General features: G+C 50.0%; 1 protein-coding gene, 1 long non-coding RNA gene and 1 pseudogene across 22 annotated transcripts; 2 read left to right on the forward strand and 1 right to left on the reverse strand.

Moving 5' to 3' along the window:
- Positions 1-28,870: 28,870 nt before the first annotated feature.
- On the reverse strand, positions 28,871-40,538 carry LOC118525273 (uncharacterized). The gene is made up of 3 exons (XR_004912073.2): positions 40,000-40,538; positions 34,549-34,636; positions 28,871-30,226 (listed from the first exon to the last, which is right to left on the reverse strand). It is a non-coding gene; the product is annotated as an uncharacterized LOC118525273 (long non-coding RNA).
- A 79-nt stretch (positions 40,539-40,617) lies between these two features.
- NFASC (neurofascin) lies at positions 40,618-221,895 on the forward strand. 21 transcript variants are annotated; one of them, XM_078078295.1, is made up of 34 exons: positions 40,660-40,772; positions 96,553-96,640; positions 125,769-125,883; positions 148,751-148,931; positions 155,306-155,323; positions 156,100-156,205; positions 157,817-158,013; positions 158,480-158,602; positions 161,000-161,170; positions 165,180-165,230; positions 171,220-171,331; positions 171,757-171,941; positions 173,258-173,389; positions 175,729-175,872; positions 176,475-176,586; positions 176,860-177,026; positions 177,468-177,615; positions 178,868-178,992; positions 179,868-179,912; positions 181,159-181,260; positions 181,564-181,761; positions 182,594-182,664; positions 183,950-184,172; positions 186,141-186,256; positions 187,901-188,105; positions 189,346-189,468; positions 190,499-190,672; positions 193,134-193,148; positions 198,539-198,739; positions 202,283-202,399; positions 203,670-203,822; positions 210,499-210,630; positions 212,683-212,752; positions 215,705-221,895. In XM_078078295.1, the coding sequence occupies exons 4-34, from the start codon at positions 148,841-148,843 to the stop codon at positions 215,934-215,936; spliced, it is 4,059 nt and encodes a 1,352-aa protein (XP_077934421.1). In that variant the 5' UTR covers positions 40,660-40,772; positions 96,553-96,640; positions 125,769-125,883; positions 148,751-148,840; the 3' UTR covers positions 215,937-221,895. The 21 variants fall into 21 exon arrangements, with proteins under 21 accessions (XP_035931798.1, XP_035931799.1, XP_035931804.1 ...); XM_036075913.2 differs by having other exon boundaries at positions 125,769-125,874; XM_036075905.2 differs by lacking the exon at positions 96,553-96,640 and having other exon boundaries at positions 40,618-40,772.
- LOC118525275 (U4 spliceosomal RNA) lies at positions 150,699-150,765 on the forward strand (annotated as a pseudogene).
- Positions 221,896-234,916: the final 13,021 nt, after the last annotated feature.

Genomic DNA, 234,916 nt, shown 5'->3' on the forward strand with positions numbered 1-234,916 from the left:
TTCCCTGACCAAATAGGTATTAAACAAGGATATGATGGAAACCATCATCTCTCCATCTTTCACAGCTTGGATGGTGACTCTGATCACTGCAGTACCCCCAGGAATGTGGTATTGCTTTTGGTTTAGTCTTCTGGTAGGCAGGAGAATGGGTGCTGTTGGCTTTCCAGAGGCTTCCTCCTGGCTTTGCTCGCCTACTAGTTCTCAGTCCATGGATCAGGAAGCCTATGTGGGGATTCTTCCAGTTACCATCTGTGTCTATTACATGGGTCTCCTGGAGTCATTGTAAGACAGCTCAAGCCAAGATTTCATTCATCATCAGATCTTCATAAGTCCCCGCTCTGGCTGGTGGACCATGGTGGTTTTAGGGTCTTCAGAAATTAGCATCAGTTCAGAGCTAGTATCCAAGGTCTGTGTGTTTCCTTTCTCTTGTGCTCAGTGACCCCAGCAAATGGCCCCTCAGGTACCTCTCAGGAAGCCTTGAAGAAATGCACAGAATATACTCATCTATTTCAGGCTTCTTCCTTAAGGGGACCCGGCCTCTTCCTCGGTCAAAGGGTTCTGAGTTTGAGCACTACCTTATCTCAGCAAACTGGGTGGGAAAGTAAAAACTATCACTATGGCTGCTTGAATCAGGTGTCTACCTGCCACAACAGTAATTTTCTTAATTATATAGATCTATGCTTTCTAATGTGGTAGCTACTAGTCACATGTGGTTATTGAGCACTTGATATGTGGCCAGTCCTGATTGAGCTATGCTTACATGAGAAATACACCTAGGTTTCAAAGACAGTACCAAAAAATGTAAAATAGCACATCAGTAATGCTTATATTGATTATGTGTTAAAGTGCTAACACTTTAGATAGGAGTTAAATCAAATATTTAAAATTATTATCATGGTTTCTTTTTACTTTTTAAATATGTGGCTACTAGAAAATTTAAAATTACAAATGTGGCTCACATTCTATTTATATCGGATCATGGCTGATATGGATTAAGCAATATCATAGTAAGTTACTCTATTTTTTTCCTTTCAACCCTATGATCAATTAGCCACCACCATAAACCCATGTGGAGCAATCTGATTATCGTTCTATCCTGTGGCTTATTAGAGTAAGTGAGCCCACCTTGTCTCTGACAGTCTGTCACTGGGGATTCCAATTTTTACAGTTAATATTAGAGATCTCAATTTAATGACAGCGTCATCCACCGACATCTCTGACCTATAAAGAGCCACACAGAGCTTCTCAAAGAGGCAGGTGTTCTTACTAATGAACTTTTAAATGCTTTTGTGAGGGGCGTATCCTCCGGGCCTTTAGAAGAGGGATTAAGGGGCGCCTGGGTGGCTCAGATGGTTAAGCGTCTGCCTTCGGCTCGGGTCATGATCCCGGGATCCTGGGATCGAGTCCCGCATCGGGCTCCCTGCTAGGCGGGGAGCCTGCTTCTCCCTCTGCCTCTCTCTCTCTCTGACTCTCATGAATAAATAAATAAAACATTTTTTTAAAAAAAGAAGAGGGATTAAGTAGGTTACACATGGTAGATATATTTCAATTTCCGGTCACCCTAAGCTTTGGATTCCTTCAACAATGCTAGGAAGTTCTGGTATTCTCAGCCTCATTAGATATAAGACACTATTTTTTTTAATTGAAATATAATGTATTATTTATTTCAGGGGTACAGGTCTGTGATTCACCAGTCTTACACAATTCACAGCGCTCACCATAGCACATACCCTCCCCAATGTCCATCACCCAGCCACCCCATCCCTCCCACCCCCCTCCACTCCAGCAACCCTCAGTTTGTTTCCTGAGATTAAGAGTCTCTTACGGTTTGTCTCCCTCTCTGGTTTCGTCTTGTTTCATTCTTCCCTCCCTTCCCCTATGATCCTCTGCCAATATAAGACACTATTAAACCCAGGATTTAATTACTCATCCAAGCAAACGATACCATGTTACATCTTGAGTCCCAGGTAAATTCACCCATATTGACTAATTTGATCCAATCCAACTATATTTCATCTTCCTTGGCCTAATACTCTTGGAGTCTATTTGCATATACATGTTCCTGAGATTCCTGACACTACAAATGAAAAGATGTTGCAATTCCTTTGCAGTATAAATGTCTCCTCCTGGAGAAGATCTTTCAAATTTTTCTTTGGGCTATGGTGAGATGTAACTCCCATATGAGCCTTCAGGCAATGAGATAAGGTGGGGCTAAGTCTAGAGGACAGTAGGTACCTCTCTTGCAAGACAACCTCTCTGTGTGACACTGTAGGGAAGTCGTTATGCAAGGGACTGCTTTTTCTAGCAAGGGAGATTCAGGGGACCTAGGGGTCTACCGATCTCAGTTTCATTTGCATCACTCCAAATGTCCTCACCCCAACCTTAGCATCCAACTCCTTCGCAACCAGTACCCCAACATTAGCATAGAAACTTGATAAGGTCGTACATGTAATATGCCTTGCAAACCTTCAACCCGCACAATTAGACTTTAGGCCTAATGCACAGCTATGTTGTCTCCGAGGCTACATGCAATAAGGGATTCTTTTAAGGCCTCCATAGAAAATTTCTGGTTCTAAACTCATGTCTTGAGTTGTATGTTCAAAGCTCAAAGCTCCTCTCTATTTCTCTCTCTCTCTCACACACACACTCACACACTCTCCAGCGCAGTCAGATGTTGTCGGCAGTTCTTGTAATTACCACTGTTGCCATAGCAATCAAGTGCAGTGGTCACTTGATCACTTAAAACCTTGTCTTCCACTGGGTCTTCATCCTACATCACTATCAGGAATGATTTGAATCATCTCAATGGTTCTTCATGCCACAGATGATCAGTGCCCCATTTCCCCCAGCAATAACGTCATTCACGCCTTCATTAAATAAGGGAGAAACCTGGTCCCAGAATCTCATTTTGAAGGTTGTTTCCTGGAGCCATTCCGATTACCAACCATTGTATTCGTCAGGGTCTGAGCAGGAGCAGCATCTACACCAGGTGGTGTAAATGAAGATACCTTAATGAAGACGTATGAAGGACATATGAGCAGGGTTAAGGGACCAGATGAGGGGTGCTAAGGAACTCAGGACTTAGCAATGGTGGAAAGCCATCCCTATCCGGGGCTGAAAAGGCAATGGAAACACATAATGTCACCAAAAGAAAAAGGGGGAGGTGGAGTCATGGGGGAAGGGACACGTGGAGGGAATTCCAGTCCAGGGAGGGTCACAGCCCCTGCCAGAGATGTGAGAGATGCGCAGGGAAGGGGCAGGAGAGAAACACTCCAACCCCACTGTCACATGCAATTGGAAGCCGGAGGACAAAGGAGCCCAGATGATGCAGTCTAAAAAAGGTATGAGTATCCTGTGTCTCAAGCAGGGTAAAGAAGGGCTGACAATGGATTTGAGAGGGGAGGGCCAGCCCTCCAGGTGTTGCCTTTACCGAACAATCTCCTTTCATCCTTTTAACCTAGTGTCAGTAAGATGTATACTATTGTCTCCATTTTATAGGTGAGGAAGCAGGCTTGCTCAAGATTGTATAGATAGTAAGCGGTGGGGGCTGCAGCTTTAACCCGGACAAGTTGAACTGGAGTTTCTAGATTGTGCTACATGAGTCAGGCTGGAGGAGAGGGTTCAATTAGAGAAGTGGCGAGAAAGGCTGGGACCAAAGCACGGAAAGCTTTGAAGGCTGGTCTCAGGAATGCGAAGGATCGTGATCTCTGTAAGTGCCGACAGGAAGGCAAACAGAGACGACCCAAATCATGCCCCTGTGACAGGTGGAGCCCTGAATCCAACCACAGCCACAGCTGGCCCATCCCCAGACTTTTTGTTACACAAGCCATAAATCCAAGAGGTTTCTGCTTTTGGTTATCATGTGACAAATGTGGCAAGGCGGGGAGCTGGCCCTACCTTCTCCAGAAAGTGCTCCAACCTTTGCCCCTTACCCTGCAGGTTTTAGGAGCCTGGGGAGTGGGGCCCCAGATGCAAGAGGCTTGTGTGAAGGCAGAGGGCGAGGAGGCCTGGGATGGTGGGATGTATCCTCTGGGATCAAAGACAAGATAAATGCTTGAGTCAACACACACCCCCACAGAGGTATATTTAGTAAACTTTTTTCCTCACAGGGCTTGAAAGATCAAAATTGCTTTTTAAAAAATAATAAAAAGGAAACAGCCACTGTGGTTTCTTTCGACACCAGCCCAATTTCTTGGCTGTCACAATACTTCCAAATAACATGTGTAAGACTTCGCAGGGCTGTCTCTCTTTCCCTAAAACCCAAGGCGAAAAACAACAAGAGGAGTCTGCCGTTCCGGCTACATGGTAATGTTTGGTCAGAGGCTTCCTGAGATCTCGAACACTCCTGGATGGTTTATAGGACCTGCTGTTGCCCCTGCAACTGTGAAATGCCCTTATGCAAATGTAACATGGGCCTAGGTGTAAACCCAGGCTCACAGCCTGACCTCCTGGGTTCACTAGGCAGTGAAACCCACCTGGCCAAACTTTACAACTATAAAAAATACCTAGGGCACCTGGGTGGCTCAGTCGGTTAGGTGTCCAACTCTTGATTTCAGCTCAGGTCAAGATCTCAGGGTTGTGGAATCGAGCTCTGCACTCAGCAGGAAGTCTGCTTGAGACTCTCTCTGCCCTCCCCCCTGCTCACTCTCTCAAGTAAATAATACCGGCCATCATAGTCTTCCTCGTGGGAGATAGAGCTTTAGGGCTCCTGAAGTTACAAGGTTATGTTCTGCAGTGGCGCTAAGAGACTTCTCACTCCCCGCAACCACAGACAGACTCCCTCCAGTCCCTCTGTTCTCCTGCATGTCACTTTCTTCCGGGTATAGCTCAGAGGAGAAAGTCTATCTTGTTTTGTTCAAGATCAGCCCTTCCCTCTATTGTATTGATCCCATTTTACACTTAGGACTTGGTCTCCAGTGAGTCCCTCTCATCCATATTTTTAAAAAAATTGTTTAATCAGCTTTACTCACATGTAATTTACATACAGTAAAACACAACCATTTTAACAAATGGATGAGTTTTGACAAATGAATACACTGTGTAAGCATTCGTACTACAATCAAGGTATAGAACAGTTCTGTTGCCCCCAAAAGCTGCCTCCTGCAGTCAATTCCCTCTCAAATCTGCCTCCCTCCCCATCAACCACTGCTGAGTCATGGCAGATCTGCTTTCTGTCACTGTGGATTAATTTGGGCTGTGATAGAACTTCATAGAAATGGAATCATACAGTATACACTCTTAGTCTGACTTTTTTTGCTCAGGATAATGCTTCAGGGATTCATCACGGTTTTGTGCAAATCAGTAGCTCACCCGTCGTATTGCTGAGCAGTATTTCCACGGTGTAGATAGATACGCTGCAATTATTTGTCCATGTGCCCGTTCATGAACATTTGGGGTATTTTCAGTTTAGGGCTATTATAAATAAAATTGCTATAAGCATATGTATACAAGCTTTGTGCGGACATGTTTTCACATCTCTTGGGTAAACACCTGGAAGCGGAATTTTGAATTGTATGATAAGTGTGTGTTTACTTTATAAGAAACCGCCAAATTGTTTCCCAAAGTGGCTGTACAATTTTACCTCCTGCCAGGATTATGTGAGAGGTCTACCAGCTTCGTATCCTTACAAACACTTGGTATTGTCAGTCTTTTTAATTTTTGCCATTTTAGTGGGTGTGTAGTGGTGCCTTGTTGTGTTTTTGATTTTCACTCCTCTGATGACTAAAGATGTTGAGCATCTTTTCATGTGCTCGTTGGCTACCTGTCTCTTCTTTTGTGAAGGGTCCATTCAAATCTTTTGCCCGTTTTTTGGTTCTCTTACTATTGAGTATAATACTCTTCTAACTCCTAAATATATATGTATATCTTTATATAAAAATATTATACATATATATCCATATATATTTGTCTTTTCATTTTCTTAACAGTGTCTTTCAAAGAGCACAAACTTTACATTTTGATGGAGTCCAATTTATCTCTCCTATAATTTTAACCTCTGCTGGCTCCTTCCCTTCAACATATAAACATGCTTAAAGGGCTGCCTGGGTGGCTCAGTCGGTTAAGCATCTGCCTTCAGCTCCGGTCATGATCCCAGGGTCCTGGGATGCAGCCCCATGTGGGGCTTCTTGCTCAGCCGGGAGTCTGCTTCTCTCTCTCCCTCTGCCCCTCCCCCCACTCTTTCTCTCTCTCTCAAGTAAATAAATAAAATCTTTAAAAAAGTAAACATGCTTAAGTCTAATAACTACAAAACGAACTAAACAAAAACAAGGCAACCACCACCTCCCCCTACCACCTCCATAAGCTCTTTATTAAACTCATATCCTTTTCAAGCTACTATGTATCCTTCTCCCTCTTTTCACAGCCAAGTACTTCAAAACAACAGTCTTCATTTACTCTATCTACATCTTCCAACCCCCTGGCCTCTTTGGCACACTCCCACCACTGCACTGGGAAATCCCTGGCAAAGTCATGGACCCACAGGCACAGTCAGGTGCTAACATCTAGGGAAGCAAGAGCATACACATTTTACCACCCCTGGTTTGCAAGGGCAGGGCTGGAGAGCCAGGCCTGGATGGAGGTGGGGACTGGGAAGCCCTTTGACTACTTTCTCTTGGGGTTTCAGGGTCTTGCTTCTTGGTTTCCTCTATTGTCTTTGTGTTACTGTCTAAATAATCATCACATCAGCACATTACCTTAAAAATGATTGATGAGGAAGGGGGTGCCTGGGTGGCTCAGTTGGTTAAGCGACTGCCTTCGGCTCAGGTCATGATCCTGGAGTCCCGGGATCGAGTCCCACATTGGGCTCCCTGCTCAGCAGGGGGTCCGCTTCTCTCTCTGACCCTCTTCCCTCTCGTGCTCTCTGTCTCTCATTCTCTCTCTCTCAAATATATAAATAAAATCTTTAAAAAAAAAAAAAATGATTGATGAGGAGTTACCTGTGGAGAGTGCTTGGTGAGACTGCCCTTTGCCTGGTCTCCACTCTGAGTGATGCTACTTCCCGAGCCCAGCCCTGTACTAGAAGCACCCACCACTCTCTCCCCACGGGTTCCATCAAGTGGGCTCCTGAGGCTTGTCTTTCTTGATCAGCACCAACACTTTTTCTCCTAGCAAATACATACTGAGTACTATTGTGTGATAGAACTCAACAACAAGAATTACTGATTTCCAGGGCTGGGGGTGGGTAGGAGGGGGTCGGGGGGCGTGTCAGAGGATGCACTCAAGAAGCTCATGGTCTAGCTGGGGAGACCACTGAATCATCTATCACTGCAGTGTGATGTGTGAGTACAGAGGAATAACACCCAAAGCAGTTTAGGGGGATTAGGGCAGGTAAAGGAGCTCCAGGCTCTGGGACGGCACCTGCAAAGGGGCATGAATGCATGTGTAATCTACATGAGGTGTGGGAGAGCAAGGCATTTACAGCAAACAGGTCAGATTGTGGGGGTGGGGGAAGGTGTGTTAGGGAAATATCACAGGATGTAAGTATCACAGGATACATTGCCTAAGTCCCTAACTGTCCACCAAAATCCATTGTCTCTAACAGAAATGGGGGTGGTAGACATGGGTATGGCTGGACTACATTTCCCAGCCTCCCTTGGTGTCAGGTGGGGACACATGACTAAGTTATCACCAATGAGCAGAAGCGTGCATCCCCTTTGAGCCAAGGCTTTTGAAGAGTGGGTGTGCCTCCTTCATGTGTTCTTTCCCTCTTTGAGAACTGGATAGAGACCTAACGAGGCCCTACAGAGATAGTGGACCCACAAAATGGAAGGAAGGAGCTCAGGTCTTTGAATGACTTTGTGGAGCAGAGCTGCCCTGCCATCCTGAATAATCAGCCAAGATTGTTTCATGAGCAACAAATAAACTTGTAACGTGTTACGCCATGGCAAGTTTTGAATAATCTTTACTGTTGCAGTATGACCTATCCTACATAATACATTCTGATTATGGTGCATTTATGAAAACTTTCTAAAATATACCTACATGTAGGGGGAAAATGGAATGAAGTATACCAAGTTGTTAATAACGGCGGTTGTCTTTGGGTGGTGGAATTATGGGTGGATTTCATTTCCTTTGTAATTTTCTGCCTTTTCCAAATTGGCTACAATGAGTATATTATTTTATAGTCATGACAAATATAAATTCTCTAAATTCAAGTAGTTACAGAGATAATAGCAAGTTGAGGAAGAACCTCATTAGCAGGAGGCATGTAGAAAGTCTATTCAGGTAGTAGAAGTTAAGGGTGGATAAAAGCAGAGGAAAAGTAAAAAAAAAAAAAAAAATTTGGTGCCACACTTATTGAGGATCTGGTCATGTAAAGGGGAAGAGTAGGGCACAACAGAGGAGAGCCCAGTCCATGCCTCCCTCCCCTGCATTCTTACCCCCTGCCCAGAGCCTTGGCCCAGCCCCTGCTCAGCTGGTGCTGGGGGGGAGGGGACCGTGTAGCTTCGTTTTGTATCTTCCTTCATGTAGTTTAGGGAGGCTGAGGCTCTACATGAAGCTGACAGAGAGACATTCTAGCACCAGAAGATGGGGAAAGGAGAGTCAGATGTTCACAAAGGGGGCACCAATGGTGTGTAGATGACACACACATTTTCTGTTCCTCCAAATCCGTTCCTGAAACTCATCCCTCCTTTGGCTTCCATGAGAACATAAATTCCTTTGGCTCTTTTTATGTCTCTGGCCCCTCTGGCCCCAGGTACTTTTCTCTGCCCATCTTTTTGGTTCCTTAAGGGTCCACCCTTGGGCCTGTGCTCATGCCACACTCCCTTCTGGAGTGGGCTCATCCTTTCCAATGTCACCCCAAGGCTACCCTCCGGCGTAGCTCCAAACCCAGATGGACAACGGCCTCAACTCTCTCTGTCAAGCACCACCACTTCCTACTTCCTTCCAGGGACCCAACTCACTACTATCCAGCCAAAGAAACCTGCGTGTTAGCCTCATTGCTCATGCCCAGGCTACTTCTTTAATATCTTTTCAATGTGTCTCATTCCGTTCGTCACTGCTGTTATGGCCTCTGTTCAAGCTACCTGATTTCTCCCATATTTCTCTATCATTCCTTAATTCACATCCAGAAACTCAGGACCTTTCATTTTCCACACAGCCCCAAGAATGTATTTTTTCTAATTTAAAAAAATTATGAGGGGCTCCTGGCTGGCTCAGTCAGAAGAGTAGGCGACTCTTGATCTCAGGGTCGTGGGTTTGAGCCCTACGTTGGGCACAGAGATTACTTAAATAAATAAAACTTTAAAAATAAATAAATAAATTTATGAAATACTTCTTTTTTAAAAAAAGGATTTTATTTATTTGAGAGAGAGAGAATGAGAGAGAGCACAGAGGGAGAGGGAGAAGCAGACTCTCCGCTGAGCAGGGAGCCCAAAGTGGGGCTCGATCCCAGGACCCTGGGATCATGACCTGAGCTGAAGGCAGATGCTTAATCCATTGAGCCACCCAGGAGCCCCATGAAATACTTCTTATATACAGAAAAGGACATTGAGAATACATAATAACCATAAACATCTCTATTATCTGCCCCCTTATCCAGGATTAACTGATGAGAGCATTTTCTGCCTATTTTCTCACAGATAAGTATTTCTAAAACAGAGATTTAGGGGCGCCTGGGTGGCGCAGTCGGTTGAACGTCTGATTCTTTCGGCTCAGGTCATGATCTTAGGGCCATGAGATCGAGTCCCAGCTCAGAATGGAGTCTGCTTGAGATTCTCCCTCTCCCTCTGTCCCTCCTGCTCGTGCTCACGCATTCACTCTCTCTCTAAAATAAATAAATAAATCTTACCGAAAATCCCACAGAGATTTAAAATTTTTACAATGTCACTTTCTTGATTAAAAAGTCTCGGTGGACCTAAATGGCACTCAACATAACTTTCAAACTCCTTGACCAGTCTTCTGAGACTGTCTGCAGTACCCTAGTGGTTAAGAGAGTGGGCTGTGGAGTCTACCACTCAACAGCTTATGCGAGTAGCTTCTCAGTTATTTAACTTCTCTGAGCCTCAGTTTCCACATCTGTAAAATGGGGATAGCATGGTGGGGCTGTTTGGGGATTAACTGAGATGTGCAAATTCCCTAGCACAGTAGTTGGCACATAATATACATGCCAGATTTCTAACTCTTCTGCCCTGAATTCCAAAGCAAGAGAGGAAAGTGGAAGGAAGAGGAGGGAGGGAACTCTCAAAGGAAGGGAGAGGGAAGGAAAGAGAAAAGGATCAATCGAGTTTAAGCAAAGAGTTGGAGAAGAGAGAAGAGAGAGTTGTGCCTCGGTGACTCAGTCAATTAAGCACAGGATTCTTGCTTTTGGCTCAGGTCATGATCTCAGGGTGGAGGGATCAAGTCCCCAGTAGATCTCTGTGGGGCTCCAGCTCAATGGGAGTCTGCCTGAGATTCTCTCTCTCTCTCCCTCTCCCCCTCCCTGCCTCCCCCATACCCACACTCCCTGCAAATTCTCTCTCTCTAAAATAAATAAATAAAATCTTTTAAAAAGTGAGAGGGAGAAGTGAGGGACTGAGATGATGAGAGGAGAGACATCTAAATGGAGGAAATGAAAATAATGAAGGAAAAATGGCAAAGGAGGAGGTACCTTCCCAGGATGAAAGGGGACTGTGGTGTCTGGGAGAATTGAGAATGAAATCAGAGCTGCAGAGCCCAGACTCACTGTCAGGAGGGCTCTGCGGGCATGGACCCTGCAGCAGCTCCACCAGGGGGCAGTGTGGAGCCCTTGCTCCCTTTGCCTGTAATTCACCTCCTCCCCAGAGATGCTGGGGAAACACGGGTTCCGTTGATGCCAAGTCGCTCGGATAGATTCTGCTACTTATTATTTGAGGGATAGGACAGGTATCGAGCTTTCTGGAGATTAATTTTTGATTTATTGGTGGTAACAATGATTTATTCTGATACACCCCCAGGGCAAAGAAAGGGCTGTAAATATTTTAAATGCTGTTAGCCAGTACAAGAAACATCGCTGGTTAGGGAGCAGGGCGGATGGGAATTTCAAATGCCTTCTCTAAATTACTTAAAGGCAAACTGTGAACACTTGCTAGCTTGTTTAAGACGGAGGCTGGGGGTAGGGGAAGAGAAGCATATTAAATTGTTATCTTATTAACTCAGACAACATCTTATGTTTTCTCCATAGAGTCCATTTGGTTTTCCTACAGATTGGATTGGGTTGGCTTTCACAGCCTGCTGAGGCAACACAGAGAGGCATCTTTCAGACTCCTGGAGAGAGGGATCATCAGGGGCAGGAGTCTCCTGGCCCATGCTCCCCAGCAGGACCTGAGGAGACCAGGACTGGGAGGCAGAGTGGGGTGGTGGGGAAAGACTTGGACCAAGAACCTTCCCCGGGCTGTGTGGCCCCAGGTGAGACACTCTGACTTTAAATCTCAGTCCCCCACCCCCACCCCGCCCTGTAAAACAGGATGATCATCCAGGCTGGTGTGGCAGGGTGGGGACTGAGAAGTCTGGGAGCATTTGGTATAATCATTGGCAAAAACAGCTCCGTGGGATTTACTTTCCCAGCCTCCTCATCCCTTGGTTCTTACATCAGCCCTGATTGTCAGGCAGGGGAGAGGCTAGTCCCTCTCACGTGACAAGGAAACTGGGGCTGAGCAGTGGGCCAGGTGAAAAGCCCACAATGGAGAGTCAGGGTCAGGCCCTCTGGAAGCTGGGATTAGGGGGAGGTGAGCAAGGCACTCACCTCTGGCCTGCAGAATTTCAGGGGGCGCCAACAACTCAGTAATCAAGATGAATAGTATTTTTTTTTTTTTAAGATTTTATTTATTTGACAGAGAGAGACACAACGAGAGAGGGAACACAAGCAGGGGGAGTGGGAGAGGGAGAAGCAGGCTTCCGGAGGAGCGGGGAGCCCGATGTAGGGCTCAATCCCAGGACCCTGGGATCATGACCTAAGCTGAAGGCAAACGCTTAACGACTGAGCCACCCAGGTGCCCCAAGATGAATAGTATTTTAATGCAATATTTTAAAAAATCAAAATTAAGGCAAAACTCCATCAGGAACAAAGTATCTCATTTTTAAATAAAGACAAGGTCAGACCTCATCTTATAAAACAAGCTCTTCCTTCCCCCTGAGCACAGAGGCCGGGATTCCCTGAAGTGCCTGGGACTCTGTATTAGGATTTTCCTCTTGACCTCCCAGCTCAGGGTATGACTCCTTTTCTTCTCTGACGTCCGCCTTTCCCCCTAAAGGCAGGCAAGACTGATTTCAGTCCCTGCTCCATTCTTTACGAGCTATGGGATATTGGGCTAGTTGCTTCACATTTGATAAGCCTCAGTTTCCTATCTATAAATCTGTTTTCTCATCTGCGCCTGCCTTGTTGGGTTATTTTGGAGATCAAGTGAGATAATGTGCATAAAGCACTTAATGGTGGGGGGTCCTTATTAAATGCTTGATAAACATTAGTTATTATTTTTATCTGTGAAATGGGTATCATGTCCTCAGTCCCAAAGTGAGACAATTGTATGCTAAAGAGACATCATAAAATCTAGGAGGAAAGAGAAAAAGCCCAAGCACAGTGCTCTACTCCATTCCTGGAAACCACCAGAAAGATAGCACTCTCTACTCATCCCTCCAGCTCCTGAAACAATTCTGGGCATGGCTGGAGCATCTCGGCCAGCCCCCCAAGGGAGGTTCACGGCAGAACCCCAACCTGCTGGATCACCTGCCACAATGAGGCTGCTAATCCCAACCACATGCTGCCTGGGGCAGGTGCTGGGGCCCAGAGACAGGTCACTGTGAGAAACCAGACATCAGGGTGACTGAGCTCTGAGGGTCTGGGTGATGAAAAGCTCCCCGCCGATCCTATAACCAGTCCTGCTTCCCTTTTTGAGTTGGATACCAAAAGCATGGAGCTAAATTTATGGCCCATCTTTAGCAAGCACATAATCCTTCATTTTCTACATGTGGTTATGAACCTCCAACTAAAATGCACACTCTTAGGTTCCCTTTGTCTCATTTCCCTTCACTTGTTTTAATTTACTTCAAGCTGCCTTAAATCCATTTTGAAACAAGGTGGGGATAAATAAATACATCCTATCTGTATTTAAACAGCTTCCCATTGTATATGTATATATTCTTGTGTATCTCTTTTCCAAAAATTACTGCCGGCTGCTTCTTGCAAGCGGCTGTGTTTGTGCTTTGCTAATTGTGTAACTGGCTGGATTTAACACTGGGTGCTCTGATAAGTACCCACGGAGGCAGGAAACAGTGTTTTAGTTTTCAGTATAAAAGACAGGGTTGGGCCCAGGTGTCTGCCCTAGGAAGAGGCCATTTGAGGCACTAGTTCTCGACCGGGGCTTATTTTACCTCCCCAGGGGCATCTGGCAATATCTGGTGGCATTTTTGGTGGTCACAACTGGAGGCTGGGGGCTGGTGGGCCTCTGGCCCTGCTGCTGGCATTGGATGGGTCGAGGCCATAGAAGCTGCTGAGCATCCTACAAAGCAGCCCCACAAGAATGATCCAGTCCCAAATGTCAACAGAGCTTAACTTGTGAAAGCCTGACTTAAGGGTAGGCTAGTTCTAGGTACCAAGAGTAAAAACAGGAGGCCAGCGTTCCTGAACCCGACTGGGAAGACGGACCAGCTGAGAGGGCTCATCTCCTCAGTCACCAGAAGACGGTGGGTCTCCCACTGGGGTCACAGAAGAAGGAAGAGCACCTTGGGAAAGAAAAAGACTTGGCCAGTGTCCCCAGGAGGGGTCAGGTTTGGGTTGGCCCTTCATTCTGCACTGGAGTCCTTCCGGTTGCCCCTCTGCCCTTCTTTACTGAGATCTCTGCCGCACGAAGCTTCCAGCGGTGCTTGGCCAAGAGGAGCCCCAGCAGAGGGTCCAAGGGCAGGAGAAACACAAGCAAGGGGCATTGGTCCCAGCCCCTCTCTGTGGGCTTGCCTCAGGCAGGCTGCCTTCCTCAACCAAAGTCACAGCTCCTCCCCAGACAGCATCCCCACACCAGTCTCTCCTTACAGGTTCTGCTAACAACCTGTAGGTTGTCCCCCTTTGCCCCTTCTAGGCTAGGGGGGTCAGAGCCCCGCTGTGCTCGTGCTGGGGTATGCCCGCCACGTCTTGTGGTCTCCCCATAGCCTGCCATACCTTTGCGAATAGCCCCTTTACTCAGCCTTCCTCAAATTCTCCTAGTTTGAGTGTCTCCTGTGTCCTTCGGGGAGCTTAGCCATCACAGCCCTCCCCCATTTGTTTATTGAATGTTCATTGAACACCTACTATGGGCTACACAGGTAGACACCCCGCCACCCACCGTCCCGCCCCTTCCGGTGGCACTGAGGAGCACCTGCAGGAGGCCCGCTCCTGGTGGGTCAGCGTGTCTGGCTCCCCCTCGCGCCTGCAGCCAGTGCGGCCTGAGTGAGGGCTGCTCTGGGGGACGGGCAGCTTCCTGACCCCGCGCGCCCAGGGCCAGAGGCCGTGGGCCATCTCCCTGACCGCAGCAGCTCTGTCACCAGCCAGCTTACACACTTGGGCAGCTCACCCCTCTGGCGTTCACTTCCCTCACTGGTCAGGGGAGGGGTTGGACCCGATAACCAACCTGTAGGTTTCCCATATTTGGAATTAAAATTTCCTGGCCTGGCTGCTGCCCAGATCCTGGGTTGGGGGCAGCAGAAGCAGACCTCCTGTGACCGCTGTATCCATGCCAGGCCTTCCAGAGGGAGCCCTGGTGAGGGCCGGAGAGGCCTGGGACTCCAGGCCCTGCTCTTGGCTGTCCCGCTTACCTTCTGGGGTGTGGAGGTGAGGTGAGCTCCTCCGGGTCCTCCAAGGCCCCCGGCCTCCCTCACACCTCCCCTGCCAACCACCCTTTCTCTCGGGGCTGTGTCCATGCCAGGGCCAGCAGACCCAGTGTGGCCCTGTTGGCTCCAGCAGCAGGCCGGGCAGCTTCCTAGGCAAACATGCACAGAGCTTTCTGGATGCTACCCGCCGGCAGGCCCACCGGAGGCAAAAGAGTGTGCCCTGCTTCAAGGCAGTGTTGCACCTGCCAGCCCGGAGTTAGGGCGTCTCTCCTGCTCTGACAGACCTTCGGGGCTACACCGCAGCGACCTGGCTTTCCGACGCCGGCAGAGGTTGAAGGATGGGCGGGGGGGCACAGGCAGCGGGCAGTGCCCGTGCCCGGCGTGAACAAACAAACACGTGCTGAGTCCCGATGGAGCGCGGGGCTTTGCGTCAGGCGCCTTCACGGAGAGCCTCTCAGCCGACCTCAGCTCCTGGGGGAGGGGTAACCGTACAGCCCTTTTTTGACGAAGAGCCCGAGTTTAGAGAGGAGAAGTGACCATCCCCGGGTCACACGGCTGGCAAATGGAAGAACAAGGATTTGAACCCGGGACTCTGGGCTCTAAACCCGGAGAACTTCCCATTACAGCACATGCTTCCTGCCATCAGGGACCACCCGCTCCCTCCCCCCCCCCCCCCCGCCCAGACCCCTCCCCCCACCCCCTGCAGGATTTGGTCTCCAGTGTGCCTTCTTGGCTTCAAGGGAAAAGGCTGGGCTATGTGGGAGCTGCCACTTGGCAGCATCTAGTCTGTTGGGGCCCTCCAGCCAGTTACTGCAAGAGGGCTGGGAGGGCCCCAGGGCAGGGAGGGCACCCCCCCCCCCCGCACCCGGCCCCAGGAGAGCAAGACCTCTGAGCTGCCATCCCTGGGCCCACAGCTTCCTGGCTAGGGCGTACCCCATCTGATGCTGGGCAGATCAGGTCCTACGGGGCATGTTTCCATGACATTTTCCAGCGGGGACAGGGAAAGACTCCAGGGACCAGGGTCTAAGGAATCTCCCACCAGCCTTGTCCCAGCCTGGGCTGCAGCTATTTAGGAGGTGAATTTTGTTAACCCATCAAATCGGGGACAAAGCATCTCTTTCCTCTTTGAGTCTGCAAGAGGGCAAAGGTGAGAAAATGCCTCTTTCTCTCCATCAAACTTCCTTTCTTGACTGGGATGAAGAATTCCTTCCTCCCTCCCTTCTTCCTTCCCTTTTCTGTCCCATCCACTTCCTACACTCTTCCCCCAACATAGACTGAATTATCGACCCCTTTGTGGCAGTGGCAGGGCAGGAGTCGGGCGCTCATTCATTCATTCAACAAGTATTTCTTGAACACCCAGAGTGGGGTCCTGGGGTTATGGCAGGGAGCAGAGCAGACACACTGTCTGCCTTCATGGAGCCTGCAGACTCGTGAGGAGGTGAATTTTCAATTAAAAAAAAATCATGGAAATATTTATAGGTATGTAATTAAAATATGTATTTTACTTTAAGTACAAACTTCATTTTAATGCATATATATGAATTTTGGACAAAAAGTGCAGGGCGCTGTGAGAATTAGTAACTGTGTGCCAGTAGGTCCAAATTTCTTCAAAGAAGGTCCTTAAGGTTGATCATTGGGAATTTCTCTGAAAGCTTTGTTGGACTCTGTTTTTGTATGCAGTGGCGTGCTGGCCGGTGGTTAACGACCAGCTGGGGGTGGGCTGTCCTGATTCACTGCGACACGAAGTCCTCAGAGTGCATGTGCCCACCACGGCCAGTCTCATGCTACCAGCGGGCGGGCGGTGAAGGCAGAGCTAAGAAGAGGTGCAGACTGCGGGCTCTCAGGAGCTCGTGCCAGCAGGTCTGGCGCCCCGCTGAATTCTTGGGGGTGGGGCCTCTAAAGTATCCCCAAGTCAGTCACCCCTTCGTGCTCCCCTGGGCTATCCCACTCTGGGGAGACAGCAGAGGATTGCTCCTGGCCTCCAGGCCCTGTTTGGGCACTGCCCGCAGGGCACCTACTGACTGCTACGGGTGAACACAGAGTCCAGCCGCGCTACCCTCCCACCCCTAGTGCTCCCAATCACGGTGTCAGATCAGGTGAGCCTCCTGCCAGGTGTCTGTGCTGTGCATGCGGCCCCCAGTGCCCCCAGCCCATCTTCAAAGCACCCCCTGCCCCCAGTGGCCAGGATGAGTGGCATGCCCCCTGCAGACAGGATGGTGACATGGCCCAAGTCTGTGCTGAAAGGGCAGGTGGTTGCATCATAGAGAGAAGAGCCATGGTCTTGGAGCCAAGAACTTGAATTAGAGTTGCTTACAGATAGATGGGTCACGTCACCATTCTGGGCCTCATTCTCCTCCTCCATGAGGTGGGAAATGGTTGGGACGGCCCTCTGGGCATTGTGGAGGGCCGAACCAGATGGCCTCTGTGAAAGCTGGGCCCCCGGGGCTCAAATCCTGGGCCTCCCTGTGTAATTCACTAAACTACAGCGACCATCTATATTCTACAGGACCACAGAAGCTGGGCCTGGAGTGGGCTGAGGGGGTTGTAGATTTCCCTTCCTGCCCTAGTAAGAACTCCCCTTGCAGTATCCCTAATGGTGGTCGCCCTGTCTCTGCGTTGTCCAGTCCAGACGCCCAAGTTCAACACATGTTGGAGCCCCAGACAGGACTCAGGGTTAGAACATTCTTCCTTTCACTGACCTGAAATCTGCCTTCTCTGTGTGTCAGCAGGCCCTACCCTGCGTACACACATACACTCTGACACACGTCAGCAGGAGCATAAATATTTATGACATGTAGCTAATGCAGTCGGCTTATAGGATTTCCAACACTTCAGACGGGAGGTTTTTGCACGAGAAGACTTTTATCTGGGGAGGGGTCCTGGACAGGGAGTGGAGGATTCAGGCAGCAGAGAAGAGCCTCTTGGCTTCTCTGAGTGTTCTGGAAGCTTGCCCTTCACTGCAGCAGCCCCAGGATCTAAATTTGAAAGGAAGGTCAGCGGCCACCTTGGGCTCTGGGCATTGAGAATCAGTCAGCCTTTGAAGGCATTTACGTAAGAAGCCCCTCCCTGCCTCTTCTAGGCCAGGCCTCAAGATGAATGGGTCCCTAATCAGAGGGGTCTAAAGCACTCCTCACCTCGCTGCCCTGAGGTTGAGCCTTTGAGAGGGCAGAACAGAGGGTTCTTACTCCCCACCCCCACTGGCTTCCAGATTTCCTCTAGAGCTGAGTCCAGGGAAGAAGGCCTAGATGACTGCCTCTAATCTCCAAAAAATCCCTGCTAAAGTCACTCCCCAGCATCCCCAGCACATAGCTCACATGTCAGGAAATGCAAATACTTCAAAGACTTTCAATGGGGTAGCCAAGAGCTCACATACGTGTGGGTTCCTCCTAGGGGGGACCAGCTAATGCCCTCAGTGTGACGGTACTTCTGAGCATCCTGGGACTGAAGGTACATCATGCTCTGGACTCTGAAGGGCGTTGTGAGGTGTGGTGGGCAAAGGATTGTGAGAGGGGCAAAGAATGCACCGGCCCCCTGGGCCCTTGCCTGGGAGCATCCACAGGGGCAGAGCCTACACTGGAGAGGAGAGTGTTTCCTGAAAGGGAGTAGGGTAAATCCCAGTAGCACCCTTGATAAGGCAAGATTTCATCACCCCAGAGCCCCACTTCCATCCCCTTCCAAACGTGCATTCTAAGGCACTGCTTCTCCCAGCAGTGTCTTAGACTCTACACAGTATCTCACTTCCCTCCATGTGACCCTTTGACAAAACTGGTTTCCTTTCCCCCACTTTGGACAGTTCCTGGCTGAGCAAGAAAGGGAGAAAGGGTGATGAAGAGTATCAAGGATAAAAACTCAACTAGCTATAGAAGCTGGGCTGGGCACTCCAGACTCTCATGTATCAGTAAGGCTGGGCCCTAGAACCTTCTCCACCAGGAAAATGTCCCTCATTTCACCCACCCCCATGACCAGAGTAACCCCCCTTCCTCTGCGTCCTCATAACACCCGGGGCATCTCCCTATCACTGTGCTAACAACATTATGTTCGTTTTGCTCATGTGACTATTTAGATCTCATCCTTACCAGCATACGAAAGTCATCTCATTCTTTCTACTGTGTGAATAGTTATTCTATCATATGGATTTATTAGTTTAACTAGTTTCCCGAATTATAGATTATGAGATTATTTCTATATAATGTGCCATTTAAACAATAATTGTTCAGGCTGAGCGGGCTCCTCTTCCTCACCTGCTCCCCACAGAGCAGGGGCGGGGGCTGGGAGGGCACCGGGAAGTCTGCTGCTCTGCCCCAGCTTCCTCCTTTTAAACTCCAGTCTCTGTTGTACGTTCTCCCACGTCTGCTTGTTCCGGTGAGGTCATTAAGTCTTCCCAGTGTGAAAGGTCAAAGCCATGTCTTGCATCTCCCTACCTCTGAAGAGGACTCGCCCTCCGACAGCCGGTGGTGGGAGGGGCTGGATGGGGTGGGGGAGGGACCCAAGAACTGAAGATAAGGGGGACAGTGGGCCCCGGTGGTGTGCTGGTAAATGCTTACGAACTGGCTCTCGGAGAGGAGACACCTCCCGGATCGGGAAGGTTCGCTGTCAAGCTCCCACCGCGGCGTTTCAGGCTAGCAGTGTGAGGTCACCGAGCACAGTAGCGCAACTTTGTTAGGCGTTAGCACGCGGGATAAACGCAAGTAACCTGAAAAGTATACATAACAGACTGCAGTGTAACAGAAAGTGATGCGTTTTTTAGTGTTTATTACTTTTATTTGGAATACGACTTATTTCACTCTTAAGTTTTTAAAGATGGCTATGTTTAACAACTGGCTTGTAAACGTTTTGAAAACGTAAGCATCCGCTCTCGTGAGCTTGTAGGTGCCAGCACCAACACACCCCTGGTGGGCGTTTATCTTGCAAATCGGAGTCTCCCCCTTTCCTGAGGCCTCTGGGAGAGAGCAAGCAAGGTGATTCTCCTCTGCAAGTCCTTTGCTTCCGGCCCCCTTTGAGTCTCGCTACCTCTTGTCCCCAACCTTGAAGCCAGACCCCACGTTTCCAACATCAATGTTCTTCTGCCCCCTAGTGGCAGCTTCTGCCCTCTGCACCTGCCTGGGAGCTTCCTCACCGCAGGACCCACCAGCAACGTGGCAGGATCAGAGGCTCCCCCGCAAGTTAAACAATCTCCCCTCTCCCACTCCAGCCTTCTGGAACCCAAGTGGGGCCGGTTCAGAGCACCCCAGGCTCTCCAGCCCTGCTGCTCCCTCTCCATCCTGGATTCCTAGGTTCTCACTGCCCTCTGCAGTTCCCTCGAGGTATTGATAAGCCGAGCAAACGGGTCTTTACCTGGAGCGGTAGCTCCACCCGGTGCCTCTGCCCGGTCAGTGGCCTAGGCACCTACATTGTCGGCCCCCTACTGGGCATCCTTGAGAAGAGCTGCTCTAAGAGAATTCGGACTTAAGTGGTGTGGTTTGTTGCTGGTTTTGCTTTGGGGCCCCATGAGAAACTCTCACCAGTCATCTGCATGAGAGCTGGGCTTCCTGTGACCTCAGAGCAGATGAGAAGAGGAGGGAAAGAGAAGAGACCATGTCAGCACAGCACCAACGCTTCCTCCAATGGTGGGGCCAATAGTCTCACCAGCCAGTAGTCCCAAGTAGAACTGAAAGCTCCCGCTTGGGAGAACCCTAGGATGCCCCAAGGCAGTGGTATTCACATCATATTGATCAAGACCCTCAGCAAGACGAGTTTTACAACAAAACAACTGCTGACATGTCCATGATTTCCTATCCTGCCTTTTCCATTAAAAACAAAAACAAAGAAAGCTTGCCGCAACTTAATAAGCAGAATTCACAGCTCATTAATGGGTTATCACCTGCGGTTTGCAAAACACTGGCTGAGGCCAACCCCTCATTTCAGAGAAGAAACAGAGGGCAAAGAAAGAACAAGTGTGCTTAATAGCAAATCAGGGGCAGATCCAGATCTCGAATTCAGCTCTCTGAGCTCTTTGGCCATCTCACTAGGGAAGGCCTCCTCTGGGCTCTGTCCCAGGGCTTCCTTTGCACTGAAGCCCAGAGACCTCACTCTCTGTGGCCCTGATCCAGTTAAGATGGACTACCATCAGAATCTGACCGCAGGCTCCTTCTGGCGCCTGAAGTCAGGGGTTATCAGCTGCTGTCTCTCCCGTCCTCCCGGATGAACTTCCCCTGTTCCAGCACAAGGTGGCAGCAGAGGGAAGCAAACAGCCTCGCTGGTGGAAAGGAAAAAGGCTCCTGACAGGTGCTTTAACCTAGAAGGTAAATGAATTCTATCAGCATCGTCACTTGAGGTCAGAGGCTTAAAGGCAGTATTCTACCAAAGATCTTTGGAATTTACTTACTTTTAGAGGTTCAAGGGTGTAGGGGATACACTTATGACCATATAATGGCCGATGCAATATCTGTTGAAAGAGCTCTGATAGAAATATAAATCTGTGCAATCTTCCTGAAAAGTATTTTGTCATTCTGTTTCAATTTTTTTTAGTGTTCAAGCCAGAAATTCTACCAGTAGGAGTTTAATGCAAGGCACTAATTATATATACAAAGATGTTTGCTACCAAATTATATATCTTTAATGGAAAATATTAAATAATGTCAACATGGAATTCCTTTTTAAATTCTGCTACAACAAAAAAATGTATACTGTGCAACCATTAGTCATAGCGATGTAGAATGTAAAAGGGAGTGTGCAAAGTAGTATGTGTGCAATGAGCCATTCGCATTAAGCATCCAGGGAGTCTCTTTGTAGTGGGGTGAAGGTGGGGTGCCTCCCTAAAGAGGGTAGTCATTCAGCATCACCTGGGGAGTTTTTCAAACCACACAGCCTTCCCCAACCCTGGCCCCAGTAAACTGATGTGTGCCCCTGGGAACAACAGCTTCCTTTTGAGAATCATTGCTGGGGGTGGGGGACACAGCAATGCTGGAGGTGTTCACATACCTATTTGCTCTCGGGATGTGCGTCCATGTGGGATGTTGGTGGGATGTCCCTAGCATGGCAGCAGGAGTTGTTTCTGGGTGGTGAGATTTCCAAATGATTTTTCAAGAATAAAAACAATACTTTTAATAACTATGACAAAAATACAGTTTGTTTAATCATTCACCTGTTGAAAGGACATCTGGGCTGTTTTGGAGTTTTTGTTATTACAAATGAAGTTGCCGTACACGTTCACATACAGGTTGTTGTGTGAGCATGCTACCATTTCTCTGACATAAATGCCCGAGAGTGCAACTGAGACTTGTTTTATGGCCTAGCATATGGTCTATCCTGGAGAATGCTCTGTGTGCACTCAAGAACAAAGTATATTCCGTTGTTGGCTAGAGTATTCCATAGATGTATGTTGGGTCTGGCTGGTTCATAGTGTTGTTAACATTTTCTGTATCCTAGTTGATGTTCTGTCTAGTTGCTCTATCTATTTTTGAAAGCGGGGTGTGGAGGTCTCCGACTGTTATTGTTGAATTGTCTGTTTCTTTGTTTCCATCAGATTTTGCTTCATGTATTTGGTGCTCTGTCATTAGGTGCACCTATGTTTATAATTGTGATATCTTCCTGATGGATGGACCCTTTTGTCATTAGGAAGTGTCCTACTTTATATCTGGAACATTATTTATTTTATTTTTATTTATTTTTTAAAAAGATTTTATTTATTTATTTGAGAGACAGAGAGGAAAAAAAAAAAAACATGAGCAGGGGGAGTGGGAGAGGGAGAAGCAGACTCCCCGCTGAGCAGGGAGTCTGATGAGGGGGGATCGAGCTCCCTGGGGCTCTGGGATCATGACCTGAGCTGAAGGCAGACGCTTAACTGACTGAGCCACCCAGGTGCCCCACCATTTTTTATTTTAAGATCTATTTTGTCTGCTATCACTCTGGCCGTTCTAGCTTCCTCATAGTTGCTGTTTGCGTGATGTGTCTGTTTCCATCCTTCCACCTTCAGGATGGAAAGATACGGTTTGTATCTTTCAATATGAACTGGGTCTCCTATAGTTGGATTGGGTGTGTTTTCAATCCATCTGACAATCTCTTATCTTTATTTGGATTGTCTGATTACTCATGTTTAATGTTTCATTGATCTTGTTGGATTTACATTTGCAGTTTTACCTTTCATTTTCTGTACGTCTCATGTCTTTTTTGTTCCTCTGTTCCTCCTTTACTGCTTTCTTTTGCATTAAGTGAATCTTTCCAGTGTAATGTTTTAATCTTTTAATGATTTTTTCACTGTTTTTTTAAGCTCCTATTTTAATGGTTGTGCTAGGCCTTACCAGATACATCTTAACTCATCAGAATCAGCTTCATATTTAAACTAGGTTAATTCCAGTGATATATAGAAATGTTAACCCTGTATAGTTATATTTCATCCCTCCTCTCTTCTTATTAGGGTATTATTGTTGTATAAGGAGCTTTTTTATTTTTTATTTATTTTTTATTTTTTTTTTAAAGATTTTATTTATTTATTTGAGAGAGAGAGAATGAGAGAGAGCACATGAGAGGGGGGAGGGTCAGAGGGAGAAGCAGACTCCCTGCCGAGCAGGGAGCCTGATGCGGGACTCGATCCAGGGACTCCAGGATCATGACCTGAGCCGAAGGCAGTCACTTAACCAACTGAGCCACCCAGGCGCCCAGGAGCTTTTTTAAAGTACGGATTTCTACATCAAACTAAAAAGCTTCTGTACATCAACAAAATGAAAAGATTACTTACAAAAAATATTTGCAAAGCACGTATCTGGTAAGGGATTAATATCCAAAATATATAAAGAACTCATACAACTCAATAGCAAAAAAACAAACAATTTGATTTAAAGATGGGCAGAGGATCTTCAGACAGTTTTCCAAAAGACACACAGATGGCCAACAGGTACATGAAATGGTGCTCAACATCACTCATCGTCAGGGAAATGCAAATCAAAACCACCATGACATATTACCTTACACGTGTTAACATAGTTTTTACCAACAAGACAAAAAATAACAAGTGTTGGCGAGAATGTGGAGAAAAAGGAACCCTCATACACTGTTGGTGGGAATGCAAACTGGTTCAGCCACTGGGGAAAACAGTATGGAGGTTCCTCAAAAAAATTAAAAATAGAATTACCATATGATTCAGTAATTCCACTTTTGGGTATTTACCTGAAGGAAATGAAAAATTAACTTGAAAAAGTATCTGCAGTTAGCCTGGTGATGGGTATTAAAGAGGGCACGTATTGAATGGAGCACTGGGTGTTATACGCAAACAATGAATCATGGAACACTACATCAAAAACTAATGGTGTACTGTATGGTGATTAACATAACATAATAAAATAAAATTTAAAAAAAGGTATCTGCCCCCCCCCCATGTTCACTGCAGCATTACATACAATAGCCAAGACATGGAAACAACCTAAGTGTCCATCAGTGGATGAATGGATAAGGAACATGCAGTGTATGTATATAATAGAATATTATTCAGCCATAAAAAGGAAGGAAATCCCACCATTTGCAACAACATGGATAGACCTTGAAGGTGTTATGCTAAGTGAACTAAGAAAGATAAATACTGTATGATCTCACGTGTAGAATCTAAAAACACACACAAAAAGGAAACAAAAAACACCCAACCTGCAGATAGAGAAAACAAATTTGTGGTTACCAGAGGCTGGGCATGGGAGGGTGGGAGAGAGGGGGAAGGGGGTCAAAAGGTACAAGCTTTCAGTTATAAAATAAATAAGTCCCAGCAATGTAATGTACAGCATGGAGAGTATAGTTAATGATACTTTCTTAAATATTTGAAAGTTGTTAAAAGAGTAGAGCATAAAAGCTCTCATTACAAGAAAAATATTTTGTAATTATGTTTTGGTGATGAATGTTAACAAGGATTATTCTGGTGATCATTTTGCAATATATATATAATGATTATATTATATATAATATGTGTGATTATGTATAATAATTATGTTATACACCTGAAACTAATATAATATTATATGTCAATTATATCTCAATTTTAAAACTTAAAAAACAATAGGGGGGCCTGACTGGCTCAGTCAGTGGAGCATGTGACTCTTGATCTCAGGGTCGTGAGTTCAAGCCCCACATTGGGTATAGAGATTACTTAAAAATGAAATCTTAAAAAAAGATTTAAAAACCATTAATAAATAAATGAGTAGTTGCACATGCAAGAACCCTATGAATTGTTAAAAATCAATGGTATTATTATTAATACTAGTATTAAAATCCAATTCATTCTGACCTTCTCCCTTGTTGCCAATGGAGTAAAATCCAACATTAAAATGTATGAAGCAGGGGCACCTGGGCGGCTCAGCCAGTTAAGCATCTGACTTTGGCTCAGGTCATGGTCTCAGGGTCCTGGGATGGAGTCCCATGTCAGGCAGCACGCACACTGGCGAGTCTGCTTGTCCCTCTCCCTCTTCCCCTCCCACCAGTCGTTCTCTCTCTCTCATATAAATAAATAAAATCTTTTTAAAAAATGTGTGAAGCAGGGCGCCTGGGTGGGTCAGTCATTAGGCATCTGCCTTCGGCTCGGGTCATGATCCCAGGGTCCTGGGATTGAGTCCCGCGGCGGGCTCCCTGATCGGTGGGGAGTCTGCTTCTACCTCTGCCCCTTTCCCCTGCTCCAGCTCTCTCTCTCTCTTTCTCATACATAAATAAATAAAATTTTTAAAAAAATGTGTGAAGCCTAACACCTATATTTCTAGGTATTTGTTCTATCACAAATATAGCTATATTCCTCCATTACTTATCACTACCTTTAAAATTCTGAAAATATTTTTTAAAAGTAAGATTTCCGCCCTCCACCCCCAGACCTACAGAATCAAAACCTGTATTTTTTAAAGCTCCCTGGGTGATTATGATGACTGGCAAGTTTGGGGACTACTTTTCTAGCAGGTGGGGAAAGAGGTCCAGATGTAGCAATAGTCAGACCCCGGGAGTGAGAAGCCTGTGCCCAGAGCCCAGGTCTTACCGCTCCCACCCAGTGTTCTTTCCTACACGCTCTGCCGCTTTCCCAAGTGACCCTCCGTAGAAGTTTCTCTCAGTTTCCTGCTCTTGGCTCTTGCTTACTTTTCACACAGGGAGAGGAATAAACGTTTTGTGAATCATTGAGACTTCATGGAAGTTTGAGGGGAAAGTTGAGAATCCTGCACAGATTTGTCCGGAATGACCAACCATTTGTCATGACTCATTCCAGGAAGGGCTTTGCTTGCCCTTGTGTTACCCATTACCCATGAGGAAATAATCTGGGAAATGAAAGGACATCTCATCTATTCATTTAGCATTTATTGTCAAGTGTGTGCCAGGAATTGGGGTAGGCATTAGGGATCAAAAGATAAGACACCACTCCTGTTCTCAAGGTGCTTATGAACTATATAAAGAATACATGGAAAATATTTAACCTACTCAAAAAGTTTTATGAAATGAATTTTTTTCATAATTTATATGGTAGCAACACCTAATTTAACCTGAAGTCATTTGGTAGGAAAACCTGACCTGAACTGTCATAAGGCAATGAATTACAGCCTTATTCACCTTGCTTAGTGTGACTATTCATACACTTCACTGCAGAAATTTTTTTTTTAAAGATTTTATTTATTTATTTAATTGACAGAGAGAGAGGGACAGCTAGAGAGGGAACACAAGCAGGGGGAGTGGGAGAGGGAGAAGCAGGCTCTCCACCGAGCAGGGAGCCCGATGCGGGGCTCGATCCCAGGACCCTGGGATCATGACCTGAGCTGAAGGCAGTCGCTTAACCAACTGAGCCACCCAGGTGCCCCTTCACTGCAGAAATATTAATGTGTTTGATTTACAGTGTGCTGCCCCAGACGTCACTGGGGTTGTTACATAATATAGAGTATCTGCACCAAATTATCTTTCTAAAATCGAAACAATTCTGAATTCTAAAATACATCTGGCCTAAGGGTTTTTACTCTCCCTGGGGCTTCTGATAAGAGATTGCCCACCTATGTTTCTTTAAGTCCTTTTGGTCCAGGAGGAATTCCGGAGGTTTGAAGTTCATGGCCATGATGAAGCCAAAACTCCCCATAAAGAGCCTCTGAATGACTGCTAAGATACAAATACACCGCTAAGAGACAAACGTAAGAGCACCAGTATTTTTATGTGGGTCAGTTAGGCTCTTTGAACTTCTCCTGTTGTGGAGCACTGGACCCAGCTTGCCTGGGGAACCTTCCAGAGCATCACAACATAACCTGGGATATGGTATGACCAGTTTTGAAAATGGTGGCCGAAGGGGACAACCAGACTGCTTTGATCCACGGAGCCAGGACAGTCCCTGCCACAGTTGCTGGGCAGTGACCCTGAGCCTCTGTCCAGGAGTCAGCGCCTGAGTCACTCAGGGCCTGGCAGGAGCGAGCAATTCCCCAAGCAGGTGGGGGCAACCCAGCAATGGCAAATCCAGGGTGAGGACATGTAGGGTCCAGGCCAAGAGGTGGGCAGCAAGGTCCAAACCATAGACAGGGGGTTCAGAGTAGGGCCCCAGTCCCAGAGAAAGGCACAGGAAGGAGCACACAGTCAGTCTGAGAAGCTGTCAGGACAAGAGCTCAGTGGATGGAGATAGCACAGATGACCAGGTACCCGGCTGGGCTGAAGGTAGGGACTGGGTCTCAGCAGCAAGGCTGCCTGGTTGCTGAGCTGCAGATAAGGATCTATGGCAACCTAAGTCTCTCCCTGCTAAGGTCTGGTTTGGCCTCTGAAATTGGGTATGGACCAGAATCTAAAAATGTTCCTTCTGCAGGGAGAGCATAGCACCGGGGTCTGAAAGTCCACAGGGAAGAGGGATGAGGAATCCCCCCAGGCCTAGAAACCACAGTGACTTGGGTTGGTCCCTGTGCAGTAAAGTATTAACCTTGCCCAAGGAAAGACTTGGTCCTTGCCCAGCTCCTGGGAGGTAACCTCTCAGGCCTTGGAATATTCTACCTGACAAGAGTGTCTTTGTTTACCGGGGTGCTGTGGGTCATACCAGATAGTCTATGCTAATAATGTGATATATGCTGGAGGCCTTGGGCCAAACAGCATCAACTTGACCTCTGGAAGGGCTGAACACCAAGGTCAGACCTACCTACATGACACCCAGGCCTTGGGTGAGCTTCCCTGGCTGGCAGTACTCTCTACGTGTTGCCACATAATGTTGCTGGGAGAAGTAAGTGCTGTCCCCATGTCTCTAGGGGGAGAGGACGGCTGGAAGTTTGCTCCTAGTCTCTCCTGCGTCCTGCCCTATGCAGCTATCTCCTCTGCAGATTTTAATCTGTTTCCTTCCACTGTGATAAACTGTAACCATGAGTACAACAGTTTTTCTGAGTTCTGTGAGTCCTTCTAGTAAATCGCTGAACTTGCAGGTGGTCTTGAGGATCTCCAAAACTGCAGTCCTGGCTTCCTCCCTAAATCAGACTCTAAATCAAACTTGAAAGCCAAGGCCTTCTGTACCATTCTCACTCTTCCACGTGTCTCGCATCCCGAGTCTTCAGTGACCAGCTGGGTGTCCTCTGCAGATCAGTGTGCTGTCGCTGCCAGTCTCATTTCATCCCCAAGGTCGGGGCCCATGGAAGCCAGGACAGCTCCCTGAGCTTTCCATCGGCACCAGTCAGAGGACTCTTCTTCCATTCGTCACCCTCCCTTTCTGGCTTCTGGGCCACTTCCCTACCACAAGTCCAATCTGGGGACAAGAAATGTGTTTTGGATGTAACAGTTTATTAGCAATGACTTCATAAGATCCTATATACGCAACTTGCCTTGATCCCCACCCCGTGGGGAAGCTGTGTGGTCACAGTGAGATCTCCAACAACTCACTTCCCTTCTCCAGGCTTCACTTCCCTAGCTTTTGGGGGGGCAACTACTCATAACTTATAGTGTCTGTGAGTGCTTTACACACTGCAGGGTGATCTGCAAACACACAATGAAATGCTATTCAGCACTAAAAAGAAATGAGCTATCAAGTCATGAAAAGACACGAAGGAAACTTAAATGCATGTTACTAAGTGAAAGAGGTCAATCTGAAAAGGCTACATACTGTATGTTTCCAACTTTGGGACATTCTGGAAAAGGCAACTATGGAGATGGTAAAAAGATCCATGGTTGCCAGGGGGTGGGGTGGGGAGGGGTGGGATAAATTGGTGGACCACAGAGGATTTTTAGGACAGTGAAAACACTTTGTATGATACCATAATGATTGATACATGTCATTATACATTTGTTCAAATCCATACAGTGTACAACACCAGGAGTGGAACTGAAACATAAACTATAGACTTTGGGTGATAATGCTGTGTAGTTCATCAGCTATAACAAATGCACCCCTCTGGTGGGGATGGGGATGGTGGGGGAGGCTGTGCATGTGTGAGGCTGAGGGGATATGCGAAATCTCTGTACCTTCCCCTCAGTTTTGGATTTAAAACTTCTCTAAAAAAATAGTCTTAAGAAAAAAATAGAATGTAGAACAAAGGAACATATTCGTTCATGCTTTTATGAATTCCTGCCCCTAATTCTTTATAAGCATATTTTTAATTGGCTGTAACATAGAGAATTGTTCTTTCCCCTCCACATTAAACATAACACTCTTCTCTCCTGTTCACCAGGGCAAGTCAGCCTTGACCATAAGGTTCCACTTTCACTGTGATCCCTGCCCTTCCCCCATCGTTCTAGGGGCTTTCCTGCCCCCTTGTCCCCTTCTGTGGTTGCCCCAGCTGACCCCTGCATGAAACAGACACAGCATTCTCATTGGTGGAGGGTTTTCCCAGAAAGACCACAGCCCAGGTGGTGAGATAGCCCATGCAGTGACTCTAGCAGGTGCCCAAGCCTGATCCCCTCTGCCCCCAACATCTCTAATGAGCTGGAAAACAGAGGGAAATTAACTTCATCAGTATGCAAATGGCACTCCCAGGATCAGGGTCTGTCCTTATTCCTTCACAAGACATCCTCAATCCCTCCTCCATTTGTTCCCTCATCTTGTTCCCCACCCAGCAGAAGAGAGACCAGAAGGATGAAAAAGATTTTGTACCTACTACCCTAAGGTCATAGTAGAGTGACAATATCCCCACACCAGCCCACCTTTAAGAAAAGAAGCAGTTCACAAAAAGCTGAAAACCTAAAATTTTAGCTGAAATAGTCATCAACTTTTGCTTTCTACTTTAAAACAAATCTGCATTTGCTTGAAGGCATCTAGTTTTGTTTAAAGGCACAGGTTCTGGAACCATAGCACATGGGTTTGGATCTGGCTTTCCAATTTGCCAGCTGGGAGACCTTGGACAAGGCACTTTATCTCCATTTTCAACCTTCGTTCCCTCATAGCCTTGATGTAGTGATTCAATGTGTTTAATACGTATCAGATTTCTGGGGTGCCTGGTAGCTCAGTCCATTAAGCATCCAATTCTTGATCTCAGCTCAGGTCTTGGTCTCAGGGTGGTGAGTTCAAGCCCTATGTTGGGCTCCACACTGGGAGTGGAGCTTCCTTAAAAAAAATAGATAACAAGTTCTTAGACTGGGGACAGGTACCCAGTAAGCATGACCTGTGTTAGCTATTATTACTTTAACATGAAAATGTATAGAATCACTTAATAGCTAGATTACTAAACTTCCCCCATCCTATCTCTGTCCCCATCAGATCTGAGCGAAAGAACTATGATCCCTGGAGATATACCATGTCTAGAACCCTTCATACAATACTGATGACCCCATGTTATAAAGCATGGAGCTAGAGAAAAGTTGACCCCAGAGCAAAAATCCCAGTATCTATGTATTTCTTGCCAACTGGCCCCATTTCCTCCCATACCAAGGCTAAAAGCCTTTTGCCTGGCACCAAAGCCCAGACCGACCTTGCCTAACTACGGGTTTCTATCATGGTTTCTTACTGCTCCTGAACATCCTAAGGGTAATCATGCCTTGACTAATCATGAAAGGAGCCTTCCCCAAAACTGATATTTTTGAAACATTATTCCTATACCCTAGGGCAATGCACCATAGTAAAATGGAGATTTTCTTTTCTTTTGTAAGGTGAGAAGAGGACTATTTTGAATGTAGGCCCCTTCTCAGACAATTTTAAGAAAGTGCAAATGTGGAATTTGAGGACCTAGAGACCAGTTCCCTTAAAAGTACTCTTGTGCACAGACTTCTTGAAAAGTCTTCTGCTACCTACAAGGATAGATATGCCCCATTTTGAAGACTGCTGTTCCAGAGTACAGGGCCTGAATGCACTAGGCACTCAGTACATTTAAATATACTTGTCGTGAAGAAGAAACAACAGAATCAAAAGCACAGAGACAAGAAACCCAGGGCAGGTTTGAGGAACAGAAGGCAGTCTGCTCTGGCTGAAGTCATGGGTGTAAGTAGAGAGAATCTTAGGAAGCAAGGCTGGGAGGGAAGGTTGGGGGCAAAGCGCTAGGGCCTTGAATGCCACACTCGAGTGTTTGGGCTTTAGCTTTGTTCTATAGTCACTGAAGAGGCTTAAAGTAGAAGCAGCAGCTGTGGGATGACAACAAGAATACTTTCTTGGGAATTAGAAGTCTTGGGTTCATTTTGCCTTGGTCACTGTGGGACATCAGGGCTGTCCCTCTGAGGCTTCATGTCTTTGGTCAAGTTCCCTAGAAGCAGAGCCTGAGACAGGAATGCAGATGCATATGGCGGAGGGAGGGAGGGAGGGCCTTCAGAGAAAGGGAATGTGGGAAGCATGCTGAAGAGGAGGCTGCCAAACCAGGCTGTGTCTCAGGTGAAGACTTGGCCTCATCCACAGATGCTCTGGATGTGACTCACCTGACAGTAGTCACATGACAGGCCCCGAGCAAGGGGCCAGGCCTTGGACGCTGCATGCACTATTGGCCACTGTAACCTGCAGACATCTCAGGGAGAGGTGCTCCCTTCAGCCAGAGCTGGCCTCCAGAGGACATGGGCATCAGCCTTCGTCATTCCTGCCCCACTCACGGCGGCGGGGGTGGGAGCGCCAGCCACTGAGGTGGGTATGCGCAGTTAGTGCCAACGTCTACCACGTCTGGCTTCCTCTTCTATAACACAGGCATAATACACTGACCTCATTGAGGGTGCTGTGGGAGCCAGGAAATAGAAATTCTAAGCTGGGGGTCTATGATCTTGAGGTTATTTACATCTATGGTATTGATATCGTGGAGATATTCTATCATGGGGAGCTTCGGCACAGCTTTTCCCAACTCCATGCTCAATGACCTCCTCATGCTGCTACCTTGAAATTGACCGTGGTGGGAGAATTTACACCACAGAAACTGGAAAACACTACAAATCAGGGCTTCTCTTTTTTTCTCAGTGAACCAATATTAAACATTTACCGATACATCACTGCTGCAGACCAATTCATTCCCCCCCAACACACAAAAATATGCACACAATGGTCAAATGCCTATTTAAGAGAAGGTTCTCTCTGGCTAAGGAGAGGGGTGGTGTTTGTTCTTGGATTTTTTTTTTTTAAGATTTTATTTATTTATTTATTTAGAGAGAGATAGAGCACGCGCACAAGCAGGGGGACGGGCAGAGGGAGAGGGAGACAGAGAATCTCCAGCAGACTCCCCGCCCAGCGTGGAGCCTGACCAGGGCTCCATCCCAAGAGCCTGAGATTGTGACCTGAGCCAAAATCAACAGTCAGACACTTAGGTGCCCTATGGATTTTTTTTTTTTTTAGATTTTATTTTTAAGTAATTTCTACACCCAACATGGGGCTCAAACCTACAACCCTGAGATCAAGAGTCACATACTCTACTAACTGAGCAGCCAGGCACCCTGTTTGTTCTTGGAATTTTTAAAGCTTGGTGTTAGTGAGGGAGGAAACAGTGTGGGGCAGGGTGTGGGGGGGGTGTCTTCTCTACCAAACACACGCCTTTGCAGGTAGGATCTACCTGGTCATGGTACTTGGTCCCTATGAAGCAAAAAGAGCTCATGGCCCATGAAAACTTCTCAGGTGCTTGGAATAATGTTAAATTATGGCCATTTACCAATTCATTTAAAATGCACTCTTGTGTTTAAAAGCGTGTGGCCCCCCCTTATTTAAGCCCCAGCCTCAAAGACGGAGTGAATGATAGGACTCTTTCCGAGCCAGGAACTCTCTAGTGGGAAGATAGCATTTTCCCCGGATCCTAACACGTAAGAACTTGAAGAAGTTAATCCATTTGGAGCCCTGAGAGGGAGTAAGATTTAATTATTAAGGCTATTGTATTTACAAAGCCATTGTTATTTGATAGACAAATTCTTTGTTGTAAATGAACCCTTAGAAGACCCTTAACGGGAAGCCTGCACAAACGTTTATGAAATTGTGACAAATCTTGTGTTGAGAAGCACACGTTGTCCCATCTGCCCAGTCAGATCCACCCCCCTGGGGCCACCCACCCGGAGGAGGTGGGAGGCAGGAGGCCACCCATCTTGGGCCTGGCTGAGCACTGAGCTCAGGTGTAAAGCTTACAGACAGGAAACGCGGATGCTTATTTAAAACATCCTCCTGCTCACCTCCCAGGGGTTCTGTGCTAATAAATTGGCATTAATAAGATAAACTAATTGGGGGTGGCCTGGCTCACAGGCCAGGCTCTCAGCTGCTACCTCCTGGCTCCCAGTGCTGGCAGCCAGCAGGAATCGTGCCGGGGGTGAGGGGCGGGGTAGGGGATGGGGAAGAAACAGAGGAGCCCGGGATCTGGAACACAAGACCCCTGGTTTGCTACAAACCACAGGTGATGTGTTCTCTGCTTTTCCCCAGCCCGCTGATTTGGGTCCGGTGCAGAAGGAGGCACTCTTGACCATTTGGATGTATAGTCCCCTTGGCAGAGTAACATCATAGCCCATAGGAGATGGACAGGATGGAGAGACACAGAAAGCACATTTTCCTGATAGAAAACTGAGACACACGGTCACCGGATATTTATACATTTGCTGTGTACAGAGGCAGCATCCGAAAGATAGTTTGGAGGTTGAAATGTTGCAATGGATGGGACATTGCAATGGTTTATGGAAAACAGTAGGGAAGATCATTGTAAATCTTACCTTACCCAGAAAATCAGTGGCTCCATGTTAGAGATCTGTCGTTGCTACATGAGGACAAATATTTTCTTTGGCTATGTTTTGATACCCGGCATGATTATTTCTGGCTGCTATGTTTATTTCTCTAAGAAATAATTCCAGCAAAGTAATGTCCATTTCAAATATAAGTAGGGAAACACATTAGTTTTCAGGCTGTAAGGACAACCAGACTTCTTTATATTTTTTTCCTTTGGTCTGTTCAATTTTTATATATTTGACAATACCTAATGGCAATCCGCTTACTTCATTTAGCCCATATTTATTCAAGGGGGCATTCTTTATAGTGTGCTTCTAGATGGTCTCATGCCTGTCTTAGATTACAAATGTCTGTGTAATTCTTTGACCAGCAAGGAGCACAGCACTGCATGTAGGGAGGTTCTTCGAATGACCCACTCTGAACAATTTTTTTATCTTAATTTAAATTTAAATAGTCACATGTAGCTAGTGGCTGCCATCATTCCACACTACGATCTATGTTCACCACAGCTCTGCTTTACAGGATTCCCTGCTCTCAGGAAACTTCCAGTCTAACAGGGAAGATACACGTATAAGGAAACACGGTGTGATGAGTGCAGGGAAGGAGCATTTATCGTGTGCACTGCTGCCCAGATGAAAGGCTGGGTCTGGCAGAAGGAGAGAGTTTTTCCCACAGGAATTGTGTTTAAGCTGGGTCTTAAAATAGTAGTACACCACAAAGTTAAAATGAGTGAGAGAGTTTAGGAAAAGAAGTTGTTTAATGTATCTTACCCATTTGATCGTGATGACACGGATGCCTTTGTGGTTAGCAGTGATGATCACTCTGAAGGCTACTCATACAAGTAGGTTTGCAAGACAACTGCAAAAGAGAAAGCTCTCTTAATTTTTTTAAAGTTTTATTTAATTAAGGAATCTCTACACCCCATGTGAGGTTCGAACTCACGACCCCGAGATCAAGAGTTGCATGCTCTTCCAACTGAGCCAGCCAGGTGCCCCATTTTTAAATATTATTATTATTTTTTTAGTTTTAAGAAAAAGCTCCTTTGACAAGGGTTTTCTAAATGCCAGGATTTCCTAGCTGGGGAGGGACTGTGTTCATTCTCCTGTTTGGGGACAGGAGCAGAAAGCAACCTGCCTGGAAGATCAGTCCTTAAAGGCCCCTGGAAAACCAAGGTTTCATACATTTAGAGAGAGAAAGAGTCTGAAGCTGAGCTTGTCTTCTTGCCAGCTGGCTGGTGGGAAGTCGGAGAGAGAGAAATGTCCGCTTTCCCTACTATTGCTGGTAAACAGGTGGAGGCCTTCCACTGCAGTAGAGAACAGCTCCAAAAAATCCTTCTCTAATACACTGATGCAGATGCAATTTGCCCCAAATGATCATTGCAGATAGTCTTAAAGGGGCAATGTGCCCTGTGTGACTCCACTCTGCCTCACTCGGAGCAGGGACTGGGCTAGGACATGCGCCTAGACTCGGGGCTGGCTACCTGCTCTTCCGGGACCTCTCCTCCTCTCCACCTGCCTCCTTGTTTACTGCCCAGTCTACTGGGAATGGAATGTCACCTGCCTAGGGTAGAAGACTAATTCCATGTACTGGGGGAGGGCCCTGCATCTGGGAGCCAACAGCTTGGTGATCAGAAGCTCAGTTCTGCCCTCAGCAGTACTGGGCAGGAGGCTAATCCAAAGGAGATTTTATTTTTTATTTTTACATTCCAAAGCAGGAAGTGGGGAAGCAGGTGGAAAGATGCTCTCTAGCCTAGAACGGGGTGGGGGGCAGAAAAGGCTAAGTACCTAAGCATATGCCGGATGTGGGGGCAATAAGAGGGTTGGGGGAAGCATGAGGTCTCCATCCGTATGGCTGTTGAGGACCACCAGCACTGTGGGGTGGCCAAATGGGAGAAGGATCAAGGGCAGTCTCCTGATTCCTTCCCTCCTTCCCTCAATTCTATATATAAATTGAACTGTGCTCTTCCCTCTTGGCCTATAGGGAGCAGGGAGGAGATGCTGAGGGAGAGACAAGAGGAGAGGCTTGTCTATCATGGCTTGTATCTTCTTGGAGGATCTATAAGAAACCGGGGCTCCCTGGATGCTTCTCCCATCAGCTTTCTCTGCACCTGCCTTCCTGCCCTCCTGCACTGTGAGGGACATAGATTACGGGAACTTTCTATTCCGGGAACTCCTTCTATTGTCCCTTTGAGCATGCTCCTCACCTTGCTTTCCTATGTTTTCATCCGCCCACCTTGCTGTCGCTGAGTGTGGCCATCACTCTGCTCTTGTTCTTCTTCACGGTGCCAGAACTTCTTCCCTACAGCACTTGTCCCCAGTGGGTCAGTGTAAGAGAGTGTGGTGAACTGGGAAGGGGGCACACTCTGGAGTCTCCGAGATCTTTGTGCAAATCCCAATTCCACCCTTTACCATCTTTAAAGTTAGCAGCAGTCCCCAAGACCACCCTCACTTCTGACATCACTCGCAAGCTTGGGCATTCCCAAGACCACCGTCAGGTTCTATAAGGTCCTAGTAGAACATCCAGAACTCACCGGAAGCTAGAATACCCAGTTATGTTTTATTACAGTGAAAGGATACAGATTAAAGTCAGCCCAGAGAAGAGGCACATGAGGCAGAGTTCAGGAGAGCTCCACATGCAGAGCTTCTAGCTGTCCTCTCCCCATGGAGACCTGGAGATAGCACTACGTTCCAGGTACGTGTTGCCAACCAGGGAAGCTCACCCAAGCCTTAGTGTCCAGAGTCTTTACTGAGGTTCAGTCATGTAGACATGGCTAACCACCCGTGTAGCTAACCTTTGTTTCCAGCCTCTCTGGAGGTTGAGCTGATACGTGCCCGAAGCACCCACCATAAATCACGGTGTTTGCATAGACTACCTAGCGTGGCCTCAGGCCCCCAGGCAAAGACACTTTTATCAGGCAGGACATCCCATGGGTTCAGAGATGACCTCCCAGAAGCCAAGGGCAAGGCTAGGCCTCTCTTCGGGCCAGGTTAATCCTTGACCACATCTCATCTGTGTGATGTTGAGATCTTCCTAGCCTCACTGGGTCTCTCTTTCCTCATCAGCACACTGGAGGCAATGACCACCAAACTTCCTGGGTTTTTGTGACGACTAAGTGATATGACAGATGTAAAGGACCTGGTATGTGAGAGGCTTTAATGAAAATTAGGTCCCTCCTGATATCCTCCAAGTGCTCAGTTCTCATCTAAACTGGCCCAGGGCATCACTCCCTCTCTCCTCTTCTTCCCACCCCTTATACCAACTTACTTTCCCCCAGAAAAGGGTAATACCCTACATGTTGTTATTAAGCTGTTCTTCTTTTAAAAAAGATGTGTGTGCATTTTTTTTTAAGTGGCTCCATACCTCTTCATTGCACAAATTAACACAACATGTCGGATCATTGCCCTCTGGATGGGCTACAGAGAACACCCCTATGCATACGCATCTTTGTGACTTGTGCTAGTGTTTCTACAGCCTGGATTCTTCGAGGTGGCACTGATGGGGTTAAGGGTCTATTCAAAGTCTTGATGGTACCGCCAAACTGTTCTCCCTAAAGCCTGTATGAAGTTAAGCCTCTACCCCAAATGCACGGAACAGCCAGTTTCCCCATACCTTCTGAGGGCCACGTGCAGGAGAGTGGCTTGGAGGGCATAACAGACACTGCCGAGGCCTAGCCCTGTCCCTCTGCTTCCACCATCCCTACGCATGCCCAGTGTCCTACTGCATCTGAGACTCAGTGCATGGGGCTTTCTCTTCACTTGAGCCTGGGGTTAGGCAGGGCTTTTGCCATTGATTGGGAGCAATGACATGCTAGAGAATGTGAAAGTCATTGGTGACTTGCCATTTACCAGGAGACAGGACACAGTGAGTAGGGTTTCAGGTCTAGGGTCAACAGAGTCCATGCCCACTGGGGTTTCAGCTAGAACTCAAAATACAAACTCAGGGAAGAAAAGGAAGCAGGAAGGCCAGATGAATGTCTGGAAAGAAAAAAGCAACCACTGTCTGCCCTTGGCACCGAGAAGTTCTGTTCCTGACACACTAGCAGAACAGCCTGCACCAGATCCAGGCCTGCCTTCATCCCCAGTGTCCATCACCAGCAGGTGGTGTCCCCTGATCAGGACGGGCCAGTGGCTGGGGACACTGAGGCCAAGGAAACCCCTGCCTCCTCCCCATCTGGGCATCTGGGGGTCTTACACTCCCATTAGGCCTGTACTTTACTTCTTTATGCTAAGGGCATGAGATAGGAGCTCCAGTTCAGTTTGAACCAGCAAATCACTGCATGATTCCTCTCTGCGTCATCTTCTCTTTAGGACTCGGTTATCTCAGCTATTAAAAAAAAATTAAGGAAAGGAAGAGAATGAGTAGCTAACATTTGTGCAGAGCACTTGGTTTACAAAGTGTCTTATCTCCTTGGTCCTCACTTTATCCTCACTTTACAGATGAGAAAAGTAAGTCATAGAGGGATTAGGTGATCTGCCCATGTTCACCCTGCTGGTCAGCCAGGACTTTCCTGGAAAATCCTGTGTTTCTTCAACTTGCCCATACTGGAAGATTCTAACATTGTATATCTAAGATTTTTAGGGCCTGCCCTAAAATAGTGAAGTAGTTTTAAGTAGGAGCCTTCAGACACGTCTGGGTTTTGAGCCATTAGTTGGGCAGGTTACTTGAGCTTTGGGTTTCTCCTCTTGAATAATTAACAAGGCAATATTTGTTAAGTGTTTATTATATGACAAACATTGTGCTACATGAATTATTTTGCTTATCCTCACAACAACTCTATGAGGTAATATAATTACCCCATTTTCCAGATGAAGAAACTGAGCCTGACGAGGTCAATAGCAGTGTCCTGCACATAGAGAAACCAATAGAGATTGGAACCTGTCAAAATGCTCCAGAGAGAATCTTCAAGGATATAAATCTGATAGAATCTCTGACAGTTTTGAACATATGGATAGAGACAATTGATGGAAAATTTAGAGTTGAATTATAATTACTGTACATAAAACAAGGAAACAAAACATGAAAATTATTAAGTCCAGAAAAAAACACAGTTTGCAGGAAATGAAAAAGTCAGTTGTGAATAGGATTTAAGTTGTCATAATAAATATTTCTTTTGATATAACCAATATCAAGATGTGACTAAATTGGGAGGTCGGGAGGGGGACAGGAAGGCTATGTGAGAGATGAAGGCAGGGCTGAAAGAGTGTCTTTTATAGGGTTTTCACTATTCATCAAGAGATAATGCCTAAACCAGAAGCAAGAAGTAGCAATTTAGCATGTTGTTTAGAGATAGGGAGGAAAAGAGCCAAAGAAACAGCTCAGAAGAGTTGAAAGTGATGGCTTCTGGAGAGGGCAGAGCAAGAGGGAAACGTATTTTATAAGAAATCTCATAGAATGATTTGACTCTGATTCAGCTATATGCTTGTATAGCTTGAATTATATTTCTTTAAAAGAAATAAAAGGAAAATAAGTAAATTGCCCAAGTTGACCCAGATCTGACGTGGTGGAGGTGGGATTTGAACCCCAGCAGGCTGCCTCGGAGCTGATGCCACAGTCATTGTGCAATACAGCCTATAAAATACCTACGTCCTAGTGCTGTAAAAGGCAAGTGACTGATATATATAAGAAACCCAGCGGCTAAGGGACAGTGACTGCTTAGAAAAGAAAAATTATTTTCTTTCTCCTGTTGAGCTAGCCACATGGACACTTCTGGTAAGGAAGGGAGGGGTGTCCTGCCCTGGGTTCAGGCCTGAGGGGCCCTGGTGCTCTGAAGCACCTTTCTCTAAGTTCTCTAAGTGTCCCTCCAGTGCCTGGGGACAGTGTCATCTGGATGGGGCTCCCCAGTTTCCAGATTCTCCCCTTCAGAGAATTTTCCAACGCTGTACATTCCCTCCTGCCTCTCCCCAACGGCATTGACCAGACACCCCCAGAAGCCCCAAGACTGGCTGCTACAGGGCCATCCCAGGGCCTGTGGTCAGAGGACTGTGTGAGGTCAGGCTGCCAGAATGATGCTGAGAAAAGATTTTGAGTGAGATCAGATTGTTCATATAGACGGGGGTCCTGCAGAAACTTTTGCCCAGGGTCCCTGACGCCCACCGGCAGCTATGCTTTCAGGCCCTGCCGTATGGACCTTCCTCTGTTTCCCATGACACAGTCCTTATCCGATAGCTCTGACTGCAGGTCTCAAAGCAGCCAACGGAAGAGCGGAACATTTTGTCAGTTACCTGGAGGATTCTGTCCTCAACTTTTCACTGTTCAGTGGAGGAGGACACTGAGGAAGTGTCATGTCCTTGTGAGAGACAGTCACAGCGCCAGGAATAACACTGAGATCTCTGGCCTCCCAGTCACTGGATTTCTTCCACCCTATCTCAAGTTTGGGATGGGGCCTGGGCCCCCATAGGGCAGAACAAAATCTCCCGTTTTTAAAAGACCACGCTAGCCCCAGCAGGAATCACAACTTTCTTACATCCCCAATTCGGGATCCAACAATTCTTCAGTCAACTAACGTCCCTGGAGAGCCTACCCCAAGCAAGCAAGCCTCCCTGGGAACACAAGCTCTCCGACACATTTCTGCCTCCAAGAAGTCACAGTCTGATGGTGGAGGGGCATTTACAGGACAAAACCGGATACCGCGGGGGCTTCACGGACGCTCCTTTTCAATGCCGGTGGCTGGGTGAGGAGAGAAAGCCGGAGCTTGTGCCCCCCGCGGCGCAGGCCTCGCGAGCCGCTCCCCGACGCGCGGGGCGGAACGGCGCCCGGAGTATCTTCCCCCGCCCTCCTCCGTCCGGGTCCCCGCTAGGCGCGCGAAGGGAGGGGCGCGGGGGCGCGCACGCAGGGTGGCGGGGGCGCGCCGGCCGCCCGGGGACGCGCACGGGCTCGTCTCTGCCCTAATGCGGCGGCTGGCGGCGAGAGGCGCTGCAGGGGACGTGGGAGAAGTGGCGGCGCCGGCGGCGGACAGCACCGACTGCGCCCAGGGCCGGAGCCGGCGCCCTCCGAGGTAGGCGAGCGCGGATACCGGAAAGGTGGGGGTGCGGTAGAACGGGGGTCGTGGAGACCCATCTAGCGACACCCCCTTGTTCCCGCCCTCCTCTGCCCGTCTCCATCCCCCGACCTGTCCCCATCCCCCTCGGACCATATCCCCGTCCCTTCTCGTCTCCACACCATCACCTGCCCAGAATCCATCCTGCCCAGAATCCATCCCCGTCCCTTCTCGTCTCCACACCATCACCTGCCCAGAATCCATCCCCAGTGGGATATCTGCACCCACCCCCATTCAGCTCCCACCCCCCTACCTACCCCAACACCCTTAATGTCTCACTGGCGGCCTCCCCTCCCCCTTCCTGCATCCTCGACCTCTTCCCCTTGCCTTCTGTCCCTGCCTCATCCACAGCCCTGCCCTTATACCTGTTTACCTCCACACCCCACTTTGTATGACCCCATCTTTCCTACCCCTCCCGTCAGCCCCTCTCCTTGGCCTCCCCTGTCCTCATCCCCATCTCATATCCCCATCACTCCGTGTGCCTGTCTCTCCATCTGCTCCCTCAGTTTCTGTCCTCCCCAGGTCCCCCTGCACACCCTGTCCCAGCCCCTTCCCAGCTGCCTCTTGGTTTCCTTCTGCACCGTAGTCCCTCTCAAGAACCCTGTCTTCCCCTCCTGGGCTGTTAGCTGGCCTGCCACCCATCACCTTTCCCACTTGCCCTTCCTGGTGCTCTGTGTAGCCACACGGCTTGTACTGAGCCCCCATCACCTGACGCGGGGCCTTCCTTCCCTGCTTGGGGAGGCCTGGGGCTCTGAAGGCCCGATGTACTCGCAGTTGCGGGATCCACTTATAACCCCTTTCTGCATGTTTGATCCAATTCACGGTTTGGGGGTGAAGGATGCTGGGGGCTAGTAGGCCTCTTATGTTCCTCCTCGGCCACCCTCTTCCCCTAGCTGTTCAGGTTTGTTTCCTAGATGGACTGGGGGAGGGAGTGCTAAGCATAGTGAAACTAGGTTGGGCAAGAGGCAGGGTCCAAGGGAATGGCTGAGGGCCTCTTCCTGGTCTTGTTCTGAGCCCTGGGATGCAAAGGCCTGGATGCGGAGCCCCACTGGAGGGTTGGAGAATCTTGGATTTTAGAGAGAATTCTTCCTCAGCCTCCAAGTCAGCACTTTGGCATCAGGCGCTGTCATGAGTGTGGCCCATGGGCTGGGCTGAGAGAGGGCAGAGTGCTGAATCACCTAGACTCTGGTCCCCATGGCAGCCCCTCCTCTGCCCTGAGTCAGGTTCTGCTCCTGAGTCCTTCCTTGGCATTTGGCAGTGAGCTGTGTGTGTGTGTGTGTGTGTGTTGGACAGAGATGCCTCCTCCCTCAGTCTGGAGGAGTGGATGACAGTGCCCCTTTCCAGCCTGTCTGTCTGCCTGGGATGAGGGCCTGATGTATCTTACCTACCCTTGGAACTGTGCTGAGCCCTGCTGGGGCCCAATCAAAGCTCCAGCAAGGGGGCAGACTGCAGACCTTTGAGACATGGCTGGGCAGGAGTTGAATTGTTTGTATGGGGCCAGAGACTGGCAGGTTCAGAACCCACTGAACTTGAGAGATGAGTAGGAGAAGCCCAGGGAAAATGTGTGTGGTGAGTGGAAGCTCCCGAGGATAGGGGCCATACCAGCTGTCGGAGTGGGGAGCCGGGAGAAGAGGGAAGGCAGAGACCCGTCCTCCCCTCTGGTTTGGGGATGGTTAGATCTGGTGGAATTGCACTGCAGGAGGAATTGAAGGAAATGCGGGGGGTGGGGGGATGGGGGGGTGGTGTCATTCTAACCTTTTGTCTTGACCAAGTTGGCACTTCTTTGTGTGTGTGTGTGTGTTGAGAAAACTGATGGGTTTTCTTTTTTTCCTTTTTTTCTTTTCCTTGAGTCGCACTTCTGAGGGGTTAATATCTTCCCCTTTGGATTCAGCTGAAAGTGTGTGTGTGTGTGTGTGTGTAGATAAAGAATGAGAATAGCACAAATGAGGAAAAAGACTCATTCACATTTAACCCCATAATTGAGTTTGCTCCCTCGGACAGGGAATGACAGCCCAATTCCTGTCTTGGGGATTTCAGCTAAATCCCCAGGGCTTAAATTAGGGGTTAAGAGCATATTGCTGATGGGTTCTGTCCCATCTCTCTAAGAGTCCCTCACTTTAGAAATCCAAGCGTTTGGACTCCAGCTCACGTGCGACAACCCTGGAGGGGACTTAGGCACTGCCTGGTGGGGGGGGGGAGGGACGTGCGTCTAGGGGGATGGCTGTCCTACCCTTTGTCACCTTTCTGCGCCCCGTCCCCTCATAGGGGGCGGGGAGGGAAGCTGCCCCAGGCGTTTCCTGGCCCGGGGAGGAGGCAACACCTGGAGCTGTCTGGAGAGCTGATTGGATTAAGGTTCTGACGTTGAAATGCTTGATTGGGGCTGAGGTTATGTGGGGGATTCTGATAACAATGTACATATTTTGCTGGTTCTGCGCAATGAATCTCACCCCACATCCCTTGTTTGGCATCACAGAGGCTTCGCAGAGATAAACCAAGGCACACAGAAAGACGAGCCGGCTCCCCGGAGAGCTGGAGCAAGGTGAAGAGAGCTCCCCGTGGGCTGAAGCAGATTGGCCTCTGGGGCTGCTGTGTTCAGGGGCACAGGGAGGAGGTGGCTGCTCTCTGGGGTGGGGGGAGTTCTGGTTGGATGTCTGAGGAGGAGGTGCAGAGGGAGGTCCCTTTCCTGCAGTGACGGAGGGACAGAATTCCAAGGCTCCCATCACTCTGTTGTTGCATCTTGTTCCCTTCCCTTGGCACCACTGTCCTCCAAGACCATCCGAGAGCTGGGATGTGAGGATCATCACTTAGTCTTTAGAAAAAAGAAATCCTTAGGACACCAGAAGGCCAGAAGGGGGGGAAGCAGAGAAGTTCAGTCCTCAGTCTGTTTGGCCTGGAGGACTGGGGTGGGGGGTGGGGGTGAAGAGAAGTGAGAAGAACTTAAGGCCGGCTACATACTTATTTATTTAGCAAATACAAATGAGCCCCACAGTGTGCTGTTCTGCTCCGTGTGGGGATTGTAGGGATGAAAAGTGAGGCAGCGTCTGGTCTCTTAGAGCTCCCAGTGTCATGGAAAAGAGAGACAAGTAAACAAACAAATGCCACAGATAAGCTTGAGTGAGAACATCTGGACAAGGATGTTGAGAGGCGGATCCTTCATTCCCGTGGTATCCGCCTCCTCTCCTCCAGAACCGTGAAGACGACTGGGTGATTCTTTCCAGAAGAGTAGGTCAGGTCTGGCCCTGAAGTTGACTAAGGAAAAGGATGGAAGAGGAGGTGACATATATAAGATATTACCAGTTCCCTGGTTTTAGGGGGAAGAGAAATGTCCCTTGGACAGTTGAACCTCACTGGGTGCTGCCCTAGCCTGATGGGAGGAGGGACCCAGAGGGAACTCTGGGACAAGATCAAGGCTACTCAACTCTCCCATTTCCATCTCCTAAGCCCTTGTATTTTAGGGGCAAATTGTGGTCTGGGTATGCTTAGAATGTTAGAGGGAGTCAGAGGAAAAGAATCCCAGTCTGCCCTCCCGGAGCTCACTATCTGATGGGGAAGCAGCAAGTAACATGTACAGGTGCATGCTCAGAAACAAGATAAGTAGGAAAATCAGGAGCTCTGGTATGTGGAGAAGGGTCTTGGAGTCCTGGGGAGGTCAGAGTCAGGTGGGAGTCATCAGAGAAGTCCCGATTGGGGAGGGGGGTGGTTTTGAAGTTATACTCTTGAGCACAGGTCACCACGAACATCCATATTTGAACTGGGAAAGAATGTAAGGATGGAGACACTCAGTCGTATCTGTCTGAGGAGCACCCTTCTTCCCCACACACTAAATTTAGTTCATTTCATTAGTGTGTCCTGAGTCTTTGAATATATCCCGGGAATTGTGCTAGGGGTTGAGTGTATGAGTGAGTCGGAGAGACAGAAACGAAAACAAATTAAAATTCAGTACCAGAAATGCTATAACAGAGGTTAGGTGAGTTCCTGGCATTGTAGGAGCATGGCTGAGGGGTCATGGTAGACAGTAGGACCTGGAGTGATTGTATTCCACTGTTTAGATAGACCCTGTTTTGGCCAGAGCAGCTTGATGTCAAACTTTTGAGCATTTACTCAAAATGCCCAGCTAGAGCCCATGCCTAGCTGCAAGGACAGAGATTGGATGCATATGGCTTGGTCCTTGGGACTGTAGGGGAGAGCTCTGGGAGCTAATGGCTATGCTGGGTGCTTGAGTAGGCACTTCCAAAGCTTTGCTGACCTGGAGCACCGGTCAGATTGTGCCAGCCAACTTGAGAACTCTTGAGCCACTCTCCTTTCCTTAGATCTTGAGGCAGGCCAAGAAAAATAAAAGTGTCATACTATAATAGTCATCATTATAGATTGTTTGCTATGTGCTAGGCACTCTACTATGTGCTTTATATGCATCATTTCATTTAATCTTCATAAGGGTTAACCCTATAAGAAGAAGTATTGTTAGGATTCTGGTTTTATATATATATATATATTTTTTTATTTTATTTATTTGACAGAGAGAGACACAGCAAGAGAAGGAACACAAGCAGGGGGAGCGGGAGAGGGAGAAGCAGGCTTCCCACTGAGCAGGGAGCCCGATGCGGGGCTCGATCCCAGGACCCTGGGATCATGACCTGAGCCCAAGGCAGACGATTAACGACTGAGCCACCCAGGATTCTGGTTTTATAGATAAGGAAGCAGACCCAGAAAGGTGGTTATTTAAGATTGAAGAACAGGTAAGTTGTAGAGCTAGAATTTAAACCTGTTTTTGTTTGCCATCGAAGCCCATGCACCTCTCCTATAATATATAGGAGAGGAAGAATAAAAACCTGGGATGTTTTATCCAGTGGCCCAAGGCTCTCTAGGAAAATCTGTTGGAAAGGCTCAGTTAGCATGCATATTTGAGTACCTACTATGTCCTTCTGAAGGATACAGAAACATGGTTCCTGCTTTCAAATGGGGGAAATAAATGGAAACATATGACAACTCTTAGGAATCATGTAAGACAGTGTGTAATTAAGTCTTCAGACCCTGGAGAGTAGAACTTCAAAGGAAGGAGTGATCCCTGAGTATGGCTAGTGGAGTCAGGGAGGTGATCCACATAGTAGAGACTACTCAGCCTTTGAGGTCAGACTTACATTCAAACCTTGGTTCTTCCATTTACTAGCTGAGGAGTTGCAGCTTCCCCACCTGTAACGTGGGGATATTAACATGAACCTTGCAGAGCTGTTATAAGGATTAAATGTGATAAGGCAGCGAAGGCCCCAGCAGAGTACCTGGCTTGTAATAAATACTCATCAAGGGGCACATGGGTGGCTCAGTCATTAAGCGTCTGCCTTGGGCTCGGGTCATGATCCCAGGGTCCTGGGATCGAGCCCCGCATCGGGCTCCCTGCTCAGTGGGAAAGCCTGCTTCTCCCTCTCCCGCTCCCCCTGCTTGTGTTTCCTCTCTCGCTGTGTCTCTCTCTGTCAAATAAATAAATAAATCTTAAAAAAAAATAAATACTCATCAAATGCTAGCTGCTCTTCACAGAGGAGGTGAGAATGGAGCTGAGCCCTGAAGTATTGGTAGAACTGGTAGAAGAGGAGAGTATCCTAGATGAGGGAACCCACCAGGTATATAAATAAAAACCTGATGGGTTCAGGTTCTCTTGGAAAGAAGTGACCTGCCTCATCTAGCCTGCTCTCTCCTGGTCCTTGCAGTAAAGTCTTACAGGAAAAGGACATCACCATGAAAAGCATGAGGGGCTTCAGTTTTATGTCTGGCCCCATCATTAACAGACCTTAAATGTGTTTCTCTCTCTGTAAAACTAGAAGATTGCTCGAAGTCTCTTGTCCCAGAAGCTCACGTCTCTGGAATTTATGTCATTGACTGATTTCTTGTCCTGCCCTTCTTCTCCCAAATGTCATGCCTTGATAAAGTTAGAGTGCCTGGGGTGCGGTGGGCTCATTCCCTTGGGCTGTTATCATCCCCTCCTCGGTCCTACAGCTCCCTTCTCTGGGAAGCAGCTGCCTGAGCATCTGCCTTCTCCTCCTTCACCTGCTCCTCCTCACTCATCCCCTCCCAGGCTGGGCCAGCCCCTCCTCAAAGGCCTCCCTGGCAGCCCCTCTCCCCGTCATTATGATGCTAATCGTGTTGTTAATTTTTCTGAGATGCAGAAAGAAAGCCCCAATCTGTTCTAATGAATTTAATTAGAGAGGGGCTTGGAGGGCTTCAGAACCTCTTACCAGGATCACAATAAACAGAGTTAACGAGATAAACAGCCTGGGATCAGCGGCTCAGGGGTAGGGAGAGAGGATTTCTCACTCAGTCTTAGAATGAGGAAAGTCCCGTCACCCAGAGTTGGAGGAAGGCTGTGTGAGCTGCTGTCCGCCATGTGGGCTCCCATTTGGGCTGTTTCGGCCGGCCCCACCCAGCCCCATGTTCAGAGCTTCATACCTAGTTCTGCCCTTCAGTGGCAGATGAATCTCTGGAGAAGGTCCTATCATTGTCATCATCATCACCGAGTATTTGTTGAGCACCTGCTGTGTGCATGAGTGGTACTGCATCATCTTCTGGAGGGTCGTGAGACCCCGCCTCCTCCCTAAAAAGAAGATATGTGTTCAGATATAAGAAACATTTGCTAATTTCAGGCAGTAAATGCTAGAAGATTGGCAGGACATTATGTTGGGCATAGGTGATCTGGAAAAGCCTCTTGTGAGAGGAAGTACTTGAGGTCTTGAGATACCAAAACTTGAAGACTTAATAATCAGAACTCCTGGAGTAAGAGCAGGAATGTGCAGGGGACCTTTGAGTCAGGATGAATAAATGGTATGGCTTGGGTATTAGGTGCGTGTAATTCAGCAGTGAGGTATGTGTCTGGGGCGATTTATGGAGATGTAATTGTAGAGGACCCTGAGTGCAGGAGTCTTTACTCTCCTAACCTGGTTGTGCTGGAGTCTCCCTGCCTTCCTTTTCTGGAAACTTAGCATGGCCAGCTTGGGGAAGGGCCTAAAGCAGGATGGTTTTTGTGCTGAGCTCACTGTCCTGGATCTAGTTTAGGCCAAGGAGGGGGGTGGATTGACCAGATGCTAAGTTTTGTTCTCTGATCTTGTGATTTTCTGGGATGCGAGTGAATGGCTGGCAGAGCAATTCCAAGGACTCTTCCCGGTAAGAGTTCCTCCTTCTTTACTGATGCTGGCCAATTTGCCTTGGCAGTAGCATCTTTTGCAAGTATTCAGTGGAATCTTCCAGTTCCAGGGTCAGTGAGTTTCATAACTCGTCTCTTTATATTACTAAGAGTCCTCAGAGTGTGCGTATGTGTTGCGTGTCCGTGTTTGTGCATGCATGTTGCCTATGATTAGTGAAATTATTCTGACTAGATTCTGATTCTAGTTTGATCTTTATTTGCAACACAACAAAACATTTGTGAGCCTTACTTTCTCCAGGTGCAAGGGAGGAAGAGTCATCCCTGTATCTTATCGTGTGTAGGTCCATAAGCTGAATGCTTTGAGAATAGGATTTTAAACATGAGGAGGTTTTATAACTAGGATTTTGACAGGAAGTATAGTATTGAGCTGAAATTTTAAGTCAGTTCTCTGTCCACCTTGGAACTTCTACCTGTGAGACTAGACAACGTTTTATTTTGGGGCATCACCAAAGATGATGATGCCTTTTGTTATTTGCCAGAGTCTGTCTGGGCTTATGCATAATTAGTGGTGAAGTTAACACTGCTGTCAGCTGTTGGTCGGCCTGTTGGTCAGTTGTTGTGTTTATATGAGAGACACTGTTATAATACCCATTGTGTGGTATTTTTCCACACATTGGTGGTGACATGTTCTTTATGAAAGAAAATGCCTTTGATGCCACAGGCAATTTTCCGATGCTGACGTAGGCAAGGACAGGACAGAAACTAGATCTCTTTCTGATCATCATCACACACTGAGTGGAACTGAAGGCTTTGGGACTCATGTTGGGAACTAAACCAGTTCTCTGAATGACCCAAGCCCTGGGTTATGCCTTGTGGGTTTTTTTAAAAATATATTATAAAATATATATATTTGTTGCACCTGCCGTCTGTCTTCAAAGACTCTACTATTTGCATGGCACACTTCTAGGTGGCTTCTTGTTTTGAGAGCATCTTTAATCTCGTAGAATGTTAGAGATGGTCTAATCCAAGATCATTATTTTACAGATCAAGAAACGACTCAAAAGGGCTACGTATTTTGCTTGTGGCTGCATGGCTAGTTGCTAGAAAAGGTAGCTCTTCCACATACTGGACCACTGGGAACTTTAAAAACTACAGATAAACCTAGTAATTGTGCAAGAGGATAAGTAATTAAGTTCCCTAAAGCATTATCTACACCAATAATGCTTTGAGATATCAGAGAAGAGAGGAAATTAATGTAGACTAAAGTCCTTTGGGAAGGTTTTGAAGTGAAGCAGGGGCTGGTTTGGGGCTCTAGGGATGGGTAGGTTTTGAATCGGTGGAAGAAATGGGCCTTTCTGGTGGGGTAAGGGAGCAAAATCAAAGGTTTACAGGAGGGAAGCTGTGGTCAGGCATTGCACTGGCCAGGCTAGAGCAGTGGACTGGAGGGACTGGCTGGGGCCAGAGTGCAGAGAATCTTGACCCTGACTGAGTGGTTGGTGAGGAGCATTTGAAGCTTCTTGACTGAGCTTGCTCAGTGTTTGAGAGATAGTTCCTTCTGAAGAGGTGTTTGGGCGAAGGGGAATGCTGGAACTTTCTCTTGGGTGCTGGCAGGGAGCTTGTTGCTGTCCGGGGTGCTGACCTGCCTCTGAAAGATTTTTCTCTCCAATGATGCCAGGTTAGAATGTAAAGCCAGAGAATGTTTAGAGCAACCCAAAGGGATCTAGAAAACAATTCTGGCCAGGACTAAGTAGTACGTGGGCTTTCTGGCATCAGCCTAGTTTACAGCATCTGACTTTGCGGTCCTTGTAACAAAAGCAAAATTATGGATTGGGGGAACTAGTAAATGGCCCTTTTAAGGAGAGACCACGTGTGTGCACATATGCATGCTAAAATGACCCAATTTGTAGCCTAGTAAATTTCACCTTAGAGTCTTTGTATTTACACGAGAATCTCAGCCCATTTCTTCTTTCATTGTGAAAATGCACTCCCTCTACTCAACATTTCAGAGTATCTAAAACCTCTCCAGGGGGCACCTGGGTGGCTCAGTCCTTTAAGCATCTGACTCTTGGTTTCTGCTCAGGTCCTGATCTCAGGGTCGTGAGATCCAGCTCTACATTGGGTTTGCACTCACCCTCCTCCTCTGCTCCTCTCCCTGCTCACGCTCTTTCTCTCTCTAAAATAAATAAATAAATAAGTGAAATCTTAAAAAAAAACAAAAACAAAACAAAAAAAAACTTCTCTAGCAAATATGGAGAGAACAACAGAAGTTCCCAGAATACTCAACTCATTAGTTCAAATGGAACATTTAAATGCTCAATATTAGTGCTTTCCAATAGAGCTTTCTGTGATGATAGAAATGTTCTGTATCTGCACCGTCCAACATGGTAGCACTAGGCACGTGTGGCTCTTGAGCACTTGAAATGTGGCTAATGTGAGAATTGAATTTTTAATTTAATTGAATTGAATTTAAATAGCCATGGCTAGTGACCACTATATTGGACTGCACAGCTCTATAGTCAGAACCCTCCACGTTTGCCACTTACCCTTGTTTATTGGTCTGTCATACCTAGACCTCTTTGACATAGAGCAAAGTGGACTTTTGAATGGGGGTGAGTTTGACACATTGCTGGGAAAGCCCCATGCTAAATCTGACTGGAAGTCTGCTTTTGGCTATGAGTTTTGCCGTGACTTTCTTATTGTCACGGTGAAAACAACCATACATGATGTATTGTGGTTTCCCTTTTCCTTTTTTTTTTTTAAAGATTTTATTTATTTATTTACTTATTTATTTATTGAGAGAGAGAGAGAGAGAGCAAGCGCACAAGTAGGCAGAGCAGCAGGGAGAGGGAGAGGGAGAAGCAGCCCCCTCCCCGAGCAGGGAGCCCGATGTGGGGCTTGGTCCTAGGACCCTGGGATCATGAACCGAGCCAAAGGCAGACGCTTAACCAACTGAGCCATCCAGGTGCCCCTGTGGCTTTCCTTTTAAGGACAGAGAGCATGCTCCTTGGATTCTGGCTGGGGTCCCAGGGACTTGATCCGAGACTTTTTGGAGCCTTGAATGGGCAAGCAACGTAGTGTGTATGGCCCAGGAAACTTGGCTGTGGGGTGAGGTGGCAGACAGATGATGTGCTATTGTGTTGGATGTTTGTGGGAATCTGGCAGAGAGAAGTTTCTGGTCTTGATCCATCTCTCCTTCTAACTCTAGGCATCTTTACATCCTGTTTATCTGATATAGTGGACATGGCCCAGGATGAGGGGTATAAGTAAGTAGTAGAGGTACCAGAGGAAAAAAATGCTCAAAAATGCCGATCAGGGGGCACCTGGGTGGCTCAGTCGGTTAAGCATCTGCCTTCAGCTCAGGTCATGATCCCAGGGTCCTGGGATCGAGCCCCACGTCTGGTTCCCTGCTCAGTGGGGAGTCTGCTTCTCCCTCTCCCTCTGCAGCTCCCCTTCCTTGTGCTCTCTCTCTCTCTCTGTCAAATAAATAAATAAATAAAATCTTTAAAAAAATGCCGATCAGTAAGTAAGTAATAATAACCTGTCAAAAGACCAGAGTAGAACATTTCCATTGTGTCGGCATATGCAGTGTACATAAGTGTGCCTAATCTTATCATAAACATGCTCGACTTCCATGGGGCTCTGCTCTTAGGCTTGGCACATATAAACCTGATTTCCTAAACCAGAGTGCATGCTTTTTGAAGATGTGCCTTATAGTTTTCTTGTTTTCTCCCATAGACTCTCAATGTGCTGATAGTAATCCTTAATAAACCCCTGCTAGTGAGTAGCTCTTTGTTAGCCTGGAGCTATGGGTTTGACTCCTAGAAAATGTGTGCACATGAATACAAATAATATTTATTGAGCCCCTGCTGGGCATAAGTCTCTGTACTTGGTACTGTGGGCAGTGACAAAGGAGGAACAAGGATGGCTGCTCTCAGTCTAATGAGAGAGCAAAGGCAAGTACATATGAAAACAACACACACACACACACACACACACACACACACACACACACACGACTGATAGAAACAAAGACAGAAGTGGTAGCAGGGATACAGAGCTGGGAGTGGGTTGCAGGATGCTGGCAGGGGCCAGATTTTGTGTGTGTCTCTGTCTGGCCTTCTCTCGAGGATTCCCTTCTTCATGAGGCATAGCTGGTACCAGCCACTTCCATGCCTGCAAGGACAGTGCTGCCTTTATGGTTGGTCGGCCAGCTCGATGTCTCACTGGGGCTGGGCTGAGGCGGTGCTGTCCTGAGCTTGCCTCTTCCTTAAAGAGCACTCGGGAAGGGGGAGAGGACTGTGCGGAAGGGGAAGAAACTCCCTTTTCTTCTGGTCACTGAAATGGTGACAGGGTCTAGCTCTCGAACTTCCTTCTAGGCACAGAAGGGGTTTGTGGGGACCCCAGCAGCTCTTGTACATGGAGCCCCATGATGCAGGCCCAGGTGCAGCTCTGGAGGAGACAGGAAAAGCAGAGCTTGGTGGCATGGCTCCCTGCAGTCACCTGAGCCCCCCTGCTTTACCCTCATGGAGTATGCACTGCCTGGTGGGGAGTAGGTGGGCCGTATCTCCCAGCTGGGGCCGGGGTGGGGGACTTCTCTGGTTGACTCACAGGGAGGAGCCTATCCTTCCCCATCTTCTGTGGGCACACAAGTCACCTGGGATCTTGCTAAAGTGCACAGACAGAATGATTAGGTCTGCATTGGGCCTGGGTTTCTGCATTCCTTACCAGCCCCCAGGGGATGCCGGCACTGCTGGCCAGCAAACCACATGTTGACTGGCAAGGCCCTGTGTATGGGTTGTCAACCTGGAAACATGCCAGTCTCACCTGGGGAGATTTTAAAATATGCGGATGCTGGGACCCACTCTACAACCCAATAACATAATCTCTGAGAGTTGGGTCAAGGCACCAGAATGTTTTAAAAGCCTCCTCAATGATTCCGATATATAGCCCTGGATGGTTTTTCTCTTCCCCCGGATAGGCTTTTCACCTGCCTATGCCCTCCTTACCCCAAGAGACTGTAAGTGCCTCCGGGGCACAGAACGTCTTATATCAGATTACCAGTCATGCCCTATAGTCATCCTCAGTCAGCTCAGCTGGTAACAGTGTGATGTATCACCATCTAGCACTCTGGCCACTGCTCCCATGCATGTACCATCAGCCACGAGGGATCAAAGAACATGGCTGGCTTAGAGCAGGCCAGTTCTACTCTCGGGACAACAAGTCAGAGTGGGCATCCAGTGCCTAGAACCATGCCTGGCACCTAGTAAACTTTCAGCAAGTCTATACTGAATGGATGCTGACTCCAGTGTGGGGTGGCAGAACGGGCACTGGATCAAGGAGCTGAAGGCCAGAAGGGTTAGAGGGTCTAAAGGGAGTAGGGCAAGTTATTTAACATTCCTTAGCTTTAATTGTCTTAGTTGTAAATATGAGAATAATAACGCCTACCTAACAGGGCTATTTAAATAGAAAATAACGTCGGAAAAGGGGCTCTGTAAATGCTAGTGTTACGCAGACAAGAGACTGTGTCAGAATTTATTTTTTTAAGTGGTGGGATGAAGCCGTAGGTATCATTGCAAGCTCTTGTTCTAGCAGACCCTCCCAGGTCCCGCCACGTGTGCCTCTGTCTATAGGAACAGCGAGGGGGCTCAGGGAGGTACCACACTGACCGGTCGTCTACTCTGTGTAGACGTCCACACTGTGCTAGTGGCTTGGCTTCTGTCATCTCACTGATTCATCACAACCCTTGGACCGGGTGTTATGATCCTGATTACACCGAGAAAATGGGGGCTCCGAATGGGAACCAACTTGCCCAAAGTAGGACAGCTCTGTAAGTGGCAGAGCTGGCATCGGATCTGATTCCAGAGTCTCCTCATCCTGGCTCCTTACCCAGCAGGCAGCGCTGGGTTCCAGCACGGGCTGATTGATGGTCCTTTGGTTTGAGAAGCTTCCTTGTCTGGGGGGTCACTTGTTTTGGAGAGTGACATAAGATCCTGGCTATCACAGAAACGCCAGTCTTCCATTAGGGAGCGTTAGAGTCCATGGCACCGCAGCCCTCTGAGTCTTGGCCGACGCTGCACCGTAAGGCCACTGCTCAGAGTCTTCCTCAGGCCCCGAGGCAAAGGCTGTGACCTTCCCCTACAGAAGAGTCACCATCTGCCCCCACGGTCCCCTCCCTGCTTGACAGAGCCCCTGACCCAGCTCTCATCTGTTTCTTGCCTATCTAGGTTTCCCTTTCATTCTGGTCCTAAAAGAAAACAGAAACACAAAAGGGAGCAATCCCATGAGCCTCTCCTCATCCACAGGTGTAACGTCAATGGGTTATTTTCATCGCCTGGCGCTAGTGCTCCCCTCCTCAGGCGAGGTGGGGGAGGGGCCCATCTCCTCCAACAGCTTCAGCACAGAGAGGAGGTCCCAGTGTCTGCTGTCCTCCTGTCCACCTCTCTGGCTTCAGCAATGCTGCTGTGATGACAAGGACACATCCTGGCCGAAGTCAGTCTGGCTAAGTTGTTCGGAAGAGAGGGGAGAGGGCTGATTTGCACGGTTTAACCAGTTAGAGGGATCCACCTGGTCCAGGTACTTATCTGTGTATACCTGGAGTAGCTTTATTTTTTATTTTTTTTAAGATTTTATTTATTTGAGAGGGAGAGACAGAGAGAATGACAGAGATAGTGAGAGAGAGCAACAGTGGAGAGGAGAGGGAGAAGCAGACTCTCTGCTGAGCAGGGAGCCCAATGTGGGGCTCGATCCCAGGACCCTGGGATCATGTCCTGAGCCGAATGCAGATGCTTAACCCACTGAGCCACCCAGGCACCCCTGGAGGCCTTGTTGGGTATCGGCCGAGACTAACTGAATCCACACTGAGAGAACTAGAGAGGAAACTCAAGTGACTTCACAGGCACTACAAACATATCCCATGGTGGGCTTTGGATATAACTATCTAACGCTCCTCACTGAGATGTGACTAAGTCTCTCTTCATACCTGGTCCACATCCATCCTCTTGCTGTGTTCTAATTTGGCTGATCTTTCTCTTATGTATTCTGTGAAATTCTGTGCTGGGATATTACTTTCCTATATCAGGGCCAGGATTACAACATCCAGAACTTTCTTCAGCTTTAGGAATTGTTCAGAGTTTACTTTCAAGTACAGAGGGTTTATCCATTGTGTTGCTTCGATATTTTCTCTGCTAAATCCCCGTGTATATTTTTAAGCCATTTTGGCTTTTTTTCTCTCTCTTTTCTCTTTGAGTGTCCCTAGGGTTTTCTGTGTCTGAGAACTCTGCTTCCTGTGTGTGGTTCTGCATGGTCAGCATGCTGCCTCTCTAGTAGGAATAAAGACTCCCAGTTAGGCCCAGGCTAAAAATGAATCCCCTGTCGCCTGGAAGACTGGTCACCGTGACGCCTTGCTGCAGCACCATGAAATACCCCATCCAGCTGCAGAGGTCTGGGGCCTTAGTGCTTCATCTTTTCACTCCCATGGATGTGTGGCTATTCCAGCACCACCTGTTCTGAGTATCTTAGCAATCAGTATGAAGCCTACTGGGCTTCTGGGGCTAGAATGGATTTGGCTGGTGGGCCCCCAGGCCTCTGACCCTTTTCCTTCTCCATCTGGCTGCCCTCAGCAGCGGGGCGGCTGATGCGGCGCTGGCAGCTGGGGGCCTCGGTGAGATGGGCAGGTTAAGGGGGCGAGCCGAGGTTAAAGGAAATGTTGCAAAAGACTATGAATGGTGTGGGGCTGGGCCCCGCTCGAAGGTTCTGGAAGGCTGGTGTGAGAGTGGGGTTCAGGTCTGGGTCAGGCGCTGGCCCCATTCTGAGTCTGATTGGGAAAACCCTCTCTGAGCATATCCCCCAGATTGTTTGTGTTCTTACACCTTGAGAAATAAAGAGAGAGATTTTAGATGGCACCCCAAAAAGTTGCAGCTGGGGCTTCTGAGAGCAAGAATGCTTCGTTTCTTAATGGGCTGGTGACATCATCCGAGGCCTACCCAGATGCTGGCGTGTCAGGGACAGACCAAAACAGGCCAACGGCTACTCAAAGGTGGCTAAAGCTATTCTGCTGGCTCGGAGTGTGTTTGCTCCACATCACTTGTCAGCCTTCCCCCCCTTCCTCCTTCCCCAGGTTTGTTTTTCCCAGTTCCCATTGTGGAAAGCCCAAGGGCATGCATCTGGTCTTGGAAGGGGAAAATAGCCCAAGAGCAAGGGCTTGGGTTCACATCTGGCTCTCCATTCACTAATTGTGTGACCTTTTGCAAATGACTTAAATCTCCTCTACTTTTCATCTGTAAACTGGGGAATTAAGTGGTGCTTGCCCTGCATGGAGTTATTAGAATGAAATTAGAAAATGCAAATGAACCCCTTTGCCAAGTAAGAAGTGGCCCATGAAAGTGAGCTCTTGATACTTCGCACGTCCCTTCCTTATAGTAGCTTCATGCTCTGCCTTATCACCTCACGACTTTGGTGAGCGATAGAAAATATTTTCGAACCTCAGCAAGGTGCCCAGCTGTGCACTAGGAACAGTGAGAATTGCAGTGGGAAGAAGCGGCAATCTCTTCTGGGACCCTACTTGTACCTAGTACTCTGGTTGACAAAGCGCACCAGGCACCTGTGTGTGTGATGAAGATAACTAACTACACAAGTCATAAAGGATAGATGCAAAGGGCTCGTTCCGACCACAGAGCTCTTGCAGTTTAGCAGAGAGAGTACATACAATCTATGGAGACCTGGAAGACTTCAAGGAGGAGATTTACGGTGGACCCTTGGAAGATGGAGCTCTTGGCTCTTTCTGTGCTCCAGCAAGCTCATTAGGGAGTGTCTCCAAACGGGAGGGGGCAGAGATTAGGAAGAAAGGGACAGTCTGGTTATCCTCAAGACCGAATTTCCTCATTTCATGCTGGCCACACCCACAGGGAAGAAGGGTGGTTTTTCTGAGGCTCAGAGATAGTGAAGAAGCCAACAGAGGGTCAATCAGCACATCTCAGGACAGGGAATGAGAGTCCATTTCTCATAATAGACCATTTTGGTCCCCATGTCTTGCTTCCTCTTTTTTTTTTTTTTTTTTTTTTACTGAACTGTATCCTTATCATAGCCCTGGCCACACCAACTTAATATATCACTTTTAGGCAATATATCATTTCCAGGTGAGGAAATCAAAGCACAGAGAGGTGGGTGACCAGTTGAGGAAGTGGCACGAATCAGGGCAGAGCCAAGGCTGGATATTCACCTCCTGACTCGTGGCCGAAGGATTCCTAGTCTAGCTCTCTCCTGGGCTTCTCCTGTGATTCAGGTCTCAGCTGGTGTCTAGCATAAGGCAGCCCTGGATCTCTAGGCGGGGGATGGAGAGCAATCCCACCCAACACAAGACCTCTTCCAGTTCAAGCAGCTCTGGTCCAGAATACCATGTGACCATCACTGCACATTCCCCCCCCCTCCCCAGCTCTGGCTGGGTTTCAAGTCCTAGTCTCAACAGCCACGGGACTTGGTGGCCAGGCCTGGGAAGAGCCCATTGTCTTCTTGCATCATCCCTGGTTGTGTGGCTGCTGGCTAGCTTGCTTGTTCATTTTCTGTTTGTTTTGTGTAGGCTGCTCTGAGCCCTATATTCAGGCACAGCTGGGTAGCTGGCACCTGCTCAACCTTTGCCCCAGTCTATCCTAGAATTCTCCATGGTACTGATGGAAGACTGCTGGCCGTGTGTGTGTGTGTGTGTGTGTGTGTGTGTGTGTGTGTGTGTGTGTAAGAGAAGAGAGGGGAGAGGAAGGTATAAAGCTTCCTGAATAGTAAGAGACCTCTTTCTCCAGTGGGGCTTGGTTCTGGGTTGAGACAAGTAGGAGCCCTATTGTTTTCTTCTTGCAGATTATGTGTAAATTGACCATGGTTATCAGCCTCATCAGCAGTGGGAGGACAGGAGGTGTACTGTGTTCTAGGCATGAGTGGCCCGTAACCTCTCCCATTCCTGGTTATTGTGATAGCAGCAATAGTCGTAATAAGGAGAGCGAGGTTAGAATAATGGCAGCCACCAGATATTCAGATCTTACTATGTGCTAGGCAATGCTATAAGGGCTTTTAATAGATATCGTCTCACTCCACACTTCATTTATGATGTGTTTTCAGTAGCCTTATTTTACAGGAGAGTGAAGCCCAGGTACTTGAGTGGCTTTTTCCCAAGGTCTCTCAGCTACTAAACTGTGCAGTTGGGGCTTCAGATCAGATCCATCTGACTCCAATCAGATTTCATCTGATGGAGCTCTTAACCTCCGTGCTACCGTGAGTGCTGAAAGGACCCTTCCCAGCCATAAAGTCCACTGTAACTCTAGGTAGAGACCCTATTCCCTCCTGCTGGAGTAAGAGACGCACAGGTCTGAGCAGCTGATAGATTCCTTGGTTATGAGGAAGCCCTTAGTATCTCATGTCTGAGCTTAGGGAGACTTTGGGACTATAATGTCAGGTCCCCCAGTTTTGCACAGGAGGAAGTGAAGCCTGAGGAAGGACCTCAGTCAAAGCTGGGCAGCAACCCAGTGGCAAAGCCGTGCAGCAACCCAGTGGCAAAGCCAGGAGTAGAACCCAGCCTCCTAATTGGTAGCCAGAATTTTCTCACCACCTGTCTATTTGTAGAATACCTTTGCTGCCCCACACCCCTCCATCCTCTTACCCAAGATGCCAGTGTGAGACAGGAGGGAGGAAAGAGGGACAGGCGGAATTCTCTTATTATCATGGGGCTGCTGACTTGCTTTGGGCTGCGTAGGCTTGTGAGTTGGGGGTGTCCCAACTGACCCTTTCCCTGAAAATCCACCAGCCTCTGTTCTTTTATGTCTCTTCACCCACTGGTGCTCTTGGGAAGTCTGGGGGTTGTAGAGGACTTGACTCCCTCTGCCACTGCCCACCCACTGTGACCCATTCTTTCTAGAAAATTCTGCAAACCCATTAGGTTCGGAGTGACTCTTCCCGGCCCCATGTTGGATGCACCTCCATCTCCACTTGAAGGTGGGCTGCCTTATATTTTGCTTCTTTCCCTATGAACAGTAGGCATGGGGAGCAAGGAGCGGGGGCAGTTGTCAGGTTTGTCTGTCTGTCCCTTTCTGAGGCAAAAGCTCACAGGATCTCCAGGGGCAGAGGAATTCAATTACATGAGTCACAATTAGGATGCTGATAAAAACATGAATTCAAAGATAGGGTGAAGGGCAGTTTGGGGACTCACCTCTGCTCTTTGTTTGTCCATGAACCCTCTGGAAACTGATAATTTCCCCATTTCCCAGAGGGACACACTGAGAGACTCAGAGGGAAAAATTCATCCTGGAGAATTCACCCTCTCCCTGTCACCCACTCTGTCCAGGAACTAACCCTATCTTAGGTCGGCAGGGACTCAGTGAGTTGGAGGCAATCCCCTTTGTCATTACTTTTTCAATAATTTTTATTAAAGTAAAACATATAGTAAAGTACACGAATCCATACTTTTTATTTCTTAAACATTAGTTTTCTGGTTATAAAGGTAAAAGTTGTAAAATTTGGGGAGAAAAAAAAAAACCAACCCACAAACCAGAAAGCCTAATCACTTGGAAATGACAACCATTAAGATTTTATGTCTGTGTTTTCAGTTGGTCTTGTTCTGATTTGAGTGTCATTGTTAACGCTGGCTGTAGGGGACAGAGGGGATAAGGACGGGGGGTCACGGAGGATCCTTCGCCCTTTCCCAGGACGTTTCACTGCTGCCAGGCTATAGCCCAGCTTCTGATCCTTTACCTACAACTCAGAAACATGATCACCCCTGCCCTCACTGCTAATAAGCCAAATAATCAGTGATAACATCACGCAGGCCATGATTTATTGAACAGCCCGCATTGTTCAAAATACAAAAGTTGGGTTTGACATGTTGGGATGAGAGTCCTGGAGTGCCTGGGGGCAGGTATGTCCTCAGGGAGACCAGTTGGCCTGGGAACAGGCTGTGTGTTTGCACACATCTGAACTGGTGTCTGCTTCCAGCCTATTTCTTAGACTCCCATTCTGGGCCTCTGAACAAGGCTCAGAGGGCGGCAGCCACTGGGTGAGAAGATGTGGCCTTATCCCTGGGCTCGTCAGCTTCAACCATATTTGTCTGAGCCTCCCTACTGAGATCTGCTGGGCATGGAATGATTTGATGTGAAGTGCTCAGAGGAGTGTTTGGTGCTGCCAAGGGTCAGCAGGTGTTGGCTGTGGCCATCATCATGAAGATCACCGTCATCTCCTTCTTGTGCAGGCTGGGCCAGAAACTGTCAGAGCTGCAGGGGACCTGAAAGGCAGGCTAGTCTGTGATGCTCAGACGTTAACCTGCACCAGAGTTCCCTGGAGGGCTGGGAATGCAGGCTGAGAACAAAGGGCGGGCCTCACTCCCATGGTTTCTGAGTCAGGAGGTCTAGGGTGGCCCCAAGAAGATGCATTTCTGACAAGTTTCCAGGTGATGCTGTTCTTGCTGCTTTAGGGACCACACTTGCAGAGCCACTGAATCAACTCTTTCATTTTTGCAGGCAGGGGATTGCTATGGTCTGAATGTTTATATCCCCCCAAAATGTATATGCCCAAGGTGATGGTATTCGAAGGTGGGGCCTTTGGGAGGTGAGTAGGTCATGAGGGCAGAGCCCTTGTACATGAGATAATTGCAATTATAAAGGAGCCCCTAGAAAGCCAGGTCACCCCTTCCACCAAGTCAGGACACAGTGAGGAGTCAGCAGTCTATAGCCCAGAAGAGGGTCGTTACAGAACCTGATCATGCTGGCACCCTGAGCTTGGACTTCCAGCCTCCAGAACCATGAGAAGTAAAGTTCTCTAGTTGACAAGCCACGTGGTCTGGCATTTTGTTACAGCAGCCCGAACAGACTAAGACAGGGCCTGAGGGAAAACAGTAATGGTCTTAGTACTCTTTGGTTGCAGAGCTGGGATCAAACCCAGGTCTCAGGATTCCCAGCCCAGTGTTTCAAATATATTGCCGATGTCCTAGTCACCTATCAGGTCATGATCCCAGGGCCCTGGGATCGATTGTTCAGCGGGGATACATGATAAAGGTTTATCATGTATCTCCCGTGGGGAAAGAGCTGGGCCTGGCACTGGGTTGGGTAACCAGGCAAACAGGACAGAGTCCGAGTGCTGGGGCCCCACTTCCCACTTCATCTTTTCTGATCCCTTGACACTGGCTTACCCTCGAACGGGCTCTGGGTGCACAGTAAGAGGAGAGTACTCAGGCCCCTGGATACCAACCCTTGCTCCGCTCTGATGTACCAGGTGACCTCAGCTCAGTCTTCTCTCTAGGCCTCGATTTCTTCGTAAGAAAATTCAGTGCAGGGGGCACCTGGGTGGTTCAGTTGGTTAAGCGTCTGCCTTCAGCTCAGGTCATGATCCCCCTGCCCTGGGATCGAGTGCCACATCGGGCTCTTTGCTGGGCGGGGAGCCTGCTTCTCCCTCTGCCTGCTGCTCCCCCTGCTTGTGTTCCCTCTCTCTCCCCACCTCTCTCTCTGACAAATAAATAAATAAAATCTAAAACAGAAAAGAAAATTCAGTGCAGCCCCAAGTGAGGTGATGGTTAAACAAGACTCCTTTCCCAGCCTGTGATTCTAAAGCTCTGGGGATTCTCCAAGGACTAAATGGCATCTGACTTCAGCTCAATTGATTAATACCTTTATTCCATTTTCTCCTCCTTAATATGAAACAGACTGGAGCTGTCCTAGTATGTGAGGTATGAGGAGTTCCAGGAGATCGGGTGGTATGTTATGTGCCAAGCACTGCCCAGTGACCCCAGGGCTGATTTTGGCCTCTTGGTTTTAGTTGCTTTTCTTCTTAGCCATCTATTGTTTAGTTTATTCATAATGAGCCATGAACGGAGATGGGAGACATATGGAACTTCATAGAGTTAACGAGGAGCACAATGATAGTAATAATAATTCTGCCAATTTGCCTGAACATGATGGTTACCAGATTGTATTCATTGGACCAGAATTTTTATATAGGACATCAAGATGTTTCTAGTATTCAAAAAAGTGATCGTTATACTTAAAGTGAATTTTCATTCACTGGGAATAAACACCATCCACACCTGTAACAGAGAAGTGCACATAAATCCCTCTGAAAGCTTCTTTCTTTTAGAAAGAAAATTTAAAACTTCCAAAGCGCCAAGGATAAGAATTTCCAACTTCAGGGTGTGAGAGCAGCTTTTGACTATTTTTATACATTAACATTTGATTAAATTATTTTAATGGAATTGGATCCCCAGGGCTGACGTGATATAATATGACATCTACAAATGTGTTAACAAATCACGTTGCTTCTTCTCTAGTTAATCTGAACTAAATTGGACAATATGTGCCACTTGCCAAATGAGAGGGAAAGTTGAATTTATGCATGTGATAACCATTGTTAAAGATTGTATTTAAACTACACTTGATAAAAATTATAACAAGCTGACCTAAAATGGCATATTTTTAAACTTAAAAACATGCAAAAGTAACCAAATTATGTTAACATTTCCTTAGGGTGATCACAAGATAAAGGATGGAAAGCATAACAAGAACGATCTCTGAGAGTCCTTCTGGCTGTGACACACTGGGATTCTAGAATGGTGTGGGGTCTGGAAACCATGATGAAGAGCAGGAGAGTATAATAGTCTGGCTGAGGGTAGGGGACGCAGGGTGCCCCGTTCCCCACAGAATGTTGTTGGAAATGGGATGAGACATGTTCTTCGAAAGTTCAGATATCAGAACTACAATCAGAGAGCAGCACTCTGTCCAGTTTACCCAAGAACTGTCTGTTAGAATCACCAGATCGTAGAGTAGGAAGGGACATTAGACATCACCTGAGCTATTAGAGCTGCCCCCAAATAGAAAGGGGAGTAAGAAGCCCCCAAGGTTGGAGCCCTGTGTCTTAGGGCGTGTTTAAGCAGAAGCCGTTGCCCCAGTGGCTGGGGTGATGGCCTGCTCTGCTGGCCTCCTGGCTGGGACCTGCCAGTGGGACTCAGAAACCAGTGCAGCCACATGGTCAGGACCCCCTCCTCTCTTCTCCCACCAGCTAAAAGTTATCTTTGCTAAAGGTCAGTCCATGGATGAATGAATTTGCGGCCTGGTCCTAGGGCTTCTGGGAACACTGCTGTGACCCCATGGGGACTCTCACCAGGCTTGCCTGGTGAGCTAGCTGGTATGGCAGCCTAATTTTAGTTACATGTTTGTGGGGAGGGGGCAGCAACTTTGAAAGAGGTGCCGATGGCCTAGTCTGGAGGAAAGGCGCTTGGACTTGGGCTGGAGACACACCTGAGACCTTAATTCAGCCAAAGCCCCCTCCGCACTATCAGTGGACACTGTCTCTGTGCCATTTCCTCGAAGCCTGGCTCACTGCTTTTATGACCACCTTAACAGATGGAAAGCAATGCTACAGAAAGCCCCAACCCCAGATAATCTACAACCTACATTTGGTTTAGGAGTGATCTATTGGATGTCATTTATTTTTACGCAGATTAACCTTCCTCATTTGTCTTTTGTTGAGGCTGAAAGCAAATGCTTTTATATACTTGGAGTCCACATCAGAAGTGGATAGCCTAGAATGCGCTCAGGCTCAGAAGTAAGCTGTCCTGGGCCTGAACATTTACTGCGGATAATTGATTGCTTTCAGTTCCCCATAATCACATTAGCTTATATTTTTATGTTAATCCTTTTCAACTTTGGTCATTTCCTGTGTGTGTGTCCGTGTGTGTGTCCGTCCGTCCCATTTACTCCATTTAGACTTGACTGGCTTCCTGGAGCCCCAGCAGAGACCTTTCTGCATCTCTCTCTAGCAGGGCTCAGTAACTGGCTCCCCTTGTTATTTTGGGGTGCATTAAGATGAAGCCAACTGAAGCGTAGGGTGTATAACCCTGAGCCACTCCTTTGTCTTCTGTGCCTGTCTAGGGGAGACGTTTGCTGTGTACGTATGGGTCCCAAACACTGCTGTCCACGCACCCCATACCTCCTGGTATTGTGTCAAACCCGTGCCAGCTCCATATTTCACTGACAAGTTGAGAGAAGTCTCTGATGCTCTTGGCTTGCCCACTTGGAGAGTGAGAAGGGGGAAGGGAGTCCCCCATGGGGAGGGTGTGAGCGAATTTCTCAGCTGGGCTTCTCAGGACACGCCCTTTCTGCCTCCTCCTCCCACCATTAGCGTCTGCTAGGCACACTCCTGGATCTCTGCTGGCGGTCGGGAGCTCCCCCAAACTCCCAAGCGATGGGAGAAGAGCTAGAGAGACAGGCTACAGGAGAGCTGATTGGCTCCTTTTCTGCTTTTTCTTCCAAGAGGCTCCAGGCAAGCTTCCTGAGTGTCTCTCAAACCTAGACTTGACCATGAGCATAATCTTGCAGCTAGGTGGTTCACTGACGGCCATTAGGCTGACCATTCCCTACTCCCACCCTCCAGCCTTTCTGTCTGACCTCCTCATAGACACAGCAAGAGCCAAAATCCTTAAGAGTTCTCTCTCTTGTTCATCCTGTTCCTTGGGCAGGGGGCTTGTCCAGGGGGCCTATGAGTGGGGGCTTGCACGTGGGTAGCCTTACTTTTTTCCTTTTCCCCCCACAGCAGGCTCCTTCAGTTTTTGGCCGACACTCAGTAGGTGGCTGCCTGTCTTGTGGGGGAAGGGGCCAGCTCTGCTGGTGGGAGCTTGACTGAGACACTAGAGCTGGTTGGGTTGCCGCCTCCCACCCTCCTGACCTGGGAAATCCTCTAAGCTGACCTAATTACCTGCAGTGTGGGATGGCATATGGATTCCCAGCAGATGTTGCTATTTGTGGGGGGGGATCCTTGGACAGGTGGGCGTGTGCCACTCCGGGATTAACCCTCTGGTTGCTCCTCCTTAGGACAAGTGTCTGCTTTCACTACTATACCATCCTTCGGTGTTCTTCCAGGCCAGTCAGCCCTCCCCTAGGGATGCATTCATCTCGGTGACCCAAGGAATCACAGTCCCAGTTTCACACAGATCTGCCTGATCCGAGGCATTTCTGCTCCTCTCTCCTGGCAGGGGATGATCAGGAGATGGTGTGTTTAGCCAGAAGCCCTAATCTTTAGTCCTCCAGGGTCCCCTCCCAACCCCGTCTGAGCAGGAGCCATTCAGCCCCCTGATGAGCCCTTGGTGAGAAGCAGTTTTCCACCGAAGCCTCTCTGGACCTCCCTGGGCTGCCCGCTACTCTTCCAGACCCACCGCCTTCAGAGAAGCTGCAGTCCTGGAGGGTGGTTGCATGGCACATTCACCCAGCTCATCGAACAGTCATGGAGCACATGCTTTAACAGTCGTGTGTCACGTTGTCTCCTGCTTCACACTGGGCAGGGTTCTTTTACCTGCAAGGCCTCACTGGAGCCTCCTTACAGCACTGGGAGAATTCTGGCCGGGAGCCTGCATGAAGACCGCTGGGACTCAGGCTCAGTCAGTGAGTGAGGGATTGAGCCAGGATGTGCTCAGCCTGCCTGACTCCAGCAATGGGCCTTTCCCACTGCTCCAGCTCAGCATTAGCACTCGGCAGATAAAGCATGTGTATGGAACTGAGTCCCTTCCTCAAGCTGATAATCTCAATGGGAGTAAGATTTACACGTGTGAAAAAGACTCAAGCACGCCATTCCACGCTCAGACATGCCTGAGTATAACGGGAACCGATGGACAGACAGCGATGGGATGAGGATGGAGAAAGGCTGTTATTGACTAGAGTCCTTGGGGAAGGCTTTGTGGAAAAGGCAGGCTTTGAGATGGGCCATAAAAGATCGATATCCTGAGGGGCGCCTGGGTAGCTCAGTCGGTTAAGCATCTGCCTTTGGCTCAGGTGGTGAACCTGGAGTCCTGGGATCAAGTCCCGCATCGGGCTCCCTGCTCAGTGGGGAGTCTGCTTCTCCCTCTCCCTCTGCCCTCCACCCTGCTCATGTTCTCTCTATCACTATCGCTCTCTCTCTCTCTCAAATAAATAAATAAAATCTTTAAAAGATTGATATTTTAACACATGGAGAAAAAGGAGAGAGGTCTTTAGGATTAAGGAGGCATAGGGAGGAGGAAAGGGGAGGAGACCTCTCACCTCAGGGCTAGGGTCTCTGTTGAATAGGGGGAGATAGAGTGATACCTCATTGTGGAGGGTTGAATTCCAGGCTGAAAATCAGACCCAGTTACCCTCAAGAACTGGAAGGGAAGAGGCCAGGGCTGCTCTGAAGAGTGCTTAGAGGAGAGACACAGTGCCAGCCCGGCCTTGCTCTTGAGCACGGCCTCAACCTCACCCTCCAGCCTTTGCTGCCTGGGGCCCCACTCCCACCCCAGTGAGACCTGGAACCTCTGCTTGTTGAAATGACTGGCCACGCAGCAGATACTGTGGGACCATCCAGTGAGGTAGCTAAAATGGAAACCGTGTAACTGGGACTGGCCATGAACAAATTTTAGGGAGGGAGAAGGAGAAGGAGAATATTTGTTAAAGACCATTTCTGTTGGGCCTTTCATGAATGTTTGTCTTGTTAACCTTCACAAGGACACGGCGAGGGAAGTGTAGTCATGTTCTCTGATAGTGTGGGGAGTCAAGGTGGGAGAGCCACAGTGAGCTGTTGCAGCCAGAGCTTCGCAGGGGAAGCTGGGCGTCAAGGACATCAGGGAGGGGGTAGACGGGAAGGAGGGCAGTCCTGATGGGGATGGCCACAAAAGTGCCAAGGAGAGAGGCAGAAGGGTGTGTGTGTGTGTGTGTGTAAATAACAGTCAAACATACACAGAGGTAGAGAGACTAGAATGACCTCCCATACACCTAGTGCTTAACTTAAAAAACAATCCAGGTACAATTTGCATGACATAAGATTCACAATTTTAAAGTGAAGAGTTCAGGGACATTTGGTAGATTCACAGTGTTGCAGGACCACCACCTCTGTCTAGTGTCAAAACTTGTTCACCCTCAGAACACCCCATATCCATTGGACCATTGCTACCCATGGCCCCTTCCCCTACCCCCTGGCAACCACTCATCTGCCATGTGTATGGATTTATCTGTTCTGGACATCTCATATGAAGGAAATCATACACTGTGGGGCCTTTGTGTCTGGCGCCTTTCACTTAATTTTCACTAATCCGTGTTGTAGCAGGTGTCAGGACTACGTTCCTTTTTATGGCTGAATACTATTCCATTGTGGGGCTAGACCACAAGCTGTTTCTCTCTTCATCTGCTGATAGACTTTCGGGTTCTTTCTGTCTTTTGTCTCTTGTGAATAGTTCTGCTATGAAAATGTGTGTGTGTGCTTCTGTGAGTACCTGTTTTCAATCTTTTGGATGCCTACCTCAGAGTGGAATTACAGGGCCCTAGGGTCATTCTGTATTTAACTTGTGAGGAACTGCCCAACCGTGTTCCCCGCAGCCGCACCATGTTACGTCCCCAGCAGCCATGCATGAGGGTTCCCGTTTCTCCACATCTTCCCCCAGTGCTTATCGCGTGACTTACAGATCTCCCCTCACAGTTTTATGTACTGGACTCCGGATCGTGGGTGCTCCGTCTTTCTCAGAATAGGCCCTGACGTCCACCCACCTTGGGCCAGGGGCCTTGGCTGCTTCTAGCTCTTCCCATCCCATGTCTCATGCGGGTCCTGCCTTCATTCAGCTGTGGGTTCTCTTAGGGTAGGGATTGGACCCTGAGGAGTGGGACGAGTGTGCTCTGGTCATCCCGAGCAGAGGAACCCAGGACTGCAGTTTCCTGCACCGCCTGCCCCTGACTCCCCAGCTCCAGGCCTGCTGGCTGCTTTCTGGCTGAGCTGGCCTGCCTCTCACGTGCCCTGCCCACCAGCCCCCGGCGCCTGAAGCCCATTGTGTGAATACCAGTGACCTCACAGTTCTCTGGCCCTGCTGCGGAGATGATGTGTTGGGTCTGTTTGGGCACCCCAAAACAACAGCTGGCTTTAAGAGGGTCCTACTTGGGTGGGGTATTGATTAGTTGACTTGGGCTGCCATAACAAAGGACCACAGACTGGGTGGCTTAAACAAACAGAAATTTACTTCCTCACAGTTCTGGAGGCTGGAAGTCCCAAGATCAAAGGATCAGCAGGGTTGGCTTCTTCTGAAGCTTCTCTCCTTGGCTTGTAGATGGTTGTCTTATCCCCGTGTCCTCACACGGTCTTCCCTCTGTACATGTCTCTGTCCAAATCTTCTCTCCACATAAGGACACCAGTGATACTGGATTCGGGCCAACCCTAACGACGTCACTTACCTTAATTTTAATGATCTCTTTAACGTACCCCATCTCCCAACTCAGTCACATTCTGAGGTACTGGGAGTTAGGGCTTCAGCAGATGAGTTGGGGGAGGGGGGCCCCAGTTCCGCCCAGAGCAGGGGGGCAGAGCAGCAAGGATGCATAATGGTGAGGGAGGCAGAGAGGCCGGGAGGAGATTGGGGGCTGTGGGGGCGGTGGGGAACTTGTGATTCTTTTGGGCTCCTGTTTGGTTTCAGAGGGACTAGCTTCCAGGCAAATACAGAACAGGTGGAGGAGGGGAGAGAAATGGTGGCGGCCAAGAGGGCACTGGGGGCTTTGGGGAGGCGGGGAAGCAGTGTCCACGATCAATAATTTATTCCTGGATGCCCCGCAGGAGGGCGTTGTCATGGCAACGGGTGGGCTGCTGGTGGTCGGGCCTGACAGTCGCCTCTCAGAGCTGCCTCTCCTCCCGGCTCCGCTCTCCCTCCCCCTCGGGTTTTCTTGTGTGTGTCTCAGGAACTTTTTTGTGGCCTGCAGCGTGCCTGCTCTCGGGGTGGGGACTCTGGGCTCTCGACAGCTGCAGGGGCTCCTTCCCCAGCCCCATGTGGCCCTGGGCAGGGGGGTGACCGGGGGCAAAGCCTGACTCCCTCCAGGGGTCACCCCCTGGCTTCCTGACCACCAGAGACCACCAGGCCTCTTGCTGCAGGGGCTCAAAGCGCTGTGTCTTCTGCCAGCCTGTCTGACATTCGCTGCACCTCTGCCAGCATGTGGAACGCATTGTCTTCTAACCCTGTCACTGCACTAGGTGCCCCCATCCCCGCAGAGATCTGCCCCAGCAGGGCAGCTGGACAGGGCCTTCCCCAGCCTTAGCTCCCCGGTGAGTCATTCTTGGCTCTGCCATCGTTGGCTACAGCAGCTGACCCTTCATCCTGTCCTCCTGGCCTCGGTGGGCAGGAAGATGCCAGGAGCACGTAGCCAACCGGCAAGCCTGTCCTCCCCACCATCCCGTAAGCTCCAAGGTGCCACATAGTAGGTGCTCAGTAAATATTTGTGCTTTGTTGTGGAATGAATGAAAGAGAGGTGTGGAGGAGGCCTGTGAGTCAGGAGCAGGTCCTTATACCACGCAGGCTCCCTCTGGGCTCTCTCTCCCAGTCTTTCCCAGAGACCGGCCCTCAGATCCAACAGCTGCACAGAGCCTCAGTGATTGAGACCTTTGAATTTTTAAAGTTATTTTTCATATGCATTACAATTCACTGCTCCCCTGATTCACTGGCTGTCATGACTCATAAGGGATCTGGGCCTGTAATAACCATTTAAGACTTAATGTTATTAGTCTTGTAATTGCTGCTAAGAGTCTTCTCTGTACTCTGAATTTGTAAATCCTCATGCACAAAGATTAGGAAAATATGCCCCTAAGCTAGAGGCTGCCAAGGGGGCCGGGTGGTTGGAGACCAGCCTCAGCTGCCTGGCTGGGGTGTGAGTTTCCCCGACAAAGCCTGGAGCCAGAGATGGAGATATGCCTCGGGAGCATCTGGGAGCCCCCTTGGGGAATTGGGGATGGAGGGGCGGTGCCCTGCAGAGGAGTGTGACCTGGGTTGCCCTCATGACAAGCAGCTGCTGGTGGAAAGAAGAGCGTTATCTCCAGGGAAAGGACTCTCCTTCCCTGCCCCCTCCCCAGCCCAGAGGCTTACAGCCCTGATGGCCCAGAAGAGATGGTAGTGATGTCCTAATCAGATGGTCATGATGCTGTAGGCAGAGATTAGAGTTGACAGGAAAACCAGCTGTATTAGAAATGTCCTTCCCTGGCTTTATCTTGGGAACTGTCCCTGCCTCTCCCCATAGGGGATCTTTTTCCACACATGGCTCTCTTGAGTTCTCGTTGAGAAGGGGTTTATTATGGGTTTGAGAGTACTGCTGAGGTGAAGGGCCAAGGTACATGGCTGATTGTCACTGGTTTGTGGGCCAGTGTCCCTGCACCACCCTCTCTGCTCTTCTCCCTGTGAAGGCCTCAACCCTGCTGCCTGAGAATGCTCACAACCAGGGCCCGCACCCCTGCCCTCCGCATACCACTTTCCTGCCAGGAATGAGCATGGAAACTCTGCTCACTGCTTTCTCCTTCTTTTTTGTGATAAAGTACACATAACATAAAATTTACCTTTTTAATCATTTGAAAGTGTACAATTCAGTGGCATTTAGTCCATTCACAATGTCATGCACCATCATCACTGTCTGGTTCCAGAGCACTTTCCTTACCCCAAAAAGAAATCCCGTACCCATTAAGCTGTCACTCCCCATTCTCCCTTCCCCCTAGCCCCTAGCAACCCCGAATCTCTTCTGTTGTATCTCTACCAATTTGCCTGTTCTGGATATTTCATATGAATGGAATCATATAATGTGTGAGCTTTTCGTTGATCCATCATCTGTGGATGGATATTTGGGTTGTTTCTTGTGAATAGTGCTGTTATGAATATTTGTTTACAAGTTTTTGTTTGAGCACCTGTGTTCAGTTCTTTTAGGTATATACCTAGGAGTGGAATTTCTGGGTCACATGTAATTCAACGTTTAACTTATGGAGGAACTGCCAGACTTCGCCCACTTCTTTGCACATGCCAGACTCTGTCTTCTTCTTTTTTAAAAAAATTTTTTATTTGGGAGGGGAGGGGCAGAGGGAGAGGGAGAGAGTCTTTTTTTTTTTTTTTTTTAAGATTTATTTATTTGAGAGAGAAAGAGAGCACAGAGAGGGAGAGTGAGAGTGAGAAGCAGACTCCTCATTGAGCAGAGCCCGATGAGGGGCTTGATTCCAGGACCCTGAGATCATGATCTGAGCCAAAGGCAGATGCTTAACCTACTGAGCCACCCAGTTGCCCTAAAGGAGAGAGTCTTAAGCAGACTCCAAGCTGAGTGTGGAGCCAAACATGGGGCTCAGTCGCACGACTCTGAGATCATGACCTGAGCTGAAACCAAGAGTCAGACACTTAACCAATTGCACCACCCAGATGCCCCCGTTTTTTTCAGACACCATCTTCTTTTGAGAGGGGGGCAGCTTGCTCCCTATGCCCACTCCAGGCTATGACATTCGGCAGCCATTTTGGGAAAGTTTCTGGTTCCTACCCCCTGGTCAAGACACGGTGACATGAGTGGACACAACAAATTTCTGATTGTGTCTAATGATGTTACCAGATCTTGTGCACCCACACATGGGCTGTGCCCCAAAGCCGCTTGGGGGCTGCACATTTGTTCCTGCAATGGTATCAGTGCTCAGAACCTTGTTTTATCCTCCCCGGGAATTGTCTTCAGAGATCTTTCCTTGATAATCATTCCTTGCTTTTGACATGAAACAGTATTCCCAACTGCATCACCCACTGTCTTTTTCATTCTTGGCCCAATCTTTGAACTTAAGGAAAAAAAAAAAAAATCTACCCTCATAGGATAGAAATTTGCCACCATGGGGGCCCATCAAAAGAATATGCTATAGGCTTTGAAAGCACTTCCAAAAGAGAAGCTACAGAAATGTTCTAAGCATGGGCGGGCGCATTGTTGGAATATGGCTATAGCCTCCCGAGGGGACAGCTTTGAAAGAGGCGGTGCTCATTTAAATGTATAAATTCTGGTGTGTTCATTTAAATGATCAGTCAGAAGGCTTTATGGGCATACAGTAAAAAGGTGATGTGAATGGTTATTGAGTTATGTACACCTCCAGGAAATCAAAGAAAGATATGCATTTTAGGAATTTTAAGAAGATGAAGTTCAAATTATAGCCCAAGCATGCAGTTGGATGGTTAACACAAAATAGTGTTGCCCAGCTGCTGGGGAGGAGAGAGGTCAGTGGGGGAGCCCAAAGGCTTAGAACAGCATCCCCATCTTCATAAGGGTTAGAAGACAGGTTATTACAGGCTGGGAGGGGGGCGTTCTCCATCTTCGGGGATGATGAGGAGAAGGGAGGCTGGTGAGAAGTCTGGGTGAACTGCTACGTTGGTGAGTTGAGTTTTAAATTTTTTTAAATAGCCTATCTCTTGCTGTAGCCTGCAAGACCAGGGCTTCCCTTTGAAGGTTAAATATTGTAGCCAGCTTTGGAAGTCTGGCAAAGAAGCTTTGGGCAAAGCCCCTAGGCCAATGTCCTGGGTCTATTTGACCTACTGTGTAGTGTTTTTCCTCCTCGTTCAAAAAGCTGAAGTCAGCAGCAAAGGGGGTGAGACTAAAGACAGCTAGAGAGGCCCGGAGGGAAGGTGGGGGGTCAGAGCAGCTAGGCTGGCTCTTAGAAGATTTCAGAGTTAGGTTGGAGGCTGCTGACACTGTCCCCACTTTACACCCGGGCCCAGGAAGAGGATGACAAGGTCAGTGGAATTTCAGAGTCAAGAATAGATCCTCTCTCACTCTGTCACCTCAGTAACTCATTCCAAGGTTTGAAGAATATCCCCCTCTGGGGAAATAGCGCTTCTGAAACCTGTTTCACATCTTTGTCTCATTTATTCCCACAGTCATTTATTTGGGGCCAGATATTGATGAATTTGACAGCAAAGCAGAGAAGGATGTTGCAGGGACTTTTTAACAAATTACAGTAAATATATATATTTTATATTTATATATGTTACATATATTTTTATATATGTATTTTATGTTTATATTATATATATATATATATATATAATTTGCCATTTGAACAATTTAAAATGTATAATTCAGTGGTATTTAGTATATTCACAATGTTATCCAACTGTCACTACAATCTATTTCCAAACTTTTCCATCACCCCAAATAGAAACTCTGTGGCCATTAAGCACAACTCCACATTCCCTGCTCCCCAGCCCCTAGTAACCTCTAATTTACTTTCTGTCTCTATGAATTTGACTACACTGGGTACCTCCTATAAGTGGAATCATACAGGATTTGTCCCTTTGTGTCTGGCTTATTTCACTTAGCATAATGTTTTCAAGATTCATCAATATTGGAGTGTGTATCAGAATGCCATTGCTTTTTATGGCTGGATAACATTCTATTGTATGGATATACCACATTTTATTTAGCCACTCATCCATCCACGGACACTTGGGTTGTTTTCACCCTTTGGCTATTGTGAATAATGCAGTGATGAACACTGGTCTATAAGCATGTGTTTGCATCCCTGTTTTCCATTCTTTTGGGTGTATACTTAGGGGTGGAATTGCTGGTATGATAATTTTATGTTTAACTTTTTGAGGAACTGCCAAATTTGCATGTTGGCCATTTGTATATCTTCTTTGGAGAAATGTCTACTCAAGTCCTTTGCCCATTTTTAAATTTGGGTTGTTTGTCTTTTTGTTGTTGAGTTTTAGGAATTCTTTGCAGATTCTGGATATTAAACGCTTACCAGATGTATGATTTGCAAATATTTTCTTCCATTCTTCAGGTTGTCTTTCCATTGTCTTGATAATGTCCTTTGATGCACAGTTTTAAATTTTGATGAAGTCCAATTCATCTATTTTTTTCTCTTGTTGCTTATGCTTTTGGTGTCACATGTAAGGATCTGTTATCAAACCCAAGGTCATAAGGATTTACCTCTTGTTTTCTTCTAAGAGTTTTAGGTTTTGGCTCTTATAGTTAGGTTGTTGATTGATCCATTTTGAGTTAATTTTTTTTATATGGTGTGAGGTAGGGGTCCAAATTCAGTTCTTTTGCATGTGTAAATCCAACTGTCCCAGCACCATTTGTTAAAGAAACCATTCTTTCCCCATTGAGAGGAAACCATTCTTTCCCCATTGAGCACTCTTGTCAAAAATCAATTGGTCATAGATGTATAGGACTCTCAATTCTATTCCCCTGGTCTATATGTCTGTCTGTATGCTAGTACCATACTGATTTGACTACTATAGTTTTATGGTTTTAGAGTAAGTTTTGAAATCAGGAGATGCAAGTCTCTGACTTGATTTGTTGTTCTTCTTCAGGATTGTTTTGGCTATTTAGGGCTTCTTGTGATTCTTTATGTATTTGAATATAATCATTTTTGAACATATCTTTTTATGGATCTATAAGTGCTGGTTTCTACTGGGTGACTACCCAGAGATACTGCTGTGACATACAATATCAGTATGTCCAGCTTTAGTACGCACTGTCTGTTTCACGAAGTGATTGTGCCAGTTTATTCTTCTACCAACAATCTATGAGAGTTCCAGTTGTGCCACGTCTTTTACCAACATTTGGTCATCTCAATTCTTTTGTAAAGTTTTAAACTTTCTGGTAGTTTGCCCCCAAATTATGAGTGAAACATTGCTGTATTTTTCAAGGTCAGTGTAAGCATCTACATCTTTGTTCAGGTGATCTTTCTCTTGGCACCAAGTCTTGGAAAGTGCTACTTGCTCCATGCCCCACCAGCAGCAGCCAGGGTCTTGCTCAGCTCCAGAAGCTGGAGATCTGGCCAGTGAGTTGCATCTTTACAGCACAAAAGCTCAGCTTATGCGAGAGAACCTTGGGATTTGGAGTGTGCTTTTTAAGGTGCTAAAGGAAAATTGGTCATTGGATTCTGTCCTGGCTGTAGCAGTCAGCCATATGAACGTCATGGTGGATGAGGCTTTTGGAGCTGTGCCTAGCCTCTGAGAGAGATCAGTTCTTAGGGAACTGCTTCACAAGAAAGAGGAAGCTAGCAGAGCTGTCCCATTTGACCTTGGGCATTTGCTCCTAGAAGAGGCTCCTTCAGACACAGAGCTTGAGTCCAAGGAGAGTAAGTGGCTTTTCCTAGCCCTATAGCACACTAGGGCTGGAGACTCTCAGACCTATGTCTTGTGCTTGCCCAGGGCAGTGACTGCTCTTTCCATGTTCAGCTTGCTGATTAGCCAAACTCAAGTCATGTAGTTCAGTAAACATTTACTGCAGGCCTCTGTGTACCAGGCATGGAACCAGGCACCTTGGGACCTGCAAAAGTCAGGACGAAGTCACTAACTATGTGTTATTCATCATCCTGTAGGGGAGGAAATACTTGCACACATCACTGCAATGAAAGGAGGACGAGGTCTGTGCTTAGTGAGGATATACATAATGTGCTTTGGGAACCAGAGGCAGGATGTTCATGTCCAGCCAAAGGGCGGCATTGCCTTCCTGGAGGAGGTGGCATTGGCCCCGGGCCTTAGAGGATGAGTAGGATTCTGTTGAGCAGAAGTGGAATAAGGGAACTCTAGGAAAAGAAACATAAAAAGCAGAAGAGGAGGTAGGCTGTTCCAGGCATTTGGAGAAAAGCAAGTGTAGTCAGATTACTGGATGCTGACAAGGAGTTTCCTAGATGTCTGCAGGGGGGAGGTGGATTTTATTCTGTAGGAACAGGGAGCCCCTGCAGGGTTTGCAGGTGGACATTTAATATTGTTCCTGACTGGAGAGCATTCTGGTAACACAGGGTAATTCGCAGATGCGAATGCCCAACCCTCTCTGGCTTCTGCTTCTGCACACACAGACCCACACATAAGGAGAAGCACAGACGTAGTGCACACATCAAGGTAGACGTACATACATCTAGGAACCAGGACAAACACATGCACCGAGACCAAGAGACCCACACATCAAAACACATACCCATATATGAGAACTTACTGAACACACACACACACACACACACACACGAGTTCACACTTACAGGCACATATGGAATGATACCATCCTGTTAACGGAAGGAGGCATGCAGTCAGTGCCACGTACATGGACTGGAACATCTGTAGATTCACTAAGACAGGTACCCACACATATCGGACCACACTAATGATATGAGTCGTGCATACGAGACAGAAACTATGGGACAGACATACCCATATGCTCACCAAGCCAGGCAGGGAGACATATGCATACCCTGAAACACTATCACACTTTCACACACACGCACACAGCCAAGCAGAGTGCTCACACTCACGGAGCCATACACTTGGGAACTGCAACTCTTCCCAGGGATGCACAGGTATATCCTTCATGCATGCTCACAAACACATGCTCACGTGTAGGCACACCCACGAGGCAGTCACACCACCGCAGAGGCACACACAGACTCAAGTGGGTGCCGACTCAGGCCATGCTGCTGGGGGGGTTCCTCACGTTCCCCTCCCAGGCCCCCCATGAATGTGTGATCTGGGCTCTCAGCGCTGGAGGGGCCCTCAGACGCGCCCTCCCACTCAGTGCTGGGATTTCTACAGCTTCTCTGACACGGGCCACCCAGGGTTCTGCTTAAATCCTTCGGACAAAATACCGCAAGTTTCCTGTTGTAATGGAAGTCACTTTCCATCTCGGGAAGTGAGGATTATGCACGCAGAGAGGAAACTAGACCCTTAGCCGGGTCGGTCAACAGCCAGTTAACAACTGCAGCTTGAGGGCCTCAGGCTCACCCAGCCCCACGCTGTCCCCTCGATTCCTGTCGGCAGTCCCTTGGCCACTCTCTGGCAAGGTCAACTGTCCCCCAGATCACTGTATTGCGGATCTCTTTGATATGGCAGAGTGGGTGGGCGGAGCTTGGCACACCAGTCCTCCCAGGGGAGGGCAGTGGGTGGCAGGGGGTGAGCCTGCAGGGGCTGGGGAGTCCTGCCTAGGACCTGGGATGAGATGGAGCTCTCCTGCAGGCAGCCAGCTGTCTTCACAACCACAGCCATCCCGTGCTAGTGTGGGCCATCCTCTGCGGATGTGACCCACGTTTAGGCCGACCAGCCCCAGCAGCTCTCCCTGTTCCCTACTGCGTCCCTCCCCCTGGCTGCCAACCCTTCCCCACTCGCTGTCCTGCGCTGGGACAGTCGTCCTCACTTGAGAAGGGGGCTATGACACAGCTGGCTCTGAGGGATTGACCAGTGTGGCTGCCTCCAAAGAAGCCTCCAGAAGCCAGGAGAACTTCAAAGCAGTGGGGCAGCCCTGCCCTCTGGGTCGGCCGCCCATCTGAATGCTTGCCTAATTTTCTCAGAATCTAACCTCCTTTTACTCCTCTTCAGTGTGGGATAAATCTGGTCTCTCCCTTAACCCCTCTCTTACCCTGCTGATATGGAAAACGGACTCCCTCTGCCCCCACCTGGGGTGTGCCCTCCTACTCTGGCTCTGAACCGTAGGGCTGACACCTTCCAGTCTGGTTGGGGCTTTCTCAACTCTCCTTCCCACATCCTTACAAAGTCCACTAACCCATGTTCATTATAGACAAGAGAAATGGCTCAACAGTAGCCCCTGGGAGAAGGCCAGGCTGGGGCCAAGGTGTGGGGCAGGGGGGAGCCAGGGTCAGAGGGCTGCATTGTGGACTTGAAGCTCAGTAAGAGGCTGTGATGTGATGGTCAGAGAGACCGTGCACACGGAGCTTCCCCAGAGGAAGGGCAGCATCTGGAACCAGGGCTGGCCTGTGTTCTGTGCTGGGGATTGCACCATACTGTCACACGTACCTTTTCTTATTCACGAAAGTAGTTTATGATCTTTGCAGAAAATTTAGAAAATAAATATAAGCACAAAGGAGAAAATGCAGATCATCCATCATTTCATTACCCAGAGAGAGCCATTCTTACTCTGTTTGTGCAATCTGCTCTTTGCACTAAATAATCTTTCATATCATTAAAATATTGTTCTATGTTATTTCATTGCTTTAATAACTATATAATATTTCATGGCTTATGATAGTAATAAGAATCCAACCTTTTTTTTTGGTATTTACCATATGCATCAGGCATTATCATTCATTGAATTTTGTAACTTGAGATAGATACTATCATTACCCCAATTATACAAATAAAGAGAATGAGGCACAGAGAGGCTAAATAACTTGCCCAAGGTAACACAGCCAGTAAATGGCAGAGCCAAATTTTGAACCCAGGTCGTCTGGCTCCAGAACCCTTATTTTTACACACTACTTCCTGTCAAACCATGGACATACCATAGTTCATCATTTCCCCTAGTGATGGCTCTTCAGATTGTTTCTAAATTTTTACCATTACAAACAATATTCTGATGAACATTTGTGTGACTTACATATTCTCATTATCCTCAATTATTCACCTAAGATCTACTCTCAGAAGTAGAATTTATGAAACAAGGCATAAACATTTTTTAAAAAGATTTAATATATTTATTTTGAGAGAGAGGGAGAAAGCACAAGCAGGGGGAGGGGTAGAGGGAGAGAGAGAATCTCAAGCCAACTCCGAGTTGAGCATGGAGCCCAATGTGGGGCTTAATCCCACGACCCTGAGATCATGACCTGAACCAAAATCAAGAGTCAGATGTGGACTTAATGGACTGAGCCACTGAGGCACCCCAGGGCATAAGAATTTTAGATGCATTTTCAGATTTCCCTCCAGAAGAACGTTAGCAAGGTCCACTCTTACCAGCAAAATAGGAGGACTGGGCCTTACACTTTAAGAGAGAGCCTGACCCTCAGAAGCTTGACCACGTAGGGGGAACAGGATGGTGCAGGGAATGGAAGGAGTTGCGTGGGGGGCAGCCGAAGGGACTGGAGATACGTAGTCTGGAGAAGACCTCGATGCTGAAGGCAAGGGTACACTCATGTCGATAGTCAAATGTGCGACAGGCTGTTGAACAGAAGAGAGAGTGGTTTGTCCTGAGGCCCTAGAGCAGAAGTGGACCAGCGGGCTGAAGTTGACATTGTGAGAGCCCTCGTCCTTCATTGGGCTTTGGATCAGCGGGGTGGGTGTTGAATAAATTTTACACGACCCACTGCCATCCCGGCTTGGGTTCGAGTAGGGTGTGTATATGGGGGGGGTCGATACCACCCACAGAACATTACATCTTCTAGTCTTAACCAAGGGGTCTGCTCCTCCTTCCACCCCTGCCTTGGGGAGCCTGGCCCAGCCTGGTACTTCTGTCCATCTATTCCTTCGGAGCCTGAGCAGCACAGCCTGGCTTGTGTCATGGGCCACATAACTCCTCCATTATGCATGAGGGGGACCCAGCGGTGAGCGAATGAGCAAGCCAGGGTGGGGGGCGGGAGGCTGAGTGGTTATTAATAAACAAGTGTATTGTGTGGGATTCCATTCACAGCACTTTCAGAGGACGTGGTGGGCTTGAGATAAGAAAGCCCTGTTTATGCCACCGAGGGCTGGGGAGGTGGCAAGTGGGAGGTGGCAAGGAGCAGGGAAGCCAGGAATTATTTTGATTCGCCCCGGGGCAGGGCTGCTGTGTTTGCTCTGAGGCCAGCATCCAGGGGGAAGGTCTAGCTGGGGTTTTTGCTCAGGCCTCTGCCCATTGGAATGGCCTGGGTCCTGAGAGATGCCTAGCTCTCCATCCCCACCTGTCCCCATGGAGGGAGAGTGAGAAGACACTGGATGAACTGGAGCACGACACGTTCAGGAGAGAGGTGGGGTGGTCACCTCTACCCTACTCCCGGCCTCCTGTCCCCACCCCATTCCTCCTTCCAGGTGAGTCCTTCTGCTTTGGCCCTCCCAGACTCCGAAGTGGCCTGTGTTGGGATGGTGCCTTGTTTCCTGAAGATGCTGGAGTTGTGTTTGTGGGCAAGATCTGCAAGAAGCTTTCTAGCCAGGGAGCGGACTGGTTTGGTGTTAGGATGTGGAACATGAAGCAAGCAGGCCAGAAGGGAGAGAAGCAATAAGGAGGGATTAGCTTCAATTTCAGAGGAAGAGTGGCAAGGGATGAGGCGCCCACACCCTGGCAAGGCTGCGCAGGGGAGCCCTGGTCGGAAGGGTGTCTGGGGAAGTGAGAGGCTGAGGAGCATTTGTCAGAGGGGACTCAGGCTGCGCATCTGATTGCAAAGCCCGTATTAACTCTGGGACTTGTTGTCCCTCTGGGTTAGCCCTCCTGAGCCCCTCCCTTTCTCTCCCTCAGCCCTTGGCTCTGATCCCCACCATCCCCAAATAGCCCTCTCCTTCCAGCAGAGCCTATCCGACTTAGTCTTGGCATCTCTGGATCTCAGTCCAGGGATGCAGAAGCTGCTGGCTGGGAAGAAGTGAGAACAGGCCATTTTGCTCTCCACTCTTCTAGGGATGCAGAGCTAGTTTTGATTCAGGGAGTCTTGATTCCCTTTCACTTAGAGTTGAACCAAAACAAGAGGGAAGCCAGGGCCCAGGCAGGCCTGGGTCACCTGGCTCTGTCAGGAGCTAATGGTGCTCCCTTTGGCCTTTGCAAGTGGCTCTGGCCTGGAGTTCCCCTGATTTGGGACACGTTTCCATCTCAAGCCAGCTCTGAGGGGCTCTGGGCTGGTTTGGCTGTAAGCTGGGAGGGAGAAGGGGGCCGGTGGCAGGGACTGTCTCTCCGGCACTCCTCATGGCTCCCTGCGGCAGCGCTTGGACCCAGTGACTTGAACTTTTTGTTTGGATTGGAGAACTGTAGCTCCTCCTTGGGCTCTCCACTCCTGCAGGCGCTGTGGGCACTCGCTTCCCTTCCCCTCCCACGGTCTGAAGAGGTGGCGACTATTTTTAGAAGCATCTGCCTGCTCCTAGGAGCACTGTTCCTGTGATGTGTGTGCCAGGCTGGATGCTCTTCTACTAACACAGGGCACCGGAGCTAGCAAAACAGCTGGAGGTCAGGAGTGGGGCCGGGGGCGGGGGGGTGTGTGATCAGCCCCACCGCGGTCCACCTGCCTGGGCACCTGGCCTGGAGGAATGACCCAGCATCTTCCACCAAGATTTTCAGGGGTTCCTACTGACTACTATGTGGCTGTCAGTTGCTTTGGGAGGTTCCTGGAAGGTCCAGGAGCAGAGACAAGGGTCTTCCTCAGAGAGGCAGGCAGGCTGAGTCATGCTGTGAGCACGCCCCTCTCAGGAAGACAAGCCCGGTGTGTACCAGGAGGGGTCGGCAAGGTGGCCTCTCCCCAGGGATGGGAGAGCCATCACAACTGTCACAGGCGACTGCTCACTGAGAGCTTTTCCCGGGATAGGCTGTCCTCCGAGCTCTTGACGTCTGTTGTCTCTTGTAACCCATGCTACTGTCCTTTTAGAATCGAGAAAACCGAGACCCAGGGAAGTTAAGCATGTTGCCCAGTGTCACACTGTCCATGACCAAGCCAGTCGCCCTCCCCAGCCCAAGACCGTGTTAACTCTTGAGCCCTTGTGCTGGGCTGCTTCCCCATAGAAGGCAACAGATGCTTTGTTTTGGAGGCCACAGGAAGAATTGAGGTCAGATGCAAAGGAGGACTTCCTGACAGTGAGAAGGGCCACGTGGAATCTTTCTTGGAGATCTTTGAGAAGCATCTAGTGCCTCAGGAGGGGGCCTTCCTGCAGGCTGGACTCTGGATTGATGACCACTGGAGGGATCTGCTGTGAGAGATGCTGGACCATGCATTAGTGGCCCAGGGCATAACCAACCAGCAGCCTCTGGGCACGCCAGCTGGGATTTGGGATCTGGAAAAGAGGCTGGGAGGTGGGGGATGGTGCTGAGAATTCTCCAGTAGGGAGAGGAAGCCAAGAGAGGGAAGCCACCCCTGGGAGCTCTGGAGCAGCTTGTGGGTTAATAGGCTTTTCATTTTGGCCTTCCCGTCAGATGTGCCTCTTTACCCAGAAAAATCTCTGGCTTTGCTCGAGCTCTGTTCCTGGAACCAGTCCCCTTCCAGAGGGTGCAAGTGTCTGTAGTTCCCGTGTGCTTAGGGACCACTGCTGGGGGCTTTCCAAGCGGAGGTGGGACTGGCGATCCACCTGGGTAGGACGCGGGCTCCTTTAGCCAGGCAGCTACAGGGCTCCTCACCCCATTTCTTGCCCTGTGTCACCCGGATCTGTACCACGGGGGCAGCCGCAGAGAAGAGTGGATGATGTCTCCCCCCTTGATCTGCTGCAGGGAGGAATGGTGCACCAGCGCCGGGAGGTAGTGTGGGGTAGACGTCAGACACATGGCTTCCAGCATCAGGCTGCCTGGCTTCCTGTCCAAGTTCCACCCTGAGCTGCTTGACCTCCCAGTGTCCTCAGCTGTCAAGAGTGACATCAGTAGCACCTGTCTCTTGGACTTTGTGAAGATAAATGAATGAATCCATGACGTCATTTAGCACAGGAGGGAGGAAGAAGACCCCTCATTCCGGGGCTATGCAGCCACTTTGGTCTCTCTCCCACGCCGCCCTGCTCGGTCTTACACTGGGGCCCGGGCCTACGTCGGGCAGGTGGCCTCATCAAGTGCTGGTAGCTCAGTCCTCTGCTCCTGCCCTTGGCTCAGGGTAGATAACGCAGCTGCGTCCTGCTGCCACTCCCTTTAGCTGCAGGAGCCAGTGTGAGGCCAGATGCTCAAGGTCCAGGACTTCTGCTCCCTGGGCTGCATTCAGCCCCATTTATTTTGGGCTCTGTAGAAGTAAGAGTCCACTTCTGGTTTAGTCTACGTGTCTGACTTGGCAGGTCTTCCTCACAGCTCAGCCGTTACCTGCTGCTCAGGGGCCTGGGATTGAGTCAGGGCTTTCTTCTGCCCCCCTTCTGCCTGGTGACAGGCTCTCCAGTTCCAGCTGCTGCACTTCCAGCCCAGCATCCTGCGTCCACCTCCTTCTCTCCATCTTTCTGGCTTCCTGGCCTGTGTGTCTCTGCCCCAGGTCCCTCCCTCTCTCGGCCAGCAGCCTTCTCCTTCTCCCGCCTCTGCCTTGTCCCTGGGCTGAACATCGTCCAGTTTAGACTTCTCCGGGATCCGAGGACACTTTGCATGCCCACAGCAAACATCTGTTGACATTTAGAAATACTGAAGGACCCACGTTTTCATTTCCGTGTGAATGCTGCATGCTTTCCTTCTGGTATAGGAAGCTTAAAGCTGGGACCCGTGATAGAGTCTGCCCCACGGCCATGATCATTTTTGAAAAGGAGAGGTAACTTCCCACTTTGCCCCAGACTAAGCAGGGTCAGAATGAGGGGGTTGAGTGGAGGAGGGTGACATAATGCTTTCTGGCTGCCCCCAGTCACTGCCCTATCCTTTTGATATATCTCCTCACTCAGTCCCTTCGATAACCTGATGAGTCAGATACACAATTCCCATTCTGTCTGTAGAAGGGGAAACAGAGAGGTTGAGTGACTTGCCTAAGGTCACACAGTGATTGAGTGGGAGAGTCAGGATTTGAGTGTGGGTCTGTTTTTCCTAGAATCACATATCCTTTAGAAGAAGGTAGGTTGGACAGGGGATATTAATGCAGACACATCTGAATGCAGACACATCTGGAGCTGGATTTTTGACTCTGAACAAACCCAAGTGTCCTATTCATGTCCCTTCCTCCTAACCCCCCATTGCCTGGCTGTGGATCTCTGAAGGGAAGAGGGGAGACCCCCACCTTGAACCTGTCAGGCCCCAGGGTGGGCCAGCAGTGCAGTCACACTGCTGAAGCCGTCAGCTTCCCACAGACCACACATGCCAGGGAATACACTGTATTTCGCTGAAAGAAGGGGAATAAAAAACAGAATGAGGAATCTGGAGGTGCCCAAATAATACAGTATTAGAAAGTTAAAGTGCTTCTCTTCCCGGGGACACCTGGGTGGCTCAGTCAGTTAAGCGGACAGCTCTTGATTTTGGCTCAGGTCATGATCTCAGGGTCCTGTCCTGGGACCAAGCCCCACATCAGGCTCCACACTCAGTGCGGAGTCTGCTTAAGTTTCTCTCTCTCTCTGCTCCCCCCCCCCAACTTGTGCACGCACTCTCTCTCTCTCCCTAAAATAAATAAATAAAAATCTTTTTTTTAAAAAAAAGCTACTTTAAAGGGGTGCCTGGGTGGCTCAGTCAGTTAAGCATCTGCCTTTAGATCAGGTCCTGGGATCGAGCCCTGCATCGCTGGGCTCCCTGCTCAGCGGAGAGTCTGCTTCTCCCTCTCCCTCTGCCTGCCACTCCCTCTGCTTGAGCTCTCTGTCTCTCTTTCTCTCTGTCAAATAAATAAATAAATAAATCTTTTAAAAAATAACTAAAGTGCTTCTCCTCCCTAAAAACAGTCTGTTTTTTAGGGAACGGTCTGCAAAATGTTTGCAGATGGACCAGAGGCCTGAGAGCCAGAAACCTGTACAATCTAGGAATAACTCCTCCCAATCTCCCGGCTGTTCTCAGGGCTTTCTCTCTTCTGGCGCCCCTCAGCTCCCCTGCTGGGGACGCTTTGTAGGGGAGGACGTTGTAAGTGACATGGTAATGGGCCTAAGCACACACCAAGAGCCAATGGTAGGTACCAGCCGCCCTGTTCCCCCCTCCACAAATCCCCAACCAAGACAGGATGTGATTAACTACTTCTGAGGAGCATTTGGAACTCAACTTCCAGCGGCTTGAGGAGAGGTCTGATGGAGTCTTTGTTTGCCTGACTCTGAAATTCTGGGGGTGGGGGGAGAGGGTGGGAGGAGAGGTGGAGGGAGAGGGCTCTGCAGGCCCTTTAGACTCCATGGAGAATCGCCTGATAAATACACAGTCATTTGGAATGTATTGTCTTCCTTCCTAAGCCTTTAAGATCTGCCTTCTAAATTACTACTAAAGTGTGTGAGTCTCTTACCTGAGCTCTTAGTGTTTTTCTTTTTTTCACTCTTAAAATCAACTGTATTGGAGTATAATTTACATTCAATAAAATGTACTCATTTTAAGGGTATTGTCAGATGAGATTTGACATATGTATATACCCATGTAACCACCACTCCAATCAAGTTATAGACTATTTCATCACCCCTGAAAATGCCCTCATCCCATCTGCAGGCAGCCTCCCCCCAGCCCCTGGCCCCAGGCAACCACCAGAGGAGTTTTCGGTCACTGTAGATTGATTTGCCCATTCTAGATATCCATGTGTGTGCAGTATGGTCTTTGTGTCACTGCTAGGGTTTGATAAGCCTCAGGGGAGAATAAGTTATTTGAGACTCCCGCATGGGCATGGCCCCTGCCAGGGGATCTCCCGTCTCTGCACCCTCTCTGCCCTTCTCGAACCCTTCAGCCTACTCTTACCTGGTGTGTGGACGTGATACACCTTGAGTCTGTGACAGGAGAAAGATCCCTCCCTTCCCTTTGCTTTGGCACTGAGTCTAGGGAAATGGTAGGGAGAGGAGGTTTGGGGAATTCTGGCCTATGCCTGCAGAGCTCAAGATGTGGGGGATGACTCTCAACCATGAGAAATGGCTGTGGGGTTCCAGGAGGTAGACCCTGGGTAATGTGGAGGTGGACAGGCAAATGAGCTGTCCTCTCTCCTGCCGCTGGCTTTGTTACCACTGTTGCTGCCATTCTTTGCATCAAGGTGGGTGTGAAAGCTGCTCTCCTAGAATTCAGGGGTTCTTTTGAATGAATTGAGGGGCAGGGAAGGGGAGGAAGCAGACTTGAAGCAGACTTCAGGTCCAGCCTGTGGGGTGTGTGTCCTGCTTAGCAAGGATGTGTTGGAGGACAAACAGCAGGGAGCTTGGCTTATTGGCTGTCTTGTGGACTGGAGCTGACCATGCCACACACTCCTCCTTGTGCTCAGGTCTGCAGCTTCTGCTCTCCTTGGGCAGGAAGGAAGGGCAGCTCACGACACTTGATTCTTACATGGTGGCAGTGATCCTAGGTGCCAACCTGGTAGAGAAGGACACAGTGCTAAGAATTTGCTGCAATTTGCATAGCCTTTTGGGGATCCTGTTGACCCATCTCTACAAGTGGGCATATTTGAAGGATATTTTAAGGGTGCTTTCATTTCTTGAGAAAAAGGGATACAAACTAAAGCCAAGATGCTGTCATTATGATATTTTTTTCTTCTGTTTTATCATCATCTTCATTATTATTTCACTGTGGTAAAATACATTGTTGGGGAGGAAGAAATTTTTCTTTTTTTTTTTTTTTTTTTTTTTTAAAGATTTTATTTATTCATTTATTTGAGAGAGTGAGAGAGAGAGAGAGCACATGAGAGGGGGGAAGGTCAGAGGGAGAAGCAGACTCCCTGCCGAGCAGGGAGCCCGATGCGGGACTCGATCCCGGGACTCCAGGATCATGACCTGAGCCGAAGGCAGTCGCTTAACCAACTGAGCCACCCAGGCGCCCCGGAAGAAATTTTTCTATGTCCTTCAAGATCCTTCTAGCTAGATTGAGAATAGGTTGACATGAAAGAGAGTAACAGGAGAAAATCAAGTTTAATTGCATACATCCAGGGAATCTACACAGACATGAAAATCCAAAGACAGTCAGGCAAGATGAGGTATATGTCATCCTGAACTAAGGAGAAGGGGTAGTGTCTGGAACTTCAAAGGAAAGGAATGCAATTCACAGAAAAATGAAAAAGCCTCAACATTTGGTAAACAAATATTTGCTGGACCCCTCAGAAACAATGGGACATAGAGGACTTTGATCAGTCAGGCTTTGCTAGGTTCCTCCCTGTCTACCCTGCCTAGTTTATATCATAATGTAGTTATCTGTGGTGATATCTCCCTTCCTGGAGCCAGTCCTCTATCTAAATTATTTTAGGCAGTTGTGTATGTGTAGGAGGCAGAGGTGAAAGTTTCTTCCTGAGTCTTTTGGGTCTTGATTATTTTCAGCTTAATAATCTTTTTGTAATCTGCATGTCAATGTGGCCCATCTTGGGGTGGCCTGCCCTTGGCTCCTGCAATGCACAACATAAAATTGACCATTTTAACCATTTTTAATTATACCGCTAAGTGGTATTAAACAGATTTACATTATGGTGCAACCATTACCACCATCCATCTCCAGAACTTTTCATCTTCCCAAACTGAAATTCCATACCCATTAAACATTAGCTCCCCATTCCCCACTCCCCCTGGTACCTGGCAACCACCATTGTACTTTGTCTCTATGAATTCCACTACTCTACGTATTTCATATAAGCAGAATCATGCAGTATTTGTGTGTCTGACTTATATCACTTAGCATAATGTTTTCCAGATTCATCCATGTTGTAGCAAGTATCAGAATTCCATTCCTTTTTAAAGCTGAATTAACATTTCATTGTATAGGTATACCACATTTTTGTTTATCCATTCATCTGCCTCATCTGCCAATGGGCATCTGAGTTGTTTCTGCCTTTTGGCTGTTGTGAATTATGCTGCTATTATGAACATTTGTATACAAATATCTGTTCGAGCCATTATGGTATTTAAATGCTCAGCAGCCCCTCCTAGCAGCTCCTCCTGCTTAAATTTACTGCGACCTAGCGCCCAGAGTGGTGTGCATTCCTGCTCCCCTAGCCTGGCACCCTGTCTCTTCTTAAATTCGTGCCTGTGGCAAATGGTATGCTTCAAATACTTCAGTCTTTGATGAGTATGGGGGACTTAGGAGTTTTGAGTTCCTTTCCCTAGAAGCTTTCTTTTCAGTGTGTTTAACTACTCTTGGCCACCAGCTGACTTTTGGAATTTGAGTCCATTAAGTTTCTTAATACCAGAATACAACAGAACACCTTTGGTTCTTCAAGGAAAGAAAAGAAACTAAATTTTATCAAGTATCTATTATGTGCTATCAGGTACCTGTGCTATTAGGTACCATTCAAGGTACTGTAAAAGTACAGCTAGCTTCACATCCTTTTAAAGGGCTCTCCTGTGAGATAGGGACCCAACCTGAGTGTTAAGGGAAGGAAACCAAGGAGAGGCTCAGAGAAGTTAAGTCACTTGCCCAAGCTCACAGAGGCCAACACTCCATACACGACTTAAAAACCTCCCTGGTCTTTCAAATGCAAATGAGCCAGAGAAATTTCTGGGACCTTGTCTTTTACAATGGAAATCCAAGCCTGGAGTTCCCCTTTTGCTTAGAAAAGAATAATCCTTTGGGCTTCCTTGCCCTAGTTTCGGTAAAATATGGAATTATTAATTAAGGTTTTGTTTTGTTTTTCCAAATACACAAAAGTAGAAAATAGTATCATGAATCCCCACATACCCATTCCCCAGCTTCAATAATTATGGACACTTGGTCTGTCTTGTTTGATCAGTCAGGTTCTTCTTTTTGATCCGTGAGGTCCTCCCAAGTGGAATGGCAGCAGTTGGTGTTTTCTGGAAGAGAGAAGGGAAATCAGCAGATCTGGGAATAGCTGACCGAAATCTCTTCCCAGCTAGAGGAGTGTTAATCGCCACCGGTTGGAATCCCCTCTGATGGTTCATTATTCAGCTGGTTACTGAACACCATCCAGGAGGCAGGGGAGGAGGGCAAATCTTTTGAGAGGCCTGGCAGGACCTGGCAGGGTGGTATGCAGAGAGGCTTCCCTTTCTTAGAGCATTTTCCTCCTACTGTTTGATTTTATTGGAATTCTTCTGAGTGGCGAAAGGGAAGGTTATGTAAGGATAACTGTCCCCTTAGGGGAACAACGCTAAGCCAAAGCAGTGTTGAGATGGAACAGGGACTGGTGGGAAATAAGCCTCTAGCCTCTTCAGCTAGATTGATTTAACAAACATTTCCACTTTTTTTTTTCACTTTTAGTTTTTTACGAATACCTCAGTGCGCCAGGCACTGAGCTAAATGCGGCCCATCCAACTCTGACACATTGGTATCTGCTCTCAAGAAGTTTGTGGTCCACAAAAATAATAACTAAGAGCAACTCACACTTGTGTGTGCATTGTCTCATTAATACCCCGGCCCCAAACAGTCTGTAAGAATTATGTCCATGGTGCAGACAAGGAAGCTGGGGCTTCATCCTGCGCTGTGTGTGCAGAATACGTGTAGGTTGGGGAGGGCTGAGGGTCAGAGGAGGGCTGAGGGGACCCGGACCTTCTCTCAGGCTGCAGGAATGTGCTTCTGTAAAAACCCCGCCAGATGTGTGTTCCCAGAGGATTGAGGGCAGCCAAATGGCGTATTTTTTTCTTTGGACTTTATCGAGGACCATGGTATTGATTTTTATTTAAAAACAGGGCCATTCTTCAGGAGGAGGGGAAAAGTCAAGACTGGAACTTGAGAAAGAGTTCTTTCCTGGGGCTGCAGGAAGGGATGGACAGTTTGTCTGTTTGGATTTTATTTAAAAGAAGATTTGGTGTCTTTCAAACTGATGGGACTGAAAGAGGTCATTTTAAGGATAAGGAAGGAGCAGTTTCTGATCTGGGCTGACTCTGCCCAGTGATCAGGTGGTTTGGGGTTCTTGTGGCGGGTCGGGGAACAGCTGATAGCGTCATCCCTGTCCTCCTGGGGTGAGGGGGGCTCTGGTACCCAGTTTCTGCATGGAAGCCTGCCTTGTGAGTTTGAACAGATTTTCTACAATCGGCTCGGCTAATGTGTCTAGCAGGGGGCAGTAAATGATTTATTTTAAAAGACAATCTATGAACCTCTTTCCACTCTCCCCAGGCAGCCCCTCCTCCCTGGCTGTGGGTCAGCCATGACCTGCAGGGTTAAGGTAAACTTAGAAGGCTCTGCCTACCCACCCATAAAGGATGTGAAACATTGAAATGAGAGTCCCAAAGGCCAGGCTCTCCTTTAAGAAGAGAGAAAAGGAAAGCGTTTATTATTAGCATTCTGATTTTTTCTTTTAATTTTTAATTTATTTAAAAAAATAAAGAGGTTTTTCTACCATGAGACGAGGTGCGAGGTGCCATCTGGACCGGAAGCAGGAAGAAGGAACATCCAGGTTCCTTCCAACTATGTCATTTTGGTCTTCTTCCCTCATTGTCCCCATCCTGGAGTCCCAGGTAATTTAAAAGCAAGACTGAGTGCAAGATCAGCTTCCTATAGAACCCCAGAGAAAATGCTGTCTTCCAATCAGTGCATCATCTCCATCTGGACCTTGCTGACAGAGAGAGGAAACATGAAAGTGCACGAGGACACCTCTTTCAGGAACAGAGGGTGTCCCAAACTGGCGAGACAAATGCATGTGGCCTCTCAGAACAAGCCAGAATGTGGCAGCCTGCCTGCCCTCCTGGGACTGCAACTCACAGATGACGGTTGCTATGGATACGGGCAACTGGGGCTCCCCTGGGGCAGCGGGGAGTTGAAGGCGTGAGGCTGTTTGTTGCAATGTCTGTGCTTTCCTCACCGCGGAGCCACACGGTGAGGGACAGGGGACCTGCCTGGCCTGAGCGGTGCCTCCTCAGGGCCCACCCTGGGGGCCCTGGGTACCTAAGGCCACACCACCTGTGTAGAGTCGCTGGGCTTTAGGTGACACATGGGGGGCCTGTCCATCGGTGCTGCATGGGCAGTTCTCTCCTCTTTTCTCCTCATTTTGGAGGCTGGCAGGGCTAATGCTAATAGCTCCCCAGACCCAGGAGAACATTCCTGGATTGGAGGCATTACCTGGTGAAGCTTTATACTATGAGTGGGGCTCTGTCCTGGAGGCTGCAGGAAAGGTATGAAAAGGTAGGGGGAACATAGTTTATGCCATCCGGACATGCCTGGTATGAGGGGAGAGACACAGCCCATGCCATCCTTGAGCTCCCAGTCCGATGGGGACCACCAGAGGTACACCAAGGACCCAGGGTCACGGACAGAGACAGGGTAGAAAAAGCCCATCACTTCACACTTCCCATAAAGTCAGACATGTCTGGGGTGTACCAGGTACTGTACATGGGCCCTTCCTGCCCCTCTGGACTCAGTATCGCTGCTCTTCCCCCAGCCTCCCTCCACTTCTGCCACACCGGGCCCTGGGCTCTTCCTGAGACCCCAGCGGCTGGGGCACTTGGGCCCTGCCTTGCCGTTCCCTTGGCCGGGGGCTGTTTTCTCCATCACCTCCCAGTTGCCTCACTGTTTCACCATATTTATTCAGATCTCTGCTTTGGTACAATTTCCTGACCACCCTGTGGCAAGCAGCATTTCCCGGCTTCCCAGACCCCTCCCTTAGCCTCTCTGCCTGCTTGACTTTTCTTCACAGCACCTGTACTATTGACTAGTTTACTGCTGGATTGTCTGCCTCCCCTGCTGGACGGTCAGCTCCTCCAGTGCTGGCACAGTGCCTTGTTGACCACTGTGTCCCACTGCGAAGAGTATCACCTGGAATCTGGGAGGTACTCAATAAATACTGGATGAATGAGTGACAAACTGTGTAGCATATGGTTAGCTTTGCATTCTCCAGGAGTGTCGACAAATGCTTTTCTAGTAGTCCGCCAATTGTAAAGATAAAACTTCTTACTTGCAATTCTAATTTGTGATTGAAAGACATTCTTCTTAAAATTAGATTTTGGGGCGCCTGGGTGGCTCAGTTGGTTAAGCGACTGCCTTCGGCTCAGGTCATGATCCTGGAGTCCCGGGATCGAGTCCCGCATCGGGCTCCCTGCTCGGCAGGGAGTCTGCTTCTCCCTCTGACCCTCCCCCCTCTCATGTGCTCTCTCTCTCCTCTCATCCTCTCTCAAATAAATAAATAAAATCTTTTAAAAAAAAAATTAGATTTTGGTTTCCTAAGACAATACCTCTCACATGGGGGTATATGGACCCCGGGAGGTTCTTAGATATGATCATGGCAGTTTGGGGATTTGTGTTACTTTTGGAAGGGGTCTGCATATTAGTCAAGTTTGGAGGACCCATGTGTAGTTGCTGGAAATCATGTACATAAGGCTTATGAGGTAGGGTGCATTGGAGGTGGCCTCTGGAGAACTTTCTGGAAAGCAGATCTTGAGCAGCAAGTTGAAAGAAAGGAGCAGGTCTTTATACAAGACAGAAAGGCATTGGGTGACTTGCTTTCGGGGTCTGGCTGGTGATGGTAAGGGGCCATAGGAGGCAAGCCCCCATGAGCCGTGGGGTCCCAGCATATCTACTTGGCTGAAGTGGAGTCTGAACTTGGATAGAGCAAGGTGAAGCAGTTAAGTTGAGAGCACTTCCTGCCCCGGGAGCCTGGATTTGAGTGACAGCCATGCAGGGCTGGGACTGCACTGGAGCAGTGACCCATAAACTCTGCTTTCTGGCCCCCTCCCCATCACTTACGGCTCACTGCAGTTTTGTTGGCGTGACGGCCCCTCCAGGGAGCGCCGTCCCCCCTCCGCCCCCCCCCCCCCCCCCGCCGTGGCTGGTGCAGCTGGGGCGGAGGGTGTGTGCAGGAGTCAGCTGGCAGGTGGAAGATGACCCAGCCCACGGAGGACGGTCCCCGGCTCACCAGCTTGCAGTCCTTTGTTTAACTGGGAATCAACCAGGCCAGAGGTCAGCATTTTCCTTGGAAGACTGTCAGAGCCTGCCTATGGTTAACGGGGAGCAGGGTCAAGTTCCCAGGGAGTGGGCCAGGATCAGGCCCTATCTCCTGAATCAGCTCTCCACTGTCTGCAGTCTGGCTGGTGCCAGCACCAGGTGACTGGCAAGGTGGCCTCTGCAGCCTGGTCACCGAACCAGACGCGAGCCGCCGCTGGGAGGCCCTTTACAAACCAGGCAGTGACTTCCTTGTTATAGGGACGAGGTGCCCAGAGTTACTGCAGAGCTGGGACCCAGACCAGCTCAACACTCTTTCTGACACCTACTGTTTGGGACAGGGGCCCAGGTGGGCAGTGAGATGGGGGCCCCAGCGCCCTGCACCTTGCTTCCTATACTTCACTCCGAAGTATTAAGGTCTGCTCAGGGAGGTTAAAAGTATCCCGCTCTCTGCTGGAGTGACGGTTGTTCTCCTTGAACACACGGCTGTGATGTGGCTTCCTCACCCTGCCGGGGGTGGCGAAACAGACACACTCCAGGACTGTGCTCGGGAGACTTTCAGCCCTGGGGGTGAAGTGTGCATAATGAATAGCCCTGAAATGAAAGGGAGGGGCCTGTGCCTGGCAGGGCTCCACCCTTCTCTGTTGGCCGGCTTCCCTTCCACCTGCCCTAGTGCTTCCAGGGTCCCTCATCGTGGGGGTGGTTCCTGAAATCACCGTCTGGGTTTTGAGGTCCCTTCCTCCTGCCCCCTCCCTGGCTTGGAGGATGGGATCATGTGGAGGCCAGCAGAAGGGGAATGGGGCAGAGAGAATGCCTGACCTAGAAGATAAACTGAAGGCCTGTTCAGTTTGGGATCTTGAGGAGGGAGTGAGAAATGTCTGAGTGTTAAGGGCTCTGGTTTTGGAGCCTGAGATTTGGAGACTGAGATTTGCACCCAAGCCCTTTGCCCTGATCTTGATCAGACTGCTTAACCTTTCTAAGCTTCAGTTTCCTCATCTAAAAAAGTAGAGTTAAAAGTGCCTCGAACACATGGGGCGCCTGGGTGGCTCAGCCCATTAAGTGTCTGCCTTTGGCTCAGGTCATGATCCTGGGGTCCTGGGATGGAGCCCCAGGTTGGGCTCTCTGCTCAGCAGGGAGCCTGCTTCTCCCTCTGCCTGCCGCTCCCCCTGCTTGTGCACTCTCTCTCTGAAATAAATAAAGTCTTTAAAAAAAAAAAAAAGGCAGCACCTCGCACACAGCACTGTGATGAGGACTCCCTGAGATAATATATATCAATAGAGCACTCATCCGAGTGCCCAGTCCCTAGTAGGTAAACATGATAACGTAACTCAGCATCGTCATCATCACCACATGATGGCCCAGTGCCTACGTTGTGCCCAACACCGTGGTGTGTGTTACAGAAGATCAAGGGGATTTCTGCACCAGCCATTGGGCATGGATGGGTCTGAATAGAGAGAGTGACATAAAAGAGAGTACCCTCCAAAACATACACATCAATCTAAAATGGGGAGATTTCGACTAAGTAAGGATGTGTTAGGGAGAAATCCATAAGGGAAGGCCTTTTGAGGCATTGAGTGTGGGATTAGGAAAAAGCTTGGCATATTTTCAAAATAATATTCCAGTTTTAGTATCTCCCCCCACCCTTCTCTCCCTAAGTGAACAATTGAGAATAACACAGTGAGGTTCAAGGAGGAAGTCCTTGGCCAGGTGGCCAGTAGCCCAGAGAATAAAACCTTCCATCTTCACATTCACCTTGCCCTCCTGGGGGCAGAGACCACTAAGGAGCCTCCTTCTCAAAGATCAGAGCGTCTGCATGGCCCAATGGAGGAAGAATCTTCCACCCTCTTTGCTCTTGCTGGACTCTGTGGGATGCTAGAAATATTTTTCAACCCACCGAAGGAGAAAGAACTGACCAGGGCCGGTGCCAAAATATTCAGTAAATTCAAAAGAGTCTTTTGTTTGATGAAGAAAGCCGCTGGCCTGGCGCCTCCTCTTCTGATCTGACATCACAGCCTGGTGGGTTGGGCCTTCCATTCTCATCCAGCCCCCACTCCCGGGCTGAAAGGCAGTTCGCCTATTCAGGATTCTTTAGGAAAGCTCATTTCTGGTTCCACCTGTTTGTTGGACAGCCTTAGACAACTCCTTGGGCCCCTCTGGCCTGAGTTGCTTCACCTGTGAAATGGCCATACCAGCTCCGCTCCCTCTGAAGGGTGAGTTCTGACCTGGTGGTCTCTTGCTCGACCTCCAGCTCTCAGGTCTGAGCTTGGATGACACGAGTGTTGCCCCTTTTCCAGATGGGCACTCCGGGATGTCAAACATACAATTCTGCCATGATCCAAAACACGTTTGAGCTCTGCTTTGGAATTTGCCTTTGAGCTTGGGCACATTCGTTCAATATCCTCAGTGATGGACAGTCTTCTTCCTCTTACAGGGAAGTTGATTTCCAAATCGGGACAGTAAGTCATGTAGTATACACATGTGTCATGACAATAAGGATATGATCAAACTGAATGAAGACACTTCTAGTTCCAAACAAATGAGGCTGATTTTGTTCTGCTTTAAACTGACTCAGAAGTCAGTTCCAAGTAAAATTTTAAGAACATTTTGAGCAAGCACTGCATCCTGAGAACACAAGTGGTAGACTCTTGTAATTTTAAGGACAACACTCATTTGGATACATTAATTCTGATTTTAAAAAATAAATTTCTACTTTATATATTTATACTGCATGTTTTAAAAAGGCAATTATCCTCTTTGTTCCTGTTCATTTCCTAATGCATTTGTTTTATGTTAGGGTGTCTGTGATTTTTATTTTCTTAACAATGTGGCTTGCCCTGATCATTATCAGTTATAAAAACGTAAAACGTCCCGTCTCATGGTTCTCAGACCTATCTCAGCTCGCTCAAACCCAGACTTCTGGGCTCACACACATTTTCTGATTTGGTAAGTCTAGGGGGGCTTTGTAATTTGCATTTTTAATAGACTCCCAGGTGATGCTGCTGCCCCGGGACCATATTTTGCGAACCCCTGGCCTAACTGAAAGGGGTTTGGGTGATCAAATCCAACTCCCTTTGTTGTACAGATCGGTAAACTGAGGTACAGGGAGACGTGCCTCCCTTGCAAAGCTGGCAGTGGAATCCAAACATCCTATATGCCCCGTCTGGTGCTTCACAAACTCCTGTTTCTTGATTTGAGACTAGTTAACAGGACACCACTTTTTAGAATTTTGCAAAACCTTCTTTTTTTTTTTTTTTAAGATTTTATTTATTTATTTGACAGAAAGAGACACAGCAAGAGAAGGAACACAAGCAAGGGGAGTGGAAGAGGGAGAAGCAGGCCTCCCATGGAGCAGGGAGCCGGACACAAGGCTCGATCCCAGGACCCCGGGATCATGACTGAGCCGAAGGTAGACACTTAACGACTGAGCCACCCAGGCGCCCTGCAAAACCTTCTTAATTTTAAACAATCTGGCCTGGGGATGCCTGGGTGGCTCAGTCCATTGGGCGGTTGCCTTCGGCTTGGGTTGTGATCCCAGGGTCCTGGGATTGAGTCCCGCGTGGGGCTCCCTGTTCAGCGGGGAGCCTGCTTCTCACTCTGCCTCTCCCTCTGCTATTCCCCCTGCTTGTGGTCTCTCACTCTCTCTCTCAAATGAATAAAAAAAAATAGTAGTCTGGCCTTTTAGCCCCTGTAGTATGACGAAGTCATGATTTTCATCTCACTGCAGGAATAGCCTGTGTTTAACTTGCTTTTTTTTTTATTGTGATAACATATCTGCAAGCTAAAATTTACTTTCTTCACCATTTTTCAGTGTGCAGTTAATTCTGTAGCATGAAGCGCATTCACGTTGTGTGACCGTTACCACCGTCCATCTCCAGAACTCGCTCATCTTCCCCACCTGAACATCTGTCCCCGTTAAACAGTACCTCCCCGTAGCCCCCTCCCCCAGCCCCCAGTAACCACCATCCTACTTGCTGTCTCTGAAGTGAACGATTCCAGGTACCTCAGCTAAGTGGAATCAGACAGTACTTGTCCTTTTGTGACTAGCTTATTTCACTGAGCACAATCAGGTCTTCATGGTTCATCCGTGTTGTACCATATATCAGAATTTCTTTCCATTTTAAAACTGAGTAATATCCTGTTGTCTGTATATACTACATTTTGTTTGTCCATTCATCTGTTGATGAACACTTGGGTGGCCTCCACTTTTTGGTTTTTGTGAATAATACTGCTGTGAACATGGGTGTGCAAATATCTTTCTGAGTCCCTGCCTTCAGTTCTTTTGGGTATATGCCCAGAAGTGGAATTGCTGGGTCATATGGCAATTATGTGTTTCATTTTCTTCCTTTTTTTTTTTTTAAAGAATTATTTATTTATTAGAGAGAGAGAGAGAGCTCATGAGCACGGGGTGGTGGAGGGGGAGAGACAAAGGGAGAGGGAGAGAGAATCTCAAGCAGACACTCTGCTGAGTGTGGGGCTGGATCTCATGACCCTGAGATCATGGCCTGAGCTGAAATCAAGAGTCAGATGCTTAACTGACTGAGCCACCCAGGTGCCCTCTGTGTTTAATTTTCTGAGGAACCTGCTTTGCTTTTGATTCCAGGAGCTTAAGGATCTGCCATGAACAAATTTGTAGATAACAGAGTCTGAATAGTCCCTGGCTCTTACTCCTCTGGTGCCCGTGTTGGGAGGTGAGTCGGCTGCCCCGAGGCCTCGTGATAGAGCGACCCTGTTATTCCCACTTTACTCCCAGAGGCTGTAGATAGTCTTCAAGCTTTCTCTCTTCTACTCCTTGACTCTGCTCTGACTTCACTCTCACCAATCTCCATTCATATTTGTCTTGGGACATTTATGTGTTTGTGTTCCCATCCACCAAATTTCACCAGCCCCAGAAGGCTCCCACTGCATTGCAGAATGAAGTCTGGACTGAATGGGGCCAACTCCATTGCACTGCACCTTCCATTCTCTGGGTGGAATATGACTGTCCTCCCAGGAAGGCGGCATATCAGGGGGTGGGGTGGGAAGACCTCACACAGAGTGGAGAGTAAGAAATACTTACAGAATTAATGAATGAGTATGACAAAGAGCCTAGCATGCTATCAGGCAGGGTTTGGGGGCTGGGCATTTTGCAAGAAATAGCCAACCACTTGGCTTGGCTTTTGCCACCATCCAGCAGTCTCTGGGGCTGCACCAGCTGCAGGGACACTGGTGCTGCCCTGGGAATAAAGAGGGCAGTTGGGAAGTCTAGCGCCTTCTGCTTCTGAATAGGTGCCAGCTTGAGGGTAGGAGGACGAGTCTTCCACCCTCATTTGGGGGGCATCTAGAGCAGCGACTCCTGAAATCAGCAGAGAGAGCACTGGGGGCGAAAGAAGAAGGAAGAATAGGCTCTAGACTTGTCAACTTGGTTCCAGCCCAAGTCTGCAAAAACCCAAATGTCTCTTCAGCTGACTCGAGGATATTGTGAAACTTCAAAACCAAAATGATTGTATTTTAAGTTTAAGGAAAATTGAGACTACACAGCATTCTCTTCCTGGTTGATTTGCAGAATCCTTCTATCCATGATGCAATAGCAGGCAAGTGTGGAATTCCTACAAGTGGGTCAGTAGCACTTTTCCACCCTTTCCATGGTCACTTAACGTAGTGGCTAGGTCACTTAAAAATTTTTTTAAAGCAACAAGATGCCCATTATTGATGTCATCAGAAATTACTCTTTCGGTCTAGTTCTAGTGCCCCATTATCCAAATTAACAGAGGGTAAAATGAAGTAGATGTGGTAGTTAATTCACGGAATCCTTGTTGGCTAAGAAAAACATCCTTTTTATTGATTTTGTATCAGCAGATGATACAGCCTTTCTGTGTAGAGTTTTATGGTTAACAGTTCACTTTTACTGACGTGTCTCTACACATTGGTAAATGGCTTGTCAGATCTGGATACTTTGACTTTCTTTTCCTTCGGGCCATTTTCTCGGAGGGAGGTGGTCCAGACTGCCAGCCCTAAATGTGTTGTATCCTTGTTTCCTTCCCTCCGGTTGGAAGGAAGGCTGCTAAGAGTTCCCAGAGGTGAACAAGGATTGTTCCCAGGAACAATCAGGGAAAGTAAATGTACCGGGTGGCAATTGGAGATATCTGCCTGGCTGCTGGGAGCCCGTCATCAGGTCTTCAGAAGACAAATTTGTAGAATCCATTAACATCGATGCTTGCTGCTAATTGTAACCAGACCCCACCTTATCTCAGCATCTTACTGCTGCTTGAAAAGGGCAGTTCCCCTCCGGGAGCTGATTACCCTTTCCTGCTGCCCTGTGTATAAAAATGAGAGGATGTTTATTTGCTCAAGGCTGCAACAGAGTCTTCAGATGAGACCAGCAAAGTCTTTATGGGCCTCCCCTGCCCCTGAGAGCTGTCTGCACACATCTGCTTAGGGTGAGGCAAGCACCCAGGCAGATGCGGCTGACTTGCCAGGTGTTAGACCTTCGGGAAGAGTTATTCAGTGCTTTACATCTCCCGAGATAGGGCGCCTGGGTGGCTCAGTCGTTAAGCGTCTGCCTTTGGCTCAGGTCATGATCCCAGGGTCCTGGGATCGAGTCCCACATTGGGCTCCCTGCTCGGCAGGAAGCCTGCTTCTCCCTCTTCCACTCCCCCTGCTTGTGTTCCTGCTCTCACTATATCTCTCTCTGTCAAATAAATAAATAAAATCTTTAAATAAATAAATAAATAAATAAATCCCCCGACATAGAGGCCATGAGGCACCTCCTTGGTAACATCCATCCCTTCCTCCATCCATTCTTTCAGGTAGTGTTTGCTGAGCATTCAGGTACTTGTGCTGGGAGCAGCCCCGTGGCCAGAGCTGTGTGAGACCTGGCGTGTGCTGTCTCAGAGCCTCCAGGATGCTTGAGGAAACCAGACTGTTCTACAGGAAAATGTAGGCAGCAATACAGGGAAGGCCTTGGGCCAACAACCCCATTGTGTTCTAGGTAAATAAAGAGCATGTGAAACTCAACTCTTGCTCCTAAACAAGACATGAAGTAATACCAGGAGTGGGGGAGAAGTCAAGTATTTTAAGTATCTTAAGGAAAAGTATTTAAGAAACATGGTGTCTGTATCTTTGGAAAGTGGGGGGCCTTTTCTAAGAGGGGGTTATGGGGAGGTGACAGTGCGTGCATCCCCTGGTGCTCGCCCAGTGGTCTGGTGCCATGGGAGTGGGCCAGGCCTTCTTGGGCAAGCATAGTGGGATGGACAGGGAAGGTATTACCTCAACTGAGAGCCAAAGAAATTTGGGTCTCCATCATAGGAGCTAGACATAAGGTATCTTGAGTCATATTTGAGGGTAGAATGTAAAAATCTCCTCCCAGACAGGATTCTTGATAACTTGGCATCTTGGCCTGGAGGCCCTAGAAAGGCAAGGGCTTTTGTGCTACAACTTCGTGAGGGAGCATGATCTCAGAGAACAGAAGCGAAGGAAAAGGTGAGAGATACAGGGAAAGAGGGCAAGGACGTGAGGATACGTTATTGATCTGGTCGCCTCTTGGTATCAAGCCCAACCAGTGTCAGTCTTTCAGGATTATAAAAACGGATTGTTCCTTGGGACAGTCAATCAGGAGAGGAAGGGCTACCCTCTCGCAATGGTGAAGAGCTCGTCCCACTGGGCATCCATTCCCCTGCCTCTCTGGGTGGCATGTGGCCGGGCTCCCGAGTGGCCTTGCATTGTCTCACTCCCCAGTGTCAGTAAGAAGCCCTAGGGATGGAAGCAAGAGGTACAGGAAGTAGGAATTCATCAAGGCACTGCTGGTGGTGCCCATGTGAAGTGGGTAGCTCTCACAGAGGCGGTCACTCCAGTAGTGTCCGGGACTATAAGAAAAGGCCAAAGGCTCTGGGGACAGATGTGGCTTGAGAGGCACTTGACCACATATCTGCACACCACAATGGACAGGAGGCAAGGGAAATTTTCTTTCGGTATTGGTAAAAGTGTGGGGCGTAGAGTGGAACGGAGGGATTGGGGGATGGGGCAGGGGTAGCCCAAGAAGCATTATTGGTTTTCCCAAGAGAGATGGAGATAAAGATGAAGAGGAAAGATGCCCAGATAAGCAGCAGCACCTGCCACTGAGTCTGCTGTGGCCAAAGCTCTGGTCAGACTAACCCAGTCCGCGGGGAGACCATTTTCTTTCCAGTCCTGGCCTCCCTGGAGCCCTGCACCTAACCCAGCCCAGAGCAAAAGATTCTGTGTATTCCCCTGTTAGTACTAAGCACCAGCGTGTGCCTTGTACTGGTATAGGCGTCGTGCTGGATTGTTTTAAATTCGAGTTCATCAATGAGCCCCACAGTAAGCACTATATGAGCATACGAAGGTAGCTCAGGGTTGGTAAAAATAGAAACATTTCGAATAAAGTGGATTCTCTGACACCTACTACACCTGGGAAGGTTGCTTTTGTGAGGCTACATCCTTCTTGACCCTCTTGAATAGTTAACCCCTTCCTTCCCTGAATTCTTAAGACTCAGCTCTGTCTCCGTGACCTACTGCTGCCTCACAGGCCACCCCCAGACTTTAGTTGGCCATATGTCCATCCCTAACAGGCCACCGCCAGACTTAAAACAACAACCTATCACTTATTGACAATTCTGGGGGTCAGCAATTTCAGCGGGGCTTGGTTGGGACGTTCTTCTGATGGTCATGCCTGGAGTTCTTCTGATGGTCATGCCTGGACTCATGTGGCTGCAGTCCCCTGGTGGCCCAAAGGGGGCTGGATGATCTCAGCTGATTGGTCCGGGGCTGTGCTAGATGGTAGCAAGATGGTAGCAGCTTGCTGCATAAGGCCATTGACTGAGCACCTGGAATGTGGCTGCCCTGAGCTGAGATGTGCTGTAAATGCAAACCACACACACAGTGGATTTTGAAGACTTCGTAACTATGTCTACTGCAAACCATCTCATTTAGTAATTTTTATATATTCATTACATGTTGAAATAATCTTTTGGAGATTGGGTTAAATAAAGTATATGAAAGTTAATATTACCTGTTTCTATTAGACTGTTTTGTAGTGTTTTAATATACCTATTAGAAAATTAAAAATTATGCATGTGGCTTGTGCTGTTATATTTCTGTTGGACTATGTTGCGCCATGTGAAGGAAATGTGTAGTTGCATGACACGTGGATCTAGAACATACATTTCACGGTTTACACATGTAACTGATAAAACAGATGTGTGTTCCTGCCTTTCATCTCTTGCCCATACATTTCACTTCTGGTGGAAGGATCCAGCATCACTTACACTTGGGGAGCCTGGGCTAGGATGCAGAGCCTTGTTTTGCAGCACTTCTGTTTTGTGAAGAAGGGGAAGAAAGCCCAGGGAGGGAAATGACTTAGTAAGGACTAGAACCCAGGATTCCTGCTATCCAGGCCTGTCTACGCTACTCACACCCTTCAGTGACACTTGGTTGAATCCCAGACTTCTCCTTAGACCATCTGCTTCTCCAGCTGAGGTGCTCTCCTCTTTCCAGACACCCTAAAACCCTTCCCTACCCCGATCACATGCCTTGCCTTTGCGCCACAGGCAGCCTGACATTTTATACTCAATCCCAAGCGCCAGAAGCAGATGCAGGAGCTCAGAGTACTGCCGTTTGACATTCTGCTATAATCAGCTGTTGTTCACTCACCTAACCAAACGGGTGGAACCAGACTGGGAGCAGGGCTCCCAAATCAGCCTGGAACCAAGAATGAAAAGTAGAACCTATGATTATTACTGACCATCACTGAGCTAGCTGGGCTAAAGCACATCTGCCTTGCCTTTTGGCCCAAATGCTCCGAGGTCCTAAGGGAGCCTGTAGCTTCCATGGCTACAGCAAAGCAAAGCTGTGCTGCACACCTTGCAGATGCTCCAACACAAATATCGTTAGACAGCAGGGAAACAATTATCAGGTTTTCTGGTGATCTGGTTGAGACTTGAACTAAAGCACAGCAGGAAGCATGAATAGGAGGGGACCAAGTAATTAGATACTTAGAAGCTAAAATTGATAGGAATTGGGTGTGGGAGGCTTGGAGAGAGGAGTCTGGTTCTTGAGTCTAGCTGGGTGAACCTGCTGGATGATGATCTCCTTCACTGATAATGCGACTATAAGGAAGAGGTGGAGGTTTGATAGAGATCATAGGTCTGGTTTAATTATGTTGTGTGGTTTTTTTTTTTAAAGATTTTTTATTTATTTATTTGAGGGAGAGAGAATGAGAGAGAGCAAGCACATGAGAGCGGGGAGGGTCAGAGGAAGAAGCAGACTCCCCGCCGAGCAGGGAGCCCGATGCGGGACTCGATCCAGGGACTCCAGGATCATGACCTGAGCCGAAGGCAGTCGCTTAACCAACTGAGCCACCCAGGCGCCCTAATTATGTTGTTTTTAAGGTGGCGTATGGGAGACCCTTGGGGAGAAGATCAGTAAATAGCTAGAGATGCAGATTTAATTGTGGAAGAGAAGGAAGGACATCAGAAATCGATATTGAATAGCAGCAGGTGGTTAAAACCATTGGTGGAGATAAGCTTCTTCAGGGGGGTTGTGGAGACTCAGAAGACAACATGACGGAGAGTGAGACCCTGGGAAATAGGCATGTTTCCAGTGCAGGGAAAAGAAACAGAACCTTTGAAGAAGTCCAAGAAGTGATCCAGCCGTAGGGCCTGGGACTTCATCTGTAATTGCTAAAGAAAAGGAGAAAGAGATTCCTGGAATGTAGTGAGCCATGTGTTGTTCGTCTTTTTATCTCCCAAAGGGCTTTTAGAAGACACACAATTAATGTTTGTTAACTTGAATTAAGTTGCATTATAGTGCACTGCACTGATTTGAGCTGAATTGAGTTTACTACTTCCTGGGCTGCTCTAGGAGTTTTAGGCTTTCGCCCTGCTCTGTCCAGATTCTCCCCTTTCCTTTCTCTTGTTCACCAAGTCCAGGACACAACAAGAACTTTGTTGCCCAATTAAACGTTTCAGAGTCTAAGGAAAAGCTACAGATTATCTCACCATTACCATTTGCCTACCTTCAGGTGATAGTGAGCAGAATGCCCAAGGTAACAGAGGCTTAGGTAAAAGGACATGGAATGACCTCTCATAATAAACAGTCGGAAGGTAGGTGGTTTCAATTCTGAGGCAGGACTTTGGTTGTAAAGGACCTGTGTTGTGGTGTTTTTTTTTTTTTAATCTTTCAAATTTCGTATCTTTACTTTGTCAACTCTCAGTTCCTACATTTATCACCTCATGGTTTTGAGATGGCTCCATAATTCCAAGCAACATGTCCTAAAATAGTCAAGTTCTTGGTAGGAATAAAATGTCAGGCCTCTGCTGTGTCTTTGACGGAGATAAAAATCTTCATCATGGTGGCGCCTGGGTGGCTCAGTCGTTAAGCGTCTGCCTTCGGCTCAGGTCATGATCCCAGAGTCCTGGGATCGAGCCCCGCATCGGGCTCCCTGCTCTGCGGGAAGCCTGCTTCTCCCTCTCCCACTCCCCCTGCTTGTGTTCTCTCTCTCGCTGTGTATCTCTCTCTGTCAAATAAATAAACAAAATCTTTAAAAAAATAAAAAAATAAAAATAAAAAAATAAAAAAATAAAATAAAAAATAAAAAATAAAAAAAAAAAGAAGTTTCCCCAGCTGACTTCCTGTTATGCCTCATCAGCCAGGTTGGCCGTATGTCCATCCCTAAGCCAACTACTAGCTAAGGGGAATGGTATTACCATGCTTGGCTTAACCAGATCATGGCTCATCCTTTGGAGCTGGAGGAAGATCCACCTTCCTTGGGCATGGTACTACCAGAAAAAGAACAAAACAAAACAAAACAAAAAACTGGTGCCCCATAAACTAGGGAAGAAGGAAGGAATGGCTGTGGAAAGAAATCAGTGGTGTCTTCCTTATCCATATTTTTGGTTCTTGTGACTTAGGTTTGAAAACATTCAATTCAACATTTATCGAGTACTTACTCAATGTATCAAGAATAGTTATTCCACCACTGAGGCAGATAACAGGTCAGATTTTAAAATCTGAGTAGATCCTTCTGCCTACCACCTCTTGTTGAGCTCTGTTACTCCTTGGTGGACTTTTCTCGCTTGGGATCCTGAACCAACCCTCTAGGTTCTGCTCAGTTCTAAACTGATAATGTGGCCAGTTCCCTCACCATCTTGGTTGGTGCTACCCCTGACTTTCAAAATCCTGGATTCCCATCATCTTTGTTGTGTTTCAGTGGACCTTGTCCTCTATACTTCTGGTCTCCTCCCTTTAAAATATTTTCCTGCCTATTCTCCTATCTCTGATCCATCTCCCTCAGTCTCAGTTTCCATCTGTCAGCCTCCATGTCACCTTCTAGCTGGTGTGCTCACTCTCTTTTTCTTCCTACCCTCTTCACTCTCTTCCACCTTGGGCCTTGTACCACTCTGTTCCTCCGAAGTCACCTGCTGACCTCTGCTGACTGTTCCCGATTTGGACAGTCTATGGCTCAGAAAGTTCCAGTGAGTCCCCATTACCTGTTACATGAAGTCTGAAATCTGATAAAAAGATAGATACCTAGCCAACAACAGTGTTGCCTTTGTAGAGGGGACTTGGATGAGGGGTTCCTTAACGTCATCTGTATTACTTGAGACTTTTACTGCAGCAAAGTATTCTGTGTGACTTGCATAATTAAAAAACAAAACGAGAAACTTCTAGCCCAGCATTCTGAGCTTTCCACATTCTTTCCAGCTCCTCTCCCACTACTCTTCTATGTGAACTTTCCTCTCCATTCAGATTGGCATCCTTCCTCCCCTCGAGACCAGCCTTGAACTGTTGCACAAGACACAACCCATTATCAAATGACCTATGCCTTTCCCTTCTGACTTAATCAATCTCTACCCCTTCCTCAAGCTTCCAAGACCTAGACTGACTAACACCTTGCCCGGCAGCCCTATCTCACCTCCTGCCAGCCCCTCCCCCTCCCCAGAAGCCTCCCGGGATCGCTTGCATTCTCCGTGAGCTTTTGCTGTTGTACATCAGGGGCCCGGACACGGCGACCCCTGTGTCACTCAGCTCTGCTCTTTTGGTGCTGCCTGATAGCACATCCACTCTCGCTGCCTTTATTCATTCACTCTGATTTTTGCTGGTGACACTGAATGTGGCTGGCGTGGCTGAAGCAGAATGTCAGCTGACAGTAGTGGGCTTTAAGATGTGGTCTCCCAAAATGTACTGACCATGAACTGAAAACACTTGCACTATTCATTTGGCTCTTAGATGTTTACTTCCTGGTTATAACTCTGATATTGTAGCCTTGAGGCATTTGCTTAAATGGCACATCGTCACCCACTGCTTCCTGTATATTTTATCCCCCTAATAAGATGGTAATGGCATAAAGGGCCGTATCATATCTTATTTATTTCTATTTACTACCCCCCCCAGCATCTTTCTCAGTAAATAATTTATTGTTTTGATCTTAATCCAATTTCCTTACAACATTTTCTTCATAGCTACATTTTCAAACCAGCACTCATAGACTTACTCATTTTTTAAATACTTAAGACACCACATTTGAATTTGAGGGTTGATGTTTCCCACCTCCTTTATGTAAGTGACCCCTCTAACCCCATAATCACCTACTTGGAGGTTCAACGCCTGGAAGAGCCTTCTCTGGGTTTCTACTTTCCTCCCTGATCTGTAGGAGGTTGAGAATGAAGGGAATTGGTTCTGCAAATGGGATAAGTTGCCTGGAAATGGCCTGATCCACTGGTTACCCTGAGACTGTGTTGTGTAGAAGCTTCTGAACAGCACACAGCTCTGCCCACTCTCTGGCCTGAACGAGACAGCAAGGAGTGGGCCAGAAGGAACAAAATGGAGGCGGGGGAGCCAGAGTGGGGTAATCAGAAAAGCTGAATGCAGAGAACTGAGGCCCATTGCCTGAGGTTGCTGCAAAATTGGTGGGAGGGGGAGCAGCGCAGCCCCTCCCTCCCCCCACCGTGGCTGGTGCTCCATGGCTTTAATAATTGTATTCTGAGTAGCATTTAGACTGGCATTTAGTCAGGCCCAGAATGCGAATTCTTGCAGAGGAGGCAGCCAGCACAATCCTGCTTTGTTCTAGTTCTTTGAGGACTAAGGAAATAATTTTTAAAACAATACCCTCCTTCCTGGGCTGTCACTTATTTGTTTGCTCTGAGGATTTCTCAGTAACTCTTTGGTCTCTGTTGTTTGTGTTTAACCTCTGTGCTCCTAACCATAATGTAGGAATTGGTAGGAGGGAGGGTTTGGGTTTTTATGAAAGGCTGGTGATGTATTAATTGTGCTGTTCTACGTATATTGGACACTCGTCAAGGGCCGTGGGCCAGGGTCTCTCCATTTTCCCTTTAGGCATCCATTCGACACTTTGCAGGCCTTGGTTTGACACAGTCCAGGACCATTCTAGGAACTACTTGGGTGTGGAAAAGAAAAAGACATGCTGTAGTCAGTATACAATATTATTATAAATGGCTGACACTACTTATTGAATTTCTTTTACTCTGACCAGAAACTAGGCTAGAAACATTATAGATATCACTAAGTGTAATTGTTAAACATTTCTTGAGTGGTTTTTTTCCCATGCCCGATGCTAGGGGTTGGGGAGGGAACTTAGGCTAGCAGGAAAGACAACTAACCTTAAGCAAGTAATTACAAGTGTGTATGGGTGCCTTGCCACTCTTAAGGGTGCTCTTCCCAGCTGCATCAGATCACTGGAGCTTGTTAGTAGAATGTAACCCCAGATATGCTGCATTTTAACAAGATCATTGGGTGATTCATTTGTATGTGCTGCAAAGAAGGCACTACCAGCAGACTGGGATTTAGCTTGCTCCGGGATGGCAGGGCAAAGAAGGTTCTCTGCAGAAGTGACTTTTAAGCTAAGAAATGACGAGGGCCTAGCAGGAAAGAAGATAACAGGTGGAAGGTGAGGTGGAGGAAGCTTCAGGCAGAGGGAGCAGCATATGCATGCTGGGGCTGTGACATGCACTTTGATAGCAGAGCTGAGGGCTAGACATGGGCCAGCTGGGGGAAAGCCTTGTAAACCAGCGTAGAGAACTTAGATCCAGTGTGAATGGATTGAAGAGAAATACTGTCTCCGCTCTATAGATGAGGAAACAAACCAGAGCTCAGACAGGTTAAATAACTGGCCCAAGGCCACAGAGCTAGGAACTCTTTGGTAAACTAATATGGGCTGGAATTTATATCCGGGTCTCTAATTCCAAAGCCCCTTTTCAAAACCCCTTCATGATTTTGTCTTCTCAGGTAATTAAGAAGACAAAATATGATATAATTTTTAATGCATCTCTGTAGTAGTTAGGATTTGAATGATCTTATAATAAAGTGGCTTCAGTAAAACAAGATGATTACACTTGGAATAGCATAATAAAATTCGTGAAGTCAAAAGAGATATAAATTCATTTTGAGCACAGATTTTACCCCCTTAGGGGCGGGAAGGTACAGTATAAAAGTTTGTTAGGAGATAGAGTATAAAAGGAGACACTGTACATCATATAGATAACTCTGATTATCTGAAGAAATGGATGACTCTCTCAAAAAGAACCTTTTTATTTTTCTTATCATTAAGTGTGAGAGGAAGCATGAAGTGGTGAATTATGAGGGTAAAGCATAATATGATTAAACTAGGGTTGTTTCCTTCCCTTGTGCTGCTAGGCTGAGCAAGACCTAGCCTCCCTCCATTCTGTCTGCTCACAGTGGGGTTATCAGTGCTCCACAGTCCAGATATGTGAGATTTGGCATTGGCACCAGCTCAGAGGACCTCTTCTCAGGAGACCCACCAGGTTTCAAGTGGTTCACTGATTTCTAAGAGGTCACATTGGCCAACCCAACCACTTCAGGGGACGAGTGAAAGCAGACTCCTGTCCTTGGTGTAGGGGAGGTGAAGAGAGGAGATAGGAGCCCTGGAGCTCAGGGGATTCCAGAGCTGTTGGGAGGTATGACTTTTAACCTTGGGGAGCTTCTGGTCTAATAGGAGAGGCACAGTCCCTGACTTTGGAGAGCTTGCAAGTGTGATGGGGGAGGCACAGCTCCTGTCTTCATGAAGTCTAGACTGAAGGGAAGAAACAGACCTGCCCCGGGGAGCCTTCAGGCTGATGGGAGACACAGAAAGCAGCGCAATTATCAAAGTTATCAAAGCTGTAAAAAAAAAAAAAGTCACAGCATTCCTGGCTCCACGTTGCCATCAGGACTTTGAAATGTGACAGTTTTTCCTGGCCAGCTGCAAAAGCCATAAGTACTCATCACATGGCAAAAGTAGAAGCCAATGAAGACAGTAATGTCCCAGATCATGCTCCTCTTAATTAAATGGGTTATCTCTGCCCACAGTTTATTTTAGGTTGTTACTTATAATCCTGGCAGAAGAGATGGAGGTACTCCTGAGGCTGAGACAGGTAGCTGGGCAATACTCAGGCCATCTCTCCCCCTTTCCCCTCATCTGAACACAAACTTTGATCACAGTTCATACTCCCCTGCACAGCCAAGGCCCATGGCACCAGGAGTGGGTGACACATTTGCCATTTCCCACCTCTAAAGAACAGCTGTGCCTTCCAGCTGATGCTCTAGAGCACTGTCTAGCAGATGGTATATTTTTCTGGCCTTGGCAAAAAGGGGATCCTTCTGTCTCCCTGCTCTTCCTCCCTAACACCTCCTCTGGAGACCATGACTGCTGATAGCAGGGAAGAAAGAAGAAGAGCTTGAGGTTTACTGAACGGGACAGTGGATTAACCAGGAGGTTCTTGCTTTTGACCCACAAATGATTTACATGTCATCTTGAGCAAGTTCTCCTCCATTCCTTTACTCTGTCAGCAGGACCACTCTTTTCCCACCAGTATTAAACTAAGGAAGCATGGTGGACATGTAAGACCACATGATCTGGAATCATGAGACCCAGGTTCAAGTCTTAGCTCTCCTACTCCAAGCTGCATGACCTTGGATGAGGTGATTCTCTTTGTCCTCAGATAAAGGATCTTTAAAAATAATTTGAGTTAAGTTTTCTTGCCCGTAGAATGGGAATGATGATGCTGGGTGGTTATGATGATCAATTGCAGTGAATATGTTGAAGTGCTCTGAGAATTTTAAAGCATTTAATAACCAGTGAAGGGGAAATGAATAGGTTTCCCTTTTCTCCTCACATGACTGTGGTGTTGATAATATTGGGGGGGGGCGGGCGGAAATCATATATGAAAACAAAAAGTTCATTAAAATATAAGAGATTAATGTAGCCAAAATAAATATTGAGTTCACTCAAGCCTGAGAGCCTGAGCAGTAGGAACAGCTAACTCGTGATCAATACTGTGCCAGGGCTGAGGGGGAGAAAGGATAAATGGGAAACCAGGTCACAAGCTCAGAGAAACTCAGAGTTTAATAGGAGAAATAAGACTAAGAACATGGCAGTAATGCGTAATATTAACCATTGTATTTCATACTCAAAGTGCTGGGGAAGTTCAAAGGAATCCAGGAAGCCTACATGGAGAAAACACTTTTTATTATAGCTGCATGTAAAAATATATTCATTTATTGAACAAACATTTTTTGAGCCCCGTCTGCGGGCTGGGCACTGTTCTAGAAGTCAGAGATGTAGCAGGAAATAGATAAAATGCCTGCATTTGAAGGGGCTCACATTTTAAGGGGGAAAGACGGGCAATAAATAAGGAAAATAAAATAAGTTGTACATTAGGAAGTAGTAAGTGTGAAGAGTTATAAAATAGAGCAGGTGTAAGGGCCATAAGCAGTTTTGGGGCAACATGGTCTGCAATTTCAGATAGTGTTGACGAGGCGGTTCCTAACTGAGAAAGAGACAATGGAACGAAGACCCAAGGGAGAAAAATAAGATAGCAGGCAAGAACGGTGGCGTGGACCAGGGGAATAATAGGAGAGGAAATGAGGACAGAACAGATTCCTTTCAAAGCAAGAAGCAGTAGGATTTGCTGATGGCTCACGTGTAGGTGAGAGAGAGGAAGAGTCACAGATGACTCTAAGGGTTTGTCATGAACACCTTAGAAGAAGAGTTATCATTAACTCAAATGGTGTGTTGGTGGGAAAGGTGGAAGAAGATACAGTGAGAAATGCCAAGTAGGCAGTTAAATATGTGGGTCCAAAGTTCATTGGAAGAGTTCTGGGCTAGAGATGTAAAATTGAGAGTTTTCAGCATGTAGATGGTATTTAATGCTACAAGACTACATGAGGTCACCCAGGAAGAGAGCATAAGTAGAGAAGAGATCCTAGGACATAGCCCTCTAACAGAAGTTGGGAAGAAGAGGAGGAACCAGCACCGGAGACTGTTAAAGAAGCGGTAAGGAGGGGTTTGTAGAGATTGTGCTGTTCCAGGTGCCAAGGGAAGGAAGCATTTCCAGGAAGATGCAGTGATCACTTGTGTTAGATCAAGAAGGATGAGAACTAGGAATTTATTTGCCATTGGGCTTACACTGTTAAGATGACCTTGATGAGACCAGTTTGGGTTGAGTTGGAGAGGGAGGGGGATCTTGATTGGAATGGGTTTAAAAGAAGTTTGGAGAAGAGAAATTGGAGGACCTAAATGTGAGCAGGGCTTGTAAGGCGTTTTCTCATAAAGGGAAGAGAAACAGGGCAGTTGCCGGAGAGGAAAGTGGGGTTAAGGGAAGGCTCTTTAGGTTAGGAGAAATCACAGCATGTTTGTAAACTGGTGGGAAAGATCCAGTGAACAAGGAATGATGGGGAAGCATTTTTTCTTTAAAAAATAAAGTGTAAGGGGGAAAAAAAGAGAGATGGAACTGACAGGTTAAAAGAGACATAATACACATAGGAACTAATGTTATTAGTTAGGACCTTGGGACTATTTGGATTCTGATTCAAACAAACAGCAAAAAACAAAAACAAAACAAACCAAAACATTTGTGAGACCATTGGAAATCTGGGTACTGAATGGATACTTGATAGTAAAAAATTATTGTTAATTTTGGAGTTGTGATGTTATTGAGGTTGTGTTTTGTGTAAGGGTCATCTTTTAGAGATAGATGCTGAAGTATTATAAATGATATTATGCAGTGACAGGGGTTTGCTTCAAAATAATCCGGTGGAGACGTGGGGCGGGGTGTGTAGATGGTGTGTGGTTGGCCTGGGGTCAGTCATTGTTGAGGTTGGCTGGTGTGCACATGGAGCTTCATTACACTTCATAATAAAAATTAAAAGAAAAAAGAACGGGGAAGGAGAGATGAGGGGTTTAAGAAGAAAAGGGAAGATATGAATTACCATCTGAGAGGGCAGATGAGGGGGAGATGCATTTGATTTTCAGATGCCATTAATGGCCCACTGGAGATTAGAGAACTTGAATCCAAAGTGAGGTCAGGCAGCATGGAGGTGTGTATTTTCTCAGCCATGTTCACTACACATGTGCAGGCACAGAGTAGGCAGAGAGCTGGATTTAACTAGAGTTGTGGGTTTAGCCAGCTATGCACAAGGAATTGAAAATATCATTCGCCCATCATGTCTTGAAGGACCAGGGGGGTGTCTTTGCTTCCGTGACATCACAGCTGATTTGACTAGCTGATTCCCCAGTCCACCCACAGGTGTTGACTAAATTTAATACTTTATCACCAGTATTTGGAAGTGCTAAGGAGGGGGGGAAATGGAGATTGCTGAATGGATATGGAGTTCCAGTTTGGTACTAGTGGTGGTGGTTGCAAAACAATAGGAATGTACTTAATACCCCCGGACTGTACACTTAAAATGATTAGAATGGTAAATGTTGTGTAATGTCTATTTTACCACGGTCTTTTTAAAAAAAGATTTTACCTGGTTGCATCTATGAGAAAAAATAAAGTGGAAATAGAAGGGGTTCCAATTGAATGCAAGCTGGTGCAGCCACTCTGGAAAACAGTATGGAGGTTCCTCAGAAAGTTAAAAATAGAGCTACCCTACAACCCAGCAATTGCACTACTGGGTATTTACCAAAAGGATATAAAGATCTGAAGGGGCACCCGCACCCTGATGTTTATAGCAGCAATGTCCACAATAGCCAAACTATGGAAAGAGCCCAGATGTCCATCGACAGATGAATGGATAAAGAAGATGTAATATATATATACCACATCTTCTTTATCTCAGCCATCAAAAAAATTTACTACTCAGCCATCAAAATAATGAAATCTTGCCATTTGCAACGTCGTGGATGGAACTAGAGGGTATTATGCTACACGAAATAAGTCAATCAGAGAAAGACAGTTATGGTGTGATTTCACTCATGTGGAATTTAAGAAACAAAACAGAGGATCATAGGGGAAGGGAGGGAAAAAGAAGATGAAATCAGAGAGGGAGATAAACTATAAGAGACTCTTAAGTATAAGGAACAAACTGAGGGTTGCTAGAGGGGAGGTGGGTGGGGGGTTGGGGTAACTGGGTGATGAGCATTAAGGAGGGCACATGATGTAATGAGCACTGGATGTTATATGCAACGGATGAATCGCTAAACTCTACCTCTGAAACTAATAGTACACTATATGTTAATTAATTGAATTTAAATTTAAAAAAAAAGAAGTGGTTCCAATTGCCTTGTGTCCCATGCTCCTCCCCTTTGGCCCTAAGTGCAGGGGATCTTGGTTTGAGTGTTTCCTCTCTGGGTGCACGTGGCTGGGCAGGTGTGATATTAATTCCTCTGGTGACAATGACTTCTGCATCAAACCCGTGTTCATGTGTTAGCTTGTCCTGTGGAGGGTGTCCTTGAGGGCCAGTTGGGAAGCAAAGCATCATCTGAAAGTGCAGATGTTTCCCACATCCCTGATTATGACTCATCCTTTGTAGGGTGCTCCATGGGCTCCTCCTGTCTAATAGCTTCCCAAGACTTCCATCTGAAGCAGGAGTTCTCTTTCACTGGATCACTTCTTTGTAGGTCTGAGTCATAGGACTGGGCACCCAGTTGCTATGGCTTACCTGCCTTATCTTCCTTAAGAAGAGATGTTTCATAAAGCAAATATTTCAGTACACATTTGTCTCTGATTCATGGTATATTTTAAAACCAAGGCATACTGAATATATAAACTAAGTATACCCACTCTTCTTGTTTTCCCTTGGGAATAACAACAATTTTCTGAGTCACAAAGAAGACTTTTTCAAGAAATCCCTTATGTAGTTTGCTCGTCTCTGTGTCTTCCACAGGGCCATTCACAAAGTACTGATCGACATTTTGTTGTATTGCTATGAAGTCGATTCTGGCATGGCATCAAATAGCATAGGCTTTGGGGCCACCAACGTGGGTTGGAGTTTGGCTCTGCCACTCGCCAGCTGGGAACCCCTAGATGAGATGTTTAATATCACTGGGCTTCAGGTTTCTAATGTGTAAAGCCAGGGTAATAATGCCTTCCTTAGAGGAATGTTGTAAGGACTAAAAGAGATGGTTGCTCTAGGAGTGAATGTTCTTAACTTTCCTTTGTTGCTGCTGCCTTTTTTGGCAAACCTAACTGCAAAAGGATTAGGATGTGGATGTTTGTGTGACCTTAGAGAGATTACAGAACACCTTTGAGCTTCATTCACATTTCTCATGTATCTCTGAGTCACTTTTCTCATCCCATCAAATGATGGACTTCAATTAGAAATTTCTGAGATCCCTTTCATTGTAGGTAATTTAGGATTCTTTTGACCCACTGGAACAAACTTTCTTTTATTTTTGGACCTCAGGTGCACAGCCTTGTGTTAGCCATGATCTTTGGTTCATGACTCACTCTTATCATCAGTCTTGCATGCCCTTGCTATTTTTCTTTCTCTTTTATTCCTGTTCTCTCCCTCTCTTCCATCTCCGTAACTTCTCCTTTCTGATTTTTTTCCCTTTTCCATTTATCCATCCATCCATTTACTTATTTATTTATATAGTAAGTACCTGCAAACCCACACCCACAACCAATGATAGAACGTTGATAATTAGAAAATATCTAATCTTAGGATTTCGCTACCACCACCACCAAGCCATCCTCTCTAGCTCCCTACTACCAGAAGTAATCATTAATTTAAAAATTTTTTTAAATTTTTAATTATGATAAATATACATGACATAACACCATCTTAACCATTTTCAAGTGTATAGCTCAGTAGGTTTAAGTACATTCACATTGTTGTGAAACTGATCTCCAGAACTCCGTTCATCTTGCAACACTGAAACTCGGTACCCATTAAACAACTACACTCCATTCCCCACCCCCACCCCCAGTCCCTAACCACCACCCTTCCCCTTTCCACATCTATGAACCTGACTACACGAGGCACCTCATATAAGTGGGAGCATACAGTAGTTGTCCTTTGGTGACTGACTGGCTTATTTCACTTCTCATAATGTCTTCAAAGTTCATCCATGTTGTAGCACGTGTTAGAATTTCCTTCCTTTCTGTGGCTGAGTAATATTCCATTGTATGTGTGTGTGCCACACTTTGTTTATCCATCCATGAACACTTGGGTTACTTCCACCTTTTGGCTATTGTGAATAATGCTGGGATGAACATGGACATACAAATACCTCTTTGAAGACTCTGCTTCCAGTTCTTTTGGGAACCCAGACATGGGATTGCTGAATCGTATGGTAATTCTATTTTTAATTTTTTGAGGAACTGCCATACTGTTTTCTGTAGAGGCTGCCCCATTTTACATTCCTACCAGCAATGTAGGAGGGCTCCAATTTTCCACATCCTTACCGAATTGTTATTTTCTGGTTTTCTTAGTAATAGCTATCCTAATGCGTGTGAGGTAATAACTCATTGTAGTTTTGATTTACATTTCCCTAGTGATTAGTGATGTTGAACATCTTTTCACGTGCTTGTTGGCCATTTGTATATCTTTGGAGAAACGTCTACTCAAGCCATTTGCCCATTTTTGAGTCAGGTTGTTGGTTTTGTTGTTGAGATGTAGTAATCATTATCTTGAATCCTAGTTTCTCTTATTGCATAGCACTCTAACACACTTATTTCACCTCTGTGTAATATTTCATTGTTTGACTCTACCACAGTTTAATTATCCATTTCTCCATTGATGAGCTTTTGGGCTCTTTCTAGGTTTCTGCTATGGTGAATAGGGATGTGAGGAACATTTTTGTGCAGGTACGAGAGTGTCTCATGGGTATGTATCTAAGAGTAGATTTACTAAATCATAGTTTGTGATTGTTCAATTTTAGGAGGTAATGTAAAACTTTTTCCAGAGTGCTTGTACCCTTAGCAATGTATAAGAAATCTTCAACCTCTTTCAAAACTTGATATGGTTAGACTTAGTAATTTTTGCTCATTGAGTGAGTATAAACTGGTATCTTATTATGGTCTTGATTTGCATTTCCCAGATCACCATTATGTTTGTTAGCCACATATATTACAGTTTGTCTCCTGCCTTTATTTCTGTTGGTTTGTTATCCTCTTATTTGCTTATAGAAGCTCCTTGTATATATTCTTGACGGTAATCTTTTGCCAGGTGTGTGCGTACCCAGTATCTTCTCTTAGGTCTTAACTGGTGTTCTTATGTACCATAAGATTTCTTTTTTCCAAGCCAGATTTATGAAGGTATAACTTACATAGAATAAAATTCACCTGTGTTAGGTGTCGAGCCCTATGAATTTTATAAGTACATATAGTTATGTTACCACCACCCTAATCAAGATACAGAACCTCTCCATCATTCTAAGAAGTTCTCATGTACCCCTTTTTTATTAATCCTCTCCCCCACTGACCCTAGCCCTTATTAGGTCTCTAGAGTTTGCATTTTCTAGAACATCATATAAATTAAACCATACAGTATGTAACCTTTGGGACTGGCTTCTTTTACTTAACACGATACCTTCAAGATGCCTCTAACTTGCTACATGTATCAGTAGATCATTTCTTTTTATTGATAAGTACTATTCTATTGTATTATGTGCCACAGTTTATTTGCCCACTCACCTGTTAACAGACATTTGGCTTGTGTCTAGTTTTTGGCAATTATGAATAAACTTACTATAAATATCCACATGTAGGTTTTTGTGTGGACATATACTTTCATTCCTCTTGGATAAGTACCTAAGAGTAGGATTACTAGGTCATATATTAACTGGATGTTTAACTTTCTAAACAACTGCCAAACTGTTTTCCAAAGTGATGTGCCATTTTTTATTCCTATCAGCAATGTATGCAAGTTCTGTTTGCTTCACATGCTCACCAGGACTTGGTATCGTGAGCTTTTTTGAGCTCTTCTAGCAGGTATATATAATCATATCACATTGTAGTTTTAGTTTGCATTTCCCTTTTGACTAAAGATGATGAGTATCTCTTTGTGTGCTTATTTGCCAAACATATCTTCTTTGGGAAAATGTCTGTTTACATCCTTTGCTTGGTTTTTTTGGGGGGGGTTATTTGTTTTCTCCCATCCAAGTACTAACCAGGCCCAACCCTGCTTAGTTTCCTAGATCAGATGAGATCAGGCGCATTCAGGCTGGTATGGCCCTAGACTGGGTTATTTGTTTTCTTATTATCAGTTGAAAATTCTTGATATATTCTGTGACTGGCCTTTTATCAGACTTGTGTTTTTCAAACATTCTCCCCCAGTTTGTGGCTTGTCCTTTATACTCTTAGCAGTGTTTTTCAAATGGCTGTGCAGGGCTCCCTAGCCCATCCTGGTCATTCTCCCTACAGACTGGGGCAGGCATAGCTGTAGAGGCATGCTTGGTGCTGGATTCCCCACTATCACCAGCAATCACCTGGGGTAATTTTTGAAGATACTGATTCTTCTCCACATTGTTTACTGTTCTGTTTGGACTGGTTTAATTTTGTTGGATCTGTGGGCGAGAGTACTCACATCAATCTTGAACTTTCCAGAGCAAATGCCCATCTTCCTTACAGTTAGGAATCTCTTTTGGCGTCGCAACACAGGTCCAACTGTACTGAAATAACAGTGTCCGATTTTAGCTGGATTTTTTGCACCTTTGGAATGTGAGATCCACTCAGTGAAGCAAGTTATCAAGGAAAGTTAATGAATCTCTTTTCTTGGAAATGTCATTATTGAACACTCATGATGCTCAGCACTGGGCAATTTATTTTGAGGAGAAATAGCTTTTAAATACATCTGAGAAAGTGTTTTTGTTTTTAGAAATACTGTCAAAATTCTGTAAACCATGCTAGCCCATAATGAAAATATGTTAAAAAAATTATTTCCGTCTAGTTTGTATTACTTTATGTAGTAGCAGATTTTTCTTCCTAATTTGTTTTGCATTTGTTTTTGCATTTTAAATTTGCTCTGCTGAGAGAAAGATATGAGGTATAAAAATTGGAAAGGAAGAGATGTTATATTTACATAGACTGCAAAGAGAATCAACTGAAAACTATTTTTAATTAAACTTTTTATTTTGAAACAATTATAGATTCACTGGCAGTTGTAGCAAATAATACAGATAGATCCCTTATGTACTTTGCCCAGCTTCCCCCAATAGTAGCTTGCAAAAGGATAGCACAACCTGGGGCGCCTGGGTGGCTCAGTTGGTTAAGCATCTGACTCTTGATTTCAGCTCAGGTCATGATCTCAGGTCATGAGATCAAGCCCCCCAGTGGGCTCCACACTGGGCGTGGAGCCTGCTTAAGATTCTCTCTCTCCCTCTGCCCCTCTAAACAAACAAACAAACAAACAAACAAACAAACAAACTATAGCACAATCTAACAGCCAGGATATTGACAATAGACTGTCAAGATGGAAACTATTTCCCTCACAGTCAGGATCCCTCTTGTTGACATTTTTTTTTCAAAGATTTTATTTATTTATTATTGTTTGAGAGAGAGAGAGTGAGCAGAAGGGAGAGGGAGAGAGAATCTGAAGCAGACTCCACACTGAGAACAGAGCCCGACACGGGGCTGGATCCTACAACCACAAGACTGTGATCGGAGCCGTAACTAAGAGTCAGATGCTTAACCTACTGAGCCACCCAGGCACCACTCCTCTTGTTGACATTTTAAAGCCACACCCATCTCCTCCCACCACAACCCAACTTCCTTAATCTGTGGCAAGCACTAATCTGTTCTCCATTTCTATAATTTCGTCATTTCCAGAATGTTATATAAATGGAATCGCAGTATATTAACTTTAGGGGATTGGCTTCTTTCATTAGGCATAAATCTCTGGAGATGTATCAAAGTTACCACATGTATCAATAATTCTTCCCTTTTGATTGCTGCTGTAGTATTCCACTATACTATGCCACAGTGTAACCATTCACTCATTGAAGGATACTTGGGTTGTTTCCATTTGGGGGCTACTATGAATAAAACTGCTATATACATTCCTGTACAGGTTTTTGTGTGGATATAAGTCCTTGTTTCTCTGGGATAAATGTGCAGAAGGGTACTTTCTGGGTCATATTATAGTTACATGTTTAATTTCTTAAGAAACTGCCACACTGTGTTGTAACCTGGCTGTACCATTTTACATTTCCACCAGCAATGTGTGAGTGATTTAGTTTTTCTACATCTACCAGTGTTTGATGTTGTCACTATTTTTTATTTTAGCCATTCTGATAGGTGTGTAGTGATAGCTCATTGCTGTCTTGTTTCTTTCCTTTTCATTGCATTTTTAATTTGCATTCCGCTAATGGCTAGTGATGTTGAACTTTTCAAGTGCTTATTTGCCATCTGAATATCTACTTCAGTGAAATGTCTTTTGGCTGTGTTCCAATTGGATTGTTTGCATCTTTGCTGCTGAGTTTTGGAAATTCTTTATATATTCCAGAACTAGTTCTTTGTCATACGTGTGATTTCTCCCACTCTTTGTCCTTTTTGCAGAGCAAAGTTTTTAATTTTGATGAAATCCAGTTTATCAGTTTTTTTCTTTTATGGATGGTGCTTTTGGCATCAAACTTAAGAACTGTTTGCCTACCCCTAGATCTCAAAGATTTTCTCTTGTTATAATTCTGCAAGTTTTATAAGTTTACATTTTACATTTAAGTCTGTCATCCATTTTGAGTCCATTTTTGTATAAGGACTTAGGTTGAGATTGATTGATTGATTGATTGATTGCCCATGGATGTCCAGTTGCTCCAGCACCATTTGTTGAAAAGACTCTTTTCCTCCATTCCTCCATTGCCTTTGCATCTTTGACAAAAATCAGTTGAACATATTTGTGTGGGTCTACTTCTGGATTCTCTATTCTGTTACATTGATCTATGTGGCTGTTCCTTTACCAGTACCACACATTTTTTATTACTGGAGCTAAATAATGAGTCTTTCAGTGGGGTAGAGTGCTCCCTCCCATGTTTTTCTTCTTTTTCAAGATCTTGTTAGCTATTCAAATGGCTTTATAATTATTAAAGAAATTTAATTCATAATTTAAAACTCCCAAAAGAGATATTTCCAGGCCTAGACTGTTTCACTGAAGAATTCTAACAAACTTTTAAAGAAGAATCAACACCAATTTTAGAAAATCTCTTCCATACTATAGAAGAGAACACTTCCCAATTCATTTTATGAAGCTAGTTCCTTTATGTTTCCATATAAATTTTAGAATAATCTGTCTGTATCTACTAAAATCCTGCTGGGATTTTGATAGAGATTGCATTGAGCCAGTGTATCAGTTTGGGGAGAATTCACAACTTTACTGTGTTGAGTCTTCCAATCCATGAACATGATGTGTCCCTCTGTCCATTTAGATCTTTGATTTCTTTCATAGGCATTGCATAGTTTTCTGCATATAAATCCTGTACATTTTGTTCATTTTATACCTAAGTATTTCATTTTTTGAGGGATTGTAAATGGTATTGTATTTTTTATTTTTCCATGTGTTCATTGCTTGTATATAGAAACACAGTTGGTTTTCAAATGCTTACCTTATATCCTGAAATCTTGATGATTCCATTTATTAGTTCCAAATGGGTTTTTTGTTTTTTATTTTATAGATTCCTTGAGATCTTCTACATAGACCACCATGTTATCTGCAAATAGAAACAGTGTTGTTTCTTCTTTTCTGTCCTGTATGGTCTTGATTTCTTTTCTTGCTTCATTCCACCAGCTAGAACTTCAAGCACTATCTTGAGTAAGATCGGTGAAAGTGCACATCCTTGCCTTGTCTCCAATTTTAGGGGGAAAGCATTCAGTCTTTCACCATTAAGTATAATGTTACCTGTGGATGTTTTGTAGATTTTTAAAAATCAAGTTGAGGAAGTTTCTCTCAAATTTTTTTCTGAGAGTTTTTTTTTTTTTAATCGTAAATGGGTGTTGAATTTTGTCAAGCTTTTTCTGCCTTGATTGATAGGATCATGTGATTTTTCTTCCTTAGCTTGTTAATATGGTGGATTTCTTTGATGATTTTAAAATAGTAAGCCAGCCTTGCCTCCCTGGAATGAACCTACTTGGTCATAGTGTACAATTCTTTTTATATATTGCTGAATTCTATTTGCTAATTTTTTAAAGGTTTTTTATCTATAGTCACGAGAGGTATTATTGATCTTTAGTTTTCTTTTTCTTTTTTTTTTTTTCTGTCTTTTCTGATTTTGGTATCAGAGTCACATAGCTTCATAAAATGAATTGGGAAGTGTTCTCTTCTATAGTATGGAAGAGATTTTCTAAAATTGGTGTTGATTCTTCTTTAAAAGTTTGTTAGAATTCTTCAGTGAAACAGTCTAGGCCTGGAAATATCTCTTTGGGAGTTTTAAATTATGAATTAAATTTCTTTAATAATTATAAAGCCATTTGAATTATCTGTTACATATTAGGAGTTGTGGTTGTTTGCATTTTTGAGGAATTGGTCCATTTTGAGTAAGTTTTTAAATGTATGTTTGTAGAGTTGTTTGTAGTGTTTTATTATCTTTTTGATGTCTGGAGGGTCTTTAATGACATCCCCTTTTTCATTCCTGATACTAGCAATTTTTTCTTTTTCAGTTTTGCTAGAGGTTTGTTGATTGTATTGATCTTTACAAAGAACTAGCTCATGTTAGGGGGGAAAAAAAGAAAAAAGAACCAGCTCATTTCATTGATTTCCTATATTGGTTTTGCTTTCTAGTTCATTGATTTCTGCTATTTCTTGTTTCCTTTCTTCTGCTTGCTTTGAGTTTATTTGGTCCTCTCTACTTTCTTGAAGTGGGACCTCATATTATTGATTTGAGATTTTTCTTCTTTTCTAAAGTATGTATTTAGTGCACAGATAAATTCAGGATAAAAATAATGACGTGGACAATTTTAAGCTCCTCTTATAGATAAAGAGGTAATTTTCCTAGTAACTAAAGAGTTCCTTCAAACTGATAAGAATAAACCAACTACCCAGTAGAGAAATGAGCAAAGAATAGGAACAATTAAAGAAAAAGAAAATACTCAAATTCATTCATAATAAGTGAACCACAAAAGGCAATTAAATTGTCAAAGACCAAAAAAAACAAAAAAACAAAAACAAACAAACAAACAAAAACCCCCTAATAATATAGCATATTGGAGAAGTGGGAATCAGAAACTAAATATTGTTTGTGGGAGTATAAACTGCCACATCCTTCATGGAGAGCAATTTGGCCACATTCCCTTTGACCCAGAAATTCTGTATCCAAGAATTTATCTTAAAAATAATCTTGTAAAAAAAAATAATAATAATCTTGTAAGTGTGAGAAATCACATATATCCAAGGATATGTATTAGAGCAATTTTCCACATCTGATGATTACAAACATCTTAAATGTCTAAGAGTAGAGGATTGAGCACATAAATATGATATGTTCATACAATGAAATGCTATGAAGTTCCTAAAAGCAGTTTTACCTGAGCTAATATAGAAAGGTATCTAATATGTTTGTTAACCAAGAAAAGTAAGGTAGGTAAAAAATATGTATCGTATGTTGTAATTAAAAAAAAAAAATGTATATCTCTGTATAAATAGCCAGCCTCTGTAAGGATACACAAGAGACTGGTAAGAGTGGCAGGCCAGGGAGAGGGGCTAAGTGGAACTGGGAAGCTGGGGGATGGGGTTGGGAGGGGAATTTACTTATATATATACTCATATAAACTTTTTAATGTATTTTATATACTCTTTGGCATCTTTTGAATTTCATATCATGTGAAGGGATTACCTATTCAAAAAAAGTAAAATAATTTTTTAAATGCTTAGCTTAAGTAAGAACCTCAGAAAGAAATAAAGACAGAGACAAAATAAGTCTTTGTTCCCTGTGCACAGATGAAATATCCAAGGGGAGGAGGGGCATGAGCCTGGACTCAGGAGAATTTTGATTTTGTATGTCTTCAGAAATACACACTTACAGAATATAGAATTCTAAGGCAAGAAAGTGTTGGAGATTCCCCAGACCCACTTTTATGCTGTGGCCAAGGGCAGGACAATCTGAGAATAAACATTTGCTAAGAAGAAATCTGTAAACACTCCCCACGCAGACGCTGAGATAAGAAGACCAAGAGATAGCAGTTTGGGAGCCAGTGAGCAGCCCCAGACATTCCTTCTGGTCACCAGTTGGACAAGCTTTGCCTGCCCCTTATTCCTGGGGAGCATGTTCCACTGCCCACTGTGCCCCCTGTAACCCAGGCCTCGTTCAGAGGAACCCAGCAGGTGTCTGGCCTTCTAGAAGCTGGAGGCAGTACATAGGATGCCCAGCAACCTGGGAGTGGTCCTCATCCATCTGTGACCGAGAGCCACTCTTCTTGCAGCCTGTGGGATATTGGGTGTCTTTCTTGATCATGGTTCCTCCCCAGAGCATCAGGTGTCCTTCCCGGAATCTTCTTACCCCAGGGTCAGGTAGAGAGTCTTTACCACGGATTCTAAGTCTCCCTTCTCACTTAACCCTGAAGTCCTGTGAGCGATGATGATAAAAACATTGGGGGTAGTTATAACCTCCTCATCTTTAAGGTTTTCTGTCTGTCTGTCTTTATATCTATCCATCTCTCTTCAAATCACAGCTCTCATTTGATACTCACAGCAACCTCATAGGGCAGATCTGACCCCCAGTTTTCAAATGACAGTAAAATATTTGTACGAGGATTTGTTTTTCAAGTGCTTTCTTGCACATTATCTCATTGTAGCCCCCTGATGTCCTCATATAGTCAAGGAAAATTTTATTAATCCAGATATGCAAATGGGGATATTAAAGAAGCAGCTGTGGAACAGTGAGCCTTTGGGATAAGAACATGTGGGTTTGAATACTGACTCAATGGGTTTATTCCACCTGTTTCCTCCAGTGTGAAATGGGGATGATGATATCTGCATCCTTCATCATCAGACTGGATTGCTGTTACGATTAAATAACTATGATTTGAAAGAATTAGCATTCTAATGATTTCTTGTTTCTCAGTCTGTTCTATCACTTAAAATGTATTTGTATTTTGAAAATGTTTTGCAAAGGAGAGAATTATGTAACGAACCAGACATGCCCATCATTGTCTGCAACAATCATCAGTACAAGGCCAATCCTGTCTCACTATACCCCTACCCACCTTTTTTTCTTTTGCTTTATTGACCCATTTTCAAAATAATGAAGTATTTCCCTAACAGCCTCAAAATGGGTTATTTGGAGTTGTAAAAGATATTCTTAGGGATTCGTAACATATTTGTTATGTTTCAGTCTGTTGCAGTTATGATCCTTGTTGATGTCCAGTTTGACCAAGGAAACCTTATTCTGGTTGGCTTTTGAGTCCTTTTGGCATGACTCTTGTAGTCTTTGACACGGCATTTGCTCTTTTGGTTTGATGAGATGTTCTAGGCTTATCTTGTACAATTGCTGCTTCAGACATTTCCCCGAGGAAGCCTAATTACTTTGGGGTGGGGAGGGATAGTATTTAGAGTTCATAAACTGATTGCCAGGGGTGCTCAATCCTCCTGGGATGATCCTTGTTTCTAGGTCTTACAGTGAACAGAGCTAGGGAGTATGCTTGTGTGTGCACATGTGTTCATGCATGCATGCATGCACGTGTGGAAGATAAAACATAGGAAGTTCATTCTGTTACTGCTGTTAACAATCAGGGCTATAGACTTTTTACCTGATCTCATCAATCTTACATCTGTATCACCATTCAAGAAGAAACTCTTTTTTCTCAGCAACGTCAGTAGTATTATTCCTTTGACTTATCCCACAATACACTACAAAATTCTCAGAATAACAATAAGAAGAATATAACAGTACCATCAATAATATGATTATTGAAAACAGTTTAGCGTTGGAGGGGCACAGGGAGTGGGGCAGTTCCTTTTATGCTTAGGTATATTCTTCCAAGGATATTCAGTCAAATTACTGTGTTTTAATTTCTCTATGTGTAGTGCGAACCAGCTGGACACATGAACTCATTTGTTGCATTTTATTTTAATTTTAGGCATTTCTTTTAAAAATATTAATTGTGCTTTTATAATTATGTCAGATATTTACATGTTCCAAAGCAAATTCACACAACAAGGTCTATTTAAAACCCAGCTTTTGGGGCGCCTGGGTGGCTCAGTCTTTTAGTGTCTGCCTTTGGCTCGGGTCATGATCCCAGGGTCCTGGGATCAAGTCCCAGCGTCAGGTTCCCTGCTCAGCAGGGAGTCTGCTTCTCCCTCTCCCACTCCCCCTGCTTGTGTTCCCTCTCTCACTGTCTCTCTCTCTGCCAAATAAATAAATAAAATCTTTAAAAATAAATAAATAAAACCCAGCTTTTATCCCTGTCCCATCCACCTCATTCCTCCCCCTCTGTAGGTCTTTAAAATTTACAATTTTTTTTTAAGATTTATTTATTTATTTGAGAGAGAGAGTGCTTGCACGAGGTGGATGGACAGAGGGAGAGGGAAAGAGAGTCTCAAGAGACTCCTCGTTGAGTGAGGAGCCCAACGTGGGGCTTGATCTCATGACCCTGAGATCACGACCTGAGACAAAACCAAGAGTCTGATGCTTTACTAACTGCACCACCCAGGCGCCCCTTAAATTTTATTTTATGCTTTATCTTTTTATCGTCTTTTTAGAAAAAAAAATAAGCAGATACATATTTATCTTCGCATTTCCCTCCCTTTCTTAAATAAATGATAGCATATTAAACACACTTTTCCCTATCGTGTTTTTTCCACTTAATAGTAGAGATCACAACATAGGCACGTAGGATATATTTCAGATTCCTAGAACTGGGATTGCCAATCAAAGAGTGAGTGCATGCGTATTTTGATAGACATTGCCACATTCCCCTTTACAAAGGTGGATTTTACCATTTCCTGCAGACACATTTTAACGTTAAAGCAAATGATTAAGTGAGATATGTTATCTGCACCGAGAAAGGTTAAATGGTTGCCCAGAAGGACTAGCACTGGGCTTGAACCCGTAAGTTCTAACTAGTAGTAACTTCTCCCCATTTTACAGATGAAGAAACTGTGAGACATATGCAGGGAAGTGATCCACCCTAAATAACATAACAAATTAGAACTTCAAATCCATGTCCCCTGACCCTAAAATTAGATCTCCTTTCAATGTTATAGATTTATTTATGGTGAACTCAGTTTGATTATCTGTAGGCGGGGAAGAAAAACCTAATAATAGTTCTCCTAAGTTAAGACAATTAATGAGATAATTATGGGTAAATTCCCCCATGGGTATAGGAGAAATTCTCCAAGATACAGCTTAACTTCGTTAGGTGAACAGGGAATCAAGCAATTAGATTATGATGTCAGGGCACTAATAATGATCTTATGGATGAGAGAGACCACCAAAGTCTGACATGTTTAGGCACCTTGCAGAATTGCTCTTGTTTCTTGCACAGTGCCTTGAATTTCTTTAAACAAAGATGTCATTATGCTAAGCAAAACTTTCCAAATGGGTGTGGACAACGATGTAATTTCCCAGTGAATGAACAGACTGCAAACCACAAACCTTTTCTCTTTCTTTCCTAGAGTGACCCTGGGGCTCTTTGTGCTTTTGCTTTGTGACAGGTTGATTGACTTATGTGCAGTTTGGGACCCTGGAGTTTTCCTTCCCGCTGCAGGCTGGAAGAGAGCCTCTGGTACCGCAAGAAGGAGGCTGAATGAGGCAGAGACGGTGAGTGGGGTGAGTGGGGCTTGGCCTGGTGCACGTGGCTCAGAGGTGGGGGTGGGGGGAGATTCTTGCCTCTCCCCTTCTCTTTGATGAGCCAAGGTTCTTTGGCTTCCCGAGTCCCATGAAAGGACATCTCCTTCCTTCTCCCTGGAGCTGGCCACAGTGCCAGACCTCCAGGCTCTCCTTTGCAAGGAGGCTTGCACTGGGGAAGCTTTCGCTCCTTTTCTCCAGCAGATGCAGTCAGTGGCATTAGTCCCAACTGTCACCTGAATTGAAAAATTGGGAAACAGCTTTGTGACCCGTACTCCCCGCCCCGCCCCACGTAGCTTGGCCTCCACAACCTGGGAGCCTCCTGAGTGACAACCTCGGCATATGGGGGGCAGTCCAGAAAACCCCTCCTCTGGGCGGGGCATTGGACCCCAGCAGATGGACAGCTGTCCATGGCCCAGCCAGCAACCCGAGGCCCACATCACTAAAGCAGACCCTGTGTGCACGGTCTGCATTGTTCCATTCTCAGCTAGAATTTCCTGCAGCCTGCGGCTCCTGTTTTAGTCCCAGGCTGGGGTGGCAGGGGAGGAAACTCGGGAAGTGAAGGCTGCAGTTTTAATGGAGGAGGAGTCACTGGTGACAGATTACAAGCTAGCGGCCTGGAGGCCTGCACAGAGAAAGGTTTCCTTATTCCTGACTCTGGGCACCTCTGCTTCATGGCATTTTGTCTTTCTCCAGCCCCCTTTCCAGATGTCTTCTGTTCTCCCAGGAGTTGGAGATGGGGCTGGGCCGAGGGGGGGGGGGGCGGGGGGCGTTGCTGGGGGCGGGATGCAGGGAGGGTGTTGAAGGGTGGGAGCAGAGCATGCTGATGACATGGATTTCGACATGGATTTCGGATCTGGACAAAATCCAGCTCTACTTGCTTGGTGACTTTAGGGGTGTTTCTGACTGCGCTAGGCCTGAGTTTCCAGGTTTATACAATGGGAATAATAATGGACGTCTTGTAAAGATTAAAGATTAAATGTAAAAAGAGCGCTGCATAGTGCCTGACACGTAGCAGGTGTTCAGTAAAGGAAAGTTATTATTATCTAGCCTACCAACAGAACTCAGATATACTTGTCTTATCAAGATAGTTTCTGTGTGGGCAAGCTCTTAAAACACTGTCAGGTTTCAGGGACTGCTTGGGAAATCCATCTGACCACAGGGCTTTTCACTGAATCATTGTTACTAAATACTGAACTTGAACATACAGCATGACCTTGGGGGTGGGAGGCACCATTCTTTTGTCTTACTGTTTTTGGAGGACCCTGATCGTAAAAGTGGTATACCAGGCTATTTCCATGGGCATGTAAAGATATGGAAAACAGCATGGGAACAGACCCCCGGGTCTGGGACAGAATCGGGAGGTAGTCAGCGTTGCGTTACAATGCCCCCTCTCTTGGTGCTTTTTCAGGTACCGTCCCTCCTGTCTGTCCCTGTACCCACTGGAGCCCCTCACTGCCCTCCCTGGACACCAGCGCTGTAGGTTGCCTCCCCAGACCCCCGCCTGAGGACACCCCCCCTTCTCAGGTGATAGCAGCACCACAGGCCGACGACACATCTGGCTGGCAGATCCCACGAGCAGTCACTCCCACGAGCAAACTTGTGCTGGCTTGCACCTCTGAACACTGCCAACCTAACCAGCAATCCCTAATATGGGTTCAGAGCTTTATTTTTATAGTGCATCCATTTAATTATGTCATTTGACTTTTATGACCATTCTGTGGTACGAGCAAGGCTAGGGTCTTCATTCCATTTGACTGAGGAATATACTGAGACTCAAGAAATCCACAAAATTCATTAGCAGCGGAACCCATCCTAGAAGTGAGATGCCCTGAATTACAGGCTGTTTTTCTTGCCGTGACACCACATGGCCTCCTCCCCCAATCTCAGGCACCAGCACATCATGAGAGGTCAATGGGTCAGAGGACTTTCAGACACACAGAGAAGCCTTCAAAAAGAAAAAAAAAGAGTGCGGAGAGTACATATGAGCAGGCCCATATGGCTATTGAGGGAACAATGAGTTCTGAGAGAAGGGGAGCTGATCCTGGGTTCTTTAGGGTGTGATAATCATCATCCTTATAATAATCCACATTCTGAGTGCTCCCCATATGCACCAGGTGCTGTGCTCTGTTCTTGACGTTGCTCTCCCATGTAATCCTCACAACACACCTATGAGATAGGGCCCGTTATTGCTCACATGCTGCTGGTGACAGAAATACAGAAAGATGAAGGCCTGTGCCCAAAGCTGGATATCTAAGAAAGTGCCAGGCCTTGAATCTGAAGCCCAGCAGTCCAGCCCTGAACAGTTGGGTTTGGGGTGGCCACTCCCAAGTCTTCCTGGAAACTCTGGGTAACCTTCTCTCGGCCCGCCTCCAGCCAGGTTCTAGGTGGGAATCTGATTTCAGAAGCCTCAAGGGGCCAGTCCTCTGTTTGCCCTCCTTCCCTCTGGCTCTTCCCCTTTTGTTGTGAGACCACTGCCATCTGGAGCTGCCCCAGGCATCTGCTCTCAGCACACTCCTCCCTCCCCCGTGAGGCACCTTCCCCGCTCAGCCTAATCTCTCCCCTCCTCCTCTCCCCCACCCCAGGGCTGCGGCTCCGGGTCCTCACGAGGCACTTGGAGCAGACACCTGCCCTCTGATGCAAGGCAGAGAAACCCCCCAGTTCCCCAGGCCTTCCGCTTCCCAGATGGATCCATTCGGTTAATTGCACTCACACTCCTAAGCCCTTCTGCCTGTTGTGGAGAAGCTGGGCCTCCTCTGTCCAGAAACATTCTAACAGGCCACCTCGGACAACGCGAGCTCAGGACGCACGGCTGTGGGTTGCTGGAGAGGGGCCGGGGAGCTTCATTAGGAGCTGTTTTGCATCTCCACCCCCTGCCCCAAGACTGATTCCCGGGCCCTGAGGCAGCACCCATGCTTAGCCACCTTCTCCTGGGGTGCTGAGATCTGCAGGCTATAGGTGTGGGGACGTGGTAGCTGCAGCAGCGAAGTCGGTGACAGAGACACCCCTAACAGCTGTCTACCTCGTTTCTCCCGAAGTGATGCAATCTCTTCTCCACCCCTCGGCCTTTGCTGCCGCCCCGAGAAACCCACCTTTTTAGCAGAAGCGGGGCTGGTGAGTGTGAGACAGCAAGTCACCCCTGAGTTTCTATTTCTAACAAGAGAACCGCATCTCTAGCCAAGAGAGAGGCGGTTCTACTTGCGGATGGATGCGCTTCTCAGGGCATAGGACGCAGAGCTTCCCTCTGCACCGCTGGAGCCGGTCTCTGGTGTAAGCACTGTGGCTGCCAGCACTTTGCACCAGACTCGCAGACACATGGCGCATCTTCTAACGCAGGCAGCCACCTTCCCTGTCTGTGCCACCTCCCCTCCTCCAGGCTCCTGTATTTTCACACCCCCAGCCTGCAGAAGCCTGCGGGATGGCAGTTGGATCCAGACTGATGTCTGTCTAGGGTGTAAATGGAGGGGGCTGGAGGGGGGTGGCAGAAGCCACTCCCTCTTGCTGTCTTAGTCCTTTCCTCCCAGTGCCCCTTTATCAGTCCGACGGGAATTTTTAAAAATGCAACTGGGGATGTGCTATCCTTGGAATATCAGCGGCTACACCAGTAAGGAGAGCAGGATGGAAGTTACCTCCGAAGAACTGACGCGGCTCTCCCTCTCTGGGGCTGACTCTGGCCAGGCGCAGTTGACATCACAGGTCATGGGGCGTTGGTGGAAGGAGCTGACATGAATAAAGGGTAGGGGTCTCCAGCAGTGTGAAGTGCTTGGGTTAAGGAGACCCTGGCAGAAGCAGGAAAGAGGAGAACCCAGAGCTGCTTTGGCTGGTCTGGGATCTTACAGGAGCCTCCCTTTCTCTCTGGTCTGAAGTAGACAATGCCTATGCAGATAACCGTATGTTGGTTTTAAGAGTGAATAGTAACTCCTTGGCCACAAAGCCAACGTTTGGTTATTTGCACAGGCGTCGTGCATTTTGTAGATCTACAAAGTAGACTTGTAGATTCGAAAGCCCAGCTCATCCCAAACCATGTAACAGTGCAGTACACCAGCTGTAACTTGGGGGATAGGAGAAAGGACCAGTGGTTTTTTTTTTAATTTTTTATTGTTATGTTAATCACCATACATTACATCATTAGTTTTTGATGTAGTGTTCCATGATTCATTGTTTGTGCATAACACCCAGTGCTCCATGCAGTGCATGCCCTCCTCAATACCCATCACCAGGCTAACCCATCCTCCCACCCCCCTCCCCTCTAAAACCCTCAGTTTGTTTTTCAGAGTCCATCATCTCTCATGGTTCGTCTTCCCCTCTGATTTCCCCCCTTCATTCTTACCCTCCTGCTATCTTCTTTTTTTTTTTTCTTAACATATATTGCATTATTTGTTTCAGAGGTACAGATCTGTGATTCAACAGTCTTGCACAATTCACAGCGCTCACCATAGCACATACCCTCCGCAGTGTCTATCACCCAGCCACCCCATCCCTCCCACCCCACCCCCCACTCCAGCAACCCTCAGTTTGTTTCCTGAGATTAAGAATTCCTCATATCAGTGAGGTCATATGATACATGTCTTTCTCTGATTGACTTATTTCGCTCAGCATAACATCCTCCAGTTCCATCCACGTCGTTGCAAATGGCAAGATCTCATTCCTTTTGATGGCTGCATAATATTCCATTGTATATATATACCACATCTTCTTTATCCATTCATCTGTCAATGGACATCTTGGCTCTTTCCACAGTTTGGCTATTGTGGACATTGCTGCTATAAAACTTTGGGGTGCATGTACCCCTTCAGATCCCTACATTTGTATCTTTGGGGTAAATACCCAGTAGTGCAATTGCTGGATCGTATGGTAGCTCTATTTTCAACTTTTTGAGGAACCTCCATACTGTTTTCCAGAGTGGTTGCACCAGCTTGCGTTCCCACCAACAGTGTAGGAGGGCTCCCCTTTCTCCGCATCCCCGCCAACATCTGTCGTTTCCTCACTTGTTAATTTTAGCCATTCTGACTGGTGTGAGGTGGTATCTCATTGAGGTTTTGATTTGGATTTCCCTGATGCTGAGTGATGTTGAGCACTTTTTCATGTAGGACCAGTGGTTTTTGAATGCCAGGCCTTGGGTTAGATGCTGTACATAAACTTTAGCTCACTAATTGATGTAAAATGAATTGACTCAAAACAATCCATTTAATTCATAATCATTGCAACAACCTTTTAGTAAGTGTCTTCATCCCACTCTTAAAGACAAGAAAACTGAGGCTCTAGGAGAGAGTAAACACATTGTTGAAAACCACACAGCAGGTGGATGGCCGAGGGGGTGTCAAAGCCTGGGTGTGTGGCTCCAAGCCCATGACCTTGGCACATGCCAGAGGCATTCTGTGTCACTTCCTCTCGAAGCCACATCTCTGAATCTATGTCTGGTGTGTTTCCCCTGGTCTGCATGATGTCCTAAGGAGTTCATTGTTCACCTCTATTGATTAAACCCAGCCCTGTTTGGCTTTGAACAAACAGGCTCTTGATCCTGTGAAGGACACAGGAAAGAAGTAGAAGCCACCCTCCCCGCCCTCAGGAAGCTCACAGTCTGATTAAGGGGCTGAAGGTCCTCTCTCCTGCATCCTAAACAAGCTTCTCTTCTAACCTTGTCCCTCTTTTTTTCCTGTTTGAGCTCAGTCTTTTCAAAAGCTTATGCTTTTCAAATGGCTTCAGAACCCTCGTCTGTGAAACCAGGCTTAGAATCCCACAAACAGAGGACAGAGTAAGCAGCTTAACATGAGTGATGTTGTGAGCAGATGGATCCAGATGGTAGGTCCTCGGATGGACAGTGGGCTGGACTCCAAATGGGGCACCCCACTCAGGGAACCTGGGAGCCCACCGGTCAGTGCCTGTTGTAGGAAGCTGCATTTGAAAGAAAGATGACTAGGGCTTAGATATACAGTGGTCTTCCTTTAGGAAAGCTTCTGAGAGGGGTTGAGTTTCCTACCTGTTCTCTCTGTAGCATGCTCTCTGTACAGCATTTGCAATTTACTATGGATTGAGGGACAGAACTGTGACTTGCCAAAGGTGGCATATACAAACTCGTAGCCCTCTGTCGTTTGTTTTAAATCAATATCCAATATATGAAAGTTCCAAGTCCCCAAACCAAATTCTTCCTTAAACTTTTCAACTGACAAATTTTACAATTATCTTCATTTTAACAAGAATTTGTTGGATCCCATTAAGAAACTTAGTTCAAAAATAAATAAATAAATCTTTTTAAAAAAGAAAAGAAAGAAAGAAACTGACTTAGTTCAGTGGGGTGCCTGTATGGTTCAGTCAGTTGAGCTCTTGGTTTCGGCTCAGGTCAGGTCATGATCTCAGGGTCCTCTGCTTGAGGATTCTCTCCCTCTGCCCCTCCTTGTGGGAAAGTGTGCACTCTCTCTCTTTCTTTCTACCTATAATAAATAAATAAATCTTAAAAAAAAAGAAACTTAGTTCATTAAATCCCTTTCAACATTTGAAACTGTTTGTAAATTTTATCATTCACTTTCCATTTTGAAATATCACAGTTCTCTAACAAAGCCTTCCCATTCCTTATGTAATTCTTTTTTCTTACTGATATTTTAAATAACAGCTGTATTGAGATATAATTCCCATACCATCACCACAGTTAATTTTAGAACATTTTCATTGCCTTTGCCCTCCAACCACCAAAAGCCCCATAGCCATTAGGGGTCCCTCCCCTTCCGCCACTGTGCTCTTCCTCTAGCCCTAGACAATACTGATCTACTTTCTACCTCTATAGATATACCTACTCTGGACATTTTATATTAATGGGACTATGCAATATGTGATCTTTTACGACTGGCTTCTTTCACTTCGCACAATGTTTTCAAGGTGCGTCCATGTTGTAGCATGCCTCTGCACCTCACCCCTTTTTATGGCTGAGCAGTATTGCATTATATAGATGTACCACATTTTATTTATCCATCCATCAGGTGATGGACATTTGAGTCATTCCACTTCCTGGCGATTTTCAGTTACACTGCCGTGAACATTCCTGTGCAGATTTTCCTGTGGACATATGTCTTCCGTTCTCTTTGTACCTACCCAGGAGGGGCATTGCTGGGTCATGGGATCACTCTGTGTCACCTTCTGAAGGACCCTATGTCTTTTCATACTAAATGCAAGCCTCTCTTTCTGGCCTTCTACCTTCCATGTCCATCTTTTCTTCCTCCTGGGTCCCTCCTCCTTACCCTACCCAAACCTTGGACCCCACCCTTGGAGACCTGTCACATAGGATTATGATCACTTCCCCTCCAGCCTTATGCTCAGCCACTTTCCCTTAATGACAAGCCCCAGGGAGACAGCTGCTGCTACTGTGGATGTCTTCCCCACCCCCTCAGCAAGGGGGTGGGGGCCTCACAACCCTCTCTCTCCAGCTGTGAAGAAAGATGTGCGCCTAATTGCTGTGAAACTTTGTCCCTGAGGGTAGAAGACAGGAAGCCAGACAGTGAGAAGCTAGGTTGCTGAATTGGAAAGAGGTGGAACTCCTTTCTCCTTCCTGGAGGTGCCAGAATTCCTCCCCAAGGGGGTTATTCCCTACCCGGCCTCCCAGGCCACCTTTCCTGGCGTCAGTTTGGTTTATGCTAATGGCTCCGAGGTGGGGGCTGTCCATATATGTTAGCTTCTGTTTCCTTTACAATCTGCTTTACCTGCTAATCTTTATACAGAAGGAGACTGGCCAGAGCTCAGTTAACCACAAGCAGGGCCAGTGAGTGGAGCCTGACACATGGAAATTCACAGATAGCCACAAACCTTAGTTAAGCCAGTCCCTGCACAGCATGTTAGCCCCGCTAGTCCTCAGCTACACTGACAACATTGGAGAGCCTATCCCATCCCACGTCTGTTTCCGAGCCCTGCCTCCTAGAGGATGAACGAATAAGCCATAATAATAGGGGGAGGAAACGTGCAGCCCCAAAGAACTTCAGAAAGCTGGCTGGATTGTAGCACCGGCATTGTCCTTCCCCGCATGGCCAGCAAACCGCTGGCCCATTGGGAGCTGTCAGCAGGACCAGGCTATGGACCAGGCCACCTGTATACTTTGGGCTTCCCTGCCAGGCCAGGCTAAGATGGGCCAGGCTCCAGCTGGCCCGGATGAGATGATGGAGAGATGAGATGATACAGCAACCGCACTTCCTCCACGTATCAGGCTATATGTACAAGGATGTTCATTGTGGCGTTATTGTAATGGAGAAAAAATAAGGAAGAACAACCTAAAAAGGTCTTTGACAAGGAGATGGCTAAAAGCTGTGTGGTAGACCCTCACGGTGCAGTTAGGAAAGAGAATCACTGCAGGCCTCCGTGTCCAAGCTCCATTGGCTTGGTGACCCAACCACTTATGCTGTGGCAGTCAGATGAGGGCACTGCCCCGCCCCCCTGGAAGTGGCTACACTCTCTTGGTGGGTGCAGCCTTCTTGTGGGGCCCCAGCCTGCCTGGTGGCTTATGAATACCAGGGTGCCCTGTAAGTACTTTGTGCCCTTGTAGAGCCTGGTGCGAAAAGTAGATATTCACTAGATATTCGTGGCTGTCCCCTTGAGGGAAGGGCCTCTTCCCCCTTTCTTCTCTTCCATTCTCTCCCTCCCTCAACCCAGCTTAATAAATAGCCAAGTGGTTCAGGTTTCAACCCAATATTAGTTCTAGGTGTTGAGCAGGAAGCAGCTGTTTTCAGCCAAATCCTTAATCTTAAACCCAGGTGTCCCCCTTAGCTCCCTCCCCAGGTGGGAATCAAGGGCCACCTGATACAGTTGTTCCCCCATCCCCCACTCCTGCTGAGCCCTGTGGCCTCTAAACTTAGCTGAGGCAAGAAGAGGAGGGGCTGGGTCTGCTGGGTGCCTGTGCTTGCCACTGCCACCAAATGGATCACTAACAACGGTTAAACACAGCCCCTTACTCCTCCCAGTTCTCTCCCTGTGACAATGAAAGGGAGCCAAGGCTGTAACAGCCACTGAGCAGATGGAGACCACCCCCCTCCAACCCTGAGAAGGGAGGTGGGGGAAGGGGGGAGTCGAAACCCATATACTGGGTTTCCTTGGCTATTGGAAAAATCCTACAAGGCAACTGTTTCAACTCCACGAAGGCGAGGAAGCTGGGTCTCTCTCCTCCTGGGACTGGGGAGAGGCCAGCGTCTAGAAGCAGGCTGGTGAGTGATTTCTTAGGCTGTCAAGCCCTGGTGCCCCAGAGGGTTTGGTGTAGTTGCAGATAGCACTTTAGAGTGGGAGGTGGGGGCATTGTGTGGGCAGACACTTTCTTAAAGATGCTGAGACATGCGGTCATTCCGTGGGGGTGAGGAGGGGGATGTGGGGAGATGTAATCTTTTGGCAAGTGTTCCCAGAAGAGGAAGCCAAGGACTCCTCCCTGCTGCTCCCCTTTCTACGCTTGTCTTACTCCAGAGATCCTTCTGTCTTTCTCCTCCTTGCTTGGTGTTCTGTCTCTGGGACAGGCTGATGATTGTCAGTAGGGGGCATTTCCAGTTTCCTAGGAAACCCACCCCCTGGCCTTCAGATGCCCGTGAGCAGAGGGAGCGGAGCAGGCTCGGGTCACCATCTGTTGCATCGTTTATTCCTTGGCATGAGAGAGATGGAAGGGAGGTGGCGGTGGGGATCAAAGAACAGGAGGGGGAATGGGGAGGAAGGTCCGCTGTAGCGCCCAGGGCAGTCCCTGTGCTGCAGGTGGACTTCAGGACCCAGGACAGCTACACCAAGCTGCAGGTGTACTTCAGGACGCAGGACAGCTACAAGGAAGCCCTGAGGATGAGGGAGTAGGCAGGCTGGGAATGGATGGGATAGCAGTTCTGGGACTAGTGCTTGGCGCCGCTGAGTCCCTGGATTCTGAGACCAGTCTGTGGGATAGAGAAAACAGGGTAGCCCTGACAAATCAGACAGAAAGCTCTGAGGAGGGGGTTGGGGAGAGGATTTCAGAAAAAAGGAGATGAGAGTGTCTGCTGAGAGGGTGCTGGATAGATGCTCCTATTCGGTTATTGCTGTTGTTTTCATGACTCAGGCTTATACTGTAACAATGGCTTTGTCATATGTGATATTAACCAAGGATTTATAATATACTGATTTGCTGATGGGATAAATATCTCCCAGTAATAGGAAATATCTGATCAGATGGCTGTTCACTCATCCCACACATATTTTTTTATACTGTCTCACTACAGAGGGAGGCAAGACATGGACTCTGAGCTCAAGAAGTTCAGAGTTTGATGCAGGAGACAGACATGGGAATCCCATGGGCAGGAAGAAATGACTGCTGGAACAGAGTTGGTGGCATCCTGGGGAATACAAGGGAAATGCAGGCTACTATTGGCGGGAAAGCAGTGTCAGTGTTGGGGTGGGGAGCAGGAGTCACCGTTCAGGGCCTTGGTGAAGAAGGGGATCTGCACTGGAGAGAAGTAAGGGAATAGCATTTCTGGCCTAGGAAAGCAGGAGCAAAGGTGGCCGAAGGTACAGAAGGCACTTGGCCTGTTTGGGGAGTGGCGTAGGGCCTAGCGCTGGACCGGGTCCTGCTGGAGGAGAGGCTGCATGGGGCAGGAGCCAGATCACAGGGGCTTGAGTGTTGGCCACAGAGTGCAGGCCAGCTCTGTGACCACTTTCTCTGCCCAGACAGATATGATAGAGATGACCACAGGCAAGACATACACTGGCTCTTTGTCTCTTCTTCAAAAAAGAAAACGGGAAGTGAGTGAGAATGTGGTTATTATAGTGGGAACCCGAGCCACTGAATTTTTTTTAAGATTTATTTATTTATTTTAGAGAAAGAACAAAGGGAAATGGGGGCCGGGGCGGGGAGAAAGAAAGAATCTCAAGCAGACTCCCTGCTGAGCGCAGAGCCTGAAGCTGGGCTCAATCTGATTACCCTGAGATCATGACCTGAGCTGAAATCAAAAGTCGGATGCTTAACTGACTGAACCACCTAGGCGCCCCCCTCCCCCTGACCCACTGATTTATATTTATGCGTAAATCATTTGCAACTATTACTGGTTTGTATTGGGAACAAATTAGCTGAGAAATACCTTAGCTCTGAGTTCCGAGTTCCAGCTAAGAGGGGCACCTGCCTGTCTGCGTGAGCCCTCCGGCCCAGGGTGGGACACCTCTGAGCTCTTCAGCTCCCACACACCTGGCCCTGCCCCACTTCTTATTTTGAGGTGCCTTTATCGTCTCTTGTCTTTCAGCAGCCCTCTCTGATTTCCGAACAGGTTGCTTCCGGATGGTTATAGTAATATGCCCTACTGCTTTTTTTTCTTAATCTAATGCAGAATGGTGGAGTTTTATGTGGGCTCTGTTGGGCTTTTATTATCTCTCTGTTCCCTCACAATATCCTGTGGCAGTGATGTGTGAATGTATTCCTTAGTTGGTTTTTGTAGTACTATTCTAGTCATTTTCATTATTTATTCTGAGAACTAATTGCTGGCACGTGGCCTCATGGTTCTAATTTGTTGGTATATCCTAGGCATTATTCATTCAGGAGCACAGCCTCCAAGTACGTACAGAACTGCTTTGTTCATGGCTCTGAGGCATCAAACTGAACATATTCAGTTCCAAGCTCATGCTCTCCCTGCTCCCCAGCCACTAACGGGTTCATTCCCCTTTCTGTAGTTTTGATACCAATCATCAGCATCATCCTAATCCAGTCTTCCAACCTAGAAACCTTGATGCCGTCCTTCTTCTCACTGCCCGCTACCAATCAATCATCAGCTTCTGGTGATTCTAACTCAGGAAATATCCTCACATCTCAGGGGTCATTGGATACTGTTAAGCCATCAGCCTGTTGCACACACTCTCACACTATATGCAGAGAAACCTGTGGTATCTGGAATCTGGGAGAAGATAAGTGGAGTGACAAGGAGAGGAGATGTGGCCTGAGGAACCTCACCCTGGGGCTTTCCTGCCAGAGCAGGAGGATGCTGTAGAGCAGAGAGTGGCCTACAGCTAAGCCCAGACCAGCCATCTGATGGGCAGAATGATGGGCAGGTCACAGGCCCTCTCTTGGACTTAGGTTTACCCAATGTTCAAAGAAAAGTCTTGGGGTGCCTGGATGGCACAGTAAGTTAGGCGTCCAACTCTTGGTTTCAGCTCAGGTCGAGATCTCAGGGTTATGAGATCAAGCCCTGCATCGGGCTCAGTGCTCAGAGCAGAGTCTGCTTGAGAATCTCTCTCCCTCTGCCCCTCCCGCTGGTGTTCTCTCTCTCTAAATAAATAAATCTTTAAAAAGAAAAGGAAAGAAAAGAGAAGAAAAGTCTTCTGTGGAGCAGAGTCATTTGAGGTCGTCAGGAAGGAACACAATAAGAATAGTAAAAGCAGCTTAATTGGTGTTGTGGTTCACTTTCTTATGCTTTATCCATCTGATTCTCCAACAACAACCATCAGAAGCAGGAATATTTATTTCCATTTTTGAAATTTTTAAAAAGGCTTGGGAAACAAGTAATTTACAAAAAAATAAGTGACAGGATTGAGGCCTTTACTTGGATCTTCCATCCCATAAATATTCCCTACCAGGCACCATGCCAGGCACTGGGACACAAGAATGATCAGGACATGGTCTAAGCCTCAAGAATTCCAGAGGTCCCTGGGCAGCTCAGTCGGTTAAACATCCGACTCTTGATTTCAGCTAAAGCATGATCTCAAGGTTGTGAGATCGAGCCCCAGGTTAGGCTCTGTGCTGAGCGTGGAGCCTGCTTAAGATTCTCTCTCCCTGTCCCTCTGTCCCTCCCACCCCTTGCTGTGCATGCACATGCACTCTCTCTTTTTCTTAAAAAAAAAAAAAAAAAAGAGCCACAAAGAAAAGAGCTTTAAAGGGTAAGCCAGTGGCAAGCAAACTGCAGCCCTCAGGCCAATTCCAGCCCACTGCCTGTTTTTGTAAATAAAGTTTTATTGGGACATAGCTATGCCTATTCACTCACTTATTGTCCGTGGTGGCTCTTTCACTACAGTAATAAAGTTCAGTAGTTATGAAAGAGGCTGTATGTCTCACAAAGCTCTCACAAAGCCTCAAACACTTACGATCTAGACCTTTATAGAAAAGGTCTCCAATCCTTAGTTTAAACATATAGTTTTACCAGTGTGCTAAGTGCCCCAGAGAGGCAGGTGTAAGGTAGGATAGAGATGGACACTCTCAGCTCTGCTGGGGGTGGGCAGTGGGGTGGGCGTGGGAGGCACAACGAATTAGTCACAAAGCAGAAGATGCCTGAGCAGCAGGATGTTGCAGACTGAGTAAGAATTAATCACGTGACAAGGAGAGAAGGCCTTTCGGGCACAGAGGATGGCACTCATAAAGTGTGGAGGTTGTAAATGGTGTGGCATGCTTAGAAAATGGCATGCCACTTGGAGCGTTCAGCATTTGGGTAGGGTCCGAGAGCCCCGCAGGAGCCTGAAATCCCAGAGCCTTGCTGCACTCGGGAGTTTGGATCTGATTGTATAGACTGATTGGGGTGATATGGAAGGGTTTTCACCAGCACTGACAGGATTAGATGGGGGTTTAGAAAAATCACTGTAATAGCGACATGGAAAATGGATTGGACAGAGACCAGTTGGGAGGTTATTGCTGCAGTCCATGAGACATGGCATGTATTAAAGGTAAGAGAGTGGGAGTGTGGGGAAGGGAGTGGGGGTGAGAGACACCAGGAGGGCATGGTCCAAGGTTCTCGGTGCTTGGTGTGAGGTATGAGAAGAGCTGGGATTTCAGGGTGATTCCCAGGTGTCTCGCTTGGGTGACCCGGGTGGGTACCACCAACAAAGACAGAGAATAGAAATAGAGGGACAGGACCCCAGCGGAGACACAGAGAACATCAGGCAGAAGGAGAGGATCTAGCAGTGTGATCAGTGCTGCCATGGAGGTTGGCAGGGCCAGAAAGAAGAGGAGCTCTGGAGTGCTGTTTCAGAGGCCAAGGAGGAAGAAGGTGAGGAGGGATGGATGGAGTGGTTGACAATTGCTGATGCCTCCAAGAGGTCTAGCAAGATAAAGACTGGGAACTCTGGAGTCAGCCACTGGGGGGCCAATAGGAGGTCTGGAGAGAGAGTTCCAGAGTTTGGTTGGAGGAGTGAAAGAGAACTCAGTAAGTAAAGGCAGAAGCCATAGCCCACTCTTTAAACAAAGGAACTTGCATGAGACAAGACGGAGGTGGAAAAAGTTCAGGTATATATAGAGGAGCTGTGGGATCCAGAGAAGATTCTTTTGGTTTTGTTATGAGAGAAACTTGAAGGCGTTTCTCTGCTGAGGCCTGGAGCCAGTTGAGAAGAGTTTGGAAATTGAGGAGCATGCTAAGCGGATAGCTGGTGGTCGAGGGCAGGTCTCTGCAGAAGGGTGGGGCTGGGTCCAGCAGAGGCAGACAGGAGGAGGGAGGGACATTTCTTACACAGAAAGTGGAGGCCATGGGAAGCTTAGGCATCCAACCAACATTTCCAGGGGCAGTTCTGATCGACAGCACAGTCAGTTGCTAGTGATAGAAAACTCACTTCCAAGCGGCTTAAAAATTAAAGGGAAGTTTTAATGTGAGCATATATGCAATGTAAAAACCCACAGTTAGGGCTTGCTTCAGCAAACGCTCCATCAGCAACACAAACAGTGGCATGAAGAATCATGTCTTCCCACATCTTCCCTCTGCCTTCTGCAATGTTCCATTATCCTCATATGACACATGGAGACACCCCCCCACTCCCACCCACTTGGGGTATACCGGGGATCATGAAGCAGTCCCAAGAAGCCCCCCAGGCCTCAGGGCAAAAATGCTAATGCTGGGAAGCCGGACGGATGGGTTTCCAAGTCCGGCTGCCACCCCAGCCTGGTGTGTTCTTCCTGGCTGGTGTGCCTGGCTCTCATGCCCATGCATTATTGCTGTGGTGCAGGGCTTCTGCATTTGGAGAGTTAGACAGTTGTACCGGGATTTTCAGTTCTTTGTTTTACTAATAGAATCCTTTCTTCAAATAAAACCTTAGGCAAAACCCAGTGTAAAAACAGGGACTCTGAGGCAGCCCTGGTGAGAGTCAAGTGTAGGGCGGCGGCTGAGCCCCACCTGCTCCTCCTCCCCAAATGCCCTCCCCCCTTAGAGAAAGTCCCCAGAGGCTGCAGAGCCTTCTAAAGGGTCTTCCTGCCTCCACCATTGCCCGTCAACCTGCCACCCTCCACAGAGCAGCCAGGGTGGTCTTTGTGAACAAATATCATCAGATACCCCACCATGTAGAACCCTGCGATAACCTCCTGACGTGCTTAGAATAGAATTTAAATTCCCTGCTTTGGGGGAGCCTGGGTGGCTCAGTCGTTAAGCGTCTGCCTTCAGCTCAGGTCATGATCCAGGGTCCTGGGATCGAGCCCCGCATCGGGCTCCCTGCTCGGCGGGAAGCCTGCTTCTCCCTCTCCCTCTCCCCCTGCTTGTGTTCCCTCTCTCGCTGTGTCTCTCTCTGTCAAATAAATAAATAAAATCTTTATAAAAAAAATAAATTCCCTGCTTTGGCATTCAGAGCCCTCTGTGAGTATGCCCTCACGTGACTTATTCCATTCTTCCCCGTGTGCCCCCCAGGCTCCGGCCACGCTGGTTTCTTTCAGTTCCTTGCACCTACCCCTCTGCTTCCTGCCACAGGGTCTTTGCACAAGCGGTTCCCCTGGCTTGGGATGTTTTTCTGACCCATCTTTACAAAGTTGGCTACTCCTTGCCATTTAGATCTTGGTCAAATGTCACTTTCTCACAGAGGCCTTGACCATTCACTTGCCTTTCCCTCATCACCCTAGTGTGGTTTCTTTTCTTTTCTTTTTTATTAATAGAATTTATTTTTTAGAGAGCACTTATAGATTCATAGCAAAATTAAGTGGAAGGTACAGAGATTTCCCGTTTACCCCCAGCCCCCCCACACACAGCTCTCCCACCATCACCATCCCCACAAGAGGGGTGCATTTGTAACAGCTAATGAACCTACACTGACGCATCATCATCATCCATAGTCCATGGTTGACATGAGGGCTCACTCCCGGGGTTGTCCATTCTGTGGGTTTAGACAAAAGTATAAAGACATGGGCCCACCATTAGAGTCTCATACAGAGTTTCACTGCCCTAAAAATCCTCTGTGCTCCACCTGTTCATCGCTCCCTCCCACCCAACCTCTGGCAACCTCTAATCTTTTTACTGTCTCCATAGTTTTGCCTTTTGCAGAAGGTCACTCAGCTGGGATCATACAGTACGTAGCCTCTTCAGACTGGCTTCTTTCACTTAGTGATAGGCATTTAATTTTCCTCTGTGTCTTTCCACGGCTTGATAGCTCATTTCTTCCTAGTGCTGAATAGTATTCCATTGTGTGGATGGACCCCAGTACGTGTATCCATTCACCCACTGAAGGACGGAGGACATCTCGGTCGCTCCCACGTTGCGGCGATTACAGATGAGGCTGCTCTCAACACCCCTGTGTGGGTCGGATCGTGTTTTCTTCATTGTGCTTATTGCTACCCAATTTGTTTTTGTTCAGCATTTATTTCCTGTCTTCCTCACTGGAAAGAAGCCTCCATGAGAGCAGAGAAACCCTGTGTCTTGAACTTGTATATTCTCTAAAGCGGTCCCTGCTGCCAGGTCTGTGAAATGAATGAATGGCCCACTGCCTGCCGCCCACAAGTCCCAGGTGGGCTCTGCTCGCGGAGACGTGGGGCTGCCCGCTGAGCCGTGTTCCAGCACTATCCGTCTTTCCTCTCATCATCACAGATGTGTTGTGACCACTGGCGCAGCCCTCCCAGAGCGGGGCTGCGGGAATGTGGGGGGCTCCCCATGATGACAGCTTGCTGGAGCCGTGCGCCTCTCCTCCGTCTGCCAGGGACAGCTTGTGGTACCAACACCAGGGGCCCCCCAGTCTGGGGAAAGAAAGCAAACCAGGATGCAGAGAGAAGGAAAAATAGGAAAGCAGACTGATGCGGGGTGGCTAATTATTACTCCTTGCTGCTCTGTTACCAGTAACCTCATGTATGTAACCAGGATTCTTCCTTCATCCCTGTGAGTTCGAAGCCTATTCAGTGACGGCAGCTAACATTTACCGAGGTTTACTCTGTGCCCCATGCTTTGCCATGTGCTCTATGTGGGAATTGTGTGTTAAGTCATCCCAGAAGCCCTCTGGAATATGACTGTGTGCATTTTTCAGATGAGAAACACAAAGCTCCGAAGGTTCAGGACTTGCCCATGATCCCCACCTTGTATGTGGGGGGCAGCTTCAAACCCAGACAGTCCATGCTCTCGAACTTCACTGAGGGAGGCTGTCATGTCCAGCAGTCCCCACTGATGGCTGACTATCACCCAACTCACATACCCATCCTGGTCCCCGTCTTAGACATTTTGAGTCCGAATCTCCCACAAGGCTTGCAAATTTAAAGTTTAGGAAACTTGAAAGCTTCAGTTCAGGGAGGTTGGGTAAGTGAATGAAGCATCTCTGTGTAAGATAATAGAGGTTCTAAGGGTATTCGAATTCAAAAAAAGGTTTTTTTGAATCTGCAGGCCTGGTCTGGCCGCTGCTTAGGAGTTCGAGGGTCCAGGGATCTGTGTGTTTAAGTAGCGCCCAGGAGATTCTGATAAGCATCCAATTTCCTTCCTGTGTGGGTACATTGTCATCACAGCACCTGACCGAATGCTATTTGGATTCTTTATGAAACAGTGAGCTCAGTACTTCACACGGCAGAACATTTCATGTTTGGATAACTCTGTTCTCTCTCTTTTTTTTCTTCTCTTTTCACACAGGGGTTGCGGGGTCGGGGGGAGAACTTCAGATATACAAGACTTGAGTTCATCCTCTTCCCCAGTTCATAGTACACCATTAGTCCACACAAGATTTCTCTTTCAGTTTTTTTATTTTTGTTCTTTTCCTCACTCTCTGCCCCTGCAATCGCCCTCCCTTTAATGTATTTTATATCCTTGCAATCCACCTCTTACCTGTTCAAGCTGATATAAAAGGATCTTTCAGGGGCGCCTGGGTGGCTTAGTCGTTAAGCGTCTGCCTTCGGCTCAGGTCATGATCCCAGGGTCCTGGGATCGAGCCCCGCATCGGGCTCCCTGCTCCGGGGGAAGCCTGCTTCTCCCTCTCCGACTCCCCCTGCTTGTGTTCCCTCTCTCGCTGTGTCTCTCTCTGTCAAATAAATAAAATCTTAAAAAACATTTTTTTTTAAAAGGATCTTTCAAACACATCGTATTGGTAGTGTGTGCAGGTAGAGTCTTTATTATCATGGACGGTATTGTAGGATGGCTATATTTATTAGGTTATTCTTCCTTGCATCTCAGAGAAGCAGCTGCCTCTCTGAACTTTCTCCCATTTGGTTCTAGTTTTGCCCTCGTGGAGCTAAACAAAAAAATTCCACACCCTCTCCCACCATTCCAAGACAGTCATCATGGTCCCTCTTCTGCAGCCCCCATCTGCCCTCTCACAGGATATGGGATTTTCCTTATTCCTCCCCAGGATGCTCTGTAGTTAGATGGCATTCCCCTTGAAGGGTCCTGACCACTCCACCCACCCCCGCACCCGCATCTGGATGATGTACTTCTCTACTCCTAGCAGGAGAGGAACCTGAGATATTATGTGACTGGGCCATACAGCAAGATAGTGTAAGAAGTAAGATTTGGTTAGAAGCATGCATTTAACTGTTTTCGGTTAGACATCCCTGCCCTTGGCCTCTTCTACCTGGTTATCAGGATCGGGGAACTGTAAGCCTCGGTGATGTAGGGGTAGCTTCAGGTGGGGCATCTCCCTCCTCGCTCCACATTGGGTTCTCTGAGCGCAGCACTAGAAGCCCCATGCCCAGATACCAGTTGACACTCCCCTTCCTTAGATGTGGGTGGAAGGTCCTTGAGAATGTACTGGAAGGATTGCAAGCCATGTACCTATCTTCCAGGCTGAGTGGACCGGGCTCAGGGTGCTGAGGGTGCCTCTATCCCCATGTGGAATAACCCTCCTCCCTCATCCTCTGCTGTTTTATCTGTATGAGCCCTTTATAGACACCAGTGCTTACATTTCTTTGTTATTGAGGTAAAATTGACATATCATAAAGTTAACCAATGTATAGTGAACAATTCACTGGCATTCAGCGCATTCACAGTGTATGCAACCATCACCTCAATTGACTATTGCTTATTACTCCAGTGCAATCCCTTTCTCACCCCAACATTATCCTCACCACAAAAGAAAACCCCATACCCATTAAGCCATCGCTCCCCATTCTCCCTTCCCCTCTGCCTCTGGTGAGCACCCCTCTGTGTCCTGGCTGTATGGATTTACCTTTTGCATCTTGAATATAAATGAGATCATTCTATATGGGACCTTTTGTGTTTTGCTTCTCTCATTGAGCATAACCCTCTTGGGTTTCATCCACATCACAGCATATGTAGTACTTCATTATCTTCCACGCCCAAATAATATTTCACGGAATGTACATACTGCCGTATTGCTTATTTATTCCTCTCTTGATGGACATTTGGGCTGTTTCCACCTTCTTGCTGTTGCGAATGATGCTGCAATGAACATGTGTGCACATGTACTTGTTTGAGTCCTGATTTTTAATTCTTTGGGACGTATATCTAGAAGTAGAAATAAAGGGGTCATATGATAAGTCTATGTTTAATTTTTTAAGGAAGCTATACTTTTCTTTTTTAAATAGCAACTCTATGCTGGAACTTTCCTGCATATGGAGAGACAGGGGAAGTAAGTGAGGAGTCAGGAGATCTGGGTTCTTTTCCTGGCCTTGCCGCTAACCAGCAAATTGAGCAAATCATTTCCCCTTTCTGGGCTCTTGTTTCCTCATTTGAAAAGTAAGGGGACTGCATAAAGCTAAATGATCTTTCAATTCTCTTCGTCTTTTAAGATTTTATTGGAAAAATTGGGTTCCAGAGAGAAGAGAATTGCCAAACAGCTATACATGATTATCTCTATATGCGTTCTCTACTGTGTTTTTAAATTGTGAGTTAAAAGCACCCCAAGTAATTGGGCTTTTTTTCCCCCTGCCTATGTGTTTCTAGTTAATGAATAGCTTCTGGCTTCTTATTTCCATCAAGATTCCCAGAACAAGATATCCTTCTCTTGCCCATCACTTCCTACAGCTTGGCAGCTCCTGAGCAAAACGTGGCAGTCATGATGCCAAGACAGGAGCCATCCCATCCCCACTGTCCTCTCTGAAGGAATGCTGAACCTCCTCCCCTGCTAGTTCGCTCATCACTAAGGTGTCAGCTGGATCACCTGAGTCTGGTCTTTGGAGATGTCGGATCCAAGGAGAGGAGTTAGCAGACTCTTCTTTAGTCCATGTAAAGACCATCTTAGAAGGTTGGGAGGAAGAACCAAGGACCTCCTGTGATACTGTCCAGCCAGGAGATTTTCCTCCTTGGGGGATTTCTACTCTCCTGAGCCTCTTCCAGCTGACTGATTCCCTGGCCCAAGTGCAGTGCCTCGGTAGGGAGGGAGTTTTTCCTCCACTAATCGATAGCCTCCACAGTATGCCATCCATGTGTTCTCCTGAGCTGCCTGCTGGCTTTCTGGGGGAAGCATGAGGTTTTAAAAAAAACACGTGATCCAAGTGGTTTATTTCATTTGGCCAGCCATTTATTTGCTCATTTTTCATCCATCCATCCGATACTTTTGAGTGCCTGCTGTGTTTTCAGCACCACGTTAGATTTTAGGAATAAACAAGATGAGGCACCTTCCCTATGGTGCCTTCCTTTTTTAATAGGGCATACAGACGAGTGGCTTTTGGAATGAATACAATGAATACAAAGTGACAAATGCTGGGGCGCCTGGGTGGCTCAGTCAGTTAAGCATCCAACTCTTGATTTCAGCTCAGGTCATGATCTCAGTGTCATGAGTTCGAGCCCCCATCACGTTCCACGCTCAGCAGGGAATCTGCTTGAGATTCTCTCTCTCTGCACCTCCAGCCCACTCATGAGCTCTCTCTCTCTCCAAAATAAATAAATCTTTAAAACAAAAGTGACAAGTGCTATATAATGGGGAGGGGGTCGTAAATGGTGTTCAGGAGTACAGACGAGGGGCACACAAGTCATACTTGGCAGATCCTCATGAGAGGGCAGATTCAAAGCATGTTCTAGACAGAAGCTAGTCTGCACAGAAGTCACAGAGCAGGACGCATGAGGGGACCTGGCAGGTGACCAGTGTTGGCTGGAACACAGAACACAGAGAGAGGGTGATGGGAGGCAAGATTGCAGAGGGGGCTGTGCTCGGGAGGACATCTGAGCCACGTTGAAGGATTTAGCTCTCTGGCAACTGTGAGCTAGTGAGTTTCATTGGGGAACGGCACACTTGTATCTGCACTTTAGAGAAGGAAACTCTGGTGATGGTGGCGAATGAGTCAGAGGGGTAAGAGTAGAAGTGGGGAGAGCCCTCAGGAAGCTGTTGTGGTCACTGTCATGACACAATGGTGACCAGAACCAGGGTGGAAGCTGTGGGAAGGAAAGCAAGTGGATGGAGACCAGAAATACACATGAGTCTGGGGGGCTGCTGTTGGGCCCAGCTTCCAGGAAAGAAACTGCTGCAGTCGGAATCCGAATCCCAGCCCAGGGGAGGTGCCTCATCCTCCAGGTCTTCAGAAGGGTAACCTTGTCTCCCAGGAGCCAGCCCTGGAGCCCTGCTCCTTTTGCCAACAGCCTCAGGCAGGATAGATGGGAGATGGTGGTGGGGTACACAGAAGAGAAGAATTCTGGGGGAACCTCCTCCTGCCACCCTCTTTGACTCGGCCTCAGGGCAGAACAGCACACTGCACCCAGTTTTAAGACTCCACGTTTCAGACCCCGTGGCAATCTTAAAGCACTATATCTCAGTGCCTACCCCAGGCCACTCTCTTCTTTTTTCAAGCATAGTTAACATACAGGGTTGTATTAGTTTCAGGTGTACAATATAGTGATTCAGCAATTCCAGACATTACTCAGTGCTCATAAGTATAAGTGTACTCTTAATCCCTTAATCTGTTTCACTCATCCTCCACCCACCTCCCATAGGCCATTCTCTCTCAGGAGGTGGGGAAAAGGGTTTATCTCTTAAAGACTCATTCTAGGCCCTTTGGACTGTCATTTTTAATCTTTCCCCTTAGAGGGCCTGGAATGATTTGTTGTGCTTGAGAATGTGAACATTGGGCTGTCATAATATCTCTCATTCTACCAACCTGCTGGACTCCCCTTCTTCTGGGTCATAGTCTCAGCATTGCCCATTATCTCTAAAGGGACAGCATCCAGGACCACTGTATCTTTGCTGCACAAAATATCTGCAGAAATCCATTTTTTAAAAAAAGTCCTTTAAGCAGCCAGCTTTCATCTAACCCCACACAATACATAGGGTTCAGAGAAGCTATGAGATTGGTGTGTTGCTTACTGGCCCAGTGCATGGCATCCTCTAGGTGCTGGTGGGACAGTGTTTTTTCATGACTCTTCCATGCAGAGTTGCCCTTCCTTCTAGAACAGTGGTTCTCAACTGGGAGTGGTTTTGTCCTCCAGGGGACAGTTGGCAATGTCTGAAGACATTTTTGCCCGGGGGCGGGAATGGGCTCCACTGGCATCTCGTGGATAGAGGCCAGGGATGCTGCTAAGCATCCTGCAATACCCAAGATCGTTGCCCACACAAAGAGTTGTGGGTCCCAAATGTCAATAGCACAAGGTTAAGAAACCTTATTTAAGAACATCTGCCTCTTTTTTTAGTATTTTATTTTTGCAACATCCTATTAGCCATACTTTTTTCAAATGTTCACAAGGTTAAGAAACCTTATTTAAGAACCAAACCCTTGAGTTCTTCAGGCCCTGTAGGGTTGCTAGAACAAACCGCAAGTTCAAGAAAAACTCACTTGGCATTGTATTTCTTTCCACAGCTGAGCTCTGTCCGGGAGGCCCAGGTAGAGCGGCTGGAGGCAGCAAGACCCTGCAGGCCGGGGAGCAGGGAGCGGGGCCCCGTGCTGAGGATGGCCAGGCAGCAGCCGCCGCCCTGGGTCCACACAGCCATCCTGCTCTGCCTCCTCAGCCTCACTGGGGCCATCGAGATTCCTATGGATCGTGAGTCCTGCTCCATCCTCTTCTTTAATTCTCCTGATTTGGGGCAGAGGAGTTGGAGGGGAGGGATGGTCAGGGGGGAGTTAAGATCAGCTTTCGAAGAGGCTGGAGAGCGGGGTAGCGGTGGATTCTGGATGGAGGCCGGCAGGCTTGTGTTTGGGACCGTGAGACGAATCGTGTAGCACGATCTCTGAGGACTGTGGCTGAGCTGAGGCTTGCGCTGTCTGGAGCCTGCTGAGCGGGACCGGAGGTGGCAGGGTTTGCAAGTCTGTGTGTCACTCAGGAGTTCTTCCCTCCACTCCCCTCCCACGGCCCTCTGCGGTCTTGACTTGCCCATCGATGTGGAGCTTCCAAGGACCCAGTGTAGTGGATAGTTACTTGCCTTTCTAATATCTGAGCTGGACCCTTGGGCTGTCTTGGCTGGACTGAATCAGGATGGATGGCCTGGGGATGGTTGCGGAAGGGAATTATTCTGCAAAAGACCAGGGCTAAATGAAACATTAAAATAGAGCTCCATTATAATGCCACTGTGGGAAAACCAGGAGCTGATTTCTTGTGTTTGTTTTCAGCTCTCCCATGGCAAAGTTGGGAAGTAAAACCTGTGTCATTCTATGTCCCACGGTGGGGGTGTTATTTGGCCATCAGAATCATCAGGCAAGGGGCTTTGGATGCTGACCTAATAGCCCCATCTCTAGCAGCCATATCTGTTGTTATGTTCAGAAGGGGCCCATGGACTGGCAGCCCCGTTCCTTTGACCCGCATTTAGATGTGTACCACCTTTGCCACAATTCTGGCCCTTCCATCAGAATGTCTTGGCATTCCAGTGCTCTGATGTGGGCATACCACCTCTGTCACCTGTTCCCTGCTTCCAGAAATAGATGGGACCCACATGATGCCAACCCTGACTTGGGCTCTATCCAGGTGACAGATGTCTGGGGAGGGTTGGGAGAGTGATACAGCCTCCAAGGAGTGCCCACTGAGCTCTCCTAAGCCAGGGCCTGGGGCCTGGAGTTAGCCCAGCTTGGAGAAGAGTTGTACATACTTCAGCCCCCTCCCACCCAACCCTACCAGTAATAGCTGCCCAGAGGAGTAGGCACTTCTGGGTAAGAGAAGACTAGCAGAAACTATAAGTTGGACCCAGAAGCAAGATGGGCAAGGCCCCTGCTGCCCTCCCAATAGCCCTGTGTGTGTATGTGTACGCATGTGTATGTGTGTGTGTGTGTGTGTATTCAGTGGGAGGGGGGTGTCGTGAAAGGAACTGTTCCCATAGAGACCATCTGCACTGCTAACTCAAAGAAGAGTGTCTCATTAACAATCCCAGGCAGACAATCTAATAAGGAGCACGATAAGGCCATGTCCCTGGAGAGGAGAGGGTGTGCCGAGGAAATTGGGTTATCAAGGAAGTGGTGAAGGCTCATTTCTCTTCTGCTGCTTCTCCTCACTCATTCACCTGCCACTTTGGTCCCTGGGGCTAGTGGGTGAGGGGTTCCTCCAAGATGAACTTATAAATAGATGGCTTTGACCTCTATGTTAGGAATCTGGATTTCTAAAGCGCTATTGGAGCCGTGGGCAGGTGACCCAGCAGTGGGTGTCTCCAAAGTACCGCGTGTGGGGCAGAGAGCTGCAGGTGCCCTGACCTCCCCAGCACCATCTCCCCATCTCCTCAGTGTCCATGAGGAGGGAGGGCCCCGGAGAGTCCCCGCTTCTGGAATTGTCGTCAAGGACACGGAGACCCGACACAGCAAACGGGTGCTGGATTCATGAATAGACAGCTTTGCGCAGTGGCAGTATCGTAGCCAATGAGGTTTATCCGAGGCGTGATTATTGCTAATTGGATTCATGAATAGATCCCGGGTCTCTTGACCTGCCACCAGGTTGGCACTCGACACACCTCACCCCGACCTCCGGTAATCCCGCCTTCTTTTAGTTCTTGGAACTCACCAGGGTAGCAGCTGCTGTGCGCCCGGCCGAGAGCTAAGTGCTTTAGGAGCATCTCCTGGGATTCTCCCAGTGAATCCTTTGCTGACAGGTTAGAAAGTGGACGTACACTCTCCAGCACCTAAGTGGTAGGGCCGGCGCATGACCACAGCCCCTCTCTGAATGAGGAAGGGGATCCTTTTGTGACACTGTGTCTGGTGCCCCGGCTCTGTCACAGCAGGAAACCCTTGCGGGCTTCCCGGAGGAAGTGATCTGAGGTGGCTGCAGGCACAGTGACCATGGCGACCTCTCCAGAACGAGTCTGCTACAGCTGAACGCACGACAAGAGAAGGCCAGCCCTTCAGAGGGGACCCAGGTCCTCTTCAGCCAGCTTTTCCCCTCCTGCTGGGCCAAGCATGACAGGCACCCTACCCCCAAGTTACCTGAGCCCATCCTTCCCTCTTACCCTGGGCTGAGGCCCAGGAGGATGGGCTGGGGAAAGATCACACATTCTTTTTCCTTTCCCCTTCAGAGTTACTGAGGTATTTATTGATATACAACCTATGTAAGTGTAAGGCGGACAGCTGGGTGATTTGCTACACGTATATATTATGAAATGATTGCCACATGGGTTCGTTTACCCGTCCATCCCCTCCCATAATTACCTTGTGTGTGTGCGGCGAGAGCTTGGAAGATCTACTCTCGAAACAACTCTCAAGTGTATGGTACAGTATGTTAATTATAGTTGCCATCTGGGCATTCAGCCCCCAGAACATGTCCATCTTATAGCTGGACGTTTGTACCCCTTCACCAGCATCTCCCCGCCTCCCCCCACGCCCCAGCCCTGACAACCAGCATTCCACTCTGTTTCTTTGAGTTTGACTTTTTTAGATTCTACATATAATGAGAACATACCAGAGCTTTCTCTGACTTAATTTCACTTAGCATGAGGTCCTCAAGGCCTACCCATGTTGTCACAAAAGGCAAGAGAGATACCTATACCCCGTGTTCCCTGCAGCATTATTTGCGATCGCCCAGGTATGGGGCAAGTGAAGATCAGGCACTCAAAGCTTTCTGTATGTGTTGCCCGGGAGCGGCTGAGGGGGCTGAGGCTGGAGGCTGGAGACTGCCCTGTCAGGGGCGCCCTTCCGCTCGCCTGCCCCTTCAGGGGGCAGTATCTGTGCCTTGAGGACCGGGGCATTGCTTCTGCTCTGGGGAGTTTGGGCCCCGCGGGCTTCCTGGAACAGCCCCAGGCTGCGACACAATCCCTCATTGAAACACCAGCCTCCAGCCCCTACTGCTCGGCCAACAGAGTCACACACACCCACCCCCCCGCCCGCCCCAAGGAGAACAACATGACCTTTGAAGAAAGCAAAGGGTCGCCTCATCAACAAGAGCGGGTCTGCCAAAAAGTGAGTCTGCTGGCAGCTCGCCCCCCTGCCCCCCTCCCCACATCGAGGGACTCGGCATTTTTCTCCTAGGAACATTTTTCTCCTAAGTGGGCTCCGCTTCATCCCTGCAGTTGTTTGGAAGAAGGATTTCTGTAGGGCAATGTACAGAGAAGACACATTTCGTCCTCACTGTCATCCCAAGTAGTGCTGCAAGATGACCTCAACACACACACACACACACACACACACACACACACACACACTCCATCCTCCAGGGCCAGGTGCCAGGGGCTGTGGATATCAGCCAGGGAAAGAGAAGACATGCAGGCATACAGAAACCTTACAGACGGGGCAGGCCTCTGCCTCACCCACTGCAGAGCTCGTTGGAAGATTTTTCCCTCCCCCTCGGAAGCCACAAGAGCAGACTCATTTTCCACTTGACATCAGCAGTAAGTTTTGTAGATGGGGAGAAGGGCAGGTGGCATGACATGGGGCTTGCGGGGTGTCACGAGACAAGGTAGGTTGCCCTCATCCCCAAGCAGGCGGTCCTCACTGTCATCTCCCTGCGCTGGCTTGTCTTCTGGGTTGGTTGTGTCTCTGTAATAAATTCCTTGGTGACACAATGGTGGTTGCAGATGTCATGACCTCTTTAGGGAAGTAGACTCTCAAAAGGCCCCTGGCCTGATTTCATCGTGGGGTTGGGGACAGCATCTGGCCAGCTCTGAGAGTCTCCACTCCCCCATGGTCTCCCCCCTTACTCACCTTTGTCCGGAATGTCAAGGAGAAGAGCGTGCTGGGGCCCCACCTGGCCAACCCACCTCTCTGGCCGAGGATAGATTTGTAAAAAGAGCTCTGGACCAGACTACAGGAGAGCTGGTTCTCATTCCAGTTCTGCAGCAAATTTACTATGTGACCTTAACCGAGTGACTTCCCTTCCAAGAATCTGAGATTCCCTGGATAATGTCTAGGACTCTTTCCATTGAGCCAGCCCTTGATTTTATAAGAGAGGCTTGAAGGCCATGTGGGCAAAATAGAGCCTCGGCCAGGGCAAGGTCAGAGCCCTCCACTGTGCGTGGGGACCCAAGAAGCATCAACTCTGTCTTGAGATGAAGAAACCGCAGGCCTGGGTTGGTGGTCCAAAGGAGTAGGTCAGTGTCAGCCCTGCTTCTCCTGAAAATGGCCCCTTCTCCCCACCTGCCCTCCAGGCCCAACTACACTGGCTTTCCAGAATTAACCTTTCTTGGGCCCCTGGCAGGAAAATCTTATATGGGTGAAGATGCCACTGTGGGGATCTCCAGGGAGCATGTGTTCAGAAACCACAGATTTCTGCTTTTCCCAAGGACTTTTCATTTCTTTTTGTTTCCTGCCAAGGCTGCACCCAGGCAAATGGTAAAGCAGATAAAATTACTTTTCGGTGCCCCAGCAGGCCACACAACCCTGGCCCACTTGAAAGAATTATTCTGGACCTTTTAGTGTGTCTTACTCAAGACTTTTACTTACTGCAGTGTGCATAGCAGGGGACCCCTTCCTGCCACACTCAGCCTCTCCTCCCTGATGTCTATCTTCTCTTTTGGGATTCTTCCAGCACCTCTTGGTCCTGCCTTAACTCTGCCTTCTCCACGCTGCCCCCTCTCTGGGCCCCTAAGCTCCTCTTCCATCTCCTCAGCCATCTCGTGGTGGCTGAGTCAGGAAGCTTCGGGGTCACCTGGGCTCACCCGCAGCCTCTGCTTTCCCCTGAAAAAGTCAGCCTGCGATACCAACACGTCCCTGACATCAGCGCCAACGTGGAAGAAGCTTGGCATATGACTTCATGCTACAGCCATAAAGAAAAGGCCTCTTACAAAGTTACAGAAACACTTGTTCTCTTTTCTGCAAATTTTAAACCAAGGCCGCCCTTCCCAGAAAGTTCATTACCATCGAAAGTCTTGCTGTGTGAAGCGTGGTACCCAGACCACCAGCATCAGCACCACCTGGCTGCTTGTCAGAAATGCAGGATCATGGGGCGCCTGGGTGGCTCAGTCGTTAGGCGTCTGCCTTCGGCTCAGGTCATGATCCCAGGGTCCTGGGATCGAGCCCCGCATCGGGCTCCCTGCTCCGCGGGAAGCCTGCTTCTCCCTCTCCCATTCCCCCTGCTTGTATTCCCTCTCTCGCTGTGTCTCTCTCTGTCAAATAAATAAATAAAATCTTTAAAAAAAAAGAAATGCAGGATCTGCTCAGTTAGAACCTGCATTCTAACTAGACCCGCCCCTCAGGTGATTCATAATACTTGTCAGAGTTTGAGAAGCCCGACCTCAAATAGGCTCATACCTGTGCACAGGCCCGTGCACGTCTCAGGTGAGGGATGGGGGAGATTTGTGCTACCTGCCTCTTTATCTCTTCCGTAAAAAGTGCAGAAAGGAGTGGTGGGCTTCGCTTCATCCCTGCAGTTGTTTGGAAGAAGGATTTCTGTAGGGCAATGTACTTCTGCCATGAGCAGAGCCACAGTGATTCATCGGTCCCTAGAATTTTCCAAAGGGTAGGCAAGAAGGTGCTTGCATGTGTGACAGAGAGGAAGGTGCGGTGGGAGGAGTAAAGCCTGTGGACCATGCTTGGGGCCCTTGGGGCTTTGCTCTGAAGCCCTGGTTCAGAGCTGCTGCCACCCAGGCTTCTCAGCCCCACACCTCTGGCCAGGGAGCCCACTTTCCTCAATAGCATCTAGAAGGATGGGCAGCATCTTCAGAGCCCAGTCTCTTTCAAGCAGCCTTGTCACTTTTGATATTTGGACTTCCCTTGGTGACATCATTTGGTCAGAGGCTGGTCTTTCTGCTCAGCTGCGTGGTTTGAGCTCCCTGTGGAGGTGTCACCTCCTCCACAAAGCACTCGCTGGGTCTGTCCCCCCTCTGTGTGGCTGTCCCACTGAGCTCTGCCGCCGGGACCAGAGAGCCCAGGCACCGCACCCTGCCCAGGCCAGCCTCAGCGTCCTCCCCGCAGGCTGGGGCGTCAGCAACCCGGGCGAGTAGTCATATGCGATAACCTATAACCAATGTCTTCTTTTCTCCCCTCGCAATGCTAACCCACCGGAACTAACAGCAAGCATTCAGAATGAGCGTAAGTTCCCCGGGCACCTCTCTGCACTCGTGCCTCTGGGAGGTAGGAGGGCAGCAAGGAGGGGCGGGAGAAGTCCAAGTGAGGAGATACGGGGAGGGGGGGATTAACCACCTCTCCACCCTGCCTGCTGGGGCTTCTTGACCCCGGATCCCCTGTAGTGCGGCCCCTTGCCACACGGGAAGGGAAGCGGCCACCCCGAGCATCCTGTTGCTGGGAACGGCAGAAGAGCAGGTGGGTAAGAAGGGCCGCGGCTCCCCATGCTCTGGTGGCCGGCACAGGAGCACCATGAACATCGGAGGTGGGGGCCAAGAGTGAGAGGAGCTGGCTCTTCGGCATGCAGACAAGTCCCTGGGGACGTAAGCCTCTGCGCTCCAGCCTCACCGCAGTTTGGCCATCCTTTGACTCTCCAGGGCTCAGAACCATCCTGGCCACTGGGTTCTGGAAAGCTAGCTGCTTTGTGTTCCTTGATCCATTCAATAAATGTATCTCAAGAACTCTTGTGCACTAAGCATTTACTAAGCATTGGGATAGAAGAATGGGTAAAACAGAAGTTTCTCATAGGGATTCCATGAGATCTTAAAGGGATTCTTCTTATGCTCAGTCCTTAACATAAACCCCTTTCCTGCGGCCTGGTTTAAGGAGCTGGGTCCCTGGCATGGGGCACTGCCCACCCCCTGCTTGCCTGCTTGACACGTGGCTCCTGAAGCTCTTCATTTCAGCCATTCCCCAAGCCAGGGCCCCGAAGCCCTGACCACCCCCTGTTTGTGCTGTTGCAGTATCCCAGCCCCCAACCATCACCAAGCAGTCAGTGAAGGACCACATCGTGGATCCCCGCGATAACATCTTGATTGAGTGTGAAGCAAAGGGGAACCCTGCCCCCAGGTGAGTGCACTGGCAGGTAAATCCAAGCCCCCCACCCACCCCTGCAAAGAGTGTGGATATTGAAGAGGTATTGAAACCACGTCCTGGCCCTGGCTCTGAGCATAGTTGAAGCAGCTGGAAAATTAAAATTATCCAGCAGACATCTCTTGGATACCTACCTGGTGGAAAGTACAATTCAGAGAACTAAGACGTTTAGCTGATGAGGAGACTGGGATCCAGAAATCTTAAGTGGCTTAAGGTCACACCACGAAGCCAGGACTAGATATTAAGTTTTCTGACTGTCGGTGTCACACATTCTTTCCAATGCCTTATGTCCCCAACATCCCCCCACCCCATGCCTAGCTTATAGGAAGTTCCTCCTGCTGGCTAACTTGAGTCTTCCATCCTGAGCACATCAGCATCAAATGAGGCGTCAGCGGACAAGAGCTGAAGGCCTGCAGCGTGTAGGCTGAGTTCAGCGTTGCTCCTCACTGTCTCGTGAGAGCACCTCGCTGCCCTTCACAGACGGACCCATGTCCTCGTGAAGAGGAAGTGAAATGGAAGCACAGAGATATTATGTACTTTTGCCAAGGTCACCCAGCTTGAAAGGGGGCAGAGCCTGGATTTAAACCCAGACCTCTGACGGCAGCCCCCCCGCCCCCCACCCCAGGCCAGTTTGTTTCTACCAAACAAAAGACACTGGAGATCTAGAGATTGTTCTGCTATTTGTCCCCCACCTTCAAAGCAGCATCCACAGGCTGGACCGTTCAGACCAGACATGACAGGACCCCATGCTGGGCATGTGTCAGGAGAAACGAGGCAGGGCGGAACCTCGGGTGTGTGTAGCCTCCTTCTGCCCACCCCCCACCCAGTTTGCATGAGCCTGAGAACAAGCAGGGCCTCTCTCATGACACTGAGCAGCCACTACTGCTCCGGCTTCTTTTAAGGTTATGTCCTGGGCCGCTGCAGATGTATCCCCCACCCCCAGAAGCAAAGGGAGATTCTAGTCTCTTCACCTCTGGGATCTTTTGAAGGCTGCTGGTTCTTTCCAAGCTGCCCCTCCTGGGCTATAAAGTGCGGCCACTGCTTTATACTCTGCACCCGCTGAGCAGGGCACAGATAACCTGAGCCCTTGCCCTTTGGCTTTAGAGTCAGCTCTCAAACAAGGAGACAGGAGGACCAGAGCTAACTCCCTAATGTGCTTGGCTCAGGTGAAATATGAATTTGGGTTTGCATTCGTAGTCGGAGGTTGAGATGCCCTGCGGGGGAGGCTGCAGCTGACTCCGGATTTTTAAAAAACTCAAAGTCCCTGCCTGCTCCTGCAAAGAACATAAACCCCCAGTGGCTATTTGGGTACCTCTCACAGCCATGACTCCCAGCCTTTGCTGGGTAAGAGCTCTAATGTCAGGAGCCTGCCCCCAGAGTTACACCTTTCACCTGTGGCTGTGACCTGGGACTCTGCATTTTATCCAGCTTCCCAGCCAGTTCTGCCACTTAACCAGGGTGGTATGGAGGTGTGGTTATGGGACTGGGCCAGGGACCAGGGCCCTGAGGTTCTTGCCTGGAACCCAGAGCCCACCGTGTTCCTCCTTATTGCCCCTGCTTCTCCCCCCTCCCCCCCGCTGCCCACAGCTTCCACTGGACTCGAAACAGCAGGTTCTTCAACATTGCCAAGGACCCCCGAGTGTCAATGAGGAGGCGATCTGGGACCCTGGTGATCGACTTCCGCAGTGGGGGGCGGCCCGAGGAATATGAGGGGGAATACCAGTGCTTCGCCCGCAACAAATTTGGCACAGCCTTATCCAATAGGATCCGTCTGCAGGTGTCCAGTGAGTAGCACACGGTGGGACTGGCATGCCTTGCTCCTGGGTGCATGGGGCGGGGGGGCATGGAGGATCATTCCAGAAGGGCCACCCCTGTCCTTGGCCAATGAGTGCCTTGGTGCCCTGCATAACCTGCTTGCTTTCCTGCCCCTGAGCAGGAGTACACCTCGCCCTGCTCAAAAAGATTCCTTGGAAAGGAGGCTTCCAAGCCAGAGTCTTGAACAACTGCACTGGCACTCTGGGCACGGGAGGAGAGGAAGGAGAGGAGCCTTTGGAGAGGTGTATCTCTTTAGACAGAAGGCCTCTCCTCTCTTGCCGCACCTGGCCTGACTCACGGGCCCTCTCCGCCCGCTCCCTTGTTCTCTTGTTTGCCCTTCTGCCTTTCCTCCTTGTATGCCTGCCTGTAGCCGAGCTCCTTGCTCCTTGCCCTCCATCACCCTCACTTCATGATCTTCCGTCTGATTCTCCCCAGAGTCTCCCCTGTGGCCCAAGGAAAACCTAGACCCTGTCGTGGTTCAAGAAGGCGCTCCCTTGACGCTCCAGTGCAACCCCCCGCCCGGACTTCCATCCCCAGTCATCTTCTGGATGAGCAGCTGTAAGTCTTGGGGGCCCGGTGTTCGATTTCTGCTTTCATCTTAGGGAGTGGGGCCGGTGTACTAGTTAGGAGGGCCTTGCCCAAGGTTGGAAGACGTTGACTTGTGAGAAGCAGGTGTAATGGGGCCACATGGCTGAGAACACATCGAGAGGTGGCTCAGGCTCATTTCCTAGCCCAGCTGCTCTTAGCTGTGTGATCCTGAGCAAGTTGTTTAACATCTCTGGGCCTCAGTTTGCTTTTCTGGAAAAAAATAGGGCTAATAATTGTACTTATCTAATAGGATCATTGTAAGGATCAAAGAGTTAATACATCCAAAGTGCTTATAACAGAACCAGACGCGCAATAAGTGCTGAGTAATATTTGTGATGATGAAGAAGAAGAGGAAGAGAAAAGAAAAGAGGAGGAAGGCAGGTTGACACCAAGCCTCCTTTCAATCTTTGGTCCGTCTGGATTTACTAAGTGCTGCCTTTCTAGGACAGAGGGGCACAGGAATGAAACCTTTGATGAAGGAGCGACAGGGAGACAGGATGTTTGTAGCAGGGGGACAGAGTATCATCACTGAGAGCTTGTCCTGTTTCATTTTGGACATTTGGAGATTAATTTAACCACTCTGGACCTCAGTTTCTTCCTGTTTTCAATTAAAGTAAATGGGGGCGTGTTATAAAGGGGCCTAGAGCATTGCTAGCTGTCTGTGTATTCCTGGCTTCCCCTCCCCCTCCTCCATACCTGCCCCCCGCCCCCACCCCCACCTCTGGTCTATCCATCCATCGGTCAATCTATAGATCTGCCTGCTGCTTAGCATCAATCATCCGTCTATCCCTGAGTTTTTACCAGCCTGTTTCCAAAAGAGGCAGGGTTGTGAGCTGTTTTGCAGAGAGAGTGCGGCTTTGTGCTCACCCATTGTCTCTCTCTTTGTCATCTCAGTGCAAGTGCGAGGGAAGGGCTGCCTGGCCACAGGCTGGAATGTTGGTTGATTTGCTAACTCTTCAGACTCTCTCGTCCCTGCATCACACCTGTCACCAGCTTATGTCCATGCTGCGTCCTGAGCAGATCTCATGCCCCTCCTCTTTCCATCATCACTGGCATCTCCCCAGTGTAGGCCACCATCAGCTTTTCCCTAGGTGGCAGTAATCATCCATAACTGGTCTCCCCGGTCTTTCTAAAAACATACATCTGATCGTTTCATTCATATGCTCCCCGCCGTTTACTGGCTCCTCCATCACCTCGGACAAAGTCCACACTCCTTTCCCTTCCTGATCTAGTTCCCTCTGCCTCCCTGGCCTTTCTCCTACCCCTGCCCCGGCTGCGTGCTCTTAACTTTTAGCACCCACTGTTCCTGCTGCTTGGAAACCTCCTAGGGCCCCTGTCTCTTCTGCCTGGTGTCATGAAGCCTCCAACGTAGAGCTCAAGGCCCCCTGGCAGGGACTCGGTGCTCCTCCTCTCAGCTCATCCCCTTCCCATTCACCACACTGCATAGCAACGATTTCTTTATCTACCGCCTCTTCTAGGCCAAAGGCTCCTTGAGGGCAGGAACTGTCTTACTCATTTCTCTTTCACCAATCCCGGGCACAGTGCCTGGCACACAGTAGGCCTGCAGGACATCTTTGATAATAAGTCATTTGAAGAACTGCCCAGCCCCTCATTAGAAAGATGGCATCATTAACTTTGCACTTTATGAAATGGTGACTTAATAAACCATTGTGGGGGATGGGAAGGAGTTAGCAATGAATAGTCAGCCTGCCAAATATGCTTTTACAAGTCGAATAACCTGCAGACGTGGTCATTTGAATTGACATCTGATGCTTCAAAAATCGTAGATAATGTAGTCTGCATCCACTGCCACTCCCATGATGTCATTAATTCTAAAAAACACCATTTTCATCTTTTAACATCTCTAAAAGTAGAAAGCGTCCTAAAATTGATGGTGTGCATCATTGATTAGTATGTATCTTACAATTATAATTGGCAGTGCTTTTCCCTTTCCTGGTGGGAGTGAGGGCTTAAAAAAGAAAACAAGTGAATTTGACTCCTGACTTGGGGAGCATCTGAAGGATTGTGTTCCCTCCCTCTGGTTCAGGGCCAGTCGGAGCTTGTGTGATGCGAACAGGAGCTAGAAAAGTCTGGTCCCGGAGCATGGGCGTGGTGGGCAGGCGGGTCCGAATCTAAATCCTCCTGTTCTCTCACTGCTTTTGCAACCCAGGACAAGTTAAATCCACTGCTTTCTTATCTGTAAAATGGGAATAAGCCCTCCTTCAGAGTTGAGAGGATGAGAGGAAATCATGTTCTACTCCTGGCCCCACCCGGCCCTCTGTTGGTGCTCAGTCACCAGACCAATCACGACCGTCACTCCTGTTACTGTGACCGCTAATCTCCATCTGTGCCTCTGCTTCCTTACAGCCATGGAGCCCATCACTCAAGACAAGCGCGTCTCTCAGGGCCATAACGGCGACCTGTATTTCTCTAACGTGATGCTGCAGGACATGCAGACAGACTACAGCTGCAACGCGCGCTTCCACTTCACGCACACCATCCAGCAGAAGAATGCCTTCACCCTCAAGGTCCTCACCAGTAAGTGCAGGTCCCGGCCCGGGGCTGGGAGCCAGGGGCGGAAGCCCACGGAGCCCGAGGAGCCCCGGGTACCTGGGTCTGGGGAAGCCTTGTCCCCGAGGCTGACCCAGAAATCCTTCCAGCTTATGAGGCCTGAGCTCGTTCAGCGGCTCTGAAACCACCTCGCTTGATTCTGAAGCCTTGCTAAACTCAGTCCTACTCTGAGTCAATGCCTCTCAAGCTTCTGAGGCAGTCCGAATCACCTGGCCCACAGGGCAGCCATCCCCAGCCCAGCCCGAGCCTGCCTCCACCGTCCTGGCCTCCGTGTCCTCCCTCTGCTCTCCGGGTGCTCGGGACACACAGCAGCACTGCTTTGAGTGGTCATCTAGTCCCTGCCTGGTAGTCTGTACTTCTAGAAACAAAGCCACAGGACAGAATATCCGCTTTAGCAGGGACCCCAACACGAACTGTGTTTGATGCCAGACCACATGGGATGACTACATTTGCAAGCTGGAGATCTATGTTCTTGTTTTATTTGTTTTCATTTTTATTTCCGTACTCTGTTTGGCTGGTACCAAATGGGTCAGCATTGCCTGACCCAGGATAGCGTGGGTGGCCCCGCAGAGGAGAGAAGCGAGTAGTCAGTTCCCAGACACGCTTCTTGCCGGGGCCCCACCGGCCTGGAGCTCTGGCTGCACGTCCTCAGCCTGCCTAGGACATTGATTTCCAAGGGGCTGTGTTCGTCTGCACCGTGGATTTGTAACAGGCCTTCTATAGAGGAGCCCCCCACCCCCAAAAGACCTTGGTCTGTGTGACTCAGCTGTGGATGCTGTTTTCCACACCGGGGACAGTGGTGGTTGTGGGGGAAGCCAAGCAAAGGGCCTTATGTGGGTGCTGACAGCTGCCCCGGGTTGGAGAAGAGGGCCTGAACCCCGGCTTCCCCGAGCCCACGCGCCTCTCGGGGGGCGTCGGGGAGAGGCCAAGGGAGCTTGCTCCTCACTCAGGACAGCTGAGGGCCTGGTCTTCTTTCCTCAGCTGCCCCTGCCAGTGATGGAAGCAGGTGGTGCCGAGAACCCCAGCCCCACACTCTGTCTCCACCCGGCATTGAGGTGGACCCACAAGAAGCAGCTTCCTTCTTGTTCTCCTTCTCCTGTGTGGGAGTTCTTCTTCTCCTTTTCATTGTCTTCTCTTTGCTTTCTCACTCCCTTCCTCTCTATTTCCCTCCCACCTTCTTCCTTGCCTCTTTCCGCCTCTCATCTTCTGTCTCTCTCTCGGAACCCCATCTACCCTCCTCCAGCACCCCCGCTCCTGCAGCTCCCCACACACTGTTCCGAGTTGGAGTCGGGCTGCCCACAGTTTGCTGACCAACAGGATGGCTGGAAAACCCGGGATAAGCCCCCGCATGCTCCTGGCAGTAGACCCAGCCTCAGTCTACTTTGCTGCCCCCTCGCTAGCCTTCCTATTCCAGACCCAGGCCCAGAGGGGACCCTTGGAGAAGAAAGTTGGGTTGTCTGGAGTGTCTCAGTACACGTCAGGAGGGATCCCCGGCCAGCTGGCTGAGCTGCAGAGGACAGTGTGGTCTGCCCAGGACCTCAGAGTGGCCTCCGGAGCCAGGACAGGGTGACAGCATGGGGCAGTGAAGGCGGCGGGAGCATCGAGCAGGATGCTCACTGAGCCAATCCCTGGATGGTCCTCAGTGCCATCACCTGGCTTCCTCTGCCTGCCCAGTGTGATGCTTAAAGTCAGACTCCTGTTTGGGGACTGAGTCAGGTGACCTTCTGCGGTCCTGGGCAGAGGCCCTCAAGGTCACACAGGGTAGAGGCAGGGAGGTGGAGGTGCTAAAGAGCCTTTCTCTGTGGAATTAGGCAGTTAGAGATTTTCAGCAACATTTAGAAGTCGGGCTTTCCAGAAACATCCTTTTGTCTACCAGAGGAGGTAAGGGCTATTTGTTTCTGCCTCATTTCTGGGTCTCCTACTCCACTGAAAACGCTTTCCACCAAATGCCAAGAACCCCCCCAGGTGATGGGAACAGAGCCCTGTCTGCTTCCTGGAGTTCTCCCAGGGGCAGCTTTGGCCAGGAGCAAGTTCTGGGCATCTGAGCCAGCCCAGAATTGGGTACAGTTGCTTAAAATAGCACAGTTGTGCTCTCTTTGCTTTCCTGCCTGGAGAGGACACAGGCTCTTTCTTGTACCTTCAGAACCAGGTCTGGGGGTGGGAGGAAAAACAGCCAAGCTGGGACAGCTTCCAAGTCTCTCCTCACTGCGCGTTTCCGTCACAGTTTGCCCCTTAGGAGAAGACACCAATCTCATCATGGCTGATTGTGCGTTACCTACATTTAAGGAAGGGCCGGGGGGAAAGATATCTAATACAAAACGCTGGGCGATCTGAAACCATTTTTAAAATTTGTTTTGGGATGCAGTCAAAGACAAACAGTGGAGTCAGCCTCACAGAGAGGTGATGTGCCTGTCCCACTTTGCCCATGCCAGAACAGGTCCCTTTGGTGACCATGGTGAGGGAGAAGGAGTCTCTCCTGAGGCAGACCATGGAGCACTAACCCTGCTTCCTCCTAATGTCTGCTATCTAAGTGGCACTCTTAGGAGTCAGAAAGTCTCCCTGAATTGCTCAGATGTGCTGCAGAATCCACAAACTGTAAGATCAGTTCCAAACTTGGGTCACTTCTCTGGAAAGAGAGCAGTTCTATTTCACCTGGTGGCATGGGAGCTTAGGAGCATGAAGCCAGGGCCCTTTAAGCTGTGTGCCCCTGTCCTCCCCACAGAGAGGGATGTCCCCTCCTGAGTGCGTCCTCAGCCCCTCGTCCCTTCTGCCACCCTGCCTCTCCATTCCACTGCAGGTTGGTTCCCACCCCTAGCAGCAGACAAACCCAAGCTGACTTCCCAAACAGGCTCGGTCTTACAACATACCCCATCTTAAGGGATAGTTCTGAATAATGCAAATCTCCCTACCAGGCTTTAAGCACATTTGGGAAGCAATACGGGTCCCAGCAAAGAGTGCGCACAGCCTCTGCAATCCGTTTTAACAGGAGTTGATCTGTCTTCAAATATGCAAATATTCTGGCACAGCACCTCGCCTCCCTCAGGCGCTTGCTTGGACCAGGTCGGCTTCTCAAGGCTGTCTGCTTGGCTTCTAGCCAGCTGTACCGCCCCCCACCCGCTGTGGGTACCATCAAAACTTGAACCCAGTAGCTGGACGGGGATGGCGGTAGAAGAATGAAAAGCCTAGCCTTGGCAGGCTTAAGTGCCCTATTCCAAAACGTCTTTCACTGAGGATTAAATGCCCAGCGGTCTTAATTACCTAACATTGGAACCAAAGGCACCCGTCTGCTACTTAAGGAATGACTTCAGCCCAAGCCAGTCTAGGAGCTCAGAATCTCCGGCTTAGTCCATACGCTCTTTCCACCAGAGACATCTCAGAGACCAGGGTGGTGCCCACTGGTCAGGTGGGGGGGCGGGGGCGCTTGCCAAGAGTCCCTCTGTCCCTCTCTCTCAGCTGATGAACTATATCTCTTGGACTGTCTTCTCTCACTGACCTCCCACCTTTGCACCTTAGCTTCTGCCCAGGGAGGGCTTTGCTCTTTTCCTCAGGGCTCACTCACACTCCTTTCTCTTTAGCTGCCCCGGGAGCTGGCCTGATCCAGAGTCCTGGGAACTGAGGATTTTGATGGGAAGTTGTTCAAAAGACGGCTACAGGATGCCACTAATCCTTATTTCATTTGTTTGAAATACAGTAGGATCAAGCCATTAAAGGTCAAGCCTAATTTCTTTCATTAAAAAGAAATTTCTTTTATTATTGCCTTCTTTTGCAGGATTTAACCTTTTCTTCCCTTTTTTGGGCTGTTTTATGTTGCTTGTTCTTCACCAAGCACATTTCCTTTCCAAATATGCTGTGTCTTTCCTTTGCAAAATCCCCGGTTGTTTTCTGCGGCTTTGCATTTCTGTTGTTCTCTCCCTGTTTATGCCTCCATGAGCTGTCCGTGGCCTCCTGTTTGCTCACCCTCTTTTGTTTATTGCAGACAACCCCTATAATGACTCGTCCTTAAGAAACCACCCTGACATGTATAGTGGTGAGTCGCCGCGGTAACCTTGGGAGTAACCTTGCCTGTCCTAACCCCAGTTTGCCTAACTTGACTGATACCGTGTCTCATTAACTCATGCTGGGTGGCAGGGCTGACAGTCGGCCAGACCAGGGTGCCAAGGGGCCCCCTTCCGGACACTGCTCTCCGGGAGGACGGTGTGGCCAGTGTGGGAGTTTGAGGTAGCTCACGTGGTGCTCCGGTTTCTGGGAACAGGCAAGCCGCCAGTTGCTGAAATCTGGACAGGTTGGTCAGACTAGGGTAGGACTCCGAAAGAGCTTCTTGGAGGGTCCTGTAGAAACGTAGAAATCTGTGGTGGATGGATGGAGAATATCTGAGGAGAGGGGAGTCCACACAGTGAGGAAGAAGCAGGGAGTCTGGTTCCTGTTAGCGGTTTAAAGGATGCAGAGAGCTTTGTGATATAATTAGTTAACCTGTACATGTCTGGATGTGACCTGCCTACCTTGTAATCTAGCCTTAGTTACTGGGGGTACCATTTCACCGGCCCCATGTCTCTTTAAAATCCCTCTGGGAAAAATGAGTAAGAGTCCAGCTCTGAGTTCTCTTTGAAGGTAAGTATAAATGCAGGTGGGCCATGCCTGGTCTCTGTTGCCTGGGCTGCTTCTCTCCTCCGGCGGCATGTACAAATCCAGTGCGCAGCTGTCCACACACTTGGAACAGTTTCCATGAGGCATATTTCTAACTCATCGCACAACTGGTTGCTCAGCTGATGAGTAGAGTAATTGGCTATTCCACACCTGAGTCCCTGCCCCCTCACCACGGCTCAAGAATGTCTTGTTTTCCTTGAGCAGCCAGAGGGAACAGTCATTTGCTGGCTTTGGCGAGGCAGCTGGCCCCCATCATCAGTTATGCCTCGGAAGCTGAGGCTGCAGGTCCCCAGGGCCAGCATTGTGGCCTCCAATAGATAGGAAGTGTCTGCATTGTGATGTGCTAATATAAACAATGATCGGTGTCTGGGGTGGGGGAGGGGAAGAGGGAGGGAGAGCCCCAGAGAGAGGCAAAGGCTCTAACTTGGCATCAAGCCCCTAGAGCCACACTGAGATTCTGCCAAAGAGATTTACTGCCCAAGGAGGCAGGGGATCTTTGTTGGATTCAGGGGTGTTGTTTGTTTTCAAAATAATGGGGCCAACCACCATTGTGTCAAGAGCCCCAGAGCATTGGTGTGGAATGTGCCTTTCTCTAAATTGGATTTCAGGTAATCTATTATGGAAGTATTCTTGAAGCTAGAGTATATCAGAGCCAGAAGGTCCCTTAGAGACCATCTGGTCCAAGCGCCTCCTTTGTGTTAGATAAACCATTCAGGGGAACAAGCATGTAGAATTGTTTTCTCAATGGGATAAATTTGAGTGATTCCAGCCACTTAAACTTTGTGGCCAGTGGTAGATGTGATTACAAGTGAATGCGTGGGAGTTCTAAGAACCATCCAGGGCTATAAAATCCAGCAAAGCTCGCAAGAACTCACAAGAACTCACAAGAACCCCTTCTCCTCGATCCAGGGTAGAATGAATGTGGCTGACCCAAGCATGAAGCCAGCTGGAAGGGATATAAAGTCAAAGTGAGACACATGCTGAACAAAGGGCAGCTAGGTTGAATGCTTCTAGAAAGAAACAGAAAGTGAGAAGGAAGGAAGATAAGGTCCTTTCTGAGTACGGGGCTGGACATTGAGACACAAGGCAGTGAAAAATGCCCAGTGCATCCGTCTGCTTGGCTTTGAAATATGGCATGTCTCTTGTAGCGATAGGGCCACCCCATAACTACACTTTGTTCTAGTGATTTCTCCAGTGGTTTAGTATCCTTTGAACCTATGCCAGATGTCCCCTGACCTGCTGAGTGGCAGGGGGCAGCTGGTCTGAGACTGTAGCTTGCCACGTAGAATTCACCTGGCAAGGAAACAAGGAAGAGAAGAGTGGGCACTCTGAGATGGACAGCCTCGAATTAAATGCAGGCTTCTGAGTGACCTTGGGCAAGTCATTTAGTGTGTGAAAACCTTAATCTCCTCATCTGTAAAATAGGTATATGACCTGCCCCGTAGGGTTGTCATGAAGAATAACCAGGATAATGTGCACCTGGTCGCTAGCATGGTGTCAGACACATCAATGATTAGTACGTGTTACTACAGTATTGGTATTGAAGGGAATGGTTTAGTGTTGACTGAAGTTAAGTTGGACACAGAGAACTTGAAGAGAAGCCAAGGGGTTCAGCGAGCACCATTATGGGAAGAAATTACTATGGAGAGAGGGATTTTAGGGCAGATTAGAGAAATGAAAGCTATTCAGATCCTCAGCTCTGCTGAGACCTGGATCAGAAAAAAGCTCCAACTATTGCATGAGGGATTGGGGTTAGACTTATGGGAGAGATTTCCTGACAGTGGAGGGTATCAAATGTTACTAGACAGAGAGTTTTTCTTATCTTCTGGGATTGTTTGTTTCGTCAGCCATTCCTGGAGCCAGAGAGGTGAATGAGATGCCACAGATCCAACCCCAGTTCTTAATTCTGAGAATGGAAAGCAGCAAATGTGGGATCCAGCTGCCCCTAAAAGCTGTTTTTGGAAAAGGTTCTCAGATACATCTGATGCATTGGACTCTCTTCCACTAACCCACAGTGCTTAACAGAGGGGAATAACTCAGGTTTTCAGCAATCTTGACCTTTCCTCTCATAGGAGTTGATTAAGACATTTTTTCATTGGCCCTTTAAAGCCAAGGTGGCTGAGGCAGTGTCATATCTTGATGTCTCCCTGCTGCCCAGATTCCCCTGGAAACCCATGATCCCACCCATGAGCCAGGGAGAGCAGGAAAGGACAGACAGTCCTTGGGCTAGAGGTCAGAGGGGCCCACGTGGGAAGCTCTTCCTGAATCCACTGACGTGAGCTTTGGTGTCTGGGTTCTGAGTTTGATCTGATATTAGGTCCAACCCCAGCCCTGAAGATCAGGGAGAATAAGAGCAGCATCATGAGGCTGGACAGGCTGAATCCCCATCTCTAAGAGATGGGTGAGATCATATGACCCTAGGAGACTGTCATCCTCTACCATGCAGAGTCCTAGAGAGTAATCACCTTTGTCTTGGAGATTCTTCCTGCATCTCCTACTCCAGGGAAAGAAATTAGCCACCTTCCCTTGGGGGCAGTGGCCCCCAAAGCCACCAGCTGGATTGTCCTTCATCAATTTTCATGTAAATCCCTCCTGCTGCAGCTGACCTCATAACCTCCCCTTTGGGTTCAGCTTCTCATCCCTTAATGAAACCACGTGTCACCCTGACTCCTCTTCAAGCTTTCCATGGCCTTAAGAATCCAGTTGAAATGCCTTTGGAACCTCTTAATTCCCAGCCCAGCTTCTCTCTCCAGCTTGGGCCTTAGAAACCAGGGAGGGATGAGATCTTAGCCTAGTGGAAGAGGTTCACCAGAGCAGCTCAACAAGATACTATGCCTTTTTCCTTCACCTCTTTTACCCTTGGATTTGGGTTTTCTTTGGTTTGATGCTCCCAAAGCTGACTGTCAGAAGGAGGGACAGATGGGGTAGCCATCTTTAAAGAGGCGAGATAGTATAACTATCAGAGTACACGCTTTGGTGCCAAATGGTCCAGAATCCAAAACATAACTGGCTTGTGACCTTGCCAAGTCTATGGATTTCCTTGAGCCTCAGTTCCCTCTGCTGAAAATGGAGGTGGTACCCCCCAGGTTTGTTGTGAGGATTAAGCATGACTATGATATCTAGAGAGGGCTATTAGCAAAGGCTTGGCCCCTCATGAATGCCCACCAAATGGTGGCCCTGATTATTACCTCTGACTTTTAGGATGTTCTTCCCTGTATTTTTGAACTTTGGCTTGTTTCCCAGTAGCTTCTCTTCCTTTGGGATAATTCTATGGTTGCTAGCCCACATCCTACAAGTGAAGTATTGCTGTAACCTTTTTATAGTCACGGCAACAGCATGTCAAGGCCCCCACAGCGAGACTCAGCTCTTTTCTCCTCCTTTCCATACTTGGTGCTTTGCTGGTCAAGTGTGCTCGAGGTGCTGCCTGCTATGGTGTGAATTAAATGTCCACGGGGTCGCAGGTTGGTTTCTGCAGATTTCGTCACTTCGTGGAAGGAGTATGCCAGCTGAGCTGGGACCTCTTCCACGTAGTCCCAGCATTCCCAGCACTCATTCAGAGTCACCAGCCTAACACCAGGGCCTCCTGCCCTGAAATATCCTTCTCCTCATAGTTCCCTTGACCTTGTGTTATCTGGACTGTTCTGGTGATTCCATGATAACGGGTGGGAGGAAGCTACTGCTTTGGTATCAGGCTTCCTTGGTACTGAGAGCTGGCTGCTACAAGGGTCATAGGCGGTAACCGATTAACCACATAATGGATTAACCCGGTCAGTAGCCACTGTTGTATATGTGTGTGCTGGTGGGACACATGAGGACATCTACAGAAAGAGAAATAACACATGGGGTACACTGTCGCCTTCTTTTTTGTTCCCTCCTCCCCTTGAATTCATTCATCCCACAACACTCACGGAACGCTTGCTGTATGTGCCACGCGTTGTGCCGGCCGCCTCACTAACTCCGCGTACGTCTCATCATTTCTTCCCCTGACAAAAGCATAAAATAGACCCCAGCTCTATGAAACGCACTCCCCGATGGCTAATGGAGAGAAGATGAGTGCCTCTGAGACAGGAGCCCTGCTGATCCAGCCAGGCACCGGCCTGTCCAACAAGCTCTTTTAGGAGACACCAGTGTCACAGAGACAAGAGTTCCCCTGCCACCCTGTCCTCACTGCCAGGACCCGTTAATGGCCCCCAGCCAGGAAGATGCCTTTGCCCCACTCCAGGCATCTCTGACGGCTCCCAGCTCCTGGCAGCTCTGCCTGCCTTCCTCCTCTCGCTTCTCCAACTGAGCCTAAGACCCACTGCACCCCTGGGTAGACTCAGCTTCTAGCTTTCACTCTTCTTGTTTATAACTCTACACCTTTGGGCAGGGGTGTCTCCTGCAGCTTCCCTTTGCTTTGGGGTTCCTGGTTGGAAAACCCCTGCTCTTCTCCCTTCCGTCTTACCCATGTCCTTAGAACTGTGCAAAGAGCTCCCCAGGAGAGGTGAGGCGCAGGTAAGGTGGGGTCCGCCGTGCTGGGGCTGTGCCCAGACTTGCATGACCCCGTCCACAGCCAAACAGCCACCCTGGCCTTCAAACCCTGCATGCATGGCACTGTTTGTGGACGTGGCTGCTCCAGCCTAGTTGAATTGTAGATCACCTCCCCCATCTCGGCTGCCACTTTCCACTCCCCCTCCCCCAGTCTCTCACATCCAATTAACACCCTCCTCCCAGCCCCCTTCCCGAGTCATTAGTGAAGAAGCAGAATGCTCTTGGCCCCAGAGTGATTTCCTGTCATTTCTGCTCATTCATTCTCTCCATGTCTTTGCTAAACCATTAATAATGTTGCCTGCATTTCTGACTGTTCATCTGGGTCTCTGTGGCTTCATCCCAGCTCCTTGTCTCCAGGGTCCCAAAGAGCAGGTTGTCTGTCCTGTGGCCCCAGTACGTGCCTTCTCATTCATCCACTGCTGCTGAGACGGCCTCCCGGGGGGCCACCACATTGGTCTCTGGGGTCCCAACACAAGATGCTCAGGGAGTAAACCGCTCACTGCTCAGACAACCCCCTCCGCCTTTCCCAGGAAGGTGGGGTTTACTGAACTGGGGAGGAAGCTGGGCTCCTCTTGGCAGATCCTTTCAGATCTTAGAGCTGCTCACACACATGTGCCAATGGGGCCGGGGAGCCCCGCGCTTCCTAACACACCTCTCTTAATGATGCCCTGGCCCTTGGGTGGGGGGGCGGTTTCAGCTGGGAGGGTCTGGGACTTGGTGCCTCTGAGGGTAAGGGGGTAAGTAGGGGGCGTGATGACACTTCTTCCTAGCCTGACTGCTTGGGCCTAGCTGGGTCAGCTCTGGGCAGGAGGCTCATGAGAGCGTCTTCTATCCTATTTCAGCGCGAGGAGTTGCAGAAAGAACACCCAGCTTCATGTATCCCCAGGGCACGGCGAGCAGTCAGATGGTGCTGCGTGGCATGGATCTCTTGCTGGAGTGCATCGCCTCCGGGGTGTACGTACAGCTTGCACCCCCACTCTGGTCCCTCCCCGGGAGGATGGGGCTGGGAATTCGCGCAGGCTCTCTTCTTGCCACAGTGTGCGGAGGCAAAAAGAGACACAGACAGCCCCTAGCAAGGCCTTTGCAAAGCATCATCATTCCCATCCCACTCTGGCTGTCTCTTTTATGGGTAACAGACCAGGAGGGGAGACAGGTAGGCGTCCCGCACGTGTGTTCACACCCCGTGTGACTTTACAGCAGCCCCTTGGGGCTCTCTGGCCAAGCATCCCCTGTGTACAGGAGAGGGCCTCTCTCAGAGGACATGTGTCCTTCTGGTTGCACCTACACTTCAAGGACGCCCGGGTGTCCAGAGCTCTGTAGAAGAAGAGCAGGGCCGCAGTTGGTGCTAATCCCTGTTTCCTGCTCGGTCTCTCTCCCAGCCCAACACCAGACATCGCGTGGTACAAGAAGGGTGGGGACCTCCCATCTGACAAGGCCAAGTTTGAGAACTTTAACAAGGCTCTCCGTATCACCAACGTCTCCGAGGAAGACTCTGGGGAGTATTTCTGCCTGGCCTCCAACAAGATGGGCAGCATCCGGCACACGATCTCGGTGAGAGTAAAGGGTACGTTGTGTGTATTTCTCATTATGATGATTTTGCCAGCCCTACACGCCACAACCACCTTTCCCTCTGTGGGTGGGGGAGGGGCAGGGGGAGTAGGGGAGAGCCGATAACACACGGGTTAGTGGCCATGGTGACCTGCCAGGGATAGTGTCACCCTCTGGATGTGAGTGTGTGTGTGTGTGAGTGTGTGTGTGTGTGTGTGTGCACGCACACGCACCGTGGGTATGAGGGGAAGGAGATCCACCCTGACCATCCCCCACCTCTCTGTGGTGCCTGGGGCTCCCTCCGCAGGTGAATGTACCCCCATGGGCCATTCAGATTTCACGCAGCACCTTTTCTTTCTTCCATTTTGCATTCCCGTTCACGGTGTGTCGTCTTAGCCCTGTGCTGTCTGTGTACTTGTGCATGGTTCTTTCTTAAAAATGGGGAATTATCATGGCACAAATTTTTTTTTTTAAATCACTTCCCTCCCTCTGCAGCGCAGATGGCCCATGTGAGCTGTTGCAGGCAATAGAGCACGTGCCGTTATGAGTCCCGGCCGTGGGTGGTGGGGTACACCTGTCCCTTCTCAGCCTGGGGCTGACCAGATGATGGGGACGATGAGGTCTGATACCAAGAGTGCAAGAACTTTCGAAGAGCATGCTCCATTGACCTTATGACTTTGGTTTCAGCACTACACTCAAACCAGGGGTTCTTAACCTTTTTGGGGGTATCAAGATCTTTGAGAATCTGATCCATAGGAACTTCTCAGGAAAAAAAAAAATCCACATATCCACATATTCACAATTGGAAGGGATAGCCTGCTCTGCTCTAACCAAAGCCCAATGCCTAAGAATGACTATGAGGCCTTTTTCTAAATGGTCTGATGTCACAGCAATAGCAACGGAATACAGAGGGGCCAGCCCCGGGTGCTCTTTACCAACTGCATCAGCTGTTGCCTTTGGGTGCCCATCGTGGACACCTGTGGGGCTCTAAAAGCATCCACTGCCCCAGCCTCCCCTGAGGATTCTGACTTAGTAGGCCTAAGACGGGCCCCAGTGTCCATGTTTGTTAAAAGCTCTTCAGAGGAGTCTAACGAGCAGCCCCAGTTTAGAACTATTGTTCTGTGAACTCAAAATAGAGCGGGCAGCCCCCGTGGTGCCAAGCCAGCCAAAGGCAGGCTGGACGGAGTCATCCCGCGAGGATGAGTCCTGGGCAGCTGGTGAGGGCCTGGAGCTGGCACTCGGGCTCCTGCCTTCCTAGCGGGAGCCGGTCTGCTGTCTCCTGCCCGCCCCGAGCCATCTAACTCGGCTGCCTGCACTCTGCTTGTCTTCCAGCTGCTCCCTACTGGCTGGACGAACCCAAGAACCTTATCCTGGCTCCTGGCGAGGACGGGAGACTGGTGTGTCGAGCCAATGGGAACCCCAAGCCCACTGTCCAGTGGATGGTAAATGGGGAACCTCTGCAATGTAAGTAACAAGCCATTGTCCCACCTGACTCTGCTGCGTCTCCTGTCAGAGGCTCCAGATCCCTATCCCTATGGGCCAGCCCCAGTTGTACCAGAATGAGGTTAAAGAATAGCCCCTTGGGGCGCCTGGGTAGCTCAGTCGTTAAGCGTCTGCCTTCGGCTCAGGTCATGATCCCAGAGTCCTGGGATCGAGCCCCCACATCGGGCTCCCTGCTCAGCGGGAAGCCTGCTTCTCCCTCTCCCACTCCCCCTGCTTGTGTTCCCTCTCTCGCTGTGCCTCTCTCTGTCAAATAAATAAAATCTTAAAAAAAAAAAAAAAAGAATAGCCCCTTGGCCACTGCTTCTGGAGCAGCCCAGCTCTTTGGACATCTCAAGAGGCAGGAAACCTGCCTCATTTGTGTGTGAGAACAGGAAATCTATGCTTATGTTCTCATATTTAGGGAGCATAAAACTCCCTTGGGTTTTTCTTGAATCTTGCTTTCTGCCCTAAACAACCACACAGCCCAGTTCAAGGTCTGTGAAAAGCCAGCCTCTGAGTGGGGGTGGGGCGTGGAAGGTAGAACAGAGCTCAGTAACCCAGGCTCCACTCTCTGCTGAGGGCAAAATGAGAGCCAGGCTGGATAGAAGGAAGAACTTCCCTATGAGAGCAGAGATGCACTGATGCAGTTACTGGGTATGCCCAGATGTGGGGAAATTGAGTCCTGCCCGCTGGCTAGAGTAGGTGACTCCAGGGCCCCTCTGGCCAGGGCTCTCAGTCAGGTTTTCCCATCATAGTCTCTCCAGTTGCATTTACTTTATAAAATGTCCTTGTGGGTGTCTGTGAGAATACCATACACCTACACGGTCTCCCTCCCAGTCCGTGTCCTCGCCCTGGGCACAAGCAGAGATATGGACGTTGCCTGCCCTCTGCTGTTCTCCCTGTCCTGACAGCACTTTGGGAACAAGGCCGACAAAGGCCCAGACTCCACAGCACCACTGAATAAATGCAGAGCTCAGGACTTGCAGCTCAGCCTTGGCCCTGGAAAGATCACCTGTCACTTTAGGGGAGTGGCTGAGAAGAAAGTTGGCTCCATGAGAATTGCCAGGGAAGGAGGCATTGAAGTTGCTGGCGCGGACTTCTTCGTGCCTTTTTGCTGAGTGGGGACTTGGGGACGGGTGATAAGGATGCTGCCCTCATCTTCATTTACCTCCTGCTGATTCCCCAGTTCCGGGCTCAGACTTGCTATCTGTGGAGTGGCGCCTCGGGGACCAGACCCAAGGTGGTCCTCTGCCCACTGCTGCTATTGGTCTGAGCGATCCTGGATGTGTTCACAGACCATCCAAACCAAGTCACCTGGCTCAGTCCAGAAACCTTACAGAGGAAAGTCACCTTCCAGTGAAAGATGAAAAAAGTGGCGATTCTTTACATTTCTAGAAAACTTTATTTATACCGCTCGTCATTCTTTTAATAAAGCTCCTCGGAGTGGGAGAAGGATGGGAGTAATTCTCCCCCACTTGACAGATGAGGGAAATGAGGCCCAGATTTATTGATTTGTCCCAGTCCCAGATTGACGTGTGAACAGGACTGAGACCCCACAGCCACTCCCCAGCCTCTGCTCTCTGCATCCCAAGCCATCCATGCTGGGAGAGCTGTGGGAGGAAATATCGTCTCTCAGTTTAGGACACATCTCTTGGGACGATCAGGTAGCTGTGGCAAATTTAAGGACTCATTCAGTTCAACAGGCATTGGCTTATGGGTCTAACTCTGTGAATGTTTGAAGAATGCTCTGCTCCGAGGATGGGAAGGTGGTAGGTCTCATCCAGTTGTATATTCCTTTGTCCTTTTCAAAACCTTTAAGTATAGGCACAGTGGATTAAAATAATAACAACAATAGTAATCAGTGTGTGCCGGGCCTCTGCTGATGACTTCAGACATGCATTAAAATCTCAGGTTATCCTCATAAGAACCCTGCAAGGTGATATGTCATCCCCATTCTGCACACAAGGATGCTGGAGTTTAGAGGAGCTGAATGACCCTGGCAGGTGATGTGGTTGGAATTCAAACCCCTTTCTGTTTCCACAGCTTATGCTCTCAACCACACCTGCCCGGCTGTTACACAGGTCCAGCAGGGACTCACAGTCCCATTGGACAGGCTGAGAAACAAACCCCAGTAGGTCTGATGATGGCCTGAAGCCACACAGCTGGGCAGCGGTAGAGCCAGAAGCCGGGTCTCCTGGGAGCCACCCGGGGCAGCTGCTTCCACAGCACTCCAGTTGTCTTAGGGAGCCCTGGCCAGAGCCCCAAGTGCCCTCCGCCCCGCCCTGCCCGTTTCTCACGAGGGGCGTCTTTCCCGTCTGTAGCGGCACCACCCAACCCAAACCGCGAGGTGGCTGGGGACACCATCATCTTCCGGGACACCCAGATCAGCAGCAGGGCTGTGTACCAGTGCAACACCTCCAACGAGCACGGCTACCTGCTGGCCAACGCCTTCGTCAGCGTGCTGGGTGAGCCTCCCTGGGGCTTGCTCCTGTCGTGGGGAGGCCAGCCAGGCTGGGAGGGGTAGGAGAGCATGGGACAGAGGAAGCATGGAGACTGAAGATGAATTTGCCGGGGAGGGTAGGGAACTTCAGATCCATGGAGCTGGGTGTGCAGACGGTTAGTTCCATGCTAGGATCATGTCTCCAGATGAGGGGGAGGGGCCTGTCTCACCCCCTCCGCATATCCAGGCCAACTCTGCCTGCGTTCTCGGTGGCCCTAGGGTAGGAAGTGGTTCTGAGTACTAGGGTCACTCCTAGATCAGGGAGAGGGCGGGGGCAGCTCAGAGATGCCTTGGGGCTATGGAGGGGCAGCTTCAGAACCTGTTAGGTAATCCGGAGAGACCTTTTGCAAAAGCTGGATTGCACACAGGGTAGGTTGAAGGCAGACGGGTGAGCTTCCTCTTCCCTCCCCTAACCCTGGGAGGCTTCTTAAAGGAGGGAGGTTGATGGGGGAAGGGACGGGGCGCTTGGAAAGCTACTGTGCTGCCAGGGCACATGGAAGACCTGGGTCGGGGGGGGACTGGAGGAGGTAGGCCCCCCAGCCAAAGTCTGTTCTCCGGGAATTGCAGACGTGCCGCCCCGGATGCTGTCACCCCGGAACCAGCTCATTAGGGTGATCCTGTACAACCGGACACGGCTTGACTGCCCGTTCTTTGGGTCCCCCATCCCCACACTCCGATGGTAAGTTCCAGGAGACCAGCCCCACCCCCGGGAGTCCTCATTCCCCTCGGGCCCAAAATAGGTATTCAGCAAGACCAGGTAACCTTATAGGGTCGAAACTGGGAGAAAGTTGCCTGATCATCGAGGTCAGCCCCCTTATTGTGCAGAGACGAAAACCGAAGCCCAGAGAGGGCCAGAGACTTGCCAGGGCCACCCAGCAGGAGGAGGCAGACCCCTGCTCGACGGGGCCGGTCCTGTCTCAGTGTGCTGTGTGTTCTGCTGCTCTGTTGTGAGGTTTAAGAACGGGCAGGGAAGTAACCTGGATGGTGGTAACTACCACGTCTACGAGAACGGCAGTCTGGAAATCAAGATGATCCGCAAAGAGGACCAAGGCATCTACACCTGTGTCGCCACCAACATCCTGGGCAAAGCTGAAAACCAGGTCCGCCTGGAGGTCAAAGGTAAAGGAGAGCTTGGTAGGGAGAGTGCGGGGTGGGACAGCCGAGGAAGCCATCTCCTCAAAGTGATTCCTGCGTGCCATTCCCTTTAAAAACGCACCGCTAATGGGGCCCTCCCCGTGGGCCTCTGTGTCCTCACAGGGCTTCCGGCTGGCCTGGGTGCTGGGAGCCCGGTCCACGTGGGAGTAGAAAGGGAAGTCTGAGACCCCACCCACACCCCACTACCAGCCCAGGAAGGGCATCATAGATTCCCAAGCCAGAGAGAAAGGAATTGGGGATTGTTTCCTCCTTAGAATCGCCCACACCCGCCCCACCACCATTCATATAACTGAGTGTTATTTCTGCCACCTTCCGTGGTTCCTGTAATGTGCGTCATGCCGTGTGGCCACGTGGGGTGGTGGGCAGAGGCCATGCCAATGATGAGCTCCCTCGGCTTCTCCACAGACCCCACCAGGATCTACCGGATGCCTGAGGACCAGGTGGCCAAGCGGGGCACCACGGTGCAGCTGGAGTGTCGGGTGAAGCACGACCCCTCCCTGAAGCTCACAGTCTCCTGGCTGAAGGACGACGAGCCTCTCTACATTGGAAACAGGTTTCTGCTCCTTCCTTCTCTCTTCCAGGCGCGAGTCTGGGCCCGTTTTCTTCCCGCTTGTCCTCGGTGACACACTGAGGGAACCCGGGGACAGGGAGCCTGCATCACGCGTGTCCCCCAGGAGCTGCTGCAGAGGTGGCCGCGGCACCAGCGGCTCCCCCACCCTGCGTGCTCTCTGCCTCTCTCCTTCTCTTCTCGCTCCCTCTCCTCTTTTTCCCACTCCTTTCTCTCTTCCCTCACTTCTCTCCCCCTCTCCCCTCACCCCTTTCCTCCTCCCTGAGCACTCCTCCTCCCTTCCTCTTCCGCTGCCGGGTCCCCTTGCCGCTCCGGCCTCAGCCCCGCTTGCAGTGCCCCTGTTCTCCAGCAGAGGGCAGGGCCGACCCGAGCTGCCGGCCACCAGGGTGTTAGTGGGGCATCTCAGCCGAGAGGCACCTGGGACGCTTTTACTAGACCACACCGGCCTCCCTTGTCCAGATTTAAGTGATGTGGGGCGAGGGGAGGCACCTGTAGTGTCTAAAAGTCCCGACAGGTGTCTGTAATGTGCAGTCAGTGATGGGGAGGGCTGGTCCGAGCCTTTCCCTCCACAGGGCTCTTTGTTGTAGCCCCTCACGTCTCAGGGGCTGGTGGTGCAGGGCCCTGAGGTCGGCACAGGGAGCAGCTGTTTGCACGCTCATCTGGCTTTTCCAGGGGTGCACCCTGCAGGCAGGCACAGGCATCCGTGCACTCAGTGGGTATCCACAGCTTTCGCAGCCCACCCTGCTCTGTGGTGCCCACCCCCCTCCACAAGAGACAGTTCAAAGGAGCCCAGGACACCTGGCCTGAGCCTGGGTGCACAGACTGGCCTGGGCTGAAGGGGGAGCTGGAAGTAGGGGAAGAGGAGGGACACCAGCCTGCCTTTCGGGTGGTGGACCGCACTGTGCCCTGATTTGGGAGGGGGGCGCAGCATAAGAAAGGCACAGAGGATAGACACTAGGGAGTTTGAGGACAGTGAACAGAGTCGGAGCCGCTTCTGCTTCACCCACTTGCCTTTTCCCCTCCGTCAAGCACCACAGTGCTCCAGGTAACAGTGAAGACCGTGCCTCTCTCGAACCACTGGGAGGGAGCCTTGTGGCCCCTGGCAGGGGCTGTGGCTGCCCTCTCACTCACCATCCCCACTCCAGGGAGAAAGCAGGCAGTGCCCAGAGCACCCCCCCCGCCCCCCCACTGTCAGCCCACTCGCCCTCCTCCCAACCCCTCCCTGGTGCCCTTGCAGGATGAAGAAGGAAGACGACTCCCTGACCATCTTCGGTGTGGCCGAGCGGGACCAGGGCAGTTACACCTGCGTTGCCAGCACTGAGCTGGACCAGGACCTGGCCAAGGCCTACCTTACTGTGTTAGGTAACTGCCACTGCTCACGCGTGCTCTGAACTCCCCCCACCCCACCCCTTCCCGAGGCCAGAGGAGCCGTGGGCCCTGGGCAGGTCCCGGGCCATCGCCTGCGGCCAGTGAGCTGGGCAGCCATGGTGATCTCCCCCCTTCTATCTAAGGGTTAGGAAGCCGCTCCTTTCCCAGCAAGGTGGGCCAGGCACCTCACCTCTGAGTGGAACCATTAACTCGCCCAAATCCTCAACGGATGGGTGAACGAGAGAGGGAAGGTGGACGGGGGTTCTTCTTGTGATCGTTTTGACCTCTGTACCAGTTAAAAGAACCCATTGTTGAAGCAAGACTGCATTTTGAGTTTGTCCCGCCAGCACCCTCGGCTGGCCTCCCTCCCCCTGCCACCCTGCTCCTGTTTCCTGATGGGATTTTATAGGGCGCTCTGCACTTAGCAAACTGATTCCATCATGTCCTGCCCGTGTCTAAGCCAGGCTGTAAATACTGAGCCATCCCAACGCCAGGGGAAGATAGTCTTGCCCATCCAGGGACGCACATCCCCTGCTGTGCCCTCATCACCTCTGTCCTCTCTCTGGGCACCCTACTGCCATCACCGTTGGTACACTCCATCTCTCCGGTGGCGACAGTGCACGGTCGCTGGGGATGGTGGTCCCAGGCACACGGTGGCATTGGGATGGGAAGGAGACAAGTCCCCCCCTCCACCCCGCCAGCCGTGGAGGAAGCACAGGGGGGCTCTCCATGGAAGCAAAGGTGAAGCTGTGCCCAGTACACCTCTGCTCAGGGCAGCTGTTCAACCCTCGGCCACCTACTCCCATCCTTCTAGAACACCTGTAACCTTGGATAACTTGCTAACCCGGATAACCCGTCTTACCTTTCAGCTGATCAGGCCACTCCAACTAACCGTTTGGCTGCCCTGCCCAAAGGTAATTCATACTAATCACAGGACCCCTGCCAAAGCCCTCTCTAGGTGGCTGGGAGGGTGGGGTCTGAGGAGGAAGGTGCTGCAGGACAGGACGTACCGTGTGGAGGCCACTCGCTGCCAAATCCGATTCCTTTCAAGGGTCACACCCCTCACCTCGCAGCCCTGCCACTGCCCCACTCGGGCTTCCTGCGCCTTTCATAGGCTGGGCTCGGAAGTCCTCGGCGGCCGATCCATCCCATCCCTTACTTCTGGCCACGCTCACCACTTCCTTGTGGGGGCCTGTTCTCTCTCCCCAGCTTTGGCCTCAGAAATATGGAGGGTCCAGTCGGGAAAGCCCATTCACTTCAGATTACCTGTAGGCCCATCTTGTTTGCAGCCTCCCCAAGTCTGCTGCTGCGCACCCCTTCACAGTCTGCCTTCACACGCGTGCACACATACACAAGTGTGGGCTCACGTGACCCACCTTCCAGATCCTCCCAGTAACCAGCCAGAGTACCGAAATAACTGGTTCAAGCAGCCGGGATGGGGAGACATCCCGCGTATCCCACTAGGCAGAGGTGAGATGGCCTTATCCCCAGGCCAGGATGGCCCTTACACCCACTGAGGAAGTACAGTGAGACTGGAGCCCCCAAAGGTGCTGCCCCAGCCCTGTTTGGATGCTTGCTGGGGCTCCTCTATCCTGCTGTCCATCGCTGAAACTCTAAGTCCCTATGTCCTCCCTGGCCTGGTCCTCTGCCTCTGTCCCTCCCACGCTCCTAACCAGTCTGCCTTGCTCAGCTCCAAGCACACCCCTGGGCTCCTGCCCCCTCGAAGCCTTGGCACAGAGTAGAAGGTAATCATCCCAAGAAGATGAGACCAAATCCCACACTTCCTCACCAGCTTCCCTATAGGTGGCAAGCATGGGTCTCATGAAAAGGGCAGCGTTTTCCAAATGCTCACCCCCTAAGAACAGCCACAGAAATGGGATGGGTTGGTCCTGGTTCTCTCTGTGCCCTACCTACATCCTTTCATGCTTTTTTGGGGGTGGTGGAATTTGAAGTCTCCTCTTTGTTCTTCCTAGGCCCCCTGAGGGAATGGGGTGGTCCCTGTGCTGACCCTTCTAGGCAGGCCAGGGCTGGTTCCTGCGGGTGCCGACCTCGGCCCGTCAGGGACCTGTCATAGGGCAGTGTCCAAGGCTGGGGCCGGCACAGGGACAGGCTGGCTCTAACTGGGGAGTCCCGCGTGGTGTCTTCTTCCTCTGCTCCCAGGACGGCCAGACCGACCCCGGGACCTGGAGCTCACGGACCTGGCCGAGAGGAGCGTGAGGCTGACCTGGATCCCAGGGGATGATAACAACAGCCCCATCACAGGTCAGCCAGGGGCCCTGCACTCCAGTCCAGAAGAGAGGGATGGATGGCAGCCTGGTTTGTGGTAGCAGCCGGAGGCCTTGCCCCGGTTTCTGGTCCGGCTTCCACCTCACCTGACGCGTGCCCCGGGCTATTCGCGGAGCACATGCAGGCCTTGGTTCCCCTCTCCGTGTCCGGGGAGGAATTCTCCCTGTGCCTTTGTCCACCCAAGGGAGAGTGTAAAGACTAGCGGCAACCACGCGGGAGTACGTCGCAGAACTCCGCTACCTCAGCTCCCAAACAGTGCTGTCTTCCTTGCCCACTCAGACTACGTCGTCCAGTTTGAAGAGGACCAGTTCCAGCCCGGGGTCTGGCATGACCATTCCAAGTTCCCGGGCAGTGTCAACTCTGCCATCCTCCAGCTGTCCCCATATGTCAACTACCAGTTCCGGGTCATTGCCATCAACGAGGTGGGCAGCAGCCACCCCAGCCTCCCCTCTGAGCGCTACCGGACCAGCGGGGCGCGTGAGTACCCGAGGGCTGACGGCCAGCGCGCTGAACCCGGGTGCCCCGAGGCCCCACTGAGTTCCCCCAGTTCCTGGCCATGCGAGCGTGGGCGGGTCACTTAACCGCCCCAAGGCTGGGCTTCCTCAGCTGTGAGACAGGGAAGGATAGCAACACCGCCTCCATCACGGGGCCGTCGGGAGGCTTGGGTGTGAAAATGCTGTTTGGGTACCTCCCGTGGTGCTTGGCGTATTGTAAGCACCCAGCCAACGCTAACTGTGGTTATTATTACTAATAGCCTTAATAATTCTTGGTCATCTGCTCTAAAGGGAAGTGCTATGGCAAAGATTTGTAGTAGAAATATATAATCTGGTGTCACAGCAGATTTCTTTTCCTATCACGCTTGGGTAATGTTTAGATTTCCAAAAATATACCAGCCCATTGAGAGTGGAGCTGCTCCCCCAAAATGTTGAATGCCGGGGATAAACCGGTCTGGTATTAAACTTATTTAGTGGATAATCCATGAAGGGGATAATTAATCCACATTGAGTTGGCTGTCGGGACCACCCAAAGTATGGAAAGCCTTATGATAAATGCTGTCTAGTGAGGGATTAAAATTCAAAAGAAATTAGCCCTGCTTGGTGGAGGGGGGAGAGGTTCGGTCTTAGCTAGGAAGGCACATCCTCCTCGTGAGAAAACCACAGAATGAGTTCGGTTGCCTATGGGATAGTGTGCAGAGAAATGCTGAGGGAAGACAGCCACAGAAGGGGCTGGTCAGCTAGAAGGGAGAGAAGTTGCTCACTGTGCCCATAACACACATCGGGCTTGAACTTTGCATCCCCTTGGGTTCCAGCCCCCGAGTCCAATCCCGCCGACGTGAGGGGAGAAGGCACCAGAAAGAACAACATGGAGATTACGTGGACGGTAAGGGTCCCTCCCAGCCCACCTCTCGATGGGCCTGATTTCTTGGCCTTGAGCGCCTGGGAGTCCTTTTGCTCTTTACACCCCTGAGGCCCCAAGGCCACTCTCTGCACTGGACATCCAGGGACAAAACAGGAGCATTGTCTAAGAGCAAGATTTCAGACAGGAGATGGGAGCAGAGGTGACCGAGGAACATAGACAGCTAGTCTGGCAAAAGCAGAGTACCAGCAAACGAAAATGGACTTCTCTAGGCGAAGGAGGGGTCTAAAAAAATTTAGCCTAAACATCGGTGCCTAGTGTTGGTGTGTTCTGGGGTCCTCCCACTGGAGATGGTTGGGGGTGGAGAGGAGACCAGCACTCGAGCTGCTTTGAGTGCAGGCTTTCTTTTAGTCCAAGAATGAACGAGAGGATGTAAAAGCTTCTCTCCGGGCCAGGACCGAAAAAAATTCCATCTTCATCTTGGCTCACTGACTATGTTTTCCAAACCAGAATTGGGATATGTGGTCTCAAAATGACTTTTTTTCTAAACCAATTCCAAGTCTGAGAGATGCACATTCAGCCATGGAAATATTAACATTTCTGTGCTGTCACCATGAGTAACAGAAGCAGTGAGCTACAACATGTGGGATCATGGCTGTCCCCATCTTTCTGAGGGCCCAATCTCACAGCAGCCTGGGCAGCTGGGCTGAGCCCAGATCCAAGACACCAGGGCTCAACTTCAGGACCTTGCAAGGACCCGCTCCTGGTCTACAGCTCTGTAGAGGACAGCTTCCTGGACTAGGCCCTTAGGAAATGAAGAACAGAGTTGCACCCACCCTTAGCTGCTGGGCAGGACAGGACAGTCACGCATGGATTCGGTAGAACCCAAGCCAGTTCTGGAATTTTGAGTTCATTAGCAGTAAGCATGCTGTGGCTAAACCAAAACTCATCCCTCTCCAATGTTAAAGAATATTCTATGATTTTCTTGTTTTGTTCTGCTTACCGATCAGTCACAGGAGAGTCCTGTTGAAAATAAATCTTTGGCTCCCTGTGCACTTACAAATGTGGGTGGCTCTGGGAGTCAGAGTGACTAGGTCTCGGGTGAAGCCTTTGTCACAGAAAATCTACAGGCTGCTGAATTCATAAGACTCTGGGCTTCGGGGGACTCAGTGTGAGGGTGGCATGCTCTCCCAATGCCACAAGGGGGCCAGTGCTGGGCAGATCGGGGCAGGGTGCCTGGCACAGAAGGAGAGTGCAGGCTGTGGGTGGGTCTGGGCTCCACCCCTGCCCTCAATCTCTCCCTGCTCAGCCCATGAACGCCACCTCTGCCTTTGGCCCCAACCTGCGATACATCGTCAAGTGGCGGCGGAGAGAAACTCGAGAGACGTGGAACAACGTCACAGTATGGGGCTCCCGCTACGTGGTGGGGCAGACCCCCGTCTACGTGCCCTATGAGATCCGAGTCCAGGCCGAAAATGACTTTGGGAAGGGCCCTGAGCCAGACACTGTCATCGGTTACTCCGGGGAAGATTGTGAGTACCCTCCCCCATCCCTGAGCAAGGATCCTCACAGCCGGGCGGCACAAAGCCAGCCTCACAGACCAGGAACCTCAGGGTGGGTCATGGGACTGCCAAGAACATCCTGGGAGGACAGCCGGTCCCCAGGAAAAAGAAATCCCCTATGGTGACCTCGGGCAAACAGGCCCCTGATAATGTCAGGAGCCAAACTGTCATCACCCGAACACTAGTTAGAATTACTGAACAATCATCGCCTGGTCCAATATTCCCATTTTACGGGTGTGAAAACTGAGACCCTGCAAAGGAACACCCTTGCCAATATTACCCAATAGCAAATGTCAGGCTTGAAAACAGAGGCCAGGCCTTCTAATCTACCTTAATGCCAAGACTTGCTAGTGCCAAGACTTCAGGACTCTCCCTCCCAAAGAGCCATAATTAGACTCCTCCACAGGAAGCGGGGCCACAGGCCAGACTCCTCCTTGGCTCCCCAGGGGAGACCTGGAGAAATAGAGAAGAGCCCCAGACTGGAATGATCCAGACCAGCTACCTGCTGGCATCCCAGTGTTGCTCTTAACCGTTGGAATTGAGCATGCAAAGAGAAGTTCTTTGGAGGCTAGCCTTGGTAAATCAACAAGATTCTGGGCATGTATGTGGAAGTATCTGCCTGACTTTTAAGATGGTGGCAGCCTCCTTCTTCCCAGCACATCAATCAGTAGGCTACTGAGCAAAGCAGGAGGGTCAGTGGAGCTCCTCCCTGTCAGGGTGACCCAAGAAAAGATCATTTAGGCGGATGGGGTGACCAGAAGGCAGGGAGGAGAGTCTTAGGGAGTTGCAAAGGCCAATGCTGGGGTCAAGAGTAGGGCCCGTGTTGTGCATGACAGACGGGAAGAAGTGAGGGGTGGGCCCCATGCACCACTTTCCTGGAGGTGATTATGGATTGGACCCACTCGGGAATAAGTGGATAGTATCAGCAGACTCTCTGTCCCTCCTGCTCCTTGTCTTGTGGTGGCAAACACTTCCAGACAGGAGACTGGCAGGAACTACCGGCTGGTGAGTATGGAATGAGCAGTGTCTAGTCGTGGACTCCGTGGACCCGCCCACAGTTTCCGTGGCACCTGCCGTCCCCCCGGGCCTGTGCTCTGCTGGACGCGAGGGGTGGGGCAGAATTCTTCTGCAGCAGAGTGGAGAAAATGCAGGCGAGAATCCATTCTGGGGGAGGGAGTGGGTCTCCCTCTTCAGGGAGTCAAGGATCAGAATCCCCTCCTGAACAAGGTTAGGGCATCTTCAGCCTGTGGCTGATGTTTCCGGCAGGGTCCTGGTGGGAAATGAGTGTCACTCAAAGGGGACTATCTCTAATGTGAGGACAGGGTTCGAGGGAAAACAGCAAGGTATCAGAAACCACCCAGAGGGCTAACAACAGCAGGACCCCAGCATAACATTCTGAGCCTTGAAGGGGCAGCAGACAGGGGAGTCCCCACGACCAAGGGGTAGAACTTTGGGTAGCAAAGTGCAATGCTGTCGACCTGCAGCCCCACAGAGAGGCGGCCAGGGACGAGGTACCCACCCTCCTTCTCCTCCTGCTGACCTTACCTAGTGAGCAAACCCATCTGTTGGCCTGTGAACAGGGGGCCAGCCCACACAGTCCAGAGAGAGCAGCCTGCTGGGACACAGAGCAGGTGGAGAAGGGTAGCACATGGAATGGAGGGGCAAACAGAGGCTACCCAGCTGGGAGGATAGCAAATAATGGCCCTCTAAACATGTAGGCAGATCCCTTCCACCCAGATGGCCGCCTTTTTGTCCTGGCCTTCCCCCATCCCCCCAAGGGCAATCTCCTGGAACAGTCCTAGCCCCTGCCCTCATGGAGTACCCCGTGTCCAGAGTGGGGTGGAGGCACCAGCCAGCAGAGAACAAGTCTGAGGAGACCCTAGAGTCCAGGGGCCAGCCCTGCTTGCTTAACTAGCTCTCTGTCCCAACACATTACAGATCCCAGGGCTGCACCCACTGACGTTAAAATCCGAGTCCTGAACAGCACAGCCATCAGCCTTCAGTGGAACCGCGTCTACCCCGACACGGTGCAGGGCCAACTCAGAGAGTACCGAGTGAGGAAACCAGCTCTCAGCCCCGCCTAACCACCCGGCTTGCTAACCAGGGCAAGGGGGTAGCAGATGCGGGCCATAGGCTACTTGGAAGGGGTCCTAGGGATAGTTGTTGGATCCAGAGTAGATTCAAGAAGATAATGTCTAGTATTAGCTGTCCAAAAATACACCCAGAAAAAAAAATTATTTGTATATATGCAGGTGTGTTCTGCAACAGATATGCTGATTCTACTCAGCAGAAAATCACACGGAGGGCGGTGGGTTGATGCTCCATATGGCACGTTATGCTCATAATTCATGTGTGAGCAGACACACAGGGATCTTAGGAGCAGTGTTGAGGAACCACTGAGCTACACCCCTCCCCTCTCTTAATGGCCCCCACTGGGCTGCTTGCCTCACCCAGTCTGGTTTCATGAAACCTTCACTAACAGGCAGAGCCACCAAAAGGTGTAAACATCTTCCCTGTTGTCACAGCCAACTCCGGATTACCTGGCGTATGGATTATCGAGGCCCTTGGCTTCTCCTGGTCTCCCTGCCTGCGGGCAGTTTCTGCTCATGTATCTCTCCTCTCGGCAAGGGGGAGCTGAGGCGGGCAAGGGGGAGAGAAAACCAGGCCACGCTAGGCTCTCCCTTACACATAGCTTCATTTAAAACTTGTCTGGGAGGTGATGGCTGCTGTAAGCATGGGATACTGCAGGTTCTGTGACTTAGAGGTCATTGAGAGTTGGCTGATGGACAATTGTGGGCAGAATGGAAGGGATCGGTCTCTTTGGGGACGTGAATTCGGTAGGTAGGAGAAGGAAGGCAAGAAGATGTATACACTTGAATGAGCTCTTCCCCAGCACTTGCACCCTTAACCTACTTGCCCGGAGATTTTTCTGGCTAAAGCTCCCACTGGGTCCGCTTCTTAAGGGGTCCCCTTCTTAAGTATTGACTTCCGCCTTCCTTTGCCGTTGGAGGCCCAGGTGACGCTGGTGTGGCAGCCTGACCTGGGCCTTCTTACATACTGCTAACCGTACCTTGTGTCCCAGACTCTCTCAACTCTACCCCTAACACCACCACCTTCTGAAGGCCATCCCATCCAAGCTCTTGCCACCAGGCAGCCTGGTGTCCACTGACCTGGACATGTGTCTAGCCCATTCTAAAGGTCTTCAAACAATTTTAAAAGAAACCATTTGACTTCAAAGGATTAAATCAACTCCCCTATTCAGACTTCTGAGGGTAACCTGTTCCTTTTCAACTCCTGCCTACTGCCGATCTAAACCATACTAATCCAACTCAAGGCGATGTGGCCTTTGAGCCCAGAAGAGAGCTTTCCATGCCTGGACCCTTGTTCCCCAGCTTGGAAATAAGTGTCCACTCCATCAGTAACTTTGGCCAACTTGCCTATTTCCCAGAGAGCTCATGTGGCTCAGAAAATGATCGAACCCCAAGCCCCTGTTTCGTGTTTGACGTCAGTTGGTCCTCGCTAGGGACTAATGAACGGGGCCTCTCGGGCCGCTCCCCCAGCCCTAGGCGGGGCTGCTGAGGGCATTCGGGACTTGGAGCCTGTGGCAAGCAAAGCGAAGACCAGTCACCACCACCGGCACTAACAACTAACCCAGCCCCGCCCGCCCGTCCCCTCACCGGCCCGCCTCTGTCCCGAAGGCTTACTACTGGAGGGAGAGCAGCTTGCTGAAGAACCTGTGGGTGTCTCAGAAGAGGCAGCAAGCCAGCTTCCCTGGTGACCGCCCCCGGGGCGTGGTGTCCCGCCTCTTCCCCTACAGTAACTACAAGCTGGAGATGGTTGTGGTCAATGGGAGAGGCGATGGGCCTCGCAGTGAAACCAAGGAGTTCACCACCCCGGAAGGAGGTAGGTCTGACCTGCAGCTCTTCGGGGTGGGGCAGGACAAGGGCAGCACAGCCAGGTGGGTCCAGAGCAGCCCCAGCGGGCCTGGGCCCGACAGCACAAGGTGACCTCTGCATGACCCCAAGGCGCTGAAGTCCTGCGAGCCGAGCAGCTCCTGCCGTTCCCAGAGTGCTCCATCACCGGGGTGGCCTGCCCTGACAGGACGTTGTGTCTCAAGAGAAGACCTGGGCCGCCTGCTGACAAAATTCCAGATGGGCTAGTGGACTGACATCCTCTCCCCCCACCCCCCGCCAAGGGCACTGCGGGAGCCCGGGCCACCCCCACCTCTGGAGGCCGAAGCACGGTCACCCTGACCACCAGAAGCACCCGGCTTGTTCCCCAGCATCCAGGACCTTCATTCAGAATTCTCTCTGCACTGTGATCCAGAAGCTTCTGTCGGGACAGCTGGCCCATGTGCGCGGTAGCCCTGCAGGGGGCGCTCTGCCTGCTGCTTGTTCCAGGTCCCCCTGGGCCTGGGAGGCAGACACTTGTGAAGTTCACATCCTCCTTTATCAGCTCGTCCTCCTTTATCAGCTCTGCATTTGCGTTTGCTTTGCCCTCTTCTGTTTTTCCTCCCTCCCTTCTTAACTGCTTTTTCCCCCATTTTTCTTCTCTTCCTCCTTCTTTGTTCTTCCCTCTTGTTTTCTTTATTCCTATCTGTCCCGCCCCCTCGTTTTGCTTTTCACCTCCAGCTTCTCCCCATCACCCCCACTCCTGGTGCCCTGTCCATGAGTCCCATCTTGGGCTTCTTTCTCCTCACCCCTGAACCCCGCATTCTCAGCTCGGAAGCCTGGGCCTGCTGCTGGGCCCCAGGCTGAGACTCCTCGCCTGAGGACTGGGAACCACATCCTCTGTGCCCACAGCTCTGGTTGGTTCCCTGCTGGCTCGAAGGCATCTTTGCAGGCGCAGAGCCTACCGTGTGCTGAATCCACGGTAGTTGCTAAAGGAAAACCTGACTGACTTCTTCCCCATTTAAACGGAGTCTGAGCCATGCTTGTCCTAAACAGGGTGGGGGAACAGCATCCTGGATGGGGCAAAGGGCTCCGGCCCCCCTGTGGTTCTCCTGGGTTCTGGCTTAGCAGCTGTCCAGCATGGGGCTTGCCCCGAGGTCAATGCCTTCATACTTGTGCTTTGTTTTTTTGTGTTTCCTCATCCTGCCTCTGCCCTCCCCTTCTTTTCCCCTGCCCTCTCCTCCTTCCCCAAGTACCCAGTGCCCCCAGGCGTTTCCGAGTCCGGCAGCCCAACCTGGAGACAATCAACCTGGAATGGGATCATCCAGAACACCCCAATGGGATCCTGATTGGATACACTCTCAAATATGTGGCCTGTACGTTCTTCCCTTCTTTCTCTTAATCTGGGATTCAGAAACCCCATTCTCACCATTTCACTAAGGAATCGAGGTAGAAAGCCTATGGGTGCAGAATGATGGAGGTGCCACAGAGAAAGTTCCCCAGAGGATTAGGGGAGGCGGGTGAGACCCAGCCCCCGCTCACCTGACGCAGCTCCTTCTGCAGGGAGCTTCTAGTTGGTTCATGAGACAAAGGGAACTTCTGATCTAATGAGGGATTCAACCCCGACCCCTCGAGGATCTTAGAGTCTCCAACACGTACAAGTGAGTCTAGGAAAGACAGTTCTGCACCTCATCCGATGGGGTAGACTACATGCAAGGGAATCCACACAACACTCAGGGACGCTAAATAAGGTGTCATTTATGGTAAGGCGGCTGTATCTAGAATGACATGGTCAGGAGCCTGGGTAGGGAAGATCTCACCGAAAGAGCTTAGTGTCACCCTGCGACATGAATGTCATTACATTTGAAAAGCCTCTAAAGTAGGCGATGTTGTACCTCGTTGGGAAGCTCAAAGGGCCAGGTGTTGTGTTTTTGACAATTTTAATAGCCAACTGTGTCCTTATATGCTGTTCTGAATGATCTCTGGACCTGACTGTCCCCCTTTGAGGTATACTGAACAGGCCTTTTACAAAGGAGGCATTAATGATCAAAAGCTCTAGTGGTTTTGCCCTAGTTCTGTTTGAAAGGAAGAAAGGACCTCAAAACTTTTGTCCTTGTTGGAAAGGCCTGGGGATTATAAACTAAATCTTTCAGAATCAGCCACATAACTTTGCAGTGAGCTGGAGATAATGAGATCAGTGAAAAAACCTTAACACTGGTGTGTCATTGAAGAGCTGGAAAGTTCTTGCCCAGGTCTCTGCCCTTGAACTCCAGTCTCCCATCCCCTGGGTCACTAAGGTCCTGGGGCAGGCTCCACTGGAAGGCTTTCTCCTTCCAGCTGCAGATTATATAACCCACCATGGTCAGTGTTGCTGAAGTTCAATTTCACTTACCTATCTCTCCCCAGTTAATGGAACCAAATTAGGAAAGCAGATAGTGGAAAACTTCTCTCCCAATCAGACCAAGTTCACGGTGCAAAGAGCAGACCCCGTGTCGCGCTACCGCTTTACCCTCAGTGCCAGGACGCAGGTGGGCTCTGGGGAAGCAGTCACAGAGGAGTCACCGGCACCCCCGAACGAAGGTAGGTGCATCACAGCAGCCTTGGGGGTGGAAGGTCCCAGCTAATTCCGATGCCTAGAGAAACACCCTGACCTGGCCTTCTGGCCGGACGGCCTTCTGGGATGGAGAGAAAATAAGGCTGCAGGTCCTCCAGCCCCCCAGTAGGATACAAGAGAACCCATCTCCTATGCTGAGAGGTAGGTGCTGACGATGTATCCGGAAAACTCAGATCTTCTTAGACGATTGCAGTCAGACCTGATCGCCACTTTGCCTTGACTTGCCCGGCTACCTAACACCTATCATCTGTCCTCCTGGGGCGGGTGGTGGGGGTAGGAAAGAGAGCCTCAGTCCATAGTAGAGATGACATGAGGGAAAGCATGTGCGAGGTAAACGTGCTAATGAACTTCAGAGAATTGCAGCAGTGTTCGCCCATCGAGAGGGGCAGCAGGGTTACTAAGGGTGCCTGGGGAGGGCTCTGGGATCCCCCTTCTCCCGAGGACACATGGAGCCAAGGAGGGAGGGAAGCAGCCTTGACTGAGGCTACCTGCCAGGATCATGAGCAGAGCCGGAGGTGTCGTCCCTGCCTGCAGCCTGAGCTGGTGGGGTGTCAGGCCGTGGGGAGGGGGGGTGTTGGGAAACAGCCACTGACCAAGCCAGCTTCCCCAAGAGCAAATGCGCTCAGCTCTTGGCTCCTGGCATCTTCCCAGCCATGGAGCGTCCCCACCGGAGTGCGCCTGCCTGAGAAGTCCACTAGGGGGGACTCCAGGCCCACTCGTACCCGTGCTGGCGCCCAGAAGCTCCAGGATACCAGGTTTAGAAGCCTAGATATTGGCAGGCCCCCTACCGAAGGAGGGGACCCCCTGCCTCTTCGGAGGTGCAGTGGTGTATTCAACAGCCATTTCCTGAGCACCTGCAACATGAGGTGCTGGACACTGCGCCAAAAACGAGGGAAAAGGTCTAGAAGGGGAGACATCCACAAGAGTATCTCCTTGCTGTTCAACATGAGGAATGTTAGGTTTAGCTGAGGCAGGTGCAGCGCCTGGGCAGAGGCTGGGCAGAGGAGGGGTCCGTTCTGCAAGGGAAGAGGCTGTGTGAACTGGGATTCTAGAAGCAGATAACAGGTTACTCTGTGTGGTGCTTGTCCCAGAAGGCTGAGGTCCGATGGCCTGACCCTGGCCCAGATTGGACCTCCTGAGCACCTCCTCCCCACCCCAGGAGAGCTTCAGGGCTTCCTTCACTGGGGCTGCCGGGCCTGCTGCCAGGGCTCCCAGCTCAGCTTCGGAGCTGCCCTGCATCCCCTCCCCAGCCCTGCCTCCCCCAGCCCCCCAGGGCCAGCAGGCCGGTGCTGAGGCAGGCGGGAGCGGGGACAGGCAGAAACTAGAGAAAGGCTAACGGTCCTTCCTTCTCTGGTCTTGTAAACCAGGCGTGAGCCACACAATAAGCTCCCCTCCTAGTGTGCTCATCAACCCCCCTGGGCATTCGGGCAGTTTATTAGGGCTGGGGGACTTTGGGTAAGTGGCTAATAATATGCCTCTTACCAAAAGCCTGGCCAGACGGGGGATAGTGCGCTTTCCAATTCCTTAATTCTATAAGGAGAGACATAAAGAGAGCCTCTTGTCCCTCCCCATCCCCAGCCCAATACAGAACATCAGATCAACAAATACCCCATTGTCCAGCCCTAGTGACCACCACAGGGTACGTTCTGGGGCCCTAGGGGACAAAAGGACAAAGGGAGACTTTCTTCTCTATTTAGGGGTTTGTGGTAAATTCAGGAATTCTTTTTAGGGCTCCCAATCCACAGTTGGGTTTCTTATTTCATAAAGTACAGCTGGTGGGAAAAAACTGGGCAGCAGACCCTCCGGGCAGGGGCCTCAGGCCTGCCATCTGTGACAGCTCCCGGGCCTTCCAAGGCCGAGATGGTGTGGGAGAGGATTCACGAAATACGCTCGCCCCTCCTCCATCCACCCCAACACTACTCACCATCTTCCCCCAAAGATACAGGAACCATCCTTTTGACTGGGCTTGATGTCCTCCTATGCCACCTACACCTTATGCCCTCAATTCTTGGCATCCTGAAAGGTCACCCAGCCTGCTCATAAAGATCAGCCTGGCTATGGAAGGGCACACTCTTGGGGAAAGACCTGGAAACAAAAGCACTCTAGGTAGACCGTCCCTACGGCCACCCCTTAGATGATAGTCTTTGAGTGGAGGTAGAATCAGAGTGTATTAGAAAGGTCTCCAAGATCCGGGTGGAAAATTTTCTGTAGGAACATAGCAGACCCCCCATGGAGTTGACCACGAACCCTGGACACCAGTCAGCATCCTCGGGGCAGTAGCCAGCACCTGGCCACCCTGTCTGGGTCAGGTTTGAGCCAGACGCTTCTCTGCTTGCTTGTCCTGTGGTTTCACCTGTGCTCTGTTTTGTCTTCCCTCTCTCATCCTTTCTCCCTCTCTCTGGCCATCTTGGGCGCTGTGTTCTGAAGCTACTCCAACTGCAGGTACCGTACCAGCAGCAGAGGTAATGGGCATGGCATGGGACAATGCAGGTGGAGCCCAGCCCAGCCAGGGTGGAGAAGGAGGGAGAAGCTCGGGATGAAAGCATGCTCCAGACTTACCCTTTCAGGGGTTGGGAAGCCGGACTGTCAAGAGGGATGTATGCGGAGGACGGGACCAGAGGAGCTCAAACCCTCCCCCCTCTTGGCCCCCCTCGGATGGCTTAGGAGGGGCCCACACACACACATGGGCTCCAGACCTAGCCTCTGCACCTGCAGCTTTCTTGGAAGCTGAGTGATTCCTTCCCCGGACTGACCTGGGCCCTTGCCTAGTTTTGACATCTCGGAGAGATGAGGGTCTGCAGCCCTTGGGTGGCCGGCTGTGCCCCTTGAAGGAATGCTGTACCATGAGTGGAGGCAGCTGGCTCCTGTCTTCTGGTCAGGCTGCCATCCCCTGAAAGGGTGACCTATGGGTGAGCACACTGTGCAACACTGTGCATGTTGACCATGCATGCTGCATGGGGGCCCAGCACCAGCTCTGCCATCTACCATGGGTTCTGGTCAGTGACCGTGAGTGATCTTGTCCTTGGATAGGGCCAGGTGCTCCAGGACCTGGAGTCTTAGTTGGCACCATGGGCTGATTGTTCCCTCGCCCCTTAGAAACCCAGCTCCTCAGAGTCTTCAGCATGAAGAACAGCCTCCACTCTCGGGGTCTGGGAGGTAAATGCATAGCAGAAGTGAGGAGTGGGCGAGCAGGTCCCGGCTTAGGAAATGGCCTGCTGATCACAGTCCTCTCAAGCCCTCATGTTGTGGGTTCGAGGACACCAAAGGGCATGTCACCACAGAAGGCCTATCCTCAAGCTGGAGGTGCTAGGCAGGGAACCCCCGGGTTCCTTCCCCTGTCCTCCTCTGACGCTGAGGGCAAGGCGCACCCCGGCAGAGCAAAGGCTAGGGGGCAGGGGATCGCTAGAACCTCCTGAAGCTCTAGGCAGCAGGGAGGACTGAGAAGCAGGTGAGGAACCGGGGGATTGGCTTATGAAGATGACTGCCTGATCTGGTTTCCTCCTACCCCCATTTTAGGTTGATTCTATTTCTGTTGCACACCCTGCTTCCTTCAATTTGTGTTTGTGTTGCCAGATCTGTGGGTGGTGCGCAGTCATCATCCTTCCCTGTCCCCACCCCTCCAGCTCTCCATCCCCCCTCCACATCATCACCCAGGCTGGTGGGTCCCAGTGCCTCCCCACAGGGCCCGAACACCTCCGCTGGGATATGAGGTAGAGAGATGTCCTGGGCCTGGGAACCGTGGAGAAAGCCATCCTTGTACTCTGGGGGCTGCCCTGGCTTTCCGATGCAACTTGGCACAAGGGTCTCTTCTGGAACTATTCTAGCAGGTGCTCAGGGTAGCCTAAGCAGGCTTAGTAAACATAGAAGGTAGAGACACAGGACACCGAGAGAATCCTCCGGAAGCTCATTGGTCAAGCATCTCCCAGCCTGCCTCCCCCTTTCTGGCACCCTAGGACCCAAGGCAGGTGGTTCGGGTAGCAGGGAGTCCGCCTTGCTCAGCGAGCATCTGAGCCAGCCTGGGCTGCCCCTCTCATGAGTGGCACCTGCGAGGGAGAGGTGATCATTCCAAACCCTCCACCTTCTGCCGCCCATTTAGAAAAGATCCAGGCCCATCATGGCATGACCATGCGTGCACAGTCTCTGACCCTCGATCAAATGTGCTTCCTGGGCGCCAGCTTCCCTGTGACATGGTGGTAGAGGTACGGTGTACGTCTTTGTAAATGAGATGTGCTCGTGGCTTCGGCTCTTCTCAGCTGTAAATGCTCTAGAACCTTCTGCACAATCTGCAGGTGCCAAGCAATGGAGCCCAGGGTCGACATTTCTGACGTGGGTCTGTTGTCCAGCCCACTGCTCCCTTCCCTCTCCTCTTCCCCGAGCCTGGGTGTTTTTTCCCCACACTACTCTGTTCATATTTAACCCGCTGAAAATAATCCCTCTCGCGCACCTGTGTCTGCAGCCTCTCAGGATGGCTGCCCATCTGGCCTGGCCATCTGTGGTTTGGCCAGGGTAGTCCATGCGCCATGTGGCCATTTTTGGACTGAACCTTCCACCTTGGAATGTCTGGAAACTGCTGGCCTCCTCTGTGACTCAGATTGGCACATGTTTGCTGGGCAGCTCCGTGGCAGGTTCTGGGGTCAGGAAGATGAATAAGACAAGTCCTCTCTCCTCAATTTTCTCCATCTCTTCTGTGGTGTTCCCCGAAACTCTGGTGGCAAACCCTCAGCCACGGCTGGGGTGCCTTCCACTGTGCACGAGGTAACCCATTAGGCTGACACGGCCCTTGGCTAGGTGCTTCCAGCTCTAGGCCCACCCTGCCCACCCCCCCACCGCCAGCTTCTTCTCAGTTGCCAGGCTGGTGCTCTCCATCGATCATTGACCAGGGTGGTTCTCCAGCCCATAATTCCTGCTTTAATTGGAGATGACATCCGAGCTCCGCGACATGCCTGTCCAGCCTGTGGGCCTCTCTGTCTCTAAGCCCTTTGTCCCCTTCTGTCCTCTACCCAAACCCCACCCCAGGGGATGAAATCCTCTGGGTCCCCTTTGACCTGAGCACCGGACAGTTTCCCCATGGAAACCTGCCTTCCCCTCTGGCCTATGTGAGCCTCCAACAACTCACTCCCCTGACTCAGAGCCTTTCCGTCTCGCCTCTGCCCTCCCCGTCTCCCCGTCTCCCTGTCTCTCTTGCCCTGTCCAGCCGTGAGACAATAGACACAGCTAATGAGTGGGTCAGAGAGAGCATTGATTTTCCATCTGTGACCTCAGCCAGCTGAGGCTGCCACCTCCACGGTGACTCCAATGGGAGGACACTTGGGAAGCCACTCCTTGCCTCCTGTTCCCCTCTTACTGATACCCCTAAACTTCTGGAGCTTTGAGATAGGGCTGGGATGTGGCCGCTGAGCTGAAGGAAAAGCAGTTAGGTGGCCGTCATCAGAAATGCTTTCTTCTTGGCACGTTTGGCAGAAGGGACCGTTGGCGGGGGAGGGGCAAGACTGAGAAGCAGCCTCGGAGTCATTTCCCGTTATTGTCTCTGACCAGCTGGGCCCAGGAAAAAAGTCACCCTAACCTAGCCTCTCTTAGCATCTCTGTCCCCAGGGCTGCTCGCTGGAATGCGCAGGGAAGCGTGTGTGAGCCTAGCTGTGGGCCTGTGGGAGTGTAGTGTGTGCGTCTCCGCTTTACGAGAACCAAGGGGCATGTGAGAGTGTGTATAGCTTTGGGGGGAAATGTCACTGATTCTGGGGGCCCACGAAATGTAACACCACTGCCCAGGTGTGCACTACACAGAGCGGGATGGTTTTAACTCAAAAAGAGTTTCCCCCCCCCCCAAAGCTTTTTGATGATGCCTTTTAAATAGTCTTAGAAAAGGAGGGCCCTGTGAACATTGTACTTGCCAGAAATGATTAGAAAATACACCATTGTTAAGGAGCCAGGTCCTGCCCACAGGTAGCCTCTCCAGAGTCCTTCCTGCAGCACAGAGCAGCATGGGAAAAGCCCATGTGTGTCCGTGGCCAAGGGAGCTGCAAGGGGCCAGGCCTGGGAGAGAGCTGACCTTTGCCCTGCGGGTCTCTGGCTTTTCTGTGTGTTTGTCTGTCTGTCTTGGTGAATGGGATAGGTGGATTCCCTCGTGCGGAGCTTTTGTAGCACTGGGCTTTCCAGGCCTGGGGCCGCCTTGGACTAATACATCCTTGAACAGTGACTTTGACAGGGAGAGTCGTCCCCACCCCACACCTTCCTGATGTCTGCATTGACTGGGGTATAGGGACTAGAGCGCGGTCTGCTTTGACCCTGCCCAGGAATGTTTGGAATGCGTGGGACAGGGCTGGCTACCCAATGTGACTTCTGTGGTCAGCACCCTCAGGGTCTAGGACCGCCTCTGATCTTGCAAATAGGGAAGTGGCTGGGATCCCAGAACACTCCCTCCTTCTCTGTGGGGACTTGTAATATTGGAGACCCAGGGGAATGAAAGGGGCTTTGTTGGTCAGGCTCTTACTGAAAAGGCCTCGGATCTCTTCATTCCCCCCCTGAGAAAGCTCTCTGGCTCCCTCCCTGCCCTGGCCCCCTTCTGGGCGGTGGGGATCTTATCTTCCTAAACTTCTGGAGCTTTGAGATAGGGCTGGGATGTGGCTATTCCTCAGGGGTTTACAAGTATCTTCTTATGTCTTAACGTCCCTGCCTTCTGCCCCATAAAGTGGACCATGATCAGATGACAGGAGATGGCAAGGGGAGAGGGGCTCTGCCTCTCTCAGATTTGCCCCCATCTTTCTCATCCTCTCGGCTTTTGGTAATATTGGAACTAGAGAGTAGTAGGGCACCCTCGGTTAGCTTCCACGACCCTTCTGTAGAAGGAAATCGGGCCTGTGGGGACAGTGTCACACGGATAGACTTAGCCCCGCAGGGCTGACTGACACCCCGGGTAGCTTTGGGTGGGAGACGAGAATGTGAGAGAGGGCACAGATTTGAACGAATCTCCCTGAAGACTTACGCAACAAAGAGGCCCACAAATGTGTGTCACTTGCGTCCTGGGATTTCTCCAGCTACCGAGCACAGAGTACGCTGTGACTGCATTAGTGCCCATCCCACGTCTTAACGTGAAGGGAAAGGACTTGGGGCTCCTGGAGCCCAGATGTCCTCGGAAGAGAGGAGTTAGGGTGGAGTGGGGTAATTGCAGGAAGGAGCATCACTGGGTAGGGAAGAAGGGAGGAGAGGCAGGGCCATGGACAAGAGATGAGAGCCTGGGGACAGGCAGACAGTGAGACAGGAGACACAGACCCCGCGGGGAGGCTGACCCACAGAGTGGGGACTCTTCTCGCTCTGTCATTGGGTTTGGGGGTGTTAGAACTCAAACAGCTGTGAGAAAGGGTACTTTTGGAGTGAATGGCTGGGAATGGGAGTCTTCCCAGTGCTCCTGCAGGACACAGCCGCCACCTGCCCCCCTCCAAGGCGGGAGCTCCAGGGCCGGACCCAGGTGCTGCTAACTGGCCTGTGTCTGGGTGGTGCTGGTCGGGGACCCCATGCCATCCCTGGGGCCTGAGCGATTCGGGGTGGGTCCTTCCCCATCCTCATCCTCACTCTGGGCGGGGTGCATGCTGGGTGCTTCGAGCCACACAGACCATGAGAAGAAAATGAAACACACACAGGGCTTCATTCTCTTCCTGGCCCATGGCTGTGTTATCTCACTGTGACCCGTCCGACCCAGTCCGTCACGCTGGGGGAGGCTTCTGGTCCCTGAGCCCCATCGCCTCCCCGGGGCTGCCTGCCTTGCACGCGGGGCCGCGAGTCCAGGCTGGGGGTCGCCCGGACCGACCGGACGCGGCTGTTTTACATTTCCCTCCCAGCTCCTCCCACGTCGCCCCCGACCACGGTGGGTGCCACAGGCGCCCCCGCTGCCACCACCGAAGCCACAACAGTCCCCACCATCCCAAGTGTCGCACCTACCACCGTGGCCACCACCACCGTCGCCACGACTACAACCACTGCCGCCACCACCACGGAGAGGCCTCCCACCACCACCTCCGGGACTAAGATGCCCGAATCCGGTACTGCCCACTGTCCCTGCGCCCCGTCCCTCCGCCGGAGGCCCCCCGCGTACGAGGGCGGGTCTGGGGTGCCGTTAGCCGACACCTCCCGTTGTTTCTACCTGGAGAGCGCACAGGGATTCTCAGTCCGGGAGCCGGGGGGCACGGAGCACCCCCTAGGCGCTCTCCACCTTGGGTGGCCCTCAATGGCTCCGCAGCCGTGTTCTAGCCTCAGATCCTTGATGACAGAGGCCCACCCTCCTCAGGCAGGACCCCTGGGTCCCGGATGAGAGGGCTGCCTCCACCTCCGTGAGGAGCAGCAGCTCGGGGCTGAGCACTCCGGAAGGGAGAGAGCGTGGGCAAGGGCAGGGGCCTGACCCTGGATAGTTGGCCTGAGAGGGCTTCCCGCCCCGGCCATGTCACTTCCAGCCCTGCAACATAGAGGAGAGGGGAGTGGTCGGCCCCGCCGGGCAGCTCTGTTCCCAGAGCCCTGCTCTTCCCTCACCCCTCTCCCAACAAAGCACATTTACAGCCCTCCCCCTTTTTTTTTTTAAGAAGAGCTTCCAGGAAAGAGCATTGCTAGAGAGACCCATAATGCCCGAGGGTGCTCTGTCCCTCTTCCCATTCGCATTCCCCACACCCCAGATGCACACATGGAGGGAGAATCGCAGCCTTTCTCGGGGCCCCTGGTAAGAAATGATTCCAGGCTGGCCTGCTAAGCCCACAAAATGTGCTGTTCCTCCATCCTGCAGCCAGGCCAGGAAGCTCGGTTCTTCCAGCATGAGGACAACCCCTCAGAAACCCAGCCATACTTCTAAGAACCAAGCATCAAACACTCTTTCATTACCATCCAGGGGAGGGCCTCTAGCTTGCAGAGCCCACAGGCCAGCTGTAGAGTCAGCATGATGCAGCTGACAGGGCAGGCAGGAAGCACCCAGAACCCTCCGCCGGCAGCTGTAGGGTGGTAGGCCCCCACTGTGTCCTGGGCAAGTCCCTTTACCTTCCGGGGCCTCACTTCTCAGCACCTCAGTGAGGATGGAGGCTTGATGCACGTGTGAGTATCATCTTTAATTCAGTTACATGGAGTTACATGAGCCCTAAGGGGACACGTAACTGACACTATGTTCTTCAAGCCTTGAAAACACCGATTTGCTTTAAAGATACAATATCTAGAATTTAAACAATATGGGCTTTAGGAAGACGTTGGCTGAGGAGGAAGCCTGGCAGGCTATTAGAAGCTGCCACCAGTAGTTTGGTGATGGGTGTTCTTTGGGGCCACAGGGAGGCATCTTTACCTTATAACAGGGCTCTGTGTCCCCATGAATGCTGTGAGGTCACAGAGGAGATGCACAAAGGATGAAGAAGGGACTGGATCTTGCTCCCCAGCAGAGTTACTTGCCCTCTGGAGAGGTTGGCCTTGCTGCCACATAGGACAAACCCCATGGACTCTCACATGCAACTTCTAACTGCCCAAGACACCGCGGAGGACCTGCCTGTGCCCCTGAACTTATCCTTAGAGCCTGGGGACACCCCTCAAACGTCCTCACTTCCCTTAATGCAGCAGAGTGGCTCTGTCATCCATGATTTTTTAAATGATCATTCATCTTTATCATGTCTTATGCCTTAGGACCACATTTCCTAAGTTTACTTTTTTCAGGGTGAAATGGGACTTTTTATTTGTCCTTAACTTGTTTCTTTCAAGATTTCAAGGGATAACCCCTAATTCTCCCATTCCAGGACTTGGCAGAACAATCCATACTTCCTCTCACACTTTCTGTTCTTTATAGCAATTGATAGCCCTCCTTCCTGGTCTTTCTCTTTGAACATTTTCTTTAGCGGTCGATATCTAGGTCTCTCTACATGGCACTGCCTTCCCCCAGCTCCCACCTCTAAGTCTTTTGCTTCCCCATCACTTCACCTTTTCTAGCAGTGCCCCAATCTCCACTACCTTTGAGACCGTCAGATTTGGGTCAGTATTGTATTGGTGGCCAAACTGTTTAAACCCAAATTCTCTGGCTATTTCCAGGCCCCAGAGCTGAAGAGGAAGAAGCTCAAGTTCCCAAATCATGAGTTCTCCTAGTTCATTCCCACTCGCAAGAACCATGAGATTCCAAGGAGCTGGGATTTGGGGTGGCTAAAAGCCACCAGTACAATGGAGACCCCAGGCAGATAAGTAAAGAAGCCTGTGTTCTGCCCTTCCCACAGAGAATGCCCCATGGCGCCATCAGTGGAGTCTCTTTCTTGGCCCCTCACCTAACATGAATCATATTCACCTGGGGCAACCGGCAACTGACAAGGTTGTAGTAGAGAAGGCACTTCTTTGAAGCGAAGACCAGGAGATCTTTTATCACTTCCCAGCCCTGCAGACTCAGTCACATGTCAAATAGATAATGAATAAATGCATCACCAACGTACTCTATTCATTTATTTTTGACAAGTGAGTTGGTGACAGTGCCCCCTTGCATGCTAATAAAATATACAGGAGCCACACTTGTAAAATCTTTGAAATACAAGGCTTCACGCTAGTACTCCACTATTAAATCTTTGCTGGGAAATGGGGTAATCAGACTGCTGGGACTCGTGAAAAATGATTACGTTTGAAGATTAGTGCCACTCTCCTGTCCACAGGCTATGGTTTCAGACAGTGCCGTGGCTTTGATAAAGTAGCTCCCAGCTCATAGGCACTAGATAATTAATGTCTTCCGTATTACATGGAGATCAAGCCTCAAAGACAATTTAGTGCTGAGAAGCCAAAAGAACTGGATTCTTCTGGTGTCTGAACCTTTGAGGGTGGGGGGTCAAGAAGGAGTTACCTTCTTTGGGTCCCACCTAGCCCAGGAGAGGGAGAAGAGGGGTTCATACCTCTCCTCTCTACTTGGGACCCTGGGGTTGTAGACCCCAAGTCCCCTCAGAGAGTCCAAGGCCATGTTCCACATAATCCAAGATCTTGCTGACCAAGAAGGACCACAGGGACTCCAGAGACACCCGTCTGGGTTACTGTTCTCCCCCAGTCTCAGGAGCCCTGTAAAGCTCTCCGACATTTGGTCCCGCCCTTCCTACACATCACGACTCTCGAGGGCCTTTGGAAGATCCCTCTCTCCTTCCTGTAGAATGTCTGTGGTTGAAGGGAATGAGGCTGGCACATCTCTCGCCCTCGGTCTGTATGCTGGCCAACGGGGCTTTCTCCGGGTTCCTTCCGCCGCCCCATTCCGATCCATGACAAGGGATCTAAAAAGGGAAAGAGCCCAGGTTCGAGCCCCAGGTGGCATAGGTCAAAACCCGCTCTTTCGTTCCTGCCCCTACCTGTGTGGACACACAGACCGTCTCCAGCTCTCCCGCACTCACAGGTCCTCCTGACTGCACCCGCTCGTACCTGGGTGGCGACCTCTGGCCTGGTCACCGAGGCTGCAGCCTGGAGCTCTGTCGGGCCCCGTGCACAGCCTCTTCTGAGTCCTCCCTTTCCGAGCTGCGCACGTGTGTATATATATGTGTGTGTGCACGTGTGTGTGTCTCCAGAGCTGCCTCCCTCCTCACCACTAACCCCTCTTCTAACCTGCCCACCAGCCCCCGACAGGCAGTCCATATGGAACGTCACGGTGCTCCCCAACAGTAAATGGGCCAACATCACCTGGAAGCACAATTTCGGGCCCGGAACTGACTTTGTGGTTGAGTACACCGACAGTAAGCATTGCTGAGCGGTGGGGGGGGGTGATGGCAGCAGCTGCGGCGGGTAGTGTAGATGCCATTAGAGAGATTCTGCGAACTCCCCCAGGCTCCGAGGGGCCTGTTAGCCCGGCTTAATTATGACTTAATGAAATCGATACGCGCTCCGGCGGCAGTGGGGTGGGAAGAGCAGCTGAGAGAGAAGGAAGAGGGCTTCTGAAGCCATTAGTGGAGGTCTAGGGTTGCATGTGCTGGGGAGGACCTGGGTAATGGGGCCCTGCGTCCGCTTCCTGCCCAGGATGAGGGTTCTGAAAGCACCACCACTCCCCCCCCCAGCCATGAGCCAAACCTCACTTCTGCCTGGATTTCCTTAACTCACAATCCATGTTTCTGGTGTCTCCACTAGACAGGCTAGGCCAGTTCAGACTTTTGGGTATAGCTGCGCTTTGCTCACAGAGGAATACCAGTGGCCTCCCATCCAAGGCACTGACCGGGGCCACTTTGTCGCAGAGAGCGGGTGGCTGGAGCTGAGCTGTTCACTCTTTGTTGGATCTTAGGATCAAGGGTACATATTTATCAGACTGTAGAGTGTGGTCAAGATATCTGCCTTCTTTGAGGGAAGGGCCCTGCCCCTGAAGATTCAGACCCACTATGGTGTTATCCTTAGCAATGAATGAAACCAGCTCACCCAGCCAGGAGATCCGCCTGGGCGAGCTCCCCGAAGATCTGTAAGGAAAGAGCAAAGCCGACTGTCAGTCCTCTGTGGTTGGAGGGGTTCACATCCCTAGAATCGGCACCCCGACTTTGGTCCTTGCTCGTGCAGCTTCCTGCAGCCACCTGTACCCCGCACGCCAGATGCCAGGGTACTGGCCTCTCCTGATGTGTGAATCCTCCACACAGCGAGAAAAGACAGGTGAAACCAGGAGTGAGAGCCAAGAAGTAGAGTCCTGCCTCACCTCCATTTACCAGGAGGGATGCTGAGTGGCTCTCGGACCCTCACCGGGAAAGCTCCCACCCGGGAAGTAGGTCATAGTGTCTAGTGTTTCAGACTGTAGTGAGGAAAGAAAGCTTGGGGAGAGAGAAGAGCGCCCTTGGCGGGAAGGCTGCTGTGTGGGAGAGTCGGCACCGCCTGGAAGGGCTGGTGGAGCTGTCCAGTGACCTCCTGGTCTGCGCAGCGGCCTGGCCCTCCCCCCATGCTTCTGCCCTTGACCGGTGACCAGGAACCTAAGCACTGCCTCTCCAGCTCCTCGTGCCTGGCCCTAGGCTGACTGAGGTTTCTGTTCCCCAGGCAACCATACGAAAAAAAGTGTCCCTGTTAAGGCCCAGGCCCAGCCTGTACAGCTGACAGACCTCTATCCCGGGATGACATACACGTTGCGCATTTATTCCCGGGACAACGAGGGCATCAGCAGTACCGTCATCACCTTTATGACCAGTACAGGTGAGAGGGGGTCTGGCCGGGCCACCCCCTGCAAGCATGGGCATTGCATTCCATTCTCAGCTTCCTGCTTGTCTCTCCTCCTTGGAAAGAAGACTCATCCCACCCATTCCCCACCTTGCATGGCGTGTCTCGGCTCTTATTAGACGTCGGTCCACAGCTCCCAGGAAGCCAAGAGGAGCCAGAGTGCATGCACAGTGGCGAGGAAGCGCCCTTCTGACCCCGAGGCGTGCGTGGGGAGTCCGAAGGAAATAGGATTGTAGGCTGAGGACGGAGGAGGCGCCTGGCCCTCCTCGCTGTGCTTAAAACAAAAGGGCTTGGCACAGGTGCAAACTTGGGCCCTGTGTGTGGGTCTGGGGGCTGGAGGAGCACAGGGCAGCCTGCCCCATGTGCACAGGACCTTGCTTCCTCACGTGGCATTAAGAGATAGGGCCATCCAAGGGTCTCGACCTAGAAATCTTCCCAGCATCAGCATGTATATCCCTGCCTTGCCACTGTCATCTGTTAAAAAAATTCCGAAGTGTGTGACATGAGTTGTTGGGGGCTTTCTTTTGGCTTAATTTTTATCCCAAGTTTGCCATGGCTTCAAAGTAGTTGATCTTCATCGAGTTGGGGGAGAGGAGGAAGCTCTCCAGTAGGAGCAGAGCTCTGGCTCGAAAAGGACTTCAACTGTCGCTAGAGAAGCAACCTCAGCGTGCCAAAGGAATAGGCCAGCAGGGGCTCCGGAAACGGGAGAAGGTCAGGTTGGGCAGGCAGCTTGGAGACTTGAGGGCACCTGCTCATGTGTTCGTGTGTATCTTCCCAGTCGGCCAGGCAGGTGGCCATGCTAAGCCCTGGGGCCAAGGGCGAGTGTTGGGGGAAGAGCCAGAGAGAGAAAAGGACCAGTCCCTGCCCCCAGGATGTCCTGATCAGATGCGGGTTAGTAGACACACGCATAGAGGAAAAAACCACACAATGATTTATATGGCATTCTGAATGTTGACTGAAATACTCATCGCTCTTCCTGCGCCTGGCCAGGCTCATCCTGGTAGCAGGCATCTTAAGAGTCACTACGCATCTGTATAAATGTCTCACTCCACCCCTTCTGGCCTGGTCCCTCCTGTCTGGACGTCCTGTCCTCGCCCCGTGCCTCCACCTCTACTGCCCATGCCCAGGCTGTCGAGATGCAGGGAGTCTGAGAGTCCAGCTGCCTGCTTGAGGCCAGCCCAGCCAACTCAGGCAAGACATCTGAGCAAGTGGCCTGGCCAGCGTGGGAGCCAGGCAAGGGAACTGGACAGTTGGCCGAGCAGAGCAGGTGGCTGGACTCTGTCTGACCCAGTCAGGATCCCAAGCTGTTGCTTATCGGTGCGTGCATTTGAGTTTGCTTCATTATCAACCTGAGTCCAGCACAGAGGCAGGAAGCACAGATAAGATCCCAGGCTAGAGCCCCTTCCTAGGGAATGCTACAAAAGCCAGGGCAGCCTGCTTCCAGAGTTTGACTTCTCCCAGCGCTAAGTCCTGGGGCTGTGAGTGAGGGGTGCGGAGAAAGAGCCAGAGAGGAAAGGACCAGGCCCTGCCCTCGGGGACATCCCAATCTGCTTCCCCATATAAAACATGCGGTACAGGGGGGAAAAAAAAGAAAAGAAAAATAAGACGACCGATAATACACTTCTGAACATTGACTCAGTGTCCTTTTCTCTTTTCCTGTGGTTGTTCTGGAGACACTCTTCCTGATAGATTGCTTTCAGAGTGAGTGAGTTGTCCCAGATTCCTCTCCGTGCAAGCTGGAGTGAGCAGGTTTGCAACCCTAGCCCTGAGTACATATTGCTCATTGATGTCGCTGGCTGGCTAGAAATTACTATGTGCAAACCACAGAGGGAAAGGAAATATTTTCACTTTCTGAAGTTTGTGTGTTTCTGGATTCTTTGAAAATGCACGCTGTGTATCCTGTGGGTGGACTCCCGAGCCAAGTTCACACGATCCCCTAGGTCCCAGAGTCTCATCACAGCAAGAGTTTATGAGCATCTCTGGGTCCAACCCAGAGGTCATTTAGGTGACCACAGGCCATCACTTCAGTCCACAGACTCAAATATGCGGCAGTGGTTCAGGGGGGATATGGAAGAAAACCACTAGGAATGCTAACCAGCTCCCTGACCCTCAGCGGGAAGATCCCACATGGAAAGTTAATCACCTCTTTGAAGCTTTTGAAGGCAAAGAGACCCAAGGGGCCACAAAAACATAACTCTGGACTCCGGAGGCTCGCCAGCTCTTCTGTCCTGGGGTGGGCGGGATGGGGCCAGGCGGCAGCAGGCAGGTGCTGACGGTGGGCCACAGGACAGACTGCGAACTGCCTCAGACCTCAGGAAAGCGGGAGGAGGGACATGAGGGGACCTCCCCGTAGTGAGTCTCTTTCGGTTGTGTTTGGAAGAATCCCACCGTGGGGCACGGTGGTGAGGCAGAGGCGTCAGATGGTGCTTCTAAGAGCAGCTAAGCCCAAATGCATCTGCAGGAAGTCCACCCCTGTTCTGCATGTTCATCTACCCTTATTTCTGAAATGTAATTCTCCTGCGGACTTCGAGTGACTGGCCTTTGAGTCATGAGAACTGCCTGCCTTGCACATGAATGGCCCATTTCTGAGCAGTGTTGCAGGCTGTGCTGTGTGGGAGGCACACAAAATATGGCCTCTGGTCGGGAGTAAGAGGCATTTGGACCTGAGTTTGCCAGGCCTTGTGGGCCAGCGGAGCCGGTGCTGTTCTGCTCCCCATTCCAGTGGAAGGTGGCGAGTGTAAGTGCACCCCAGTCTTTGAATGTTGTCATTACTGTCTCCATTAGGAATCTTGAAACATGTTGAGCAGATCGATTAAGAATGATGTTGGCAGACAAATGTAATGCGCTTAAGCCTCACTGCAAGGCCTTCCGCCTCTCAGAGTCCACTCTGTCGGGTCACGTTGTGAGTGAGATCATCTTGTCCTAAATTGCTTTTGGTTCTTGAGAAACTAAGTCATTTTGTTGGAGTCTGGTTGAGCTCACCTCACCCCAGATCCCACCTGGTTTGGGTTTGGGTTTGGGTTTTTATTGACATATCATTGACATACAACATTGTGTTAGTTTCAGGTGTACAACATAATGATTTGATATATGTATATATTGCAAAGCCATGGCCATGAGAAGTTTAGTTAACAACCAGCGCCACACGTAGTTACAAAACCCACTTGGATTTGAACAGCCTTCTGGGTCCAGAACATTCTTCGAACCTTTTTGGTAAGGACTGAAGGTAACATCTGAGCTTCAGGTGCTGTCAGGAATGGAGAGCTACATTCGCTTTCCGGATTGCCCATATGGCCGCTCTCCCTGGGATTGTGACTTCCTGTCCCAAGAGAAAGGGAGTCTCGGGGAGATGGCTTGTCAGGACATATCAGAACAAGCATCAGGAAGATGGTAGTGGAGAAAACCAACTGTTCTGCAGAAGGTGGGAACCACCATCCAAACTCAAGTTGTGGCGCATGGTCAAGCCAATCTCCCTGTGACCCCGGCAAGTATCCCAAATTAACCATATTGAATTAGGATTAAACTGATCTTTAATAAGTAGTCACTGCCTGCTTGCTATGTGACCAGCATCGTGCTAAGCACTAGGGGGCCCAAAGACTCCCCTGTTCTCAAGCCTTTAATAGTATCATTAAAAATCCAGACCCAGGAAACAGAGCGATTGAATGTTACATTTCGCGGAGTAAACGGGTAAAATCGGACTTCTGAGATTGGTGTGAGCTGGAGGAGTGGGAGATTGAGGAAGGAGGGGTGGAGTGTGGAGGTGGAGAGCAAGAAGGGTGGCAGGCCAGGCTCTCTTGGGCACGGGGGAGGGGGGGAGCTGCAGGGAGGGGACGCGCAGAGCACCTGGAAGGCCAGGCATGATGGGAGGTGTCCTGAGAGCATAATGACATGATGTGCCATTGTATCCTTGGGACCTGATAGACCCGGGGTGAGGAGGGGACCCCTCTAGCCTGGAGCAATGGGGCAAATATGAAGGACACTGGAAGGAGAAAGGATAAGCCTTAGGGATGGCAGGAATGGGGAAGCCACTGGCGGGAGTGGAGAGCATCGAGGGGCAGGAAGACATGGGTTGAATTTCAAGCAGATGGACCATCCAAGGAGATGTTAGGATGTTGGCTGGGAACACTGGGCTTACAGCTGCGGACGTGGCTGGAGGGACAATGCGAGATGAGTAAAGGGATTGCCGGTTGGAAAGTCAGGCCTGGAGGACAGGGGAAGGTAGGAGCCAAGGAAGTAGAGGCAGGTTTGGGAAAGACCCACTCCATGGTGGTAGTTGCTGAGTAGAGAGAGGCTTGAGGTTGGCCTGACGGGATTGGAGGAAGGAGTTGACGGGACCCGGAGACCATGGAAGGTGAAGGAGTTCACCTAGAAAAGGACAGTGCCTGAGCTAGAGCTGAAAAGTCTGGTGGGTTCCTCCAGGGTTTTTGTTTTAAGATCCAGGAAGCTTCAATGTGTTTAACAGCAGGAGGGAGGAGAAAGCAAAGAGGAAGACTCTGGAGGGTCTGAGATCCTTCTAGGACTGAGCCCCCCCAGGAGGGGCGAGCTGCTGCCACTGCTCTGGAGGCAGGGACAGCTGTGGAGGCTGTGAGGTTTCAGTGGTCACACTGATGTCACCGGCATGGGGAAAGGATGGCGTGGAGCAGCACGAGAGGGAGCAACAGTTTGGGGGTCAGGTAGAGGGGAGCGGAGGGATTGCGAGGCAGCAGCAGAGGTCCAGTTGAGGTGCACATAGCTTACCAGCTCTGTGACCTTGAGCAAATCACATAAACTCTCTGTGCCTCAGTTGTCTCATCTGTAAAATGGGGATGATAAAGCCTTCTGGCTTCCGGCTGAGAATGAGTGCTAGGAGAAAGGGGAGTGAGAGCCCTCAGAGGGTGGCTGGTTGGGGGAGAGGACTTTGGCTTTAGCTGAGAAGGTCTGCAGAGGGGGGCGGGACGTTGACTGAGGCGGCCATCTGAAGGAAGAGCTGCACATGTAAAGGCCTGAGGTAGGGCCGTGGGCGGCCAGTGTGGCTGGAGGAGAGAGGGAGGGAGACAGGCCTAGAGAAGTGTCCGGGGCCAGCTTGGGTGGGGCCTGCCAGGACAGGATAGGAAGGTAGGTGTTTCCTCAGTAGCGGTGGGCAGCGTTGGAGGGTTGGAGCGAGGAAGTAATTTGCTCGTATGTGGGGTTCTGGGAGGATCTCTGTGACACTGTCCAGGGAACGGCCTGCAGGAGTGGGGGGGATGGGATTCCTCCCACAACATCCACAGATCGGGTGAGCACAACCAGGGCAGAGAGCCTTTGCTCATCAGTCTTCCCCATTTGTCCAGACCCTTCCTGGTGCCGTGCCCTTGCCTAGGTACAGAGAAGGCTATAAAGACAGTTTCTCTGTCCAAGAAGAGCAAAGGGTAAGATTGCACCCAGACACCTGCCCCACAAAAGGGCATGGGATAAAGACCCTGGGGCACGAGGGCTCCGGGTCACCCCTCTGTTCCTTGTGCTCCCCTCAACTCTGGGAGGAGGCCCCGTGCTTGGCTTGGGCGTGTGGGCTCTCTGGGACCCTGCTGTCGACTGGCACTCTGAGACGCCCCTTGGCGCACTCGGACGGCTCCGGGGTTACTTTGGGTCTGCTCAGGGTGGCTTGGATCCTGCCTCTCCTCCCAAGTCTTGGTTCCCATGGCAGGCTGGGTTTCAAGAGGGGGTGCTTGTGTTCTCTAGTCCATAGAAAGAAGAGTGAGGGGGTCCTGCCCACTCCACACCCCTTCCCAAACCCTAATGCCAACCATTGGGTCATCCAGGACACCGTCAGATGGCAGCTGAGCTCTTGTCCTCTAGGCCCAGTCACATGCCCCTTGAATTGTGAAGGGGTCTGCTCAGGTTGAGACATGTCTTCATGCGCTCCCTGCGGGGCTAGGGAGGGACTCACAGTCACAGGGGTGGGGGGTCTCCATGCGTGAAAGTGGTCTGAAGTGGCATGGGGTGCGCTGAAGGCCTGGCCCCAGCCCATCTGGGGGTACCCGTGCAGGGACTGTCTCTGCTGTAAGGGAGCACACAATCCAGTTGGGGGAATGTGAGAAAGCACAGGGCATTCTGGAACAACACCCTGCCCAGGACCCACGGCCAGGAGACCTGGTTGGTTTCGGGGCCATATTGGTGGGAAAGGTTGCTGTTCAGAGCCTGTGCAGGCCTGTGAAGGTGTTCTTAGAACAGGTTTTTGCAATGTAACCACGGCCCCCATTCCCTGGTGGGTAGCAGAGTCCCATTTCCTCACCCCAGGCTCCCTGATGGGGAACTGTACCTCCAGGGCCAATCCCTGGCCTTCCCTCCATCCCCACCAGGCTGTGACCAGCCGTCTGGTTTGCAAGAATGCCATGCCCCATCCTTAGGAAACTTCCCCTTCCTAAAGGACCTGTTCAGCCTTCTGCTGCTTATTCTGCTCCCTATATCCCTTTCCTGTGCCTCTTTTCTGACCTCTGGAACTTGGCTCTTTAATTATTTTCTCTTTGTCCCTGTAGCGGGGTGGTTCAGGCCAGAGGGCTGCTAGGTAGTAGCATAAGGCTCAAGGAGGAACATCGACATGAAATAGCCATCCTTCCCCCCACGTCTCCCTCCTCACCTCCGCCCGTGGGAAATCACTTGTGTGTTTGCTTCTGGTCCTCCCCCCTCCCCCCAGCTTACACCAACAACCAGGCAGACATCGCCACCCAGGGCTGGTTCATTGGGCTCATGTGTGCCATCGCCCTCCTGGTGCTGATCCTGCTCATCGTCTGTTTCATCAAGAGGAGTCGAGGTGGCAAGTACCCAGGTAGGATGTATGGGAGGAATGGGCTTGGGGGAATGGGGCCGGCAAGCTTTCCTGGGAGCCACCAGGACCCTGACCAGATCCAGGGGGCTCAGTTCTCCCAGTGAGCCTAACCCTTGCCAAGCTTGGACATAGAGTCCTCTCGCCTGGTCCATGCATCTTAGAGCTGCCAGAAAGCACTTGAGTTAATTAAGTTTGTCCGAGGTGGGTGGATGAAACGATCCAGGCAGCTCCAAAGAGGGGATAGAAGGAACCCTGGCTCCTATTAAGAATGACCTTCCCTCCCCTTGACTCACCAGCCGTCTGCTCAGTAAATTGGCTTTTTTCAGCCTGAATCTCATTAGGATCCTGTGTCCTAAGGAAGGAGGAAGGAAGAAAGGCATTTTTTCTAACCATGAGAGAGAACAGAGAGGGGAGGGTCTGGATGGAAGAAGCACGCCCATGAGAGAGGCTCTCGGTGACTGGGCTGTAATGACAGATCCCCCAGCAGAGGGTCAGGAGCTCCTGCTTGAAGAGCAAGCAGAGGTTGAGGGGTGGCTTGCGTTGGTACAGACCCCATCGGGAAAGAGCTTTGGACTTCCCTAGCATCCCAAAGAGCCGTTGCTCTTCTGGGGGCCTCAAGATCCACCAGCCCAGACAGACCAAGGTCAAGGACAAGGACCTCTGGCATTCTTGCTTCTGGAAATATTGATTGTTTTTTCAAACAGGGGCAACAAAGCCATCTGTCTGGGATGGGGTGAGTAGAATGACAGGGGACAGGATAATGGATGACCCAGTGAGAGAAAATCCTGCTGGGCTGCAGAATGAAATTGCTCCCTGCCCCCCAAAACTCCATTGCCAAGCACAGGCCGTGCTCCCCAAATGCCTCCTCTCTCTGCCTCTAAACAAGACCTCCTCCAGGGTCCCCCTAAGACTCAACTCAGAAGATTCTCTTTTATTTCCTCTCCCCACCTCCCCCCCGCCGCATACCCTCAGACCCTAGGATTCTAAAGAGTTCTGCCTCTGCTTTAAGTGAGGGAGATGTCTGTGAGGGAGGGCAGGAAATTATAATTCTTTATTGGCGCATGACGTTTTCTTTCACTTTGTTGTGCTGTGTTGGGATTGTTTTTCTCCTGTAAAAGAGAAAGCCAGAGTCAGGGAGAACAACCTTACTGAGCTCACCCCCCAACTCATCAGATAAGCTTGGAGGCTTCCTTTGCCCATTTAGACAGTGTCCTTTTCCAGAAAGTTCTCACAGCTTACCTCCTTCCCTCCAGCTGCAAGGTAAGGCCCTAGTCCGCTGGAAAGATGAGCAAACCATGAGGCCTGGGCTCTAGACTTTACGCTAAACTTTAGTCAGTCACTAATGAGTTCTGGGATATGTTCTTCACCTCTGAAGGGCTCAGTTTCCCTCTCCTAAAATGGGGGAGATCATCCCGCCCTATACCTCAGGAAGGATACATAGTCACTCGCGTAAGTGTCCCTGTGTGCCGGGCTCTGTGCTGGGTGCGAAGGACATGAGAAGGAGGGATGATCTCTCCTTCAAGACACTGCAGTTGGCACAGCGGGAAGATCACAGCCCAGGAGACAGGCCTGGGATGGGTGTGTGCAAACCACAGAGCAGGTGTGGGAGAAGGGAGTCCCACACACTAGTGAGGTCACAGACACGAGAGCATTTTCCAGCCCGAAAGTGCATACGGAGTGCCCACTCCGCCCAGGGCACTCTGCTAGGGGCTTTTACAACTGTGCACAAATAATTACCCTGCAGAGCAGAATAGGAAAGGTGCCAAAGAAAGGATCACATCCATTCGGTGTCTGGGGGCAACCCCGTGGAGAGGTGGCGGGGGGCCTGGTGGGAGGAGGTTTCAGTTGTCAACGGAGATGTGTGGAAACGCCGGGGTTGAGGAGGAGGCGGGGGCGTCAACTTGACAGCTGGTTAAATGCAGGAAGCAAGAACAAGGGAGCCATCGATGGTGCCCCGTTGAAAGGGAGAGTGTCACTAACTCTACAGTCGGGGTCCTGTGGGGCAGGGACATAATCGCCGTGTCTGTGTTTTTGCTTCTCTTATCGGCCAAGTGCGAGAAAAGAAGGATGTTCCCCTGGGCCCCGAAGACCCCAAGGAAGAGGACGGCTCCTTTGACTACAGGTGGGTGATCTGTTTGGCTCCTGGTCCCTGCCCCCCCATCCATCCTGCTGTCACCTCTGCCTCTCCAACAGCCTCTGCTTGTGCTGAGTGGGCTGGAAGAGGCTGTGTCCCCGCAGGGAGGACACAGCCCTGCACACTCACATGGATTTGAGGGACACTGTTCCATTCATTCAACCGCACAGCTCCAATTTACTGAGCTCCTTCGATGTGTGTTTCCATCTCTTTCCTCTGAAAGCAGATGCTGGGAACGCCGTGGCCATGAAATGAGCTGTCGGCTTCCTCTCTGCCCACCCCCCACCCTAACCCTGAAGACAGGGACCTGGGGAAGCTGTATTGTCTTGAAACCTCAACTTAGTGAGGGATGAGGGGCAGGGGTGGGGGGTTCTAGATCTTTTCCTCATGAACTTGAATGATATCTCTGGGCCCTAGCCCAGAGCAAGTCTTGGAGAAGCATCTGGTCGGGGCTTGTCCCAAATCAGAGCACTGAGGCCCAGACAGGGAAGTGACCTGCCCAGGAACCCCACCCATACTTGCTGCCCAACGAACTGGTGGCAGAGCTGGAGAAGCAGGGCCTGACTCCCAGCGGGGCAACATCACGATCCATCCCTCTCAGATCTGGACGGGCCTTTGTGGCTGGCGTGAGAGAGACAGATTACACAGTTGTAATCTCCATTTTGATGGCAAGTGTACCCTGAGTTAAGGAATGATTTGGGGTGGGTCACGGAGGCCTCATTCCCAGACTAAGGCGGGCGGGAGGAGATGCTCTGATCAGAACCCTACTTCCCCACCCCCACCCTGTTTACTCTCTGGGGCGAGATCACCCCGTCTTCCCCTGACCTCTCCTTATCCTACCCTCAGCCTCCACCACTCCACTCATCAGCAGCCTGGCAGGCAGACGCTGCCCAGAGCCACTGTCCAGCCAGGAGCCTATCTGGAGACTTATGTACTAAATCCGTCTGCCCAGTCCCAACATCTCCAAAGGCCTCCTAAAACGGCAAGCAGGAGAGGCCCCTCCCCTGACTGTCCTCAGCACCCCTGGCAGGGCCCGTCTTCCCCAGGGGCTGAGCCCTATTTCCTTCCTGGCCACCGGTTCCAAAGAACATGGGGCTTTCCCTTCCCCAGGCCCTCAGTGCAACCCGGCCCCCTGTGCTATGAGAAGCTGCTCCCTCAGGCACCTCTCCTCCCCCAGGCACGGAAGCTGTTGGGCAAAAATATCTGCCTTCTCCCCACCCACTCCCCTGTCCCACCCACACTGAGGCTGGATATATGTACACAGGTGCATGCACGGGCCCACACACCACAGACGCACACGCGCACACACACCCGCCTCGGTTTTGGCTTGGCAGCGAAGCACCTCTCTGGTGGGTCTCTCTGCTTCTCTCTCCCTCATCTGCCCACCTGTGTCTCCAGGGTCTCTCGGGAGATGGGCTGACAGGTGACTAGACCAGGGACCCCCTACTCCTTCTGGTTCCTTTCAAGCTTCCCTTAGAAGAGGTCTGTTCTTTCCAGATCTAGATCCTCTTTCTCTGTAAGAACCTGACACACTTGAGACGCTCCCTCTGCCCAAGCTGGGCCATTCCTGTCCAGTGGCTGCATTTGGCTTAGGTACCTGGAATCCCCTAGAATCACACAGACACAATCCTCATGCTCCTGGGAGGGAGTGTGTGTAAAAAAGACCCGTGAGTAGGACCAGGACCAGCAAGAAGCTGCTAGTTTTCCAAACGTGAGCCCCACTCTCCATACAGACTCAGTGCAGCCCTGCAGCCCCGCCACCTCCCCGTAGCCCTGCCTTCAGAGAACAGGCCGAGGTAATGGGGCGCAAGAGGGAGGGCTCATAGCTTTGCGTGGACTGATGCCCCCTCGGTCTCGGGCTCCAGGTCCTCCGCTGCTAGCTGTCTCTGCCCAGCACCAGTGTTAGAAGCCACCATGCGTTGCCCCCTCTAATGGCAACTCAGCCAGCTGTTTCCACATCCCCCCCCACACACACACACCCAGGAAGGACTAAGTGGCCTAGGGGCCAGGGAGGGGACATTATGTGTCTGCCACGCTGGGCACCGCGGGGGCCGCACTGGCTGGGACCCACACTCCCGCTGCCGCCCGGCTGCCTCCTGCCTGGGGGCCGTCTCCCCTCTGAAATGGGGCCAGCAGCACCTGGCCCCCCCTCGGAGCCCAAGAGCAGGACCTGGGGGCCTCCAAGGAGCCTGGGCAGGGTCGCCAGAGCCTTGCTGAGCTTTGTCCCCGGGTGCTGGCCTCGCACTCCTGTGTGTGCCCCTCCGCTCGTCCCACCCTCTTTCACTCGAGGCCCCAGCAACAGCATCTGCTCGTCGGTAAACCAGAGAGCGGACAGAACCCACACCACGTGAGGAGGGGAGAGGCAGGGGAGAGGTTTGTTTCCCCGTGGCCCAGACCCGTTGCTTTTAGTCAAGGGCAGAGCCTTTCGAGACAGGGCCACCCAGATCACAGAGAGTCAAAGCGAGTTCAGCCCCTCTTGATGGAGAGACTAAGGCCCAGGGAGAAGAAAGGCTTTCCCAAGACCCCAGAACCACACAGTGACGCACGCAGCTCTAGCCCCCCAGCTCCTTGGCCCACCCCATCCTGCCTCCTCTTACAGCAGCTGGCTGTCCTCACTGTGGGGTGGCTGTCTCTGCCTCATGACAGGGAGCCCAGCCCGGGAGTCCGGAAGAGTGGCCTCCAGGCCCAGCTCTGCACCACCTTGCCACCTCACCTGGGAGAAGACGGTCCTCTCCGGGCCTCGGGTTCCCTTCTGTAACCCAGCCGGACAGGGGAGGCCTGGGGGCTGGGGGCGCTGACTGGTGACCTCTGAGGCCCTCCCCTCTCTGAGCTGCAGAGCACATATGCCTGGCGAGAGACCAGCAGCCTGGTGCTACCCCGCCTGGGTTTAAGCACCACTGGACTGGGCCAGACCCTGATTCTCTGTCTCTCTCTGGCCAGTGACGAGGACAACAAGCCCCTGCAGGGCAGCCAGACGTCCCTGGATGGCACCATCAAGCAGCAGGAGAGTGACGATAGCCTGGTGGACTATGGCGAGGGTGGCGAGGGGCAGTTCAACGAGGACGGGTCCTTCATCGGCCAGTACACGGTCAAAAAGGACAAGGAGGAGACAGAGGGCAATGAAAGCTCAGAGGCCACGTCGCCTGTCAACGCCATCTATTCTCTGGCCTAATGGAGCCCCCCCCCCACAACCCAGGGCACAGCCACTACTTTGCAAGTGGGAGGAGGGGAGAGGGGCAGATGAAGCCACTGCAGACCTACCACACAGCCGCCACCACCTTCAGGGACAAGGAAGGGTACAACAAGGGGGTCTGCCAAGCTGTGAGGACCAGTGACCGCCCAGCCAACCCCAACCCCCTCCCGATGACCCCCCCTGCACCCCTGGGGTGCCACCCTGTGGAAGAGCTAGAGTCCAGGCTAAGCTCAGCTGGAGGGAACCCAGCCCTTTGCTCAGCCTCATGGCCGCCTTGAGCCTTCCACCCCCACTGCCCGCCCTTGACCTCAGCGCACACACCAGTTTCTGTTGGTTATGGCCCTTCATGTTGTCTTTATTTTTGCTTTGTGCATCTTCCCCATCCAGACCTAGCATCTCCATTTTCTTTTCCTTTCGAAGAAATGTCCCTGGACAAAGAATAGGTGGATTCTCCCCCAGATAGGCAAAAGGATTGACCTGTAAAAGAACATCGAGAAAAGCTGTCGTATTCACACCGCCACCTGGCCAATGTATTTCCGAAGGATGCCTTTCTCGCCAGATGCCTCCCCGGGCCCCCAACCCATGCGCCTTGGCCTTGTCAGTTGCTGAGCTGGGCTTGGCTCTTTTCTGGAAAATGACAGTATTTTTGGCAGGGAGAGAGTGGGCAGGCCTGCTTGCCTCGCTCTGGTTCAGTCGGGAGGTGGGCTTACCTCTTGCTCCTTGCTCTCACCCTGCCCCTTCCTCCAGAGTGTCCCAGACAAGAGCTGCGCCAGCTCTGAAGGAGTCTGAGGAACAGGAGCGGCCACGGATGGGAAGAGCTTCGACACCCGTGGCCGAGTACCTCAAGCAGAAGGAAACCGGGCATCTGGTCCCTGGGGAGCTGTGCTCACCTCAGAAGAGAAGGAAAGGGCTGGGTTTGGACTTCCTTCCTCCCCATCAATGAAACCCAGGATGTGGGAGAGAGGACCATGCCCCCTGCCTGCAGGGGAGAGGGTGCCCCCTACCTGGTCAGGGATCTCCGCCGCTGCCCTCACGGAGATGGAACCAGGCAATGCAGAAGCTTTGGTGTGTTTGGGGGTGTAACATGCTGCTCCCCCTCTCGTCTCTAGCAGAGAGCATCTCCTCGGTCAATTCTGTAAGACGTTGAAAGTGGTGTTTTACACCGTGCCACCCCCCCCCCCCCCCCCGCCGCCACCCTGAGACCGAACCAGCGTGTCCTCTCCTTGGGGTATTTACATATCAGGAGAGCCCGCAGGAACACCACGCTGACCGCGCCGGAGAGCCTGGCCTGGGGACCCCGCGCCCTCCGGATGCCTTACGCAGCTCTGATCTGGCCCTGCAGCTCCCGGGTTCCCAAGCCCCTGCCCGCAAGCCTCGAAGCCTCCAGCAATGTGTGTCTCGAGAGTGGGGCGGCCCCTGCAAACGTCACCGCAGAACGAGAGCAACCACTCGACGCGTGCCCTGCATCCCGTTGCCCCAGCCGGAGACCCTGGCCGACTCCAGTTCTCTGAGACCGAAGGCGCGGCCTTCATCCTCCCCACCTAATCTGTGTCTGAAACCAAAGGTACCTAGCCTCAGAGAGAGATCTTGAGCCTGAGAGCAAGCCGGTGCCTGTCGCTGCAGCTGGAGTCCGTTTCGGGAGGGTGAAGCTGACCCCTAGCGATGGCCTGCCTGCCACGGCACAGCCTCTGATTCGAGCCTTCAGCTGCTTGCGGGGCGGCCTGGGCAGGAACGGGGCTGTGTCCTTCAGAGGCTCGATTAAAGCATCGTGTGCCACACGTTTTAAACCACAAAGGTATTAGCAATCCTTGCATCACTTAGTAAGCAGTCATTTGAAGGTCAAGCCCGTAGACACATGTACTCTGTCTGCAGGTAAGAAACCATAGCCCAGAGCTGAGCCAATTGTGTTGTTTGAACCTGAGAGCAAGTAACGGGCCTTTGGCCCCAGCCGTGGCCAGCCTTGCGGCCCAGAAGGCCGAGGGGCAGCTCTCTCATGGTGAAAGGGGACAGGGGGAATAATGGGGGGCTAGGAGTGAGCTCAGGGTCCCCTCCCCTGCTTTCCTCTGACGCCTGCCTGCATACAGCGGGGCATTCCTGCACCCAAGCCCAGCGTCCCTCAAGGGACCGTCAGGGAAGTGTGCCTGTGCACGGAATTAAAGGACCAGCCTTTCCAGAAAACACTCTGGATCGGAGCAGAGCAGTCTCGGGCCCCTCACTCCATGGGACACCCCGCACACTAGTGGGCTCAGTGTACCGCAGACAGGCTCGTAGGGTGAGGGGACCGTGCGCTGTCACAGCGCCAGTCCGCCTGCCGCACAGCCGAGGACCGCAGAAGGGCTTCTGCCTGCGCGGGGTCTGGAGGAGAGAGGGTCCCTCAGCCCGGCCGCTCCTCGTGTGTGTCCTGCCGGCTCTGAGCCACAGCTGCCCTCGGCCCCCACGAGGAGAGGCGCTGCCCGCGCCACCACACCGCCCAGCCCTGGCAGACGGGCGCCAGCCTGAGCCTGGAGAAGCAGTCTTCCCCAGGCGGAGATGCTTAGAGAGGTGTGTGGCTGGCAGGGTTCGGGAGCAGCCCTTCCAGGAAGAGGATGTCCGTTTTCCATGGGCCCGTGCCAGAGCCGAGCCCGCGTAGCCGGAAAGCAGTATTGGCCCACACCGCCCGGCCAGCTGGGGCGCCCAAGCAGCCCCCCGAAAACCTACCAACCGTGGAGCCAGGAGACGGGACACCACTGGTGCTTCCGCCTGCCTGGCTGTTGCGGGGGGCATCTTGCAGCGACCCCAGAAGCCCCATTGCCTATGCTGCGGGCCCAGCTGCTGTGCTCGGCCGCCAGGCTGTGGGCTCAGGAGACACTCCTGAACTTCTAGAGTGAGCCGGGCTCGGAGCCATAGTCATGCGTGGCCCCTGCCCTCCCAGGGCTCACAGGCCTGGAGCTGAGGCTCAGGACACAGCGGGCATTGGTTGGGAGCACCCTGAGTGCTTAAGCCACCGATGGCTCCAGGCTCAAAGGGAGACGCTTCAGGGAGAGCACATGGTCCACAAGGCTGAGCAAGACGGAGTGGTCAGAGCCTGCAGGGTGGGGTCGAGGACAAGTACTGCTTCCTGAGCCTCTTTGCTCTGCCCCTTGGGGCAAGTTGCTTAGCTTGTCTGTATGTTGGTACCCCCATCTCCCCTATGTCATCCATCCTTTGAATACCTCTCCCCACAGAGGGGCAGGGGCCCACCTGAAGGAGCAGGAAGGCCAGCGTGTAAGGAGTAGAGCGCTGCAGGGCCAGGGAACAGCTGCCTCCCACCTTGCCTGGCTTTTGGTGGAGGGGACCCATCTTTCCTTACCTTGCTATTGAAGAGATGGTTGAGGTTCGGTTGAAGGGAAAACCAGACTAGCTCTTTCCCTTGTCCATTGCCTTTGCCCTGGGAGGTGGGAGGCATCTGGTCCACCCCTTTCTGGCAAGTCCCAAGGTCTGGAGAAGTGTCCACCTGTCCAAGAGACAGCCCGTGCCAACACTGCTCACCCTGCAAGGGGTATCTGCAACCTGGGCCAGATACTGCGTCCACAGCTTTCCCGAACACGGCCTTCGGGAAGGGCTGAGGACACGTGGTTTTCCAGCTAAGGGGCTGCCTCCCCCGCCCACACCCAGCACCCACGCACGGGCCGACCCACACAGTAGGGCAGCACTTTCAGGGGCAACAGTACTGATTATGACATCTTAGGGTGAGTTCACACCCCGACCCGCTTGAGACGAGATGTGAAGGGCTGCATGGGTGCAGTGTGCAGCTCAGGACAAGGGGGGAAGAGGCTGCCCAGGTTGGACCCCATTTGAGGGATTCCTGCCAGCAGAACTGAGAGAGAAAGTCTGATCCGAAGGAGAGGGAAGCTTCCCCGGGAACAGCCCAGGGCAGAGGTTCTTTAAGGGTCATGGGGCCCTTTGCAGGATCCGAGCCAAGACACAGAGAGTCACAGACAGCCCATGGGACTGTGGGGATTTAAAACACTTTGCCTCGGTCTTAGCAAAGCTGCTTCGCTAACACTGAGGCAGGGAGGCTCCCCCGGCTCTCACGGGGTGGGCAGCAGGTTCCTCGGATGCTGGCACAGGGCGTGCTCCCCATTCGTGACACCTTGGTGACCACTCCTACAGCCCCTGCCAAACACACACACGTCTGCTAGGAAGAAATCACCCAGCAGATCCTGGTTGAGCTTCACATGGTGGCTTAGGGGTAGCATGTAGGAGGTCCCTGATTTAAAAAAAAAAAAAAAATCGGAGGAGACGAATGAAACAAACTTGAAATGCCAGGAGGAGACGGTGCCCCAGGCAGAGCCAGCTCCGGGCAGTCCCGTCCCCTAAACCAGGCAGGGGCCAGCCCTTGGGAGTTCGAACCAACCTTGCGGCTGTCGCCAGCCGGCCCAGCCCAAGCCCGGGCAGCGCCCTGCCTTCTCCCCACTGTTGAGAACAGCCTTCCCGAGACAGGTTGAGAAGGATCAGAGGGAGAGGACAACCACCCAGGGAAGCCACGAGACCCCACCGAGCAGTGTCTTGCGCCACACCCCCACCCAGCGCACCTCTGTCAACACAGTATTAAACAGAAGTCCTGTGATGCTAAGGCTGGAAACGAGCTCAGTCCCAGGGTGCGTCGCTTTGGATAGCCTCAGACTGCAGCACGCGGAGGAATCACAGAGCTGATCTCATGGACAGGACTCTTTGTGCAGACGAGGACACTAAAATCCACGGAGGGGAAGGGACTCGCCCAAGGTCCCTCGGCTGGTAAATCAGGGTGAGGGGAGGGCTTGAACCCGGGCCTCCGAGTCCTTGTCTAGGGTTCTCCACCTGCCCCCAGGGGCCTCCTTGGAAATAGAGGTGTAACTTCACATCTGTCTGTACCTCTTATCACTTCTCCCCCATCCTCTGTATGCCTCCCAAAATGAAAGACAGAAAGGATTTTTTTGAGGCCAAGACCAGGCCGTCTGCGGCAGCCCACGGGGAAGCCAGCCTCGCAGGGCAGACCCGGACCAGGAGAGAGTGATGAGCTGACTGGTGTTTGTCACTGTGAAGTCTCGACTGTACTCTGGAGTGGCGTCTCTTGTTTCGTGATACTTGGGACCCCCAGCAGGCTGCGTCCCTTGGGCCCTTGGCCGTGGAGGCTCGGCCACCCCGGGGCTCACTGGGCTGGAGTTCAGCACACATGAAGAGTTCAGTGAAGCAATAAACACAAAAATCTGGGAGAAGAAATCCAGAATTTTGTGCCCTACTCTGTTTCTTTTTCAAAAACGATGCCAATCGGATGACCCTGCCCGTTTTTTTGTTTGTTTGTTTTTGATCCCCCCAATTGGACATCCTCAGTCAGTGTTGTCCCTCTGCCCAGCTCCCAGCTCTTTGCCACCTTCACCCTCCTCCTGGGCTGAGCATCAGTCGCCTGTGACGTGGCCGCCTTCTGTCCCGGTCCCACCTCCAGCCCACCCTGGCCCAAGAGGACCTCTCGCCCTGCCTCCCCCCTGCCAGCACCCCTTTCCCCCCCGACACACACCGTGCCGCATTGTTTCTTCTGGGGGGATATTTTTTCCCCGACGTCTCCATGCCTTCCCGCACACCCACACACCTACAGAGTGGTCTGATCTTTTTTCCTTTGGTTAAAGATTTAACTCTCCATGGCAGACCTTGTTTTAACCCCTCTCACATCATGTTCTTTCCTCTTTGCAAGTTATTTTGCATTAACCAACGTTGTCAGCGACAGATGCGGATCTGAGGGTGTCCCGCACGACCTTCAGCAGGGAAGACTTCCGGGCCGCGGAGGACCATCTAATACATGGACTTATAAACTGACTGCATGAGCAATGAAAAGGCCAAATTATTCAGAATTTTTTTTTTTTGGAATCACTGTAAAAAAAAAAAAACTGATTTCTTTTGTATAGAGAACACTAAACGTATAATAAAAGTTGTTCAAAATGGACTCTGGCCAAGTGATTTGTTCATTTTCTTTAGTTAACGGGAAGAGGGAAGGGGGTGTTGGGATTGAAAACAGAGAGAATCAAAAAGGATTTCTCAGGGGCACCAGACAGCGCATACTCTGGGGATTCTGCAAGGCCCATCGTGAAGCTGGTCTTACCCTGGAAGCCTCGTTGGCACAATTTGTGCTCTGACCATACGGTGACTGATACGTGTGCAGCCGTGGAGATGGCCTGATTCAACGCAACGGTGTGTGTGCTTGTGAACCATTGAAGGAGTGCTGTGATGGGGATGCTGGGAGAAGGGGAGAAGTGTGCGATGAAGCTCTCCATCCCCCCACCTTCTTCTGTACCCCTGCCCTTAGGTGGGAGAATACCAGCACATTTAATACTGTTGAAGGAATGAATAATACTGCCTACAACAAACCAAAAACCTCTCTCAGTAGACTCAAAGGAATCTCAACCAACAAGCAAATAGGGGAGGGAATGAGGCAGAGAGGGCTGTGTTGGTGGAGGGGTACTGATCCACAGTTATGCGTCCTTTCTTGATTCTCCGGCCTGAGTTGGGCTAATTCTCACTGAGGAGTGCCCCATCGGCCATCACCCAGGCAGGATGAATGGCGAGGGACCCCCAGATGTTGTAACTCCCCTCCCTATCCTCAGGGTGGTGTGGGGGTTAGGGAATGGGCAGGGCTGAGAGATGGCTCTGCTCGGGTAGAAAGATAACTGATGGTTTACAGGCAGGAATGGGAAATTAGGGCAAAGGATTCCCCTGAAAATGCAGGCCCCATTCTCCTGGATAAAGGACCATCAGGTAACTATCCAACCCACCTGGGTTTCCTCTCCCTTCAAAAGTCCTCAGAACAGATCGGGACCTGAGGCCTTATTTCCGGGTCTGGCTCCTCCTGAATTTTTTGGTATCTCGTTGGGTATGCCATGTAACACCCCTGAACCTCCCTGATCACTCCTTAGAATACGTGAAAGATCTTTTTCTCATCACTCTCATGTTCACAAGCTGTCTCTGAAATGTGCCCTTCATGTCCATGTGCACCCTCCCACCAGTGACCCAAGCCCTCATCCTGAACTGACAGAGTCCTCGCCTCTCCTGGCACCTACTCCCTGCTCGAAACTGCAGCCAAAAGGATCTGCTAAAATACAAATGTGATCCTGTCCCTTCTTTACTTAAGACCTTCAAGTTTGCTACAGTACCTTCAGTCTGCTACAATGGGATAAAATCGTAACACCTTGGCTTGGCATGTTAGACCTTTCGTGATCTGACCCCTCCTTCGGCAGCCTTGTTTTTAACCACTCCTCCACATGTATCCTAAATTCCCATTCTATTCTGTTCCCTGCTCCCTCTGACATGCAATTATTTCTCACACTTCTCAGCGTTGGCAATTCAATTCCACTCAAAAGCACCTATTAATAACCTACTCTGTGCTAATGAATGCTATAAGGTAAGTAGGATAGAGTTCCAGTCCTCAGGAAGTTCAGACTGTCATGAGAAACAGTCAAGTAAGCAAAAGCAATGTTATAGGAGCACCTACCTGGCTCAGTCTGCAGAGCATGCAATTCTTGATCTTTGGGTCGTGAGTTCGAGCCCCACATTGGGACTAGAGTTTACTTAAAAAAAAAAATCAATGTTATAGTATCCAGGACAAAGGGCTCAATAAATGTGGGTTCAACAAATGAATGATGGCCCAAAGGTGGGTCTGCTTGGTACACCCTCCTCCTGGCCTTCCACACACCCCTTCTTCTAGATAATTCATCATCACTGGAGTTGACGCTCACAACCAGCCCCTGCAGCACCTGATTCCAGGCTTTTTCCTCTCTCCCATTTCAAACCCCTCCAGTCTCCTTTCTCCTTACAGATCATCTCTCCCGGGCTCCTTGAAGGCAAGCAGTAGCCTCGTGCTGGGTCACAAAGTGCTGATCTTTAACAATCAGCTCAGGTGAAGTCCTCCCCACCACCTGATGTAGCCCATGCAAGTTACGTGTGCGCGCGCGGGCTGCACAGTCTGGTTCAGACCCCCTTGCTCTGCCCCCAGAACATCTATGTTTTGTCTTTCCCAGAGAGTCCTCATGCACGTGTTGCCTATTTCTTTCACGAAATCGTGAACATTCTGAGTATGAGAGATTTTCTTCATCTGTGTGTCCACAGGCCAGTGGCCGGCACACAGCAACGACCAAGCGAATGAGTATGAATGAATATGAATGAATGGGTGAACCGTCTTTCCTTTGAAAGAAGTGGCTAGGTGAATTCAAGACTTGTGTCATCCTCTTTGGATATTGGATTTGCATGACTTTTGGGGGGCCGTGGGCAGTCCACCGGCCCACTTTTGGAGCAGGAACACCCCCCCCCCAACTCAAGGGGACAGAAATGGAGAGATGAAGCAAGCATCTTATTTGAAGAAAGCCAACCTCAATTCAGCTGAGGCCAAACAAAGCGGCTGCCTCTCTTCAGGGCCCAAGGGATTCCCAGAGTATCTGTCATCCCTCATCCCTGTCTCCTGAACGCTGTGCCTCCCAGCCCATTAGAAATGCTAATCTCCAGCATGGAGCGGGATTAACCGACCCAGTGGGAGGCGACAAGTCATCTTCCAATCTTCATTAAGAGTGAAGGCTCTACCCATCTTGCCCAGCTGCCCCCAAAGGGATGGGATCTGGGAATTCATTATAGCCCCTCTCATCAAGGCAACCACTACTGCTCAAAACCATATTCGGTGGAGGAAGGCAGGGGAGGGCCTTTTTAGCCTCCCCTCCGCACTTAATGCATCAGAGCCCATTTGTTTGATGTTGGCGCCCGCTGGAGCGAGGACCAGGCAGTGGGCCTCAGAGCAATTTGGAGCCACAGCTGCGGCCCAACAGCCCCGCTCCCAAGCTCCACTCCCACCCCCACCCCCGCCCCTGAACTTGCTGCCGATTAGCCCCGGACCCCAAGGCAGAGGAGCACGGCGTTGTGTAGACAGGGGAACGGTCACTCCGAAGCAAACAAATGAAATTACTTAGTGAGTATTTAACATCACAATTGCCCTCTAACGAGGCTAAATTCAGTGGAGGCTCCGGGACTGATCTGGGTAGGGAGTTTGCAGATAGGCAGTGGGAGAGTCCTGCGTTATTAGAGGGGGGAGCTTTTGGAGCCCCAGGGCGAGAGTTGGGGGCAGATGAGGAGCAGAGACAGGCAGCAGGAAGATTCATACTTCTGTTAGTATGGTCCCTAGACCGGCAGCATCTGGATCTCCTGGGAACTTACAGACATGTACATTCTTGGGCCCTGCCCCGATCAACTGCCCCAGAAACTCCGGAGTCTGTTTAACAAGCCCTGCAGGTGATTCTGATGCAGGTTACTGTGGGAGGACCTCTAGATGAGAGGGACAGTGACAAGACTGGGTACTCTGGGATGCGTCCCCTCCCCGTGCCCCCTGAAGTGTCAGTCATGTCTACCCAATGGATGAATTTGCTTCACGTGAGCGGATCTTTTAGAAAAACCAGCCAAGTTGGTGAATTCTACATCCGAATTGATGCAGGGTGAAGCAGAGACCGCAGGAGAATGTAGGGGTCAGAACACAAACCCGTAGGCATCAGCAAACATCGTGCGAGAGCCTTCGACTTTCACGGAGCATGGAACTGGCAGGGGGACTGATCCATTTTCATCCATGTCGCAGAGGCACGAGGGCACCAGATGGTATCTGGGTCACAATACATTTACATTAAGTGACTTCAGAGAAAAGCCACTAATGACGTTGACACCCGCCGTCTGTGGTCTGTGCGGGGAGAGTGATGCGCACTTTATGCAAATTCTCTCCTGTGACCCCCACACCAGCCCTCTGAGGCGGCTAGTGTCAGGTCGGGTCCTGCAGGAGGAAGCTGCGGCGGCAAAGGGCTGACTGCTACGCCCGGGGAAATGACAAAGCTGGAACTCGCTGCCAGGCCTGTCTGACTCTAAAACCTCCCCGTGGGCCATGACACTCGGGTATGAACGGGCATCTCCGTGACGAACGGGCATCTCCGTGACTAACAGGCCTGGCACTTGGTGCTGCAAAGACATCGTGCCCCCGCAGCCCCTGGCAGCTTGTCAACGTGGTCCAGCCACGATTTGCCCCTTACTACTCAGCTCTGCTGGGGGGAGCACCCACAGGCTCCTGACCCCAGCCCGGGAGAGCCCAGGGGAGAGGGGTGTGGGTGCCGGGCCGCTCAGTAGTCCTGCAATGGGGGTCAGTGAAGCCACAGGGACTCACCCTGCTCCAAGTCTGCCTTGAGTACCAGGAAAAGAAGAGCCAGGACTCGGAAGGTAAGTCCGGCACCAGCTGTGTGACCTCAGGCAAGTTACATACCCTCTCTTTGCCTTCGTTTCTTCATCCATAAAACAAGGATTGTAACTGTAGCTCTCTCGTAGGTCAGTGTAAGGATGAAATCAGTTAAAATGTGGAAAGTTCTAAGAAAAGTGCCTGATGCATGGTAGGTATTATATAGTAATGCGTTAAATGTACATGAATGAATCCCCTTAGGCTTTCCCCTTCTTCTACATACTAGAATGTTCTCCCTAGCCTCTACTGCTTCCTTCAAAAGTCCTCCCCATCCTTCCAGGCAGGCTCAAATCCCACCTTTTGTGACCAGCTTAGCCCCCAGGGCTGTTTCTCTCCAAGGAGCTGCTCTTGACCTTCCCCACGTCCCCCCCCACCCCCGCCCTACCAACCCTCACACACCTTGGCCTTCAGCATCAGTTCGCTGCCACTGCAGGGACTTGTGTCTTCTATGCCCGGCCAGTCTATCAGCTCTGGAGGGCAGGACTGGTACTCATGCCCTCTGGCACCTTTGTGGCACCCAGCCCTGCCCCTCCCATGCAGGTGGCCCCCACAGAGTGAGCAGGCCTCATTTGTATTCAGGCCGGCTGCGTTACCGTATTTACTGCCCAGCTAGTGGCTCAGTCTGTGTGGTATTGACAAGGGGGCACAGGGGGCAGGCAGTATTTGTCTTCCTAAAAGCACGTTTACAAGGTTCCGAGTGACTGGATGCAAGGGCCAGTGATGGGTATTGAGAGCTAGAGGTTCACTCTACAGCCCCATTAATTAACTTTCCCAAAGTCCCCTAAGTGCTCTTGTCTCTCTTTAAAGCCTAGGAACCCACTCTCATTTATCGGAAAGGACTGTCCATCTTCCACCTCCCTCCCTCCCGTTCCTTCTTGCTCCAGCCTGGTGGTTAAGACACAGCATGACCCTCTACCCACCAGGCAGTCCCTGGGTTGGAAGAAGATGAGGCCAGACATCCAGAAGGTCCAGGTTTGTCCTAAGAGAGAAAGACAGGGACTCAGCCAGCGCCCCCTCCCTGAGCATGCACAGCCCTGATCCCGACCCGAGTGGGTCAGGGAGGAATTCCCCCCACCCCCGCCTCCCCAGGATTCCAGAGCCCAACTCCCAAGCTTAGGGTAGGAGAAAGCACCTCTTCCAGGCCACACGGCTCCTTCCTTCTCAACACCAACAGCACTTCTCTCCAGGGAAGGGGAGTTTGGCAAAGACCATCATCCACTCAATCCTCTTGGAGGTCCAGAAGGGCTAAAATCTACCGTCTTCCTCCACCCCCAGGCCCAGCAGCCACCTCCCTGAAAAACAAAACACAAAACAGAAAGTCCCTCCGTAGAGCCACCTGGGCCTCCTTCCCATGTTTTCCGCGGTGCTGAGCCCTGGTCCAGCCGGGGTAGTCAAGGCTGCAGGCTCGCTGCTGGGGAGAGAACATGCTCTGGACTCAAGGGGTTGGGGGGAAGGCATATGTTCAGTGGTCAGTCAGCAGGCCCCCTGGAGAAGGCCCAGTCCCTCCTCAGTTACGTGCACCCGCCTCAGACCTGCAGAGCGGTAGGGCTGGTGTGAGCCCTGGCCCATCCCTTCATTCCATAGATTCCCCACATCAAATGCTAAATCCCAAACTGGCTCCCCCGACCCAGCCCCCCAGCCACCCAGGGACCCAGCGAATGCACCGCCCCTCCCTTCCACAGGAGCTAAGCTCCTCGGGGAGAGCAGGTGCCCATTTCAGACTGTGGCCAACCAGACTGCATCTGAAAGGGCTCAGAGTTTTTCCCAGGGGGGCAGAAATACACTCGTTCCAAAGCCAACAGAAATAGTTAGAGAGCTTCAGCCGCTCTAGACTCTCCCTGGCCCTCTAGCCTCCCAGCGCCCCCACCCGCCGACACACCCCCCAAAGCAGACAGCTGGGAGCTGTGCTGCTCTGGGGAAGTTGGGGGCCAGAAGAGGCAATATGGTCATTCTCCAGAATCTCATCCTATCCTAAACTGAGGACCATGGAGGTGCAACCTTAGTTCCCAGACACACAGGCAGGCCTTAGACCAGGGGGGAGCCTCTGCGTCCCCTTCCTCCTTCCCCCCAGCCCTGACATCCATTTCCGATCCCCCAGCCCCGCTTCAGGGCTGGCAGGCACCCTCTCGTGGGTCCATCAGTGGCTTTTAACGGAGCCCACCGCCCCCGCTTTCATCCTATTAGTGAGCTGGGAGTAATTACGACTTCATTAGCCAAATAGGTTCTTGGTTCAAAGATTCTCCCCACCCCACAAAACAAAACACACACCCGCTTCCCTCCATCTGAAGTCTGTCCCCTGGGGCGCCAGCTAACAATGTGGCAGGCTCCCGGGAAACCAGCAAGGAAGGGGGAAGGAGCCAGGGATGGCTGGCCAGTGGGGAGGAGGCCAACAGCATCTCCCCCCCTCTGCAGCGCATCTGTCAGCGGCTGCCCCCAACCCAGATCTTTGACAGGGTGAAGGATGGCACTCCAGCAAATGAGTGACCCCTTGCATCTGTCTGCTGTCCTCCACCCTCCAGCCCCCCTCCGACTCCTGCTTCCAGTCACTTCCCGGAAGGACAGGGCAGGCTTTTCCTGTGGGGGGCTCTCGGAACCAATGCCCAGGGGCCTCTGGAACGTCGGGAGCCCCCGGCTTCCCTGCCCCCCGGTCTCCCATCTATACTTCAGCTGCTGCAGCTCCAGGAACAAGGAAGAAGAGGGTCTGCCAAGCAAGGACAAAGCTGCGCCCAGGACCATCTGGCTGGGGGAACCTTAACCAAACCCCGGCCACCAGACCAAGCAGGCAGGTCCCTGACACCTCGGAAGGATTCCACAGCTTCCCTGTCTATCTGGCACCCCATAACTCAGCCTTAGAAAGAGTTTTCTTTGGGTCTAAATTAGCTCCACGTTACAATTAAAACCATCCCCACTTGGGAAATGGCTTATTGTCCTTCTCTTTTACTGATCTTAATAGGTTTTAGGAGCATGGAATCCAAGCCTCCTGCCTCTAACCGGCCCTACCCGGAACCTTCCTTAGTTCCTGCGGGCCACACGGTGCGCATCGCAGCATCCTGCCTCTTGGGGCAGGCCAGGTAAGCCTCGGGTCTAAGGCCACACCAGCTCCGGCCACTCCCACAGCCTACCCCCCACCAGGAGAAGACGTGGGCTCCCTGCAGACCCTCAGACACATGCCTCTTTGTCCATGGAGTTTCCGAGAGAGCTGGCTGCTTCTTCGGGGGGCTTCGCAAGTAACAGCTGGTGAATTCTCATTCCTGCTGAGGGCCCCTCTGCTTGGATCCTCAGCTGGCAAGATGCCATCTGCTGGGGCTGGCCCTAGAGGCAGGAGGATAGATGAGATGACCTCCAGACAGCCCTGCCACTTGCCAGACTCCAGGCTACATGCAGCCTGGCCCCGGCCTTGGCTCTAACCTGACCCTTTCCTGCCCCCAGGCCTGACAACTCTGCCTCTGCCCCCCCTTTCCCAGCCCACAAGCAGCCCAGAGGCCAGGCAGGACGACCCCTGCTCCCTGCCCTTCAAGCAAAGCAAGTCCCCAGAGGCCGGCCCAGCTGTACACACCGTGCCCGTGCTTGCGTTCCCTGAAAGCAGCCCTCCTTTTGTTAATTCTGCAATTTCCCCAAGTGCCGGGAGCCTCTCATTTGACAGTCACCGCATCTGTTCCTGTCACTCTCCAGAAGGTCAGGTGGGAGCCGTGCCAGCCCCTTCCCTGAGGCTCCCGACACCTCACGCTCCTTCCGTCAGCTTGAGCGCCCTGCTCACCTGGCCCCTGGGAACACCTCCGGGTCCGCTCTGTGTCCCTGGCCCCCGGCAGCCTCAGTAACTATCTCCCCTTCCAGGACCAAACTCACCTGCCTAAGTAGATGAGCACAGTCCCGTGCCTCGGGGGACTTCAGGGAAGGAAGCTAGTCCTCCCTTTGAGGGCCCTAACAGGTATAGGAGCTTCAGGGGGCCAAGGAAAGGGAAGCCCCTTGCTTGGTCCTTCTCATTGTCACCCCCCACACACACACACACACCCTGTGCACGCAGTCTTCGGGCTGCTCATCTACAGGGCAGTGGACGTTCTGGCTGGTTCCTTAGCCCAGAAGGCCTAGCAGGAATCTGCCATGCCCACGTCCTGAGCTTCCACGTAGAGATCCCCAGCCTCGTTACTGCTGACATTTGGGGCTGGGTAATCCCTGGGGGTGGGGGCTGCCCTGTGCATTATAGGATGTTTAGCGGCATCCCTGACCTCCCCCTAGATGTTGCTAGCACACATTCCGCCCCACTCGCACCCTTCGCGAGAACCAAAAATGTCCTCAGACACTGCCAGAGGTCCCCTGGTTGAGAACCACTGAGCTAAGGCAAGAAGGAAACCCGAAACCTGAGCGTCAGTGACTGACGCCTCCACCGGGCTCCAGGCGACTGAGGGATGGCTTCGCTAGGGTTTGGCAAGCCTCCGCTGTAAAGGTCCAGATAGTAAATATTTTCAGCTTTGGAAGCCACACGGCCCCCGGTGTGGCATGAAGGCGGCCAGACCATACATAAGTGAACAAGCATGGCTGTGTTCCAATACATCTTTATTTATGAATGTTGAAATTTGAATTTCATATTATTTTCATGTGAAATAGTCTCCTCTTTAGTTTTTTCAACCATTTAAAAACGTCAAATGCATTCATTCTCAGCACATGGACCGTGTTCCTGGCTTCAAGGATCTCAGAGGAATCAAAACACCGAGGTTCCTACTGACCTGCCCCTACAAAATGAACAAAGTCAGGCGCAGAGGCTGACGGTGTGAATGGGGTCCTGGTCCTCCGAGGAGGGGGAGGGAGCCAGTCACCCCCAGTCCCTTGGGCCCAATAACTCCAGGTACCGTTTTCCGTGGGGCAGCCCCACTAAGCTCAGCAGGGCTGACTACATAATTCTCAGTGCCTGATGCAAAATGAGAATGCGAGGCTCTTCTTCAAAAATTATTAATAATTCCAAGACGGCAGCAGAAGAGCATGAACCGGCAGGGACATTCTGAGCACAGAGCCCATGCGACCACACAGACCGCACACCCACCAAGGCGGCCCCAGACCTCAGTCTTCTCCCGGGAAGGTCTGCACCCACCTGGCAGCCTCTGCCAGGCAGAGGACCGGCCCATCAGGCGGGCTCTCCGACCCTGGGGGCAGCTTCTCCCACAGGCCCTCAGGCTGGGCCAGCACGTAGGACTGTGCCCTGCACCGTGACATCTGGCCGAGGCGGTGACTGGGGGCTTCAAACTAGCTCACGCCCCCCTTGCACGCCGTGCGCCCCCAGCGCTGTGCTGCCTCCATTCAAAGGAGCTTGCACTAAATGGGCTGGTGCTTGCCCTGCCTCTGGGACACCCGGGATTGGGAGAGAAGGAGTCAGCTGCGCCCCAGCATGGGCTCCTCCACCCCCATCCTGAACCGCAGAGGAATGGATGCCCCACTCATCAGTTCATTTAACAAGCATATAGTGCACACTGGATGCACCGAAGGCGCAAAGCTAGGAGATCCAGGGTGGAAACAGCCACGCGGGACAGATCCGGGAGAGGTGTGCCCACGAAGGGACAGCGCCGCCGAGGGCCTAAGAGGGAGTCGGTGACCACTGGGCCAATTTTTGAGAGCATGGAGGACTTGGGCAGGTATACCCAAGGGAGAAAGATGACTGTTCCAAACCAGGAACAGCATGAAGAGGGTGAAATGAGAGAGTCTAGCGCCTTCCAGAAAGGGCAGGTAGGTCAACATGGCAGGAGTGAGCTGGGTGAGGCAAGGCTAGAGAAAAGGGCAGAGCTAAAGAGGGGGCAGACCCGATGATCTCCTGTGTCACAGGACGGAGCCCGTCACCAACCTGGAGGCAGGAGAAGCTGAAGAATTTTTAGCAGGAGAGTGACAGGCTCTGATTTGCATTTTAGAGAGCTCACTCTGGATGCAGTCTGGAGGGGGGATAGGAGGCTGAGACTAAAAATGAAGGTTGGCGAGGTGGTCAGAATTCAGATGAAGCCCGTGAGGGTCGGAGCCAAGACTATGGGGCACGCATAGGAGAGGCTCTGAGGGGCACGAGCTGCAGGGCTGAGTGGTCGGCAGGACACGGGGGTGGAGGGGAGGATGGGAAGGTCTGGAGGGTGCCATTCATGGGGGCGGGGAACCCAAGAGGAGCAGCAGGTAGATGGGGGAGTTGTATCAGCCAGGGTTCTCCGGAGAAACAGAACAGGTAGGATATGTGTATGTGTGTGTCTAGTACACGCGTGTCCTATATATGAGTGTGTACACATAGACAGACGCATAGATGTGATTCATTTCAAGGAATTGACTTATCCAATTGTGGGGGCTGGCTCTGTCTTCCATAGACGAGCAGGAAGGCTGGAAACTCAGGCAAGTGCTGAAACTGTAGTTTGAGGGCAGAATTTCTTCTTCCTCAGGAAAACCTCAGTTGCGCTTTTAAGACCCTTCAACTGATTGGATGAGGCCCACCCCAATTATGGAGGGTAATCTCTTTATTTTTTTAAATAATATTTTCTTTTTTTAAAAAAAAAGATTTTATTTATTTATTTGAGAGAGGGAGAGAGAGTGCAAGCGGGGGTAGGGGCAGAGGGAGAGGGAGAAGCAGACTCCCCGCTGAGCAGGGAGTCTGACATGGGGCTCCATCCCAGGACCCTGAGATCATGACCTGAGTGAAGGCAGATGCTTAACCAACTGAGCCACCCAGGTGCTCTGAGGGTAATCTCTTTAAAGTCAACTGATCGTAGATGTTAACCAGATCTACAAAATACCTTCACAGCAATCCCTAGATCAGTGTTTGATTAAATTACTATAGCCTAGCCAAGTTGACACGTGAAACTGACCATCAAGGGGAATGAGGTAGGGGGTTGGGATGTGAGAGGCCCACAGGCATTCAAGTGAAGACTTCCGGCTGGCCAGTGCAGGTTGAAGCCCCAAGGATCCTTCTAAGTCCTCATCACCTCTCCTCTGCCCATGCCTGACTAGCTGGCCTCCCTGCCTCCAGGTCTGCATCTGCTCTGTGCATTCTACCCTCCCCACCACCCCAAAGTGGACTTCCAAAGTACATGTCTCAGCCTGCCTCTTGCTTGCTCAGACCTCTCCAGTAGCTCCTGACTGCTCTTGGATAAAGCCCCTTAGGGCTCATAAGGCTCTTCATGGACTGGACTGGCCTACCCCTCCAGCCTCCTTCCTTCCTTGAAACTTCAAGTGCAGACGTGATGACTCCTCGCTCTCTAAGCTCTCCACGTTCTGCAGCTGCCTTTGCACAAGCTCTTAGGGCTTCCTGGAGCCCCACCCGCCCCTACCTCCTCCCAGCCCATGCCACCTCTACCTGGTGAGTTCAGAGACTTCCTTCAGGACTCAAGTTAAATATTTTCTCTGTTTCTGATCCTCACTAGGCCAAGGCAGCTACCCCTCCATGATATTTTGTGCAAACTTGGGTGACAGCTCTTACTGGATTATATTTTGATTATTGGTACATATCATCCCACCATTATACTGTGAGCCTCTCAAGAGGATGCATCATATCTTATTGTCCTCCGTATCCCCAGCATTTGGTATAGTGCTTAGTACAAAGGTACTCAATATTTGCTTGTTAAGTGGATGGATGGATGATGGATGGATGGATGGATGGATGGGAAGACAGATGGATGGATGCATGGATGGATGAATGGATATAATTTTCTAACAATTTCTGGCTATCACAGTGGAATGCTTCTTTTGTTCCAGGCACTGTACTAGGAGCTTTAAGTTCTGAATCAATCCAGGTTCTTGGTTGCAGGCAACAGTTGCAGACTTTGGCCATCATAAGCAGAAAAGAACTTCAGCTATCACGTGGATCACAGAATCAATGGCTAAAGAAGACGACTCAGAAATGGGCAGAAACCAAGGGAGACTAGCCATCAGAGACTCACTGAGGTCACATCTCAGGAACAGCCCGATCAGGACGCCATCTTTGGCATCGCTTACACTGGACACTTCCTATGAGGGTGTCAGAACCTTCCATGGCCCCCTCTCCTGCTGTCCAAAACATGTACATGTCGCTTCATCTGATCCACACAACCCTTTAAGGCAGACAGTCTCACCTCCATTTTACAGATGAGAAAACTGAGGCTTAGAGAAGCCTAAGGTCACACAACAAATCAGTAGAGTAGGTGGAACTGAAATCAATATTTGTCTGACTCCAAAGCCCATTGGCTTCCACTCTGCTGTGCACGGTCTCCTTCCAGGGGGCACAAGTCACTGGTCTTACGTAAACACAGCTCCCTGGGGAGCGCACCAGCACACCACAGCCGCAAAGTTCTAATGTACCATCTTTTGCATAACTATAGATTTGGGTTATGTTTTTGGCCCTAACAAATTATGGTGGGGAACATAAAGATAGCAAAGTCAGCACAAGTAGGCTGAGCAATTAGAGGGAGGGTCTGTGCGCTGACATGGGTCGACTGAAGCTGCTTTTAAGAGGTTAGGCCTCAGATATCCAGGGATCCTGGAAAACTGGGGTCTGGTCTGAGACTCTGGGAGGCCTGCAGAGCCTGGTCGAGGGCCCCCAGTGTCCTCACCTGCCCCAGCTCCCATGTTCCATGGCTGCCCATTAGCCACCCTAGGCAGGCGTCATAAACCATACTCAGTGGCCACTTCTCTGCAGCCCAGCCCATGTCCAAAGTCACAGCTGCCCCCAGCCAGGGACAGTTTGGTCTTGCCAGGACCAAAAGATGCCCCACCAGGTATGTCCTTC

Source organism: Halichoerus grypus, chromosome 7, assembly GCF_964656455.1.
Source record: "Halichoerus grypus chromosome 7, mHalGry1.hap1.1, whole genome shotgun sequence".
Taxonomy (NCBI): Eukaryota; Metazoa; Chordata; class Mammalia; order Carnivora; family Phocidae; genus Halichoerus; species Halichoerus grypus.

Coding starts and splice junctions, on each gene's coding strand:
- NFASC (XM_036075905.2), top strand. CDS start 40,666: ATGCGGCGGCTGGCGGCGAGAGGCGCTGCAGGGGACGTGGGAGAAGTG. Junction 182,665..183,949: donor ACATGGAGATTACGTGGACG/GTAAGGGTCCCT, acceptor CTCCCTGCTCAG/CCCATGAACGCCACCTCTGC. Junction 210,631..212,682: donor TCGAGGTGGCAAGTACCCAG/GTAGGATGTATG, acceptor TTATCGGCCAAG/TGCGAGAAAAGAAGGATGTT.